This window comes from Nelusetta ayraudi, unplaced genomic scaffold (genome assembly GCF_046127955.1).
Source record: "Nelusetta ayraudi isolate G7.1 ecotype Tasmania unplaced genomic scaffold, CSIRO-AGI_Nayr_v1 ptg000031l, whole genome shotgun sequence".
Taxonomy (NCBI): domain Eukaryota; kingdom Metazoa; phylum Chordata; class Actinopteri; order Tetraodontiformes; family Monacanthidae; genus Nelusetta; species Nelusetta ayraudi.
The window spans coordinates 2,639,318-2,927,675 of NW_027466081.1; the positions used below are offsets into that span (position 1 = coordinate 2,639,318).

A 288,358-nucleotide genomic window follows, 5' to 3' on the forward strand; every position below is an offset into this window, starting at 1 on the left:
AAACTAATTTAACGCCATCCCGGAGACCGATATCGAGCGTGCTGCACCTCCAAAAAAAAAAAAAAAAAAAAGAGAGGGAAAAGTGTTTACGCGGAAGTGCCGCGGGAGGCCTGGCGGTGACTCGGTGACGACGGCGAGGGGAGATTATCGGCGCCGGGACCGGGCAGCGGGATCACTGGAGCTAAAATCAGCTACAAAGCTTCTGTAATCGTCTGTTTATGAGCACTGGTTACAGCTAATCGGCATCACTTACCCTCATCCTCTCTCCAGGCCTCCTGACGAGGGTCTCCAGGTCTGGTGGCCGTACCCAGCATGCCCCCACTGTCCCGTACGAGCAGCAGATGGCAGTGTTGCTATCTGGATGTGTGCAGGGAGAGAAGCGAGGCGGTATTGTTATGACGGTGTGTAAGCAGCTCGGGGTGTGTGTGTCTCTGATCCCTGGGTGTGAAATCTTTCTGAGCACCTTCCTTTTCCTCGGCTCGGCCTGAAAGGACGGACGGACGGACGGACGGGCAAAGTCGAGAGTTCGCCGGGGATGTCCAAAAATATTGAACCTTTGATTCTCTCTGTCTGGACTGTAAATTTCTACCTTTCCCTCTGTTTTACTGCATCGATTGCATCCAACAATCTTAAAACACAGAAGCAGACAATAAAGGTTGAGAACCGCAAAATGTTTTCTGCCTATCGTAGATTTTAAAGGGACAGACTAGCATGAAATGATAAAAGAAAATGCAGCTATTAGTGTAAAGAAAATTATATGTATGCAAATAATATGAGCACCCATATATAGGGACCCAAAAGCAGAAATCCAACGGAGGTGCACGAGAGACCTTTTACTTGTTAAAGGTCCGGTGTGTAATATTTGGCCTGATTTATGATTTTTATATTGGTAAAATGTACTGCCCATAAATACATTAATAAAAGTGTATACTCGCTGTACAATAAAACTAAATTGTTTTTTCTACCCTTAGAACAGTTCTTATGTATATAGAAAAAAATATAGATAGATTAAGGGTCTTGATTCAAGTTGGTTGCCATCTTGCACCTCCACTTTTTCTAGGGAAGCCTGATGTGGACAATCCAGCTGTCTGACAGCGCGTTTCATAATTAGGGTGACTGCTCGTGTCCTCAGATAAACCAGTGAAAGAAGAAGGTGGATGAGGTATCCAGGTTTGGGTGCGCAGGCCACCGTAGTTCACTGGCAAGCTCAGGAGAGGGAGGCCGAGTGCTGAAATCGAAAATATAATACATTAAATTTCATGCAGCAGTTTCTTCTCAAAATCTCCAAATATCACACGCTTAACCTTTGAATCTCGACTGGAAAGAACAAAATACGGCTTAAAAAAACAAAACGACATTGACAAAAGTGCTTGAAATGTCAAACGACCAGACCTCAGACAAAGGGAGACGAGGCACTGTGTCCAAAAATTGCCCCCTTCCGGCTACATGGCGTACGTCATTCTGTGGTGGCGTACGAAGCTGGAGTGAACGTCATCATTCACGATGTGGTCCATTCAATGCATCCCACAGTGCTGTGCTAAGAGCAGCGTCCAACCGATTGTCACTCACCCAGCAGCACTTCCCATCATGCACTACGTTCACACCGACCCAAAAGGTTGAAAAGGCGGGAAGGCACATGCACTGTACGCGTCAACTCATTTATATTTTTTATTCACTAATTAATTCATTACTGCCCGCCGTTGGGACGTTTTAATAACGCAACTGCAGTGACGATATCAACGGCTCTGAGAGGAGCTTCCGATTTTTTTTCCCATTTGGGCTAACAAGTGCTCTCTGTGTGTGAAACTCCCTATCCGTACAGCGGAGAATGAGTGGGTGATTTTTAGAGGGGAACAGAGGTGAGACCAATCAGGGGGGAAAATCAAACGGCGCGAGGAAGAGTCTGGGTGCGAAGCAGGAGCCAGAAATGGAGCACGGACTGAAAAAAAGAAGTGAAGACGAGACAACACGAAAACACCGAGCACGAACGTGACGTGAAGTTTCGACGGTGAAATAAATCAGGAAGTGCGCGGAAAAAAACAACACAGTTATAAAGTTGACAAACTTGACAGGGAACTCGCAAAGAAACAACAGGACAGAGCAGATACACACACACACACACACACACACACACACACACACACACACACACACACACACACAAAAAAAATACACTTATTAACATGATCGACATGCCTCTTTCCTCCGGCATGCTTCTTAATTTTACACACTGGGCCTTTTTTTTTTTTTGTCTCTTAAAGCAGATGGCAGTGAAACCTGCAGACACCACTCACCTCTGCAGCTGCTGCCTTGCCGGTGCAACCAGGTGCGGCATCGCAAATTCATCAGGATCCTGGAAGTTAATTGACACGCAGCGTATCGTTTCTTTAAAAAATGATTTTCCTACATTCGTCCTGTGCGAACCCAGCTTCAACTGGCTGTCGGAACATGTATTTTTAAATTAGCTCCATTTTTAATTTTGGTGCATACTAAAAGTCAAAATTAAAATTGCTAGTGAGCAAGCTATCGGTTCCTTCTTGTGTCATCCTTGAAGAATTAGATTTAGATTTCCTAGATTAAAATTATTATTCTTTTTTTTTTTTGGTTAACTCAGCCGTTCGCTCTCGTCACTCTTTTCAAGGTTGAACAAAGTCTCCTTCCCGGCAAATTGAAAAGAGGCTCAGTGATGGAGGCAGCGGGTGACGGGAGCAGAGAGTGAAGGGGGCGATCACTCATCTGGCGGTGATCTGTTCCAATCTGTTGCCATGGAGATGTGGGATTCCTCCTTCAAAAGGGTCCAAAACTGTATTTTTTTAACCACAATTTTGTTATAAAATTCCTCTGAAAAAATGGCCCGAATGTTTTATTAGGTAAGTGGAACTTCACATTGTATACATAGACACATGGATGGATGATATTTAACAGCGTCACAATTCATTTTAGGCTAATCGCTAGGTAGCTAGCGTTACTTTCGCTAGCAAACGTTTGCTAAAGCAATCTTTGACGTAAAGAAATGCATTAAAACATAGCTGAATGGCCTCCTAATGTAAGCTAATAATAGCTTCTATGGTGGAATACGTATTATGCTATGTATACTTATGAGTCACATGTATTGTCACTTTGTAGCGTGTGAACAAAACCTTCATTCATTCATTCTGTCGTTTGTTCACTGTAATGGGCAATTTGCAGTATTTCGCATTCCTTCTTCTTCGGTTTCATTTTAATTTCATTGTTTAGCAGCAACTTTTACCGCTTTGCTAGTGTTGGCACTGAGGGGGAAATGGAAAAGGGCGTAGCGGAAATAGAGAGGTGCTAAAACCGAGGGTAAACAAACAAATAAGACGTGGGCACGGAAAGTTCCGCGTCGTTTTATCTCTCGTGCACCACTGTCACTCGAGGAATGTAACAATAGCGCGTGTTTGTCGCCCGGGTGAGCGCGGCAGCGGCGGCTCCGACTAAAATAAAAGCCTCCGCGCCTCGTTTTCAAGGTTATGAAAGAAAGAACATGTCACCCCAGCGTGAGGGTGTGACGGAGGTGTTTTTAATCCCCTTTGAACGGCGGTGGCGGAGCCCGTGGCGTGCAGAAATAAACAAGGCTTCTTCGGAGACCCCAACAACCCCCCCCCCCCGTCCCCCCCATGGCAACTTTCTTCTTTACAATGAAAAAACAAAACACTATCGATCTACTGAGCGTCTACCTCTCGGAAACGCACCGTGTTTTCCTTGTTCCGAGGGTTTAGCCGTCGTCTCTGCAATGCACAAGGAACACAACTTTTCCAACTCAAGTCTGAGCCAAACGGAGACAAGAAAAACCCTCAAAACACGCCTCCTTATTTTTAGAAGAGGGGGAGCGTCGAGGCGTCTGAACCTGTGCAGCCAGCAACCTTCACACTTCACCTTCTGTTTGCAGGAAGCTAATCTGTCGCGTTCGCGCGGACTGCTCACACCCGCGCGTGAGCCAGAGAGTGGCTCGCCATCTGCTGCAGCGGAGATCTGCGTCCAAGTTGAGTCGACGATGCGGAACGGTTAGCGGTGGCCCGACACCCCGCGGCCACCGTGCGCAGCGCGACCGAGCGAACACGTCTTTTCTTTTCTCCCCTGCTCTTTCTTTGTGGTCCAACTCTCTCCGCCATTCATGAATGTTTCTTCGCAACAGCACAAAAGAGCTAACCTTCTATTTTCATGCTGTCTGATCTCCAATCATTTTTTTTGCGCGTGTGTGTGTGTGTGTGTGTGTGTGGAATATGTAAGACTAGAAAGTTGCTTGGGCTTCCCACTGATGTCTAAAAACAGGTCCAAGAAAAATAACTTCAGCCAGATATTGATCAGGTAGGATGAGACTTCACTTCTTCCTCGTTTAGTTTTTCTTTCTGGCTTCGAACATCTGAACGCTATCTTACCTCATCTGGTACCTGCTGAAGGCCACTCCTGTTTCAACACGCACAAATGAACGAGTGTAAAAACCTTTTCAGCCTTTTCATTGTTATTTAGTGAGTGCAATTATTTTATGTGTCCATTTGAAGAGCAGCCTGAAAGAAAAAAAAAACAAAACTTTATTGTGGGTGAAAACTTGAGCAAAAGAAACACAACAGACAACAAAAACCTTGAGTCTTTTTTAAACTGCAGTTCCAGCCAGCAGACGTCGGCTCAAGGCTTCCTGTTGGTTGCAAGTAAGATTGGTGACACCAGACACGCTCCCAGAGCCAGTCAGGAGTAAAGCGTGGAAAGAAAAAAACTCTTTTGCTGTGAGACAAGCCTTTGGTTCTGCTCTTTGTTCCTCCTTTCATGTTCTGCTTAGTCAGTGTGGATGGTGCGGATCCGTCACGGAAAAAAAAGGATGTGTGTGGAGTAACAAAAAAGGAAAAGAATCCTTCATTATAGAGAGCACATAAAACAATAATAATAATAACAATAAATAATTAGGGAAATATATATATATATATATATATATATATATATGTATATATATATATATCACATCATTAGTATGATGTGACTTTCAGTCACTCTGCAAAGTTGGTAATGCGTGGCTCAATTTATTTATATTATATTTATATATTCATATATACTTAAAGGTAATATTTATTTTATTCTAGTATAGTCGTAGTAGTAGCAGCAGTAGTAGTATATTTCTTGAATTGAAAGACTTTTAGGTGGGTAGAATCAGACTCTACTCAACTTTTCTGTTTATTCTTCATATCTTGGAGTATTTGTCACCATCTGACCTAAAAGTGGACACATGGCCAGCACACCTCCATGCTCGACTCCTCTGCACCGTCCGCGCTAACCCCTTTTTAGCGGGCAGCAGCACCGGCAGTCACTTCCTGTATCCTCCTCTTCTTCGTCTTCCCCTGTGGGACTCTGTGGCACGTTTTGCCCGCCGCCGCTTCCTCTTTTCACGACGAAAACAAACTACCGAACGATCGAGGCTCGCTGTCGACGCCAATAGCCAGCTAGCGAACAATGCGCAGAAAGCGGCTGTGAAAAGGTGCCACGGCACGCCGCCTGCTGCGCAGTATTGCTAAAAACAGCTTCTCGGCCGCTTTCTCTCTCCACTGATTGATGCTCAGCCTTTAATTAAGAAACCGTTTTTTTCCCTGACATGACACGTCCTCTGCGCCGCCCTGCCATGAGTCATGTGGACGTTTTCTCAAAGCGAAGCGGCGCTCAAACGAAGACTTTGTCCCCTTTTGTTTCCACCATTTCTCCCTCCTTCGGAGGAGTTCCTTTCTCTCTCTCTCTCTCTCTCTCTCGCTCTCTCCTTTTTAGAACAACTGAAGTGGAGAAAATGTGATCAGATTAGTCGCCCCGCCGTCTAAGCTAACAAACGGCGCCGGCGCTCCGTGTCTGAGGATCTCCCGCTAATTAATGTTGCGCGATACGGGCGGGCCAGGATGAATTCGCGGCTGCGTCTCGATAAAGTCTGCAGAGGAGGGATAATGTGAATAGAGCTCCCCCTTACTGCCCCCCCCCCCCCCCCCCCCCCTCCCACCACCACACCCACACACCGTCCTCCCGCTATCTCGTGACTGGTACAAATGGTTGTATAGCAAATGTAATTTCTACGCCATTTCCTTATCGCCCGCCTTTGCTTCTCCCTTATTAAAAGCATCGACTCTCACGCTGCCTGAGCAGCCCGATCATGAGATGAATGACAACGACCCCCATTGTTTCGTCTCACAATCGCCGTGTACTTTGTGCGCTTTTTTTTTTTTTTGTCTTCGCTCTTCCACACTCGATTCTCCTCTCCCTCGGAACACTTCACTTCAACGGGGAGAGTTTTTCTTTTTTTTTTTTTTTTTTTTTCAGTGGTGGGGGTGGGGGTTGGGAGGGGTGAGGGTTTTGGGTAGTAGCGGGGAGCAAGCGATGGAAATGAGCCGCTGCCCTTTTGCGTCAGCTCAAAGAACAAAGCAGTTAAAAAGGGAGCCATGAGCGCCGTGATTGACAAGCTGCAGCCAGGCCGTCTTGCCGGAGGGGTGGTTGATAATCCTTCCCACACACACACACACACACACACACACACACACACACCCCTGTGACTGTCAGAATTTGCTTGCCGGACCCCGCTGCCCTTTCGCAGAGAGTGAGAAGTCAAGTTTGGGAATTAGGCGGTGCAAGGACGTGCTTTGGGTGAACTCGCGCCAGTCTGCGAGACAAAAGTTGCGCTGCATTTGCTTGAGGCTGACTGACTGAAAGCGTCTGCGGTGCGTGCGCCTCCAAGCGGGTTTCAGGGTTCACGCGAGTACTGCAAGGTGGCGCCACAACCCGGGTACAACTTTGCGTGTATTCAAAGATAACAAACCGTGAAACGAAACTCTTTTGCCCGTCCGAACTCAAGTAGCGCTGTGTATAAAAAACAAGCAAAAAAAATCCCAACAAACTGCTGGTATCATACACAATGAAGGTATTTAAAGTGTACTTGCATTTTGTTGATTATAATTTCACGTTTCACAGTGAAATACAGCACGTATTGAAACGAAATACAGCACATTGTACGTTATGGCGAAAATCAACCGGATCCACCGTGTTTTCCGATCATTCGCTTCCTGTCTGAACGATTTTTTTTTAACTTGCTATGATTGACGCAGTTCAGAGAAACAGAACAGCGGCATAGTGTGTGGTTTCGCGCTTCTGGGACGCTTCGGAAACTCGCCCGGGCCGGCCGGGCTTGGTGGGAACACGCGCACTGACTCTCAGTGTGAATCGGGGGTTACGAACCAATTTGTAAACCGACATGCGTTTCGGAGGGGTTTTTTTTAGGTTGAGGTTGAAAAAAAACAACAACAAAGAACAAAAAAAAAAATAAAAAAATGCCTGGGACAAATCGAAGTGGACGTATGGAGGACGCCTCTGAGCGGTGCTGAAGCCGAGGCGACTCAACGAAGAAAATTCTGTCCACTAAGAAATAAAAAAAGAGCTTCATCAACATAAAGTCCCGTGGGTCGGGAACTACGGAAACCAAACGCTCTGCATCTTTTCCTCGGACTTTGGCGTCGTCGGCAAAGCGTTTGTTACACAGTGCGATGGAACAAATATCGCAGGGATAAATAAAGGAGGAACAAATATCGCAGGAGCGACAGGCAAAACACGCGGCGTTCCCGAAAACAGCAGCAGCAAAAGTACGATGGGTTTGCAACACAGGAGTCAGTAAACTCAGTGCAAGGTTGTTGTTTTTTTTGGGGGGATCACACGCAAAAGAACGCTACATCTCGGCCTGAGGGGAAAATTTGGGTAATTTGGTAAAAAGCTAAGTTTGATTTGGGCCTGTGCGCAGTAAAATAAACAAAGGATTAAAATCAAGAGGAAAGAAATTTGCAGGCTAAGTGATGCAAATGTGGGAACAAAAGCCTCGCCGTCTAGTCAACAGGAAGAAACCAAAGTGCGCACACATGGCACCTCTAATCCCAGTGTGAAGTTTAACAGGGCTTGGTGCCTGGAAGCGGAATATGTTTCCTGCCTGGCGCTGCTTTCAAGGTGCAAGGAAAACCCTTTGGAAAAAAGTGAAAATGTTCTAGCTACACCTCCACCGTAAAGAAGTGCGTTGTGTGACTGACACGTTTTGGCCTGTGGCGTTCTTCAGGGTCATCGAGGTTCAAAGGTGTCTTTGTTTTTTGTACCCGACGGTAAAAAAAATTTTTACGCGCAGACAGAACACCAGCGTTAACCACACAACATCACACGCGGAATCTTACAACAGAATGACAGAGAGAGCAAACACATATAAGAACATGCACAATAACATAAAACAGCGCTTCGGCATCTCTCGAAGCTTCGGTCTCCACGACATCAAGAGACATGCGCACGTCTGAGCAATCGCACCCGTCCACGCTGATGCCTTTCCCACTGGGTCGCCAGTAGAGTTGGATTGCTGGGAAGCCCACGGGGCAGAGGGCGTGTCCACTCAAATATCAGTGACGCCACCTTCGTGGAAGCCCGGCTGTGTGCTCTCACATGCGCCCGTGGAAGGTCAACGTTCAAAGTCTTACCACGGTCAAGTCTGTGCATGAAGTACTTGGATCACTCTGTCGTGGTTTAGCGCACACTGCAAAGTCTGATTATAGTACAATGGTTTTGTTTTGGAAAGTTTTTTTTAATTTTTTTTTACATATTTGAAAGCAATTTTGAAACATTCAACTTCTGCAATGATTGCCACGTATTGCACGCCTGATTCTCTGAAGTCACGTTCACTAAGACATTCAAGGCTACAACCGTCAAAGCCATCCCATAATTATTTATCATTATTTCATGGAGCTGCTTTTCAGTGACCTCAAACTTTGGAACTTACGACCCAGTTCTATCCGGCATGTCAGGTTACAGGCAACGAGGTTCTCCTGACTTTTAAGTCATGGCACTCTTGAACTCAAGCTACATTTGAAACGCAGAAACACTAAAACATCAACAACAGCAAAAAACAAACAAAACAAAAACAAAACAAAACAAAACAAAACAAAAAAACCCCCTCCCTACCTTCGGTGCAACATCACAGGAATCCAAGGCGCACCTTTTGTGTCACACGCTAAACACGGACATGAAGACGCCGCGTGTTGTGGCCATTAAGCGAGCTGCGGGTCCTGGAGGTGATGCGTCGGGGGGCCGGGGAAAAAAAAAAAGAAAAAAAAAGAGAAAAGATCCCACAGGAAGCAGTGCTAATAACTGCGGGGAACGTGGCAGCAGTTCACCTCCCACCTCCTCTCTCGCTCTCTCTCTCGCTCTCCCGCTCGCTCGCTCGCTCGCCGCATCTGCGCTTCAAACGGGGCGTCTGTAATGAAGGGTTCCCGCCGTCTCCGCCGTCTCCGCCATCCGCGGCGTGATTAAACGAGAGGCACTCTGCACTCGGCACACAATGCGTCGAGAGTCAACAAATCTGCACTCGCTAAGTAACCCGAGTGATATTGGGGTGAACGAGGCTGTAATATCCAGAATGTGGCGTTTTGCCGCTCGTGCGGGAGGATGGATGGGAGAGCGGCGGTGATTATTTTTGTTTTACCGAAGAGAAATCGCGCCTCGTCCCTCTTCGTGTGCCAACGGCGACACAAACGAGGGCCTTTGAAAAGTACGCGAGATTTCGTGCTCGCTTCAGTTGGCGGCCGCGCGATCATCCGTGACACAATGGCGAGGTTTGGACAGAGACCTCGATCCAAAAACACTTTTCTGCATTGTGAAAATGCTCGAAAATCACCTATATTTTCCTTTCTTTCGTGCAGACAAGGGGGGGGTTTGAATCACCCACACGGACCCTTTTTTTTTGACAAGCCAGCAATTGCTACTTCACCTCAGCCTCTACATTGACAAGGCACACAGTGCAACAATACAAGCAGGTGCAAGGACCAAGTTCTGAAGATGTGAGCAATTTGCACCCTTGTTGCGTCAGGTTGCGATTGTCCTGCCGGCGAAACAGGGGGGGAAATAAATAAATAAATAAATAAATAAATAAAAAAAACCCTCCCAAACCTGGTCCCACAAATGCAGCAGGCACGAGGATGCTATACAGGAAGAGCAAAGTGAAGCCGATGAGTTGCAGGTCTGGGCGGACGAGGCGTGGAGACACTCCTCGGCAGTGCCGGCGGAGGACCTCTCAGGCTTCGTCAGAGGAGAATCGCATCTGGGGAGTCAGTCAGCGAGCGCTGCAGGTGTTTCCAATCACTCACCGGCAGACTTTGACGGACACGTGGCACGAAGAGAGAGGACCAAAGAAATGCGGCTCAGATCTCCTCAAGGGTTTCGGAGAAAACCCGTCCCGACATCAGGGACAGCAACGACTGTGGCCGCAATCACCGGGAGACCAGACGGACTTTGAAGCGTCCCACGCTAAGGAGATGCTCAATATTTCACGCTAGCCGTGAGTGGCAAACGGCGCTAGAACCCCTTATATAAATCTGCTTAAGCGCGCCACAGTGTGTGTGGTTGGCAGTGCCGTTGGAGCCTCGCATCAACCTCCGTGACTTATCTCGGAATTAGACAGATGTTCAGCCTCCGTTTTTTTTTTGCTGCCATTTAGCGGCTCCGAAAGCAACGCGGTCCTTGAACGGCCCAGTGAATCAGTCCCCACCCCCCCACCCCCCGCTCCCCCGGTGAGTAAAAGGCAGTAAATACTGAGGCCGTTTACGCGCCGGCTTGCATTTTGGAAGTGCTGATTCACGGGGCACAAGCAAGTCGTGCTCGCCTCAGACAGACTGCGAGAGGTTGCGGCTGCTGCTGCCGCTGCTCTGGTCTCGACAGGCGAGGCGAGATGGAGGGAGCCTGTGAACGTCCCACTCACTGACGCCCTGAATTACACCTGAGAGTCTTCTGTAATTCGGCGAAACACTCCCTCAGTGTCTCGTCTTTCTGGGGAAAGAGTGGTGATAAAAGATCTCCAGTGCAAGAAAGCGGCCAGTGGTTCCTGCCTCCACCCTGTCCCATTGAAACCCACTGTGGAAGTTTTCTGTAAACAGAGGGATGTTTGTCCGGGTAAAAATGTTCAACCTGTTGAAATAAGCAAACAAATGAAATGAAAGTGCTGTAATATATATGCCCTGCATATAGATGGCGTGACGGCAGGAAAACAACGGCAAAATCAGAGAAGAAGACATGGCACTGTAATCCCTCACTGTCAGGCTTAACTCATGGGTTGAATGGTCATTTTACTTTTTAGTAGATTTTTCATGTCTACACGAAATTAGTTCATTTATATATATTACAGTTCAAAGAAAGAACGACTATTAACAGCCCAAGTCGACATAGCCATATGGTTATTGGTTTCAAAAATGCTAAAGCCAAAGCTAAAAGTGTCTTTAGCTGGTGTGCTTGGTTGAGTCACATGCGACTAACCAGGACTGCTTCCTAGAACAGAACAAAATATTCTAAAAATATGCACAAAATGAAACTATGGGATTAATTACGGGACGTTCTGCACGGAAGAAACGGTGAGCACAGCTTAAGCACAGACACACATTAAGGAGTGGGAAGACAACGAGACACCGATGGAACAGATCGACTAATCAAACCTTGGGGGGGGGCTAAACAAAGGGGAACAAAAGGAGGAAGACGCAAGACTTTCAAAATAAAGCAGGAAAAGAAGAAAAAAAAAAAAGACACTCAAACCGCCGACAGTCAGTCACAAGAGGAAGTGTTTGCATTGCTGTTTGGATAGTCAGGTGTACTTGCTGTGCACCTGCTGTGTGAAAGCCTTCCGGTGCAGTCGTTCATATATACACATTTCCCCTGTCATTTACTGCAGAGGCACTGCTCTTTGCTTCAGCTACGTTTGACCTTTTAAAGTGCCATATAGAAAAAAAGGAGAGTTGAGAATAGGATTCTTTTTCTGTTCTGGTCCAGGGGAGAAGAAGTCCGGCTGGGGGTTGGGGGAGGGGTCCACTCTCTGGCGGGAGAGTTGCATCTGTCTGAAGAGTGAACGAACAGTGACCCTATAACAGCCCTTTCACCGCGTTTCACATCATCTATAATCTGCACCACTAATTCTACTTGATACTGTAGCGTTTATATATATGTATATATATGTGTGTGTGTGAATGCCGTTCAGCAACTGTCCTCACTTGAACTTGACTAACATCCGCCCGCCAGCGACACGTTCGGATGTGGCTGCGAGTAATGGATTGAACGGGAGGCTTGAGTGCAGGTGCTTCACTCTCAAGGTCCCGCCTCCCGCCCCCCCCAAACCCCCCCACTGTTCCCACCTTCCCACTGTAGGGCGGCCATGACTTACAGAGACACTCGAGAGGATGGAATCCATCCTCCTCCTCCCCTCCTTCCTCCTCCACCTCCTCCTCCTCCTCCTCCTCCTCCTCCTCCTCCTCCTCCTCCTCGTTGCCGTCGTCCTCCTCGCTGTTGTTGTTGTTGTGCGCCGCGTCCCGCTGTGACAAGACGGAGTGTCTGCTGAGAAAATCTGCTGCCACCGCCTGGAATAATGTTCCGTCAGAAATGCCAGATGATTAAGCGGCTGTCTGAACAAGACAGTACTTCCACTGTTCACCCCAGACGGCGCGCGCACCAGGCAGTTGCAACCTCTGCACTGTATACAGAATACATATGAAAATATACAGTGTGTAACGTGACTGAGAGCTGGCGTACAAACAAGGCAAAACACGAGGGTTTATCTCATCAACTCAGGAAAAAGTCTTAATTAGCAACAGAAACAACAACAACCCATTCTTTAAAACCAACCAAACTACTAAAAATCATTTTTTGTGTGTGTGTGTGTGTGTGTGTGTGTGTGTGCGGTTGGCATGAAATCATCTTTGTTCCTGGAACAACTTTAATCGCAGTTTCTCGGGAGGCTTAATTTGTTGGCAGCCTTTGTGCATGCAGGATCTCTTGCCTCGAAGGCTTCCTCTCAGAGAGGTCGGCCCAACTTGAGTTAATGATGTGCAAGTTGTCCGCGATCCAGTCAGAGGTACACCTGGAAAAGTTCCCCCTTTAAAGGATGAAATGGAGCCCAAGTTAAAAGCGCGGACCTTGAGAATACGAGGCGCGCGGCGCGAGTCAAGGTAGTGTGAGAGCGACAGATCTGAGACAAAAGGACAACAGAAGAAGTGAAAATTAGGAGAGAGAGGACAAAAATAGAAGAGAAAGAAGAGTGGAAAGTTCTTCCAACCTTGCAGGGGCAGCTGGGTTTTTGAAGTCTCGCCCGTCCATGCTGCCGACCACGCATTTATAAAGGGATGGGTTGAGATTTTCGAAAAATTGTCCATTGCAATAATAGCCACAGGTGTGGCTACTTACCCTTTAATTATCAGTGCCTGATTTCTTGAGATTCGGGAGATATTTATGGACTACGACACATTAAGGAAACACTCAAAACTACTTGCTTGAGTAAGCCACTAGGTGGACCAACACAAAGACACCTCAGGCACTTACTTGGCTTTTAGCTCAATTGAATAAGACTGCGGGCCTTGGTTAGTGAAGAAATCATCATCACCATCCAACACAAATTCGACCACGATCAGAAGTCTGACCTTCTTCTCAACCAACCCCACCCTGCATGTATGTCTTGAATGTGGTTCCAGCAATGCTTTCACCTTGAAAACAACTCTGTCTCGTAATGTTGTTATTTCATAGTGCTGTGAATGTGCAGGTCACAGCTTTCGGAGCTGTTTTTGATTGTGTTTGTGTGTGTACTTAATGAGTTTTGAGGGTGAGAGGGAGGTCTGTCCTGTTACCTGTACCTGTACTGTCTCCACCCCCCCCAGATCTACAGTACAACATGCATAGATTAAAGGGAATGTACCTGTGCATGTTCAATTCTCCCTTTAAATTGGTCTTAACTTTCAAAACCTCCCGTGATGGATAAAGTGGCGGCGGTACAAGCACGGGACAGGTTTATCCTCCGAGAATTTATCAGGGGGCTGTAAACACTGCCTGTCGCTAAACAGCTTAGCATCGACAACGCGGCGGCAGCGGTTTTGCCAGTACAAATCAAATCAGGGGAAGAACCTATACGACATACGACGGTTTTTCGTGACGTGCTTTTGAGGAGAAGTCCGTGTACCAGCACAGTGCAGACTGCTGGGACAATGAGCTGATCCACCTCAATCCTTGCGCCAAAAAATAAAAAAAACAAGCTTCAAGATGGTAAAACAAGCGGTGAGACATCCCATTGGTTCACTTGAATGTGACAGACGCAAGGTTCGCCCCAACCACCACCACCCAAGTTTTTCTCGTTTTCCTTTAAATACTTTCATTAGACCGTTTACCAGACGGACATGAGGGAATACAGCTGGAGGATTTAGTCTTAAGATATGTCTTTATTTTGCAACCCAAAACACTGCGGCTAAGCCCAGCCTCATAATGGCTCCGTTTCTGTGGCTGGACTGACTGTCACCGCTGGAACGAAGCCTAACCGAGGCCGATCCTTCTGCCCGGAGGTCCTGCCGCCTGACAGAAAGCCTATAAGTTTAATTTGTCCCATCTGCATTGCGACCCCCCCCCTCACCTCCGCCCCCCCCCAGGGGGAGGCGAACACGTGACGGGCGCCGGTCCATTGCGGGTTCGTCACACTTCAGCGCCGAGCCGTTTTACATTTCAGCGAGCTGCGAGCAGCTGCAGGATAATTGGCCGCTAATTGGCCAGTCCGAGTGAGCCGTCGCCTCGCCGCAGAAACACTGGGCATATTCTGACAGATCATCGTGCGCGTTGTGTAATCATGGAGTGATTACACAATCACTCCACGCTCCGCCTGAGCGTGGACGCAGCGTGCCGACCGGAGTCGACGTCGTTCAGTCCGTCAGCATCCAGAAGCCTGAAACAACACTGTGACTGTGTTTTGAGTAAAATGGAAAACAGAAGAAAGGTGGAGAAAATGCGAGCGGATGGAACAGAGTGCAAACCATTCAGTTCCTCCCCCCCCCATCCCCCGACCCCCATGTCCAACATCGCAAGTGGCCTTCGAAAACACTTGGATGATGAGAGGACAAACTTTGCCACGCCTCAAAGCTGACCAATCGCATGTCAACCCGTGGAGCCAGCTGGTTGGTGCGTTTGGCTTCATTATTGTGTGTGTGTGGGGGGTCGGGGGGGGGCAATGCTTGACGAGGGACGTTTCGATACCACTGAAATCGCGCGATCCTCGACACCAAAGTCGATGCCGCGGCAAGAAAAAAAAAAAGGAAGACAGAACTTAAAACAAGAAATACTGAAACGGTGTTTAAATATTTGGAGATTTTGAAGAAGAGACGGCGACATCAAGTGGTTACATGGCGGATCGCAGCGCTCTTTCACTTAAGTCCCCTTAGGGACTCCGTACCCTTGCCAGTAAATTCCGGTTGCCTGCAAGCACACACCTTGATACCTCGTCAACCTTCTTCTTCTTCTTCTTCTGTGGTTTATAAACGATGCCAGCGTTCACCCTAAATACGAAACGCACCGCCAGGCAGCTGGATTCTCCACACCGACTTCCTTCGAAATATGGCGTCGCACGATGGCAGCTAACTGGGAGCAAAACACTTGTTCGATGTATTTTCGAATATACATATAACCGCTCTACTGGTAGGAAAATCAAATTACTTTTATTGTACTGTGAGCACACAGTTTTGTTTATGTATTTGTGGGCTGTACGTTAAGTTCTTACCAAGATAATAAACTATCCAGATTTTACACACTGGACCTTCAAGGTATTTGCACATGCTCAGTGAACACCAATGGAATTCTGTTCAGAATTTTTGAGACATTGTGGGTACAGACCAACAAACACAAGGTAAAAGTGGTAAAGAATTATTTTGTAAACGTCAACAGATTGGAAAACAAGAATCTCGTGGACACACACAGCGCCTTGGTTCGGTTCTTTCAGAAGTATCGATTCTCAAGACATCCCGATGTTGGACGTGGATCACCGCCCCCTGCAACAGCGTTTAGCCAATGCCACATTTACACCTGCTTTCGAACTGAGCGACACGGATCTGGATAGGTCATCCCATCTTTGTAATGTTGGTTGGTAGCCAGGTATCTAAAGCTAAGAAAATTAAGATGGAACTCCATTAACCCACCACGACAGCTAACCCCCTCCTAACCGCCCCACATCGTGGCACTGTCACGTCTCCTTCTGTCTGCTCCCGACGACCCCTTCCTCGAAGGAAAAAGGATAAATGGAGCGTAGAAATCAAGCAGCATTACACCTACTGTGTTATCAGCCTCCAGCTGAGACGCAGCCACGGCTCCAGGACGGTTCCCATGGTGATCCATCACACGCAGCCCCGGGACAGAGATCCGATCACAATGCGAGAGCGTGAACATTTTTTTGTGCGAGCGCACAGGCAAGATGGACACATCTTTAATCTTTTGGGTGAGTGATTTTTGTGACTGTTCTTTTGCACTCGCCGGCCCAAATAACCACTGGTTGCAACTAAAGTCTGAAGAACAGCATCTCCACTGGCCACTGTACGTAAAGATGGACCGAGTAATCCTGATGTCATCCATTGGTTTGGACTTCATAGTCAGCGCCATCTCGGTTCCGGTTCCAAATATGGAACCTTCCGGTTTCGATAACGGATTGGAGGTGGCGGAGGTGAGCAATAATTTCAGTCACTGTCACTGTGTGGTGAACAGTGTCAAGTGATGGAGAAAATAGATAATACTGTACCCTGACGATGTTCCTAATGTCCTTTGTTCTGCCTTGTTCTGTTTTCCTGTGAAATGCAAATTATGCTAACATTGTAGCAGGTTAGGCCATCGTTAGCATCAAGCAGTTATCTTGTTTGCTGTTTCAGCAATGGGACGGGGAGGTCACTTCTGAGGTCAGGGAGGAAAAGAGGAGATTTGTGGACACTGATGTGACATGTCCAAGAACAGGTTTGGCCAGCGAATGAGCAGCAAAGTGAAGCAACACACAGGGCGTTGATGCTTTCTACTCTGGATGTCCTCATGCCATGAGTTCTTTACACAGTAACGGGTTTATTTCCTGCAGTCTTGCTCCTCTGAAGGGCGCTGACCGGTCTGGTCCAGTGTTCATTTATTTTATTTTATTTTTTGTAAGTATATAAGAAGTTAGACTTGAAGTTAGCCTCACTAGCTAGCTAAGAGAGAGTTGTTTTGTGCCAATTTTGATCTTCAGGACAAAATATCTTCGCAGCATTAGAGCCGTCGTCGTGGGTAATGGTGAGCTTGCGCCAGCAGCTCAGATTACACTGCCCAAAAATTCTTGATTGCCGTTTACACTTGGCTCCCCTGCAAACGACGGCCAGTTAATGTGGAGAGTCGCAGAGCTCCTGCGGCTCTGTTTTTTTTTGTTTCCTTTCTTCCAGCTTCCTGACCTGCGTGTTGTTATTCCAGTCAGTTCTGTTCCTCCGCTTTGGTCTCCAGTTTCTCAACCTCTCACTTCCACTTGAGAGCAAGCTGCTTCTTAATTGGATTTTTTTTTTCTTCCCCCCCACCTTTTTTTTCTTTTCAACCAGAAAAAAAAAAACGCGGGGCTGCAGTGACAGCGGTGGTACCAGCACACGCCGGCTCTCACAGACAGACACACACACACACGCACCCGATACGAAGTGGATGCATTAGCGTTTCACTTTGAGATTATGCTAATTATCACTGTTGCGCACTCTGCACCGGCGATCACTATCATTACGGCGCCAGAGCTGATGAGGGCTGATGTGAGTGCGAGAGGCGGCAGGTTAGAAGAGCTGCGGCCATTACCGACACTGGCTAACAACGGCGTAAACATCCACACTGCGTATCAATCATCCGGAGCATTTGGAGTGCCGTGGCTTTTAGTGTCACCGACGCATTTGTATGCCGGGGCTAAAAAAAAAAAAAAAATCACTTGCGACCGGGGGGGCTGAAAGAGCTCAGTCCACTCAAAGGAATGCTGGTTTTGAGAGATTGCATTTGTAGATTTCTCTTTCTTTTTTTTTTTTTTTCCATCCGAAGAAACAGCACATAAAAGCTTGTCATGCGCCCGAGAGCAATAAATAAAAAATGTGTTTTTAAATCAGCCGACGAGGGTTAAAAGCTGGGACAGACGTCTCAATCCACGTCCATTTCTCCATTTGCGTACGTGGATTAAAACGCGAAAGAATCTGTTGCGTGAGGAGCGGAGGGGGCAGAAATGCATCGAGGAGCCAAAAAAAAGGGGGGAAAAAAATACAGAGAACGCATCAGAAATGCCTCCGGCCAAAAACACGGATGGGCGGGAGATCAAAAAAGGTTGGTTTCAAGCGCGATTCCGAGGCTACCGCAAATAGTTCGCGGATAAATAATGTATGCTTTATGTACGATTGCAGAAAGAAATGAAATGCCTCAATAAAATAATCAAAAGCCTTTAAAGAAGTTTCTCTGAGAGGGAGCGTTGTTTCAGCTCTCGAGACTGGGGAAAATACAAACTGTCGTAATTCATCCCTATTTTTGGCACTTTTACTTTGCCGCAGTGAAACGGCACTTTTTGATTCCCGGCCAGATTTTCTTCTCCTAGATGCAAACGTTTCACGTCGCGGTGGCGGCAGCGCTGCGCAGGCGGTCAAAAGACAAATCAATCGTTCCACTGTTTCGTAACATGCATTCATTAACAGGCAAAACATCCATGATACAGTCGGTTAAACGTGGCGATGCTGGGTGTTTGAATAAAAACGGTGTCCACAGCCAGTCAGGAGCGGAGAAAAGCCTGCAGTGCTGCTCTTTGCTCTCAGTTCGGATCAAACTGACCACACTGCAACATCCACAACCTTGTACTAACACCTTTGTGGTTTCCTTACTGTGGCCACACTCATTAGAAGCAAACACTTCACAAGAGACTTTATTAAAGCACAAGCGGCTGAAATGACTGGCTGAGCTGTGTTGGTGCTTTTCACTTACAATTTCTCATAACCTTATGAAAAGGTCCTTCAAATGGTTTCAAGACCAACATTGCAAGTTTTTTTTTTTTTTTTTTTTTTAATGCAAATAAACTAATTTATACAATAAGACTTTGACAAACCTAAAATTCTCAAAATTTGTCATTAGCCTACTAGCTATAACCGCGTGACTACCAGAGAAACCTCAAGCTCAAATTCACTCAAGCTCAAAGTCACAGACCACTGCGCCGATCTTGACGTCTCTGCGGAAGCTAGCTAACCCCAGTTCCGTATGCATGAGGCAGCTAAAGCATTAGCTTAAGCATTAGCTTCATGTCTAACGACGTACAATTTACAAATCCAGCTATGACGACAAAACTATGACCCCCTCGCTTTCCGACCCTCCTCCCTGACTCTCTCTGACTGGTTGGGGTCGGCGTTACAATTAGCGCAGCGCGCTAAATACTGAGCCAATCAGGGACTGTGAAAAAAAAAAATCCATCACATTTCTGGAATTTGATTTGCATCCATTGTCAATAATGATCACATACATAGGTTTTTTTTTTTTGAATACACGATCATCATGTCAGAGCGCTATCGTGTTGCCATCCATTTAGATCCAACTCGGGCCTCCTCGGGCATTTGGTTGGCAAACACGATAATTCACTCATTTCAAGAATTTATTTACTGGACATGACAAAAAAAAATAGGATTTTGTTTTTATTTTTGAGGAATAAATTTGAGTGCTGTGGAATAAATTTGGGTCGCGACTTCATGATAAGGGAAAGAAATGTGAGACTCCAGCAGTTGGGAGCCACTGCTTTACAACCATGTACTGTACAGTGCACACCCAGTACATCGTTTCTGTCCTAGAGCAAAAACGCACCTTTTCTTCTTGGATTGGAGGTCGAGAATGAGTCCGTCTTTCACAGCCAGCCGTGGTGAGGCGGTGGGTGGAGGGTGAGGGAGGTGGGTGGGTGGGTGAGGGAGGGGTAGCGCTGGAGGTAGCGGTGAGGCACGTTGGGACTGACAGCTGGACGGATCCGCCCGCAGGCAGCCAAGTGTGGGAGTTGTCAGAGAGGTCTGAGGCTCGGCCACGTTCGGCGCGTCTCCATCCACGAGTTCAGGAGCCCTGGCAGGAAACATTTCATCAGCGGATGTCAGGGCGAGCAGCAGGCTGGAGAGAGAGGCGGGCGGGCGGGCCAGCAGAGCCTGCCCGTCGCAGGTTGTTGTGCCCCCCCCCCGCCACCTCGACTCTCGCTGCGGTTCATCCGGCTGGCTGCGCTTTTTGCCAATCATTTCTCACAACATCCGCAAAACAAGCCCGGAATTAGCCGTACAAGCTCTGGCCTGTTTTCAATCTACTTGAATTAATTAAATCCAGCGCGGGGGTGGGGGGGTTGGAGGCTTGCTGTTCATTTAGGAGCTGAAACTGGCCGCAGCCGTTTTAAAAAAAAAAGGGCCGCTGCGTTTCCCAAAGAGCGTCCGGTTGGTTCGCCGTTCCGACGCGCTTTTTCTCCCCCCCCCCTCAGGTGAGCGCGAGTTCACAGAGGAAGGAGAGAACGTTTCGCCCGGGCTTCCTTCATTATGCACAAGTCTCGCGTCGGGGAAAAGAATCCTGCAATGTTCCGCCATAGTTTGCAAACTCGGGCGAACAGCTGTCATACAGGAAGTGGAAGGGAAAGAAGAAGAAGAAGAAGAAGAAGAAGAAAAAAAAAAAAGAAAAAGCGAGAAAAGGTAGTTTGCTTAAAAAAGGGTGAGTTCAACACGCCGCAGCTCATTAACTGGGAAAGTTTGGCAAAGGGAAAAGTTTTTGTCTCCGGCGCCTTTCTGAACGCCAAAAAACGGTACCCGTCTGCCTGCCGTCGGGTTTCTTTTTGCGTGGGCGGTCCTGAAAGTCAAACAGGAAGCTGCAAAATCAAATAAGTGAGCCGTGAAGGTGATTTGTCTCTTTTTTTTCCGCGCTCGTTTTATTTATTATTTAGCCGTTTTTTTTTTTTTGCAGTCGACAATGACGGGTGTAAATGTTTGTGTCTGTCTGTCTGTCTGTCTGTACCCTGAGAGAGAGTGTGTGTGTGTGTGTGTGTGTGTGTGTGTGTGTGTGTGTGTGTGTGTGTGTATGTGTGTGTGTGTGTGTGTGTGTGTGTGTGGGGGGTTCAAACACTCGGGAGGCCAACAGTTGGTAAACAGGATACATGCAAATCCATCTGGGCTAATTTAAAGTGAGCACCAGCTGGGAGCGAGCCGCCATCACTTCAATCATTTAATTAGCACAAAGTGACAGAGGTTCACTCATCACAACTTGTGTCTGGTACTATGTATTTTCTGCCCAATTTAGCATGATTGGTATGGGTGATTATGTATGGTAACCACCATAAACACAGATGGAGCCCTCTCTCGGAGCGCCATTAGTCCTCGTGGCTCATATTTTCTCTTTTCTTTTCTTTTTTTTTTTTTTTTTTTTGGCAAGACGCTGGAATTAGTGCGCGGCGGCGGACAGGTTCTGATAACGAGCGTGGAAAGTTTTTCGGCGGGAGCGCGCCATAGGGGTTCCGTCGTTCTGCCAACTGCGGTACATGAAAAGGTTTTTTTTTTTTTTTTTTTTTTTAAGAGTATTTTTAAAAATATTTTTTTTTTTTACCCCCTGCGCCAGAAAGTAGAGAGCGGCACAGTGAGGCACCGAGGATAATTTATGCGCTACGGTTGCGGCGCGTGCGGCTGCAAATAGGATGAAACCCAGGGCTTTAATCTGCAGTACCGCCAGAGGAATGCGGAGGCACCATCGAGCAGCGTCGCCCGTTTGACGAGGATAATGCGATTTTTCTGATGCAGACTCTGCAAAGTGACACGAAAAAAGGGAAATACATTTGACAATCAAAACGCGCCACAGACAAGCAGAAACTAAGCGAGCCCGCCGGCACGTTTGAATTTAAACGCCGTGTCCGTCGACTGACTTGGTCGGAAGGTCACAAACGCATTTGAAGGTAGACTGTCCAACCACAAACTGAGCTGCCGCCTAACTAGCGGACGTTGTTAAACACCGTTTTCTTGGTGAATTACAGATGTCTTCAAACGTCACTTTTTTTTTTTTTTTTTTTTTTTTTTAGGAAATTCCAACACATTCTAGGCTGAAGCAAACGTTTTGTTTTTTTGTTTTTTTTTCTCAGAGAAAACACTCAGTGTTGTGAATGAGATGCGCGCTTACGCTGAGCCAAATAACCAGACAGTCAGACATTTCAACGCTTGGAAATCACATCCTGTGGGCCTTTTTTTTTTTTTTTTTAAAGCATGAAATTAATACAGGGGACGTTCTCAGGCAGCGTGGCGGAGAATGATGCAGCATCCAATTAAAAAGTACTCAAGTAAAGTGCAATTAGCCCGACAGTGTTACTTTCCGCCGCTAACTGCATTACTCGGTGGGGTTGGGTTACGTCAGACGGCGGCGGGCGGCGGCGGCGGGCGGCCGTGGCGGGCGGCGCTCGGCACCGGGGAGCCGCGAGCCGGCGTATCGGAGTTCACGGTAACACTAGCGGCTCTTTCCTGCCTTCTTATTGGATTGGAGACGAGCGTCTGAGAAAGATTTCGCCGAGAAACGTCGATAAGCCCTCGCCGAGACGCTCCCTCAGAAACCCAACTGGGAAAAAAAACGACATGTGCGTATTAACGGCGGCTCCAACCGCAGTGTTAACGCGAAGCGTCCCGACGCAAATAATATGAATTTTTTTTTTTTTTTGGAAAGTCAGGCAAAGTCTACCTGATCCTTCAGGACCCGCGTCCTTCCTCCACGGATCAGCAACTCAAGAGAATGCTGACTGCCGTGTTAACCTTAACTCTTATTCCCATTAGAACGCGGCGCTATTCATCAAGCTGTCATGCACGCACCGATAATTTGCTTTTTATGAAACCCGATCCAACCCAAACTACCACCCCCGCACACCCCATCGCTCTCTTATTGCCACGTCTGATTGATCTCCGGGGCTGAAATTCCCGACGTGAGATTCCATTAGCGCAATTTCACTCTGGGTCACCAAATTAGCGCGAGGAACGCGCGCGGTTCGGTTCCAGACAGGCTTTCGCAAGACCAAAGCTGGGTTCCAAATTTCACTCTCTCCAATAGAAAGGCTTCGACCCCGTGCACCTGTTTGTTTGGTGCACTCGTCTCGGTAGGGCAGTCTCATCCCAGAGCAAAAACAAACCAGATTTGTTAAAAAAAAAAAACCAGACAAACTGTTTTTTTTTTTTTTTTTCAATTATAAACAGTCAGTACTGACAGTTTAAACTACATTTCCACCACTGTGCTAAGACATCATTCCAACATGCTGCTGCAGTGCTGTGTTCTCGGGGAACAAGCTGCATTGTTCTGTGCTTCTGCGCAGCACACAATTGAGCAGATGGGATGAGATTAACATTTAGTAACAAAAAGAGTCAGCATGTTAACCGTGTTAATCATCTGCTTCAATATGTGTTTTATTCTGAAAACCAAACAACATGCTCAGTGGATCAATGGACATGTTTGGTTCCCTTGAAAGTTGTTTATTTGCATCATGGTTATTCATATGAGCCAAATAAACATGAATTGAATTGAAACATTGAAAATGAAATATAAAAACAAAAAAACTGCCAATACTCCAAATTTGTGAGTATCCTAAATATCACGATACTGGATTTCAGAATTTGATACGATATTTGGGAAAGTATTGATTTTCGATACGATTTTCGATACTGGCCACTACACAAGGGGTGTGGGGCGGGGCGGGGCGGTCGGAGATCGGGCTGAAGTCCCGCGGAAGTCTCTTTGCAATGGCGCTATATCCATGCTACGGAGAAGTCATATCGTCTCGCTTTTAATTTTCAGTATCAAAAAAAAAAAATCAATTTATCAATGTTTTTTGACAACACTCATCCTAAAACGTATTGGCTTCTCTTTCTAGGTTTATCAACAAGCCTTGAATTGAAATTCATTCATTCTTTCAGTCATTCTTCCTCAAAATTTGACAATTTCATAGGCATGAGGCGATTTCCTTTTAGCATTGGGTGCAGCCTTGCGCACAGCTTGGACGACTATACACCAATCACTGCAATAATGAGCTCTTGCTCTGGACAAAAGACAAAAGTGTTCAAGGGAAGCATTTTCCATTGAATGTTCTGGAGCCGACTACGTCTTCTTGCGATCATTTCTCCAGGGGTTTGAACTCAACAACTTCAACAACGGACGGAACCATTAAACACCCGACTTGCCGCCGAAATGGTGATTCTGTCGAGCCGACACCTCCGCGACCGGTTGTTAAGCCGCGGCGCTGACTCGCTCCTCACCTTTCGCCCCCCCCCCCCGCCCCCAGCCAGATGTTATCGCGTTTCATAAAAAGAACTGCTAATGCGCGCTGCTGGGGGATTCTTTTGAACTGGCGTCAGTGTGAAAGATGCTCAATGTGACAGGTTAATCAGCGGCTCCAGCGCGACGGTTTCATCTCGCAAGTCCTCACGCGACTGTTGGTTTTTTTTTTTTTTTTTTTTTGGGTGGTGGCGTGCCGGCCAAGCGTGCGGTCAATGCACGAAGCAGCGTGGGGAGGCTGGATGAGAGAGAATTAAATAGACCAAAGCCCAGGAGGGAAGTGATGCTAATGTGTTCCGGGGGGGGTGGGGCAGCAGAGAGCAGACACCCTACCAAATAAGTTGGTAGAGTTGGCGTCAAATAAAGGGGACCGTTGAAGCCGCAGCTTTTATCATGGAAGTGCATTGGAGGGCTGGGAGACGGAACTGACCATAATGTTAATGAGAGTCAGCAGAGTTACACCAACAACAAGGAAATTGTCACACGAAAGTTGTTTTCTTCCTCTCGGATGATGTGCTATTTCAGGGGAATTAAAAAAAAAAGAAAAAAAGGATACGATGAGGGAGGGTGACAAAGTGAGACGGCAATGTTGCAAAAAAAAAAAAGTAGCTTCAAGTCGTTAACAGTCTCTAGGTGGTGTCGGCGCCTCATTTGCATGATTAGAAATTTGCATCCAACGACTCTTAGGTGTCGAGACGACATTAATAAGTTGAAACGCACAAATGCAAAAGAGCCAGACGCACAAAAGCAAAAAAAAAAAATAATAATTCCATCGACTCCAAACATGTACCGGGACTTTTGTGTGGTTGGTGAAAACCACTGCTGCGTCTGCATTTACGAGTTTCTTTTTGCGTAAAAGTAGGACAAACCGCAAGTAAACCTCAACCTTCGAGGGTCCAGAAGATGTTCAGATTCAACATTCTGGGGAAAAGATGCTGGAAAAGATGCTGGTTACTTCTGTGTCATTCACCTATATTGTCGTTGTTGCTTGAAGTGGCGCCATTTGAACCATGCTGTTGTCCAGTTAAACACAAAGCTGTTCCTCAGCTTGCATTTACTGCTCAGTATGTTATCAGTGCAGAGAAAAATAAAATAAGAATATAAATACCCTTTTTTTTTTTTTATAACGGTAACCATAAACATTGAAAAATGGCTGAAAGAAAAGAAAAAGGAAAAAAAAAACAAAGAAAAAAAAGCCACTTGAGTTTTGAGAGTACCAATAATGTGAAAATGATGCAGATGCTCATCAAGTCCTCTGGTGAGATCAGGCCAAATTATTCTGCCATGTTTTCGTTTTTGCAAAATTGTCAACAAATGTATCGTTTCATTAAAAGGTGACAAAAATAAATAAATAATCAGATTGACTTTTTAGGGTGACATGGCCGTGCAGTGGTTAGCACTGTTGCCTCACAGCAAGAAGGTTGGGGGTTCCATTCTAGGCGTGGGGCCCTGTCTGTCTGGAGTCCTCTTCAAGTCCTCTGGCTTCCTCTCGTAGTCCAAAACATGCATGTAAAGCAATTGGAATCTCCAAAATAAAAGTACTTACTTCATATTTTTTATCATATATTTATATCACTTAATACTTTTATACTTTTGTCACCTCTGAATACCGCCACTAAAGCATCGCGTACAAATGTTTTTCATTTCTTTCTGCCTTTCTGCCTGATGAAAACCCCTTGTTGGCCCTTTAAAATGCTGCGCAAGTCCGCCCCGGGGAACCTCATGTGCCTGTTTGCATGCGTGACCCTTTTTGTTAATGCGGCGACGGCGTGCCTCGACCTCAATTGGTCACAATGACGTCCAGTGTAATAGACTGGTGCCGGTTGACGAGCTCCGTCCTGGGACCTGCGGAGGTGACGCGTCCGGGGGGGGGGAGCGGGGTGAAGAGGGGAAAGGAGACCGCGGCTGCGATCGATAGGCAACTACTGCTGTGTGTGTGTGTGTGTGTGTGTGTGAGTGTGTAAAAAAATGCATTGATGAGCAGAAGCTGCGCGTGCGTCTTTTGCATGAATAATGAATGTGGCAGGAATGTGCACGTGGCGTTTTCCCAGATGAGACGGCGGCCGCGGCGCGCCTAGCGTCTCGCCGTGTGAACCCCCAACCCCCCCCCCGTCCGGCCACCACTCGCCAGCGGCGACACAACACTTGAGGGAATACTCAGAAAGGCCATTAAAGTATTAAAAGTCGGTACAGTCCGACTGTTGCCGCGCGTTGAGGCTAACAGCCACTTTGGCGGCGATTAGCCCCGCTGTGCTTGCAGGAGCCTATTATTAGCAGCGAGAGGTGTGGGTGGCAGGACGCTGGCACGGCATGAATGGTATGTTTTGAAGGGTTGAGAGGGACTGGAGTGGGAGGGTGGGAATAAGGGGGGGGTGGGGGGGGGGTGACAAAACAAACACTGCACACATTAGTTATTGTAATTATAGGGCAGAAAAACCCCAAACAAACGCGCCTAGCATGGGTTAGCTCCACGTAGCTCACGTCTTGTTGGGGGAACATAATCAATTCCAATAGAATGTGGAGGTAGATTTGTGAGGCAGCCTGCGGCTCAGGGCCACCACACCTCCCAGCCCGTAACTGCCCTCTCAACCCTGTCTGTTTTTAACTGATTTTATTTTATTATTATCTATTTTTAATCGTTTTTTAATTTTTAATCTCTCGCATTGTTTTTATTGTTATTTTACCTGCAAAGCGACTCTGAGCACCTGTAAGAGCGCTTTATAAATAAAAAAATTTATTATTATTATTATTATTATTATTATTATTATTATTATTATTGACTGTATAAAAAGATGGACGCAGCTTGAGGTTTCAAAAAGGAGGTCGTCATCGAAGTGCTAGTAAGCTGCATTCCATCGCTTTGCCAACAGGGACTGCAAAAAAATGGATGCAAAACAATTAAACATGACTGGCTCTGAATACATAAAGGAGCTCTAAATGTATACCTTTACAAACTAGCATACAACTTTTTTTTTCTGTTTGTCTAAATTGCTAGTAAAAAAAAAACAATTTGTGAACTTGGCTCCAATGTCAATTTTGTTGTGCGCTGATTTCGAGTTAAAAAGCCCATAAAGTTCTGAGTGTAGTGCAGTCGGTTTACCAGCTGGAGTGGGTGGCATTGGGGCATCATTGTTCACCTCCACTACTTACCACACGCCTAAATATGGAATTTTCCACTTAAAAAAAAAAAACGAACTGGAAATGCAAAATGGTGCCGGCCTTGAAACCAGTCTCTAGAAAGCTAAAAAAATAATCATTTTATTAGGAAGCTGCACTCAGAGAGTTAAATATTATTTTTCATTATTGCGAGAATTAACATCGTGAGGCTGTTCTGCTGGTGTCTGGAAGGAAAGATACAGATGTGACTAATCCAGTTGGGGTCCACGGGTACTTGGACACAGGTTAGTGTTGCAATATATTATAATAATTCATAAGTACTCCACTATAGGGGTCAGTAGTGAGCAGAAGAATATAACAGAAATTCAGAAAAGTTTTGTGCAAAGGTGCGGAAGTTTCTTTCAAATGGCCTGGAGTGAATGTGAATGCAGGATAAAAATAAAAGTGTTCCTCCTACAGGGGACAAAATGTTAATGCAACGCCGCATAATATTTGGGGTTTGTCAGCTCTGCGGTGCCGCTGCAGACTGTCGGCGTTGTAAAAACAAGTCGCTCCAGTCTTAGACAGCAGTTTTTTGCTTATTCCGAGAATGGTATTCACCATTTTGTAGGGCTGTTCACGTGTGTGTTGACAAGTTGAAGCGCATGTTAACCGCATAAACGCAAGCAAAACCTCCCGTTGACCATTTTTAATCTCCCCCCCCCCCCACATGGTAGACTGTAAGAGGCTTCCTTGTCTCGCTGGAAAACAATTTAGAAAACAAACCATACAGTTGTGTCTGCGGTCGAAGTTAAAGCCTCAACTCAAAGTCTTTATAACGACACTAACTTTTTTTTTTTTTTTTTTAATTAATTAATTAATTATTTTTTTTAAACGTGCGATTAACGCCTGGTTCACACGGGAGGCGAAAGATCGCGCGCGAGAGCCGCAGACCTGTGCAGGACGGGTTTACACCGGCTGCGGAAGCGCCGGGAACAGGCGCGGAACGGAGCCCGCTTCCGTTCGGCGCCCCAATGGCGTCGTTCACGCCAAACTCGTAGCGGCGCGCACCTACGTGGCTGGCTCGCGCCGTACAGCGATCGTTTCCGCGTCTGGTCTATTTTGGAGCGCGTTGTAAGCTGGACAGAAAGTCACTCAAAGAAACACGCGCATCCGGTTCATTTTTTTTAAAAAAAAAATAAAAGACCGCGATTGGCAACTGTGTTCATGGCTTGAGAATACTTCAAGGTTTGACGGGTTTTTGTTTTTTTTGAGAGAGAGAGAGAGTGTATCTGGACAGCATGTAATCGTTTTGGAATAATCCAATGAAAATAAAAATGGAATATTCCACAGAGGAATTATCGTCCTCTCCAATTTTTCCTAGAGTATAAGAAACACAATCAATATCTTGTAGAGTTAAATATAGAGCAGGGTGAAGAAAAAAAAAAATTGCAATTAAAATTTCAATTAATCGTGAGTCAACTCAGGACACCGATTAATCACGATTAAAAAAAATTTAATTGACTGATAGTCCTAGTTGTATCTCTATATGCCTATATGTCCTGGCCAATGACGTTGAAACTGGACAGTATCAAGTCACACGGGATAGTGACAAATAATATGATTGTTTATTCAAAGGTGCTTTGGAATACATACATACAGTCTAATGACACGGTGACTTTGAAACTGGAATTTAAAGAGGTAACATTGAAGTTAAACTTTATTGTAAAGTGGCAGAAGACAAAAAAGCAACTTTAAATAAATAATTTTGTTTGTAATTGTCACATTTCAAATTCGCTGGCCTGGCAAAATAAGACACACATGCACACGCACACGCACACATGCGCCCGGCCTGTTCTTTCACAGCGAGATGCTGGAGCCTTTTACAGAGAGAGCGAAAAAAAATAAAAAATAAAAAATAGAAATAATGGTAACAGCGTTTTCCCTCCTGGATCCCCTTTGTGCTGAGTACAGTGCATGCCACCGTTGTTCCAGGTGCACTTCACTGCCCTCACATTCATCTACTCGCTCGCGGACCCTGTGTCAGCATGGAGATGTAACTACAAAATAGTTATGACAGCGCCTTTTAAAGAAGATTAGTTGTGGGTCCCGCGGGTGCACGGTCTTGGGGGTTGCAGCCACCGCTGCGGGGACTAATGGTGCAGGCGGCCCAGGTGGGATGTCTTCTGAACCTCATTTCATGTCCGTGTGCAGTGTTTCGTGCACAGTGTCCCAAAACAATTCACACTGTCGACGCTTGCAGTTGCCACCTGCTGCTGCTGCTGCTGCAAAAAAGAAGATCCAGACTCAGCAACAAAGTTAGAAAAAAAAAAAAAAGTTGAGGGAAGAGAATGATAACAAATGATAACAGTGTTGGGTTGCGAAGGTGGTGAGGGAACATTCCGCTTTTGCAGTTTGCATCTCGTCCCGGTATCTGTGTGGGTTTTCTCATTAAAAAGTCAGGAACGTCGGTGGATATCAAAACCAAACTGGTTCTCCGACCAAAAGCACCGAAGAAGATCTGGGGTTTCTTGTTGTTCTTTTAATCGTGTATGGATTTGCTATCAGCCGACCTTGTCGCATCACAGGCAGGGGCAAACTACGGCCCGGGGGCCATATGCGGCCTGTTAAGATTTTGAATCCGGCCCGCCGAACTTGAAGGAATTATATTGATAGAAAGCAAGTCATTAAAAAAAAAAAAAAGAAGAAGCTGCATTTCAATTTTTTCAGTGTTTTAAGAGTCATTTCAATAAAGAGCTAAATACCGTGGAGCTTCAAAGACAATGAGTTTGTTGTTTTGTTCATTTTCAATACACATTGAAGCACTTGCTTTCTACATACCCCATGATATATTATTTTCTCCTATGGAGGTGGGTCACCAAAACACTCCACCCACCTCCTCCTGCCCCGAACCCTCGGTCCAGTTTTAGAACCAGTCAAAAAGTTTGCCCATCCATGATCTAGCGCTATATATCTACATTCACATAACCGCTTTGGAAATATGTGGATGTTCTCACTGCAACTCACTTTACTTCTACTTTTTTTTTAGATTACTTTTTACCCCAACCGGTTAAAGCAGACCGTCGCCCTACAGAGTCGGGGTCTGCTGGAGATTTCTTCTCACGGTGGAGTGTTTCCTGGCCACAGTGGAACAACTGGTTTTCTCGTTGATTGTGCAAAGAGTTTTGAGATGCCTTCGGATGCGAGACAAAAGTTTAGATTGATTTTTTTCTTGTATCCATTAGGAAAAAAAAACAAAACTTGCAAAGGTTTTGAAGGGGAACACGGTTATTTTAACCAAGTGGGGACACCTGGTTAAACACAAAACAACAATGTCCAGTTCACAACAAAACTGCCGCAAAGCAGCATCCACACCGAGTCACACTGGGTCCGATTTTCAAGTGAAAGTAATATGTATACTGTTGTAAACAACAACAACCATACAAATAATAACCCAAAAAAAATAGTTTCTCTGTGACCGAGCTGTAGATTTATGCCATGTGAATTTCTTCTGTTTGGGGCAAACTGGAGCCCATGGCAGCCCTACATCAATGAAGTATTTACGACCAAAACAAAATCAAGTTTTGATAAGGCTGCTGCTCCTGCAACATTCAAGCTTATCTCTGTATTAGCAGTCAAGATCACAGTCACTTCTTGTGAAACCCATGGCAGCGCATAGTTAAGTCTAATCCAACTGGAGCTACATCGGAATCCTAAATGGCGTCTGAAAAATGCTTTAAATCGAGAGTTTGACAACAGATTTTGGAAACCAAAAAAAAAACAAAAAACACATTGGTGTACATTCATCGGATAAACGTCTCTGCTCTACACGGAGGCATTTATTTGAGCGGAGCCGCCCGGTTCCTGTACGAGCTGAGCTCACTGGAGGACGCCGGAAAGCCCGAGGTGGCTCAGGTGACGTTGACGCCGCCGCCACTCCGAGAGCTGCCGGCTGCTGTCACCAAGCGGAGAAAAGAAAAGAAAAAAAACATTCTTTATGACAGGGTGATTGTTGCTTAGCATCGATTTTATGTCCCTCATCACAACGTTTCTGGCTGTCGGCGGAACTTAAGCCTCTAAATCGCAGTGCGGGGCCTCGACGTCCAAGTAACAAACACTGGAAGTGCAAAATATAACTAAAGCTTTGTGTAGACAATTCAAGGTGTGTGGAGGAAAAGGATAGTGCATATACATTCTCCCATGTTTCCAAAAAAGAAAACAGGAAGAAATGTAGATCACTGGGCTAAAAAAAAAAAAAAAAAAAAAAGCCAATATATCCAAAAAAAAAAAAAAAAAAAAATGTCAGGGACTCGCAGCAAGAAGAGAATTTGGAGTAGCAGAATCTCTGGAGCAACACATACTGTACCCACCATTTCTTGATACAAATATCTTTCCGAGACTCTGCAAAAGTCCCTCAGTGCGTTTCACCGCAGACACCCCAGCCGAAGATACAGTCAAACAAATACGGCGGCGGCTGCTTTTAAAAGCCAATTGGATTTTTTTTTTTTTTTTTTTTAGCCGGTCCCCCGGTGCAGCGCCACAAAATCTGTTCCTGACACGCTGAGCACCAGCTACCCAACGTGGCAGGGAAGCTGCTTATAGGCGCCCAATACTCCATGGGCTGTCAAAGCGAGGGGAAATATTTATGGGGTTCTGAACGTTTGCCGGCTTAGGGGCTGGGAATGACATGAAACGAATTGAAGTTAAAGCGAGGACGAGCAGAAAATATACACAAATCTCAGAAGCAAAATAAAATTTAAAAAAAGAAAAGCAGATGCGGCTCGCTGAAAGAAAATACAAGCCACCAGAGAAGACAGACGCAATTAGAGGCAGTCTAAAAATGGATATTTGCCAAAATGAAAGCAAAAAAGTTTATTTATTTTTTTTTTAGATGAGGTTCATTTTTATTCAATACTCAATTTCAACCCTACTGGGTAATATTCCAGAGTAGTGGCGCGTTTCGTAGCACGTACTTCTGCAACCAACGCACAATATCGCGATTGTCCGAGTGCGGAAAATGTTTACGAGTTGATGCAACACACTCAACACATGTCGGGTTGATGAGGTAGCCTCACGTCACTTGGCTGTGCTAGCCGAAACAAAGTAAGATGTAAAACTGTGAATTTCTATCGCATCAACATAGCGTGCTAAAAAAATTAAATAAATAAAACGACAGAATGTGAAACAAATGACAAAAAAAAAAAAAAAAAATCAAATTAAATTTGAAAAAAAAAAAAAAATCGTGGGCAGCTGTGGCTCAGTTGGTAGAGCGGGCTGCAAATTGATCATCGAAGGTTTGGCGGTTCAAATCCCGGCTCCAAGTATCCACATGTTTGAAGTGTCCTTGAGCAAGACACTGAACCCTAAATTGCTGCAATGGGTTACGGGCTTTGACTGCTAATGCTAAAGACCGTGCTCCAATAAACAATGCTAGCTTAAAAAAAAAAAAAAAAACTCTCAATCGACAGCAATTCTTAGAGTTCTTCAATTTAACTTCCTTTTCTTCAGGTAGATATGTAACAGCATCCTGTGACATAGCCATCAACTTCTCAATGCTCCATGGCTACATGCTAGCGTGATTTGAAAAGGTTATTACCCCCATTCACAGGGCAAACATACCATGGTGGTTTTTCCCCCAGTGCGCACGGTGGTAAATATGACTTTGTATACGAGAACAGGACTCTTGCGTGGCACAGGCTCCAAGCCAGCGGGGGTGCTGATTACAGAACAAGGATTGTTTGAGTGCAGCCGCGCAGGGGCTGTAAAAGAGACGGAGGTCCGGGGGTTCATGGAGTCATGAGTGGCGAAGATTAGACGTCTCAATGCGCTTTATATTACATTTTCCCCCTCCTCTGATCTCTGGATGAATGGCTTTCGGGTGTTTAGCAGCGTGTTCTTTGATTGGAAGTTCTCTCCGCGCGACACGTAATGAAAACTGAACGACTTCCTTTCTCGTTCGACTGTAAAGATCAGCAAGGTCGCGTTCGCTAACCGACGAGATGCATCGCCAATGGTGTGGCAGCACGTTAAATGCAAACGCAAGCGGGAATGCTGTAATTGCTTGACATGAATAGGGCTGGTGTAAAAAAAAAAAAAAAAAAAAAAGTTAAAAAGATTTTTTTTTTTTTTTTTTTTAATATATTCATCTGCAGGGTGTCACTCCTGCCGGAACCGAGATTTACCCGACCACCGCAGTCCGAGATTGGCGTGGCCGTCTCTCGACTTTTTGCCGGGACTGGGCACCCGCTGCAGATCAGCAAACAGAGACGCTGCACTTCCGTCATTTTCCTCGCGAGCAACTCAACACAAGTTTCCTGAGATCTAAAGCCCTGAAGCGGACAGCAAAAAAAACCCAGAGAGGCTTGTTGGCGGCAGACACTGTGTTCCTGTTCTTACCTGCCTGTCTAGACTCATCTTTTATCCGTAATCGAAGTGAAATGTCAAGTACAGCGGCGCGCGAGCTGAGACACAAGCTAAAGGAAATCCTCAGGGACGTAAACTTCTTGTTTTCTTTTTACCCTGCCCCCCCGCCCCCCTCAGAACGCAGCTGAGATATACAAGAGAAGTTTGCGCAGTCATGAATTTAGATGGAAATATTTTCAAAATACACTTTAACCCTCGGGGAGCTATTTTTTTTTTTTCTTCAATGCATTCAACGCTTTACTTTGTACCGACAGCAGGGCCAGATTAGCCTTTGAGAGGTGGCGAGGAGCCGCTTCTGTTCATTTCGAGAGGCATATTATTACACACTATAAAGAATATTATTCCATGAAGAGACTTGCTGAAGTTGTATTTACTGTGTCATGATTTGTTTGAGCTCCACACTACTAATGCCATGAGAAAAATGTTGTGATAATGATTATTCTCTTATCACTTTCCCAGAGATTTAGAGAAAGACCGATTAAAAAAGTTACTCATGAAAAATAATCTTCTCTTCCCCTACTGACAAACTAGAAGTTACCAGAATATCTATTATTCACCTATTAATATATTATTGTCACACCGTAGTGAGGTTTGCCTTGGGCTTTTTTTTTTTTAGTCCTGTCATTTCCTCTTTTATTTTGAAAAAAAACCCAACTATTCTTCTAAACTAATTCTCTGGTTTCAGAGGAATTGCCCTTCCTCATACGTCGCCTGTGTCTGCCCTGATTACCGATTGTCTTCACCTGTTCCCCATTACCATAGTGTCGAGGTCCATGGCAGCAGCCACCCATTTGGTGTATTGATGTGTGAATGAGAGGCCATTGTAAAAGCGCTTTGGGGTACCGTGAAGGTGCTGGAAAGCGCTATGCAAGTACAGTCCTTGTACCCTTCTACCATCTTCTGAGAGCCTGATTAGGATTTCTTTGGAAATTTCCATAGCATTTTGATTCATCATCTGTGTCCAAGTCCTGCCTTGAGTCCCAGTCTGACAATTAGAGATGATCCTATCCATTATTATTGTATTCAGCAAGTACCCTGTAAAGGGTTAAGGTCTGTATTCTTATTAAGACAAGAATTATAATAACTAAGGTGTTTGAATACGAAGCTTTGCTTTGAGACGAAGTATCCAGAGAAGTGCACAGAACAACTGCAGTGGTTGCTGATCTGGTTCTTTCCAGGAAAAATGCTTGTCCCATCGTAGGGCACTCAAGTGAAAAGAAAAAAAGAAAAGCTGCGTTTTGAGGGAGTTATTTTTTCCATCTTTTCTACATCACAGTTCAACACCTGCTTTCTTTCACAAGCTCAACAAGCAAAAAAAAGAAAAAAAAAAAGAAAAAAAAAGCGAGAAGATGGCAAGATGCCGGCCACGCGGTGAACACATGCTACTTTAAACAAGGGTGTGCAGCGCAAACTATGAGCCATGCTGGGCGACAATAGCAGGAGAGGAAAAAAAAAAGAAAAGAAAAGAACCCTCCTGCAGGGATAATAATAGTGACAGGTCTGCTCGCACGTCTCGACAGCCTGCGGAAGATCAGCATGCTGCGCACGTCCCTCCTCCACATGTGACCTCGTTCTGATTAAGGTGAGGATAGAACGCAGTTTACATGGCATCAGCGTCTGATCTTAACTGGCTTAATATCAGAGCCCGGCCGTGCATGTAAATGCACCCTATAGATTCCAATACGCACGGGTGTCTGGTGAATGGCCCATTTGAGAAAGTTCATCCTTGACTTTTTTTTTTTTTTTTTTGCCTGCTTGACTGTACAGAAAGTGTGTTTGAAACTCTGTTCTTCAAATTGTGTGTCTGTGCTGTTGGAATACAACATTAATAAGGTTTAGGTGCTGCGTTTTCATTTCATTTGTGTGAAGGGTTTTCCTGGCCTTTCAAAAACGGTCCTGATGCTGCATTTGAAAACAGGCAATTAACCCCCCCCCCAAGGCTCACTTTTGAAAAGTTGTCTTCTAGTCTACATACTTAAATACGATGTGTTGAAGCGGTGCGATCTAATGTTTGTTATTTGTGTCAATAAGTGATTGGACAATATTTCAAATCATGTGGCCAATTATGTCAACAATACTAATGATAATGGCTTAGATGGGTTTTCTTTATATTGGGCTTTTTTTTTTTATGGGACAACTCAGAAAGCTAACCTTGAAACCATGTCAGGTTGCAATAGATCAATGTTATTGATTGGTGAGGCAATTCAGAGAACTTGAGAACTGATTGGAGTGACCACCTGCCAGTTGTTAAGTTCACTTAAAACCAACAACAACAACAAAAAAGCTTTCAGGACCGAAGTCGCAAGTTGGGAAACTGACAAACACGGTATAAAATAAATTTCATTTAAAAAAGAAAAAAAGAAGTCAAAAATAAAATGTCCACTCGGTGTACAAAAGGTTGCTTTGAGAAACCAATAGCAAAACAAAGTCACTAAAAGGAGGCAAAAAAAACAAAAATGTATAATTATCAGTCCAAAATAAATACCTCACTAAACCTACACCCAAAACAGACTGATCACCCAGAAAGCCAACTGACAGCACGAGCAAGCCCCTACAACCTCACCATATAGGCAGAGTCCTAACTGATTAGTGATTGCAGCCAGCTGAGTATGATCACCACAGGTGCACCTAACAGCTGTTGATGAACTGTGACCTCAATCCAAAGAGAGGGGGGAAAAAAAAATCCATGGACTACAGAATCTTAGCGATGGTTTTGTAGCTTTAGGTTTGTTGGCACGGCACAAAAACAAACTTCCATTGCGAGATCAACTCAGTAAGAAAGAAATCTCTGATTTTGGGTAAAATGGAGTTCACCTCTTTTGGGAATCGCTTAACAATTCCTCACAAAAAAACGTTTTATATATGAAATTGTTTTGGGGGTGATAATCAATGGAAAACCTATTTTCAAAACAACAAATAAACCATATTAAGGCCAAAATGGCTAAATCAATTGCAATCCTGTATAAAACAAAAATATATATTCAACCAAAATTCTTTATACGCCTGGTACTGTTTCTTTAAAGTGGGCGTGGGGGGGGGGATACATCCAAAACGAACACTGATTCATCCTTCAGAAGAGAGCCATAAGAATTGTAAACAAAACCACTAATGAAGCTCCAACCAATCCACTCTTCATCAAACTGAATGCCTATAAATGTAAAGCACTGGTTTAGTTTATAATAGCTCAAATCATGCGCAAAGTAAACAATAAGCAGTTACCCGGCGGTATCCAGTGGTTGTTCCAACTGAGAGATGGTAAATATGATTTAAGAGGAACTTGTATATTCAAAAAAACAAACAAACAAAAAAAAAACCCAGCTTGTGGGAACAAACATTAAACAAACAGCATGACATTGCAACTAAAGGAGTGAATGTGTGGAATAGCTGCAGTGCAAATCAGAAGACGCTAAAATTAGTGTGTGTCATGAATATGAGAAGGAATCACAGTGAATGACAGGGAGGAGATGGCCTATGTCTCCGTCTATGTGATTGCACATGTATACTTATGTTCATGGCTGTCCACGTGTATATGTTATCATTTATGTTATGCTCATTATGGTACAACATTAGATAGGACTAGATGAGATAAGTACTTTGAACTGCTCCTTCATGAACATGGAAATCTTGACTTGAATTATGTACTCGAAAGATGTGTTTAATAATTCTGATTTTATTTGTGTTCCTTCTTTTTTGAACATGTTCACACGAAACTTAACTAAACTGAATGTTTCATACAGCAGCCAACAGACTCAACGTGTGGGAATATGTCTAAAATTTGTTTGTACAACTTAAATAGCCGGCACCCAGCATTGGGTGAGCCAAAAAATTAAACCTTTGTGTTGCAACATTCCCTATTTTTTTTTTTTTTTCTTCTTTCTTGATTTCGAATTCCAGACTTGGACACAAAAAGCATTGATTTAAATGTTAAAGGTTTCAAAAGAACTGGTTTCGGCAAGGACCAACTACCAGCTACTACGCTGTCCTTTCCTTTATACCCGTTGAAATTCACGTGGTAGTTCCTGCCAAGCTAAACTCCAGCTGAACGGCCTACATTTAGAGAAAATGGCTCACTGTCGGAACAAAGAGGTTGCGGTCGGTGTACAATAGCGGGGGAGGGTGCGGGGGGGGGGAACAAGGGTCGAGACTTAGCTCCAAATCCAGACCTAAAGCTAGTGAACCATTCTCGAGAGAAGAGTGGCACACTTGTCAAAGACTACGTTTCTTTGAAATAAAATACGACAGGGCGCTCGACTCCATTATTGTCAGCTTGAACAAGCACTGCCCCGACACCTAAACAACACACCAAACACAATCTGGCATGCTGGAGAAAGGATACTGGGTCTGGTCAACTCGGTTAGCGGGGAGATGATTTGGGCAAAATTATGACACGACCCTGCAGAATCCAGCCGTCCCTGAGAATCATTTCAGTTCACTGCGGCTGAAGGGGACAGGCAGGGCGAGGATGACGTCTGCATTTGGCGAAACCGGTAGCACATTGCCCTGTCCAAGTAATTCTGATTGTGATTTAAGATTTCCCAAAGTTTTCAGACTTCAGTTTCTCAAACCCGTCACCGTAGGCCTCAGGCTGGGCTAATGGCACTGATGGCAAATCAGAAAATAAGCCGGACCTGTTGCTGAAACTGAACTAAAACGACTAGAGTTGACGCTCAAGCTAGAGCTAGTGAAGTTTGAGCAAATGAGGGTGCAGTCGAAATACTAGACGTGTCCAGGGGAACTGCTGCAGGTTGTCAATGAGAAGTGGAACTTGAAGGACTCCGTATCAAGTCAAGTCAATGATGGAGGACGAGTGTTTGTTCACATTCTGCCAGTGGGTTACTGACACTTTGAATTAGCCAGAGGAGTTCAGCCCATCGCGACGCCACAGTGTGTTGGTTGGAGGATTAAGCTCTGATGAAAAAGGCCACCGACACAGTGGCACTTTCGAAAACGAAAAAAAGAATGAGTCTCAAACTCATCGGAACAACGCATCTTGCTTGGACGTTGGTGTGAAACACAGGAAGTGAGGGAATTAGACGAGTTGAGAAACCAAAAGTGTTGTGTTCATGAAAGAGTTGCTACATATTTGAATGTACATAGCGGTCCAGCTCTGGAAAAAGCTTCTGTTCAAGCTGACTTACACCGACAAACAAATCAACTTCTTTTTTCAACAGTCACCAAACAACAACACAATTTAGTTTTTTTTTTACTTTGTTTTATTACTTGATTATCTAGAGCTGTGTCTGTTAGATTCCCAACTTAAAATTCCTGTCCTTCAGGGGTTTGTTTTGTTTTTTTTGTTTTATGTGATGGAAGAAACGAGCAGTTGGTTGGTCCAATCAAAATTGTAAATTCAATCCATCCAATCTTGGAAATCATTACACTACGTCACCATTAGTATTGTCGACACATTTGGTAAATTGTGCAGTCACTTGTTGACACGAATGGCTTATCATCAAATCACACAGCAGCAACTTATTGTATTTAGGTATGAAGACAACTTTCCACATGCCTTGTTGATGCCAGATCTTTTTTTTTTTTTGGTGTGTCATTTTTAAAGCTTCAGTGGGTGGCGGAGAGTTCCTCCCACAGCAACCTTTTAGACGCCAAAGTGCCAATTTGTTTTTGACTTTTTTTATTTTTTATTTTTTTTTTATTTGATGAATTGGTGCAGTATATATCCCACGTGTTTTTTTTGTTTTGTTTTGTTTCACGACAGTACAAACCAGGTCAGTCAGTTTTGCTTCCCCAACACAGAGGAGCCAATTTAACCACATTGTGAGCTTTCCCATTGGTGCACAGGATGACACTCGACGTGCATCAGCACCCTGCTCAGTGGCGTTTAACTAACCGGCGCGCAAAGCCAGCCGGGAGTGGAGGAAAGCTTTTAGTTCCGCTCTTTGCCCTATTATTGAGGAGTTGTTGGCCAGTTCTGATCAAATTGACCACGACGTGGGGGTCCGTGCTGCGTCGTGTGCCATCTCACCTGGCTGAAATGCAGCAGGGGTGGGAAGGTTTTGCGAGACGAATCAGCAACACTGTTCACCTTCCAAGTAAAAGTCTGAATAGCTTCACTGTTTGGAAAGAAATTTCCAGGGGATTTAAATATTTGAACTATCGTCTGTGTGGACAGAAAGTCAACGTAAGCTATTTAATAAGAGTTTCTGACACATGGGGGGGTGGGAAGTGAATTGGGAGGATAAGAAAAAAAATTCTCATTTTACACTTAATCTCTGTGAGGTCAGTGGAGTCCTTCTATTCAAACACCTTTGACTTCTTCTACCAATAACGTCGTGTTGGTTGAATGTTTTCCCAAGTTCTCTCTCTCTCTCTCTCTCTCCCTCTTTTTTTTTCTTTTCTTAAAGGTTCCGCTGACAAAAATGCTCGGCCGATTCCAGGAAAACATCATTAATCAGGGAGGATAAATTCAGTAAGTCAACATTGACTTTTGGTCTCACAAATATCAATGAAGCAATCCCTCACTGGCTTCCCACCTGCAAAACCCACAATCGATGCGGGGACGTCGATCGAAGCGTCCGCCCGGGACGGAGATACACAAAGGTCAGAAGATGCACCTTTAGGTACGAGGACGCGCCGCCACTGTGTGCCCAAGTCAAACCATGTTTACAGGAAGATTAACAATATATTGACTTTTATTATTAAATTATACATCTATACAATAGATCCTTAATAAAACTGCAGCTATACAAATCATTAAGAAGTAACCACGTGATATTACCCATTGCAGTATAACCAAAACACGCTGAGAGGTATGTATTCATTCACTGATACGAGAGATCACGTCTCCAGGACATAACAGGGACATGCACAGGCAGGACGGGGGGGGGGGTTTCCGGCCCGTCGGGACCCCCCCACCCCTCCCCCGCCGGCCGTTTGACCAATGCCGCGCTCTCAACTGTCAGTCGCGTAGTCTTCAGTTGACGCTCGCCGCCGGGCTCCAGGAAAGTGGTGAGAAATATCGTCTGTCGCCACTTCGTCCGTCCATAGTCCGTCCATAGTCCGTCCGTCTAATAGTCCGTCGGTCCGACGAGCAAATGAGAGAGAGAGAGAGAGAAAAAAAAAAAAACGAACCCAAAAAAATTGCTTTCCCTCAGAGTTTGTACAGACATTTATGGATTTGAGTGAATGGAGTTTAACACACATGAAACGTTAATGGACGGTCCTCCCAGCCGCGCACCCTGGGTTCTTCTTTGGGCTCTGGTGTGGTGGTCAAATATTTCTTTTTAGACAAAGATGGCCTTTGCCTGGACTCTAAACGGGATAAAAAGTTTTAAGTTCGGGTCAGGAGATTTTAACTCTGGATTTTCCAACCCGTTAAAAACCCAGAGTACCGCACTTGGAATACTCTCATCTTCAGTTTACGTCCATGTATTTTTTTTTTTTTCTCATTTCCGTGGATCGACCAGAGTCTGACATCAGATGAGGAATCGGTTTTCAATTATGGAGAAGATGCCACTTATCCCCTGTCATCCAAATAAACCCGCATGCAACGGTTGCAAAAAGCTTTTAAGACTGCTGAATAATGCAGTTAAAAGAAAGGAAAAAGAAAAGAGAGAGAAATAAAACATCTCTAACTGGTAACAGAAGTATTCAGGCGCAGGTCAACACACGAGAAAAGGGAAAGAGCTTCAGTCGAAAGTTGTCCTTGCATATTACTAAGCTAGCGAGTGAGGTTCAAGCGTGGCAACTTTAAGCAGTGGTAAAACTTGACCCAGGTAACCATGGAAAAGTGCAGAACAGAGGGTTTTCTTTTTTTTTGTCTGACGGTTGTCACAGCGGAGCGTAGTGTAGCTCTTCTATCCAGCGATTAGGTGACTCACACTACCCTGCCAGTCCTGCCCGTGCGCGCCAAACTGCTGCGAGCGCTCCAGAGGGACCCGATGATTGGCCGCATTGACACATTGACTGTCCTCGACTGATCGACAGGATTCTTGACTGCGACGCTGGTTGTTGTTGTGGACGAGCTTGGCAAGATCTTCTCTTGAGCCATCGTGTCAATCAAATGTCAGAATAATAAACATATGAACCCAAGGGAAATTAAGTTTTTATTCGCCAAGGCAGTTCACAGTGGCCAGAAATGGATTTCAATTCAATTGGTGGCAGCTCGTCGGGCAGTTTGGTTTGCAGGGGCCCTCCCTCATACTCTATGCAGACGACCTCTTTGTATTTACTTCAAATCTATCTAGTCCTACCGACAGGTTTTTCTACTTTTTGCTACTCTCGTGATACGATAAAACACGCACGTACTTGTATGTATGGACTTTTTTTTTTTTTTTTTTTTTTATTTTTTGCGTTTGCGAAAATACGAGACGAGTAAAAATTGCACAGTTAAATAAATAGGATGTACCGGTTTCACTCGCAGTTAGCTCAACGTGAAGCATTACCCTCCCGCTCTCAGGTATGCCAGGCTTGAAAACGCTCGATAAAACGTTGAGCGCAGTCGTAGCCCTGAGACCCCAGTCAGTCACCAAAATATTAAAACTCCCGGGAGCTAATGGACTATTTAAGGTTTGTCATTTGCCATTAGCATGATTGAGAGTCAAACTAATGGTCAACGGCCGAATGTTCGACGTGAAATTTGAACGCTAACACCCCACCCGCCCACCCACATAATTTTTGTTCACGCCCCCCCCCCCCCCAAACACCCCCTGCAGAGTGGCTTACAGGACTGAATGACAATGAGCTCATCTCTATGCAAATGCGACCGCTTTTGTGCAAATCACATGAATAGATTCTAAAATGTCGAAATAAAAACTCATATGCAAATTAGGCACTCATACAGTATAGGCAGTATTGTCCCATTCCCCCCCACCCCCACCCCCACCTCTTCTAAAACATTCACCACCACCACCATCACCACCACCACCACTGACGAAAGAAAACAAAGACAGCAGCGAATGCGCGCATATCTTACAGGCCTGGCCTACATTTCCTGACTTGCAAGTACAATTTAGTGAGTCCCACTGCAATGTGGAGAGATTCAGCATTTGAAGGGTTGTCGTTTCTCTCATCCTCGTCCTCCTCCACCTTCTTCTTTTTCCCTCTTTGGGAAAACGAGACGTCGTCGAGTTGTGCGCGTTCGGGACGGACGGCGGCTCCTCCACTGCCCTTGGCTTGCAACTCGCGGCGTCCCCTCTTGGCCCCGCCCCTCCGGGCCCCCGCCCACCCACCGCCTCGGGTCCTGTGCTGCGGGGGACATTCACTCGTTGGTTTTTTTTGTCTTCTGTTTTAGTTGTTTAGCTTCGTTTCGTTTTTTTTTTTTTTTTTTCAGTTTGTTCGGCTTTACACGACTTGCGACCACGGGAAACCACAGCAGCTTGATTTCGGAAAAAAGGTTCACCAACATCAAATTACACTGTAAGGATTCAGCCGCACTGCGTGCTACTGGAGCAATTTTTCCCGCGGGAGTGGGCGACTACAGGCTAGTGGCGTTCCCCAGGGACTCCCAGGATGGGTGTTTTTCTTGTTGTACTTTTTTTTTTTTCTTCTTCAAGCGGCGACAAACCTCGCAGGTCCACCTGTTTTAATCCTTTTCATGACGGAGAGGTAAGTTTGCGTCGTCTTGGGTGGGGTGTGGTTGGTGGAGGGTTCGGGGTGGGTGGGGGTGGGTGGGGGTGTCCACGCAGAGAGAGAGACAGAGAGAGTTAGAGAGCGCACGCCGTGGTCAGATGTAGTACTCCTTCATGTTGTCCCTGACTGAGTTGTGGAGGTGCAGCTCTGTCCTGTAGTCCGTGTACATGCTGTGCCTGTTGTCGTCTTTGATGCCGCCGCCGTTCCCGCCGCTCCCGTCGCCGCCGCCGCCGCCGCCTCCGCCGCTCCTCTGGGCCTGCCGCTGCTGATAGAGGAGGCGGCTTATCGCAGCCAGGGCGCACACTGAGATAAAGACCACAGCTGTGACCACACCTGGGGAGACAGCGGGGAGGGGGAGAGCGTTAGACGTTGTTGACCTCCAGTCCTGATCTCGGCGCACTGATCTTGTAACGCCCGCTTAGGGACTTTAGGCAAGCGACACCCGGTGGATCAATTTCCCTGCAACACAAGCACAGCCAAACACCTAAAGCTAACCACTGGTTCGAAGAGGTTTCCATTATTTGTGTTATATGTGATATGTTTAATAACAGCAATATCACCCTTTTCACCCTGATACTGAAGACACGTTTACTTTGTGTGCATACTTGGCGCAGGCAATTTTAGAATATCCAGCTATTTGCTTTTGTAATTTTTTAATTTTCGACTTCATTATGCAAAGGAAAACCTCTCTTTGTTCATTTATTTTGTTTTGTTTATTCATTTTGTTATCACCGCGTCATTCTAAACTGAGAGCAGCAGAACGTTTTTAATATGGTTCCTGCAATAAGCCCGTGTGTATGTATGGGTGAGTGTGTGACACACACACAAACACACACACATATATATAGTTACACATATATGTGTTTATACATTGCATATACAGTATGTGTGTGAGTGTGCGTGTGTGTATATATATATATATATGTATATGTATATATATATATATATATATATATATATATATATATGTACACTACATTTATATACATACATAAATTCATACACAAACACACACACACACATATGTATATATATATATATATATATATATATATATATATATACATATATATATATATATATATATATACATATATGTATTTATATGTATACATATATATACACCTATACTGTATATGTGTGTATATATACATACAGTATATAGATATGTATATACAGTATACATATATAGGTATATACATACATCTACTATATATGTATATATACACACATACACGCAAACATACATACTTACATGTACACACATATATATATCTATGTATAGTTTGTTTTAAGATACATCCTAGGGATGGGACACATCATCAGTGATATACATTTATATATATATATATATAAATACACATGTACACATATATACAGTACATGTGTGTGTCTGTGTGTGCCAACCAAAACTTGCAATCCTACATGAAAAATACAAGGCAACCTTTGAGGTCTTGTTACTACTCATGATTAGAACATATGAATGCGAACACGCTGCACTGGATCGACTGAACGCTCTGAGGCAAAACAAGCACATTTCTTTGAAATCACTCGTGGGCAGCAGCGCTAGCCTGCACGTTTGCTTAATGAGACCCCGGCCTCCTCCCCGTGTCTTTCCAAATATTTTGCCGCGAACGGGGGACGTTCCGCGGCATCAACCTCTGCGCAGCGGCCTCCTTGTCGGCAGGCGGGCGGCGAGGTTGGATATAAACAGAGGCAACAGGTTACCTCTCCATCGCCCCCCCTCCCTCCCTCCGAAGTGTCTGCATCCATTATCTCCCCCCCGCCGCCGGTATAAATCTACCCTTTTAAAAAGGCTCTCCGGGCCCCGACGCCTGCGCGGTGTGCTGGAGTGCGAGGAGAAAACAAGGCCGCGACGAAATCCTCAACACATCACCATTAACATCATCATCAACCTTAATTGTGAATTTCCAGCACGGGATGCGATAGCAGCGGTAATGAAAACGAGCTGGAGGTGAGATTGAATTATGGTGACAGAGAGGTGGGAGTAGGGGGGGGGGGTGAATGGAGAGAGTGACAAATAACAAACAGCTGGGAGTCATTCTCGGCTAATCAGAGGAGAGACAAGACTATGGGAACGGGAGGAGGAGGAGGAGGAGGAGGAAGGGGAAACAGGAAGGAGGAGAGGAAGCAGACCTGCGATTACAGCCAGATCCTTTTGGCTGCTGCCGCCGTGAGGCTCCTTGTCTTTGTTTGCTGTGACGGTTTGATCTGGAAGACACGCGCACACGCACACACACACACACACACACACACACACACACAGACATGACACAAATTCATTAAGGTTGCCATCACGCAGCAGATGCATGTGTGAAGACAAAAAAAAGAAAAAAAAAAAAAGAGAGTAAAAACAGCGGTTGTCACCTTCGTCCCTGAGGCGTAAAACATCCAAAATTAAACAAGATTTCATCACATGCTGACGAAATCAATTTTCCCAGTAGAGCCTCATTTCTCCGCGCCGCCCCGAACTCCTCGAACACCATCCACATCGGAATCATGGACTTGACTCGACAGCGAGAAAGGTGGGCGGAGCGCGCGTTCGCCCCATTTGCACTGAGCCAGAGTGTCAGTCGGAATGAGGTTACCAGTGGTGAACAGGCTCTCTGGTGTGTGGTGTGTGTGTGTTGCCGTGGCACTGTGGGAGGGAGCTGCCAAGACAACAACCAGGCGACGTCCGGCTGCACCAAGATGTGAGATGTCGACTCCCACTGAACGCATCGAGTGCATTTGCTTCGCGTTGGTTTGCGCCGTTGGCACATTCGCTCCCAGTATTTCCTATGACGAACATTATGGAACTCCTGATTGGTTTGCAGAAAAGACAAACGTTCATCCTCAACATCATTTATTTGCTCAGCTTTTCCACAAAGAGAAACCCCCCCCCACCCCCGTGATGTCACAAAGGGAACATATCCAAGCTGAGCCTTAGCTCCTCCCACTGACGCCACCTCGTGTTGGAGGGTGGGTCCGACAGGGCATCATATCTAGCAGGAAGCTACAAGCTAGTGTATTAGCAAGAGTCTGTTTTCAAATTCCCAATTGAAGGAAAAGAAAGATGTCTAATTTTGGGCCCTTTAACGTCGGCCAAGCAAGTTTGATTTGATGTCTGTGTTGTTTGTGTCAATGTAGATGACGCAGAAGCGTTGTTTCCCTTAGTTGTTGGCAATTACTTGCAGAAATTCTGCAGACGAGGGGGCGAATGCAAAAATTTCATTTGAGTAAATTCCAATAAAAACAATATGATAAATATATTCTTGAGCATCTTTCACAGTCTGCATAAGTAGAATCTCCTGTGTTAGTTTGAGTGCCATAAAATAACATCACCCTCAAAACTTTATTACTTGTTTTCCCCAAATTAAATATTCATTCCTGTCCAAACACCTCTTATTTTTAGACGTACTTTGGGTTTTTATTGGCCATCACGACAGTGCGACCACTTTCACCCATCACTGTTAATGACCGAGCTTTTACTGCCGCCTCTCGCTTTCATGTCAATTTTACAAGGCTTTCCTTCAAACGCGTCTGATAACTCCGGAGCTGCTCAGACTGTTTACAAGCCGGACGGCGCCCAGTGATAAATTATCAATTCGGTTGGTGAACCAGAAGGGGGGAGCCGACGGGGCGTGGCCCGCGGCCGCCCTCGGTGCTTTTAACCTGACGGTATGATCGCCGCCTGTCATCACGCATGGCCGGCCGGCTGGCCGCCCGCACAAACACATCAATGAAATGTTTAATCAGTGAAGCGTGGCCGCGCCGTGTGGCCACAGACGCCAAGAGAGCCCGAGAAGGACAGAGAGAGGGGTGGGGGTGGGGGTGAGGGAGGGGGGGAGGGCAGAAGAGTGGCGGAATGCCCCGGGAGAGGGAGAAGGAACGCTGCTGCGAAAACTCCCCCAACACGTCGGCCGGGCGGGGACGCGTCCCGAAAAACCTCCAGAGGAGAGGCGTTTCAGCGCGGAGGCGCTCGCTATCTTCTTAATTGCTTTAATAATCTTTAATTGCGCCGCAAGTGAACGAGGGAGTTCACATGCGTGAAACTAAATTGGAAAGTAAGGGAGCCGGAAGTACCTCTCTGCCGCCACTGGGAGCTAACAGCCTCGCGACGAGAAACGTGAAAGCGCCGAGGAATAAAAGAATATTCATCTTCTTTAGCGTACATGTGCGAATCTAAACCTACGGATACGTATTGCTGTGTGAAAATTTCCCATTTCTTTCCGAGATAATTTTCACGTTACTACATGAATCCATCATGTTATTTCAGTGTCAAGTAATTACGTGAAAAGTTTCATGTTTTTCCGAGAAAATTTTCACGTTATTTCTTGATAACGAAGGCACCGTACTGCCCCCAGTGGATCATTGAGGAACGACGCTACCTCAGGAGTCGGATTCATTCATCCTACGGTATCACCTCATTCTCCTCGAAGCAAACACGCAAACACAAACGTCATCATCGTACAGTTTAATTAAATCATGCAAAACGAGTGCCTAGCGTGTGCCCTGTTTCGTTCAGTTTCCATCCGTCAATGCTAAAACAATCCAGTAAAAGGCGAAGCTTCTCACATTAATAAATAATATTGAGCTTTTCATTATCGCTTAATAATGTGAAATCATCTTGTAAAAACATGAAACCTTTCACACAATCGTGCAATGCTGAGCCTTTCCCTAACACATAACAAGGTGAAAATTTCATGAAATAATGTGAAAATGATCATGTTAAAAATGTGAAACTTTGACGTTTAATATGTAGATATCTTGCTTTTTTATCTCTCCTTTTTTTCTGTACATACTTAGAACTATTTTTTTTTTGTCTATATCGTCAGTTAATATAATTCTTGACCTTTTGCACTGTAGCCAATTTCTTTTTTCTTTTTTGTTGTTGCTGTAATTATGCAAATTTCCCCATCGTGGGATCAATAAAGGTCTTCTTCTTCTTCTTCTATAACTGAGCCCTCTTTTTTTTTTTTTTTTTTTTTAAAGTATGGCAATAAGCTTCCGTCGAAACAAGTCGAACAAAACATGAGAAAGTTACCTGCACAGGGGCAAAAATAGTGGCGACAAAACTTTCCCGTGCCGCATGCATGATGCATGTTCTGAGATGGGGAGTGAGTGCGAGGTGGGCGCGGGGGTCCCGGCTCCGCCAGCCTTAACCAATTTAATTTGAGAGATAGCGGCGTGCAGCCATTTCACAGGGGCCCGGGAAGCAGATTAGCTCGCTGCTACGTGTTGCTGCAGCCCCGCTGCGTTCGCATGCCGAGCCCACGGTGGCGCCCACGCTGCTGCTGTATTATTCACAGGAATGAAGACTGATGGGCTCCCTGTTATTTACTGCGGCGCTCCGAGCTCAAATCAGGGCCTCCTCTCATCTGCTCCAATTTGAAAAAAAAAAGAAAAAGAAAAAAAAGAAAAAGCATGCGAACGCCGAGGAACCCCTTAATTGAATCCTTTGACTTGGAAATTTATTGTGGCAACACGTTTCTGTCGTCGGCCGCATTTGTTTACGAGAGATGGATGAGGCGAGAGCCGGCGGAGAGGTGGGCGCTGCCGTCTGCATCATTTACCACCATCCAATAATGACGTCAAAGAGGATGTGTGTCACACTAACCGGACGTAATCGTTTCCTGAATCTGCTGGATCTACTTACTTTTTCTTTTTTTTTTTTTTTGCGTCCACGTATTAAAATTGGGGGGGGGGAAGCAAATTGTGATATATTGGGAAAGGAGAGGTACAGCAAAAAGAAACCCAACTGAACTCGCGCTGAGTGATTGGATGAAGCGGTCACAGCCAATCAAATTGTCCGACCGCTGGCTGAGCCAGTTGGGAACAGCCCGAGCCTTCCCATTGGCCCAATTGGCCAAATGTCATTCTCTCTTTCTCAAATGTGAAAACGCCTGCAACGCTTTAGCATCCCAACTAATCCTTTGGAGATTTCTGGAGTTGCCTCTTCTGCGTCTGTGGGATTTGAATGGCAGCCTGCAGTTTGATGGGCACACAAAGTGCTTCAGGCCAGCCCTGTGAAAACACTTCAGGCTCGATTTCAGCAGTGGCGGGCAGAGACCTTCTGTGAAGGCCTAAACATACTCTGAAAAGTTACTTTCCCCCTATAATTATGATAATGTTTTCCCTATTCTCCCGGGTCTGTCTTTCTCACATAATATAATATCAACTTGGTTGCGCCGTTTCCAGAGTTGTACACTACCGTGGAGTTTTCATCCAATCAGATTTCAGCTGGCTCGTGTTGTCAGGTCCTGTGAAATCTGAAACCTGTGCGCTGGAAGTGAATGAACCACAGCCAGTCGCGACAGCCAATCAGATCTCAAGTCTGTGCGAGAGCGAGGCCATCTAGCCGGCCTTATGCTGAACTGCGATTGGACAGTCGCTCGTGAGAGCCTGAAAGATTTAACTAACACCGACAGTCCGATGGCTGAAGTCGGAGAAGGTAAAGGTAAAAACAGAATCACACGACACAACTGTTCAACTGTTACGCTGTTATGATATTTTCAAAAACAAATGCAAATGATCTGTTTACTTTTATTTTCAATAAACAGTTTGTTCCCTCATTACCTTGTTGGTGTCTAATATGAAATGCAGACAATGCACAGCTATCTGGAACAAACTTGTTTAAGCAGACAGCGTATTTTTGCTGGACTTACGTTGTCGACTAATGCCTGAAAATCAGCCATTTACTTTTGAGATTTGAGACTATCGATGGTGGCGATGGTGGTGAGGTGGATTAAACAGGTCGGACTAAGTACGACGTCACTGAAGGCCGAGATGCCTTTCAGCCTTAAAATCCCAGCGATCGCAACCAGTTTCACCTCTTTGAAAATGCAGCACACACTCTACCGTGTGACTGATGATTATACCTTATGGAAAAAAAAAAAAAAAAAAAAAAACTTGAAGAGTTTTGCTGTTCTGCGTTGAGAAAAACACTTCTGGGTCGCTCAGAACAAAGCACATTGCCGTTGAATCTTCGACTGTTAAGAGCTTGAAGTGTGAAAAATGGTGCCGCCCCCGAGCTCCGAATTAGAAATGCATCTGTTCTGCCAGATGAGCGGCTGAAGGATGCAGGTGTAGCGGCATGGCGCCGGCTACACCTCGTCGACTGACAGGCGACAACATTTAGACTGATGGCCGCGTGAGAGCCGAGGTATTGATCAATGCGCGAGGGCCCCTCCCCCTCCCCGCCCTGCCGGGGGCGCTCAGAGAGGCAGCGGCCCAGTGTGGGAGCTTTAAACCAGGACGGATCGCCGTGCCGACGCGCTGCTGTACAGACGGGACGGGAGGAAGTGGGGGGAGGGGGGGAGGGGGGGGGGGGGAAAGAAAAGAAAAGAGGACTGTGCTGTGATTAGATTGTCGCTTCGGGATCCTGACGCGGGCAAACAAGAGCTTCGGCGAGCACAATTTCCTCGAGCGGACGCCGGATGCTGTCTGACGGTAATGTACTTGTTGCCCATGTGAGGGAAAAAAAAAAAAAAAAAAAAAAAGCCGAAGACGCGCCGACTCCTCCTTGACATCTATCTCCTGCGCTACCTAGCGCGGTCTGCTAGGGGGCGAGGCTGGCCTGATTGGGAAGCGGAGGGGAAAAAAAAAAAAAAAAAAAAAAAAAACGTAACACAAAGAGCCGCAGAGCCTCAACGTCAACCGGACAGAGAGGAGCTAATTATGGCCACCGCAATTAGCCTTATCAACGATTGCTGTGCCTGTAATTATTAGTATTTTTTATTATTATTTAATTCGTGCAATGTAAGCTAATTATACAAAATCGCCCTCTAAAGAGCTCATGTTGTCACTCACTTATTCATTCTGGAGATATGGAAATTGCTGCGGCGGCAAGTGAAAAAAGCTGGGAAAAAAAAAAAATGCATTTCCCACTTATCAACGTGCCGGAACTGGAAAAGGAATTAACGTTCTTGTCTGAACGAGTGATTGAAAAGTGGGAAATCTGACGGCTAAAAAAAGGCCATAATGGGTATTTGTTGGCGGCCGCGTTTGTTGAATGGAGGATTAAATGTCGCCCTCCTCCTCCTCCTAAAAAAAAAAAAAGGAGCAAGAAAACAGGAGAGCGAGCCGAGACACGCTGGAGGTGGATGACTAGGAATTACAAGGCAGGAGTAGGTGAGTGTTGCTTTGTGTATTTTCAATGGTTTAACCCCGCATGAACCAGTGGTCAGTGGTTAGAGTGGGATATTTGGCATACAAGGATCTTTTCTAACAGTAACCCGTAACCAAATGGTCAGAGAAGTCCATATGTATACTTTCTTGCTCCGTTTTTCCCCACAGCTCTGTAAAATCCTCCTGTTGAGACTTCACCAAGGGGCTCTCGTTTCCATTACAGTTTTTCGCAAAATAAAAGCAATGTTTCCAAAATTTCGACTAAGTACAACTGCGATTTGCAGGTGTTTCCATTGGACGGGGTGAAGCGCGTAAATTGTAATTCTCGTAAAATCTCGTCCCGCGAGATTTACGAGAATTACGTTTGCGATCGTTTGTTTGCCGTCAAGAATGGTTGTTATATTTTTCTCTTTGATTACTTTTAAAAAATATTCCATCTGCTCCTCTGTCCAAACACAACGCGCCATTTCCACTTGAAGTTAACTGGTTACGTGACCCCGTACGTCACGTCCGGTGACGCGTAAATGCGAAAAAGTCTTTTCCATGACACCTTTGCGATATACTTCTATATCGATACGTCTGAAAAAAACACCTCATGAGAGCGTAAAAACTTTTAGTGATGTTTGAGAGGTTTCTCGAAATGTAGCTGTTTCCATTACTAGTTTTTAATTGGGTTTCATTTTATTTAGGTTTTGCGCAATTTCAGCAGCCGCTGATCCTTTCCTGTGGAGGTGGTAACACCACCAGGGAAAGGATTTTGGCTCCGCCCCCAAGAGAGCCATCGAAAGCAAACGGATGCCCAACAAATCGGCTTTCCGTTGGGGAACCAGAGTTTTAACAAGGAGGCTGCACACAGGGGGCTAAACATGCTGGAGAGCTGCCGGTGTTGCTGGAGAATTACGCCAGCAAGGATGCACCACCGAAGTCAACTATTAAAGAGAACAAGGGCCTGAAAATGGGGGTCGAATACGGGACCTTCAAAACAGACAATCCTTCCGAATAAAACATTAAACTCCGTCGAGGTAATTTGCCGTTGAGTGCGTACCCTTGGAGACAATACCGTTTGCTGCGCTCTCGTGCCGTGCGGATCGATGCTCAACTATCAATACCCACAATACCAGACGCGCCCGGTGTTGGATCGACTGTCGCGCCGAAGCGTCAATATCGCCCGCGATTGGCCTTTTAACTGTTTTGGCGAAAAGGCTGACGCAAGACTTTAAGGAAGACCGACTCAGATACTTGTGACTTTAACATGTTAATTTCTCTGGAGGATATTTTAGAATTAGTCATTTCCTGCTCTGAAGGTGCGAGGCTGCGTTGTGCTTTGACAGTTGGGCTGTTTTGGCACTGAGAATTAAAGAGCGGGATAATAATAATCTGTAATTTTAATATCAATGTGCGGCTATTAGCTGAACTCTCAATTTTTACGGCTCCCTATTCTAAACCCATTAAGCTTTTGTGGAAAAATTAGCAGAGTCTGTGTTGGCACAGCACCTTTGGTTCGACTTGTTATCGAACGTCACGACCGCATTGTGGTTTCTAATGACTGCTGAGAGCTGCATGAATCACAAACGACTTAATGTAATTAATTAATTAATTTTAATATAGATTAACCCGCATCCCCGACAACAATCCAGACATCTTTTAAATCGCTAGGGTGAAGGACGTTCATCATTGGAGCCTACCTTGCAGTGTGTGCGAGGTGGACTCGGCCAGAGCGCCGCAGTTGGACTGGACCAGCGGGCCGCGGATGGTGACCAGAGAGCTGCCCCGGTTCATCAGCGCCGCCTTCAGGGGAGCCACGTGGTTGAACTGGACGGCGGAGAGGCAGCCCACGAAGCCGTGGGACGCCGCCTGCGACACCTTCTCGTTGAAGTTCTCCCTCCCTGGAGTGGAGAACGCGGAGGTGTCAAGCTTTCATTTTCACACCACCGACCCCCAAAAATCCCAAATTCGCCAAAGTGAGAAACCAGGCGAGGCAGGTGTGTTCACGTTCAGTTGTCACATGAGCTTCAGGTTGGGCTCCCAGTGAATCATCTCCCTCCATCTAAACCCGTCCCCTGCACCCCCTTCTCTCACACCGACTAACTCCGTCTCCTCTTCCGCTACATCCGTAAATCTATTCGACCTTCCTCCACTAGTCCTGCTGTCTGAATCCGTCAGGCGATACATTCGCTGTCCCTCCTCTGGAGTCGGTCTGGCCTCCCTGGCTTTATCTAAACATCTAATAATTCACTGTTTCTCAGATGTCCTCAATCCTGATCCTGATCCCGATCCATCCTGGTCACCCCCCAAACTAAAGCTCAACATTTTAATCTCAGCTGCCTCCAGCTCTGCTTCCAGTCTGTTCCTCTCTGCCAGTCTCTCCAAAAACCAACGTTTTCTACGCTTTCCTTTCATTCTTACTTTGACTTTTCGACTGTTCTCCGCTTGTCCCAGCCTACAACAATAGGACTCTAGTGGAGTGATTTAGTGGAGAGATTCCTAGATGAATGCTGATGCTATGTACTTGACACTTGTAATCAGTTATGTAACTGGAAAAAAAAATGTGATTTAAAAAACCTTGTGGAATTATTCATGATTATAATTTGAATTGCATCTGGACATTTTGCATATTTATTTATTTTTTTACAAAAATAAATAAATTAACAATATATTTATATATTTATATATAAATATATATTTATATTTATATTTATATTTATACGTGTATATATATAAAGATATGTATATATATATATATATATATATTTATTTATTTTTTTTACCAAATTGCTTTTACAGTACATTTTATATGCTGATCTGGCACTGTATTGACACTAAGCTACAGCAGTGCCCACAGTTTTATTATAAGATTGCAATTAGCGAATAGACAGCACAGATAGGGCATACACATACATTTGCTGCATTTTCAATGGCATCCATTGAGTGCTAAATGAAATGTTAATTACCGTAGTTGGTTTAGCAGGCAAATCTTTGCAAAAAGGTGATGGATTTTGCTCATTTAAAAGATAGTCATGGTGCCATAGTATTGTATCTCAGAATGATGTCATGGTAAAAAGATATAATGAAATTTGACCTTTTTATGGCAGTTATTTTTTGTTCTTGTGATTTTCAGTACTGCTGGAAGCTTAAGACCGTCAAGTTGAGAACAAAAAATTTTAAAAAACAATCAAAATGTAATCAAATGTAATCAGTTACTTTTTTTTTTTTTTTTACAATAGCTACACTTCTTCACTTCTACATTTTAAATAGGGTAGCTTGTAATTGTAACTACATTTGCAAAGTAATCTTCCCAACACTGGTGCTGGATATCTATAATAACCAAACTAGAACGCAGTAGTAGCCAGTTGACCAGTACAACTAAACACTCTGACTCCTTTTTGGTCCAAATGTTGTTTACCAGCTTCTTCCTTGCTCAGAGGCCTTTACACATCACATGCATTTGATTAGTCAAAGAATTAATTAAATTTTTAACTGAAAACAGATAGATAGATAGATAGATAGATAGATAGATAGATAGATAGATAGATAGAATTTTGTCTATCACCATTTGGACATAACTGCCTTCATACAAAATATACTTTTTCCTTTTCCTTTTTTCCTTTCTTGGGGAGTCTTTCCCCGTCTTTCACACCACAAACATGACCTCCACCATTCAGAGGCCAGCGCGGAACGTCTTTCTCTCACAACAACGGTGACTTGTTCGTCTCAAACAGACTGCAGGACACACGAGACGCTGCAATCCAACAATCGAAAGCGTTTTCTGCCTCGACGTTCCACTTTTCTCTCGCTAGTCTGCAGCCTTCTGTTCCAAACATTTTGCACGCATGTGATCGTTTCTTCTTTTCTGTATAGTGGCCAACGGATCGATGTTTCGAAGCCCAGTCAGGTCCAACACAGGTGGATGAAAAGTAATAGTAATTCTACTTTACAAACCATATTGTCTAGGATGTTCCAGACTTTGGTTTTGCTCTGTGCATTTTAAGCCGAACAAACCCGTTAGGCTTGGACAATGAAAAACAGACAGACTTAAAGAACACGTGGAAGGAAGACAGGACTTCTGGTGAGGTCCTCTCAACCTTTCGGCACGGCTGGAGGTCTTACCGGTGACTTTGCCCAATGTCAGGGATCTGATTAGGATCAGCTCTGCATCGGATGACAGCGTGTACTTCGTGTGGATGTCCTGGTCGATCTGGTTGAGTGGGGAGAAATCAAATAACAAGGCGATTACAAGAAATCTAAGCTGTGGTAGCAGCAGCTGCAGTGGCACATTACAATACATTATAGATCGAGCGCGGCGCTCTCGCGCAGCCCCGCCGCGCATTCTCTCCCTCTCTGTCTCTCTCACACACACACACACACACACACACACACACACACACACACACACACACACACGCACACAACCACCATATCCGCCCACCGCCGGCTTTGAAGTGATTCCGACCTTTCACTTCTGCCGCCGCCGCGCTGACTCAGTTCGCCGCACTCGACTTGATGATCTGCGGTAAAATGCTTCTGGTGACGCCCACCGCCGTTTTGAAAATGCCTACGGCGGTTAATCAATACTGACGATTTCACAGGGATGGGAAATGTATTTTAATGTCACCCATCTGTCAGTGTGAGCAGGTTTAGGATCGGTCCGAGCTGCTTCTTTTTTTACGATTACTTTGTATGGTTTGTAGAACTGCCCCAGTGCTACGATCGTATATTTATCCTATAATGTATATTCGTGTTTTGTAAAGTCTTTGTAAAGTAAATTAATAAGAATTATATGCAAATCAGTCGTACAGTTATCTCTTATTTTAAGCATGGTTGCATCATTTATATGAAATGACCGGAATATCCAACAAAAGCATTTCGTTTAGCAGGAAAATAAAATGTTTTAGCGGGGGGCTGCAAACAGAGGGTTAACTACACATGTTTCTGCAGCCCAACAAAGCTTTTTTTTGTTTTTGCACAATAATTTTTAATAATACGACTGTAGTGTTGCTGTTTTTGTCCGTGTCTGCTGAAATTCGAATAAATCTGAAATAGAAGCAAACGTCCCGATGGCATTAAGCATGGTGCAGAACATACAAATGCATGTTTTCTTTACGTGTATTATTTGGCAAGATGCCATCTTTTGCCTCTGTTTGCTTCCGTTTCTTTGTTTGTCCCCATTCTGAAAGTCGCGGAACCATAACATAACCAATATGCGTCAGAAAAACCCAATTATAGAGGAAATACATTGACTCTCCCATGGAATGTGCGTATTCGCAGAACATATCTGCAGAAACACTGCCTGTTATTACGTCTAAATTTGAGGGTTTTTTTTTTTTTTTTGGGGGGGGGCAACTGTGTCTAAACAGAATTCCAATCAGAGCGCCAATGTCTTCTTTTTAAATTAATTTCTTGTATGGCAGCAGCAGCGGCGGCAGCGGCGGCAGCAGCAGCCTTGAGAGAGGCGTTGGAGAAATGAAAAAACAGAGAAGGGGCTACATCAAGAATTGTTATTCAGAGCACTTCTTTTGTGAGGCTGCTCCGAGCACTTCTGGTTGGAAATATCACTTTTTTTTTGCTTATTTATTTATTTTGTTTTGTAAGCACTGGTTCCATCTCGGTTGTTTCTTTTCAGGCTAGTCGCCGGGCTTTGACTCATGACCCGTCGCTCTGGTGCCAAAGGAATGAAGAAAAAGGCTTTATTTTGGTGCTGCTGCGTGCGTCCTTCTCTTTTGCGTCGCCGCAGGAAAAGAAAAGCAGTTTTTTTTTTTTTTTGGGGGGGGTGGGCGGAAATAAAATAGCACTGGTGCGTGCAGTTTTTTTTTTTTTTTTTTTTTCATCAGCGTGTCCTGGACGTTCCGCTGTCTGCTAGCGTGCCGTATATGTTGCACAAGTAGGACAAAAATATTTAATATTTATGAAGATTAATTTTTTTCCCTGCTGTTCGTACTCAAAGGGTCAATGTCCCGATTTTTTTTTAGCAAATGCCTTACAAACGGTGCAATTTTTTTTTTTATACATTGCAAACTGACCTTCACGGAATGTTTTGCTGCGAGACCAATCGGCTTCTGCACCGCAGTTGCATGTCGGCATAATGTGAGACGGTGGACAAGTTCCCGCAGAGCTGCGCAGAAATGTTCCTGTTTTGGAAAGTCACCCTGGGAATTCTCGACACTCCCGAATGAATCCGAGCGGTGGCGGATTAAGTTTGAATCCATTCCTTGAAAAATGACGGAGGTCTGTCAACGAACTGTTCCTGCGGCTTCTGGCGGAACTTCAGCCTACTGTGTGTTCTACACACTCGCCGGCCACGTCATCGAGTCCACCCTGCGAGTATTAGGTCAGATAACTGCCGTGACTCTTCCAACAAGGTGCTGGAAACATTTGGTCCACATTGACGAGGGAGCCTCACACAGTCACTGCAGATACTGGAGGTTTGTTGGCGGCACACTCGTTAGTCATCTGCATAAGTCGTCAAGTAGATTTAAAATGGCCATTTGAAAGTTCGCTCAGCAAATCAAAATAATTTACTGAGTGAATAAAAAGGCCGGTGCCATGTTTCCGTTGAGTCATTTGATGGTAACTGACGAGGCGGTGTAAAGCGTAGTCATTGGCCATGACGAGCGCTGGTCTGAGACCAAGACGAAACAAAATTCATCTTTTTCGTCTGATGGGTCGAGGAGCTACGTCACAGTTAATTCGGCAACCCTGCGTAACCTCTGATCATAAAAAAGGACAACCTCGACATACATGTCCTAACTAACTTTACTGCAAATTGAAGTTAAAGTTAAGACGAGGCCTTCTCGCGTTATGCCACGACCAGAGAACTTGCAAATTGTTCTTCATGTGCATCAAAAGGTTTTTTTTTTTTCTATTGGAAACCCCCAGATTCCAGCTTGTTTTTAACGCCAAATTCTGAACATGTTGACGCGAATAAGGTTGTTGCCACGCGATTGGCGGATTAGATATCTTGCGTTAAAGACCGGGGGGGGGGGGGGCCAATGAGTGAGAACAAAAAGCCCCTTTGATAGTCATTTACAAGTCGACCTATTAGCGTAGGAAGAGGGTGTAACCATGGGAAAATGGTTCACTTCCAGGCCAGAAGTAACAATATCAGGTCAGGTATCAGGTGCGTCTCCCTTGGACTGGGTGGGATTCTGACAGAAAGACGCTGCCTGATCCCGTAGGGCATCCATAACTTGTATGCAAATGGCCCAGAATGGATTGTTTACACTGGCACGCCGTCATTCCATACGTAAAATGACGGGCCAGATGGAATGTTTCACAAATCTGCTGGGAAGGGGAGGGGAGGTCCTGAAATAACATTAAGAAAACTCTGTGAAGGGCAAACCTTCTGTGTGTCGGAATATTATCGCAGGTCCTTCCTTCCTGCAGCCATCAGACTCTGCAATCAGCAGTGGTGCCATTAGACCAGACTTGCTCTGGGATTGCAAGATGATGCACATCAACTGTGATCACAACTGCGTGTTTAAATTGTTCGTATTTTTCTACATTCCTTGTTTGCATTGCTTGTTTTCTATTTATCATCGTCTGTTTTTTACTTATGCTGCTAATTCGTTTCGCTTTCCACTCTGCTGCTGCAATGCTGTGATTTTTCTCACTGTGGGACTAATATAGAAATATCTTATGGTCAGTCAAAGCAGCAGTTTCACATTTTGACCACATGGCGAGCAGCGGTTCTTGGCAGCATTTATCTGAACAGTGTCCGAGAAATTGGACATTGAGGACTCACGTCCTAATACCCATGTTTCTAAAAACTCTCCATATGATCCACTTGAGGCCGAGTCCCATCACATGGGGTCGGGGGCTGAGATTTCACCGGAGGAATTGGGACATCCAGTCAACAAGGACGCCGTCAACAGCTTCTCTGGCGGCAGACACGACGTGTTTTGCAGCCGATCGTGTGCAGACAGTCTGACCTGGCACAAAGCTGAGAAGTCGCTGCTGCTGCTGCTGCTGCTGCTGAACCGCAGAAAGGTTGTCACACGCCGTCAACCGGCGGGAGAGCGACGCGAACACGCGCCGGAATACAGAACTGTCGCAAACGGAGCATTAAACAAAGGTGTGGAGTTAGGTTACGGAATAGGTCTGAGAGCCACCGAGACGCCACAGACAACGAGCAGGGGCGGGAAGTAGTGAAGTGCAAGGACTTGTTGATTGTATTGAACAAGATTTTTCAGGTGTCTCTACTTTACTTGAGCATTTCTTTTTCTGACAACAAGTATCTGTACTTTTTTACTTCTTACATTGTAAAAGCGAACTTGTTACTTTTTGTGTTTAGAAGATAGGAATTCTGTTCAAAGAAAGATGTTGTGCAGTTAAATGTAAAACTGGATCATGTTTCGGAGGGAGATTATCTCAGAGCACCTGTACCTTGGCTTTGCGCTCACTGTTCAGCTACAGTTAAAAATAACAACTAAATAATATTGAGAGCAAGCAAAGCTGTAAAAAAAAAAAAAAAAATCATCCAGATGCTCATCAAGACTTCTAACCTCTGACCTCTGGTCAGTTCAGTCCAAATTATTATATCAAAACATTTTACTTTTTGCAGAATTTTAAAAGCAATGCATTCTTTCATTAATGACAAAAAACTTTTTTTTCTTTAGTATTTTTTTTCTCTCACAAGTATCCACAATTTTAAATAAGCACAGAAAGTGAATACTTTCGAGACCTTCGTCAACTAGTGATTTTTTTTTTCCGATGTAGCTTTTATGGAAAACAGCACCAATTATTATCAAGCTAACATTTAACTAAGACAACAAACTTACAAATTTCGCCAATTTTAATAGTTTATCAAAAATACTTTTGCGAGTTACTGTCGTCGAGTAGCGGATCCCTTTTTTAATGGGGAAAAATCTCACAGCCCTCCGTTTGAAGCGCGGCCCTGAAAAATCACACTTCACCCTTCAACTATCGTCTCTATGAGAGTTGGGACACCAAGGGCTTCACAGGAACAGGCAACGCATCGGGGTGAGGGGCAAAATGGTGAATTGGAATCTTCGTCCTACTGTCATTCTTTGCTCTTTCCAAAAGAAAATGTCCCCGTCTGATCAAACCAAGCAACACCGACGCTACAGTTTTTTTCCTTCCCAATACTGTTTCAGCGACAACTAAACCCTGGTCTGAGCTCTTGCCTCTTTTCCCCATTTGACATACTACGCAACACTGAGAGCAGCTGATAAAGCTACTCTGCGCTGCTGCGCCGCCCTTCCACGGAACTCGGGGAAGGACACAGAAAAAAAACAAGCAGGCGGCAAAATGAAATACAAGTTCAAAGGTCAGCGACTGTAGCGAGCGCTAAACTCCGTTTCAAAGTGTTTTTTAAACGCCATCAATGTGTTTTAGGGGTTGTCAAACGATGTCTGCAACCTGCCCGAACCTAACGGCACCTATTTAACGTCTCGACCAATCAGCTCGCAGCATTGTGGCAAAAAAATCCTCTTGACAGTCAGCGAGCTGCACCGGTCGAAATGTCGCGACGGTAAACCGAGTACGCGCTCTTCGGAATTTTACCGACGTCTTAAATGTTAGCAGCTTGTCAGTTATGTCTCCGTTATTTATCTTTTCTCATTTTTTTTTTTTTTTTTTTGCGTTCACACCCACTGACAACATGGTCACAAGCGACAGCTGCCTAGCGCACAATGCCCGCAACATAATAAGCTCGGAGGGATTCAGAAGTAGTCTGGAGAGAGAGGGAGAGAGGGTGAGAGAGAGAGAGAGAGAGAGAGAGAGAGAGAGAGAAAAAAAAATCTAAATCACCACTTTGCTGCCGCACGCCTCCGCAGCAGCAGCAGCAGCAGCAAGCGGCAGCTAACACCGGCGTTAAACGCACGCGTCTGCCAAGACTCAAACGAGCGATGACTGGGGGAGAACACGGATACGCGGCGGCCGAGACAATCAGCGGCAGCTCGATATCGCCGGAATCAAAGAAACATGTCATAAATATGAATGCGGCTCCGAGGAGGGAAGCGCTGGAACACGGATTCTGCATAAGAGGCCCGGGTCATCGGCGTAGCGCTGGTAAGATCTTTAAAAAAAAGAAGAAAAAAAAAAAAAAAAAAAAAGAATTTCGAATAAGGATTAAACATTGATCTGGCTGGTCACAGCCGTCTGCAGGCAGCTGGATCGCTCGCATTTCACTCCGTCCGTCTTGCCGAACAGAAAGTGTTTTCAGTCGCCTTGAATTTCTCCGACGGAGTCCATAAACAGCCAGGTTAAATGGCAAGAAAAAGGAAAGAAGAGCAGCAGGAAGAGTCCGCTAGGAGCTGCAAACGCGGTTAAAGACACAGGCGCGCGGACGCTGGCATAACTGCAGTGGCAGCATATTTACCAGAAAAGCGCATTTAAATGGCACTTTTTCACGGTGAACGCAGTTTAGATAAACAACGCGGGGGCAGAGCGGCTCGCCACAAGGCGCTAATGACTGGCTAACGTGCCCCCCTTTGGAGCCGGGCTACCTGTCTGAGCTGGCTGTAGTAAATCTGATTAAGTGTGCTGGGCAGCATTTCCATCCAATTACCATCTACGATTTAGCCACTACTTTCAGAGCACTTCCTGTGAGCACCTTCAGCACACCAGCTATTCCAGAGCCGCTCGCTGTGCATTTTCACCGGTGTGCCTTGCAAACACAAGGTCCAGATCTCTATGGCCTCGCGACTGTCTCAATTGTTCACGACAATAAATTAAGTCGACAGAGAGATTTTGGGCCATGTTGACACGAAAGGGTCATGCTGTCTCGTCAGCCGGACGTCCGTGATAGCAATTACCTGGTCCGCCACAACACAGAGCTTCTGCTTGGACATCTGGGTTTCATTTTCGGGAAGCATCTTGATTGTCGGCACAGAAATACTTCTTGTAGCGCAGGTCAACATAGTCGATTGGTTTTCCGGTTTTAACGTCGAAGCGAAAATCTTTGTTAGCAAGAACGTTTGGTTTCTCGGAAAACGAGTTACATGAGTCACACGTAGCTATCTCGGACTAATTGCGAGAACACAACCAAATGTTAACAAAAAGACAGGCCCAGCAGTCATTTGAAAGACTTTATTCACCGAGCAATGGACTGATGTGTCTTTGTTTTAAACGTGAGCCGAACATGCACTTTGAAGTCGAACGGGTCCGTGCAGCGATTTTTTAAAATAAGCTAATAACTAAATAATAGGAAAAGTGAGGTGCGTTCCCGTGAGCTCGAGTAGACACAAAAAAAAGAAATATTTCAGCGGGTGAAATACAACTTCGACATCCTAACCGAGTCATGTTTCGGTCTCATCGGCAAGACTTTTTTGGGCGCTAGCTGGGCGGCGCTCACCTGCACATAAAGGTTCCTGCCCACTCTGTGGATGCGGATGCGATGGAGCCGGCCGTCCGCCAGGTTGTTGAGGGCGGGGCTGAACACGTCGGGGTTCCGGTCCGTCTGCAGGTGGTACCAGATCTGCAGGCTCCCTGTGACGCACGTGAGGGGAAGGAAGGGGGGGTGGGGGGGGGGGGGAGGGAAAGACGCCTGGTTTCAAAATCAATCTGCAATCGAGGCACGATGATGCCGTGGACTTTGGCCTCGCGACGCAAACACTTAAGCTAAACATATGAGAGTTTGACGGCTGAATCACAAGAATCACAAGAGCGTAAGAGCCGAACAAACCCATTTGCCCGAGCGACACAGCCGCCTATTTATTCACAGCCGACTACTTGTGAACTCCTCGAATCGCCTTTGGAGATCTCTATCTCGGAGCTCCTCACACTCCCGCGCCGGCTGAGTCAATATGTGCTCAGTGTTCCTCCCACGCAGACAATCTCCGCCGGATCACAAAGTCACAGGAGATATGCATTTTTTTTTTCTTCTTTAACCGAGGGGGTGCCGGGTCAATAATGCGACTAGCCGACCCGCAGGTGAAGAGGTTCTGTGTGTTGTGATTCACTGTGTATCCTCCAAGGGGGGGGAGGGGGTTAGGGAGGGTGCGGGGGGGCATCCTATACGCCAGATGAGGAGCCTCATCTGGCCTCGGGTGTTTACTGAGGACCCGGGGAGGAAGGTTGAGGAGGTGGAGGGTGGAGGGGGTTCTGGGTCTGACACTGAGGAGTATATTAGCTGCCGCGGGAGCGGCGGCGGCGGCGGCAGCTCTCACAAAGGTGCCACTCAAAGTGTTGCGCGGCGAGTTTGGCCGCGGCTTAGAGGAGCTTTTCTCGCCATGGAGAAAAGGAAAATGTTTGGACACGGTTTGCGAGGACGCCTGGAACCGCCCTCCTCTCTCCTCCTCCTCCTTCCACCTGCCATTGTGTTCGCCTTATCTACGGGACAATGAAGGACATTGGATAAGAAACGTGTTCCTGCCGAGGTTGATAGGAGGGTTTTTCCTTTTTCACCCCCCCCCCACCGCTTTAGGAGAGACGTGAAAGCGTTGAATCTATTCATTAGCTGCTTTGTCGCTGTTTCGCCAGCGCAGGCGTTAGCCGTATCCACGGGTAGCGTTAGCCGCCTGCGCTCCGTCTTTCAACACGTCACATAAACTCTTAGAGACTCGATCAGGACAATTTAGGCACTGAAACTGAAAAAAAACCAAAACCCGTTAGTTCTAGTGAGGTGAGGGAAGGAGGCGCTAACAGTGATTCTGACAGTACAGTTTAAATTTGGGAGCTAACGCTGTAGCCTCGTTATCATCGTTATTACGCATCACAAACTCACAGTCATGTCAGTAACGGCTCTCGGTTAAAAATAAATAAATAAAAATAAACAAACAAAAAGATTAGGATCTTCCAATTACCTTGTGAAAATTTTGCAATTTGCACACAGATTTAGCCCTCTGTTTAGAGCCTCCTTCCAAAACGCTGGCTTTTCGTTGCCTTCTGAAACGTACGACCGCTTTGTTGGACACGTTTGTGAGCGGTCCAAGTAACCTCAGGGGACAGAGACAACGCTTCTCTTGTGTGACATCACAGAGGGATGTTTTTGTCCTCAGTTTGCTTTAGCACACACTTTCCGAAAAAGGGAACATACAGTAAAAATAAGTAAAAGGTTTTACTTCTCACTGAGAGACACAGACAATTGTCGGATTACACGTGGCCATCAAATTGTGAATCGCAATCATGATGACTTATTTCACGACTTTCATCTGACGAGGAATTCTGCAGCTAGTTACACACATCACCGCTTGAACCATGAACGAGTAGCCGGCTAAGTGTCAGACGGTGGAGCCGACACGTGGCGCAGGGTGCTGTCACTAACCTGGGGAGAGGCTTCAATGGACTTTGTGACATCACAAAGGGTTCATTTTTGAGAGCCGACTGTTTCAGCGAGCAGTTTATTTGAAGGGGTTTGAGCGAAACAAGTAAGCAAACTAATTAATTTTTTTTTTGTTGGGGGGGGAGTTTGGTGTCAAATGACTGCTGAAAAACTTTGCTAAAAGGAATTTTTGCATAATGCGGGACCTTTAAGTTGGATCGTTTCACTGTCGAGCGATCGCTAAAAACAAACAAACAAAATAAATGAGTGTTTTTTTTGGCGACGGAACGCTGACGCGCGTGGCACCTTCCAGAAATAACTGTTGTCACTGTGGGCATTTCTTTTTTTTTTTTTTGTTTGGTTTCAATTATCTAAAAGGGAATGAAGGAAAAATATATATTGCAATTATTTCAAAAGCAGTGTTTCTTTTCCTCAGGCATAACAGGCTTGGTTGAGGGAGGGAAAAAAAAAAAAAAAAAAAAGAAACCCCAGAAGACTTTGATGTTGTTTTAAAATTCAAAATAGATACGCAGGTCGGTGCTCAGTGACTCAAAGTGGTAAAATAAAGTTTTGATTCCTTTGTCTGCTTATACCATCAACCTTCAAGATGCCTTGAACTGAAGAAAAAAAAACAAAAAAAAAAAACAACCTTCATTTAAAGTGCAAAAGGATTTTTAAACTGAAGGTGAGGCTGGACCATCCGTTTCTTTTTTCTTTTTTCTTTTTTCCAATTTTCTGCTGAGTGCTAAGCAATCACCCTGCCAGAGAGCAGAACCTCTCTTTTAAAAGAACATTAGATATTTATACGGCAACTAGTCCATGATGAAAGTGGAAAGCAACACCGCTTTGATGTTTGTAATTAGCTGCGAGTACTCTCGCTGGAAATGCACACGCTACGCAAACGTGGCTAAATAGGTTGCAGGTACCGCTTGATCCCATACGTGCAGGCAGTCCGTGATTTAAAGGACCCGCCGAGGATCTCCTTTGCCGTTGTTTTTGCTTCTTCTTTTCTTTTTTTTTTGCAAGCAATAATCGGTCAACTGTCAGCTCAACAAAAATGAGAAAAGTTTAACTTCTTCTGCCTGCTCCCTTTTGTCAGAGAGAGTGGTTTAAGATACCCAATCGGCCCCTACTGATGTCACAGGCCCCCTTTATGATGTCACAAAGGCGCCTGACACCTCTGTCAGAGTTGTGACCGCACCCCGAGTCCAGCTTTTGGCTCCGCCCTCTCCGCTGCCTTGTCGCTACTTCCAAACGTGGGAGGTCCAACGTTCAAGTTCCGGTTTTAGCCGGAGGCTGTAAACAGAGGGCTAAAAGTGCTCATTTCTACGGCCATGCTGGTTTTATTTTTCTTTTGTGTGGACAGTCAGTTGTGTGCAGCTGCTTCACTTAGCCTGGGATGAAAAAAACAAAGATCCAAAAGTGAGAATGATTTGAACCATAAATGTGAGGGCTCAAATGAAAACATCCTGCTCGGTCATTAAACTCAGCGGCAGAAAAAAGGGCCAAAAAAGGATCGACAACTTACTCTGCTGTCCCTGATTTGAATTTTGCCCTCGGGCGTGTGTGATTTCCATTTTTTTTTTTTCCTTGAATGTTAATCCTTGGACCGAACTGTTAATGGTTCAAATAAATGTAGCATCTTATCGTATTGGGTGGCCCCATGCCCCGTTGTGGACGTACAGTTTTTGTTTTGTTTTGGGATTTTTTTTTTTTTTTTTTTTTTACATAAAAAAAAATGGATTCATATTCAGACTGAGGAGGTAATATTTCAAATATGTTAAAATCTTTGAGGGTGCGCGCGCGTACCGTTCTTGGCCAGGATGACGGCGATGTACTGCTGGCTGAAGGTGCTGACGGTCAGCAGCATGGCCGGCCGCTGGGAGGTGGCGAAGCTGAAGGCCACGTCCTCCCTGGCTCGGCTGCTGCTCTCCGTGGAGACGCTGGAGGCCTGCGAGCTGCGGTTCTGCATCACCGAGAAGGGCTCCTGGAACGTGTAGGTCACCGAGGACTCCATGTCGAAGGACACCGACACCTCTGCGCGCACACAACACACACAGACACACACATGCAGGCGGGTGGAAAAAGGAGTGAAAAAAAAAAATAAAATAAAAGGAAGGGAAAAAGAAATCAGTGTTGGGAACCTTTAACAGCTTTTTTTATATATATATATATATATATATATTTTTTTTTTTTTTTGAAGATTAAAAGACACAGTTCGCTGCCTCCGGAGGCACCGTTCATTAAATCTAATAATATGAATACCTCAATGAATATGTTAGCTGGTAAAAATCAACACACCCTAATTAAAAGTGGGGGGTGAAAAAAAAACAAAAAACTGCAGTTTGCCCGACAGGCGCAGCCAGGAGGGACGTCAATGTCTTAGGTAATCAGCCCCGCAGCCACGTCTTTGCATTCTGTGCCGTGTGTATGCGAAGCGCCGCGGGCAGGCGGCAGGGCGGGGAGAGGGATTGGAGGGGGGGGGGCGGCGGCGGGGATGGGCGCACCTACTGTGTACCCTCGTAAAGATTTACCGCCGGCGTTACAGCCGTCCGACCTGCGGAGGGAGCCGGCTGAAATGCCTCCCGCCTTCTCCGGTCTCTTTAGCGCGCCCTGCACCGGCTTCCAGGCAGATGCCACCCCCCACCCCCCACCCCCCACGCCCCCCGCACTTGTTGAGTCTTGTTGTCTCAGCGATAGAATCGAGGAACTTGCTTGGAGAACGATCTCTGCGGGTAGGCTGACAGGAAACAGTCAAGGAAACGCAGGAAACGGGGCTCAGCCGACGGTTAGCGCGGCAGATGTTGAGATTTGACGCCGAGGTGGAAAAAAAAAAAAAAAACCAATAAAAATAGGTTGAGGGAGATGTCAACCAAGGAAGCCAAGGGTTAAAGGTCCAGTGTGCAATATTTGGCCTGATTTACAATTTTTATATTGGTATTAACTTAACATACTGCCCATAAATACATTAATGAAAGTGTATACTCGCAGTACAATAAAAGTAATTTGGTTTTCCTACCCTTACAACGGTTGTCATATTTATATATATGTATATATGTATGTATGTATGTATATATATATATATACATATATATATATTCACATATGTGTATATGTGTACATAGATATATATGTAAACATGTGTGTATATATGTAGACACATATATTTGTATATACACACACACACACACACACACATATATATATATATATATATATATATATATATATATATACATACATATACATGTATACATACGTATATGTACACACACACAATATATATGAGAGAACATACACAGAGCATGGGTCCTAGTTAGCAGCCAGCTTGCCCAGCTATATTTCTAAGGAAGCCCGGTGTGGACAATCCAGCTGCCCTGACAACGCGTTTCATATTTAGGTTGAACTCTTGGGTCCTCAAATAAACCAATGATGAAGAAGCTGGGCGAGCTATCCAGGTTTGTGTACGCAGGCCGCCGTAGTTCACTGGCAAACTCGGGAGAGGCAGGGTGAAAGGTAAATGTAGCTCCTCGATGTTGCCGTTATCTCTAAACAAAGAAATCCAACTATTACACAATTAACCTATAACCTTAACCAGCTCAATGCTGCTCGGGTTATCTTGCAGTGTGAGTGGCTGAAAGATCCAATCATAACTTCCCAGATCTGCTCTGCTTGGAGGCGGTCTGGGTCAAGCTGATTTACACCAAAGGGTCACAGGGGTCTGCTGGAGGCCATCCCAGCTGTCATGGGGCGGCACCCTGGACAAGTCAGTCCATCGCACGGCCGCATAGAGACAAACAACCATTTGCACTCACAAACACGCCGACGGACAATTTTTTAGTGACATTTCATCCTCTAAAATGAGTACACTACTTTATTCTCGTAGTAATATGATGTAATATAATTAAGTCAATTATGATTGGTTAGTTTACATTTTTGATCCACGATACTCGATGACTAATGTTGTACGTGTGTATATATGTGCAAATATTTTCTATTTTTCTTTTTTCCTTGCCTTTCCGTCACGTGAGGTAATTTAAATAAATGTTCACACCTGCCTGGCAATAAAACCTGATTAGGAATTATCGCAACAAATTCTTGCAGTGTGCATCCGACCTTCAATTTCATGGGGTCATCCTGCCCCAACTGCGGATGGGAACAATATTCCTACACGAGGCAGGAGGGTGGCGGTTGGCGCTAATCCGAAGAACCTTGGTCCTGCTGATTCCTCACGGCAATGAGGAACCATCAACGTGGCAGGTCCAAATCAGGCAGCCGCGGGTTCAGCCGACTCCTCGGTCGGATGGGGGTTTCACTTTGGTATTTGACACACTGAGCGGGAGGGAAGTGTGCAAACAGCGGCGGAGTGGTTGGCCGTCGGCCGCGGCCGGGACTCCTAATCTCTCCGTCTTCCAACTCTTGGCCTCGGCTGTTTACCCAGCCTCTCCTCTCCTCGCTCGGCTCTTTCCTGCTGCATTGTGCTTCCCCACATACTGCGGGGGAGATAATTTGGCCTAATGCATTTTAAATGGTGCCGGAGTCTGGTGTCAGGACAAGTATTAATCGCCTCTCGCATTACTCCGCATTTTGGTTGAGTGGCCGTAATGGAATAACCTTGGGCTTGATTGATTATTTGCTCGCTGTAATCACCATTAATCTATTGGAAATGAATTGCTTTAAGCGTCACACCTCCCCCCCCCACCCCCACCCCCCCGCCCGGCTGCGCCACCGCCGCGGTCGCCGCCTCACCTTGGTTGCACGTGGCGCCCCCGTAGGCCGACTGGGAGCAGTCGCACACGTAGCCGTTGCTCTTCTCGATGCAGCGCCCCCTGTTGTGGCACAGGCTGCTGGAGCCGCTGCAGTAGCCCGGGCAGCCGGGGCTGACGCCCGGCGTCATCTTGGCCCGCTCCTCCAGGTCGAAGCTGGCGCCGTTGACGGTCAGCGTGCGGATGCAGCCCAGGAAGCCTCTCTGCTGGGACGCCGTTCCCCCTGAGGCCGCCGAGGAGTCGGGTCGGGTGCGGGGTTGGGAGAGAGAGAGAGAGAGGGAGAGAGAGAGGAGAAAGCGGCGCTTAGTCACATTTGACACCGGCGCTCCCGCTCAAAGACGCCGCTTTGATGACTTTTTAATCGCGATTCCCTTTCAGGGCTGATGAGGATTTACGGCAAACATTGACTTAATTCCGCCGCGGATCTGGGCCGCGTCTGCCGGGCACTTACAGGCGCTGAGCCTCAGTGACGCTAAATAGAGGACGTAATAGACTGGACCACTGGTTCCCAGGCTACTCCACTCCACTCCCCCCCCCCCCACCTCCAGCCTACTGTCAAATGAGCTCAAGTGCCCCGTCAGCAAAAACCACCTATAATGCTCTATGTGTTCATTCATTTCAACTGACTGCAAAAAGGTGAGCTGGATCATTTGCCGGGCTAAAAATTTAAAAGGATGGAAATTTTTCAAGTTTCAACTATTTTTTTCTAGTTCTATTTTCTTATTCCGTCTCTTCTCACAGATTTCTTGCTATCCAACTTGCAGCCAAATCCTTCTTCTTTAGCAAACTTGACTCCTATTTACATACTTATCTCCCTGTATCAGCATTATCTCGAGTTTCTCTTTAAAGACAATTAGTTAATTAGTCTAAAAAGAATTCATTAATTTATATATTAGGCTGATTGGAAACTCTTTATTGAGCAAAAGGATGTGAAAGTGGGTGAACTTGCAATTTGTGCAGTATATAACACAACTTTAGCTCCAAGTGATGGATGGATGAATTGATGGATAGATGGATGGATGGATGGATGGATGGATGAACTGATGGATGGATGGATGAATTGATGGATGGATGGATGGATGAATTGATGGATGGATGAATGGATGAATTGATGGATGGATGGATGGATGGATGAATGGATGAATTGATAGATGGATGGATGAATTGATGGATGCATACATGGATGAATGGATGGATGGATGGATGAATTGATGGATGGATACATGGATGAATGGATGAATTGATGGATGGACGGATGAATTGATGAATTGATGGATGGATACATGGATGAATGATGGATGGATGGATGAATGGATGAATTGATGGATGGATACATGGATGGATGAATGGATGAATTGATGGATGGATGGATGAATGGATGAATTGATAGATGGATGGATGAATTGATGGATGGATACATGGATGAATGGATGGATGGATGGATGAATGATGGATGGATACATGGATGAATGGATGAATTGATGGATGGATACATGGATGAATGATGGATGGATACATGGATGAATGGATGAATTGATGGATGGACTGATGGATGGATGGATGGATGGATGGATGGATGAATGGATGAATTGATGGATGGATACGTCTCGGACGTTTTGTGCTTGCACGCTAGGTTTTGAACTTTGCAATCCTGATACAATAGTTTCCTTTGATTATTGCACAAAATCCGCCCAAAGTAGAAGCACCACGGGTTGGAAAAAACAACAACAAGGAAAGAAACAAATCCCAAAACCAGACAGCAAAAGGCATCAACATTCAGATGCACATTCATTAAAGTGCAGGAAAACGCAGCCGGCTGACAGCTGGTGAATTATACTTCACCGAGGTGGGAGATTAAGACCTTTTGGATTGAAAGGTATTGCGCTCATTTGCCTGTGATTTATCATTGTGTCTGGAATGAGGGCAGAAGCCAAATAGCGCCGGCGTCTTCCGACGGAGCCTGCATGCATTAACCCTCCCAAATCGAGGCGCGCCCACGGCGGTGATTTGGATGGCTGCCTTCTCCAAGCGGCTACATCATTCCTACTCGTTAATTCTGAAAACGGAGACGCGGCTTCGCCTGTGAAACTAGTACTTTGATGAAAGGTGTGGCTGTGGATGTTTCAATTCTGTTGGAAATACAACTTACAGTGCCACGAACATTGCATGAAAGACATGAACCATACACTCCAAATCCTTTCAATTTCACATTGTGCAGATTAAGCACTTCAAACATACAGAACTGACCTTTTGTGGACCAAAATCTAATTATAGACGCTCCCATCACAGTTAAAGGTACCGAGATGTCATACAGCTGTTGAGTGGCTCTCATCAAACACTTGGCAGGCTCTGAGCAGGTTACATATACAACCACGGAGAGCCGTCTTTCAGAATCCAGGCATTTGTAACGCCACTTGTCTGAGGTGAAAGACTAAACGGCGCTAAAAAAAAAAAAAAAAAAAAGGTCAAGCTGACTCATCGCTTTTCTGTTGGACGGGCGCATGAGTTATATTGCAAGTCTCTGTTTACACGTAAAGAAATTTCATTGATACTCAGCAATTTAGAGTCTGATTTGTGTTATTTTATATCAAAATTTTTTTTTTTTTGCGAAACAAAGACAAACTGTGACATTGGCATCATTTACAGTGCGTGCGCTGTGAAGAAATGTAGGCACCAATCGCTGAAAACCCACAAAAAACACATATGTGCATACTAAGTTACATGTAAATATAAAGACAATTCAAATATTTGAATACCTGCGATATATAAAGTAATTGTGTGTTCTGCAGGCCTGCCGCGCGTTCATTTTCACCAGCGACAATCCGACGCGATAATCCAAGTAAGTGAGGGATTAAACATTCATCTGTGTGTGCGGCGCTCCCCAGCGTTCCATTATCCATCAGGAGCCTCCTCCGTCAGGCAGCATTAAAAGGCGCCTTACATCATACGTGCTGTGGGAAACTATTGTTATTTTGAAGCTGTGTGGCGCCACCGCAGGAGGTGTGGCATAACGCTGGCTGGCTGATGTAATCCCATGTAAGGTAATTAAACACAAACCACGCTCTGATCCGGAGCCCGAGACGTTATTTCTGCTTTAAACGCATTAATAACGCAGTCTTTTGTTCTAAATTCCCACTTCTCATTTAACACAATCTAATTAAAAGTCGCTCCCCCCCCCCCTCTCCGCCAAATCATCCACGCTTTCCGAACGAGTCATCGGTTTTAAAGTGCCGGCGAAAGCGTTTTTTTTTCTCTTCCTTTTTTCAAATTTTTATAACCGACATTATCATACAACCATGCTAACCATGTTTCCTTCATTAAAACTGCAAAGCGTTTTATGCCGCAATAACGGCACCTTTGTGCCATCTCATGAAACAATTAAATCTCCCGCTAATGACAAGTTTTTCCAAGGCCCCCGCCGAGGATTATCGCTTCCATTTGTCATTTTGGGCTGATGAATTATTTCTTAAAGTAAATGATCCATTAACTGCGGCGAGCTTTGTGCCTGAAATGGAGAACACATGAAAGAAACAGACTTTCTAATGGTGTCGCTGTCCCCTCCAGAGGCAGGCTGTATTATTGAGGAGACATTAAAATGTCAGATGGTGGTAGAGTTGGGGGTGGAGGGGTGGAGGGGTGGAGGGGAGGAGGTTGTGGGGGATGCAGGGGAGGGAGGGAAGGAGGGAGGGAGGGGAGAGCTGTCTCGTGCTCCGGGGCCGCAGCTGTGATGAAACACTGGGCTGCCTCGCGCCAGCTTCCAGATTCCTCTTTCCTTAAGTCCATATTTGCGCAAGAGTCGCAGGACAAATGAACGTTGGCAGGGCTTCATTCTCGTAACTGTAATTATTGCCGCGCTCCCGCCGAGAGGAGGCGGTGAGCCGGCGAACCCGGGAGGGAATTAAAGAGCGAAGGCGGAGCCAAAAAACGGAGTTCGGCTCGTCACGTGTGACGGTGAGCCGAGCTGCGGACGAAAGTCTCGGCTGGGTCTCGTTTATAGGGAGTTTTATATTGAATTGATGTTTGTGTTCGATGGACCAATAGCAGACGAGGACACGTGACAGAGACTCTTTGATTTTCTTTTTAAAAGAACGCGAAAAATCATTCGAATGACATGTGCTACAGCTACTAGTAATAATAATAACGATGATATCCATTCAATAAATACTGGTATTGCTGCTGTATCATGTGACCATTCAACATTATTGGAAGATTTCAGCTTCATACAAGGATGAGAATCCTTTTCACCACCTCCGATTTGTGGCATTAGTCCTTTAACTTCTTCAGAATCAGAATCAGAATCAGCTTCATTGGCCAAGTTTGTGCATGCCAAACAAGGAATTTGACTCCGGTTTTTGTCTATCCCACTACTTAGGTCAAAAAAACAAAAACAAACTACAGAATAAGTAAAAAGTAAAGGTAAACAAGTAAACAATGTGCAACCGGAAGTATAAATAAACTATAAACTATAAACAGTGTGCAACTCGGTGGAGGAGTAAAATAAGGATTTATATACAAGTCTACATAGTATATATAAATAATATATATATATATATATATATATATATATATATATATAGATATGTATTTGTTAAATGTGCACATATACCTAAAAATACCTAAATATAAAATATATACAAGTCTACATATGTATACCGTGACATATTTAGGAAATATGATTTTATAACCTTTTTACAACCCTGTTATAACCCTGTTATAGCTGTTTTTGTTTCCTGTTGCAGTGCTCCGTATGCCTACATAGTTGTGTATATAATAGAGAGAACGTGAAAGATGCATTGTAATAATAGTTCAGCTGCAGCAAGTCCAATTAAATCAGTGCTGAAGTGGATCATTATGCCTTATTTCATTGGATTTTGTTTTTCATTGCCAATCTCCATGGGCTATTTGGCTCCACAAACCCCACTCCAGGAAAATAAACCAAAGCCACTTTTATTGAATTGTTACCCCTGCTTCTCATTCCGGTCATACTTTTGTGCAACCATCATGTCCACAAACACACAGTATGAAAAAAACAGCAGCCCTGTTCGGCCGTCTGCTGTTTGTTTTTAACAGCTCATCCAACTCCTCTACATGTGCAAGCGATGTCAAGCGCAGCTCGAAAAGAAAAAAAGGCGGCGGGAAAACCTCAGGGTGAAAGGTCACACGGGCAAATCGGAAGGCCGGTCAAGAATCTTTTGAATATTTGGCTGCAACAGTTGCACATGAATAACATCCTGTGGGAGGTAAACTGGTGTAAAAGGAAAATTTACCAGAAGTTTTCCAAAAGTTTCCGGGCCCGAAATCGAAAAAAAAAAAAAAAAACGAAAAAAAAAAAAGCCTTGGCCTTTGAAAAATGCCTGTGTCGCACGTGGACGCAGGCCGTTTTAACAAAAGCACCACTTTGCAGCACATTTCCTGGTCGCGCGGCGAGATAATGACTACACCGAGGGGACGCCGGATCCGTCACCACTTTTAATTCCCTCCGCTTTTTCCGAAAAGGCTGCGCCGTCCGCGGGAAGAGTCGTCGACTCTCGCTCGCGCTTTGGCACGAAACAAGGAACTCGCGGCTCCGAGACCATCAGCCCAGGACCCGGGAGGGAGAGCGGAAAAGATTACGGCAATAACTCAGTACACGGCGCTTTCGGAGGGTTGCATTAAAAGCCGGGTGATCAATACTATGATATCAATAAAGGGGGGGAAAAAAAAGACGAGACAAAAAAAAAAAGAAAAAAAAAGGGGGAAGCACGGGTGCGTGGAAAGTGCGATTATCCCCGACTCTGCAGTCCTGCGGCTGACTCCCCTCGTTTCTGCTTTTAATTGGCTGCATTATTTGTTTTGGTCCACTCATACTCCCTCTTAACACTGTTCCCATTAGCAGGGGCGTGAAGTGCGTGCGCGTATTAGTGCCTGTTGTGTGCTTTAAAGTCCCCCATGTTGAAGTTAACCCGCATACTGAGCAGCGAAGAACGGCGAGCAGCTAAATGGATGACTGATGATCTGAAAAAAACAACAACAACAACAGATTTTCAGTCATAAAATTGCCGTTGAAAAGTCCAAAGCACAAAATTATCTCAACGCTTTCTTGCAATAATCTCTTCATCGACCCTGTTGGCAAACTCCCAAAAGTTAACAAAAAAAAAAATATATATACATATTTTTAAGCTGCCTCCTTTTTTTCCATGCCACAGCCCTTCCAGGTGACTGTGTTAGAATCTCCGTCACTTCCTTAGGAATCTTTGATACCATCTAGCCCTTACCGCCCACATTTTAAACGAGCTGCACAAGACCGAATAAACGGCACCCTGAATGACACAAATGCTAAAACAAACACGTAATGAGCAACAAAACAAACAGATGATGGCAAAAAAACAAAAAAAAACAGCTCTTAATTTAAATTGCAGATCCAACCAAAGCGTCTGATATTTTGCAGGAGGCTGTCAACAGAGAACCAAATATGGCTCCTGAAGAAGATCTTATTAAACGGAGATGAATCCCCCCCCCGCCCCCCCTCTTTTTTTCTTGGGTAATTAATCAAGCAGGGCTGCTCCGCTGGAGTCCGGCAATAAAGAATTTGAAAATGGGCAGTTTATGAGACCTTTAAATGTCGATTTAACCGACGCGCCCCCCCCCCCTCAGGGAGGGGGTGGGAGATGGAGGTGGGGGTGAGGTGGGCGAGAGCCGTGACCTACCCACAAATAGCTGGCTGTTGAGCCGCAGGCGGGGGTGGCCGTCGGCCGGGGCCTCCAGGACGCGCAGCGGCAGCTGGTTCACCTGCAGCGAGGCCTCCTTCACGTTGCGCTCGGCCCTCACGTAGTGCCACTGGCGGTCGTTGAGCGGCAGGTGGGACTTCACCGACAGGACCACCGGACCGTTTCCCACATCAAAGGAGAAGGTGACCATGGAGGGAGCTTGGGGGAGGAGAAGGGGGGGGAGTCCGTGGGGAATCACACACACATACACACACACACACACACACACACGCACACACATGCATATTTGCGTCAGCCTGAATGCGATCTTGGGTGTTTCATGTCTCGGCCGTCCTCCCCTTTCTGATGCAATGCGATACAAAGCTACTGGGAAAACCTTGCGGACCTGAATAGATTTATGAGGGGCTCCGGCTGACAGCTCGTCAATATTTCAACCGGTCCCTCTGACGCTGCGGCAAAGCACAAGCGGCTCCCGACCGTCCCCGAGTAGCCGCGACTGGGAACAGTCGCAATCGGCATCAACACACTCAAACTGCAGATACAAATGAACGAATCTGCTCTCTTTCTCTCTCTCTCTTTCTCTCTCTCTCTCTCTGATGACTGGATATTCGCTAATACACGAGATAAACTCATGAGCTCATGTCCCGGCAGTTTTTCCACACTTCATTGGAGAATTCCCTGTTATTAGTTTCCGCCGCTGGGCTACTTACTTCTGAAGACAAAAAAAAAAAAAAAAAAAAAAAAAAGTCTAAAAATAATTAACTGCAATACTTTTGACGTCTGCAGCGTAATGCCTCACCCTGCTTTTGTGTTCACCGCAGCAATGGTATAAATGAGTAAGTGCTAAAATTCAGTTTATTGAAGGCTATTATACATCCAGTATATAATGGTCTGCAGCATAATGGCCGTAAGTTTAATCGGCGCAGGCGGGCCGCGCAGCGCAGTCGGTAAAAGTCGAGCGTTGGACTCACAGAGGCAGACTGAGGATCAATGTTTGGTCAATTATGACTGAAAATATGAGATAGCGTATAAAGCCAATCAATCAAATCCGCTTGCAAAACCGGAGCAGCTCAAATGAAACGGGTCGTTAAGCGTAAGAGGATTAACGCGAGTGCGTTTCAATGCCTTTTTTTTTTCCCACGAGAAAACAGGAATCAAAAGGCGCTCGACGCGGTTCGCCGCGAGATGTCGGAGTCATTTTTTCGCTATGGGACAAAACAAACCGTGGCCCTGCAGGTGCTCGGCAACAGGTGCGTTGCCGCGACTGCTCGCCTGCTTCCTCGACCAGTACGCGAGGACCAGGTCCTGTTCTACCGTAGCACTAGACAAGCTTTTCAGAGCAGATGTTTATCCAATAAATCTAGTCTGTACACGGATTGCGCATTGTGCGAAGACGGGGGGGAAAAAAAGACCAACAAACGTTAATGTAGACTTGTTTTATGTTCCAAATGTTATGGTTAAAAGGGTTATTTTGTTCTATTATTCAGTATGGTTTCTATTACTCATACGCTACTTTTACTTGTCACTTGCTGCAGACACCTAGGTGGACCATAAAGAAAGCCTCATACAGCCTTACAATGTCAATACAATGGCGTGACCAATTACGCAAACTAGGTCATGATGTCACTTGGTTACCTCGAGCAACTTTTCAGAACGGCCAAATTCCCTGTAACTTCTCTTACGGGAAAATTTGGCAACACTCGCAAATTGGGAAGTTCTGTCTGCCCCTATGGCATGCCACTGCACTGCCAACTAGTGGCTTGGCACGCGTACTGCAGTGTTTTATTTTTAGTCAACGTTAAGGCAAAAAAGAGTTTCCGTTTGTTTAGCAGCAACCCGCTTGCATTCAGCCTCGACTTTGGGTTAAAAAGAAATGCACTCTGCTGCTGCTGCTTGCCACTTGATTATCGATGCACGGCATCCATCGTCCTCTCTCGGCTCGTCCCCTCGACCCCTACCCTCGCCGCCGCCGGACTGAACGCGCGAGCTAACGCGAGGGATCCCGGCTCCTTTTGCCCATCCGCCGTGTTCATTAAGGATTTTGGTTCTCACAGTAATAAGGCGACGCTTTTAATGTCTCCGATGACAGCGTGACATCGCCGTTGAGTGTGTCATTAGGATTACATCACGCTGTGAAGCCCCGACAGCCCGTCTGCTTCTCGGGGAAATTAAACTGTCAGCTAACAGCGCGAGCTAGTGTCTCCACACGAGGGAGGGCGGGAGGGAGGAGGGAGTTTCAAGGGAAAGAAAAAAAAAAAGCAGCGGGCGGAGGGGAAGTGTCACAACGGCACTGACGGCTTTTGTGCTTTTTTTTTTTTTTTTTTTCCTCCTTCCATCGGTGCCGTGCGGGACTCACAGCTGAGCTCCAGCCGTATGAAGTCCTTGAGGCCCAGGTTCTCCAGGAACACTCCCGAAGGAGCGCTGGTCTTGAAGTAGAGGGAGATATCGGAGGAGAGCTCCGCCTGCAGCGTGGGGAAGTAGAGATAGGACGACTCCTGGTAGAAAGACGCCGCGTTCCAGATGGACTCTGCGAAAGCGAGGGAGAGGGGAGGGATGGGGGAGTGTGAGGGAGGAGGGGAGGCGGGGGAAGGAAGAGCAGAGAGGTTGGAAACAAGGTGGGTCATCTGCGCAAACACATTCCGTTATTGTTCACACTGTCCCGCCGTCCGTTTTTTTTTTTTTTTCTTTCTCGCCCACACGTTTCACAGTCGGTCTGTGGCTAAATATACAGCAGCCATTCCGAATGTTACATCAGCCCTGAAGTGAGAACAGGTCACGTGAACGTATAGTAGAGTCTGGCAAACATCACAACGTTAATGATTCTCTGTGTGTGTAATTATTGACATTAAATATTTGCCAGATCCTTTTTTTTGTGTGTGTTTGAAAGGGTTCGGATGCATCCGAGGCACAAAAATGGAAAAAAAACAAATGCTGTTTATTATGAATAAGACAAAATAACTTCTTAAATTTGTGTATTTCTTGTCCTCTGGATCTGAGGTAAGGGACAAAGTCATGCAGAAACATGCAATTCTGAGCTGGACGGGAAGAGAGAGAACTTATCACAATTAATACAATGATTGTTTTGGGTAACAAAAGAAAAATAAACACTAATAGCCATTTGACTGGTGAATTAGAAATAATCTACTTCTGCATGGCAGACGCACAAAAAGACACATCAGCGGCTCGGGAACGACTCCCTTTAATTGGGTTTGTGGCTGTTTTTTTTTCTTTTTTTTTAAGTCTTGTTATATGACACGATCACACGTAAATTCTGGAATTAAGAGCAGTCAGCGTCCTGCCGAGCACCAAACTCATGACTTTGCTGGGGTGCTGGTGGCGGAATGTGGAGCAGATTACGTTGGGGGAGCCGTTCCAAGAGTGCGGCGCAGTCGTTTCGCTACACTTCCCTGCACATTCGCCCGCGCAATGTTGTTTTATCTTGATTAGTGGATTCACACTAAACTGTTATGAAAATAGCCCCAGCCTACATACTTAAATTTTGGGAATTAGGCCTTACATTTCCAATATTATGGCAGTTGTTGACACTCGCCTCCTAGGGACGCTTGGTTGTCTCCATCTGTGTGAAAGTTTCCCAAAAAAGAATTTTCTTGGATCTGAACTCACACACAGCAATAACATTATTGGAGTTTTAGTTTTCCATAACCGTGGAAATGGCTTTCGATGGGAATGTTTGGCTTTGCATGGAAACGGTGAATGGAATTCAAAAGAGGATCACGTTTCTAATTGGACGAAGGGAAACGCAATTGTTTTGAAAAATCTCACAATTTTTGTGCTCCGAGTTTTTGCGAAACCGCATCAAAAGGCCTGAAATAAACGATTTGTTTTCAAGAGATCCACCTGACAGCGGCTGCCGCCGTCTTCCCAATGTGGAAATGTCTTTGTGTGTCATGGTTTTATCAAAATATGAATGCAAATTAAAACCTGGAGATTTTTCCTTTTTTCACAGTCGACTTCTATTATTAATTTTTTTTTTACAGCTGCCCAAGAATTTGGCGTGTGAGTTCTTTGCGCCTTATTCGTTTTGTTGCATTTGGAATTGCCTGTCATCCAAATTTTTGATGAGAATGCCTCGCATTGTGTGAAAAAGCCTTTGTTAGCCAATGGAAACTAACAGAGTTGGTTTACTACCATCCAAGGCCCACTGTAGAACAACATCGCTAAAAACCTTTATCCTCAAAAATGCCTTGAAGACTGCCGAAGACAAAGACAAACAAATATTTTTTTTAAAAAAAGTCCCTTGTTCTTGATGCTAAACAAAAACCAAAATAAGAGAGATTTTGGTATTTTATTTTCACCAAATCTTTCTATCTTTTAAGACATGTCGATGGTGGGACCAAAGAACCAATGAGACTTGCGGACGATGACGCTTTTGCATCGCAACGGGAAAAGATTCTATTTTGTTCTCAGTTAAAGGATAGAAAAGAAGCGCACGCACGCTTTAATCGTGCTGATACCTCTGCAGATTTGCGTTCGACAGTCTATTGCCATCTGCAGTGCGCTCCGCCATGGATCAAACGAAGGAAAGGAACAGGGATCAATTCGGAAAAATATTGAAATCGTTGGTTCTGCAGAAGGGCCGCGATCGGGGCTCGCTGTTTGTGCAGTCGTAGCTGCTGCCTCCCGACTCAGAGGAGGCAGTAAATATCTGCCGATGCTCTGAATCTTCCAGGCCCTGCTGTCCAACCCTAATCAGTTTGCCGCCACAGCCTGGCCACACAGCAGCGAGCGTGCAGACGGAGCGTCTGGGAGCTCAGGCAGATTTGTGGTCGTCTGCACAGTCGTCCGAGTCCAGCTGAAGTTAAACAGGCAAACACTCCAGGCGCCAATACATCTAAATCTGGCAGGGGATGGGGGGGAAATAAAGTCCCCGCCCCCCCCATCTGCGGCCAAATCTGCCGCACTCGCTAGCTGTGCTGTAGCTAGCCGGGCCAGCGCTGGGACCTGGGTGATCACCTACTGTCTCCATAACAGCGCAGGGGGCCCAGCAGGTAGACAGCCTGCGATCCGGTCCTGTCGGTGTCCCCGATCACTATCTGGCTCACAGGCAGGTGGTCCTTGTAGGAGAGGACTCCCGTGTCATTGGCCCTGCAGGCAGACGGAGAGAGGGGAAAATAAATAAATAAATAAATAAATAAATAAATAAAGAGCAAAATGGAGCAACAGAGGCTGGATGCCTTAATGGGGGTCCAGATAAAGGCCTCCATTCTTCTGCATTAGCACAAGTTCGCAGAGTAAACACATTAAAAATGGAGCAATACATCATGGCGCCGACAAGTGCCGCTGGAAATATGCAAACCGAGCCAAATCGCGAGAGAGAGAAGGAGAGAAGGGGAGACTTCGGAGCGGATTAACATACCCGAAACAAATGAACTCAGAGCGCCTAATACAGTAAAGCCGCGGCGCAGCCTTTGTTTCCTCCTACAGATGATTTCCTCCATCATAAAGTGAAATATTAGGTTTCGCGCCGTGATTTATTCCTCGGGTTGAGGCGCCGCCGGGAGGAGGCGGGCCATCGCTGACGCAGCGGGAATATTCTCACGTGGACTCCTCCCCACAGGTTGCCGTGTTTGTGGGTCATTGGTTAATGATTCCAAAATAAATAAAGATTACTGATTCCTGAAAGCTATTACTGACTGTCTGTTATTTCGCCCGTCCACGACAACATCTGTCTGATTTGGGCCATGCTGGACACGTCCATAATTTTGGAAATCTGTTTGGATAATTAGATTTTCTATTATTTTTTTATTTTTTATTTTTTATTTCTTTTAGAAAGCTCGTCAGGTGTTGGTGCGACTCCGATCATCCGGAGTTCCAGCGAGTCGGCCGCTCGGCCTTTCCTGCCGGGATAAATGTTATCTCCAGCATGCAGACACAATGCGGCTGGTGTCAGACCTTGACTCAAGTACAGTCTGCACCGCTGATCAATGGCAGGTAATCCGCAATCTGACATTTTTTCTCCCCCCCCCTTTTTTTTTTTCTCTTTTTAAGCCGTAGCTCAGACTCGGAAGTTCAAGCCGCCGCCGCCGCTGCCGTCGTCGTCGCCGTCATTCCCGATCTCTGTCAAACATCAGAGGCAATCAGAGTGGACGACCTTCGGCTTCCTCTCGATAGCTTCCCTGATTATCTTGTTATCTGCAGATGACAAAGCTTGCCTTATCCAGATAACTAAATAATTAAGTCCTAATCCTGAAATCTTTTCGCCAGCGCCGGCGATTTCGCCCGACGTCGTGCACTTTGAATTTCGGAATCTCGCCTTTCGATCGGGGGTGCGGATAACGATCGCATCCGCGCGATCGTTTTGAGGGCCTTCAATTTACGCGCCCTCCTAAAATACTCCGAAGTTGTTGCGTTTCCGTTTCGGAAACAGTTCCCGCCGCACGTACCAGGAATCGGTGTCGGCGTCGCAGTTGCAGAAGTAGTTCATGTCCATGCAGTTCTCCTCCAGGCTGCACGAGCACTGCTGGACTCCCGGCAGGAAGCCTCCCCAGTAGCTCCGCATCTCTCCTTCCCGGTCGAGCCACCAGGACATCGGACTGCCGTCTGCAAGAGAGGATTCCCATCGGTCAGTGGCGGCGGGGATATACATACGCGGCGGAGCAAAGTCCATGCGTTTACATTTGGAGGATTCAGCCTCATCGAAACGTGTCAGATTTCCAATGGTGGAGTAGAGAACGGACCAATTTGTAGTTCCTCGAGCAGACTCTCTGGCATCTCAGGAGAGGAAGAAGAGGATGGAGGCCTTTGCACATCTGAGCGTTTGTTTACCGCGAGTTACTCACATGAAAATTCATTTTTTTGGGGGGGATGAAAAAGTGACCTTTTCCCCTTTTTCGGATTGAGGATGACTTTTGAGAACTTTGCCACTGTGGACACAATGCATCAGCCGATCATTGTGCAAAAGCATCACGCCTGCCCCTCGCAGCCGGCGTAGCCAGATAAACAATCGTATCTGCACGATGGTTTGGCCCTCCATAGCATGAACGATCAATAATGCAGAATGTGTGATATGAATTTGTCCGTCTGTGAAAGCGTGTCTGAACTCTGAAGGCATATTTTCCCTTTTGCTTTTTTGAGTGTACGACTGCCTGAATGTTCAGCGGAACCGCGGAATAAATTGCTAAGATGTACTGATGGGTGCACGATAATTTGACTCCTAAATATAATAATTTTGAGAGATTGAGAGAATTTCATGAATTACTGTGAACTGGGCAGGTTTGAATTGTGTTTTTAGGTGAGCAAGATTTGGCCATGACAAAATAATATAAATGTAAAGTGGAAGGAAGAAGATTCCGGTTTCCTTGAAACATTTAGCACATTAGCGCTAACTCAAAAAGACTAAACCACCTCAACCAAGCGCACTAGCTTTATTGAGGATTAAAGATTTTTTTTTATTTATTAAAATTGTTATTTTTAATTGTAATTGTAAGAAATATTCTTAATGCACTCGAAAGGGAGAGGTTGGAAAGCAGAAAAGGGAAGGCGGAAAAGGAAGGAAAACAAAGTCTTGTATTTTGCTCACTGTAAAGTTCCCATCAAGCCAAAAGCAACCAAGAGAACAAATTGAAAGAATATAAGGGTGTGATGAGGTGAGACTTTGCTTCTCTTACACCAGCAGGAGCAAGTGATCCCCAAACCTTTGTGTCGTCTTGTTAAAATGTGCTTGTTTTATAAATTTGTAAATTTGCTTATTTATTAAGTTGTATTTAAGGCAGTACTAAGATAACCCGATTATAAAACGTGTGATATAAAGTATATCTATATATCTATCTAATGTGCTGCTTATTTTTTGTGTATCCACCAAATGGCTCATTGTAAAAAAAAAAAAATTGCCTGACCTGGAAGCGAGTACGGGCTCAAACATGCAGATCCTCAAAACTCCAACCGCGTTAAGGCAGACTTTCAAATAAAAGCAGCGGGCATTGGAAAGTCAATTAAAGGACAAACGGCGGCAAACAAAAGAAATTGATGTGGAAAAGAGGCAAACAACAAACAACGAGCATGCCGAGACCAAACACTTCACTCCTGATAAATCCCGTTTCCCCACAAACTGTCACTTGTCTGCTTCAGCCAGAATAGTTATTTTCCCTGCCGCATACATTTATTTGTTTTGATTCGCGGCTGGCATTTCCTGACGCGCTGTCCCGTGACTGACAATGAGGCCGCGGCGGCGCCGTAAAAGGCACAGACCCTGCCTGCGCTGCGGGGTTAAGTGCCCCGCCTTCAATCATCTGTCACACAACGTGACCCCACGTCGGAGACGAGGCCGGCCGCCGCAGAAAAGCCCATCAAACGACATGTCACAAGACGAAATCAAGTGTCACATCCTATGGCGCGTCGCTATCAGCCCGCATACATTGAAAGCGGCGTTAGGTGAGGTTTGATATGCAGGGGGTGGCTCATTACCGCACTGGTCCAAGAAATTGTGCGCAACCTTGTCGGGTCGCAGGAGAGCGCCTTGCAACCCGCGGTGGTCTGCATGGAGTTTAGCAGTGCAACTGGTTGCTGAGATGTTAAATTAGGTACGGGGGTTATTCTGGACATAGGGCCTCATTTACAAATTAGCAAGTGTGCTATATACTTTTTTTTCCTTACATCATTCTATCGACACAGACATTTACATTGATTCTCTGGCGTTGTCATTTATTTGCCTAGGGTGTACTGTGGAGTGGGTAAGGTCATCTGCTAAAGTAGATGACTGGATGAAACGCGTTATCTCCAGCATGCAGATAACGTCTCCACCGATAACTTGGAACCACCCCTTTAAATCTGACACGTCCAGCTTGGAAAGCTCCCATCTGGATTGTTTTTTGGAAGGTCATAATGTATTCACCCTAGGGATGGGCGCTGTGTTATCGTTTGCGATATATCGCCCGAAATAATTCCCCATGGTAAGAATATGTCATCGCGCGATAACAACAATAGACTTCTGTTGATGACGCATTTATGTGCGCAATACACTTGCTGCTGGCAGCCGGCAGCTCACACGTGTAGCACGAGCGTGGTGGAAAGCGAGGCCTGTAGAGTAGAACCCGTTGCTAAACGTTCTAAAGTAGCTCGAGCGATCTTTCTATTCTCAGTGGTGCCTATGTTGTTCGCGAGCTGCCACTTCTTTAAACACGGCGGGCTTCAGGCATTCATCTTCTTCTTCTGCCTTCAGGGAGTACACTTACGGCGCCACACCAGGCCTGGCATAGGTACTACATCGTTTTCAGGTTTTTCCAGCATATCTGTGTAAACGGGATTTTTTTTTTTTTTTAAATACGGCTTTCCAAAAAAATCCAAAAAGATGGAGTTGAATTGTTTTATCATTTTTATCACTTTTATCGTTATTGCAATAAATGCCAGAAATTATCGTGATAAAATATTTTGTCAATATCGCCCATCCCTAATTCACCCAACACACACAATTGGTATCGTGGTCAGTGATGTTTCCGACGAGGAAAAACGTTGTGGGTTCAATTTCCACACAGGGCTTTTCTATGTGGGCTTTGTACTGGATATTCTCCTGGCGTCTGAGTGGATTCTTCCAGGTGCACCATGGGTGTGAGTGTGAATGCTTGTCTCTATGTGACCCTGCTATAAACTCACAACTTGTCCAGGGTTTAACCCCGTCTTCACACCCAAAACAGCTGGAATAGTACTACGACCCTGAGTGCAGGACGGGCAGTGATAGAAAATGGATGGATTTAGCATTCAAGCCTTTCCACCTTCTCTTGGCCTTAAATGCCCCTCGCACCACTTCGTGTGAGAACCATTGATGTGGTCAATAAACTTCCTTTTTGTGGTGAGAGCCCTGAGCTTCTTGAGAATTTTAGCCCTGACAAGAACAACTTGAAAAAATAGAAAAGGCAAAGAAGTAGGAGAAGAGGAAAGAACAAGTTCAACAGCAACTGCTGCTAAATAGGCTGGGCTGGATGGTGCCGTAGCAACAGTTTCACCTTCACTGCTTTCATTGTGAAAGCACTTTTTCTAAACATTTTCACCCAGCGCGCTAGCAGAACCCAAACACACCTTTTAAAACTACCCCACTGGTTTGCAGCAGAAGAACAGCCCTGCACAGCACAATCTTCCAATACTTCAAACCAACTCCTTAGGGGTGCACAATGGTTTAGACCTACAGACATTTAACAGCCAGACAAATGGAGTAATGACATATGACATGATGGAAGACACAGCTTAATCATAGGCCAGTTGGTCGCGGTTGCGTGGACCAGGTGTATAAGACAGTTGAGATTTGAGCCAAACAAGACCCTAGTGAACAGACAAGAAAATAAAATGATAATAATGAGGGTGATAGAAACATCCATCACAATTCCATCGCTGCTTTTCTTGGGGGTGAAGGCTGAGTTACACCCTGTACCATTAAGATTTGCCAAGTAGGCCAATGTTCATGTGGTACCATGTGAGGAAGCAGAAGTACCGGGTGAGAACCTACACTGACATGGTGGATAAAATGAAACCTTTACTCAGAAAGGCCCTGTGTTAGAATGGAACCCTCAACCTGCTAACCACTGCACCACAGCCCTTGTGAGAAACATATAAGTGCTGAGGAAAACCTCTTAACGTGAACACAAACGGGGAAAAATGTACCAAAAAACAAATGTAGCCACAAGCCCAAAAATAGAAATTATATGCACAAAAAAGTGATGTCCAAAAATTGGATAAAATGTGGCCATTCAAATTAGAGACCTATTTCATCCGTGGGCAACAATGGGTAACAAAAAAAAAATAATATTCAATCTCATGGAAATTAGGTTCAAATTCAACGGTGCGGTAAAAACTAGAAGGACAAATGCCCTTTTCTTCTCTTTTTTTCTTTCCCCCAGTGGCAGAAAAAAAGTGGGCGTTTGAACAAGACGGGCCGGCCAGCCGACATCTGCCTCACAAAGCTTTCAAGCAAAAGAGGCTTTATTGTCTCCACACCTCCATCTCTGTCCCCCCCAGTCGCCGCCTCGGACACTTTGCATTCATCCCTCCTCCCTTTATTTCCCCCGCTGCCACACTATTCAGACAGCGAGCAGGTACACAAATAAGCAAAGGCAACAATCAATAGTTCCTGAAGGCGCGAGGTGAGCCTCGCTCCCGTAGCCCCCACCCCCCCCACACCCACTATCCCCCTTTCCCCAAATTGGCTCGCTATTGACAAGACTTGTTTTCGCGGCGGGAAAGCAAATGGATCTTACTGTCCGCTTCGCTGAGAGGAATGAGTGAAGGCCCGGGATGTGACAGGTGCTCCGACAAGAGTGGCCACAAAGAGCCGCTATAAAGTCGGCAACGTCCATCCAATCAGCCGAACAATGGGGATGGGAACAGAGCCTGATGTTTATTTATCAAATTGTCCAAAGCAATTCCGATTAAACAGTGCAGTCAGTTACCTGTGGCAGGCTGCGGGAAAATCAAGCGCCGCTCGCCGTCCTGAAAGTCTGCCCCAGTCAGCTGATTGGCACAAACTGCCAAGTCCCATTACTAATCAGACAAGCTATCTCCTCTTGAGTTTGGATTTGGTGGGAGCCACGAGGATGTAAGCCCCTCCTCTATTGTCTCCGTGTTGATGCACCAGGCGTACACAAAATGCTGAGCTGGCCAATCCCGTTCCTTGGGATCTGTTCACCTGAAACCATGTGTTCACAATTCTGGGGTATGACTCAGTAATAACTTGGAAAGCTAGCAGAGAAGTTTTTGGATTTATCTTTAACTATATTGTGCATGCCAACATGTAAAGAAAGTGTCTCAGCACAGAAAATTAAAAATAAGAGTCAAAAACTTGTGAACTGGATGGAAAACCTGAAAGGTGATTGATCGATTGGACATTGAATCGGACCAATTGCACTTTTAACCATTATAACGTTAGGTACTACGGCTAGTTGCTATACTTGTGCAAAAAGCCAGTACAGAATAAAGCTAAACAAAGTTGTACACACACACACACACACACACACACACACACACACACACACACACACACACACATATATATATATATATATATATATATATATATATATATGTATATATATATATATATATATATATATGTATATATATTTTTTTTTTTTTTTTTTACAGTGAGAACTGCATTGTGTTCTGAAAAAACTGAGACGGTGAAGATGGTTTTCAAGAGGAACTTGGAAGAGCGACTTCTCTGTCTCATAGCTCACATTTCTTTACTTTTTGCTCAAAATAAATGATATAAATGAATGGATGAATGAATGAATGAATGAATGAATTTATCCGCAAAGGACGCTGTCTGGCCATGGAATCCATTGAAATTGTGAGACTGAAATGCTGTCTATTGCACATTTGCAAGATGGATGCGTGAGATGTCAGGGTTGAAATTTGAGCAACCCAGCAAATATGCAGCACAAAGCAACTGTTGGGTATTTTTTTGATTTGTTTTAGTCCTTCCATACAGGAAGGTGAATACAGGCTGGGGAGGTCCAACCTGTCTTGGACACTTAGCCACTCCTTAAATAGTATAAGGCTCAGTGGCTAAGTGACTCCAACCAATTACTTGTTTGACATCTGATACCAAATAGTCAATGGAAAAAGGCATTAATACACATAAATGAAACAAAAAAATATTCTTTAATATACAAATATGCAAATGGACCTCCTAGGAAAAAAAGCAATAGCTAATGATGACAGTTTGGAAAAGGACAGTGTGTAAAACTTTAGGGTCCGTGGCCGTGAATACCGGTTGGACCTCCCCAACCTGTGGCCGTGAAAGTAAGAAAGTAAGAAATATGATGTCTAACTCGTGACATAATTAAGTCTCAAGCCTGTAAGCGGCATTTACGAAACAAAACAAACACCTGAAAACAGGCTGTTAAGGGATTCCACGTCTGCTCCCCTGTATGTTTGCAAGAAACACAGCCCCCGAAGTCTGGCTCGACAAAGATGTTTGGTACGCTTTCAATGAAGGTTTCCTTGAACGCCGCGCTCCCACCCCTATATTTAAACGCACGACATCGACACTGACAGCTAATTGCTATAGATAGAAACGTGAAGGTGACAACCAGAGGCAGGGCTGCGAAACGGCGACGGCGTTAAGTAGCAGTTGCGCAGTTTGTCACGATGCTTGTCAAGCTAAAAGCCAGTCGAGGGTTCTCTGCTCTCCTTCAAAGCGAACCTTTTTTTTTTTTTTTTTGTTATTATTACCGGTGTCAAATAAGAGGGAGAAAAAACACTGTATGGCAAAATAAGGCAGAGCTGCATTACAATCACAGGATCTAGGACAAAAGAGGCGGCGGGGCTGCGACGTCGCTCCAAAACTGGAGGTGAACTTGGGAAGTTTTCTTGGCACGATCTGTAATCCCCAGCAGGCCTCCTCCAACAGCTGTGGCGGCTGTTGTTTATCCCCCTCCTCCGCCCACCCGTGTGAAATTAGCATGGTAAGCGCAATTTTGTCCAATAATTAATTTGAATATTCGCGAGGCGTGTACATCAAAAAAAAAAAAGAGGAGAGGAAAGCACTCGTGCTTTTGAGTGTGTGTGTGTGTGTGTGTGTGTGTGTGTGTGTGTGTGTGTGTGTGTGTGTGTGAGAGCAAACAAGCCGTTTACTGTACCTGAGCGCGCAGGAGGCGTTACCGGCATTGAACAAACACCACCGTGCCTCCCCGCCGAGTGTCCATGCTGCGGTGGAGATTGCCCGATTTCCATCTCTGCCTTTGATGTCTGGTGACGCCAACTAACTTGTTTGTTTTTCCATATGCGTGGGACATGCACCGGGGAACAGCAGAATCTAAGACTTCATGAATGTTTCATGCAAGAGGAGCAAACGCCGTTCAGGGCCACGGTGGTGGGTAGCGTGAAAAGACAAGAATGCTGAAGAAACTGTGTGTCTCTGAGTCCGAGGCTAAAAAGAAAAGATTGGGTAGTGGCAGGACTTCTGAGCGAATACTGTCTACAGCGACAGACCATGACTGTAGAGTGCCCATCGTGCTGTAATTTTGACCACAGCGTGGCCCAACATATTGGGCAAGAGAAAGCTCAATCGTCTGCATAGCGGTAAAGTCTTGTTTGACCGGGAGATCGAAGATCAAGCTTTTAGTTGACGGTTCAGATGAAAAAAGAAAGAGAGACAAACTCTAGGTCAGATTTTCATGCATCACATTTGCCACTCAATGTGATAAATCTTGTGACAAGCCAAAACCAATGGACTAAACTGCACGCGCTGGAAGAACCACCCAAACACACCTCTCAAAACTACCTCATTGATGGTTTGCAGCAGAAGAACAGCAGGGCAGCCCTGAGCTTCTTGAGAATTTTAGCCCTGACAAGAACAACTTGAAAAAATAGAAAAGGCAAAGAAGTAGGAGAAGAGGAAAGAACAAGTTCAACAGCAACTGCTTGCTAAAAAGGCTGGGCTGGATGGTGCCGTAGCAACAGTTTCACCTTCACCGCTTTCATTGTGAAAGCACTTTTTCTAAACATTTTCACCCAGCGAGCTAGCAGAACCCAAACACACCTCTTAAAACTACCCCACTGGTTTGCAGCAGAAGAACAGCCCTGCACAGCACAATCTTCCAATACTTCAAACCACCTCCTTTGGGGTGCACAATGGTTTAGACCTTCAGACGTTTAACAGCCAGACAAATGGAGTAATGACATATGACATGATGGAAGACACAGCTTAATTATAGGCCAGTTGGTTGCGGTTGGATGGACCAAGTGTATCAGATAATTGGGATTTGAGAAGAAGACAAGACCCTCGTGAACAAGACAAGAAAATAAAATGATAATAATGAGGGTGATAGAAACATCCATCACATTTCTATCTCTGGGGGTGAAGGCTGAGTTAAACCCTGTACCATTTAGATTTGCCAATGTTCACGTGGTACCATGTGAGGAAGCAGAAGTACCGGGTGAGAACCTACATTGTAAACAGCGATAGACCTGGACTGTAAAGTGCCAATGATGTTGTAACTTTGACCGCAGCGTGGCCCAATATATTGGACAAGAGAAAGCTCAATCGTCTGCATAGCGGAAAAGTCTTGTTCGACTGGGAGATCGAAGATCAAGCTTTTAGTTGACGGTTCAGATAAAAACAAAAGAAAGAAACCACAGAAAAGTCCATCCAGTACATCTAGCGCTTACTCAACTTTTTTTGAACCTCAAAGTCCTGTAAATTTGCTGTTTGTGACTTCGCAATGGGAACCAATAGCTGATCCAGTCCCTCCCAACATGCCCTCTGACACCACCTTTTTAATGTCACCTTCCAAACATTTTGGAAAGTCCAACACAACATCAGATTTAGGGAGAGGCTGTCAACAAAGGGGTAAGTTTAGGGCTAAGTTTGCTGTTTTGCAGAGAGCTAGAAAGTTATTTTTTGGTGATGAATAAATAAATACATGAATAATAAATCAGGTGAGGCTGCTCCACTGCAGTCCAGGAAGAACCGTAAAAGATATGAAATGGTAAAATGATTGCTTGTTTTGGCTGATTGGTCACTGTCGCATATCCGTGTTATGTAACGTCTTTGTCAAATATGGAAGGAAATACACTGAAATCAAATGAAATACATAAAATGTAAAAATGACTTGTTACGTGTTGTGAGGAATGTCATCTTGGTCAAGGGAGGTAAAAGCATGTGGGTGAATGTTGGTGACCTGCAGACCAGGATGTCCTCCTCCCTCCTTAACATTTTAACATAGGCGCACACTTCAAATAATCTCGGGGACACGTTTCACACACTTGATACCGAGGTGTAAAATATCACAACTGCCAGTGTAAACCAACCCTGAGTGACTGAGTGCCGACCTTTGGTGTTAAAGAGACGGGACTTCTTGCAGCTGTAGACCACTTCCTGCTGGCACTGCTCGGAGCCCGATACAATGGCGCGGAGCTGCTCGGCCGAGGCGCTGTAGTTGAACTTGGTGACATGTGGCTGGTGCATGCCGAAGCCCTGCACCGTCACCGGAGCCGGGCTGCTGTGTGCCAACACCGTCCACACCTTCTCCTCTGAAAAGGGATGAAAGCGAACAGCAACATGTTAGCGGCAGCTTGTCAACGCCACACAACATTTTTTTTAAAAGCACGTTTGTGTGAACAAAACATCGAAAACAGAGGGGTTTTGTTAATCCTGGCAGGGGCGTTGGAGGGGGACAATTGAGTCTGAGGACAATGGAAGAAAAAAAATCCCAATGTAAAATCCAATTTACAAGACCCTGTAGCAAACAAAGGTTTGTGTCAGGAGAAGAAGCCATCTTAAAAAAGAGTGGCTAAGTGTCTCCAACCAATCCCCTTTTTGACATCCAATACCAAATAGTCAATGGGAAAATGCATTAATACGCATAAATTAAACAAAAAACTGTTTCTTTAATATAGAAAATATATAAATGGACTTCCTAGAAAAAATTTAGGGGTACAAACCTGATAAGATTTGTACTCACAGTTTTGAAACACCATGTAAACAGTTGAATAGCTTGATTGTCAATTTAGAAATCCTGCCCATCCAACTTGTCAACCTCCAACCTAAAGCATTTTCCATTGGTCTCCATTCTCCATACATTTCAGAACCATTATGCTTCCTTTACCGATTTTTAGTTTTGTTTAGGTTAAAATGCCATCATTTAGCTGATCCATCCATCAGAGATGCAAATTCTGAATCATTGCATTCAGTCCGAATGGAAAACTTCCGACCGGTGCCCCAAAGTGAGCGTGTGAAACAACAAACAGTGAAGAACCCTCGTGGATACAAAACATTTCTGCACAAATGAATGGAAAACAAACACGGACGGAACGGTCCCACAGGGGGATCGGTTGACAAAAGAAGAAAGTACTTTAGAAACAGCAAGCGCTGTGAGAAGCAGAATTTGGGTCAACGTGGGCTCCGCTTTCAAGACTGAAGCAGCTTCATCGCAAGCCAAGAAAAAGTGCAAGGAGGTCGCAAATTTTCTGCCGGACTAATATTTTTAGTTTGTTACTTGAGTCTGAATCCATCGTTTCTTTTGGCAGTGTGTTTCACTCGCTCGGGTGCTATTTTTTTTGTTGTTGTATTTTACTTGTATTTTGGTGAGAAATGTAAGAAAAGTAAGGGGTAAAACTACTACGAGCTAAAAAAAAAAACACCAGCCAGGTTTCTGTTTTAGTAAATCGCCCCTTTTTGCATTTTTGCACGAGTCTGCCGTGCAAAAAAACTTTGCGCCGTCGTCATTTGCCACGGCGGAAGACGACGGAGCAAGGCGACGATCAAAAGGCACACGCGGGGGAAAAAAAAAAAAACGTCGACAGAATGGAAACAAAACGACACGAAGCACGACAACAAAGAGCTTGGGAGCAAAGAGTAAAACAGACGTGGAAAACGGGAAAAGAAATATGCAAATCCAAAGCCTCCCTTTGCACCGCTTGCATATTTTTTTTTTTTTTTTTTTTTTCAATTTTCTGTTTCCAAGGTTCCAGATAAATATTAATAATGAAGAAGCGTTTGACGGGAAATGCAGCTACCGGCCGCAGCGAGGGAGCGCGAGAGGTCGTTTCATCAGAGGTGGACAGCATCGGAACAATGAAACAACACAGAGACAGCACTGGGGGGCTTTTCTCAGTGGTCAGGAATTAGTGCCTTTGCACAAAATGAAGTTCGACCTTTACACCGTCTGCAAATTTGCTGTTCAAATAAACATGTTCTATTAGGTGATATGACACAAATTAAAGTTGGGCTGGAGGACTTCAGGAAATGCTCTCAGTCGGCCAAGCACTAAAAGCAACTGACACGAGCGGTGGCAACAGCTCACTGGTCAGCTGAGTGAGCTGATTACTAACTGAGTCAGAGTTAATTTGGCAAACCCGTTTCCATAAAACATATCTCGCAGTAGCTGTGGTCAGACCGAGACCAAAAGCACCGCGAGCAAGCGTTTGCTTCTTTCCGTTTCAAATTTTGCTGTTTGCCAAAATTTCCTCATGTGATGGACGCTCCAGTTGCTTCGCTTTGCTCTCGATTGACCCATCTTAAAAAACTGCTGTGACGTGCAGCCAGCAGATTGTATTTGTCTGCTTGAATGTGATCTCCATTTTCCTCCAATCACGTCCAAATGTCCCCTTTCTATGCATTGCATGGGCTCTTCACACGATGGATCGGTGAGATCAAGGCAGGATATTTTAGTCTGAAGACGAAGCATGACTGCTTTTTTTTTTTTTTTCTTTAAGAATAAAAAAAAAAAGCCATACTTTCGGTAAATGCAAATGAAATGTAAAAAAAAAAAAAAATCATCATCATGCTATTTTTCCCCTGCCCAGATAGATGAAATGTTTGAGGAGCAAAGACAGAGGAGGAATCCATGCCTCCTCCGCCGCCGCCGCCCTTTTTCGTGATGTGGTTTTCATGTTTACTTTGCATTAGAGAAAATCCCCCCTCTGCTCTGTGATTATTCACATCGGGCTGTCAGGCTTACGGTTATTTACATTGCTAATAGAATCCTTAATTGAGGTCAAGTTGAGGCGTATCTCCTGCCGCATAATTCCGATTTGTCGGTGGGAGGATTCAAAACAGCGGAACGCCAGAGCGAGACAGCAGGAAGTGGCAGCGCTCCGCTCGGCCTCGGCCACATTAACCTTGCAGAGGACAAAGAAAGTGAGGAAGTTGTGACAGCTCGGTCATGAATACTCCCCCCGCTCCGCCCCCCCCCCTCCCCGACAGTGTCACCGAATCTTTTTTTTTTTCCTTTGTCCTGTATTGTCACCGGGACTTTGGCTCGGGCCCATCACGTGTCAGGTGATGGTTCGGGTGACACCCCCCCCCCCCTCCCCCCGCCCCCAACCCCCCCCAACCCCCCGCGCCGTAGTGGCAGAGCAGCAACTTCCAAAAAGGCGACCACTTCCGCTGAGCATCATTAACATAAACACAAAAAAAAAAAAAAAAAAAAAGGAGTTGCAGAAATCCAAAGTGCCCTGATTGTAAATAGGAGGAAGTAAAAGGTCAAATGGAAAATGTCAGTGCCGTCCTCCTGGGCGCAACAGATTGCCGCGATGTCTGCGCTGCCTGCAGCACCTCTATAATTATTTTCTATTAATCTCAGACGATGACGTAGGGTTTTATTTTTGAGGATCGGATGGCAGGTGGTTGAATGGATAGACTCTAAATAAATGGATCAGGAGGAAGAAAATACGCAAAAATAGCACTTGTTAGCTTATTAGCTGCAACAAAAAGATGATAGAAAAGGTCACCCGTTTTCACCAGCTAGCTGCAGCTACCTTTTGGAGAAATACATACTGACACAGGGGGTGGCAAAAAAGGAAAAAACTGTTTTAAAGTTTTAGGCATCCAGCGAGGCTAATGTCATAGAAGGTCATATATATGTAAATAGTGTCATACTTCTGATTTAGCAAGTTAGCTAGTCTGCAGCTAATTAAAGTTATTGTTACGTCCCAAAGACTTCTGGGCGAATACTACAAATAAAAATGTTACCCTGATTTTTATCAGCTTTCTCGCGGGCTAATGCAACGTTGTATATTATTGTGCATGCTCATACTGTATGCACTGAATCAATATGTTATGAATGTTCAAATCTTGCTGACTGGAGGATGGTGCGACAGCTGACACCTACCATCCTCGGCACATGTTTGGCTGCCTCCAGTTTAGATCGTTTAACTCTGTCCTCTTTGGTATTCCACTTGAATCCCTTCACAAGCTTCAACTCGTCCAGAACTCTGCTGCTCTTCCACCTCCAGAACCGTCCGCTCCCCGTATTCCCGCTACCCTTCCAAGAACTCCGCTGGCTTCCGCTTTGATACCGCATCGATTTATAAGATTCTGCCTCTGGTTTTCAAGGCCATCCCCAACTCCTCAAAACATACATTTCTAAACCCCTCTGCCCCAAGCCTCTGGAACTTTCTTAAACCAGGCATCAGAAATGTCATCAGTCTTCCAACTTTTAATTCACATATTCTGTGCACCTCCAGTCTATTTCATCGCCTTGTGAGCATTTAAGTGAGTGAGTCAGTGTTTTGGGAGACGCTTATAAATGAAAGAACTTTTTTTTTTTTGTCATTATGAAGATTAATATTATGAAAATCAATCCAATGATTAAGCTGGAGCACAAGGATGGTTAAGAGGTTTGAGATGAATGTCTTCCCTCCAAAATAATAATAATCATAAGAAAAAAAAAAACTTGTCTTGTGATGCTGTAAAAATTGGTGAATTTTTGTGCCTCTCATCTAAATTCAAAACATCACATGTCCAAAGAACGCATGTTTCCAAACTTGGACTAAACTATGCTCAGAAAACTGGGCTAGCATAGCTTAGCAATGCTAAGCTTAGCATAGCTAAGAAATCAAATTATTTTTTTTTAGTTCAGTAAAAACTAATTCGATTTTTTTGCAATTAGTGAAACATTAACGTTGTTCATAAGTGGAGGCACTCTAAAATATTATCCCTCTGAACTATGGTTCGCTTTTATATTTAACCACGCAACAGCATCATTCAAATAGCTCCACTTCAAGCAACAACAACTATAATCAGCAACAATGAGTGAATTAGAAAGAAGACGTAGAGAGTACAGATATTTGTGGAGCGAGTAAAAGTAAAAAGTCGGCAGAAAGAAAAATACTTGAGTGCACATGAAAAATCTACTCTAGCACAGTAATAAAACAAAATTGCACTTTGCTACTTCCTACCTCCGCCAGGAAGTTTGATTTACCATGCACACCAAAATACTTGATTTTTATCAGTGTGAATGACTCACGCTTATAAAATATTCAATGGCACATATGAATTGGAACCGAACGTGCCGAAATCTCTGCTCACTTGCGGCTGAATCCTCTCTCGTTTTGGTTGCGGTTCATAAATACTTGGATTTGCCACTTCCATCCACCCGCTCCAACGGGCAGCTTTGGGGATTTGGGAAGAGATAGTAGGCCACTCGGAACAATTCCTTGCCCCCGGGCTCAAAATGTCACACTGGACTACAAAAGGAGAAAAAGAAAGAAAAAAAAAAAAAAAAAAAAAGAAGTCTCATAATTCAGCAGCACCCTGCCATGAACTTTGCAAGGCGCGTTAGTGCTCCCGAGAGGATTAACCCTTGAATGAGCCCGCCACGCTTTAATGAAAATAGGAGCCCCCTAGAGGTCATCAGTGACTATTTAAGCCTCGCAAGCTTGTTAAATCGTAATCTGGCTGCGACACCCTTTAATTTGAGGAGCCTTAACTTCTAATGATTTCAGCGAAAACGCTGCGGAGGAAAACAACCGAACCGTCCCCGCATCTCTCGCCGGCCCTGGGGATGCTTGAATTCTTTTTGCGAGGGACAAGGGAACTTTTTTTTTTTTTCTTCTCTCTTTTAATTAAAGTTTAAAGCAGGGATAAGGCAGGGTGTTGTGTAAACATAATGACTTGTCACAGTTTCCAGCCGAGAGGACGCCTTCGACTCGTCTCCCTGAAAATGAAGGCGTTGCTGCCGATAAGGTGCTTCCGCAGATGCGGTTTTCTCTTATTTGTTTGCGGGGGAGGGGAAGACGCGAGTCTTTCGGCGGAATCCCGCTCGGGATTTAGAGTTAATCTGTGAAAGGTGTCTGACATTAATCACCGACTGAAATTCGGCGGGATGTCTGAGCACAGCCTCTCATGTACATATAACTGGGATGGTCAGCGAATGATCACGCAGTGCTGAGTTAACGTTTGTTGACGTCAATGTTTTGTGTGTGAATTAAGCCGCCGCTCCTGGAATTAAACTAAATTAAAAATTTTTTAAATATAATTGCCTTGCAGGTTATTTATGAAGATTTTTCTCTGTTTTTCCTACATCTGGACACACTTATCGTTATTGTTTACTGTGATGGGGATTGTCGCGAACTGAACGGATAATGACATCGTGATACTGCGTGTAAATGCGACAGGTATGTGTTGTAAAACTTAAAGGGGTGGTTAAGAAATTTTGAAAGTAGGACCTCATTTCCAGGTTAGCCAGTGTGTATTTAGTCTAGCTGAGTTCGCTGGTGCTATGCCAGTGCAAGTCAATGGTTTCTGCTACCCTGCCATTACCTACTTCAAAGTGCATCCCACGCAAATAAATGAGCACGGCAGACTATCGACGTCAATGTCTGTGTTGTTCAAATAACATTAAAAAAATAAAAGGGACTAGAGTGTCCTGTTGTCTGCTTTTGTAGCAGTGCCACAACAGCCTAGCCTACTACGAACAACAGGAAGTATAACTACATAACACTTCCTGCTAAGCTTGAAATCTGTTGAAAGTGTCTCCAACTGATAAATAATGCGCCGACTAACTCGGAACCGAGGTCCTATCCCCACGAAAACCGCTCACGCGACTTGACGCTAGCTCAGTCATGCCTGAGCGCGCCCGGAGACGCCACGCGCGAAACAAAAAGTTATGCAATAATTAATCGCCGACTGTTTTGGATGATCAATTTACCCAATTAAATTTAAATGTTAACATTTTCCTGCGTCCTTAGGCACGTTCAAGTCGCGGCGAAACGAGACATTTAGGGCTGTCACCTCTGGGGGAACAAATTGACATTTTGCCTGCTGCGTTTGCATCGGGAAAAAAAAAAAAAAAAAAAAAAAAAAAAGAAAACGTCGAAAAGAAAATAAGCTTTAGCCGCCCGACCCAGTTTACGCGGCGGGCGCGAGGAGGGAAACGTGGCTGACAGGTGAGGGGATCATCGGGAGAGCATGAAGTGAAAAACAAGTTCCAGCGACTTACTGACAATTTTGTCACGGCTCGGCGCCTCTGATGTGTTTGCTTACACTATCTGCTGTCAGGAGGAGCTCAGACAAACACGGCAGATTACGGGCAGCGTTGGGTGACGCGCGCAGATATTCACGCACCCTTCCAGGAGCCGGTGAACCGCGCAGAGGCAAATCAAAGTTTGGAGCCCTTGCGGCATTACTTCGGTCAGATTAAAGTTGCCATGTTATGGAAATTCAATTTAGCAACACACACACACACACACACACACACACACACACACACACACACACACACACTACTGTTCAAAAGTTTTGGGGTCACTGACTCATTTCTGCATTGAGCTGCATGATAATCATTTCCACGAAATTATGATCTGGAATGCTCTGCCATCCTTATGAGTGCACAAAAATATCAGTCGCGACGTGCTTAACAAGTACGGCGACATTTCAGTGTTTAATAAAAGCCATTACCAAGTTCCAATTAAAAGTGATTGAGAGAGTCCCAGGTGTGCACAATTCTGTGAAGAGTCGGCTGTTTTATAAAATATAAACCATGATGCTTGGTGTATTCCTCTATTGTTCAGCACACACAACTGTGTGATTTTAGTACATTGCTTCATTTTATAAATGTTAACTTTTTTTTTTTTTTTTCTAGCAACGTGAAAGCATTCAACTTCTGTAATCATGGCCACATATTGCAAACTTCATATTCATTCTGTAAAATCACATTCAGTTAGACATTCAAGGCAACAACTGTCAAAGCCATCCCATAATGTGTCCAGCACATCCTGACGGACTTTTGTGCACTAGTGATGTTCTTAGAGGAGTGCACTGGATTATTTTATGAAGCTGGTTATAATGGAGTTCAATGCAGAAATGAGTCAGTGACCCCAAACTTTTGAACGGTGGGGTTCATTCACACAGCGAGGCCAACCTGACATCAAACCTCCTGTTTAGCGCCTGTGGGAAGCAAAACATTGAGCATAGGCTGCACCAACCAAAAAAAAAAGAGAGAAAAAAAAAGAAAACCAACCCAAAAACACAGAGACGCGTGCATCGATCGCCCCCCCCCACCCCGGCTTCCAAACTGTGATTGTTTGGTCTCCGTAGGGGTCCGTCAGGTGGATCGGAAAAAGAACCAGAGGGGTCGGGTGTGAAAGCACTCCGACACCCCTGGATGGTCGCCGAGCGGCCCCGCGGACGCCCTGCGCGCGAGAGGCGGCCTCCTCGCAGGTATGTTCTGAACGGCCCCGGGTGTCCGTAATGATTTATCACTGGACAGTTAACTGTCAAAGAGCCGGGACCCCGCCGATCGATGCAGGCGCCGGCAACCTTACGTGAGTGGATTCTCGATGGTCAGTAAAGTGCGAAGGAAGCAAAAGGTAACGGCACGCGAAGTGCAATGATCTCACCTGTCATGTTGCAGTACACCTGCGCGGGACCCAGGGGGCCGCTCCCATCCGGATCAATGGCGTAGAAGCCAGAGGAGCTGCCAATCAGCTTGTAGGCCTCGCAGGACGACTCGTAGATGGCTGGGAAGAAGGAGGGGGGGGGGGGGGGTTAAAATAAAGAGAAAATTCCTTATTCCTGCGAGGATCAGCCCACGCTGCCTCGCTCACCCCTCTTGCACAGCATCTTTATTTATGACTTCTTAAAAATAAAATATTATTCGTTATTGCTAGTAGTAGCAAAACTAGTTTTACTCCCCACAATTTGAATTCACGCTAGCCAGCTCCCCTCTCTGTGGCACTTTCTTCAGAGTGCGGCTTCAGTAAATTCCGTGTTTGTTCGGCCTCAGCTGAGGAAATCTTTGGAGTTTTTCAATCAGGCAGCTCGAGGCCAGCGCCGTTTCTCATCATTACCTCGCCTGTGGTACCTTGGAGCTGTGTTACAAGAAAAAAAAACAAAACAACCAAAGAAACAAACATCTACCTTAACAAAATGGGACACCCTTCCATGAACCCGAAGCTCCTCAAGACAGAGGACAGCGCCGGAAGGAAAGGACGATCAAAATGTGGCGAAATGCTGGGCTGCCGAGCACAAATCAGCGGCAAAAACCTGATCGCATCTTTCAGATGGTGCTGGCTAGATATTAGGAATCCATCTGTGAGGGGATGATCTGATGCGTGCGTCCAGATACACGGGCCATGATACGATTCAGGGAAGCATGATGTAACGCGGTGCAATGCAAAGCTAGCGTTTACTTGTGTTGCCAGTGAAATAAGTCAAATAAGTACCAAGGTTAATTCAATGTTTAAAAAAAGAACAAAGTACCGGTATGTGAGTGTGTGTGTCTCTCTCACTATATATGTATATATATATGTGTGGGTGTATATATGTATAAATATATATATATATATACATATATATATATATATATATCTGCTTATTACAGTGTAATCTAAATAGTCAGCAAATCTTGTACTCTGTTGGGCTGCAATAAATATAAAAAAAGGGCAATTTTATAAAAAAAAAAAAAAAAAAAAAAAACCCACAACCACCCACCATATGTTGGTTATTTATGATGTACAGACGGACAAAAGACGAAACAAAACAAAACAAAAAAACTCGAGGGATGATGGATGAATGACTAAAAATCTTTGATAAACACAAAATGAAATCTGTCGGATGTGGCCGTGTCAAAACACTGTGTTAACCCGACACACGGCGACATGTTGTCAACCTTTTCAGCCTTTTTCCGAATTCTCCACATTTTCGACAACTTCGCTTTTCCGACTGACAGCTCACTGCGGAAAAGCGAAGTTGATGATGTAAATACCATCACTGTAAATACCATCACTTTTCATCTTGTACACGTACTGATCCATCTGGCACCGCCAAGACTTTGTTTGCCTCGAAGGTGCATTAACGTTGCCTTGGATTATTGAAAAGTCTTTAAAGAGCATCCGGACCGTCCATCCATCCATTTTCAATACCAGCTTATTCCTCAGCTCAGGGTCACGGGGGTCTGCTGCCTATCCCAGCTGTCATAGGGCGAAGGCAAGGTGACACTCACACACCCACCTACAGTTTAGAGTTTCCAATTCACCTGACATGCATGTTTTTTTTTTTTTTTTTTGGACTGCCACCGTGTCGCCCATATATATATACATATATATTTATATATACTTGGACTTTATTTTGTTTGGTACCAGACTGTAATTCAATGAAATGTCATCTCATTGCGATGGCTGCCCACAGTTTTAAATCTGGCTCGGGGAAGACAGCCAAGCCACACCAGACGTGTGGCCGGTATACCACGGAACACTGAGCAGCCTTGAGCCGTGGCATCACACGGTCAAAGGAGAACTATTGCTCACAGTGCTTATTATATCACAAGACAACCAGTGGCAGTCAATTTGAGGATGTTGCATTTTTTTTTTTTTTACCCAAGGCAGTACATCGGCTACTGAAAAGCTTCATGTCTTGTCGTAATAGATCATTTATTATTATTAGTGTCTGACTTTGTGCATAAATTGAAAAAAAGTTCACAAAAACAAACACCAACAGTCGATGCCTCTTGACCTGAAACATGGTTCATGATTATTTTTTTGGTCTGTTTTTGAGTCATGGGCTTAAAAATCCGGATAATTCCCACGTGATGTCTCGGTTTCCTCTGTGCCGTGTCCTGCCTCGTTCTGATTGGCTGACACGTCCCGATCGATCACGCGAGTTCCTGAGGTATGATGGGACGTGACACAACTACGTTTGCACCGTGGGCCCCATAGGGCAGAAGTACATTCGAGAAGTTGGACATTCCGGCTCCAGGTGAGCGACTGCACTGGAATGAACCGACGGCCGTGTCGGATGCCTCCGGGACATTTCCCTTATGCCGCGTGTGTTTGATTTCCTGTTTGCGGTGATGCAACACAACATACGCACTGATCTACAGCCGACGTGGACCGGGTGCGTAAAAATAGAGCCGGCAAGCATCTTCTGGGACAGCTCGGAGAATCTGTCGCTGCCGTGTGCAGCGGAATCGGGAAGAACTGGAATGAATTCTATTTGCCCCGGGGTTCACCTCGCGCATGTTCCATTACCACTCCGCACTTATGGAATTCAACAGAGGTAGGATGGCGAGGGATGGAAATGTATTCTATTTACTCCGGAGTGCTCTTTTTTTTTTTTTTTTTTTTTTGCCAGTTTAGAAGGAATTGTTTACGTAGCTGAGTTAGCCACCGCGCTTTACGTAGATTGGAAATATCACGGTTGTCGTTTTTCCCTGAGAAGAGACACCGTTAATGTGTTAAAAGGGCCTGAAGGTTCGGAGTCGAGTTTTTACAATAAAGGCATCAAGGACTTACTGAGGGAAGCATCTCAGAGGCGATGAAAAATTGAAGCCAAGTCAGTTTTAAAGCTTAATGTCCGCAGTTTGATTTGGTGTGGGGTTTGTTTTCAGTTTCGTTTCATCCCTGTGATGTTACACATGAATAAATGCTTATAGTTAAATATTGAACGAGATGTAGGACTCGAGCTGGATCCCGAGCAATGTCTGTCTGGCGTCTGAGCGGGCAAGTGTTTTGAACGAGCGGAAGCGCGACAGCGCCAACTGGCGGACTCCTGCCACTGCCTCGGTTTGTTTTGGTTCACCGCCAGGGTCAGCAGTGGCGCGCCTTCAAGTCTGGAGGCTACAGCTGCTTGTTTTTGGCGCGATAAACCCCAATTTCCATACACCCTGTCTTCGCCGCGCACTCACCGAGCAAATCGCAGCCATCCCAGTCAATGGTTGCGTGTCCGGGGCGTCCCAGGACGCTCCGCTTGGCCAGGGATCCACGGCTGGTGTGTTTTCCTCGCGACTTTCTGGTGTATTTTCTCAGCGACTTTTGCCAACATTTTGCATCAATTACAGCAATCGAAATCGCAGTGAACAATGATTTGAATGCCGCACGGCACCGGATACAATTCAAAATACAGCACAATGCAAGAAATTCCAATTGCGAAACCTCAAAAATTTCCCAAGAACGTTGTCACTTCCGTGACAGACAACTAATGAGTCGGTTACTATTCATTTTATCTGAAGGTGAAACGCACTTAATTCTAAATGCAATAAACTCTCAGGAGATAAAGAGCTTTTTTGTAGGGGTAGAAACTCGATACTGATGTGAAAAGCAAAGCAAACTCCGATTACATTTTATTATTGCTCTTCCACTTCTGTTGATTAAGCTATTATTTTTGGCCCCGCTCTGGCTTTTTCTGTTTTCGCGGGAGTTCCCTCGTGAGCTCTGCCGCGAGTTTGCGATCTCGTGGCTCTAGCGGGCCCAGACGGAAAGGTGGCAACTCGGGTGCGAACGCGACCCTGAAGTGCCTCCCGCTTGCCGCGACCCAGTTGAATCCGTCGGCATAACCGCGCTGATTATCTGCGCAGAGGATCCGCGGCGACTGCGCGACTTCCAGGTTCTGCTAAAAAATATGCTAAACTCGGAAACAGCCGGGGAGGAGAGGATGCTGCTGCTGCTGCTGCTTCTGCCGTCTGTCACGGAAGCCCTGCGACAAGCAAAGCGAAACCACATTCGCCGGGACACAAACAGGAAATCGGTATTCCGAGAAGACACGGTTCTGATTTCGCAGAATTTTTTTTATTTTTATTTATTTATTTATTTTTTGCCGTCGTCGTCGTTGTTGTTGTTTTCGAGGAGCCCGACTCTCAACTCTGAGATATCAAGGAGGATGTTTGGCGGGTGACACCATGAAAAACCCCGACACCTCTGAAGAAAAGCCGCCGACACTCGGAGCGACTTTGAAGGCAGCGGCTCGAAAGTTATTTACGGAAGCGGGGAATTCTCCGGGAAAAAAATGTCTCTCGCCGTGAAGATAGTGGCAGTGAGCGCCGAGGTCACGCCAGGTTGTGGAAGGTCGGTGTTTTCTTTTTTTTTTTTTTTCATTTCTTTTTTTTTTTTTACGCTTCGAGAAAAAGAAGAGGGGGGGGGGGGGGGAGTTGCTAGACTAGACAGGCAGGTGCGCGAGTATGCAGAATGAGATGACACGGCTGTGAGGCGTCCGAGGCGGATGGTTGCTTGTCTGTTTTGTATCTAGATTTGTTTTATTCTTGGTGGGAGAAAAAAAAAAAAAAAAGATGGGTGGGGGGGTGGGTGAGATACTCACAGTTGTGACAGGTCGCTCCGGAGTAGCCCGTCCCCGAGCAGTCGCAGGAGAAGGAGCTCCACGTCTGCGAGCAGCGGCCGCCGTGCTCGCACAGGTTGGGGAGGCACCTGCGAGAAGGAGGCACAAGAAAACCACAAAATTTAACTTTAAACTCCCACTCATTTGCTCTCTTTGAAAAAAAAAAAAAAAAAAAAAAGTCTCCGGCGAGACTGACGCAACGCCGAAAAGCTTATTATGCTTATTAAAGCATAAATTCAATTGTGTGTTTTGCAATCAACAGGAGCGACTGGAGGAATCCGGAGACGTGATCATTACCTGATAGCTGCTAATAGTTCCTGATTATGCCGGCTAATGGAGCCGCTGGTTTTTTGTTTGTTTTTTTTCCGACACAGGTTTTTTTTTTTTTTATACTCCCAGCGCACTTTTATCTCGCCGCTATTGGGGGAGTGGTAAGAGGGTGGGGTGGTGGGGGGCAAAATCAGCTCCGTAGTTCCTCGGCGGCGTGAGAACAAAACATCAAACGAGGCTCTCAAGGCGGCAGGTACGACCGAAAACAAAAAAACAAAAAAATAAAAAATAAATTATGCCGTCTCTCTTTTGTTGCTTGCCTCCGTGTTTACATACCTGATCTTTTATTTATCAGGCGAGCGAGACCCCTCCGCTCGGCGGCTCTCTTTGGAATTTTGATTCCGCGCGCAATTAGGAGCAGCCGCTTTGGAGCGCGCCCAACAGACTAATTTGCTGTTTATTCATGTTTCATTTAAGCAAAGAAAGGAAGAAATCCCTCCCCCTTCTCCCCCCCCAGTGAAACAACAGCCAGTATGAAATGATCCGGCCTCGTACCGCGGCCTTATCCGCATTGAAAGAAGCCCCCTTTCTTCTAAAAATAAAAAGCACGATTGTCACCTTCAGAGTAGAATGGCCATTAATGGGATTTTGACACAATGAGCGCTTTGCAGAAATTTCAAACCGCACTCGTCTGATTAATAGTCCCTTCCTTGAGCCTCCTTCAGTTTCACATAATTGCTAGCCTTTGGAGCGTGCGTCTATAATTTCATACACTTTCATCTCCCACCTATTAGCGGGCTGGAGCGCCGTTAGCTGGCCGAGCAGCCCCGCGAAAAAACAAGGATCGGGTTGCGGCCGCTGGTTTAATTACCAGCGGGGCTATTTTCCACGGCGTTCGCGGGTGCCCTTACAGGTCGAGGATAAACAGTAGCTGCCAACACTTAAGTCAATGCCGGCCATAAATCGAGTCGCAAGGTTTAATTACACTCGGCGTTTAGAAGGAGAAGCAGAAGAATAAGAAAAAAAAAGAGGAGGTATTTAGGCTCAGTTCCATTTCTCAATTTTAGCCCCGGGGCCCTTTGGAAACGAGTCACGCTCGCTTTGCAGGGAAATAAGAGGGCTTTTTTTTTTTTTTTTTTACGGCGCGTTGCGTCATTTCGGAGTCTGCGACGCTTTTAGAAGCAAAGATTCAGACTCTTGTTCCTTGACTTGCATGAGCCGCAGGCCTCCAGCCGATGACGTGGACGTTTGTGCCACGTTAGTTCGTTGAAAAAGAAATGTTGGAATGTGCGAAAAGCACAAATTCTGCGCTAGCTCAATAGCTCGCTTTTGGCACCGGATTCCGTTTCTGTCGGACGCTGGAACACGACGTGACGTCCCCAAAACGACGGGGCAACAGGAATGTCAACTGTCTGATTTTGTTGCTTGTTGTTCTTTTCCCTGTTGATGTGTGTGTGTGTGTGTGTGTGTGTGTGTGTGTGTGTGTGTGTGTGTTTTTTTAAGTTTTTCCTCACCCAGTTTGAGGGTTGAGGGTGTTGTAACTACAGAAAATGCAAAGCTAGCTGTAACTGCAAACCGTATTGATTGACTGACAAATTGATTGATTGATTGTTCCTACTCTCGAAAGTTATAGACACCACTTAGCTTAGCACGCTAGTCAAATCCAGGGAGCTTTTTGGGGCGAAGCCTTTAATGCTAATCCTAACTGTGTGCAATTTGTTGCAACAAATGGTCTTAAACAATGACAAGTGTTCCTGCATGAATGTCTTTTTTGTTTGTACTTCTGGTCATACGAATTCAGTCGTGTGCTATCACACGGTCCTCAGCTAGCCGGTCATGTGGCTAAAGCAGACTGGAAGGAGCACTCACGCAGTGCAAACAAAGGGTAACAAAAACAAAAACTGAAATCTAAGTACGATGGAACACCTCAGATAAGTTGACATTTGCTTATTTCTTATTAGACAGTTAATCTCGACAAGCAGTTTCTGTTGGCGCGTTTGGCTTGTGTCAAGTGTATTGCTCCTTAATCATCTTCATCAACGATGTTGCAGCTTGTTACTGAGACTTTATGACCTATTCTGAGGAGTGCATGCTTGGAACAAGAGTAGCAACAGTTCCAAAGCCGTTTCATTAACAATCAGAAGTACAATTTTTTTTTTTTTTTTTTTTTTCCAAAGTGATCGTTTTACTTCAAGCATTACTTTGGTACAATATGTCTTCAAATAAGTGAAAGGACAGCCAAATGGAACCCACTGATTTAGTTTCGATGAAACAATGTAATGCATGTACTTATGTGCTTTTTCTCATGTCCAGTAAAGTTTTTTACGTATATATACACACCTAATATTTTTACATTTTATTTAGATCAAGAATATTTTTCACGTCACACAGATCATTTTCCTTCCTTTAAGCAATGTACGTCCAATTTTTGTACTATTTTTCTCATTTTTGATCTATAGATCTCATTTCTGCTCAAAGTGGACGCCAAGATCACTGAGCTGTAAAATATACTAACCCAGATACCAACACTTGACCCCAAACCGTTATCCGTAACAGACTCTGTGCAGCCCGCATCGGCGGCTGCATAACAGAGCTTGACGTGGGATTCAGCCTTCCCGCAAGATAATTCTTCCTTCCTCCATGCTCGTTAAAAAAAAAAAAAATCTGGCACGGCAACCGTCGCTAGCCACGTGTGACAAAACAGCTGAAGCCTCGCGTGTCACGTCCACATGACAGAAGCCGCACACGCAGACATCGCCGACGCGTCACAGGCTGCGACGTCCGACAACTTCATTTCAGCCTGGCACAGTACCCGGCGAGAGCGAGTGCACGCTCGGCGCTGTATAATGCATGGAAATGCTTGTTCTTTCTCCAGGATGCATCAGAAACCTTTTATGTTTGCATCTCCTTTGTAGAACACATGACCCCATTTCCCCATGATATCATAAAAGATGTAATATATTTAACTGGTTTTATTGTTCTCTCTCTCTCTCTCTCTCTCTCTCTTTTTTTTTCTTTTTTCTTTTTAGCTTTAACTTTTACGCGAGGCAGTAACTTCGCAAACTGACACCAAATTGAGTGTTTCGCTGATTTGGGGGTGAATTTATTTCACATGGCCACTTGGGAAACAGTCAGTAGGTAGGCTTTGGTCAGAGGGACAACCCTCTTTCATTTCTGTCAAGATTATTTACATTATATTATATTCTACCAGTCTTCTCTACCATTTCATTAAAAAAAAATTTAGGCGTCATTTAGGGCCTTGTGACTCATCCCTCCTTGTCTCTAACTCGATGTGCGTCTGCTGTTCTAACTGCTTTTGCGTGATCACATCAAGCTGATTGCTGTTTTTTCCTCTTCGTTTTGCTGGTTTTGTTTCAACTAAACTCCTTCCTTGCAGCGCGCCGTGAGCGAACAAACCACTCAGCCACTCACAGTCCGGCCCCGCTGACAAAATGAAATCACTCCCCTCTGAGGATTGTTGATCTTTTACTCTTTCTTTCTCAATCAAAATGATTATTTCCCTGTTGATTCTTCTTGGGGAGTGTGGTTTGCATGGCCAGCTATAGGTCTGTTTAAAGAACAACAACACCTTTTGGGGATATCCACAAGACAGGAGACGCCATTGGGTGTATTTGTCTTGCTTTTGGTAATACCTGGATGACCACAGGTTGCTGTACAATTTTTCATCTGCCAGTAAACCTGCAAGAAATGCCTGTGATCCTTGCCTGCGTAGGTACGGTATCTGTCCGGGGCTATGGAATGTGTCCGGGGTCCTACGGCAACTCTATTAGGACAAACTACATCGCAGTCGGAGAGATAGATAGAATAGTAGATAGGTATAGGTAGATGGATATAATCATATTATACATGTATATATATATATATATATATATATATATATATATATATATAGACAAACTACATCACGGTCTAACAAACAAACGGAAGAACGAACGATAGCGGGATAGACAGCCATCTACCTATTTGTTAGTTCATTCTATCCATTACGTATATAAATATATGTATAATATATAATATATATCCATCCATTTAACTACTTTTCTATTTTTCCGACCGCGATGTCGTTTGTCCTAATAGAGTTGCCGTAGGACCTCCCATAGCCCCGGAGAGAGATTCTGTACCTACACCTCCTTTGACTTATTTCAACTTTGAAGTGATTGATCAACAACTACAAAAAAGCGCTTGCACATCAGTTGACCAGGAGGACCAGGAAAGATCTGCACTACCCCCCCCCCCCCCCGAGTCTTTCCTTGCGTGGAACAGGAGTGACTCTTATAAACTCCAAAATGTGTGACGACTAAAAAGTAGCTGGTCTCCGAAATGCTACAATGGAGCCTGTTGGATGTTTTTTTTTTTTTTATTAGTTCAAGGAGCGAGCCAATGATGTGTGTCAAAATTAACTTAACCTCTGTGAAATTGTTACAAGTCCAAAAGCAGTTTTAGTTCAAAAAGGTAAGCTGCAGGAAGAGTACAGCTTGCTTGGAAAACATTGGAAGGTGATTGGCCCATCCATCCTTCCCTGGGTGATTCTCACCCCCCCCCGCCCCCAAGCTTCCATACAACCGACGCGCACTGTGGAGCAAATGGATTCCATTCAAGTCAATGGTTGCATTTACACAGGGCGCGGAGCGAAGAGTCTCCGGAGCGTCCCGGAAGCGCTACGGCGCTCCGCTTCGCCAGACGTGCGAGTCCAGTCTATTTTCCAGCGACTGTACACCTATTTTGCCGTTTCTCCAGGCCGCAGAGATCGCATCGCGCCGAACAGGAAATTAAACACGCGCGGCGTCCGATAAGTTTGAAAATACAGCAAAATGCGCAGACTTTGGATTGTGAAATCTTAATACTTTCTCAAGCCACGTGACATCGTGACGCCTGAGTGATCAAGTCGACGCTTGGAGGATTCAGTTTAACTTTGCATCACATGAACATCCAACAGACACATTAGCACAATGACGTAACAATATGTGAGATTAATGTAAATGGCATAGCAACCTTAGATTGAATTTATTACTGCTGTTCATCTTCTATTCAACTATTCTTTTTGTCTCTTGCCCACTATTTTCTTTACAAGATGTTGAAATCTCCCCTTCCCTTGTCTCGCGGCTCCACCACGGTCCTGAGTTCTTGCTCTCCTGCGAAGGCCAAGCCCCTTCAAACCTTACAAAACTAATGCAGTGCTCCAACTCCGCAACCGGGTCGAACTGAAGCTTCTCGGGAGGTTTGATGATCTGTGAGGATTCAAACTTGAAAACCCCTGCGATCCAGCTCGCGGTCTGGGGTCTTCGTTTCGAGCCGCTCCAAATGTGTCCTTTTGTCTGAGCCGTTTCATTTCGACGGCTAATTTCACCGTTGCGGGCCGGTGCTCGACAAACGTGTCTCCCGCAGCAGCTGCAGCTGTTTTCAGCTCCGATAAACACGACCTGGCCCGCATCGCGGCGACAGACGGCCACGGTCAACCTCTCCCTGCCGAGTTGGAGACGAGGAGGGAGGGTCCCAGCGGCCCAGGAGTCGGCGAGAGAACATCACCCATCCGGGGGGCGGGTGGAGAGCAAAACCCTGAGCCAACAAGTTGATAACGATCCAAATGTTTGGTCCGGCCAGAGAGAGAGAGAGAAAAAAAGAAAAACCCAAACCAAAAACCTTGATCTGCAGACTGATGACAGCTTGCACCACCTCACGTTCTCTGCAGCTGTACAGAATAATGGATGTAAATGAGTAATTTTTTATGAGCTAAATTATGCAGTGACTATTAAAATTTATGATAGATAAAAAATGCATTAATTTCTTTCCTACATTTTGCATTTCATTTTAATCCATCCCCCCGCCCTCGAGAGATTAGGGCTGAGAAAACCTTGGACGCAAAGAATATTCAGTCATTATCTCCTCGCGCTGCAGGAGAAGAAGGCTGAAGGTTCCTCCGTGTAATGTTTTTCCTGCAGCGCCCGGCTCGACTAAGATGGCTTCATGCGGCTTGTCGGGAGTAATCCAAGTCCCTGGAAGCCCCCCGAGATCCCAAATTGATTTGAAGACGTTATTTGTCCTCCGTTTTTTAAACAGAACTTTTCACTGTGGGGATTTGCGCTAATGCTTCCAGCTTAGTGGACGGAGTGCTTGATTTCCAGTTTATAAAAGCGTGTAAATAACATCTTCAAAAAAAGAAAAAAAAAAAATCAATCTGCGATCCGCACACTTCGATCAAGACGGACAAACTCAAAAAAAAGCCCTTTTAATGATTTTTCTTTTCACAACAACAACTTTTCCCTGCCATTTGTTTGCATTTTAAGCCAAGCCTTTTGCCTTCTTCCGCAGTTTGTTTAACAAATTGCTGCAGTGACGCCTTGCCGCAGCATAAAAAAAGAGAAGAAAAAAAAAAGAAAATTGTTTTCGAGACTGAAAATAAGACCTTAATGAGTGCCTGTCATGGTTATGTTTGTCTACGACTGCCAGGTGGTAACAGTTTGCCAACATGTCGGACATGTTAGCTTTGTTCATTTGGTTATTGGTCTGATGTTTGTATAACGTTAGCATATTGTGTTACACTCTAAAACATGGATAACAAACAAATATGTATCGACTCAACCCACAACCTAAGGTACATGCTAATCAAGCTAATGAAGGATTTAGGAACATAATGCCTTCGGCTTGATGTAACGCTAATAGCCGTAGCTCCTCGATAGAAGCAAACAAATACATAACGTGAATCATAACGTGAATTCTACTGTAAGTATGCCGTTGCCACCATTCTCGAGAACTGTGTTCCACAAATAGCAACAAAATGCATCAAAAAAATAATTCAAATTAGGATGTGCTGTGCAAATACAACATTTACATGACAATTAATTGGACAGTTGCTCAAAGAAAATTACATACAGGTGGTAAGTGGACAGGACAGTGAAGACGTTTAGGTTTCCTACTAAAATTGACAAGAAACATTGCTGAGGCTTTTTGTTAGCCCTATGGTACCATATTGAACAGATTTGTGATAACATATGCTGATGATATTGCTATATTCAAATGCTGAGGGGTAATTGGGTTTTTAAGATTGTGAAACCGCAATTCTGTGCTTTCAGGAAAATGCGTACACATTTTATCAGCTGGTAAAGACTGAAGGCTAAGTGTGATTCACCGCTCACCAGTGTTTGGGAGTTGCAGTACAATCAGGCGCACAGCTGAAGTAGAGAGCGTTTTTAATCAAGAATCAGGCAGGACAGGCCGGTCCAAGGCAGGCAAGGTTGACAACAGGAAGTCTGTCTAGAAATACTGCCGGTGAGTCTTGCGTGCAGAACGGGAAAGAACATTTTGGCAGGGAATGTGTGGCGAGCAGGAGCCTTTATAGCCAAAGATGAAAGCAGGCGAGCTGAATGGAGTCGCTTTGATGGGGCGAGTTGAAAAAGAACTCAGTGGAGAACAGAACGTCCAAACTGTGACAAGAGGTGGGCGTGTCCATGCCGACGTTATTACTGCTATTGATCGATATTCGTGTAATGAGTTCGATATTTTCCATTTATATCTATGTACTGGATTTGAATACGTTGATTTTCTTTACACTGCTACAGTGTTGCCCATTAAGTTGACATAAAATGATCTTTGTGGTTTGACTGTGTTGAAATGTGTTGCTCGCTCAGTCGTCAACCTAAAAATCGTCTCATTTAGCTTTTCAGAGGAGCATCTTTTTTGGCCTTTTTTGAAAAGTATTCCCTCCAACAGGTTGTCCCTTCACACACACACACACACACACACACACACACACACACACACACACACACACACAAAGACACAACCGTCTTGCCAAACTTCCAGCGACAGTAAAACAGTCCCGACACGAAGCGCAACTAGCCTGAAAACTTGACAATGGAATGAATCTCCCTTTGGGCAAGACACAAAGATAAAGACCAAAAAAAAAAAAAAAAAAAAAAATACCAACAGCAGCACTGCCGTTTGCGTGTTTGCCTTGTCGCAAACGTACCGAGCCTCTCGCCGACATCCGTTGTGGTCATAAGTCTGCCAATCCGACTCGCAGTGCCCACAGCTGCGCGGGGTAATGAGGGATCGGGAGAAGGAGGCATGCCACACGGGCCAGTGGGGAGCAGCTTGTTAGCATAGTCCTCTGCCAGTGGAAAGGTGTTGCCGGCTCTCTGTTGCGATTTAATTGGACGATCCTGTCAGCGTGTTTGTCTCCGTAGGACATGATGTCAGTGACTTTCAGGCAGCTTCCGCCGACAACGCGCCGCCATCTCCAAAATTAACAATGTGGGCATGAATAATAACGCCGGGCTGCCAGTTTGAGTAGCACTTTTGTCAGATTTCTTTTTTTCAACATCTGAAACGTTTAGGACGGCTGCATTTCAGACGTGCCTTTTGAGTGAGCTGCCCCCTAGCAAGCGAATGAGGAGCGATAAAGGAGAAATTTGGAGCCACTTTACCTGTCTCTAATGTTGCAGGTGTCGAACTTGAGCTCGTTGTGATTCCCCAGCAGGCCCTGCTGGACGTGACTGAGGTTCACCGGCTGCCGGTTGATAAACAGGAGCTGCATGCAGCCTTGGAAGGAGGGCGTCACACGTCCGCAGTCAGAGGCGGGGCAGCCTGGGTGGAGAGGAAACACGGTTGCAAACCTCGGTTAGTTTGACGGACGTGCGAGCATAAGGTCACACGTCCACCGGAATTGACCCGGCTGGACTGCTGGGAAGCACTTTATTGATGCAACGCGTTTTCATATGTAACTGCGGGTGACCTGTCGAGGCGTGGATCAAACAGCTGATGCACATGCTAACTAAACTGCACCTCCTGGCTGGTGAAGATGTTGCTACCGTGTGTTGTTTTTGTGACTGGACAGGTGATAAGGGTACAAGCTATGCCAGAGCTGAGCTGACGTTGCCTTGTCATTCGCTGTTTCAAAATGTGAGCCAGCTGGGGGACATAAACAGAGAGATGGAGTTGAGCAGGTGTTAAAATGAAATGAAACATTGATGTATCCGGGAAGAGCATACACGATTAATGAGATAAGGTAAAAAACCAGTGTAAGTACAACATCTATGTATCAGTTGTGCTATCTATCCATCTATCTATCGAGAGTCTTGACTGCTTTTACTATATGCCCGTACTAGAAGAAATCACACTGCGTCAGGAGCCGATGAAAGTGGGCCGCTACAATTGTGCGAACATTACGTAGTCGTAGCAGGGGTTGGGTTCAATGACAGTTGGTTATAACTGCCGATAGGATGTGAAATTTGTCCCCCGCATTTGACACATACACTGAGAGGACGCTGCATACAACGTTTTTTTGTTTTGTTTTTGCCTTCCTGCTATGTATAAACCAGTATCCAGTACCAGTATAAACTTCACTATCAAAAGCGCCATCTTGCCCTACCTGCTATCAAACTACATTCACCAGTAGCCGGGGGGTTTTATACTGCCACTTTAAGACGGTGACGGAGACCCGAGGCTGTGGGGGGGGGGGGGTTGCAACTGTCTCTTTCACGGCTTCGGGGAGTTCGAGGAGAAAGCCAAGGCGAATGTTATTTGACAGCAATAACAATAAAGTATTCCGTTGGAGATTAAACGTCCGGTGATTGACGTTTGCACCAACGTTACAATATCTGACGATCTAGTTCGCAAAATGTGGCCGGGTTACTAGTGCAGTCTGTGCTTCTGCCTCATCGGGTGTCGCATTTCTGGGTGTTTTTGCGCCTGCATACCATTAGCGCAAAACCCTTTGTGGATACGACGCAAAGATGGCAGAGACGGTAAGTAAGTAACTCGAAGCAGAAGTTCAACTTTGTCGTCTATCCACACCGTCTTTTTGCGCGCGTTCTTTGCCGTCTTCGCAGTGCTATGCTAGCGAGCTGCTACTTCTGTAAATACACCGGGCTGCAGGTGTTCTTCTTCTTCTTACGCCTTCAAGGAATTAAACCACAGCGCCACCTAAGGGCTGGCATGAGTACTTTCCAGCATTTACGTGTACATGCGGATATTTTTGGAGACGGCTTAATGATTGCAAATGCTTTTCTATTAACACGCTCGTTTTTCTTTTTTCTTTTTTTTAAATGTTTTTTTAATATGTCCTCTCCTTGTAAACGGGGCCATAAAAATGGCTAAAATGTTTTTTTCATGCTATTAGTTTTTTCTTCTTCTTCTAAAGGGAGCCACTGCAGAGGCACAGAAGAGCCACGGGGTTTCGACCCCTGGTCTAACCTCCGACTCTGATAAAGTCCAAATCCACCTACCTCCAAAGTTGAAAGCTCCCTTTGCTTCCAGCTGCTCCCAGAGCTCGATGGTGGCGGGGGGCTCGCTGTCCAGGTTCAGGGAGACCTGCAGGTTCCTCGCGTCCACGCTGACCGTGTGCCACAGTCCATCGTTGACCCTGTGACCTGCGGAGAGGAAACACCGGCATTCAGGGCGCCGTTCATCCCAGGCCCCAAACGATCCCGGGAGTTTTGGCGCCGCTCTTCCGTTTGCGCGCCAGCCTCCAACGCTGTCATCAAAGCCTTCGTTCTCTCCAAAACGAGTCGGTGTTGCAGCACAAAACCAAAGTCTCGGGACTCTCCGTTCATCAGCCCGGGCAGCAAAACAAAAACCTTCCTCCTCCTCCGCACTGACGCCGAGTCAACAATCTGTCTGCAGGTGTTTGCCATTCAGAGAAAATTAGCGATGCAAAAAAAAAAAAAAAAAAAAAAAAATAGGCGCCAACTCTTCTGAACTCCTGCTTCTGCTTGTTTATCCTTCATTGAAGTGCAAATACACAAGGCGCATTAATGCTGAACAACTGCTCTCGGCTTTTATCAGCGGCTTTTACGGGGGGGGAAGCTCGGCTAATTAAGGTGAGTTAATTCAGTTTAAGTTCTTGACAAAACTGATGAGCTGCTTTGCAAAAATGAATATTTAGATGTTAAACGTGCACACGCATTAGCACGGTGCTGCAATCTCAATGATTTTCCTGACTCATTATTTTAGGGTTTTTTCGCAGCAATTTGCTTTGTTGGCAGATTGTCATTTTCTTTTTTTTTTTTAGGTCCTGCCTCTTGAATTGGATCTCAGTGGGGCTTTTGGAACGTATTTCTTTGACAGTACGAGCCAGGTAACCGCCTTTCGTGCTTTCACGTGACGAGCACAAGCGACGCGATCAAAAGGAGAGGCGCGCGAGGTTGCGACGAGGAGAAGTAGGTCGACTTTTCTCACTCGTCCGTAAGGTTTCGACACGGGCGTCAGAGGGAGTGCGTGACTCACCCCTCGCCGTTCTTATGAATGTGAACGAGCGCGATCCTCAAGCCCAATTTTGGACTTGACAACACCGAGTCCCCGGGTTCATGCTCATTAGAGCAAGTGTTTCATGTGGAAAATGGTCTGAAAAACGGCTCAGACGCCCCTCATTATAAATTGTTCTCTTTCATCAGGCCCGTTTCGTTTGAGCGACATAATTCCCCCTTTAATCAAACTGGCCCTTTTCTTATCCTCACACGTCTGTATCTCGCAATAAGACGAGAAATATATGCGTGTATGTGTGTGTGTGTGTATAGAAATCTATGCATATGCATATGTACAGTATATATGTATACACACATACATAGACATATATGTATGGATATATGTATGTATAAATATATATATGTACAGTATATTCATATCTAAACTGTACACACATACTCACATATGTGTACATATATAGACATACGTACATACTTACATATATATTTGAACGTATACATAAATAAATATATACTGTATATATATATATATATATATGTTCGTAAAAATATGTCTATACTTATACCCACACATGTATGTGTATATACATGAGAAAAAGATGGGCAATAAACCGACCCACTGCACTTGAATCCCACTCCTTCTTTTCCGCTGACAACTCATTCCAGGGGACGAGGGCATTCAAGAGGACGGCCGCCGCCGCGGATGGAAATGACTGATCCACGCCTCCCTTTCTGCGTCGGACCCCCGGACTAAATTAGCATTCAGATTGAGCCGTGCCGCAGATCGGGAGCTCAAGACGGTCACGGTGAGCGCACCCCGGGAGTTATTTCAGTTGGACTAGAATCAGATCTGTCCAGGCTCCTGGGAGAACTTGACAATTTCACTCTCAGTCCATCGCTGCCTTTTTGCTTACAGCACCATCTTTTATCCCGCAAGACCGCCGGCGCCACAGGCCATTTTAGTTGATTTCTTTTTTTTTTTTTTTTTTTTGTCTCCACCCCATTGACTATTTTATGGAACAGGCAGCATAACCGCGAGGGAGCGCCGACGAATATCATCGCTCGCGCCCCACCCACATGCATCATCTCCTTGTTGTCCAGCTAGTGGATGAGCTTCCAGCACTATCTTGAAGGCAAACTTAATGTTTTTTTTGGGGTTGTTTTTTTTTTTTTGTCAGCGAGGCATTTTGATAAGAAAAATAAAACTTTCAAACTTTAAAAAACCCGACGGCGTCAAGCTGTGGTTGTGCAACCGCTGTCAAAAAAATAAACCTTCAACCATTTGCACTCAATATGTAAAATTTAATGATGTTGATGTATTGTTGCATGTATTGTTACGTGTGTTTCAATCTAAAAGACATGAGCGCAAACATTAGTGTATACAAAGCCTGATTTGGTGAACACGTGGTTATTGCATCAGGTTGCGGAGGATTTACTTCATGGCGGTGCTAGTGCCAAATAGTACACTGACCAAGTCCTAGGTGTGAACGTGTAACCTCAGTTACCTTAGAAGCCGAACCAAGGTGCTTGGTATATCAATTACATGAGAAAAGCAAACAAACATAGAATGCAATTTAAAACAGCCAGGGTTAAGCAGTCCGGCTTTTACGCCGGACAAATCTGTGCAAATAGCACCAAAAAACGGTGTCCTGTCCACAGAGCAGATGCAAACCTGCACCAGACTCATTTGAATGTATTTAAATTAATCATTACGCGCAAAATGACACCGGCTTCTGTGCAAATATTCCATCATTCGAAACAGCGCCGGATGCACAAAAACAGACGCAGTTTCGTCCGTCGAAGTGTTTCTGGCGTCAGGGCGACTCTCTCCGAAGATGAGGTGTGTGTGTGTGTGTGTGTATAGAAAAATATCTTACACACACACACACACACATCTTATCAAATATAAAATCAATGTTTTCATTTATTTATGCAATCATTTATTCACTGAGGATGTGAAACATTGATCAGTGACAAGTTCACTTACACTTGTAACCTGCACTGACTCGATCAGGTCAGCCACTAAGCAGCCACAAATCACACTCAGGTGGCAGTTACTGTAGAATATATAACACAATGAAATATATATAAACATACTGACGTGCCTTGAAAGTATGACCTCGTAATGCACAGTAACGCACAGGGACGGCTAATTAAAATGATATATGTACACACACACACACACACACACACACACACACTCATGTATATATATATATATTCCAGTTCATCTTGCATCAGCAGCTGTGATATCACTATAAAATCCTGAGCAGATCCACATACTGAGCTGCAGTACAAAGCGAGCTCATATGTAAACAAATGAAAACAAACAAACAAACAAATATTTTGCCTTCCAAGCCGACAGATTTCATGAATGTTGCATATCGGCCCGTTTGGACGCCTTCCAGTAAATCAAGAGGTGTTTATGCCGACATCTGCTTCTAGTATCTTGTAAAATTCGCAGCTAAAATTGTAAAACTCGACTGTTACTCTCGAGACGCCAGCCACTTAACCGGCATTAGCGCTGAAATGAACGCGGCGGGCTTGCAATGTATAGTCTGTACTGTAATATTAATGTAGAGAGCATATTAGCGAGGCCTGTTAGTCGGGTAGCGAGCCAGCTCAGGACAGATTTTGAGTGTCATCAAAGATTACTCAACATGTACGTGCACGTGTTTGCATGTCCAACAGTCCAGTGTAAATTGGCACATTATGTCCTGTTACAACACGTTCCTGTTAGTTCTGTACTGAGTTGGCAAAAGTATTCACATTGTGTATTGAAGTAAAATTATGGATACTATAAAAAAAAAAATACTCTGGTGAAAGTACTGATTCAACTCCTTTACTCAAGTAAAATTAAGAAAGTACAGATTCTCAAATGTATTAAAGTATAAAAGTAAAAAAAAATAGTTTATTGCCATAAATGAAACAATACAGTGCATTTTGGAAAAATGTAACCTGTCTAAGCTGGTACTCTCACCAGTGAGCCATTATTGGATGCTGCAAAAACGATATGAAATGGGTAAGTGGAACTGAATTTGTATCTTAAAAAGAACTTTTAAACACAAAGGTAATGAGAAAAGAGAGTAGAAAGTTCAGATATTTGTGTACAAATGTAGGGAGGAAAAGTAAAAAGTCATGAGAAAGAAAAATACTCAAGTAAAGTACAGATACTTGAAAAACCTACTCGAGTACAGTAGCTGTCAAGCTGTCTTTGATGGGTTCCAGAACGGTGATGATATTTCAAAATAGTACAATACTGGCTGAAGGTTTTTTCGATGCGACAGTTTAAATGCGTGCAGATGTTTTAAACTAAACTAAACAAAGGAACGGCCACACGCCGCCGTTCCCGAGTCGCTTGCAAGGTCGCGTGCAGCACGCGGGCGGATTTTGCTCCACCGCCGGACACTCGTGCGTCTCCTGGCCAGAGTGTCACATCAGCAGCGATGATCTCCGCTCCCGGAGGAACGCCATACCGATCCATTTCCCTCCCACATTAACACTCTAGAGTTCCCCCCCACTTGAGCCCCGACACCAGCTTGTCAAAGTCGGGTGGGGGAAAAAAAAAAAATCAAAAATAAACAACGAGAGAAAGTGTGAGATGAGGAACCGAAGGTCACGTTTAAAAAAGGAAGACAAAGAAAAGGAAAGCTTTGCGACGGCTCCGGCGAGCCCAGCGGCTCTGTTTTGCGATGACACGTTCCGTTTGACATTGCGGAGGCGCGGGATCCGGCTTCCCTCGGGGGCGGAGGACTGTTTGGGAAAGGTGAGACTCCTCCAAATTCTATTAGCTTCACTCACTTTTGATTACTTTTGAAACCCGGCCGCACGCAAGCAGGCAGACATTGCGGACGGCGCCCCCCACGCAGGAGAGGAGGAGGAGGAGGAGGAGGGGGTTTTTCCATCTTCTTCTTCTTCTTCCCAGGACAAATCTATGGCGAGGAACAGGGCGACTTTCAAGGGGGCCGGGCTAAAAAGCAGCAACGGGATACTCCACCTTAACTTTGAAAACCTCCCCAGTCTGTCGGCAGAGTCCTGTTTACTGAACCGGGCCGATCCTGGTGCACCGCAGGGGAGCGTTTATCAGTCCCGCCTCCATTTTTTTCTGCCCCCTCCCCTCTCTCCGCTTGGATCAGACAGGTTCCAGCTGCTGCCGCTATCAGGGACCGGCATTACTTTGGTGTCCTAATGAAATTAAGGGATTTACCCAGCGCCCCCCCCCCCCCACTCCATCCTCCCGCCCCCACTGCTCCCAGTGTGGCCCTGTGTGTGTGTGTGTGTGCGCGTTTGATGCGGCACATTTAGGGAGGATAAATCCTGGATTTTCGAGACGAGATCCCGGGGATTACCTCGCGGCGAAAATTAGAATGTGCTGAGTAGCTTGATGAGCCGCTTGAATTTGTTCGCGAGATGCTATCGGAGGCGCTCCTCCACGGTAATTTCGTTCTGGGGTTTTTTGTTTTTTTTGACCTCCTTCGGTCGCGCCCGAGGAGGACTATAGTCGAAGGAGACGGCAAACTAGATCGAGCGAACGTACGGAACCGGGAGTTCGATCCTCGATCGCGCTAATTTCACGCCGAGCCTTTATTCCGCCTAATTCTTCAATCGTTCTTCGCTCCAAAGCGCCCGCCCGGCCGCTCGCCCGCCGCAGCCGCAGCCAGGTAATTTAATGCGGCTGGAGATAAATTATATAAAAGGGAATATTGTCCCTCCGGTTGTCTCCTCCATCTATATTTCCCCGCAGCCCGCCATCTGCCCAAAGTCTGCCTCCACCCCCCCCGCCCTCCAAACAATCACGGTTATCTCCATTATCTCCGCTAAGCAATCCCATGCAGGGGAGGGATGGGATTGATATTTCTTCCGAGAGCAAATCCAAGAAAATAAACTTTTCCCGCCCCGCCGCCTGGAAAATTACCGAGGACCAAGATGATGGGAGAATTTTCTTGAAGAGAATCTGCGCCAGAGGAGCGAGGCGCGCTAGCAACGGGTGGCTGTCGCGCTGCTCCCACCGCTGCGTTTAAAAATCCTTTACTCAGGAAAATATATATATATATATATATCACTGACCGCACACAAAGATGGACGGACGGGTCTTTTGTGAATACCCTGAGAGATTAGTTTCACGGTCACTGCCACCTTGAGCTTCCAGTTTGTTATTGAAACAGGAAGATTCCTTATTTGGATGTGTGGCCAGCGACTGGGCTACCAAGCTGCAACACGCAAACCAACTCGATGGACATTTTTTTTCACTCAAATTTAGGCCAAATTGGACAAAATGGATGTTAGGTCCTATCTCATAAAATTTTAATTTTGCAAATTACAAAAATAAAATGATTTCCAGCCGGTCTTTTTTTGTCTCTTTGCCACCATATTTGCACTTCCGCATTGGTCTGCTATCTGAAATTGGAGGCTCCGTCCCGTCTTTCTGTGCAGTCAGTGAACAGAACAGATGGAATGTTATGTATATTACCATCGGTAATATAAAAAGCCACCCACCTAATTGCTAATTACATGCTAATGTCAGCGTCACCATTAGCAACAGCTAATGTACATCGGTGACATGCCGCACGTTTTAGCCGTGACTTTTCCTCTGCTTTTTCGTTCCCAAACCACATATAATCACTGACTTACAAAGGATGCCTACAGTCACACAAGCGGCAGTGCCACAGCTTGATGAGGCCATATTGAATTTCAGGTAAAAACACAGCATGGATGCTAAAGACAAGGGCCTCTGGGTCTGTGATGTAACCTGCAGGGACAATCAAAAGAAGGAGCCACACCAACACTTCTAAGATTTATACTGAGCATCGCTGAATGCTGATTCGCGCTGCTGTTAGAAGTGATGAAGTAATGTACTGGAAAACAAGCCCGGTGTTCAAGTACAGAGGAAGCTTGGCTGGAACGTCTCAAAACAAACGGGACAGTGGCAGAACACAATTCACTGTTCTCCTGCCACTGGATCTGAATCGTTGCTATTCATTCATCTTCTGTACCCACTTCTCCTGCACTCAGGGCCGCAAGTTGGCCAAGCCAATCCCAGCCGTCTTTGGCAAAGGCAGGTTACAACCTGGACAAGCGAAGTCATAGGAAAACTAACAAACATTCACCCACAAACACACCTACGGTCAGTCTAGAGTTCTTAATTCACCCCACATGCAGGTTGTTGTACACAAAGACACAAAGGAGAAGATGCAAACTCCACACAGAAAGGCCCCGCGCCCGGGGAATCAAACCCGCAACCTTCTTGCTGTGATGCACAACTGCGCCGCCGCGCTGCCCAACACGCCCCCGGCCTTGTAAATGAGGGTGAAGTCGCAGCATCCGCCGAGACTGTTGTTGAGGAGCGACAATCTAATGAGGTCAGAGAGGACAGAAATTCCTGCTGTAGACCTTCTAACCCCATTAGAAAACTTTCCTTCCCTGCTTGAAAACTTCATCCCGTCCTTGTGAAATGCCTCCTTCACCTCGTCTTCTTTTCCCTCGCAATAAAATAAGAGAAGAGCGGCAAACAACCCCGGGGCTGGATTCTGACTCTCTGCCTTGAAGCAGCCCGGCGGAATTCCAACACAAAAGGTGTTGTTTGGATTCCACCTGGCCAAAGAAGAAAAAAAAAGAACATTTCCTTCCAAATAAAAACCAGCTAACGTGGATCTGCGCGTGGCTGCGGCTGTAATCAGCGGGCGAATGAGGCGCCGTTGACGTTAAGTGAGCTACCAATATTCTCTCTCCGTCCTGGCAGTGAACTCCCTGGAAAAATGAGAACCACAACTCAGACACGGAATCAGTTAGAATCCGGAAATCAGTTTTGACTAAATTCAGGAACGTCAGCACTCGAGTCCTGACCTTTAACATGAAGTTGGACTTCATCCAGGCACACGTTTGAAAATGTTGCCCATGAGACTGCTGGGATTTGTAAAGTACAGGGTTAAATATCCCCAGTCAATGTTATTTGCGGGTAAAAATAAGTCAATAAATATCTGTAAGCTGGTAAAATAATTGAAATAGCTCTGATTAGAATCGGATTTAAGACGTTTTAAGCAAAAGACATGCAAAAAACGACTAAAGTGAGAAAATTCAGCGTTTTCTGAAGGCTTTTTTGTTTTTGTTTTTTTTTTTGGTAACATTAATTGCGTGAGGCTGCTCCACTGGAGCTGGAGATGAAAAATTAAGTGATGTCAAAAGCAGAACCGCAGCCCTGCTACATAATCTGCATGTTTTAATAATAAACAAACACCACTTCTCATTCGGGACGCTGTCGCGAGAGCACAAGACTGGCAGGATTTACCGGGGATTTCGGCCCGTCAAAACACCCACAAGACATTCCGTGCACGCTCACTGCACACGCGAGAGCTCGTGCGTGCACTCGGAGCCCCCCCCCCCCACTCCCCCCAGCACACTCACCGGCAGAGACCTCTGATTTCTGTCGCCCCGAGTTGTGGAGGGTCAGGCAGAGCCGGCTGTTGCTGATCCGCAGCTCCAGTCTCTGGGGCTGAGGGTGGAGCTGCGTCGACAGCAGCAGCCCGTCCGGGTTCCACGTCCTGAACTGGAAGCGGGTGGAGAACCCCCCGGTGGCGGGCGCCGGCGCCGACGGCAGCGACAGGAAGCTGCTGCCGGAGCTCAAGAAGGTGCAGGCCACCAGCTGGGGCTGCGTGCACGAGAAGGTCACGTTGCCCTGGAGGATGACAGAAGCGCAAAGGGACAGGGGATTTTATGCACGCGGCCTCCAGATGGAGCGTCTGGATTGTTGCCTTTGCATTGGTCTCACGTATGACAGGGGGCGGGGAAAAAAGGAGGCGACGCTTGGAAGGTGATTGGATGAAGCATCCGTCAGTCTGAGGCACTGCTAGTTTAGTCAACTCCTCACTCTTTTAGTGTACATGCAAAGGAAATATCTATCTATCTATCTATCTATCTATCTTTCTATCTATCTATCGCAACTGCAGCACAAGCCCAGCTTTAGCCAACTGTGTGCTAACTATTTGTAGCTTAGCAGCAATAGCCAAGCTAAATGTAAGTTTGCGAGGGAACTGACACATTGCCACTTAATAACACATCTATCTATCTATCTATCTATCTATCTATCTATCCATCTGTCTAGCTATCTGTCTCTACTGTGCCAACTGTGTGCTAACTATTTGTAGCTTAGCAGCAATAGCCGAGCTAAATGTAAGTTTGCTAGGGAACTGACACATTGCCACTTAATAACACATCTATCTATCTATCTATCTATCTATCTATCCGTCCATCTATCTATCTATCTATCTAGCCACACACACACACACACACGCACACTCACACACACACACACACACACACACACACACACACACACACACACACACACACATAAACATAAACACATATAAACATACACATTACTAGGGCATGGAAATTAGTAACAAAGTGCTGAACACATTATTGGATGGCTTTGACAGTTGTTGCCTTGAATGTCTAATGAGAGAACGAATATCAGGTGTGCAACATGTGGCCATAATTACCCAAGTTTAACGCTTTGAAACTGCTAAAAGGTGCAAAACTTTCCAAGACAAAGAACAAAGAACTGTATTGCCACATTTTTAATATAATCACACTTAGCTGTATGTGCTAAACCACAAGAATAAGAATAAACACAGCATCGTGGTTACATTATGTATTTTAGGCTCACTAAGACAGCCTACTTTTGGTGTGTTCACGCTGAATTTCTCACACTTGGAATTCTTTCTTGTCAATTTTAATTAGACAATTGAAATAGTTGTGAGCACGCTGACTGAAGCCTCCTCCTGATGCAAGCGGAGGAATTAGCAACACATCACTGACTTAACTTACAAGGAGAGGAGAAAGTCCCACAGTCACAATTTTACTCTTTTTTTGTCCTTTTTGTCTTCTTCTTTACTTTTTGAGGTCAGCTACACCCTTTTACTTCCTGTTTCCATCCCAGCGAAAAGGATGCTGATTGGCTGGTTGAAATCCAGCCACATTTTCTGTGCGGCACAGACCAGGAAACATGAGCAAGACGAGTTCAAATAAGGTTAAACGGCTGCGGAGTCGGCAGAGTTGATGAAGAACACAGAAAAATGAGGGGCCAATTTCAAGACAAAGGGAAAAAAAAAAAAAAAAAATCACTGATCTGCGATGCTTGATTAGGAGCACTGCGCGACTTAATCAGGTGATCAATCAGGAGCGGCGCGATTGCTTGGAGCAAAGGTGAGACGGTTTGACTTCTAAATTCTAACGTCGATACCGCAGTCTGTCTTTCATACCAATCAGGAGGGTTTATCCCGGACACGAGGCGTCTTCCTCGCCCATAAGTAATAGAGACACGTCTGATTTGATGTCGGACGGTATATTTTCTTTGGTAGGAAAAAAAAACACACGGTCAGAGTGCGAGCCAGGAGCAGCTTCGCGGTCTGGATGTGCCCCCTCACTTCCATCACTTCCAATCAGAGATGACAGCCGGCGAGAATTTATTCCGAGCGCTTGAACCAACGACCTCTCGCTGGTTACATAAGGCCACCTGAAAACGTCCCCGGTACTCCACCATCCCACAGCGTTTCACGCTGCCAAGCTGAAGGAGCAAGTGCGAGTCACAGTAATTTAGCGCACGTTGGCAGAAACCTTTTATTCTTTGCGGGAACGCTTGCGAAACCAAAGTTTTTCAGCTTAACATAAATGGTAAAAAAAAAACAAATGAGCTAAAGGTTAATTTTGCGTCAGCGATGCACAAGTATGTAAGTAAGTAAATAAGAGGAAGGAAATTCATATTGCGTTTCGTATTGAGATGTGCAGTAAGTCAGTGGGACACACAACTTGTTCAGTATAAAGCACACATAGAGATATAATAGATTAAAGGTAAAGAAAGGAGACAGGAAAGGAGAAGAGGAACACCCTGCGAGTATTAAGTACCTAATAAAGTGTCTCGCGCGTGTGTGTGTGTGAGACCTATTACAGGCTATTACAGTTACCGTTGCCTTTCTATGGCGTCCAGCCAATCTGCCCACTCTGACCTCTGACCCCTGACATCAACAAGACATTTTCTTCCACACAAGTGCTGCTCACTGGATCTTTTCTCATTCGGGGTGGGGGGGGGCGCGTCCTCTGTAAAACCCTGGAGATGGTCGCGCTGGCGTGAAAATCCATTAGCTCAGCAGCGGTTTGTGAACCCGTCTGGCACAGACGCGCTCAAAGTCACCGGAGTCCTCTTTCTTCCTCGACCTGCTAACGTTAAATGTGAGCAAGTCGTCTTCTCTATTGCTAAATGCACGTGATTGGCTAGTTAGCTTTTTGCATTAGCGAGCAACAGAATTTCCAATAATACAATAAGACAGAATAATAATGCAATTGCGACAGTTCCAAAAGGAAAAAAACAAACTTTTTTGCTCAAGAATATTCATTATTAATTGACGTCTTAAGAATAATGTACATAGATCCTAAAGGCAAACAAAAACATAAAACAACATAAAACAATAATAAATAACCTGGACCCTCTGTCTCTGTGATCAGCACTTAGTTGATTTTATTGATTATCGTGACTGGCCTATGTATGTGGATGATAAAATGGTACCAAGGGCCATGGAAAAGGTATGGATGAGAAAAAGCTTTGGTTTTCGTTGACGTTTTAAAAACTCAAAACTTGGTTGCACTTTCGCTTTCCACCCCCCTCCCCCTTCTCCCGAGCCTCATTTTATTTTCCGCGCCAGCTCCGCGAAAAGCATTCAGCAAAAAACATTTGCAAACTTTTGAAAGTGCTTTAGTTTACTTTGGGGCGGGTGGGGAAATAGGCACGGGGACAGCAAACTAAGCTAAACGTCGGACGGAGATAACCGGCTCTGCATTTTCCATCCAGATACGCTATCGCTCCTTTGCTCTCATTTCAATGTGTTCCCCTAAATATTGAAGCCTTTCTATTAAGAGCCTCATATGGAGGCATTTAATTGACAAATTAATTCTAAACTATTTGGCCACTCTTATCATTTAGCGCTCCCCTTGTAATTTAAAAAACCCATTTTCCCCGGCCAACAGCGATAAAGTCCTCCCCGTCTCTTCAGAGTCGAGTCTGAACGCCCAAGTAAGCAGAAAAAAACCAGAGGAAACAGGGCTGCAGATATGAGATGAATCCATGGAATGTATTTGCTCCGAGCCAATACGCCGCAGCCGCCGTTTTTCTTTCTTTCTTTCCTTTTTTTCCAAACGAAGAAGAAGAAGAAGAAGAAGAAGAAGCAGCAGAAGCCATCAGAGTTTACATTTTGCTTTAATTCCACGCGGCCGCTGAGGTTGCGGCGGGCAATGCTCAGACACACGGACCGGTGGCGTCTGCCGAGGTCACGGTCCCATCAGTGGCGGGAGCCTGCGGGGCAGCGGCGAGCAATCACAGCTCTTTGACTCTCAATGTGATTTCCTCCCATCAACCTCGGGGAGATGGCCCCCATTGAAATTCCATTACGGCTTCCATCACGACAGACGCTCTCCAGCCTCGCCGCCTCTGTTGTCAGTAAAGGGGCCCCTTTAATGCGGCAATCAGACGTCGGGAGGCAGACGAGACGCCTCGGATGGATTGTGGCTCCTCCGGGCCGACCAATCGGCGGGCGGGGGTGAGAGCGTTGACGATGCAGATTAATTCGTGATTATACGCTCTGGCCCTCTTTGCTGCGCGGCGGTCGGGATCAGGAGTGAGAGAGACTCTGTGTTTTGTTTTTTTTTGTTTTTGTTTTTTTTCCACGTGGCCTAATCAAACTTCTGCGTGAAGCGGATTTCGGATTCGAAATGTCATCATCCAAACACGAATGCCGGATCAAGAACATTCGGGGTTGCTCATTTGCTTTCCGCTACTCGTGTGAATTCTAATCATTTCAAAGGTTAACAGGCATCTCGGGGTGGTACAGCCGTTAAACGGTGAGAACATTGAAGTGGCAATGAGCGATTTTTCTTTTTTTTTTGTCATCACTCGAGAGCACAGCTGAGCAAAACGAAGAGGCGACTGTTTGTAAATCTTTTTGGTTTAGTTCTATTTATCGGAAAACCAGTTGAGATCAAACTAAACCGCTGCATATTTCAACAGAGTTCTTAGTCGGGTGCAGGTCCGTCACTGATAATGGTCCCCTTGGAAACCTGTGCAGTTAACAGTTCTGGTAACAGCAGAAAAACAACAGACATTTTTGAAGATGTGCCACATGCAGGGCGGTTGCTTCTTGCTATTTAAAACCGCGATGGAGCAAAGTTTCCTTTGGGCAGGAGAAAGCACAAATTTGCATGAACCGGTAGGGACTTCCAGGCTCAATATCAACACCGAGGGCGTATTAGGTGACGCTCGACCCCAGAAGAAATAACACCATCAGAGCTTCATATCCCAATTCCATGACCCCAATTTCATTACATTAGCTCCTGGTCCTCTTGTCAAACACTTGCATGTCTTTAAAGGCCTCATGCAGTGCTAAATACACTCCAAACGATAATCATTGGCTCTATCATGTCCACATAGGTTGCAAAAGTCCATCCTGTTTCATACTTTGCCTGCTTACTCCATTTTTCTGAAAATTTGTTACTTCCTGTTTTGTTTTGATAGTCTTGTCCTGTAAAACAAATAGCCCTTGTGTGTGGCAGGTCCACGTTGACATTGACGTGTCTCTGATGACCTTGTTGGTGGTTTTTGGTCTGGTCAGAGTTAGCCTCTTTCTGCCTGTAGTTAGCTTTGGCGCGTTTTCCTTTCTATTTAAATTAGAAATTTATATGTTAAATAAAATACTGAAAAAAAAAGCAATGAAACGTCTTTATCTGTTCAAAAAAAAAAAATTAAAGTTGAAAGTCTTTATGAGGGGAGAGATTGAAGTTTGCATTAAAGATGTAAAGCAGCGACTTCAATGAGGCTAATGGGACCTAATTAACATTCAGCTCTGCTCCAAAATGTGGCCATTTATACACACGGATCAAAGAATGGTGCATGAAAAAAAGATAAAATAAAACCCCTTTTTTCCTCTAATCCAAGCATGCTTTAAATAAAGGCCCGGTGGTCTCGGCAGACGAGGTAAATAAAGGCTCAGGTCATTATCTGCAGAAGTGCCATAATGGGGAGTTTTGAGGATTATGTGTCGAGGCAAGATCCTTGAAAGGTTTTCGGTCGTTTTCTACGCGGCGATGGGCAGCGCCTCGGGTCTTTGTTGGGAAAAAAAAAAAAGTATCAAACACATTACCGCATAAGCAGCCTATAAACACAGTCCATTTGCAATGCTGCACAAACCGAGCAGCGCTCCGTTCTCCCGGCACGTTTGGACAAATCCCCCGAATTTGCCGTGCGCGCAGTGTCTCCTCCGCAAGTGCTTTCCCATTCCGTCTTTTCAAACATCATTAAATCCATTTTATTAGAAATTATATGCTACATAAGAAAGCTTTGAGTTGGAAAATGACTTTCTTACGACTCACATTTTTTTTAAAAGTGGAAAATCGGTTGTTTGGAGAGAAGAACGCAGAGTGAAACAGGTTGACCGGAAGTGACCCGACCGAGGTCTACAGAGCAGAGCCTGTCATTCAAAACGGAGCCAATAAGCATTGAGCCAAAAAAAAAAAAAGGCCGGAACTATACATCATTCCTCTTCTTAAATACACAAGAGTCTCAAATAAAAAGCTTTTGCATGGTTCTGTCTGATTGCTTCCATCAAAGGAAATATCTGATTTGGTTGGCCGGCGCACCTTGAACGCATCTCAGATGGGAAGCGACACTCACCACGCTGTGGATCTGCGGCTTGCGTCTCTTGGCCAGGTCTATAATATTGATCCCATTGTAGTAGAGATTCTCCATGCAGCCGTGAAAGTTCTTCCTCAGGAAAGTCCCAGGTTTTCCGGGAAGTGGGATCCCGCCGAAACTCAGCTTTTGGAAGGAGAAGAAACAGAGGGGGCAGGTAGTGAGCAGCAGAAGGCAAACGCTGACAAACAGAATGCACAGTTTTGAAGTCGTTAATCTTATTGTGTTGCTCCAGAGCGCCGCCTACACAGTGTATCGCCAAAGTCTTTCACCAACATCATTGGCTGACCCTGAAATGTCGTATTGACTGTTAGATCCTCCTTCTAATCTTCACCGCTCTTTATAATGTCACTTCACCTCTGACACTGTATCTGCACCTTGGGTGTTTAGTTCTGCACACTTCAAATATCGATTTGACAGCTGGCCAATGCAGAGCGAGTATCACGGTATAATATACGTATAAGCCATGCTGAAAGGGAAACTTTGGGAAAATTTGCCTATGAACATAATAGTGGCATGAGAAGGTCCATTCCTGGCCGCTCATCACATTCATCTTTAGTTATTAGTGCATATGGTTCTGAGATCTGTAGGGGGCGTAGATGCAAACTTCACAGTGAACATCATGGAGGTCTGCCTCCCTCAAAACTCCTCAAATATACAATTCAAGATTGTACAATTATCGGAATCAGAATCAGATGTTATTGCCAGGTAGTGTTGTTGGGATTACTCCAAGAAAGTAATCCAACTACTGATTATAGATTACTCCTGAAAAAGTAATCTAATTACTTAAGTTAAAAAAAGATAAAGTAACAGTTGAGAACGTCTGTTCTCTGTGACAAAAAAAAAAAATTTTAATTACAGTGGTGGATTACTTAGTAATAGATTACTCGCCAACACTGTGCCAGGTATGTGCAAACATATCAGGAATTTAGAATGTGCAAGTGTGCAAATATTCACAAGGTTGAAGTTCCCCCTTGTGCCTGTAGGCAAACTTATCACCGTCCTGGATGAGGTCAATGTGTCATCTGCAAACTTTAGAAGTTTCTCAGACGGGTCTTTCGAAGTGGAGAGAGAGAGAGAGAGAGAGAGAGAGAGGGAGAGAGAAGAGCAGCGGTGAAAGAACGCACCCCTGGGGGGTGCCAGTACTGATTGCACGGATGTTGGGAGACGATACTTCCCAGCCTCACCCACTGTCTCCTGTCAGAGAGGAAGTTGTAAATACACTGACAGGTGGCGGGCTGGCGGGGTAAGCTGTGAGAGCCTTTTTCCTGATGAATTATGGATTTCACTCATGTAATCTTACGACACATGAGGTAAATACTCAAAACTACCGTCTTGAGTAAACAACTGGGCGGAGTGACACAACACACACGTCAGAATTTGGCCCAATGAGGTCGTGAGAAGTGCGGCAGTAAACATGCCATTTTGAAATCAATCAGCCCAGCAGGAATGTAGTTATGGCTGTGTATTTGTCCTGTGATGTCACAGTATTTCAGAGCTTGGTGAATGTGCAGGTCACAACTTGCCCACAAGAGCACTTTTCTAGTTGTTGGATTGTGTATTTTATGAGTTGAAGGAAAACTATCCCTTTAAGATTAAGAGGTTTATTTGGCTATATTACTTCTAAACACTTTTGCTTGTTATGTTGTGACACCATATACCATATAAGGGAAGCTCTAAAAAAACAAAACAAGAAAATGCAAGTCTGGCCTCCATCGAGTACACCAAAACTTAGACAGTACTCTTGCACATGAACCATTGTATATTGTGGCCCTTGGACAGCACCACAATATACACATTTCTAGTAATACAATATATCAACACATCAACAACTTCAACATCTGCATTGCAGCATAACTCAAACTTGCGACTTTGACCAAACTCAAACCAAAATGAAAACGCGGCTGGCTCCCTTGCAGCGGAAACATGCTAATGCGAATTTCTCTCACGTGGTGTTTACCAAGTGCGAGCGTCGGATATGTCACCAACTCTCTGCCTACTCTAAAAAATTCCACCAGTCATTCCTCCAAGATTTTCTTAACCGGATGCAGCGTGAAAGCTCCCGTGAGCGTGAGTCACGCCCTCGCAGCGCGGCGAGCGTTGCATCAGCATCGCCGACGTTCACGACGCGGCGGACGAGCAGGCGGAACAGCTGCTTTCTGACAGGAGATGAGAGGTGTTGTAACGCTTTCCTCCGGCGCCGAGGAGGAAGAAGCTTGGATCACTCTGACCTCACCCTCATCAGACACCTCTGGGACGGAGTCGGAACGATAGTTCTCACTCTAAGGCGCCTCCAGTGTCTGTGTTTGAGGGTGTGTGCACGTGTGAACGTCGTTCTTCATTCTCGCAACCTGTCCATAGCAGGTGAAGGGTGGCAGAGCAGCCGAAATGCAGTACTTCCCAGAAAATTAGAATATCATGAAAAGGTTGTTGTATTTCCCCATGTCTGAACTCTTCTGAGCCAACCCATGACAGACTTTTTAAAGGCTCAGGACCCTTCTGGAGGTGTTTTGGATTCTTCGAACTCTTTGAACCTACAAAAATGAAGCTTTTCACAGTATTCTAATTTTCTGAGTTTGTGGGTTTGTGGTTTTAATAATCTGAAAATCTTAATCAGCAAAGTTACAACAAGGAACTGCTTGAGATATGTCCATTTGCGTGTAATGGCTCAATAAAATTTGTTGGTTTCATCTTTTATGTTAAATTGCCAAAATAAAATCAACTTTTAATTGATCAAATTTTTCGGGTAGTACCTGTAGTTCCTCACACGCTCCCAGGGGCAGAGCTTCAGCATCATCAAGTCATATCTTTGTTGATTGATGTACAGTACATGGAAACAAGACACTCAAAGACAAAATTCAATGTCACATTAATCCTGACCCTTGAACAGTAGCTAGCAGTAGCCACACAGTAACTGCTGATATCGGTTTTAGGGGTTGGGACGATATGCTTTTCTCCAGATTCGATTCCTCTACGATTTTTTTTTCTGGATGTTGTCGATTCGATTTTGCGATTCTACATTATCTCAGATTTTCTCGATTTTTAGCCTGCAATGATTATGATTGTCGATAGACTATTCCAGGAACCATATTTCCCCCCAAAAATACACATCGCATCTAAGTCAGCAGCAATATATAAGTTTACCCTCTTTTCAAAAGCCTGGATTACATAAAAGAGGCAAAAAAGAGTCGTTTCTGAGAAATATGTACAGTACATATATAAATATGTAGGTAAACTGCTGTGTTAGAACGTAGAAGCAAACTTATTCCCCCTCTGCTGTAGAAAAGTGGAAACATTTTCCAACCCGGCTTAACAGACTAAAATGAAGCATTTCAATTTGAATTTGAAAAAAAAAATTCTCCCACCCCTCAAAGTTTTATCATTACTATTAACTTTTGTTACAGGTGGCGAAGATTTGCTGACCTCGAATTCATCAACCAACTGTTATAAGGTCACCTTGAAAAGATTTAATAAGTAAAAACAAATACAGTAAAAACTAGAATACTAAAAACAGTCCTGTAGTCATTTCAGGTATCTACTTATTGTCACCCTGATGATGTGAGTCATGATCTCACCCCCCCCCCCCCCCCCCAAAGGAAAATTCTCTTTCTCCGCTACTGTTCACTCCTCAACAGGTCGTGTGTCGCTTGTTGCACACACAAGCACACACGCCCGTGCACACACGCGCACCCGCAGCGAATGCCATCCTTTGACAGGCCCGCTGTGCTCGCTGGAGTGCGATTGGCCCATCTGCCGTCGGAGAGGGGGAGGGGTTTCGCAGAGGGCGGTTCAATTAATGGAGTTTCCAAAGTGTTTTCACGCCTAAACTGACACGTTATTACCCACCTGATCTGATGGGATTTCACACTTTGCGTCTAGAGACGCGTGAGCGCACAAATAATCGGGGGGAGGATGACGCTCAAATGATCACGTTTCCAAATTGTCGGTTCGAAATAAACGCATAGGAAAAGCAAGAATTGAATTTGTCAGTCTAGCCTCGTGCACTATCCATGTCCTGCTTTTTTTTTTTTGCAAGTTTTCCTATCGACACCCCCCCGCCCCCGCCGGCATTTCAGTTTCAGTCTGATGAAGTCCGAGCAGTTACAATCTACGGTACGTGTTCCCTACGGCTTCGGCAGCAACAAGAAGGTCGTAATGCGACAAATCCGACGGGAGCTATGGATTATTAAATCATCCATCTGAGCCCGCGCCTTCAGGTAAGTGCAAACTGGAAGCTTGCGAACCTCAAATGCGCATTTGCTTCGAAATGCACAAAAAGCGAAACAACTAATAAATTACTATGAGTGTGACGAAGAAACGCACAAAACGCGCAAGTTGCGCACGATGTGACCTGACCGATCGTTTATAATGACTCTGACAGAAAGTGCAACAACTTTCCGCACTCATTCGTGCCCAAATCTAATCTGGAGAAAATCCACATGGAACTCCGAACAGAAGGACCCCGGTAGAAATGGCACCCTGTCAGTGTTAGACATGATTATCCACTTGCGATTCCAGCGACTGCATTCAACTGAACGTTTCGATTGGTTGATAGAATCTCCATGAGTGCTGGCATACGGGACACCTTGCTGTGCTCTTGCTGGTGTTGGGTGACTGTGGCTCAGGAGGTAGAGCGGGTTGTCCAATGACTGAAAGGTTGGCGGTTCAAATCCCACTCCATCCGAGTCCGCCGTCGCGTCCTTGGGCAAGACACTTGAAATTGCTCCCAATGGGGCTAAGCAGTGCCTTGCATGGCAGCAGCCACCCGTTGGTGTATGAATGAATGGGTGAATGACAGGCCATTGTAAAGTGCTTTGGAGTAAGGTGCTGGAAAAGCGCTACATAAGTGCAGTCCATTTGGGTTGCCAGTGATTGACAGCTACATTCAGACACGCAGCAGAAAAAAAAAGTTGAATAGGTCTCAACTTCAGACAAAAGCCTCATATATATATATATATGTATATATATAGTCAGGACTTGCGAGCTGCTGGCGACGTTGCAAATGAAGCGACGGGTTTAATGCTGCTTTGCAATTATTAGAAATCCGTTTGGTCCATTTTGTGAAAGTATTTGTTTTCGCAGAGGCAAATGAATGATTAAATACGGATCTTTAGTCTCAGGTTTGTTTTTTGTTACTCGCTGCAGTTTTTCTTTTCTGTTATAAAACAGACCTCCAAAATAAGTCGGGCAGCATGACGGTACAGCGGTCACAGCGGTCACAGCAAGAAGGTCGTAGGTTCAATTCCCAAGACTGGGGGCTTTCTGAATGGAGTTTGCATGATCTCCATGTGTCTTTGTGGGTTGCTTCCTGGTCCTCTATTACCACGGTCTAAACGTAACCAGCAAATCGAACTGAGTGAGTCTGTCTTCCTTGTTAAGTCGCCTTGAGATAAACGGACAATGTGCAGGAGAAGCAGTGATAAGAAACAAACAGATTGGATGGATGATACAGTTCATTGGAACGACACCGAAGCTCAAGCTCACTCTGAAATGTGGTACAACATCAGTCCAATCACTACAGCTGAAACTTCCAGCTGTGACACACACATACATACACGGGCACAGTGTAATATGGTCAAGGCCCATATTGGTCCACACAAGGTACTTCCACTCTTCCATTCGCTGCAGTTACGGAGCCTCCAGTTTTTCCACGTTTGTGAGCATATGGTGTCAGAAGCGTCATCTCCACATCCAAGGAAACCAAACACTTTTAACATTTTTAAGCGTCTTGCATTGTTTTGATTTTTTTCTTTTGTATTTTTTGGCTTCTCTTCATCACAATACGGTGGCAGCGCTCGCTCTCCTCCATATGCTCGACAATGGAAGGCAAGGATACAAGGCTTGGCACGGAGACAGGCTCGCGGAAGAGCTAGCCAGTCATGAGGTAAATGGAAAAAAAAAAAAGAAGAAGCTGTAATTAACCCCCCCCCCATCATCGCCAGTAAGGCGCCGATATAACGCGGCGATAACCACAGTAAGATGGGCACGCTCCACTTGTCCAGACGTGGTTTTTCCAGTTGAACATTATTGCTGAGCACGTGACTGCGCCCGCTGACTTATAGAGAGCGATACAGTGCAGCAAGAATAATCGTGCTGGGGGAAACCACCCGGAACCTCCCTCAGGGACGTCCTTTTGCCACTTCCCATAATCCACTTGGCAAACCCGCTAAACTGAATTGATGTGAGAGGTAATAAATGGCAATCACTTTCATCAGAGTATTATTTAAATTATGGCTCTTTTTTTGGGGGGTTTGACAGACTCAACGTCTTCATCCTGTCTGGGTGTCCGGCATTAAAATCTCAGAGACATGACTCCCCCCCCCCAAACCGCCCCACAGGGCTTTGTGACTCCAGACTGCTTTATCCACGGGGGTCTCCGAGGCTTAACCCTGACGCCGCATCACTAATGATTGGGTCCGGGATATCGCCGGAAAAGGCGGTTCCCGCATTCCAAAAAAGAAAAAAAACGATTCCCCCCCCCCGGCCGTTTGGCCCTTCCGCGATTTATGTAATTCAATCACGGCGTGCACTGACCTCGTAGTCCACCTCCAGCGATTGGCCCTCTCCTTTGGTGTGGAAGTGCTGCGTGTGGGAGTCCACCGTCAGGTTGACCTGCCTGTTGAAGCGCTCGATGTGAACCGAGTGCCAGTGCTGGTCGTCCAGCAGGCTGCCCACCGTGACGGCAACGCGGCTGCCGCCGCCCCCGCCAAACCTCTGCCTGTTATCGTCTGCGGGAGGGGCAGAAGGGAAAAAAAGGGAGAAAAAAAAAAAACACATGAACAGAGCGCTCTCAGATGCTCCGCTGCCGGAGGTCCGGCAGAGGAAAAAAAAAACGACAAAAAAACAACAAAACGTGGACGATTCATTCCAGAGACAACAGAAAAAAAATAATCATAGCAGGAAATTTGCTCTTTGCACGCCTCGGGAAAGGCTCATTACTGAAAACGTGCGCTGGCAGGAGCGTCTTAGATCTTCCAGCGTCTCCTCACGGAAATCAATCGGCTGCACGTGCGAGTCTAAAGCCACCGCGGACACGAGACGACAAAGGGTGAGGCAATGGAGGAGGCACCCAGGTTGAGGTAGAGGTCCAGCCTCCCGCGGTGCAGCTCCAGGGTGATGTAGTCTCCCCGCTGGCCCTCGCCGTGCAGCAGGACGCCCTCGGCCTGGTGGCTCTTGAAGCGCAGCGAGATCACGTCCTTCAGCGTCGACATGGACTTCTGGTTGAACCGGTAGAGCAGCGAGCTCCTGCCGTCAAAGTCGGCCACGTAGGACTCTGGAAAGCAGACGAGGCAGACGGTATCGTAAGCTCACATGGTGTACTTTTGGCGGGCTTGACTTATGTCAGTATCCGTGATCTTAATCTCTTACTCTGACGTTTGCAAGCGTCTTAATTTCAAATGTCCCGGAAATTTAGTGTTGCTCAACTGACGTATATGAAGGTGACGTCATGCGTAAGTGTGATTCTGCGTGGATTCTCAAGCAGTGGTGTCATATTGATGGTATTATGAGCCACGTTTATCTAGGTAGGGCTGAGCATTGACGTCAATGGAGGCCTCGGTGTGAAATGCACCACCCGCCAATGGTTTATTCACGCTAGGAAGTAAGAAAAACATGTAGCCGACGACCGCGGCTGCAGGCGGGCCAACAAAAACAAAATAGAATGAAATGAAAAAGCAGTAGCGGGAGATAACAAGTCAACACATCCAGTAATAGCAAACTGCACAATTTGAGCCAACACGGGAGATCAATGCGCCGCACAATAAGAGCGCTGCATTGATTTACACTAACAGAACTATTCAAATTGGAACCGGGCTCCAAGCGGCCCCCGTTAGCACATAAATCTGATGCGAGATGGTTGCTGGGAGGCTTCGGAATGGCTGACATTCGTCTGCTCCCCTTCCATGGAAGAACAAATCTGCGGGCCGCATAAAAAAATAATAGCAAAGAATTGTTGTGCGAGATAAAAAAAATCAACAACGGGGATAAATAAAGACTTATTTAGAATAAAAAAAAAAAAGAACATACAGAGAAAACACAAAGCGGCAGACAATGCAGCCAACCAAATAAAGCTTTGCAAGCAGCGCTTGTTTTTTGATTTGTTTTTTGTTTTTTTTGTTGGTGGGTCTTTTTTTCCCGGGGGGCAACATCACCGGTGGCAACAATAATTAAATTCCATTTAACACGAAATAATAAGAGATTTAGCATTAGCGCTATCAAAACAATCAAATAATTAAAAACGTAATTAGGTAGCGGTGGGATCCGGCGCCGCTCTCAGCCTCGGCGGGAGACAAATAACTTGCGCAGGTTAATCGCTCTCCCTGAAGTCTGCCATGAGACGCGCAGCCCCCGTTAATCACCGCTTGAAAAGCGGCCCGACTCGGTGTCGCCTCGCAGCGGCTGAGGGAGCACCCGGCTGATGCACGCAGTCAGTCACTGGAAGCCGTCCAGGTGGAAAAAAAAAGAAAAGGAGTTGAGACTGTAACCCTCCTTCGGAACTTTCTCGGGTTTAATTAAAAAGCTGCAAAGGAAGAGGGGAGCGAGGCGGCGAAAGGTTGCGGATAACAACAAATGAGATACAAGAGGAGGCATCAGTGGAATATTTCGGTACACAATGGAAGTCGTGCCTCCAGATTTTTTTGTTCTTTTTTGTTCCGCAGCGGCGGTGATTCAGATCACGGCCGGGAGGATTTGAGGAGGGTTTAGCCGTGGCGGAGACGTCGGCAGAACGGAGGATCACTCGGAATTTAACACGCGTGTTCCAATCAGGTGTTTTCATCAGTCGTGGTTCTGATATATCTCTGACACAATGGAGGCCCATGGGTTGCTTGTTACCAGACTCGGGGACTCGGGACTCAGTGATTATGCATTGGAGGAAGCGCAAAACACACACAGAACTGCGTCATGTTTGGAGATATTCTGACATACTGCACTTAGGCACGTAGCCGTGGTACAGACAGCTTGCTGAAGTTCAAGGCGAGCATCAGAACAAAAAGGATCCCTTGCAATATCAAACCCAAACTGGCAACATTACTGGCCAGTGGTGGTTTATTTTGAGACAGTGGCTTTTTGCACGGATGACCGATACAACATAGTATGTCAGTGAGCAAGCTAGCGATTGCTACTTTTGTATTCATTAGCTAGCCAAAGCATTAGCGTCTGTTTTAGTTTCAGCTCCAACAGTCCTACAACCAAGGAATGCTGTATTTCTTAACACACAACATTTCCAGCCTTGAAGCAGTAGCTCTTTGTAAACATGCAGACTCAAGTGCCAAATGAAGAGTGGCCCCTGAGTGTATTTTTTTTTTGTTGCATGAAGAGGTTTGCTTTTTTTTTTTTCATGTTTGCTCACAACTGTGCATGCAGGCCACATTGTGGGTTAAATGGAAGCCCTTTTGGGTTTCTTTTGGAATGAGTCCAAGCAAAGCCTGATTCTTTCTTCTGAGGCAAAGACTTTACTCAGCATCTGTGCATCTCCACAGAAATAACTGCATGTCTCAGTGACCGCGGTGTTGGCGAGTAATCTATTACTCAGTAATCCACGACTGTAATTAAACTACTTTTTTTTAGTAATGGAGTAATGTAACAGGATTACTGTGGCAAAACTGGTAATTATATGGTAATGACATTATCAAGTAACGATTGCGTTACTTTTATGAAATATTCTGCAAGCTAGGAATGTCTTAATATCCAGAAAATGTCTGAAATTTAGAGAATCAACCAAAAGCAATGACGTTGCAGATTGACGATGCAGCCGTGCATGCAACGTCAATGATATGCTACGATGCACCTACACAAGCATGGCGGCACTATTTTGATTTCATCAAAGAATATTGTGGTGCATTGCACATTATGTGCAGGAAACAAGACGCTCTCAACTGTTACTCTATCTTTTTTGAGCTAAAGTCATTAGTAATTAGTAATTGATTACTTATGGAGCAAAGTAGATAAAGAAGTAATTAGATTACTTTTTCAAAGAGTAATCAGTAATCAGTAGTTGGATTACTTTTAAGGAGTAATCCCAACAACACTGTCAGAAGATTTCCCAACGGAGCAGATCGAGGAGAGAAGTTCTTAAATACACCGCGCAGGTTTGTGTTGCGCTCCCCTTCCACCCTCACGGACCGCGGGGATGAGGACACACTGCACTTGATACTGGCTGATGTATGCTGATTTGGAATGAAAAGGTTGCACATTGAGCCAAATCGTCAGATTGATTTTTTTCTCCCAGCAGACGACTACAAAAATTCCCCCTCCTGCATCACATAAACACAGAAAAAGACAAAATAAATAAATGAATAAAGGGATCAAGCAAAAAAAAGAAAAAAGAAATGCTCATAGCGTGCGTGGGCAATGTTGGTCTGCGCCAAGTACAAATCGGGCTCAATGCTCAAGACACAACCGGCAAGGAAATTCACCGATGTCGTCTCCCCGATAAGACACGCCGAAGTCGGGTATTATAAATAGCGACTTTAATGCGGTCCGAGTGCCAATTAAGATGAAGGTTGATCGTAATCAAATAATTGTGCCGGGGAGCGGTGTCACCTCCGTATCATCCCCCCTTCACGAGAGACTTTCCCGGAGAGATGATTGTGCGGCGGCGGGCCGATTGTGTTTCCCTCTGTCTGATTCAGCAGATCAGTGGTGTGATTCTCATCCGGACTCCTGGAGTCCTTTCGGGTATTTTTTTTATTTATTTTTTTTTTTTTTCAGTCGGTTGGCTGCGTAAAGTGTAAATGCATGAGTCCATATCGCTACGGACATATATTTATATATATATTTACTGAGTAATGCTGGAGCGGGAAGAGACATTAGCTTTATACCTGCCCATCGGACGTTAATACACTGTGGCACCGCGCGCGGGTTTGGCATTATAAAAGTGATCACCGTGGGATATTCTGGCCTGGATTCACAGTGCATTAATTCACTGGCTCATGCAGTTAGTGCCGCTCCACAATGTGTGGGAGACCGAGTCCCCATTACATGTACTTTATTGAGGATAGCTCCGGATATAGATGGCGCCGTGTCTGTGGCACCGCATTTCTTCCGCCGCGCAACCGCAGAGCTCCGGCTCGTCTGCCGGTGGGGGGGGTCGGGAAGGCGATTGTTTTTTTACGATTGCATCTCGGAGAGGTGAAGCACGAGGGAGGGGGAAACAGTAGAAAATAAAAGTCGCGGCGATATCTTAGGGAAGGACGCCACGGCTGGAGTTAAGGGGCAAACCAAAGGGAAGGAGACGGGACGTGACACTAAAACACCCGCTGACGTTTGTTCCTTTCTGTAAGCCCACGGATCCAGGGTGGGTCGCAGCGGGCATCATCGCCGACTGGTAACTTAGGAAACATGGCATTTGTTGCACCTTCTCCAAATGTTGCCACCTTTGAGCCACTTTATCTCGACTATTAAGAAAACATATATATATGTATATATATATATATATATATATATATATATATACATATATATAGAACCTAAGAGGATTAGAACATTTAAAATTTCAAGATTTAAAGTTGAAATTTTGATGAATTAAATTTTAAGTTTCGATGTTCTGAATAGTCAAAATTTTGACTTTAAAGTCAAAATGTTGTGATTAAAGATGAAAGGCTCTGTTTCCGTTCTATTCTAGACGATTGTGTTGGTCGCTGAGGCTTCTGGTGAAAACCACAGCAAGACACGAAGCTCCTGCAGAGAGCTTTTCCATGATTTCAACTTCATTCGTGAAACTTCGACTTTAAATCAAAACAGAATTGCTCTCTAGATTTTCGCAATGATATGACTTCGAAGGTTGTAGGCTGCGTCGAAATTTCTTCTTAAGTGTCGGCTTCAGAAATGTGACCATAGTCTTCCCCAAACGCAGATTTTTTTTTTATTTATTTATTTATTTTTTCTTAGGAAGGGGTAGCCAGCGCCCCTTATTTCCAAACTGCGGCTGCCCAAAATGGACACTGTCAACTTTTCTGCTTTGTTGGAGATTCAGTGGGTCTGTGTGAAAATGAAGTGCTGTGTGGGCGGCCATCATTTCCCATTCATTTCCAACGAGACTCCCTGCCTCCTGTTGTGGCAGGTTTGCCACAGGAATTGCAAAATAAAAAATAAAAAAATACAAAAACAAAAAAGCAAAACGACAACAACAAAATGTACTGCCACAATTTGAGCCTGCTGCCTCTCAACTAAAACTAAAGTAAATCTACTACTGCTGTCAACGTTAACATGGTAAGGTATATTGAGGTTGATTGAACCAGGGAAAAAAAATACTGGATAGATGCCTGTCGGTGAAGCGGCAGTAGGTGGTTTGCTGAATTATGAGTAGTTTGTAGGTAGTTTGAGTTCTGGCAACAGAAGGCGGCCCTCTCTTTTTGTTATAGTTAGCGTAATTTTAGCATGTTAGCATGTACTGCTCGTCCTTCAGAAGTTCAGTGGCGAGCGCGAAGCCTCTTTTTATTTCAGATTACGCGCTGTGCTCAGCTGCGCCCTCAGGTGGTGAGAATCTTGTATTCCCACCTACGATATTTTTGTCACCTTTTGAAGGATTGCTATTTTCCAATCCTTTCAAAAATGAAGTTTGTGTCAAACGTGCGTCATCATTTTGTTTTCTCAAATACTCCCTGAGGCTCGGACGTTTATCTAAATAAATAATCTGTTTGAACTAATCACCTTTTCAATGTATTTGTTTCTTCAGAAATAACACCACAACAATTTACCAAATTTCCTGTGACTGTGATTAACTTCATTGCTGGCACTAACATATATGTTAACGTGTGTGATGAAAACAAATCCTGTTTGAAATGGTTACCACACAGAGTAGCTCTGCTTTTCTTGCCTCTTCGGCTGCATAACCTCACCATCACCTATTTATGTGTTTATATTCATTTTTGAAAAATATAACAGAGAACTTAATATCTTGGCAGACACTGTTTTGTGTCGTGTGCGATCAGTTAATAAAAGTCTCTTTGAAAAGGAAAGGTTTACCCTCAGCACTTCCTGCCCCAGAGGGTTTTTACTTAGCATAAAATTGTGCATTTAGCTTCAGAAAAAGCACACACGGTCAGGGCTAAGTTCCTGTCCGCCCCGTCCTCTTTCATGCTAGCCACTCCCCTTCCGTACCTTCAGATGATTCCACTTGCCAACCCCTTCACGTGCGCCACCTATTTTTCCCGTTGGAGAAAATGACTCGGCGCACAAAGGTGTTTTCATACTTTCCGTGTTTAAGCCTGTCATCCTCAGATAATGAAGTATTTATAATGTGGGGGAAGTTGGTGCGTTTGGCCGAGACGGGGGAGATAATGGCCGCGCGGTGCAAAAAGACAGCCGAGCAAACTGGATAATGAATTTGGTATTAATTGGCCGGGGCGCGCGGGTTCGGTTGCCAGATTCCCTCGTATCAGTGGCAGTAATGAAAACAGCTGAGGCCACTTCGGGCCCGCGTCGGGTGCATTTGGAGTATTTGAGTGTCACCGCAAATGTCGCCGCTGAGGCGGAAATTGCGGTGTTCAAACGGCTTCAAAACGGAAGGTCGGTCGGGTCTTCACTTGTATTCGCATCTTCGGCTCCGGGGGGAGTTTTGCCCCTTACTCGGGATGAAATGGACATCGCGATCTGTTTTCACCGCGAAGGGGGAAACAAATGAAAAGGTTCCAGGTGGAGAAACCAAAGAGGAAACCAAAGAATCCAAATCAATATTTACATTTAAAAGAACAATAAAAGCCAGTATGTTGAAGAAACATGTTTGTCTGAAAGAGAGCTTTGGAGGAAAGCTATTTTATTTCATTATTATTGTTATCATTATTGTTATTATTAGGAATATTTTGATATTTATTGTGTTGTTATGGATGTTATTTTTTTTTTTTAGCACGGCAGGTAATATCCGAATATTCTTCTTTCTGCTCCCTTTCCGTCAGGAGTTGGAAATATTTGAGTTAATTATGACTTAATTGTCATTGTACTGTTATAACTAAAGGAATTAACTGAAATGAATAAATACATAAATAAATAAATGCTCCATGGTTTGAATTCCACTGTTAAAAAAAACATACAGTCCCTCTTGGTGTAGCCACGGTGCCGCTGTTAATCATGTGACCTCAACCTGCTCTGACAACTCGCAGCTGGTCCGATCTGTCTCTAACTAATCTTCATGGCGTCGCGCGTGTATGTTTCACACTCCAGCCGTCGCCACCGTCAAGTGCGAAAGAGCGGCGTCAGGCGGGGGGGCAGCGGGGAAACCATCCTACAATTAACTCGGACCAATCCGTCCCCTGGGGGGAGGTCGTTCAACTCACTGTAGGAGCAGCCGTACACCTCCAGCCGCAGGCCCATCCAACCGCTGGGGTTCCAGTCGAGGGGGACGAAGTGCAGGAAGCGCGTTCTCACCGGGTGGGACAGCCTGTTCTGGACCACGGCCTCCGAATTGATGTTCCCGACGAATCTCTGCAGGAGCACAAGGGAGGGGGGGATAAACACGGTGCTTTGGTTGAAAAAAAAAAAAAAAAAAAAGAGAAAAAAAAAAGGGAAACATAAAGAAAAAACCACAGAGGGAAGAAAACGGTCTCGCGTGGCGTCTTGAGTTGTATTAATTTTGCACAAGAGAAATGAGAACCCACACACACACACACAGACACACACACTGTTTCCTTAGCTGCACATTTGAAATATAAGCAGAATAAAAACTCCTTGAATATCGCAGATACCAACAGTGTGCTGACAAAGCAAAGCCAAGGGCAACGTCTTTTTTCCTCCCCTCCTATCTTTGCACATTACTATTTGATCTAAAGTGATAAGAATCTTTGTGCGCTGTAGAAATATGAGAATATCCGTTCCAACGAGACCATGTGGTGGGAAAAAAAAAAAAAAAAAAAAAAAAAATCACCAGTGAGGCAGCCTGGGGGCAGAAGAAGAAGAGGAGGAGGAGGAGGAGGGGGAGGAAGGTGGGGCGCCGGGCTCCTGCTTCTCTGTGTTTTCGACGGCTGGAAAGCCTTCAGAGTGCACCGGCGGAGGTGTCATTATTCTTCCTCCTCGTCCCCCCCCCCCGCACTGTCAACCCCTCCCCCGCCCCGCCGCGCACAAAGACAAAGCCGCGGGACATAAACGCGGGGAGATGGAGACGGACGCGGAGACAAACAGCCCGGCGTCTCCGGTGACTGATTGCCAACTTCTTCAGAACTGATTCCAGCCCCTGTTTTGACACATCCAATCGATAAGTTGCACCCGGAAGAATGGAGAACTAAAAAAAAAATATATATATATATGGATCGTGGACGACGGAGCTCTCAGCCGCCCAGTTTATTTATTTATCTATATTTATTTACTTTGTTACCGGCCCGGTCAGAGGCCGATGCCTCCGCTGGAATGAGGACCGTTCGGGTTGCGGTTCCCAGCGCCGACAAAGCCTCCGTTATTTAAACAACATTTGAACCGGGAAGTTCAAGGAAAACGTCGAAAGCGTCGAAGGCTCCGCTCGTGACCTTGTTACTCTCCGGCTTTGCACCGGCGGAGGAGGAGGCGTCTGACAGTCTCCAGCGTGCATCTGCCAGAGAGAGAGGCACCGCTCATTTGCTCGTTAACGCTAATAACTAATCACACGCGCGGCGCATCCCAGACACCGTGGACACGGCGGAGCCACTCGCCGCCGAAGTTCAAAGCAGAGATTAGTGCTGGAAAAAAAAACGTTTGATTAATTCAGATTTTCATCAACTGGGACGCTCACACTGCCGCAACTGCGGGACACAGAATTATATCGAACGTGGACAATTGGCACCCCGTACATTTTTTTTTTTTTTTTTTTAGTGTCACTGTTACGTTTGTCAATTATTATAATGGTTTTGTTAATGAACGCAACCACCAGCAATAGGAGCCATGGAAGGAAATATTTCACGCAGGCACCTAGTGGCAGCTGTAGCTTCAGCAGGGTCCTGATGCCACTGAATGTAGCAAGTGCAGCTAAAAAGTTTTTATGTTTATTTAAAATGGACGACGATACATCCAACATTGCCACAGAAAAGGGAAAATGTGATGTATATAAGACATCTAGCTTGAGCTAATTTGCAGTCTTTGTCCCTGGTCAGGCTTTTAAAACACTTACTTTGTTTGTGATTTACTGAAGAAACTAATTTAAAAATTTTCAATTAAAAAAAACATATCATTGCAGTTGTTGTTTGCAAAAATATAAACATGATTTAAATTTAGATGCTGTTATGTTGACAATGACTTAGGAAATTAATGTTTCATATTTCTGCTGCTGCTTGAGCCAATGCTTGACTTTCACAGCAAACCTCCTTAGTTCAGTTTGGGATTCAATTTCCGATGGTGGGGACTCTGCACTGAGAGGGATGATTGGCCAAATGTTGTCCTGCATCTTTGGAATTTGACTGTTCTGCTCAGTTGTGCTCCTTGTCATTGTCCTAGAGTTGCCAAAGAACACAACCGAGCATCAAAGGTGAGTGACAGTGAAAGAAAAGTGTCCATATGGTAAATGGCCACTGGATTGCACTTTGATAGGATTTTCCAGCTCCTTCACAGTGCCCCAAAGCCCTCATTCACCCATTCACACACACACTCATACATACCAATGGGTGGTTGCTGCCATGCTGCCAGCCCCATCGGGAGCAATTTAGGCTTCAGCGTAATAGGAAAATGTGGCATTCATATTGATTCATCGTTGTTTGTTTGTTGTACCACTTTGCGCAAATAGTGAACTGAAGCGTGCTTGATAGCTGAGATGGCCAACAGGTGTGAATGAGAATGAGCTGCATACGCATGAGACCGTTCTATAGATGACAGTCAACGTATTAGTCGCCTGCAGGGTGCAGCCACAGGGCCAATGCTGGTGTGTGCGCGTATCATAGATCGCAACACAACCAATTCCGGTGTTTACGTGCAGACGATGATCCCCCAGATGAGAAAATATCCAGTGAGCGGCAAGTTTTGTGTGGAAAAATGCCTTTTGTTGATGTCACGGGTCAGAATGCGCAGACTGGTTAGAGACCGTGGGAAGGTCAATCAGGTCAGCTGATGCCTCCTGCCAGGGTCGTTAAAAGCAGGTGTGAAACTCCTGCTTCTCCAGCAGCTGTGCCTCGTTGTGCTCGTTAAACGATTTTTGTCTTACGAGGTCTCAGCGTCTTAGTTTTTACTCCACCATCTGAACCGTGAGCTCCAAGATCTCATGTTGGTACCGCTGGTGCCAACCCATTATCATTATTATTATTATTAATAATAAATATAATAAGTAATAATGAGAGTTTTTTTTTTTTAATCAAGTAGGCAAAGGTTGTTGGTCAGAAGGAGGAAAAATATAAAAGGTAATCAAGAAGTGCTTGAAAAAAATAATCCTTTTATTAGCAGATCTGCTTCTGAAGGATGTCGGGTCAGAATGTCAGTCGATACACGCTACTTCACTTCAAACTACAAACCCCAGCCAGTCGGGTGAATTTCACATTTCACAAACCTCTCTGCTATTTTTTTTTTCCCCTTCTTCTTTGTGTGCCTTGTTCTGTCTAAAATGATGAAATATTTGGGTCAAACTGTGATACAGTTTCACAGTATAATTTCTAGGTCTGAGCATATTGAGGCTTTTGTTTCCACCTGGAGTCATAGCTGCGACAAGAACAGACGTAACATCAAGTGATTAAGAAAAAAACACATTAACGCAAACATCGTCCGAAACATGTTCTCCTAATAGTAGATGCAGGTGAGATCCGACTCGCTGGACACTTGAAAATGTTGCCTCGCTGCAAATTGCCAACGTCGATGGGAAAAACAGGCAGGCATTTGCCGCATGGCTGCGTCGTCAAAACGTTTCCCCGCTGCGGAGGTGCGCTAGCTGTTGCCCCTCTGGTGTGTTTTTGTGAAAACAACTCGCGGAAGTCTGCCTCTCACTTCGGTCACGGCCATTAACCCTCCCGACTTTCTGCCGGACTCCCAGCTGAACACGTTGGAAAACCTAATGAACCAAATGAAACTCCGGGGCTGCCGCGGCACCATCATTCTAAACTATCCATTAGCTAACAACACGTCAGCGCAACTCATTAGCATTCAGCAGCAGGCGGGTAGCCCCGGACCAGTCGCACCGCTGGGGCTGCTGCGCACCGACGTGACGTCTGTTTTTCCCCCCTTCTGTTTTTTTTTCCACGTACTTCGGAAAAACAAAACCACACAAAAAAAAATAAAAATCCCTAACAAACAGAACATGCCCCGTGATCCCCCTGGGAGACGCAGTCAAGATCCCAACAAATGCCTGAAGGTGAGCATGATTTCGTCAAAGGTCCGGAGGAGTCCACGTCACCCCTTATCCACATAAACAGACCTAAACCCCACAATGACTTCATTATTTCTATTTATGTTTCTGTCGCTACAAACCCACCCAACCCAAGCCAACCCACCCCCCCACTTCCCATTCATTAAGACTCTTTACTCTTCCTCTCCAGTGATGAGCTCCCCGGAGTCTGATTTCCTTTTCCGCTGGATACAGGCGCAGGCACATACGTTTATTTTAATCAGTTCACTGGGGGATAAATCCCGCTGCCGGCTATGAAGACGATACAGTATGCACAAAAAAGGTCATTGGCCAGTTAAACAGCCTGAGGGAGTGCAAAGAGGACGGAGTAGCGGGAAGGGGGATTGGGGAGGGATATCGTGACCTTGGCATGAGTAGGAAAACCGGAATCCCCCAATGGCCAGACGCTCGACGAGAGGTCACCTGACCAGAATTAACAAAAGTCTTGTGACGTCAATGTGAACACTGTCTGCTGTTGTGTCATATTCTCTGGCAATACCGACCAGCCTGAGCTGGCTCGTGGCATAGGCCATAGATGCAGTCACCTTGTGCACCACCTGCTGGAGGGAGTGCTAGCCCTAAAATAATGATAATTTTCAGTTAACACATACTACCGACCACTAAATGCTATGAAGCCCAATTCTGAGAATAAGTAGCCAATGACAACAGTTGGGGAGGCCAGAGGAACGATCTGGTGTGTTTTTCTTACGCGTTTGGATCAAGTTTGACCCTTGCTTTGGTCAATAACTAAATATTGGTCATTTGGTAGTTATGATCCCACATCAGGCTGCCTCTGATGCAACTCTCTGAAGAGCCAATGTGAAAGAGCGGCGTGAGAAACCAACGACGACCTTTAACACCCTCGTTACCGTTCATATTCTCTTCCCGCTTTATCGTTTTCTGCCATGCACGATGAGCAGGGTTGCCAGGTCTGAGAGGCGAAAACAGCCCAAGCAATCACTGGAATTATAAATAGCGCCCTCATGAATCTGACCTAGGGCACCGAAAGGGCCAGAACCGCCTCTGCTTCCACCAATGATCCGTCTCCATCCTTCAGTCAACTCATCAGAAATGGGAAAAGCCCATCATTTACGCCTTCTGCCTGCTCCACTTTTCAGAAAGTGTGTGACAAGACACACAATTCTTCAAGTTTTGATCTTAAGTTGACTGTTTCTGTGTCATGGTTAGCTAATATGTACCTCTCCCAGCTTCGTTGTGACCAGACGCTGCGTCGGCGGCCGCACCTTGTTGAGGTCCTTGTTAACATGGCTCCGACATACACCCTTAGTGTGGGATCGTGGGCTGGACAAATTGGACTGGATTGGACTCCACCCACTGAAACTGCATCTCTTTTTTGTCTCTTTTCCAACATCTAAAACTGGGAAGTTAAAACCCAGGTTTTTTTTTTTAGCGGGAGGCTGCAAATAGAGGGCTAATAGGGCTGTAATATTAGCTGTTTGAAATGTATGGACTCCTCTAATTGATCAATCAATTATTCATTGACATGGAGCTGCACTGCCGTAGTCAGGATGCAAGTGAAGACCTGAAACAGGTCGTGTTTCGTTTTCTTGTCCGAGTCAAATGGGATCCTTTTGTTGTGAGCCAGGCTCGTCTCGTTATCAAAAAGACTCACAGCCCCGGCTGTAGCATCAGGGAGCTTTGCTAGCGACGACGCAGTGAGCTCGACCGCCGCGCATTGATCTGCTTATCTGTCTGCCACGCTGTTGTTTTACGGGCTTCCACGTCCCCTGTTAATCATTGTGCTTTCTGAACTGGAGTGCGGTCCGGCCGACGCGGAGCAGAAAAGAAACAAGTAAGTGGGTGAGATTTATTCAGCGTGGTGTCTCTCGTGGAGCAAGGCCACGGAGCGCTCCGGGAGGGTAAACACTGCGAGAGGAACGCTCGTAAAAAGGGAAATAATAAAGCAAGACAAGATAATGAAAAAGTCATGAAATTATAAACGCCAACGTGACACAAAGGCAGTCGGGGTGAGTTAAGGAGTAGCTGTTTTTTTTTAAAGTTTTTTTTAAAGCATCCACAGGGGTCAGACGCAATAAATGGTGTGGCACTAGGCTAGGCACTATGGAGCTTCACGTGTCGTCACTCGCCTGTCCAATCAGTGGCCTGCACAATAGTACCAAGTGCTACCACCTAATGGGAAACTGAGCTGAGTAGAGCCAAGTAAGTGCTAGTGGAAAAGTACGGAGGTGTATAACTGCCATACTAGAAAGAAAAGGGATTTGTATCACGTAACGATGTGAAAGTTTTGCGTTTATACGTGATATTTTCAAGTTTTTTCATGAAACTATCACGTTATTTTGTAAAAGTTTATCTATCTATCACATTATCTCATGATATTAAAAGGTCGGTATCATGTAATTACGAGAAAAGTTTTGAATCGTGCAAATGAGTCATAGTGCTTCACTTATGGCTCGTTTAGTTTAGTTTAGAATAAGGAGCAGCCTGGAAACCAGTGGCAACCTTCGGCACCCATGTCACCCGGGTTTCCATTCACATTCTCTTCCTGCCTCGCTGAATGCCGCCAGACGGGATGACCGGGGTTGCCAGGTTGCAAAACCAAGAGGCGTAACCGACCAAAACAATCGTGCCAGACCAAGCCAGCTGCCAACAGAGTCAAATCAGATCACGCCAGTGCTCAAAATACGTTCTCGCAAAACCATTTGCATTAGTCCTAAATGTCAACAGCATTGCCACTGTTTGTAAAGACGTATTATAAGCTAAACTTCCCCATCAGCACTAAATATTTTTATCTGTTTTTTCCCAGTACAGTGATGGCCCCTGGAACCATAACAGTCTTATGTAACTGTATATTATGAGGGAAAGAAAATAGCAGTGCTCTGCATTTGCTGCAGCTACTATGTACTGATGATTTCAACTCACTCACATCAATGTACTTACAGTAAATACATCTAAAATAGACTCTATTACTATGTGCACTTTTCTTTATCATGTGGAGGTCAGCACTGAGTCAGTGCGAGTGTGAGACAGTGGGATTGTGGGTGTGTGTGTGTGTGTGTGTGGGAGTGTGTGTCGCACTGGTGCATTGGCAAATCATCGCTGTTGGAGTTGTGCCAGGTCATGGCCTGAAGTGAATTAATTTGACAGGAATTAACACATAATTTGATTTAGAAGTGATAAAGAATTTTGGACACAGCAACGTCCCAAAGGTGGCCAAATGCTTGGAGCTTGGAGGAAAAAAAAAAAACAAAAAATAAAAAATAAAAAATCAGACCTGGCTGTCGTGGGCAGCTGACGACAGTGATCTCCCGCCATATTTGTTTTCCTGCCGAAGTCGCAGTTGGTCGCGTGAGAATATGTGACAGACGTCTGTGGAATGGTTGCAGTGAACGGCAGGTGGGCGTCCCGTCTTCTGCATGAATCATCTGGTTTGTGCATCTTAGGGGAATTATACTGTTGCAAACATTTTAGCAATTTTAGGGAAAGCACTTCGAGATACTGGACTCCAAGGGTTGGTCCAGCAGTTTTGGGCCCAATGACTGAGACACACTCACACTGTGCAATTGGGTAAACAACTGCAGTTCCGTTCACTTGGCTAAGTGTTAGCGCTCCGTACCTCAACTTTCTGGGTCCTGGCATGTTTGTTGAATGTTAAGGGAGTGGTGAGCATTTGTGCTTCAGCATGAGATGGAACAACTGGCCCTGTTGTGAGTGAACGCTGGAAAATCAGTTAGTGTATTAGTACCAGTACCCTCTGGTGCCTTCATAACTACCAGGCCCAAACCATCGTCCTTTGTCAGATTCTTCTTAATGTCCCTGTGCAGCTTTAGTGCCGATGGGATGTGCAGTGTCAGCAAAATGTACTGTGATTGGTTACAATTGCAAGCAACCCTCTTGAAAATGTAACAGTAGTGCAACTATTTCAATTACTTTATAAAAGTAATATAACTGATTACATTGGATTACATTTTGATTACTTTTCTAAATTTTGAATGAATGTTCTCAACTGTTCAGACCTGACAATGAGAAGCTTAAAGCAGTACTCAAAACACATAGAGACGATTCAGTTGGCAGTCGAGTGGTAGGGGGCGCTGCAACTCTGAACTTGAAAAGGGAACCAATCAGAAGCATCAGAATAGGGTCAAAATTTGGTCTGTGAAGGGAAAACCAGTGCACGAGAAAAACATGCGCAGTCACTAAAGTGAAATTACGAAACATAAAGCTCTGCCTTCTTTGTAAAAAAAAAAATTAAAAAAAATGGTCAGGTGTCATTAAAATTGTAATAATGAATAATTAGCAATAATCAGCAGTAGCGTCATTTAATTACACTATTACTCTTACTACACTTCAATAAATGTATTTTTTTTCCAGGAATGCAACTGATGACAATAATCTTTAGTTTGTAACTAAACTGCATAACGCCAATACATATCACTGGTTACTCCCCAACACTAATGTGTGACCTCCCTTTGCGGGACCTCCAGCACCGCAGTGTGTTTTCTTGCTCTCAGGAGCTGTTTGTGTAGCTTAACCACCCTGTTAGCGCGGCCAACCCGCGGCTCCCTCGCTCGCAGGGTGCTTCACTGCAGCGAGGCGGCAGAGACAGTGCCGGCGGACCGTGCGAGGGCCTCCTGTAGGTGAGAACAAGAGCCCTTAAAAGGAATCCTAATGCGAAGCCAATGTACTGTAAATAAGAGATGACGGGCGTTACGCGAGTCATCGTGCTGTAACTGGTCAGCAGCCTTGCAGCGGCGTTCTGGCCCATTTGCAGGCGGGCCATTAGTCCTGCAGATATTTTGGTCATAAACAGAATGATCGAGGAGCCTCGACGTGGCGCCGGCCTTGCATGAAAACGCGCGGGCGGGGCGCGCCGAGTCCTGTCCAAGTTCAACCTATCTCGTCTCAGCACTCGTCGCGCTGCTGCGTTGCAAAGCGGGCAAAATTAGCCGCAATGACGCAGCTAAGAGAGAAAAAAAGGAAGGAAGAAAGAAAAAAAAAAAAGAAAAGATCAGCGGTGGTTACAGGACGCAGAATCCCCACTAATAAATAACCAAGATATAACTTGTCGCGACACCAATTAGCTCCGGGGAAACTTGTTCTGGTGCCTGACAAACTGTCTCCACCGGCAAATAAACACACAGCAGAAGGCGCCGGACTGCAGACTCCAGAAATAAACGCAGAGAGGTGATTTTTTTCTTATTTTTAATTAAACCCGCGGAAAAAAAACTGAAACAAGTGGTGGGGAAAAAAAGCAGCGAGTTGGACAGAAGGAAGAAACAATGAACTTTAGCCATTGACGTAAAAGTTCAGCTTGTTTCTGCTTTTCGCGGGCAGCGGCGGCTTTATGTCTGACTGGACGCCGAGTCCTAAAATCGGACGAGGAAGACGTAGGCAGGCTCATTGATTTTGCACTGAGCCGTGCGGCGGAGCTGATAATGTCTGCATCTGCTGCACAGACTGCTGGTAAATGTGGTTTGCATATTGTTGTCGTTTTTTTTTCGCCACGGGGGGGGGAGGGGGGGGGGACACGAAACCGACATTGATTTTGGAGCCTTGAGAAACCTTGGCTGTACTTTCCGCTCGCGCTCACTCATCGAAAAGAAGAACAAATCCAGCGCCCCTGTTTTTTCCATACGTTCGCAAACAAGTAGTTTGACGGTTTCCGTGGCAACGCCGACTGACGCTGTTGTTTTTCGGTGACGCCGGAAGGACCGTTGACCTTTCGAGACGGGTTTTCTTTTTTTTTATATATATATATATATATTTTTTTTTTATATAAAAATGCTAATCTTCCCATTGTGCTAACGTGGCCGGGTCCTTAGCTCGGATCGCCCGAGAGCCGCTGGCCATTTCCAGCCTGCCGCTCCCGCCTCATTAGTCCCCGCCGAGGTTCAGCTCTCTGGCAGCCAGCCGTTACCTTTGAGCTCCACTTGTTAAAAATGCAGGGAGGACGCGAGTTGCCATCAACGGGGTCTCGGCGAGCGCGCCGGCGAGTCAGCCGGCTCGGGATCGCGCCGCGTTAGCCGCGGCCGACTAATTGGCTGCCATTCATCCTCAAGAATAAATAAATAAACAAGTAACTGGAAACATCTGGGGGTCCGGCGTTGGGTGGGGTGGGGGAGGGGTTGCCAGCGAGGCTCCGTTATTTATCCCACATCAGTCGACGCCCACGGTTGCGCGACGTCGCAGTTAACGCTTGCCAGGATCCTGACAGTGGCGCCCACGCTGGCTGGTGTGGTGCCTTTTGAGTGCCGCATGATTTTAAATGTTGGAAATATCGTCGTCGTCTCCGTGCCCCTCCCCCACCCGCCGCCACCCTGCCTGCCGTCGCTCCGCTAGTATCTCCGGGCCGACTTGACATCTCGTCTCTCACAGGGGGACTCGGAGCTTGTGGCAACATTTCTTTTTTTAACGAACCCATCACTGGCTCACCAGCGTCTGTGTCTGTGCTTTATTTGAGACGCGTGTGGGACTTTAAAAAAAAAAAAAAAAAAAAAATCAAAAAATCAAAAGAAGAGATCAGAAAAATACTGTGTTGAGAGCAGAGGAAAAAGCTGCAGACCTATTGGTAAGTTGATCACGACTGTAAACCCCCAAGTCATGTACACAGAAAATTGCACATTAGGGTCTGGAGCTTACAAAAGCGTATTGCTGCCATACTAAGAGAAAAAAAAGGGATCGGTACAACATAATTATGTGAGAGTTTCACATAAACGTGACAATATTTAAGCTAATGTGTGTAAATGTTCACATTTTTACATGACATGATCACGTTGTCTCATAAAAGGCTCAGCCGCGAGTTCTTGCTAATAACAATTTTCACGTCATTTCATGCTAACCAATCGGAACTAAAATGAAACAAGGCAAGCAAAGGCACACTACGCTGGACTGCACTTACATCTGCACCTCCAAGTGTTCCTGCATAGGTCCCACTGAGGTCCGAATCAATGAGTTCAGGATATCAGCCTTGCTTGTGCCTCATTTTGTTTGGTTTCAATTTGTTATCATGTAATAATATAGAAATTGTCTTGTAAAATTGTGTATTTTTCCACGTCATTGTGTGATAGTCTTTCTATCTATCTATCTATCTATCTATCTTTTAGTATGGCGGCAACACACTTCTGTCGGAGCTTACTGAATCCAAGATGTAGTAAACTTTAATGCTGCAAAAAAAAAAAATGATAATAAAATTGACGATGATGATGATGATGATATCACGGGTTTCATGCCTGAATAAACAAATTAACCTGGGGGATATTATAAATGACAACAGAATGTGCGACGTTTTTTTACCGGATGGCACATAAAATATTGAATATTCCCCATTTGGTCGCTTGCATCAGCTGCAGGGCCCTCGAGGGCTCTCTTCAAACGCTCGAGATTTCCGCATGAAAACCTCCTTTTCTTCGTTTGTGCTTTTAGCTCTTCGACATGATTAATTCAGACTGATTGCGCTTTGCATTTGCATGGTCCAGTGTCAAAATATTTTTTTTTTCTTTCTTGTGTGTGAAAACATTATAGACCATTAAATTCAAAGAGGAGAGTTTTCTTGCTGGGATTCGCAATCGCGTGAACGCAGCGTGAGGTAGCAGCCAATCGCATCCATCCGAGCGCTCAGACGGACGGCACAAACTGATTACTGAATAACTCGCAACTCTCTCGGAGGTAATTGACTTTCAACGCGGGAAGACATTTAAGTGAAACGCAAAGGTTCATTACGGCGGCGACTTTCCGGCGGGTCGCCCGTCGCAATTTGGAGCCGTCGTCGCAACCTTTCACATTTTTCATTTGAAAGAAATTGAGTGTTTAAAAAAAAAAGAGAGAACACAAAGCAATTACCAAAGACCTTTGGCTTAATTGGCCGACGGACTATTTTTTCAGTACAGTTGACAAAGTATTTAAAGGTGAGCGTCTCTATGTTTTTTTTTAACGAACAGCCAGCGGAGTCAACCAATGTTTTTTTTTTTTTTTTTTTTTCTCTTTCCCGTTTCTACTTTCCGCTCGGTAATACATTTTATTTTTTTTCTAAATACGGCGCAAAAGCGAATAATTTAAAGCAACAGGTTCTCGGACGTAATCGAGCCGAACATTTCAGAACAAATTTGAACGCAAACACAATAAAGCAAATCCGGCGGCAGCAGGAGGGTTTTCGTTCGGAGGGGGGGGGACGACGTGTTTACTAATTGGGCTGCCAGGCAGGGGAAGAGAAAAAAATAATATCTCGCAGCAGCTGGTGACACAACTGGGACGAACACAATAAAGAATTAATGACACGTGTCAACGTGAGGCTATTTTCCCAGACCTTGTGTTCTCTCTGCGCCTGTCGCAACATGTTGTGACATTATCTGAAGGACAAAAAAAAAAAAAACAGAGAGTCTAGTGATTACACTTCCCACACCTCGGAACGTGTGAGAGAAAAAAAAAAGAAGGAGGAGCCGGTGTCACAGCACCCTCAGCGACCGGGCAACCCCATCAGGCATTCACCTATCTGGCACGACAGCTGATGTAGCGCCGCGGCTAAATGTTAACGATGCGGCTCATTAAAATGATGCATTCATTCCGACGCGCCCGTTTCTTTTGTTCGCGAAATAATTTGAAAAGAAATGTTTTTGTTTTGTTTTGTTTTTTGCGCGTCGTTGATTCCGCTGTGAAGGAAACGGAACACAAGAGAATCCCCGAGAGTTGAATTCCGCCAGATGCGAGCGAGTCCCGCTTGGGCCCCAGCCGCATGAGCGCTCCGTCTGTCCGGCGACTCCCACCAGATGCGACTACAGGCTGCTGCGGTGGCGAGACCCCGCGGTAATTTAAGAATTGACAAAAGATTGCAAGATGTCGTCGACATAAAGAGAGCAATAAACCTGAGAAGACGTTATTGTGCCCGACTAGCGCGGGAGCGGGAAGGAAGAAGCAGCACAAAGGGACCTTGATTATCTCTCTACTATGGTAAAAATGATTCCTTTAGTCTTTGGTAGCTTGTGATGACTTTTGAAAGTGACTTTGCTGTTGTTGTTTTTTGAAAATAAAACATTTTATTTTTCCGTCCTGCGAGATCTCGTTGCTGAAATTCCGCGAGAATCCACATTTTATTGTTACACACACCTGGTGCGGATACTTACCCCGACGCCGTCCTCGTGCCGGTACTGCTTCCAGACCCGGCCCGTGTCGCTGTAGAGAAGCAGGTAGCTGCTGACCCAGTCCCAGCTGTCGTAGCGGCCCTGCGTGGCCACGGCCGTCACCTCCATCTGCTCCCTGAGGTCCACCTGGAGCCAGGGGTCTTGGTCGGTCACCATGGGAGACCAGCCTCCTGCCCCTGAGGGGGGAGAATAGTAGCAAAAGAAGAGGGTTTCATTTTTGCAACCGCGCTCTTCTTCCAGTTTTTTCACTGGGATAAAAAAAACAAACAAAAAACAAACAAATTCACAAAAAAAAACAAAGATTGGTCAAAATCATACACATACACCGATGCTAAATTAATAAAGAAAAGTAAAAGAAACAAAACATGTCATGTTTCATCAGATGTGTACAAAAAAAAACAACTGAATAACTGAACAGAATGTTTTTGTAGCACCACATTTCAAATAACTTCTTTTTTTTTTTTTTTCACATTGTTCATTTGTTTAAAAAAAAGTCAAGAGTAGTGGAGACCGCAGCGCCACTAAGAGGCAGCACCGGTATTTAGCTTGTTTTTTTCTCTCACACCATAAGATTTAAAATCTGCCACCTTTCTTTGTTTACCCTTCTGTAACCAATGCCATAAATAAGCTAAGAAGCAGGAGAAGAAGAAGAAGAAGAAGAAGAAGAAGAAGAAGAAGAAGAAGTAAACAGTCAGCAGCAGTTTTCATTAAGCATCGATATTGGCGCCGAGCCGCGAGCGGGCTTGCGATTGCGAAATGAAAAGTGTATGAGGTGTGTACAGAGGGTTCGCTGAGTGCATGAGCGGCTTCAAGGTGAAGTTACAGTCCGCCGAGGGAAGATTTTTTTTTTTTTCATTTTTTTCATTTCGAAATGTTTACAGTGTGGTTTCAGAGCCCACAGAGGGAGCAGCAACCGGCTAGCGCGCTAAGCTAGGCTCTGTCCCGCTACCGCTGCAACAATATTGCCGAGCGTCCTCCTCAAACAAGTCCTCCTCTGCTCATAACGTTGGGCCGCTGATATATAACTACCAAGACTCGAGACTCATCTCCCCCCCCCCCGTCTGTGGCTACATCTCTAATTGGATTTTGATGACGTACGACCGACGCTAATGAGCGCCTTTGTTGCCGCGTGTTGTTTCCTTTGTACCCGAGAGGCTTGATGTCGTATCACAGGACTGGGACGGAGTCCGCCGAGCCGAGGGAGAAAATTGATGACGGGGCTGTTTACCATCTCTCGGTGCACGAGGAGTAAAATCAGAATAATCATACGGGCCCCGTTTCCACTTATTACTGATTTTTAGTTTGCAACAAAACAGCTCGGCGGCGTATTTGGTGGCTGCTTGCCTTTTGATTAGCGTGATGCCGGCTGAGTTCCCGAGAGGGCGCGCGAGACAACAAACTGCCGATCCCCCCTGTGGCCTGGCTACGCTGCCGTAAACGCTCCCTATTGATTCGGTGGATGCAGGGCTTCCTTATTAGCCGAGAATCAATGGTTAAACATGAGATACGGGCGTCAGGCAGGAGGTTGTGGGCAGAAAACGACTTGTTTGTGGATACTGTAGGTGCCTCCGCCACCGCAGGAAGTTAAACCAGCCAACAGGGGACGAGGTGCGAAATCTGAGGTCATTTTTACTCTAAGTCAAGTCCTTCTTCAGGGGTCAGTAGCAGACCTTAGAATTAGTTCTGGGAATTTGAGGTTTGTTTCAATCAAAGTGGCTTTTGCCCTTCAACATCGACACAGAGGTTAAGGAGCCGACTAGTGCAGGGGTTCCAAAACTTTTCCACGCCGTGGCCCCCTGAACAGCATAAGCTTCTGGCTGGGGGCCAACTTTGCAAACCAACAAACAAAATGAGTAAAGTTGATGTTTCTTCACATTTTTTTTTTACAAAGTTCTGTCTCACTTTTAGTTGCTATTCAATAATTGTTACATTTGTTTAGAATAAGAATACTATCAACTAACATGTTGTTAATCATTTGTCTGTTCCTTCCGTCTCTGTCACAAACCGGTATATTTTGTACGACCACGGCTAGCATGACTAGCAGTCAATAATATCATATATTATTATCATTATTATTATTATAGATAGATTATATTTGATAGTAATTATTAAATCAAATTGACATTATATTTCTTTATCATAATCAAAAGATACTTCAATCCTATTCTTCAATTATTTATTTGCATTCTTTTTCTTAACTTGCAAGTTTCTAGCAAGAACGAGCGAACAGAAGGCATTGTTCAAACCTGAAGTTGTGTGTGTGTTACCGGTCTCTTAGTCATATTTTCACTCAAACAACATCCTTCCTGAAGTTGAAAACAACAACAACAGCGGCAGCTTTTTTGTAACAGTGCTTCTCCGAGGCTAGCTGTCCCGATGGGTCCGAAGCTAACACCAAAATCCTGCTCGTATCCTTGGGGGGGAAAAAAAAAAAAAAAAAAAAAAATTCTCACACCGAATTGATCACATCTTACCAAGGAAAAACAAAACAAAACAAACTACGTGAACTCACAAAACGGTCCGTGTGAGCCGTCGTCTGCACTCACCATCTCTCCGGTTGAGCTTGGCGTTGTAGGCGGCGTAGCTGGCCGACGACTGCGAGGAGCTCTGGAAGGACGACTGCGGCAACGTGGACGCCAGGGGACCGTTGCAGTTGTCTGTGGGAGGGAACGGGGCAAACGTTCAGATGGCTCAGGCACCTAACACGACAGACAGTGATTTATTTATTTATTTTTTTGGGGGGGGGGGGGTTTCTTGGCAAATTTCACAGCATAAACTAAACATTGCTCGGGCGCTCGCAGATTGCGTTGCCTACTTTTGCGCGACTGGCGAATAAAAGCGTTAAACGCAGTGCTGTTAGTGGTAAAGCGCCGTCAGCGGGGTCCGGAGGGCAATTTCACCTGTGAGTGGTCGAGTTTTACAGCACGGGCGGGTGGGAGGGTGCGAAAAATAACAGGGGCTGCCTCACTTATCCAGTTCTCAGACACCTCAAACAGTCTATTAACCCGCGCGGCGACCCTTGAAAAAGGCACAGAGAAAACGCAGTGCCGCCTTTTTTTTTTTTTTTTTGTGCACGTGCGCGCACGTGCGCTCTCTCTCTCTCTCTCTCTCTCTCTCTCTCTCTCTCTCTCTTAATCCTGCGCCGTGTGAGATTACATCCCGACCGACAAGGGTGTGGGGCGGTTGAGGGTGGTGGTGGGAGGGGGTAACAGATTAGGAGCCCAGTGATCTAAACTTGTCAGTCCCATCTTCTCGCCAGAATAAGAGCGTTCGGCGGCCGCGTTAGCGACCGAATCAGGCAGAGTAATGAAAAGTGGCACCATCCTGATTGCAATTACCCCACAACTCAGCGCGCGAGAGGCCCCACTTTTGTCTTCCAGGATGCCACTCTACCCCGGCAGGGAGTTTTGGGGCGAGGGGGAAAAAAACAAACAAATTCCAATCACGTCATCGGCCCGGCTGTCCGTCTGGGCGGCACGTGAGCGCGGTGGAGGTGACGGCGGTTTCGCGCTCGCGGGCGAATTTTCCGCTGACCTGATTTGACTGCGCTCAGATCGCTTGCCAAGAGATTTCTCTAATCCCGATTTCAAGTGTGACTAAAGTGGATCAAGCTGTTTTGTCCAAGACTCAAATTATGGTGGGCGCGCCGAAGATTGCAGATGTTCATCGGCGGTGGCGAAGGGTGGTGAAGGGCTCGGGGCTCGGGCGGCGGGCGGGGGGGGGGGGGGGGGGTGTTGGACGAGAACGGCGGCACGTCATCTTGACACGCCGACAGCCGCGCGTTATGCAAGCGCAGCGGCTCCTAATCCATCAAAAAAGTCTTCGGGATCCCACTTTTTGATTCCCGAAGGAGGATGAAAAGGAGGAAAACAACTCTCATCCTCTCCCGTCTCATCTTTTAATCTGGCGTCCGCCCCGCCCGACCCGGCCCGTCTCCCTTGCCCCTACCAACACGCTCCGTCTCAGACAAATCCTCGCCGAGGTTACACCTCAAAGGCCCTGGCGCTTAATGCCTTGGCCCCCCCCCTTCCGCTCAATCCATCCTCACCGATCGTGAACATTTACATCAAACGGACCTTCGCCGCTTTGAAAAGATTAAACAAAACCCCGACACCGCGGGTGGACGGGATGGAATTCCCCCCCACCCAGCAAAAGAAACGAAGGAGACGAAGAAAAATCATCTCTCAAAAGATCGCGCCGCCGTTGTTGTTGTTTACGAATTCTTCTCCCGAAACAAATGTCCCGCCTGTCAATCACAGAGACTTATGGTCGGAAGATTTGTCCGCGAAAGCCGCTCCTCGGCCTTGTTGGGATGACTTGGAAATCTTCTGAGGCGGGCGGCTCGGGGAAAGAAGGGGAAAAAAAAAAAAACAAACCCTGGCACGAGGCTCGCAGGAAGCCGCGTCTTGTAGTCAAATGAAGCGGGATGTGTTCCCCCCCCCCCCCCGCAAACCCCTGCAAACACACAGATATAAATACATGCACGCAGCTGCCGACGGGGGGGGGGAAGAGAACACTTAATCTCTCTCGAAATCACAAGTGCAGCAGCCGCCGCACGGCGAGGGCCTCGTGCGTCAGTCGCACGAGAGCCCGGCTTGAGTGACGGCGGAGGGGGGGGGGGGGGGGGGGGCGGGAGTCACGACGGCGTGCCGCTGCAGCGGCGGCATAATTGATGAGAAGGAGCAGCGCCCATATGTTGGTGTGACTGGAGACGAGCGGCTGCGAGATTCTCGCAATTCTTGGGTGACAAATTGCAAAAGTTGTTAAAGTCGCCCCACAAAGGATTTTTGCGGCGTAAAAAAACAAAACCAAACAAAAAACGATTTCGACCTCCAGAAGACGAGAGATTTACACTCCTCGGTATTTTTCTAACGTCTGAAGGCTTAAGATTGAGCGGTAATTGCAAAAAAGGAAGGAGGCGTCTGCCGTCGCTGCCGCTTCACTTCTACGCGGGACTTATCGTTCGACGACAATGTCCATGCTTTACCTGGAAGGGGCAGGGGGGGGGGGGGTGACAATTTAAATTAACCGAACCCCGACGCGACTCTCCGAGATTTGGATTTCCACCCCGAGGAGGCCGCCAGCAAAAACATGCTCTAATTAAAATCGAACGCGGCAGCGCTGATTGATCTCCGTGTTCGGCTGCTATAGCAGCGTAAATACGTCAAACCACACAAAACAGAGATTAACGCAGTAATTTACGCATTTTCGCCCGACAGTCTTAAGGCTCTCATTTAGCAAACCAAAATGTGTTTTTTTTTGTTGTTGTTGTTGTTGTTTTCTGTATTATCTCTCTATTCTTAATGGCTCCATATTATTCTCAGTTGCTCTCTTTCACTAAAAGGCAACATTTACCACTTTGTGGAAGTTGTCTTGTGCGAATAATTAGTTCTCTCCTCCGAGGCTCTAACAGCTTCTGCGGGGTACCTGAGGAGTCGGCGATTAACCGTGGGAGGCCCAAGGAAACAGATGTATCAGTCATGTGACTGATAAGTGGGTACTCAGAAATATCCCAATTTTAAACGCGCATCTGACTGCCGACAGCACTGACAACCCCCCCCCCCCCCCCCCACATACTCCCGCTACCACCGAGGGAGTCACGACGGCGTTGCGCGGTTCACTCTGATTAACGTCAACATGGTGTCATTCCAGCGTAATTCATTTAGATGTTTAGCACCGCGCGTTGGCGCAGCAGCTGAAGTGACCCAAAGAGTCACCAACGGCCCTGTTGAATGTGGAATCTGGATGGGTTTCGCATTCGGCCAATGAAAAGGCGCACATGTTGCTTTTTCCTTTTTAAAATCCGATGCCTGGTTGTCACAAGGTTGTTTTGTATGTTTTTGTTTTTGTTTTTTTTTACCAATACGCTAAAGAATTACGGTCCGATTTTAGGAAAAGGAACAAGGGGGGTAAGACTAGAAGTTTTTCATACTTCTTCATGGAAACACAGTCATCTTGATTTGAAATTACAAACTTAAAATGTTAAAAAAAAAGTGATAATTCTGATGTTGTTTGTATTGTTTCTTAAATCACTCTTCATTCTTATTTGTTCTCCGAACATGTTCAGAATGAACTAAACTAAACTAAACTAAATACTATTTTTCACACTGAGTTGTTGAAAAAGCAATTCAACATAAAAAAAAAAATGCAACAATGCAACAGCTGTACTAATTGCTCGCTGCACGATGCCCGATGTTATTATTATATTATTACTGATGTAATATTATTATTATTATTATTATTATTATTATTATCATCATATGTTGTTATTATTGAGCGCTAACATGGCATGTGCACAATTCGTTGTCATGGATCTGGCAACCCTCGTCATCACCTCTGTGTTTCAGGGTTTGGTTTTGTTGACAGCATGACGCAGGTGTGCATCTTCTTTGCTGCGGTCAACAGCGTCGCAGCGGATTGGCTCCTAATTAGAATGTCAGTCTTCCATGGCGGCTCCAACTCTAAAGTTTCATTTGGAAAAATCTGCCCCGACACTCCGGACTGCGTGGTGCCACTTGCACGCCGGGGCACTTTCATCATGAGAAGCACACAATTTTGCTGCACATTTAGAGACATTAGAGAATGGCTTTCACCGAACAGGCCAAGAGCCGCGCAGGTTCCCGGGCGCGAGAGAAAATTTCCACCCAGCCCCGTTGTCTTTGAAATACGGTGGATATCTGCGGATACACAAGCCGCGGCGCATTAGGCTCCATGCCTCGGACGGCATTTATCAGCGGGATCAATTTGTTTGCTGTCTTTTACGGATTTTCAGAGGGAATAAAGTATGGAATGCGACCGGGTGAAGGGAGCCCCGTTCAATATACTGCACTCGATATCTTTTCATTCCACCAGAAGAAGAGAAGGAGAGTGAGAGAGAGAGAGAGAGAGAGAGAGAGAGAGAGAGAGAGAGAGAGAGAGAGAGAGAGAGATATTGCATTCTTCTTTTAGAAACCCTCCTTCGAGCCGAGGATGTGATTCAGTCTGCAAAGTGGGAGGAAAACAGTGGCGGGCTAAAGGTTTGGCCCGCAAGTCAGGAGAGCGTGAGATCTTCTGAAATGACTCCTCTGCACCGACAGCGGCACTGACTCAGCCGCACGGAACACAGAAGCCTACTTTATTTTTTTATTTATTTTTTTTCCCCTTTCCCCCCCCCACCTCCCTCCCCTCCTCTGCTCATTAACAAGCCGGTCTCCACCTGAGTGCACAACAGATGCCGCTCCACAAAGAGATCAAACTCAATTATCGCTACAAAGCGCCATTTGTAGCGCGCGAGCGAGAGATGGATATTTTTAGCTCCAGCTGCGGCGCAAATGGCACGCGAAGACTCGAGACGATGGAAGTCCGACTTCCCCCCCTCGAACGTCGTGCGGCAAACAGCTGAAGGCGGAGGGGTGCGGAGGAAGAGGCGGCCAAAAAAGGCTCCTAAAAATAGAACGGCGCAACGTCTGGATCAAAGGGACGCGACGGAGGTCAGAATCCAGGATTCAACAATTTCCGCTGAATAGGACTGATTCCTGGAGTTGGCCAGAGACGCTTCATCACATCTCGTTAGAGTAAGACCCTGGTGATGTCACGAAGGGCAAGGTCAAACACGACCAGAAAAGCATCAGTTTTTAGCTGGAAGCAAAAAAAAAAAAAAACCCAACAACTCAGCAGGAGGCTCGAAACAGAGGGTTCAATGCTGCTTTGTGGATGTGATTCTTTAATAGAGGACTGTCAAACTCAAATATGCAGTGGGCCAAAATGTAAAACTTGGATAAAGTCATGGGCCAACAATCATATTTATTGAAAAAAATCTTTTTCATATGGACCCAAGCAAGTTTTGCTTCAACTTGAATTCGGAACAAGCAAAGCTTAACACTATTCAATACATAACTTCACATGCAGAATCCAATTTCAAATTTGGAAAATCAAAATAAATAAAATGAGTCTTCTTATTTGCAGCCTTCTGGTTTTAAATTTCAACAGTAACCTTTCCACAGGGCTAGCATTACATTTAAAAATGAAATAACAACAATCAAGCAATTAAGTCATAATAATATCCTTCAATGACCGTCCTGTCCTGAGTGATGCACCAAATTACCCAGCAGACCATTCTGGCTTTTATAGTAGTCGTGGTACAAATGCTGTGTAATACTCGACTCAGCTCTAGTCGTGATTGGGTATTGTCTGAAAGGCCAAATATAATGACACTGCAGGCCGAATTTGGCCCGCGGGCCAGAGTTTGACAACTATGCTTGAGTGTTTTTTGCGGTGATTATAAAAATTCAAAGGAGGCAGCTGCAAAGCAGTCCTGGGTTGAAAAACATCTGAAAATGTTAACAAAAACACAATGACAAAAAAAAGCAATAAAAAAATGAATTATTATTATTATTTCCCTGCAATCAAACCAGTTGAGTGATACCAGTAATAAAGCGGCGAGCTTCAGTTGAAGCTGCGTCTGTAAATAAGCTCCACTTTCTAATCCAGTCATTTTCCTCTTTATGGAGGCTGGAGGATGACACCGGCCTATTGATCTGCACTATCGACCTTAAAGAAAAAAAAATCATAATCATCAAGCGCTGGCCGCGCTCTGACCCCCAGAACGTAATGGACTCACACCAGTCTGGCTCATTCTTACGAGCACAGACAGAAAGGAACAATCGTGCAAGCTTTTGTTGGCACGAACAAAAGAAGAGGTGTAGACGGCCAGAGAAAGGCAAGCTCGGACCAGGCGGCAAAGTGCCGGCCGGTGGCGAGTGCGAGTGGAGTCAACACGGACCGCAGGGTCAACAGCATCAAAAGGGCGCAGCGATGCTATCTGGTGACGGAGGAGCCTCTGAGCCTTATTGATAAAGCCTCATATGATGCCTCACATGGACTAACAGGCTTCATGGTGCTCGGTGACCTCTGCTCTGCCGCCGCCCGATTAGAGATGAAGTATCGGTTGACAATTAGTCCCAAACGCCGGCTGAATTCGAGGAAGCGCGAGTCGATACGAATGAGTGAAAAAAAAAAAAAAAAAAAGCACCCCCCACCGCACACCCTGGTTTACTGTAGCACTTCATTTCTCCGGACACTGCATATAATCTAAAGGGATCCATCGGCATTTACAGGCAGTTGGGGGGATGTTTTACTGGGCTATCGACAGCTTTAGTGAATTATACACAGCTCATCTGCCGGACATTAATTATTCAGGCCGCATTCAGGAATGTAGCGGACGGGACGCGGCGCGTCGATTTTCTGCAAGGATTGCTGGAAGCGGCCGGGTGAAAACACAATGAAAGTGGGAAGGAGGACTTGTTAACAGCTGGACGGTAGCTAAAGAGAACGCCCGGAAAATCCGGAAAAAGAGAAAAAAAAGAAGAAGAACTGTTCACGGCTCGGGCTGCTTCGTTCATTGTAGCGTGAACTTTCGGAAGTGTAAGCAAGCAAAAGAAGTACTTTACCAAAACTTTAGGAGTTTACTGAACAGATAGACGCAGATTACTGATCTTAAGTACTGGCACAATGAATTTTACATGTTGTGGCACCTTTAAAGGCATCATCCCTGCCTAGCTTAGCCTTGGCTATTGTGTTCACATTATTATTACCTTATTTCTACGTTATCTTCAATCGCTTAACTCACTGTCAGACATAGTGTGGGAAGAATACATTGTGTCATACCTTTTTATTTATTTTGAATATATAAGTAGTGACGTCAAGAAGGCAAATCAAGAAACGGGTAATCAAATTGATGTAATAGATGATAATAATAATAATAATAATAATAATAATAATAATAATAATAATAATAATAATAATAATAGATAACTAATAGTTAATAATAATAGATAACTAAATGAATTTAAAAGAATAGACAGGCAAGATCAGAACAATAGAAGAATGGATTTGGAATCTTCCACATGCTTCACATGCTTGAAAGTGTGAACTTATCTAGTCCTACTTTAGCTAAAGAAAATTGTAATTGATAATTTCATGATATGAAATAGCATATGGATGTAAATAGACAAAGATACAAACAAAAAGTGATGCAGAAACTTGGGATCACGCCGGAGTGCAAACAGCGTCTTAAGCCACCGGCGGAAATGAACTCCTCTCTCTCTCTCTCGGCTCTACCAGATGCCTCGCTGATTGCGAGCCTCAGAGCTGCTTTGTGGACATTTTTTTTTCTCCCTCCCACCAATTTATCCGAAGAAGAAAAAAAAAAACACAAAACGCGGAGGCGGTGGCGGGGTCAAAAAGCAGACGACGGCACCCGGTGCGGTCACACACTGCCAGAGTTATAAAATCCAAAGAGCGCGGGTCAAGGGGCCGGAGCTGGAAAAACACGAGGAGGTGCTGGAAATACAACAACAAGACGGAGGGAAAACCGCAAGGCTGCGCGGCTTCTGCCCCCCCCCCCCCCCCCCTCATACATTAATATAGAAGCGGTGGCGGAGAAGCAACACCCGCGTCGGTCACCACACATTCATTTCGCTATTCTTAGAACTGCATCACCTTCCTCGTCTCACTTTCACCCCCCGGCCGGTGTCAAAGTACCTCCGAAGTATGGCCGCGCATGCAGCGTAAATAGCTGTTGTATATTTTTTCACGTGGCTGTTAAAACGACACTGGCGGACCAATTAATCAGCGGGCCGGTCGAGTCCCCGGATCTTCAGGGAGGAAGACGCGAGCGAGCGAGCGAGCGAGGTCTCACTTCACTCCCAGCCCCCGCCTCCCTCCGACAGCGACCTCTTATATTTAATGCAGGCCCCCCCACTCAGCCCCGCTAAGTACGGGGCAGCTCGCCGCGTTTTTGCGTTCAGCCACGCGGCTGGTTTTCCATCACTTTGATGAGCGCCGACGTCTCGCGGCGCTCCAGCCCTCGCCGCCCTCGCCGCCTCGCCGCGGCGCTCACATGCTGTTGTCGCAAATGGAAATCGCAGGTGAGAAAATCCGAGGCGAGCGCGTCGTCTTTCTTTTTTTCTTTTTTTTATTTCGGAGGGAGGGCAGGCGAGGGGAAGGGGAGGGGAGAGGAGGGTGGGTTTCCATTAATTAAACATGGCACTAATGAAAAAGTCAACAGAGATAACACAGTCGGAGGGAAGCAAGGAGGGAGGGAGGGAGGCGGGCCGGGCCTGGCCGGGCCGGGCCGGGCTGCGCGTGCATTGGAAATGTGGAGTTGCATCATGACAGGGAGAGAAAACCATCTCAAAAGCTCTGAATACATCACTGCATGTGTATAGATACATGAATATACATGTACACACGCACACGCAAAACTCTTTTTGCTGAGCAGTGGCTTTCATTTTGGAAATCTGTTATGCAGGCCATTTTTGCCCGGTCTCTGTGCAGTTTCTTAGGGTGGAGTCATGAACACTGATCTCAGCCGAGGCAAACAAGGCCCGCAGTTCTTTGGGCGTACCTGTGGGGTCTTTTGTGACCTCTTGGTTGAGTCGTGGCTGAGCTAATTTTGGCCAGCCAGCCACTCTTGGGACGGTTCATATTTGCGCCATTTGTGGTTCGCTGGAGTCCCAAATCTTTCAAAATGGCCTTGGAACCTTTTCCAGACAGACAGATCTCAATTAATTTCTTTCTTCCTCAATTGTTGTTGAATTTCTTTTTTTTTTTTTCAGATCTCGGCATAGTTTCTAGCTTTTGAGGATCTTTTTGTCTGCTTGATTGAGAACAGGTGCGTCAGTAATCAGGCCTGAGTGTCGCTAAAGCAATTGAACTCAGGTGTGATAATCCACAGTTAAGTTATGTTTTAACTTAACTTAATGAAAACCTGAATTTAAAAACTTCACTTATGTTGTCTTTGACTAATGTTTAAATTTGTTCGATGATCTGGAACATTTAAATGTGAAAAACATGCAAAAAAAAATATATATTAGATATATAAATAAACACACATATATAAGTAATCAGCCAACCACATGACATTAACTCAATGTGTTCATTTATATTTATGTCGACGACTTGCTGAAGTTCAACTTGAGCACCAGAATGGGAAAGAAAGAGGGTTTAAGCTGCTTAGAGCTTGACATGGTTGATGGTGCCAGACACGCTGGTCTGAGTAATATTTTCCAGATCAGCTGACCTACTTGGATTTCCACACGGGCATGACACGTATCCAAAGCTAACAGTGCAGGTGTAATACAAAGATTTATGCTCAGAGCAATGTAAAGGGAATGGCTTGGCCCAACAAAACACGGCGCTGAATGGAAGTTGTTAAGGGTGTAGCCCAATATTTTTTAATAACAGAAAATCTGGAAGGCTGTCTTTCCCCTCTGACGGACTTTAATTCACTGTTCACTTGGTGGCAGCGCGTCAGAAATAATTAATTTTAAACGTCTCGTCTCGGTGACAGGTTTTTCCTTGCCTGTAGCAACTGGGAAATGTCACGGCAACTGAGTGTCCAAAGTTTCTTTACCGGAGTGGCGTTGATAAAAGAGTAGTTAAAAAAGAAGAAAAAGGGAGAGACGGGAGGGCCAGCAGGGGGCAGCGAGAAGGATAACAGTTACGAGCCAGTGGTAGCAAATACAGAGCCGTAGCAAACTATTTGTTGGATCACACTGCTGTACTTGCCTATATGTACGTATATACAGACACAGTATATGTACACAAACACACAAATATATGTATGTAGTTAAATGGTTATAGCAAATTGCACTGCATCTCACAACATGATACAGCTAGTTTGCATCCACAATAGCATTCAATAAGTCAGCCTGATGACGTGGTGAGTGAAGAAACAAACCCACAAGACTTTCATCCGGGAGGAAAGAATTTGGACGTGTTTTTTTTTTTTTTCTTCCCCCGTGCCAAATGACAGATTCTTTTTTTTTTGTACTCAGACCCAGTGTTAATAATGTTTTCCAACCCTCACTGTGAAATGGACTGCAAAGGCTGCCGAGCCATTGTACTTGAGATTCACGTCCGCGGGGAGCAGACGTGCCAGGAAGAGCCGAACAACAGATATTCAATTCTCCGGGAGACGACCCTTCAGTCGTTGCAACTTCCCTCGGCGTGAAAAGCAAATCATGGAGCCTCTGAGAAGGGTCTCCGTTCGCGTCTATCAAAATTCCTGCCGTAAATTGAACGAGCTGAGATAACGTGTAGAATGCAACGAGCACGTGTAACAAGCAGAGGATAAAATAGTGGCTAGCTCTGTGCTGTAGGTCCAAAAATGTTTAGCATGACTTTGTCGCTCCATCAGCAGGTACCTGGAGCTATTGTGTTTCCTTTTCCCCAGCCACCGGTCAAAGCAGACGGCCGCCCTTCAGAGTCTGCTCATGGTTTCTTCCCAACGGGGACTTTTTCCACTGCTGTTATTTTTTATCCTTTTGATTGCGAAAAGCGCTTCGCAACGGCTGTGAATGTGAGACTTGCATTGATAAATGTTGATTGAGTCGATTGAGTGATTTGTCAGGAAGACATGACAACCGGCGCTCATGCTCTTGAGGTGGATCAGAAAGCGACGCAATTAGCGCAAGGCGTATACGCACAGAATGGACGGATCCTGCCTGAGGCCAAGATGAAGGAAGTCTGGTGACTTCACAAAAAAGGATGAGGGCGTTTTCTGGCTTTGCAAGTGTCGTGGGTGGGGAGATCACTCACAACTGCAGAGTGGTTTAGCCCAGAAAAAAAAGGAAGCTACGGGAAAAGACCAAGCTCGGAGAGATGAAAGAAAAGTGGCAGGTGATTCCCTTATCAGGGATTTTTCTATTCAGAGCAGCGCACACAGTTTACTTCCTTAAACTTTTTGGGTTCAGGAAGCGCATTTATCTTTCCTCTCATTCCTCAACCTGTCCGCTGCAGCAGGTTGCCTCGGAATCCACTGAAATTAGACTTTCTCCGTTCTTGTTGACTGCTGACTGAAGGGGTGGCATTCATGAATATACAGCGAAGAAGGAGGGGGAGGAGGAGGCGGAGGAGGCGACCGCGGGGAAATAAGAAAAGTCTCTGGTGAGTGACGAGTTCAGTGAAAGGCTGAAGCGATAAATAAACAGAGATACAACCTTGGCGCCGCCGCGTTAGCGGCTAACGTACGGCAGCGGGGCGATCTGGCTGTTTGATGAGCGCAAACACAAATTATACTGCAAGACAACAGGGCGAACATTTGCGTTGCACATTTTCAATTGTATTGCAAGCAGGAAGATGAGATTGATTGTCAAGTCCAATTCCGAGGACTTGATGCTGAGGCCCTGTGAAGCGCACAGTTTTGTTTTTTTTTTGTGGTGAATTCTTGATTTTCATTGATGAGGGAGGTTGAAATTCAGCAGGAAATGTTCCACTTGGCTCACTTAAAAGTAGACTGGAACGTCTTTGTCGAGAGAGGTTCGCTTGATACGAGGTGGCTCTGATAAGCGCCCCTTTGGTTTTGCAGGAACTCCTCGCAGACGTTTGGGGACTTTTCACACAGGTAGTCGATCAGCACACGACACGTTTTGCGTCTTGGGTGTCTGTTCAACTTTGCAGCCCTGCGGCTGTTTCCAGACATTTTTCCCCGGTTCAGACAGACAGACTTCAACGAAAGCTCTCGACGACAAACGTTCCGGACGAAAAAAAAAAAAAAAAATCTACTGTAGATTCCGAGGCAGGAGTCACGCTCATGACAAACTAAGCTATATGTGGATGACACCATGCTATTAGAATAGAGACACCACTGTACTTCACATTAGAGGAATCCTCTCTGTGGATGAATGCCGAGGTTTCAGGGCCTCCATTGACTTTGTCGCGTTGATTGATTCTGGCTGAACGACCCCTTATAACAAACTTCCTGCTATTCTGTACAGGAAGTTTAGTTACCGTCATGTTCTGGAGGCCTGCAGTTGCGAGAGATTTCCGCATGAGCGGTCAGAATTTCTGGCCGTTCGCTGTGGCAGTCACAGACGTTTGGTAGCTGCAGATGCTTCTGAGACGCTCGCGAGTGCCGGTTGAATATTTGGCTTTTGTTGGTTTTTAATCCGTCCCCCAACACAATCAAACACCAGTTACAATTGCCGCGGAAAACACCCCTCCGACAGAACACGAGCGCGGCGCTCGCCATCTGCGGCCATTCTCTATTCCTCCCGATGGAAGTTGGCAACCCGACTCGAACATTTAGTGGGAACGCAGCCATCAGCGCTCATTGTGTGTGCGCGCGTGTTGCTGTGTGTGTGTGTTCCCGGGGCTGGGAGAGAAACAGAGGCTGCTGCAGAGACAATTAGCATCTGGGTGAAATCGGTCTGTTAGCAGCATCTCGTAGCGCCTGGCGTCACACTGTGAAGAGGCTGTTTGTTTGTTTTTTTCCACCAGGGAAGAGGAAAACAATCTGTTTTGACCTTCTTGCCGTTCCGCTACTTCCTCCCGGCTTCAAAACTTAGCGCTAGCATCACAGGCGACAATGCGCGCGCTTGTCATTGGGGTCCGAGAGAGTTCAGGGAGCCTTCGTGACGCGACGCAACTTGGATTAAATAGTCCGCGGCCGGGGGAACAGCTGGGGTGTGTGTTTGTTGGTAGGATGGTAGCTGCTAACTAGCCGCTTAAGCCCAAGCGGGACTCGGCTCGGAAGAGGTCAAAGAAGAGTCACGGCCGTTTGGGGAGCCTCGAAGCTACGCAAGTGTTTAACTAAACAGCGGCGAAAGCCAGTCTGGAGTACAGAAAAGCCTACAGTGCCGAGGAAATCTTGTCCAGTTCTGATCAAACTGCCTCGGGTGCAGCATCAGCGCTAATCTCTTTAGCAGCAAATGCGCTTGCAGTCACTTGTGCGTTATCTGTGATTTTCAAAGACAGCCTGCAGCACTCGCTTCGTGCTCTTTTTTTTGGCTGATTGGTTCCTCGAGACCAAATGAAAAGACTTCAGGTCGGAGTACTCAAGTCTCCAGACTAGAAATCTCAGTGGCTCTGATGCCTCGCAAGGTTATCGAGGTGCCAGCGCAAGAGGAAACGGGGCTGCATGGTCATGTTAGCATCTCATGTTTATGCAGAGTTTTACGCCTTTATTAATTCATGATCTTCTGAATGTTTAATTTTGGGAGAATAGTATGATTTACATGTATCATGACAGGGGGGATACTGAAGAAAGAAAATGCCACAACCCTACCCAACTGAAAAAATTACATCAACCCCAAAGCAAAATCAGCTTTTTCGCTTTTTCTGTTACAAACAGGAAGAGCATGAAGACGTAACTGATGAAATAGCATCCACATTGCAAAACCTTGAAAATCAACTCAACTTCATTCTCCTGAGAAGCAACACGTTGAGGGGGTTGATGATTAAGATTTGAGCTTACAGGGATTGCATACTTGAAATCTCAGCATAACAACTATTTTGTACACTATGACAAACAATGTATATGTGTGATCTAGTCATGACTTACAGTTTTTTTGTGTGTGTTTTGGACCCATCAGATTTTATGAAATACAGTAAAATCTTGTAAATTCATGTGAAAATGTTTTTTTTTTATGTGCACCCATGTACAAAGCAACATAAGGTTTTTCAAGATACCTGGGGAAACTTGTTTGATCTTGTTTGATCTTCCGCTCGTTTTTTTATAAATTGTTCTATGACACGAGTTCTCAGAGCCACATCCTTTACTGGCAAGTCACCAGCGCAACCATGACGGGCGTGTCTCCCGCCTCCGTTCTTCTCAAAGTTCACTGATTGGTCGGACCGTATTCCGAGCAGTTAAGCAGCTTTGATTTTTGGAGATTTCTCCGGATAACTGAACAACTGAGGGTTCCAGCAGCCTCGCAAAGGTTAGCTGGTATGATGCGTGGCCTCCAGGAAGCATCCCCGCCCCCATGACATAACAGGAAAAAAAATAAAAAATCATTTCCAAGTGCGGCTATACGCCGGCGTGCAGCCCACGGATATTTTGGTTTGGACTCTCTCCCACCCGGAAATCTTACACAGCGACGGGAGACGCGGCTCGGCGCTCATCCCTGAAGGTCAGCCTTCGCCAGCCGCGCTTTGCAGCTTCATCCGCGTCGACTCAGCGGGTTGAGCCTGCGAGACGAGGCGCCGTGTCGCAGTTTCAGCGAACGCATCGCAATCAATATCTAATCACAGACAGGAGCGACCCCCCCCCCTCTTCTTCTCCCCTGTCTAATTCACGGGTAATCATACAACGTAGTTAATGTTGGAACGATAAACCCTGAGCGTGAAACAAGGCGGGGCACCGACAGGACCCGAACGTCCTCTTTTTGTCCGTCCGTCCAAGCGTGATTTTTTAATTTTTCGTCCACATGTAGGGGGGGGGGGGAACAAAACAGCTTTTGGGTATTATTTTTCATCACTTTTGCCTCCTCTTGCCGATTATTACATCAATCTCACTGGCGCCGACGACCGCAAGTGGGTGTTGATAATCCTTTCAGACCATCTGCCAGCTCCACTGAAAATAAAGGATGAAAACTTAGAGGCCACGCTGCCGTCTGAGGCTTATTCATTGCGCCGCGCAGACGCCGTGCAGTGTCACAGTGTGGCCAACGCACAAGTATAAAAAGACCTTCACTGGCGCCACATTCATCACAATGGATTTTTTTTCCCCCGCCTCCCCTGCCCCACAGGGAGCCAGAAGAAATTATTCCTCTAAATATCTTATATCAAGTGTCCGCTGCATTTTACCGACCCAGCTCCCCAGCTCCCCAACCCGTCCCTGTCCCATTACAAAAATACAATAAAAGGGAAAAAAAACAAAAAAAACAACATTAAATGTTTGGCACCGCACTCAACCTGCGACAGGAAGTAATAAATAAATGATAAAAGGCTCAGTGGTATCGGTTACTGGAAAACGTCGAGCAAAATAACAAAAGAACAATTGTTTTTTATTCTAAATAAAGACTTTTTTTCTAATTGATGTCCACCATTCCTTCCAAAAAACGTGGAGCCACTGAATCAATTCTGCATAGAACTCCATTATAACCTGCTTTCTGAAATGATCTACCACACATTACGGGATGGGTTTGACAGTTGAATGTATAATTGAATGTGATTTTGGAGAATATCAAGTGTGCAAAATGCAGCCATCACTGCAGAAGTCGAAGGCTTTAAAATTGCAAAAAAAAAAAAAAAAAAAAAAGGGAACAAAGCTCTGTGTTATAATCCCACTGACTTGTGTGATAACAAAGCTCTGTGTTATAATCCCACTTACTTGTGTGAGCTTAACTGTAAAAAAAAAAAAAAAAAAAAAAAGTCAACAAAGTATCAAGGTTTACATTTTAGACTCTTTAGCCTCCTTTTACATAGACTTTTTCACACTTGGAATTCCCTCAGTCACTTTTAATTGGACATTAGAAATTGTTTTCATAAAACTAAAGATGTTCTCATGCTTGTTAAGCACAGCTTGACTGATATTCGCGCACTCATCATGATCGCAGAGCATTCGAGATCGTTATTTCACAAAACTGGTTAGAATGGAGTTCACGGATGAAATGGGTCAATAGCCCCAAACTTTTTTTTAACTGTAGTGTTTAAATAAATATTTTGCATCTTTAATGAAACTGTATAAAATCTCTGATCTCTCCCTTTATTGTCTCTTAACTGGGAGACTGAGATAAACGGTAGTAACGTGGATTTCCGGTGTGTTAAATTGATCGCCACAGTTTGACCATGCACAAATCTTCACTTAAATCAAAAAATAAATACAGAAACAAAATACTTCATTATTTATTCACATCTATATAAATAAAATCCATCTGTTTAGAGAAAAATCCTGACTTAATGCGATAATGGAAGCATCTGTCCTTGTGTCGCGCACGCCTAACGAGTCAACGGATTCAATAAAATATGGAAAGAGCAGAAAACAAAAAAAAAAACCCTGAAAAACTTTGCGAGCTGGATTTGTGCGCGGAGCCTCCGTCAGTCACAGGCCATTAACGTGACGCTCGGAAATGTCGTGTTTACCCGATTTTGCAGAATAAACACGCGTCCCGCCGTGACGCTCGACTTTCAATTCCGCCTCGGCTCCCGGAATCACGTCATCCTTGTGCCCATTGATTGATGGATTTTTAATCTTGCTGGTTTTCTCGCGATCAAACAAATAACTGCCACGGGACCCCCTGGAACGTGCGCTTTGTAATTGGAGGGAATCTTCCGCCGGCTCTCGCTTGTTTTGAGGTTTTCTGTGACAGGCAGCCTTTATTGACATTTACTTTGATGCTTGTTTATATATATATATATATATGTATACATATATAATTATTATTTGCAAGTGCTGACTGCATGGTTATAAATTTTCATAGGGGTAATGTACTAAATTTCCCTGGGAAAAAAAACAACAAACTTGAGAAGGTGGCAATAACCGTTTTTTTTTTCCTACTGCTAAAGACGAAGTAACGAAAGCCCACAGAGCGAACATAGAAAATGTCGAGTGACTCATTGTGAATAACAATACTCAACGAGCTGAGCATGCTAACATTCGCTGAAATTATGTTGGATATAAGCCTAAATGTGATGGTTCGCCTTCCTGTTGCCATAACTCTGTTACAATGACGTGTTTCCAAGGGGGACCACTATCAGTGACGGACGTGTCCCCGACACGGCATTCCGCTATTGTACGTGTACGTGAACTTTTTGTTTGGTTTTATTTTTTTCCCCCCAACGTCAGCTCAAGTAAGACAAACAAGCACCACTTTCTGTTGTAGCTCGGTTCCCGTTTTGAACTCAACAGACATTGAGGACGAGTGATGTAACATTCTAACTCAGTGGTGGGCAAACTCTTCTTGACCGGTGGGGCAACAACGGGTTCTAGAATTTGACAGAGGGGCCGGAGCAGCAGCAGATGGATGAGGTGTTTTGGTGACCCACCTCATAGGAGAAAAAAAAAATATCATGGGATATGCAGAACACATGTGCTTTTAATGCCAATTGAAAATGAACCAAAGCGTTACAATAAAAAAAAATATCTGTCTTTGCAGCCCTGTGTTATTTAGCTCTCTGTTGAAGTGACTCTTAACTGAAAAATGTGATAAAATAAAGCTTCTTCTTTAAAAAAAAAAAAAATCAATTACTTACTATTAATATCATTCCTGCAAGTTTGGCCGGCCGGAATAAAAAGCTTAACGGACTGCATATGGCCCCTGGGCCGCGGTTTGCACACGTCTGCTCTAACTCCACTTCTTAATATCTGTCAATGATGAAAATCACCCCTGTTTTAAACAAGACAGAAATCTTCCGACGTGTCAGCCTATACGTGATTACTAATATACATATATACATATACATATACATATATAGATGGCGTCTCAGCTCTAGCTGTGCTAAGGTGAAGCTGACACTGTATTCTGCCAATGACTCTCAGCTGTACCGTAGTGGAACTGGCGTCACAAAGCCATGGAGGGGAGCGCAACACAGTCTCAAACAAAATAAAAAACAACCTCCTGTCAATTTCAAAGACTCTTTTGTAACGCAATGCAAATAAATGACACAAGCAGGTGGCTCATCAGAGGCTGAGGCTGACATTTGGAGTGCAGCATAGCAGAGAAAGATATGAAGAGATGTTTGTATTTTCTTCAGTAAATCTGCTCTAAAAATCTGTACGAAATGAAGGAGTGAAAAAAAACTCCAAACTCCAAGGCAGCGGTGCTCTTGACAAGAGAGGTCTCCCTGATCATGACTTGCATAACTCTGCAAAGGCTTGCAGACAATAGGCTCAGCTTTTTACATCAGCCTTGTGAGATCAGACGGTTGTTGAAGCTAAAATACAAAATAAATAAATAAATAAAATAAAAAATACACTGAATAAATCGTCCAACGGGTGCATCAGTCTACCTCTACTGAAGAAAAGCAGCACATTTTTTACATTGAACCCTTCAAAAGTTCTTAGCTAGATATTAAATAAAATGCAGAGAGAAGTAGAAGCACTTCATGTAACTGGCAGCATTATCATTATTATTATTTTTATTATTATTGTTATCATCATGTGTAATAATATGGTTCCTGATTGCATTTCTTTCATACTCGAGACGACACGGAACATTTCTCAGCGGCATAAGTTTCTGGCAGTGCGGTTTACAGAGACGCACTGAGTGACGTCAGACAAGCGGAAGGTGGAGCAGCGGCTGGCTAGCAAGTTACCTATGCCACCAGCAAACGTGATGGACACCAACAATATCGCCGCCTTGACGAATTTACACGCAAGAAGCAGTTGGATGGAAGACCGTCTGAGAGCGCTGTTCTGTTCAAACTGCGCCACACAAAGAATTTCAAGCCTCTGGTCGCACCTGAACGCGAGACACGCAGCAGCTACGAGCACCGAATTACAACCAAGCGGAGTTGCCGACTCAAACATCGACATGAGGTGAAACTAGAATTTGCGATTGATTAATTGCGAAGGCTAAGATTGATTGTATTAATTGTTTAATCTAAACTTTTTTTTTTTTTTTTTTACGTGTGCTCCTCTTACAGCTTTCTTTCTCTCACGCTGTGATTTTTTTTTTTTTTTTTACTTCCTATCGAAAAATTGCTCCTCCATAGTTCTGCGTATGCAAAGTGCTGCATCGCCGACTTTCATTTTCATTTCGGAGGTTTGGGTTCGTTTAAAACAGCGAAATTTGACAGAACACCGGTGCCTCTTGTTCGCAACGCTGCGGCTCTCGTAGTTCCGCGTCACATGCTACAACGTTGCGTTGACATTTGACATTTGATAAAGGAATATACAGGAGCGCTGGTTTTAATGTGGTTGGACGTCCAAAACAAAAGCACGACACGATCGTCCTTTTTCAGGAATTAGATCGCAGAGTAGCAATTTTAACACGATTAATCGTGCCGGCCCGATGGTGGCTAAGGGAAGAAGAAGAAGAAGAAGAAGAAGAAGAAGAAGCAGCCGGCCGCGCTACTTGTTTACTTTGCTATAGTTCCGAGTGTCTCTGCAGGGGCGTAGAGCAAATCTCTGCAGTCACACACTAAATTATAACAACTGTTCAACACAGCCTCAACAGTGTGCGGTACCACCGAGCAGCCGGACATATCCACGTATTCAGTATCAGTACAACAAGGACGTTGGCCTCCAGCATGCTGTGCAAAATCTTTTTTTGGAGCGGCGGACGGCGGCGACGGCGAACTACGGCAAGACGCTATTTTTTTCTTTATTTCTCGCTCGCCGCTGCTTTAACTTCCACTGCTGCAGTCGCTCAGCACGAAGCGGACCGGCATTCCCACTGCACATTCCCTCCAGCTGGATTGGCCACAGACAAAGAAGAAGAGGGAGAAGGGGGGAAAAAAAACGAAAAAAAAAAACCGCGGCTCACGTTGGAGGGAGAAGCGCCTCCGCTGTGACGCCGCGCTGTTCTGCCTCATTTACCTTCTGATAAATTCATCGGGCCCTGAGTGCGTGCGGCGATAGGTGTTCCTGAAGAGCCTGATTCTCATTCATTAGCCCGGTCGAATCTGCAGGTGCATCGACATCATCATCGCAGACTGCGCCCACACACACACACACACACACACACACACACACACACTCACACACACGCGCTCACAATCAGCATCGTTCCTGCCGGCTGTGCGGCAGCTCATTGAAGGTGCTTCAGAAAGGAAATAATTAGTTGTGAAGTATCTGCTCGCCGAGCCATCGCCGAGCGTGAAATTTTAAGTTAATGTATGTGTGTGTGTGGGGGGGAGGTTCTCCGACGCCGGCTTATTAAGGACGGATGCGCGGCGAGGCGGCCGCGACGCCCCGCTGCGAGGGAATCACTGACACGGCGCTGATATTCCTCCCACATACCTGTGGAGTAAAAGAGTCACACATTTATATCTCCCCCGTTTAGAAGAGCCTCCCTGCCGGAGCGGCGGCCGAGCGCGGGGCCGCTAGCGACCAGGCGGTGGCGCCGGCGAGGTGATTGACTGTAGGTGCGTACCAAATCATACTTCGTGGATGTTTTCATTTGCATATTTGTTGTACGATAGCACAGCTTGGGTGGGTGGATTTTGTGTGAGGACAAAAATAATTTCCTCTTCTGCAGCACGTGTGGATAGTGAGCGTGTTGCACGTGGGTGTGAGGTTTCTGTAACAACGAGAGCAATGAGTCCCAATTAAGAACGCACGTCAACTTGCACGTGTCATATGCTGTCAGAATACAGACTATAGTAGGTCACACGTTCACGGCGAGCATCCATAAATAAGTTCACACTCATGCACACTCAACAAAAGCACGCAAGTTAAAGTGTTAGCAAAGCTAACCGTGATTAGCCGCGATCGCTAATTGACCCGTGAACGGGCCCAAATGACTGCAGAATCGTAACACACAAAGAATTATCAACAGCAGCGGGTAACATTGCTTGGCGTGGCCCAACTTGCGTGAGGCGTTCAAGTGTCAAACAAGGGTAGGGAACAAAACTTCACACTTTCTACCGAGAACATTTTGTGCATATATAGTTAAAACATTTTAAGAGCCATGGAAAACCAGGATGTGTATGTGCTCAGTGTTATCATGTTGTCAGAACATCATAGTTGTCCAGAGCTGTTGGGACAACAAGTGCTGTTTTTTTGCTCTTCTCTCCCAGGTATGTTAAACCAGCCGCTGCTGCAGCATCCAGTCTCATCTCTTTATCTTTAACATGCAAGTGTATCGTCACTTCTAGTGCTCTTCTCCTGTGGTTTCCTGGGGTGTTTCTCTTCTCGCTGAGGTCATTTCGGCCTCTCCTGTCTTTGAAAGATTTCTAATTGGCGTTTTTTTTTTTTTAACGTTCCACACGGCAACAAGCAGAAGTGAGAGAGAAGCAACCGCAGGATGAGTTCGCTCGCGATAAAGACGAAACGGGGACGGCCGACTGCTGTGACGTGAAGGCCAGAGGAAGAGCGCGGAGCGGCGGCTGCCACTGCAGAGCTGCCACCATTAGTCAATTAACCGCTTAATCAGGGGAATGTTATTTCACCAAAACAAATTTAAATGGTCTTAAAAGGGAAAGGTTAATTGGCAGAGCGGAAATCTCCTAATTTAAGGAAGACATCCAAACGCTCGAACCCTCTGTGTTGCTAGCGGGAGCTAATTAATTCGAGTGAGACACTGACGGTTTTTGATAGCTAATTTCCTTTGTCGGATTTTCATCCCAGTGAATGTCAAACACATCCTGATTGTGAGTCACTTCTGGGAGGTGTGTGTGTGTGTGTGTGTGTGTGTGTGGGGGGGGGTTCTTTGTCATTTCTGTCAGAAAATAAAGTCTTTAGGTGTTCAGCCATGTGTTTTGACGACTGATAACAACACTGACGCGGTCCTGGTGCCACAGTGCCAGTTAAACTGAAGAAACCATCCAAATATTTTTGCTATATAAAATATCTTCAGAAAACCTTTTTTCCTCTTAAACACGATTGAAAGCCCAACATCTTTTTTTTCCTTCATCGGAACTCTTTAGCACACCGTCAGGTGTCAGGGGGGCGAAAAAAAAAAAAAAAAAATGACTGACATCCTTTCCATGCGACTTATCGTGGCGCCTGATGCGCGCCAAGCGATTAGCCTCCGGCTCCAGTGTCAGGCTAAGATAAGCTAATACCAGCGCTATCACCCGGCAGCCGACAAGACAACAGAGAAGCCACCCTCACAAGTGTCACGGGCTATTTAGCGGGCGAGGCTTCTCTGGGTTAAGTAAGTGTGATGAACTGTAAGTGACTTGCGTGAGAGAAACGGCAATAATTATTAGCGCCATTGTCACAATCGCACGCCAGCACATTTCAGGATGGAATGCAAGGGAAAGTTAATAAGGAGCCGGGCTTACGGAGTAAAACGAATTTGTGTTTGAAGTCACGGCTGCCGGCAGAGTTCATTTACAGGAGCAACACTGGGGACTAGAAGTTAGCACGTCGGCCAGTGTTGCTAATTCCATTGGCTTACATAGCAGATCGGAGTCCTTGAAGTGACAGAAAACATTTATTTAGGACTATTTAGGACTATTTAGGAGCACAATAAAAATCAACTTGTTTGAAAATTTGAATGGCCATATTTTTAGATAATAGGAAATATACTAGGATGTATTTTTTCCCCCCAATACGATCCTGCCTTTTAATAAAACTTGCCATTATTGGCAGGTGTCGGGATGCGTCACAGGTGCGTGTGTGTGTGTGTGTTGTGGGGGGGGGTGGCGCGATGATCGGCCTCAGCCCCATCAACGCTGCTTGCAGCTTTAATTTCGTTTCCGTTTCTGCAGATGTAGTTGAATTAAAAACGTGTTCTTTTTTCATTTTTCAAAATGTATTCCAAGTAAATAGGACCAAACTTTGAACTTGCTGTTATACTCCTATTGCTACCCACTGCATGCCGAGGTCCGTGGAGTTGATTCACTCGTTAAAGCTCAGGAATGGTCTATTTTCTTTTGTCGGGGATTACTCTTTCAAAGAGGTCTCGACGTTCTCATTCTCATTCTTGACGTCCTCTTAAAGCGAGAGAATGAGGGAATTAGTATTGCTCAAATTAAAATGGAAAAATATGTCCGTGAAACAATTAACGTTTCAAAGCTCGTTATTTCTGTCACACTGCTCCAGTGTTGAGCTGGAGTCCCTCAGGTAATGACTCCGACCGGCGTTGGTTCATTATACACTTACTTATTCAATGTACCTCAACGAAGTGCCGACTAAACACTACAAATACGATTTACTGTTTACAAAATAAAATTGATTGCGCACAATAGAAGAAAAAATTAAAGCATAACAATACAAAAAAAAAGTTGGCAACGAAACGACTACCTCTTCTTGAGCAAATCATTTCAACCACATTATTATTATTATTATTATTATTATCAGCTCTCAACAATCTACTTCTGGATAACCGCCGTACGTGTCAGCGGAGTTCAACGCTTCCGGCGGGCTAATTGTGGTCAGCGGACCCCAGCGGTGGGGTGCGGGCGATTCCTTATCTCGGAATCCTGCAGGTTACTTATCGCACGCTTCCTTTAGAAATATTGTCGAGGAGCTCCCGTGGCTTTCCGTTATCGCCCGTGTCGCCCTGATTGATAAAGCCGTGAGAAAGTGCTGCAGGAGAGGGAGGGAGGGGAGCGAAGGGACGTCTTCATTTTAGCAGCTCGGCATTGAATGACCAATTCTGCAACAACAAAAAAAAAGCCGCGTGGAAGTAGCTTCTGCTGGCAAAAAAAACAACAACAAAGGCAACGTCCACAGAACTGCAACTAGCCATATTCATTTGCTCTTCAAAGACCCTGTATTCAGCCAGTCGGACGGGCCGTGCTGCTCTACGGTAGATGGGTCTATGAGGGCGCTCTCGGCGTTCAACGGCCGCATGAGGCACCTGCAGGGTAAAAAGTCTGACCTGACGGTTTAAGCAAAGAAAGAACGAAAAATGTTTTTTGTCGTTGTTGTTTTTTTTTTTAGGTGCGTGTTAAAGTGTTAAGTTTCCATTAAGAGCCGTCGAGAAACTGTTTTTGCCGCGTCAATAGCACTAAGCCTAGGCAAAGGTGCAGACGGCATACCAGGGGTGGGCAAACTTTTTGACTGGGTGGGGCCACAACGGGTTGTGAAATTTGACAGAGGGCGCAGGCCGGAGCAGCAGCAGATGGACGGAGCGCTTTGGTGAGCCACCTCATAGGAGGAAAAGATATATCACGAGATACGTAGAACACAGGCTTTATATGTCTATTGAAAACGAACCAAAGCAAAGTTCAATCAAAAAGTGTCTATGAAGCCCCCACGGTGTTGAACTCCTTATTGAAATGACTCCTAAAACACTAAAAATCTGGATAAAACACAGCTAATTAATGATTTATTGACTGCTGATTTTATTTCTTCAAGTTTAGCGGGCTGGATTAAAAAAAAGCTCAATGGCCATAACATGGCCCCCGGGCCGTAGTTTGCCCATGACTGTGCTGTACTGTCCTGAAGTGGCTTCACTCTACAATGTGGAACAAAGATATCTGACTCTGGGAATCCACATTAGCGGGAAGCCAAAAAAACAAAAAAGTGTTCTGTCAAGCGTCCTTGCGTTTGTCGCTACGCTAGTCGTGCCATTTGCACCGCCTCACCATTGCCACCGCTCCTCTCGCCCGCCGTCTCTCACTCTCTTTTTTTTTGTGTGTGTGTGTGTGTGTGTGTGTGTCTCAATGGAGAGACGGAAAAAAAAAACAACCAAACGTGAAGGCGGAGCGTTGACCTCCGGGGTGTCAGAGCCGATCGCTGCTCACCGCCATAAATGAGTAATGCCGCTTATTTTAGCTCAGCGCCTCGTCTCCTCGTACGGGGCTCCAACACCAACACCTGGTTTGTTGTGAACGCTCGCACGGCTTTAAAGGAAACACCAGTGGGGGGGTGAAAAAAAAGGCCGGGCAATGCCACAGCTTTGGCCACTTCTTTTTTTTTTTTCCCAGGGTGCAAAAATACTCCGTGGCTTAGCGCTCGCTGGCTGCTCGGTGTTAGACGCTGGCACGATGAGGAGAGGGAGAAAGATACAAGGACATTAAGATAACAGCATGGAACTTGGTGTAGCGCAGCTATTACTTAGGTTGATTTTTACAACGTTTTGAAAATTTAGCAATTAAGCTTAAATGAGTAGAGCGACACACATTTTTTTTAACTAGCTTTAACTCGTGATTTATGCTTCACTTTGGCACCAACAAGCAAGTGCACGCACATCAATTTTGTTCCGTTTACCAAAACTACTTCCAAAGAAATTAGCCAACTTAACCTGATATTTTTCCATGTTGCAGTACACAGCATTAGATGCCACTATGGCAGCTCACACTAATATTACACATATCTATCTTTGTTTTTCATCCAGTGTGGAGAAGCCTCGCGCGACTGCAACTTTTGCGCTTTGTCGGACGTTCCACAAGGCCTAAAAACAAGGCGGTCTCAGAGGGCGGAACCATCGCCAGCAAGGGGGGAGGGGGGGGGGGGGGGGTCACTCAGTTGGAACGTTTACGAGACGGCTTTGTGACATCTTCGGTATTTTTTCTTCCGAGTCCATTGAAAAGCAGCTGCAGCAGCAGAAGAAATTGCAGGACGGCCTCTTCGTCCTGAGCGGGAGGAGTTTCGCTGGCAGCGCGAGAGACGCAGACTGGCTTATTCAAGTGGATTTGACTCAACGTGGTGCTTTTGCAGTGGAGGAGCTGGAGGGACGGCGAGCGTCCCCGGCGAGTTCACTTTGATTTGGATGATTTGGTACATCCAAGAAGTACCAAGAAGCTTGGGCTACGTGTTGTCAGTCACCAAGCAAACAAAAATAAGTTATGCTTCAAACTAGTCAAGTCTTTTTTCAACTGAATAAATCTGAAACCGCCGACTCACTACCTGCACGTTGGGAAGCGGAATGTCACCAGCTCAACCTCACATCAGATCCACCACGCGTCCTTGAGCAAGGCCACCCCGAGCCCGAACCCGAACCCGACCCGCTCCGGCTTCTGATTGGCCAGCGCACCTTGCAGCCACTTTTTTTTTTTCTTTTTTTCTTTATTGTACTGACACCAGCAATCGCAAACATCTCCTTGTATCACTTTACGATCCTGCAGGCGATACGTACAGAGAGCCGGTGCTGATCCCTCCCTCCCAACCAACCAACCAACCAAGCAAGCAAGCAAGCAAGCAACCGGCTGCCTTTTCTCTCCTCGGAGACAAAAGCTTTCGCACTTCAGACGACGCTGACTTCACGCCACAGTGCTTTAAGAAAAACGACGATGGGTGGATGGATGGATTGATCAACAGCTCTCTTAGTACCCACGAATCGGCAGCAGCGGGGAAGAGGTGGTGGTGGTGATGGTGGTGATGGTGGTGGTGGGGGGGGGGGGGGGGGGGGGGGGGTTAGCAGTCAAAACAACAAACTTCCGGGCCTTTAATTCCAGGAGAGACGCCCCAGAGGGGGGGATCAATCTGTCAGCGGCGGCGGGAGCGCGTCTGTACAGTACATACAGCTGCGGCTCACTCAGCACTTTCTCCTCTCCCGACCACGCACTCTCCCGCATCAAAGTCCGCGCGCGCCTTCCTTCCCTCCATCCCTCCGTCCCTCCATCAATGCCTGATGCCGCGCGGCTCCGCGCCGCACAGCCGCAGCGACCGCGGAGCTGCGCAGCATCTCCCGGGCATCTACGGCCGCATCGCCCGGAACCTGTTCGCGTCGCTGACCTTCACGGCACGAGCGCGGATGGGGTCTTTTTATTTTTAATTTTAATTTTTTTTTTTTTTGGCGCGCGAGCACACACATTACGCCACGACAACTTCCATCACTCCGCGCAAGCACGAGCTAGAGAGAGAGAGAGAGAGAGAGAGAGAGAGAGAGAGAGAGAGAGAGAGAGAGAGAGATAAGGAGGGAGGGAGGCACAAAAAGTAACTCATCAAAGTGATGCCCGACGGTCACGATGCCCACCCGGCCGTCAGCGGCGATGCGAGGACGCGAAGAATGGATGGACGGATGGATGGATGCGAGGATGGATGGATGGAAACTTGCAGGAGGAGCTGACAGGTGCAGCTCCGCCGAGGGTACTCACAGTGAGCGGAGGAGGATGAGGAGGCGGCGGCGGTGGACGCTCCGCCGAAGACGCACAGAGTGGACAGAGTGACCATCTGCAGCGGCGAAAACATCTTCCCGGCCGTGGGTGCGCTAATTATCCGTGCGTCCGCGGGCAGAGGAGAGAGCAGACCGGAGCCGGCAGAGGACAGGTTGTTGTTGCTGTGGTGGGGTTTTTTTTTTTTTCTTCTTCTTTTCCTTTCTTTTTGTTCCCCTCAATACCCCCTCGCTCCTCCGCCACGGAGGGTTAGAAGGAGTCTGATGGAGCAGCAGCCGCTCCCACGACGACTCTCTCTCTCTCTCTCTCTCTCTCTCTCTCTCCCTCTCTCTCTGCCTCCTCCCTCCCTCACTCTCTGTCTCCTCCTCTCTCTCCCTCTCCTGCCATGCCAGGCACAGCCCACCTCTCTCTCTCTCTCTCTCTCTCTCTCTCCAGTGCGTGTGTGTGTGTGTGTGTGCGCGCACTTCCCTCCCTCCCTCCCTCCCCCTTTATTGGCAGAATAAGAGCATTGCGATGGCCGAGCGGCGCTATGCAAATTGAGCACAAAGGATCCACAGAGAGAGGGAGAGGGAGAGAGAGAGAGGGGAGAGAGAGAGAGAGACGCGCAGACGCGCACGCGCCCGTGCCACAACTTCTTGTAATAAAATGAAATAATGATAATAATAATATAGTGCCTTGAGTTAACTCGCGATTAATCGCAAATGAATTGCATTTTTTTTTTACCCTGCTCTATAAAACTTAACAAAATATTTTTTGTATTTATATTAATTGGAACATTCCAAAACGATTACATACTTACTGTATACTGTCCAGTGTATAATGTAAGCATGTCATTGTTTTTAACGTTAAAGTTAACACCTTATTGACACGTTAACATTGACAACCCTATATCATATAGCTGGGGGATATATATATATATATATATGTATATATATATATATATATATATATATATATATATATATATATATATATATATATATATATGTATATATATATATATATATATATATGTATATATATATATATATATATATATATATATGTATGAAATTACTACATAACTGTTTTTGACTGTACATGTACTATACATAACTGTATTATTGTTGTTATTATTATTATTATTATTATCATCATTATTATTATCATCATCATCATCATCATCATTGTTGCTGTTGTTGTTGTAGTTGTTTGTATTTCTTTTTTTCAGAGTGAACTTTTTACAGTCGCCCTATGAATTAGAGAACACAAACCTTTGCCAATGTTGATTATAATAATAACTCTATATCGGCTTGTTCCTACTGTCCCAGTGTTGGGGTTACATTATTATTTTTTGCTTTCTTTTTCATCTGCTCTCCCCAAGAACAGATCCTTGACCAAATGTTAAGTAAGAAATGGCCATTACGTAGCATTCGGTGCCAGCTTTGCTCACAATCAAGGTTTCACGGCGTCAGTTTTATTGCGTTCAACTCTATTCAAAGTGATTGAAAGCGCAAACACAGTCTGCATGGTAAACAGATGGGAGCCGTCTTCGAGAGAAGTGGGATATTAAAGGTCCCACATTAGAGCCGTTTTCCAGTCCGTCTTGTACTCTGGCGGAGCAGCCTCGCGCTATCAATTATTCAAAAATCTTTATGGATCTCCAGAGAATTAACAGTATATCTGGTTTACGTCCTCCTGCTGCTGAAGCTGACGCCCTGTCGGACTCTCTGACACAACACCTGGCCGAAGGCGAGGACGCGAATCTGGGACAGCTATCAGTGCCTATTGTGGCATCACAAAGGGTTACACTGCTTTTTTTTTTTTTTTTTTTTTTATTTACTGAAGAGTGGAGCCAGCCATGAAAGAATGTGATGGACTTTCTCAGGATGCAGACACCTTATTGTTGGAAAACTAGTCATGTTATTTATATAAATATTATTATTAACGGCCCTGCGATGAACTGGAGACTTGTCCAGGGTGTCACCCTGCCTTCGCCCTAACACAGCTGGGTTAGGCTCCAGCAGATCCCCGTGACCCTGAGCTCGGGACTAAGCGGGCATGGAAAATGAATGAATGAATGAATTATTATTAACCTACACCACTATTTCCTTTAGACATTGCAGTTGCAAATAAAAAGCTGGGGGATTTTTTTTTTGGACTGTGTTTTTGCACTGGGTACTTTCAAGAATTTCCTTTCCGCAGAAGAAGAAAGTCAAACTGATGACGGCAAGTATTTATTTCTTTATTTATTGTCATGTTTTTACTTGTGTCATTGATATGAGTTTTTTTGGTTTGATTCTGTTTTTTTTTGGTTGTGTGCAGCTTGCATACCATAATATAAATGTCTGTTCAGGAGTGGAAGGAGTAGCCTCAGGGGTCTTATATGTATAAACAGAGTGCATTATTTTATGGAAATTAATTACAAACACAAAAACGCAGGCGGGAAGCAGGAAGGCGCACACACACACACACACACACACACACACACACACACACACACACACACACACACACACACGCACCTTTCAGTCTGATGTTGACTGCAGGGGAAAATGGAGACTGGGTTAAATTAAATGATATCACATGAGTTTTACACCAGGCTTTGCCTTAACTTAGCCATTGAGCCAATCATTACTGCAGGCTCCAAAAATATAATGCAACAATGTACCCAATGTGGGTCCGGTCACACAGGCTGCATTTAATCATGTATAAGCCTGCGTTTCTCCCACACCATAGAATTGAAACATGCATTTGTTAATGGAGGCTTTTAATTAACGAGGAATGTAAAAGGAGAAACTGAGAGGAGGGGGGGGGAGAAGAACAGACCTGCATTCTCTGTCTTTTTTAATGGCAAGACAAGAACAGTGGAATTGGGGGAGACACATTTTAAAGGGTCTCATTACACTTTTATGTGTTTTCCCTCTGGTTCTCATTAGGCTCTTACTGTTAGTAAGAGTTGAGTCTTCTGCTGGTCAGAAAAAATGGCCATAAAGTGATTTTTGACACAATAGAGTCGCTGGAATACAGAAGAATGACTTTATTTTTTCAAAATATCTGTATATAAGTATACATATTTAGGCAAACACTCCTACTATGCTTTCTGAAAACCCCAAAACCCAAATCAAAACCTCATGATAACGAGATTTTGGCAGAAAAAAAGTGACTTGCTGATTGAGACTCCATCTTGAAAAGCTCCCGCCAAAAGTTTTTTCTTTTCTTTTTTTTTTTCACTTGATCTTGAGCCCAAAAGCAGATCTGCAAGACGAAGCACAACTATTTCTGAAGAGACTGATCTCAAACCTAGTTGAAATGTTGCTCATTTGAACTCAAACATTCCAAGGCTAAACTCTACAAATGTTTTTTTCGTGAGAATATCACACATTTCACAATGACACTTTTTTTTCACGTTCACGTTCTTGGTAAAAAAAAACAAAAAAAAACTTGTCATTTCGTGTCCACGTGCCGGAATGCATTGGATTGCTGTCACGTCATTGGCCATTGAGATTGTATGTGTACCAGGTGTACGCATTGAAGTGGTCGGTGAGTGTACGCTGTCTTTGCAGGGGATGAATACAGTTTCGACGCAGTTGCAAAATGGCTCATTTCAAGTCTCTGAATTCTTTTCAAAATATTTCTAATCAAACTATTTCAATTTTCTTCATCCTGAACACAAACAATGACAAAGCAATACGTATTCAGTTGGTTTTCCTTCCTCGCCATTGCATCACACAGATCATACATGGTGTTACAGCCATCGCGCCCTTGGTAAACAACGCGGTATTTAACGCAGTATGCAACACAACGTCGCCTTTGATGAAATCTAAGCAAAAAAAAAAAAAAAATCCAAATGAAACACACTTTCCGATTGGCTCGAATTGAAAGGAAGCGGGAGACTCTCGGAGCGTCTCGCCATGCAGTGTGTTTTTTTTTTTCCGCTTCTTTCCTGTGTTTCCACTGGTTTTCCCTCAGGCTCTGACATATATTGCTGCTTCCCTGCCAAATGGCTGCCTGCTCCCCAAGCAAATGTTGAGGTGTGTTGTGTCGAATTTGGGCCATTTCCAGGTACACAATACTGTAGCAGAGAACAGCGAGGAAAGGTACAGTATTGTTTCTTTTTTTTTTTTCTACTTATATGAGCAGGAATTTAATGAAACTAAAACGGGACCAACGCTTGCCGATCCATCTGTAATATTTCACACGTTTGGAGAAAAAAAGTAATAAAATCTCACACTGTCGGAGGAACGAAAGAAACACACAAAAGTGAGCGTCGTGAGAAGTGCCGCGGCGACGCAATGACAGAAGAAGCGACAAACTATTCAAACTGCTGCTACATGGACCGGTGCTAACGGGATCTTTTTTTTCTTCCAGACCCAGTAATTGCTCCTGTGGGGGCGAGCGGGAGCGGCAGAAGAAGAAGGAAGAGGAGGTGAAGAACCGCTGAACGGCTGAACGTGAGCAATCATTACCAGCTTTTTGTAACATCACTTCCATTCAACAGCTCTGAGGCTGCTAAAAAAAAAAAAAAAAAAAGCGAGTGATTTGCTACCATGAAGAAGACAATCGTATCAGCTTCTAGGAAGTAAATGCCAATTAACTGCGGTTTACTGAGGAAGGGCTTCAGGGGTCAGATCTAGGGCTGCATCCCAAAGGAGTTATTGAGGGGGTTCTGGGAGGCCATGTAGTGAGAACCCCACACTTCTGAATAGTAAGTATTGGGGGGAAAAAAAGAAGATCTATTTATATAAAAATCTATTTTGGTCTTTCCATTTCCAAAGTTTTTTTTTTCACTCTTGCTGTAATGAAGCATCTTGCAAGGGTGTCAAAGTCATTTTCCACTGGGGGCCACGTCAGCACTATGGATGCACTTTGCTGTCAATTGTAAAGACAATATAATTATTATAATTGCATAGTAACAGCATGTAACTGTCTCCGTATTAAAATACTCTTCTTTCATCCGTGCAGCTGATTATGTAGCTGGCAGTGGATTTTGAAAAGCTAACTTTCGAATGGTGATGGAAGGGGACGTCGTGTCTTGGCAGAACGTCAGAGCTGTCGTGAGCTTTCAAGTGGCAAGACGGACAAACTTTCGTCAATGAAAAGAAAAACCAGCCGCTTGCTTTTCTGATCTTAAAAGTGGCTGCGCGCAGATCCGTTTGTATCGCTGCTAGAGAGCGCAGCTGAGCAAAAGCGTGGAAACCAAAACAAGGAGGCTACGTAGGCTAGCAATGAAATAAATGCCCTCTGTGTAAACAAGGCAAATGGTGGGTAACAATTAAAATAAATAATTAAAAAAATAAACATTATTTTTTTTTGCCCAGCACTGTGTTATTATTATTTTTTTGCCTGATTTGATAATTCTGCATGTGTGTGAATATCGAGTGAACTGAGCTGGACCTGCTAGTGCTAGCCAGGGCGTCGCCGTCTCTTACCAGAACTCTGTTGCCATGTCGTGTTTCCAATTCCATTCATTCATTCATTTTCCATACCCGCTTAGTCCCGAGCTCAGGGTCACGGGGGTCTGCTGGAGCCTATCCCAGCTGTCTTAGGGCGAAGGCAGGGGGACACCCTGGACAAGTCGCCAGTTCATTGCAGGGCCACATAGAGACAGACAACCATTCACACCCACATGCACACCTACGGACAATTTAGAGTCTTCAATTGACCTCACATGCATGTTTTTGGAGTGTGGGAGGAAGCCGCAGAACCCGGAGAGAACCCACGCAGACAGGGAGAACATGCAAACTCCACACAGAAAGGTCCCAGGCCCGGAATTGAACCCACGACCTTCTCGCTGTGAGGCGGCAGCGCTAACCACTGCGCCACCGTGTCGCCCGGTGTTTCCAATTCCAAAAAAGATAAAATAAAACGTAATCACTTCCGTATTTTAGCAGAGTTATGCATTGGATACGCGTCCGTGTGCATGCACTAATAGTTGTGTCCTTGGAAACACAACATTGTGGCAACACAAGGCGACTCTTTAGGGTTATGTCCAGGTGTGTGCACTGTGCAGTGTGACTCTGCATCAGTAACACCAGTAGAAATTCACATCCCAGCTCTCTGTCACCTTCAATCTGACAGTGATTGAAATCGTGTGTGTTGCCCCTTTAATGTTAACGTGTCAGCGTCAGCCGTCGTTTCATTAGCATGATGTTTGTTTAAAAGTGCTCCAACAGTCTCTGTGCCTCATTCTTCTTTATCTGTAAACAGACTGAGGGCGGCTGAGTCTTTTCTTTCTACTGGCCGCTCAGGCAAAGTGGAGAAGTGGCGCGAGGCTCCCTCCCATTTATGCCTCCGGCCTTGACCATGCAGCATTCTCTCGCCGCCGTAAATAAAGTTGTGCAATACGTTTGTACGGAGAGCTGCCTCGTCATCGGGCTGTCGAGAAAAAAAACAAAAACAACCAACAACCACGTCCCTTGGAATCGGAGGCCAGTTTGAGAAGCTCCAGTGCTTTATGTTCACTTGATGCAAGGTTTGGGGGGGAGGGGTTTGCTGGATCCTATTCCAGCTCTCGCAGGGCGAAGGCAGGGTTGAACCCTGGACAAGCCGGCGGTTCATCGCAGTCAGTTTCGTAGTTTATTGGACGTCTGGCTTGTCTTAACTGAAAGAGCTTGTAAAATATAAATTAAAGATGGTTTAGATCATCTTAAAAAAAAAAAAAAATTGTTCAACCTTGACACAATTTAAACCTAAAAACCTGATTGGGTTATTTCTTATGATAACTCATCATGGCATATTCATTTAATTCATCGTAATTCATTCATTGCCTTCGTGAAGGTAGCAACAAGTGTTGAGGTGGCAAACCTGCAGTAGTAGTAGTAGTAGTAGCTGTACACATAACGGTCATATGTATGTATGACAGTTATATATATATACATATGACAGTTCATATATATATATATACATATATATACAAATAACAGTCATACGTATATATGACAGTTATATATATATGTATATATATATACATGTACACATATATATGCTTGGCAGGTCTTGGAGGGCAGAGCCAATGCATGTCTGGGGATGCTGTTGCTAACCTGTCTTCTCTTTCAGCTGTGCCATCACCTGCACCTGTGCCATCAGCTAATTCTCCACACCTGTGTTTCGCTGACCCCCATCACACCTGTGCCCCATTCTTTCATTAGCGCAGCCTGTTTAGGCGGTAAAATGGCCCACATGTCCGTGTTTTTTTTTCCCGGTCCGCAGTGTCTGTCCTCATCCTGCTCTGTATGGCTTGAGCAGTGTTGGGAACTTTGACCTTGTTTTGCAATGGTGCTTCAACCCTTCACAGGATGCTGATAATAATAGGGAATTAACTTCACGTGTTTCTCGGCCTTTATCCTGTCAATGAACTCCTGACCAAATCTTTACTTCTTTTACTTGCAAGATAAAACACACAGTTCTGGAAAGACACTAAACCTCCCTGGTGCCTCTCCAAACCCACTGACCGGACTGGTCCGGCAAATCACTTTTTAGTAGGAGGCTGTAAAGAGAGGTCTGAATCTGCACTTTTTTTAAAATTTATTTTTAGAGATGAAGTTTATTATTATTGTTGTTATATGAATAATAAAATGAGCAAAGTCTGCTCTTCACTTCTACACAAGTCCAGGCTGGCAAATCTGCAAATGCAGATAATATATAATTGCGCTTTTCAAGTTTGCCAAATAACAGCGTCGCACTCGAGCAAAAAAAAAGCAGCCAATCAAACACCTCACTCCTTCCATTTATTTCCCAGCGTAAAAAAAAACCAAAAAAAACCCCACACCTAAAAACCCTTTTTAAAATGTTTCATCTGTCCTTGCGAGCATCGCCAGACATCACTCCCACCTGCTTTTCTGCTCAGTTGGACAAGTGAAGGAGACAGTTTGCTTCAAGGACACCGTCAACAGGAGGTGCTCGGGGGGGCTCGAAATGCGCGACTTCCGTGCATCTGAAATCTCGCTCATCCATCATCTCCGAGAATGAAACTCTTCCGCGGCGCCTCTGTTTCCCAAATTAAATTCTCCACAGTGGCTGCATCAGAGGACGATTCCACTCAGTAGCCCTGCGCCAGATAGAGGATCCTGACAAAGCTGCAATCAGAATGGTGTCACCGATACAGGTGATCTGTGAGGCCAACGCCGGGGGGGGTGGGGGAAGAGAAAAGAACGAGGAGCCTACGCTTTTGGCGCCCGGCCCTGATAGCCATAGCGACGCCATTTCACAGCTGCCAAGTCGACAAAAGCCGCGATTGCGGCGTCAGAAGAGGTAATTAGATCCGCTTTTGAACCATCGTTCGTTATGTCCCCCCCCCACCCCCTACCGACCCCCGCCACGACCCCCCACGATCTCCGTGTGGGCCGCTCCGTCTGGGAAACATGCAAACATTGTCCCCGCATTCGAGCTGCCTGCGGCGGCTGCGCATTGAAGCCAAGACGTTCCTAAACGCTCCCGCTCCTCGCGTCGAGCGCCGGAGAGTCGTGTGAAAGGATCAAAAGGAGGCATGTCGCTGCGAGGGGGCCGAACACCGCGGACGACACAATGGGAAAATGGCCGACCGGCATGGTCAGCCACTTCATTTTTAATTGGATGGATTATGGAGCTCATTTCCGAAAGCTAATGTTTCGTGCTTCAATGCCTTTCACTTCCCTTCCTGCTTTATTGCCCTCTCGTAGCTTTTCTTCCCAGCGCAAAAGCTAATTAAGTCCCTTCATGTCCGTTTCTGAATCAAAAGGCTCTTTTTTTTTTTTTTTTTTTTTTTTACCTTTCTGTCAAAAAAGAGGGGGGAAAAAAAAGAAGCTCGCGCGTGGGGGGGGGCGCGTGAAAGCGGCTGTCATTAGTGGCGCTGACCTGAGATTAGGGGAACAATCCATCTTCCTCACAGAGAAGGAGATGAAATAATTTCAACTCAAAAAAAGTCACATTGACTTTTCACACCAATTGGTCAAAGTTTCCCCGCTTTCTTCTGCCCGATAAAAGTCTGAAATTTTAGTGAGGACGGACTCGATTGTCAAAGCAAGGACGGCAGGGGGAGAGCTTTTGGAACGGGTTTGAAAGGAGAGGAGTCGAAAGTCTAGATGATCAAACGGGGACTAAAGGGACGGCGCATTACGCAACGCACGCACACAAAACCAAATGAAAAGCAAAAGACGCTTGAAAGCACATCAGAGACGACGTGAGCAAACACAACTGCTGTTTTTTTACCTATTTGGGGGTAAAGTCAACAGTTTTCTACCGATCAGCTAGGTGTCAGTGGAAAGAATAAGAATCGAAGCGATGTTTCCATGTGCGGCACGGCACGCATTTAGAAAAAAAAACAAACAAACAAAAAAAACAACAACAACACAAAATCAACAAGAGACGTTTGTACTGCAGTTTAGTCTGGATGCCGTTTGAAACGCAGAGGGGCCAGGACGTGTCTGGCGTCTTTGTGAAGGAATAAAACAAAGATCAGACAATAAAAAAGAAAAAGACGTCAACAACAGTTGTCTGCCGGAGCATATGTTTGTGTTTTGTTTTTTTCTCCACCATATTTTAATCATAAAGGCAGCAGACTGTGCAGGCCCGATCTCAGCTGGGAAACGCTGGGCTTTAGTCAGGACCGCCGGAATCTGAGGCCCAACGCAGATCTGCTGGCATCGAGTGGAAGGCAAAAATAAATGTGTAATTATGCACACGGATAAAGTTGCTAAATGTGTTGTGTTGTAGTTAGTGATTTATGCCTGGGCACAACAGCTCGTTAGGAGGAAAGTGTGCAACCAAGCCTCTCTTTCTTTCATTTCTCGAGAGTTAAACTGGTTATTATTGAGTTATTACCTCATTTGTGTATCGCATTCAAACGCCAACGGCAAAGAAGAGCACATAAACCCCATAAGGGTTCAATGGGAGGATCTGGGCAACACGTGGCTTAAGAAAGGATATAAATAAGGGCGCATGTGGAGGTAGCATCACCATCAACGGGCAATCATCCAATCGCACGACGGCAACTCAGTGCGTTTGGCCATGTGGACGTGGCGAGGACGCCTTGTTGAAGCCATCGCCACACTTGAGCCGCTCAACAAACAGGAAGGAGGTCAAGGGTCCAGGGTCCAGGTCCTCCTCCAGCAGAACTCATCAAATACACCAATCCAACGAGGACGAGTCGTGCACATTCACCGTACTATGAAACAACATGACAAAACGGTTATTTTCAAGGCAAATGCACAGACAGGACCATGTTTCAGACACAGCTGTTGGGTGGCGTGATTTCTAAAGCTCGCTTTCGACTGTTTGGAGCAGCTACCGCCGTCGTTAAAATAGAACAGTCTGCGGAGAGGAAGCCGACGCGTGATCGTGGCCGACTTCGCGGTGGATGGCGATGATGATTTATGGACTAACGGAGACCCACAACCTTATCTGTTTGAGCCCAAAAACAAACAGAACACCAAACACTGAGGTGTCACTGTGTCAGTCCGCCCACTGGTTTACTCAAGGAAGTCATTTTCTCTTCCTACCTTCCTTCCTTTCCTAAATGGTAAAAAATTCTGGTTTCGTTTATAGCAATATTCAAAATGAGAATTAATGTATGTTGTTCTATTGCGTGCTTGTTGACTTTGAAGGGAAAGAGACCTCTGTCAATCACCTGCATTCTGCCCACTGAGCAGCAGCTCCAGACTCAGTTCCCTGGATCTCAAAACAACAAGCACTGATAATCAAATGGAAGAAGTGAGAAGATATTGAATCATCCATTTCAATTAACAGCAGCATTACAACAAGTTGGGTAAGGAGGAGCAACTGAAGCGAAGATTGTGTTATTTCGCGATTGCAAGTTAAAAGACAGACTTTAAGAGCGTCATGTCTGCCACGCTGTCTTTCATTCAGTTCAAAACTCTACAGTTCAAACTTTTTTTTTCCTCACGGGCCCGTCTCGGCGTGGGAAAAGTGGAGCATTCGTCACGGCTCGAGATGGTTTGTTTATGACACGGCTCGCGTCAACTCAGCCGACTTGTCAGTCGGCTCATTTTGAAAGGAGGTCTTCCGGCGCTTTGCTTCCAGCTTTCCTCCCTTCACTTCCACCACGTTCGGAACTCCACTGGTTTACAGCCCGGCATTGCGAGATGACATTGACGAGATATTCCCTCCGTCCGTCCGTCCGTCCGATCCGCGTGTATTGTCCTTAATAAGGCGTGGCTGCGGCTTTGATTGGGGGTGGGGCCTCGCACTGAGCCGGCGGCATGAAACGCACCAGCTGGATGGATTGGAGGGAATCGGCTCAGAATTTAGCCGATCTGCGGCGGTTTTACGATCAGCCGATTTTCCCGGAACTGGCCGAGATTGGCATCTATTATCACCGTCATCGATTGTGGAATTGACAAAAGTAACGCGCGCAGCATTTGTCACATGGGCCTGAGCGATGACTTGTAATTCTAGCGCCGAATCGCTGCTATCACAGCTAACGTGCATGTTTTTTTTTAACCCCTAAATGAACTGGGTTTGGATAAAAGCAGAAAAACTCCCTTCCCGTTTTACAAAACACGAGTCGTCCTGCACTTGCGGCAGCCTTGTCTGTGGTTTGAAGGGGGAGAGAGAAAAAAAAACAAAAACAAAACCATAAGTTGACATCACACACAAAGTAAATGAAGTCCTTTCCGGAAGAAGCTAATTCACATGACCCACGTCTGCCCTTATTTTGATGGAGCAGAATTTCACCGCTCTTATATAATAACAATGTTTTTCATCTCCCTTTCTTTTGTACTCTCCGAGTATCCGACATTAAAAGCGCCGTGCCAATCATCAGTGGCTCTCTGTTCTTCAAACACTTTCCCTCGCCGAGTTTTTCATCCTTCTTATTCCGTCGCCAGGCCGTTTTTTTTTGTGTTATTTCTTCTTCTTTTTTTTTATTACATTTTTGTCACGCTTCCCTTTTAATAGCGCTTTGTATCTACAGAATCAAAAGGGGCTGGTTATGCTTGCAAAATTAGATTGAGAGCCGAAGAAGAAGAAGAAGAAGAAGAAGAAGAAGAAGAAGAAGAAGAAGAAGAAAAAAAAAAGTACAATCTGTCGTTTAAAACGCATTTTCCACTCCTTCGGCCCGGGAATCTGAGCCGTCTCAGATACATGCATCTATTCCATATCTCATAAGCGGCAGTGAATAGGGCGTGAGATAGGATCGGTTATTTTGCAGGCTAAAAAGAAGAATAAATCATATCGGAATAAATACTGTTGGTGATAAATCCCACGGTGGAGGAACGGAGGGGCGGCGGGAAATGAAAGCTGTGATGTTACGGTGATGTTGAAACTTCTGAAATGGCCTTGAATTTCTGTCTCAGTGCCTTCAGGTTATATATATATATATATATATATATATATATATATATATATATATATATATATATATATACATATATATATATATATATATATATATATATATGTATATATATGTAACATTTCTGTATATACTGCATATAACACACACATAAACACAAATATATATGTTTGTGTCTATATTTGCATATATATTAGGACTATCAAGCGATTCATTCATTTTTTTTAATCACGATTAAGCTCATTTCCATAGTTAACCACAGTTCATTTGCATGTTTAAAATCGTGTATTTTCCCTCTTTTTAATTTGAAACCAAGTGAACACAAAGAAGGGATTTCCTTTATGACCTTTCATAACAGTGCGTCGAGACTTACTACAAATATGTCAGGCGGATGTGAAGAACACTTTCCTTTGTAAATATAGAAACAGAGACGCACGCGGAAGAAGGGAAACTATATTTCTGTCCTCAGCACAATTAGGAACCTCATTTGATCTGCTCAGAAAACGAGAGTGAAAGTTAAAATGTATGCTTCTTGTAGCATCATACTAGGCTGTCCGTGTATCGCTGTCATGTAAACATGTATTTAATGTCATTACGATTAACTCGTTAAGGCTGACACCCTTTAAAATACGTGTGTGTGTGTGTATATATATGTATATATATATATATATATATATATACATATATATGTTTATACATACTGTATATATAAAGCGTTCATGCTGACATCGGTTAAAATACATACAAATATATGTGTGTGTGTCTGTGTTTGGTTATTCGATCTTCCTCACCACTGCATCTGCATTTTCACCGAGTCAACCTCACTTCTACTTCCTTCCGGACCATCACGGCAGGTCCAAGAGTTAAACAGAGACCAACCCTTCGCCCGGTGCGCCGCCTCCTCTGCGCGCTGCAACTGGAAAGGCGACTTGACTCCCTGCCTGGCGCCAATCTGCTCTCTGCAAATTTACCGGACAGCTGTCAGCAACCTGCTAAGAACTGAAGCCTGATCTGCACCTGCATTTTCTGGCACGGCAATGCTGCGTTCACATGGAGTCCAGCCAGCGGCGCGGCCAGCAAGCGAGGAGTCACTGCAGTGGACGAGAGAAGGACGGCGACGGTTGGTGGAGGGCGGCAGAGGATGCTTCTCCCAGGTCGTCGGGCGCTCCGTCTGCCCGTTGTCTTCTTGTCTGCAGCGTAACTCCTGATTTTCCACAGGACCCCTGTGTATTTCCCACCAGATGCTTGAGTAGTGCTGTGCCTGGCTGGACCGCTGCAGTATCACAAGAATGAAGCAAAGATTGATAATGATGAAGAGAAAATGTAACAGTAATGGTTCCCTGAACTGAACCGCAAATCTAAAGTTGTTCCCAATTAGGAGAAAGACTGAGCTGCTAATCAAACATGCTTTGATAGACTACTGTACTTCTTCCATGGGGTATATATACAGTACCCCATGTGTAAAACAATTTTCTTCACAAATACTTGAACAGTAATTAATGTGTTTTTTAGTAGCTTGCAATCTCTTGAAGATTTTTGTGTACTACTGTTGCAAGTTTTTATCATTATTATTATTATTATTATTATTATTATTATTATTATTTTTTTTTTTACAGCTGTCAGCATCAATACGTTAACCCTAATAAGATTAAACACAGGGCAGAATGCGTTTTCCTATCGCATTTTAATCCCAAGCCTTTTGTCTCTTCCATTTAGCATTAGCCAGGTCCTCTTGCCGTAGCGCTACGTTTCGACACAGCAACCCGCTAACGCTAGCCGTGTTTATTTTCTGCAATTCCCATTGCTGCGGGGGTTTCAGCAACCACCCCCTGCGCACTAAACGTGCAGGTGCAGCCAACGTCCCTCAGACTGAAACATATTGCGCCGTTTCAGAGGGTGAGGAGACCTGTGGATGAAAGCACATCAAAGAAAGCTAACTAGAGCGATCGCTAAATGGGTGGCAAGTGAGTGCTCTCACCCGTCGTACAGTACACCTTACTGTTGCTGGGGACACATGTTCACACACAGAGGAGCTGTATGACACTGAGAAGGGAATCAAAGTGGAACTCCTGTAAAACGCTCATGTCTGGGTGGGTTTAGGTGCACTGTTTTGAAGGAAATAATTAAAAGATTAAAAAACGCAAATCGAATTCATCTTCATTAATTTGGTTCCCAATTTAACCACTTTGATAAGAATTGCTTTACACTGACACAAAAACTGTCTTGAAATGCAAAGTGGCAGAATTCTAAACATGCAAATCAATCGTTTGACAGCCTTAATTATGTTGCAATAAAATACAGCTATTTTATTTTTCTATCTCTCTCTGACACACCACCCGTATTTTTTTGTGCTCAACTCCTGCGCTGACTGACATCCAACAGGAACAGGGCCCCACTTGCTTTGTTTTCAGTACGCATCAAAGGCATATTGAATCAGGGGTGAGGCTGATTCATTGCCATGACAGGCACAGACCAGATTGAACACACAACCACCGCAGGATACATCGACTCGCCCATGCGGCAGAATGTAAAGTCTGGGCAGCACTCGTTCCAGAAACCACCGCCACCGCCGTGATCATCGTCAGTGTCTTTTCTGTTGACACTGATGAGACTCAGCCCCGAAAACCCCACAAACTGGCATGGCGCTGGGTTTGCAAAGCGGCTTGCAAGTGGGAAAGTGGCCAGTGGAAAAGTGGCTTAAATCGGGCTCCCCGAACGGGATTTGTCAAGTGAAAGCCCAGAAGGGAATCGGCTGATCCATCAGCCGCAGTGAGCTGAGATTTAAGGACCAATTGTTAGCTGAGCTTTGTCTGACCTGCCAGATCTGATACGGCGCTCAATTCATACAAGTAGCAGCGCGTCGTCACGTGTTGACTTGCCTACAAGACCTGGTATTTGTCAGCGTATGAAATTCAACACAGTGCACCGGGTGTTTTGCTCTTCCCTTTTTTCCCCCACCGTCAGTATTTTTTTTTTTTTTTTTTTTTTTTTTTCAAACGTTGAAATGCAAACAAACAGTGGACGCTGTGACATCTGGCGGTTTGACCAAACACCGAGCGCTGAAGAATTTTCCACAGCAACCGCGGCATTCTGTGCCGCGATCCCAGGGTCACCTGAGCGAGCCCTCACCCGCAGGATCTTGTTTCCGGAGCACCGTGCAGCAAAGCCCCAAGGCAGCTTGAGCCTTGAGATCACAACATCACAGGGGAGAACTGCAGGCCCGCTTGAGAATTGCTCGTCGTGTATCAACGGCCGTGAGCGCAGAATGAAGAATGAAGTATTTTGTAGGGATGCACGATATATATATATCGGACCGATATCAGGAATGATGACGTCATACCGATTAATCCGATATTATTAAAAAAAAAAAGCTCCGATATAATAGCTCCGGTCAAGATCGTGTATTTTGCCAGCGCTGTGCTGTAGTTGGGTGAGGGTGAGAAAATCAAGCACTCCCTTTCTCCTGCCTGTGCCATATATGGTCTGACGGGGTGTCTCAATACGGTCCTCAGGTGGTACGCCGTCTAAAAAGTTTGAGAACCACTGGGTCAGGGTGAGCAAATCAAGCGCTCCCTTCCTCTACGGACGTCCTACCTGTGCAGTAAACGGTCTGACGCTAACTTTCCCCCACGTATGTGACCGGAAACAGGGCATCGATCGTCTGGGATTATTCCGCTGCGTCCGATGATGATATTTCGCGCGCTATTCGCCGCAAGTGTTCGGCAAACATTTCTCGAGGGGTTCGGGTTTCAACACCACAAACCTCAATAGCCACTTAAAAAAAAATCAGCGGTCGCCACGACGGTGTTTTGTTTTTGTACCATTAGCTCGAGTCATTTCTGTCAGAGCCCACACTTCGCCTGAGCCAGTGTCCGCTAGAATACTGGAGGAGCAACCAGTCCCGTTTCAAGTGCCTGGCGCAGCTTGCTCGTAAGTGTCGAGAGTGAACGTCTGACGAGCGCAGAAACCGACTTTCATGCGAGAAGGCAGAGATGCTGCTCTTTGTTAATAATAATAATAAAAAAAAAGAAAAATCTTCCCCTGATCCACCCAGAATTAACAGTAGAAGAATAGTTGACTCCGAGTTTAAAATGCACAAACACGCGCACACACATTCACTTACTTTTTGTGTGATTCTTTGTTTTTTTGTTTTTTTTTGAAAAAAATTGAGAACAGTTTATACCTCAGACGAATGTTGCCCCAATACAAATATCGGTTATCTGTATCGGTATTGGTCTTTAAAGGCAGGAACATATCGGTATCGGTAACGGCTTGAAAAAACACATATCGTGCATATTTTGTTTGTTTTTCCAATGGAGAAGTACGCTCAGGATCAACAAGTTGTATCATAAAGCTTGGGTCATAAACTCTCTGGATCTCAAAAATATTTGCAATCTCAATTCTGTACTTTTTGCTTTATTTTGAAAATATCTTAGATGGGTTCACCAACCTTTTGGAAGCTGAGTGATGCTGAGTCATGGTACTGAGTCACATGGAGGGCAACTAGTTTACTCCGCTCTTCCTAAATAACGTGAAAATTTCAATGATCACATTGGAGTTCTCACCATAAAATTACAACAATTACCTAACAAGGTTGGAAAAGATGAAATTTTAGACGCAGCTCAGCTAGTTGTGCAACTTCTTGAACAAGCCCTGCGGGCGACCTTGGGGCGACTTGGTGGCCGCCGGCACCGTGTGGGTGACCCTGCTTTAGCTATTTCAAGGGGGAAAATATGCCTGTAAAAAGAAATCACTGTGGAAACATACTGTGGAAGCAGAAAACAGTCCAATGTTTGTTCGTAGTTTCTCGCAAGACGAGATCTGAGACACCGGGTAATTAGTGAGGGTTGTGCAATCATTTCTCGGTTTCCCTTTGCAATCATTTAACCATCACAACAACTGCTGATTGCAGTAAAGATGTACCTATGTTGCACAGTTGCACTTTAATTGACCTGTTTGGGTAACTGAAAACACACAGGCACTGGAATGTGGCATATGTACAAATTTGGAAGCCATATTTTAAAAACTCCGGTTATTTACTTAGCTTCAGTAACAATTGGTTTTCTCTCAGTAAACCAGCTCTCAAATGATGGATGACAGCTAAATAACGTACTCTTTAAAGGACGTCACGTCCGAATGTCGACATTTACCACAAAAATTCTCAGTCAATAAACTTCATTTGCTAAGAACCGCCATTTACAAGCGTTCTGAGGCAAGGCGCCGCTCATTGCAGTATTTCATCTAGTTCAATGTCACTACTGATGAAAACTGCTGAAAATGTTATTTCAAACTTTTTAATTTGATGTTTCCAGGTAACTGTTCACTGAAATGTTTGTTAGGAGATGGTGTTCTGCACACTTGATTGCTGGAACATTCAGGTCTATCCGCATCATTAGTCCAGGGCCATGTTTTATTCTGAGAACAAAGAGGAGAAAAGAAAACTTCTGACTGGAGAGAGAGAGAGAGAGAGAGAGAGAGAGAGAGAAAAAAAATAGAACCCTGTGGTTATGACGCAGTCACTCGTTTAGAAAATTAAATCTGCATTCTTTCAAATCGTCTCCTTTGGAGAGCTTGAACTGCACCTTGTTTCAGCGCAGGGCCTGCTCTCCTCTGGACAAGGTGTCATTTTCTCGAGGAGATAATGGAAGAGGTGGGTGGAATCATTCTGGGACACAAGGCCGCTATCCCGCATTGTAATATATTGCAAGCGAACTCCCATTTTGAGGGAGATTTGTCATAATACCAGGCCGGCCAGATGCGTTCCCCTGGTCGTAGAATCTCTTCCTGGCCCGCTGGGTCGCCCTGTCAAACACTGAGACGTGTGCACTTTGTCATACTTGCGCTGCGACCGTCTAATGTTACGGGGGAAAAAAGGTAAGGGATGGAAGGGCCTCAGCTAAAAACCATACAGCTTAACCAAGGCGGAGAAGAGAGATTTTTTCCCAGCCAACCAAACCAAACCTATTTGTGAATGAAGGAATGAGCCTACACGTTTGTGTGCATGTGCGATTAGCCCTATAAAGCCCTTCATGTGATTTTTATTCAGGACATATATTTTATTTTATTACTATTCATTAATTTAAATAAAAATCTAAAAAGTTCGAAGCCGGTAATGAATGGATAATGCCTATGGGTAGAAAAACCCTGATATGCCTTAATTTAATGTAAAACAGTGTTTGATTCAATGTTTTCTGCGGGGGCGGGGGCGGGGGGGGCAATCCTGTCTGAAATTTAAAATTTCCATATCTCATTTTTAGACTTTATGCGTGCGTGACGGACTTGGGTGGAGCAGCCTTTCCTAATTACGTAGCAAACCCTTCACAGGTGGCAGGAAAATGGCAAGCTTAGCCATCTGTTTACAGCCCTTCGATAAAAATGATGTTGCGCTGGACCGACAGGGACACAAAAAAGAAGGCGACATCAGACTGTGGAGCAAACCCTCTCGCTCCAAAGGGCTGCTGTGAGTGCCATTGACCTTTGTTAAAAAAAAAAAAAAAGAAATTGAATTTTTTTTTTCTTTTTTTGGGGCGGGGGGTGAATTGGAGCAAGCCTAAATAGCAAAAGATGGATTTTTTTTTTCTCTCCCTATTCTCACGAGTTCATTGAGAACCATGAAACCATTAAAGTGAGGCTTGTATGATATGAAACGTTTGTCGCCTATATCATATTTATGCAAAGTCATTTAAAACCATCGAACTTGAGTCACAGCTCGGCGTTAACAACCGCTAACACATTCACGGGGACAAAAAGCGAAAAGAAGAAGCGGGTGGTTTGCTGCTGGTCCATTCAGCCATTCTATTCAGACCCTTTGGAACGGTCCTGCCATTATTGTCATTGATCGCCGCAATATTCTGAACGCGATCCCTCTGATTTTCACCCGGGAACGCTGACAGAGAAGGATGCATACCGCGATTCCCCCTCGCGCGAGTGGCCAAAAGCTCTCAAAGATTAACATTTAGCTGAATAGTGCTCTGCAATAAATCACACCTCGGCGAGGCTCCGATAGTGGTCGAAGGTCATTTCAGACACATTCATTTGTGTCATTTCGCATTTGCATTACATGTATATGATCTGACTTTCTTTCTTTCCCAGGGGCAGGTGAGAAAAGTGGCCGTTGGTTGGATTTCCTGGGAACGTGCGAAACGTCCCGGCGATTAAAACCGTGACAAGATCTGCCGAACGGGGTCGCGAGCAACTATGGATGATTTGTACAAGTCGTGTTTTCATAGAAACAAGCCACATTTTTCAATAAGGGTTTTTTGCCGCGCTTGTGGTAAATGAGCCAGATACTTTGGCTATTTTTCATTTTAGTGGCAAGCCTTAAGCAGAACTAAAACAAGATTCAGCAATTAAAGCACACAATTCTCGGCGTCCGCCGAGCCCAGCGTTGGTTCTGGTGATTGTGTTGCACCAGCAGGAGGGACACATCTGACCACTGTGACTTGGAATTTGTACTCGTCAATTTCTGGGGAGATTCTGACGGAGAGAGATTTGAATGTCGAAGTGACACAGCGCGGCGATCTCAACTTCATTATATGCAAGTAATTAGTATTGACGGCGGACTTGAGCCTCAACCAAATAAGCCTGGAGCCAAAACCAGCTGTGTATTCAAAACTTATTCCTCATGCAGTTCTGCCTCTGTTATTTTGCAGTGCGAAAGCTCGCCCTTTGTTAAAAATCACTGCAGGCTGTCGAAAGGAGTTTTAATCTATATTTCCTCACCACCCATCAAGGATTCCCCCCCCACGACAGGAATAATCACTCTTTTGTTTTGGCCTCCAGTTCTTGCACCAACTACAATTTCATCTTGATTACAAACACACCAAATATGAGTTTGGTGGTCATTAGGCGGGAAAAAGTTTCCCGTGGTTTCCCCATGTCCTTTGCTTAACAAACAGGAAGAGGTGACGGAAAAATCAAGCGGCCCTGACTGGCTGTGAGCAACACGTATCATTTGTTGGCGGATTACTGAGAGGAAGCGGCTCCCTTATCTGGACGTAAAGCCATGGGATAAATCTTTATATCTTGCCAAATGGCTGCGGAGTGGACAGTCGGCCGCTGCGGTAGTTGTTATTTCTTAATATGGCTGCACTCAGTCAAATGAACAATGTGAGACACCTTTTCCAGAGTCTCATTAAAAAAAAAACTTGCCAGATGTCTCTGGCCAAGTTTTAATAATGGAAGGGTTCTATTGCAACAGAAGGAGACCCGCATTGATTTGCACTGCCAGTCAAAGGTTTGGAAACACCTTCTCATTTCATCGTTTTTTATTCCCTTGTCATGACTATTTACATTGCAGATTCTCACTGAAGTCAGCGAAACTGTGAATGATTAAATTGCAGGGTGGCTGTTTTCACCGAATTATCGAAAAATATATTTGCTTGATAATTCCATGTATCTTGCACATGTATTTGTTGTCTACATCAACAATATAAAAAGTGGTAAAGATGGAGGAAAAAAAAAAGTCATTGAAGGTGTGTCCAAACTTCTCACTGGTGGTGTATAAAATCACAGTGAAGATAATTCTCAGAAAGCTGAAAATGCTTCCTCACTCACACTAAGCTCAGCTGATTTAATGGGGTGTCTCTTCTTGCTTCTCCTGCCTCCTGACAGTTTCCTTTTAGTGCCAGCTATGTGAGCCTTCAACTCTAGACGCAGGCCCGGGAGTAAAGAACAGCTGTGGTGGAAATGGATGAAAGTAGGTGCCTGGATCCTCTTAACAGTTTCTGACAGTGACATTCATATTGAAACTTGCAGTTTTTGTCGTTCTGAGTTATTTTATGTTAGTTGCAACTTTGCTCCTTTTTTATGTTCATGTGCTGCTTCCTGTCCAGACCAGTACACACGTGGCCCACGAAAATGACGGAGAGAGAAAACAAAAAAACAAAATACGAAACAGGAACAACACAGCACTGAGAACACAGCCCTGGGAAACTCCTGGATTGTCACAGTGTAAACATATTCTGTGGAGCACAGTAGCACAGTATGTACTCGCAGAGTCTGATACTCGAGCTCCATGTGTGTCAATGTTGATCAAGCGATGATAAACTAAAAATTGCTTAAACGTGGCAAAAAGTGTTCTGGATGTGTATCAGTTCTAATTTGGCAGCAGATCTTTCTCCTCTCTCATTGCTTGATACACAGAAAACCAAAATGCTCCCACACACTAGATTTCAAACTCGGCTGTGAGTTTCAGAGACTTTGTCATTGCTATCTTTTGAACAATTTTTTTTTTGTTGCTCTATTGTGGGTTTACTTGGGCTCAGTGAACATGGCTATAATGGCTTGCCCTTATATTTAGATATTGGCAATTTAAAAATAAAATGCCCAATTTAGTGTTGGCAGGTGTATGATCATTACCGTATTAGTATGATATACGATCAATTATACCGAATGTATGCAAATTTTGCAATTTGAATTTGTCAGTCCGCCGCTTAAAGTTTGCTGTTAGCTGACGTGTTTGGTTTACCTAGCTAGCGCTAAAGATGACTGTGACTCAAGAGTGACTGCCCATGACTACTTCTTAGAACATAACTAAATCCCACAAAATGGATTTAAACCTAAAGCAAACGTGCCGTCATATTATTTACACAACTTTTTTTCCTGCTCCTTGGTAACAGAGGTGCATAATGAAATACTTTTGACACGTCTGCGCTTTTCATTAAAAAAAAAAATAAATAAATAAATATTTCAGTCTCCGCTTGCGGACAGGAAGGAGGTCAGGGTGAGTGCACTCAGCCAGTGGCGGAGACACAAAAGCTTCACACAGAGGCTAATTCACAGCATAGCCCTCCGCCATCAAAGTGCTCAGTTGTGGATTTAATTGAGAGTGGCTTAGCTCCCAACTGGGGATTCCACGGCGCGGCAAAGCTGACACTGGCGAATCGTACCACCTCATCATAGCCGCTGCCCTCTTTTTGCTGAGATTAAAAAAAAAATAGAAAACCCTGTAGTCTATGGCTACTATTATATTCTTCTCTCTCATCGCCGGCGTAATTATTCCCCAGTGAACGGGAAGTGCTGCGCTGCTACAAACTTGTCTGGCGTTGTCTTAAAATTGAAGTGGGGATATTTTTATCCCAAGGTCATTTAAAAAACATAAGTAATCAGCAGCCATTACAAGACAAGAGTGATATTGGAGTTTCGCAGTTCTACATGTCAGTGTGTAATTGCGAGGGCTTGCTAATTTTTTTTTTTATGGTTTAACTTTTCTTCCTTAAAATAATATGTGTCTGTGTCCTGTCAGTTAACGCTCCAGAAGTCCAGAGTTCTCCATGACTTCTTTTGAGTGCACCACTTTTCCAGAGTGTACCTTATCCAGGTGTTGCACCCGCCCCCCGATTTGTATTCATCCCCTTCCGATGAAGCCTTCTAGCCGCGATTTTCCCACTTCCTGAGAATTGTGGGGGCGGTTCCCACTCAAGGCTGCTCAGGCCCGATTCTCTGCCCAGATTATCTTGTCGTGTGAGTGGCTTGAAAGATCCAATCACAACCTCCCGTATCTGCTGGGAGGCGGTCTGGGCTGAGCTGATTTGTATCAAACGTGTTTGCCACCCAGGAATGAAAATGATGGGAATGATAATGATGACAGGGACCGGCAAAGGGTTGGTGTCGGCTGGACAGTTTATTTTCCTAAATTTAAATTGACTCCTTCATTGTAGAAATTGTTGCTATTGTATATAGCAAATCTCGAGCCTCTCCTGGCTGGCTCGCCAAATGTTGTACCAAAAGAAAGACCCGAGGCCAGTGCAATACTTTCCGGGTCCTCCTGGACAATTGACGTTCCATAGCTTTCCATAGTTGCTGATCAATCAGTTCAGGAGTTGAAATAAAGCAAAGTAGGCAAGGCTCGGAGGCATTTCTTGCAGGTTTACTGACAGATGAAAAATTGTACAGCAACCTGGGGTCAACCGGAATTACACAAAACAAGACAACTACATCCTATGACACACTGCCGATGAACACAATGATCCCCCCCTTGATGAAACCACAATGTGCGGGAGTCAACACAGTTTTAAAGAGTCCAGCATGTCAAAAATAGTGTCTCCTGTCCTATGGACATCCCGAGAAGGTGGTTGTTCTTGGACCAAAGCTACAGTTGCTCTCAGATCTCTAGCTGGTTAGCTGCTCTCTTATAAGGAGTGGCTACACCAACAGATCTCTAGCTGGTCTTGCAACCTCTGACCTGCTATGGCGTATTCTTGTCTTGTGGGCACTCGCCAGCTGCAGATGTCCATCAAGGGACAGACTATTTGGCACTGGTCAGTGTCCTTGCTGCTCAAGCCATGTATATTCCATTTTAAACCACCACATAATCTTACAGTTACAGTATCTTAAAATTAAGACTTTCTTCTTCTTTAAATGACAATTTATTTTTTCACCTTTTTTTTCTTGTTTTCCAGTGGAAAAAAATTAATAAAGTTGTGGTTGTAAAATCTTCTTCTTCTTCTTCTTCTTCTTCTTCTTCTTCTTCTTCTTCTTCTTCTTCTTCTAACTAAAGAGAAGTCAACTGGAGTTTTAGTTTTTGGATTTTATTATTATTATTTTTTTTTAAGTTTTCATATTCAGGTGAAGGCATAGTGGCATTTGTGTTTTTGTTTTTGTTATGCAATCAAAAATAAAAGTAAGCTCTTAAAGAAAAAACGTTTTAAAACACCAATTAAGTAACATTTCCTTCATGGAAAATTAATGTATCAAAATGAATATTTTTTTTTGCAAATTCATGAAAAAAATGTAGTTAATTATTAAGATTAGCATTAGAACAAAAGAAAAGCTAACTTTTGGTCTGGTGTAATGTAGCGAAGTGAAGTGCTGCAGCAGCTCGGCGAGGGAGCTTCAAGGTGGCTTCGGAGATGACGGCGAGGGAAAGTGGATGCTTTGACGCCGGCGTCGTCTTCTTCACAGAACCAAATTCTTCAGTGACGTTGCTGAATTTATCAAAGCCAAGGCATTGAGCTGATAAGACTGGGGACAGACTGGGCACGCACCAGGAAAATTAATCGACTCTTTGGGATTAATCTGCTATTTTAAGGGAAAGTGCTGATTTGCGAGGGGCTTCCCTTCCCTTGCTCCTCGCTTTCACAGCGGAAGGTTTGTTTTTAATTGGCGCGGCACTTTTAATCTGCTGCGTGTTTATGTTTCTCCGTGGATTTCCAGAGTTTAATCTCCAGATCCCGAGCTGCGATACTGGAGGAGTGAGATTTTTTATTTTCTTCCCGATCCCGATCAGATGATTGAATCGGCCGTGCCAACTTCCTGCTTTGTGTCCTCAAAAAAATAAATTAAAAAAAAATGAAATAAAGACTCACAGCATTCACCTCGCTCGGCCTCACAGGATTAATGTGTGTTTTGGCTGCCTGAGGGTGCCGCTAATCTGATACGTCACCTCCTGCAATTTGTTAATACCAGGAGAAAAGGCAGAGAGCGCGAGACTGTAAATGTCTGGAGATGTGATCTCGCCCAGCGCCGTCATTGACTTCCTGCCCAGCGCCGGCGCCGCCGGTCTCTGCCAGGGACGCCCGTGCGCAGCCGCGTTTAAACATCCCATCGGCTGATTACAGTAAATGCTTTTCTGTTCCCGTGGCTTCATTAAAGGAGGCCGAGGGCGCCATTGATCCAGTCTGGGGTGAGGTCATTTCGAAGCCGTTCAGCGGTAGACCACGCGGTTTACAACGAACGGGGCGGCTGGGATATGATTATGTTTCCGTGGTATTTCGGAAAAGGTTCGATTGTTTGTCTGCGCGTACACGTGGCAGTTTTGACCGGGGCTGTCTTGGCGAAGTCCTTTCGTTGTCTTGCCAGGCTTGTCAATCGATCTGCCGGTCCTCTTCCACGAGGAACCTCTCGTGGAAGAGGAGGGGGCAGGGTGGGGGTTTGGCGGGTGTGTGTGTCGGGGGGGGGGGGGGGGGGGGGGGGCTGTGAGGTTAGGCACAGGCGGTGCCAATCGGAGCGTGACCGAAGCCCCATCAAGTGCACGCGCTGCTAAAAAGTGGTAATAGAAGAGGAAAGGAACGGGAAGTCGGCTTCACTCTGCTTCAAGGTCTCAGTCTCTGGAAAGAAAACACATCATTTTGTCTGATAAGTGGATTGAACTGAAAAATAATAATTAAAAGAAAAATACCCAGCAGCAGTATTATTTAGATGCTAACAATGACTGTGCAGTCTGAACAGAGGACTTCAAACTTGGTCAGGATTTCTCTTATTCTGCAATCCCAACGGGTCTTGTTTTCCCGGTTCATCCATATTGACAGACAATCACAAATAAACAAGCTTATTTTTTTAATGAAATTAGTCAAGCTCCTGTTCCAATTAGCACAACAAAAGAGCCAACATGTGAAATGGCAGCTCCTCCTCTCTTGGAATTGTTCATTCTTGCCATCACAACTGTGTTTACTTGCGCAATTAATGAGGGAGGTGCAGTAGCTAGTGCGAGAGCGACATGCTAGGTTTTTGCCCCATTCACGAAGCCATTCCAGTTGTCTCATGGTGAAGGCGAGGTCACACTTCGTACAGGTTGCCAGTTTAGAGCAGTGCTTCCACCTATGGCCAATTTATAGTTGCCTATTAGCCTAATGTGCATGTCTTTTGGACTGGAGGAGGAAGCCATGCAGACATAGGATCGGAACAGAACCCACAATCTTCTCGACGTGAGCCCAGTAGTTGCACACCCGTATTCTAATACACAATACTATTACCCAGTCTGCTCTGCCGCGCCTCCCCTCCATGCACCCGATCAGCTGTCATTCCCACCTGTCGCTCCCAGCTGTGTCTCATCACCCAACCCGTGTATTCGCCACTTCAGTTCTCAAATTTGTTGCCAGACCGTCCTTCGCTTCACACCTGACTTTGCAGCACTGGTTTGTGGACCGATTACACGCTTGTGACCCGCCTGCCATCCTCGCCTCTAAACACTACAGCCTTCTGTCCGCTGACCAGGAGATTCTTTCATGTCCTTTAACCCTAACTGTCCCCTTACCTAAACCTAACCAACCCTAGCCATACCTCAGCCTAACTAGCCCTAACCTTTCCAAACCTTAACCCTAACAATCCTTAGCCCTTACTAAACCTAACCCTTGGTAAGCCTAACCCTAACCCGATGACGGTCCCAGAAATCCTTCCATCTGTTCTCTCGGTGGTTTCCTGCGTTGCTGCCAGTCTCCAATCAACCCTGAGCTTCGGCCACTCCTGTCGATACTCACCTGCAACCTTCAGAAGACATCAAACACCACAGCACCACTGCCGCTCGCCGCTCCCTCAGGGGGTGGCTCAAATGCAGAGGACAGATTTTGCATCTTTCCGAATGTAATCAGTGAGACTCATTTTTTTTAACTTTCATAAATCACTCCATATTGAGCAAAACTCCTCTGCTAATATAATCACCTGGTCACAGCAACAGCGGGCTGCTTCCCTGAGAATGCAGCTCGAAGGTTACGGGTAAACATGTTAAGTAAACCGTTACATAATAGGAGTTGAAGGATGTTTCTTCCTTTACACAAGGAAGAAACATGTTTTTTTTTTATTTCATTTGATGCCCAATTGACCGAGAACATGCAGGCCTGTTTCTACATATCCTCTTATCAGTCTTATCCTTCATCCTTGGTTTGGAGAATTAAAAGAAAATGCATCAGAATACATAATTCAGTAAATTATACTCACCATTCAATTGCATTTGCGCTGCCTGCCAGTCGAGACAATTTCTTGATATCTTGTTGTTATATTAATCAATAAGAACATACAGCGACACATATTTTTTTTTCCCAAACCACAAATATATAGTTAGATGCAACTTTTGATGATGGTAATGACTAAAACGTGAAATTATTTTTCAATATCGCTGAACATCAACTCGTTTCACCTCAAAGACAACAACATGGACAATCCTCCCCTTGCCTCTGCTGAAAAAAAAAACCAATCGCGGACAAAGTGTTGGAGCGAATAATCGACATTGCCGTGCCGACTCTCTGTCTTCTAATCTGTTGGATTTATTTCCCCCCCCCGCCCCCCCTGGCTTTCCTTTTTGACAGACTCTTTCCGCCCTGAGCCTCGGCGCCCATCATCTTCTCGCCCTGTTTGGATTGTCTTCCACCCATGAGTGGCTTCCTCGCCTGTCGCTGCGGCGCCGCGGCAGAGAGGCGGCAGTTTCCCTCCGCATCAACGTCACCATCAGAAATTGAGCGGTCCCAGTGCCGCGTAGCGGCCGAAACGCCGGGCTTCTGCTTTCTCGGCTTTATTTTCCCACTACGGCGACGGGGCACGAAATAAATCACACAAAAGGGTCTCAGGGAAGAAGGGGGGGAAAGCAAAGAAGCAGGGGGAGGAGGGGCAGCTGGGCTACAAAGGGAACGGAACTTGAGGAGTGACTGTCACCCCAGAGAGGAGGCTAGTTTCCACCAGAAGGCACCTTCTAAAGATTCGGCGGAATGCCTCGTCTCCCTTTGATGTCTCCCTGTGATGAGAAACAAACCCTGATGGCAATAACGGACCTCTTTGAACAATGAAAAATCGAATCTCGCCGTACCGGTACCAAAGGCACGCGGAGGCGGCGTTTTTTTTTTTTATAAACAAGATGTTTCCCCCCCGGAGTGGATGAGCTGCTGCAATCTGTAGGCTGCCGCCGCCGCCGCCGCTGCTGTTCAGCGAGATCACACATGGGAACCGCCGTCCGGCGCCGTTGTTCCGTCCCCGTCAGTAAATCAGACGGAGAAAAAAAAAAAACACATCAGTGGGTTAATTTAAGCACGGTGGACTGCAGCGACATCTGCGGATCCTGAATGCGTGATGGACACCTCAATAGAACAACCGCCGTCCAGTCATATGCTAGCCACAGTGACAATGAATCAGGCGTGATCGCCCGATGCTGATGCACTTTGAAATCTTTCACACTTTTAATCTGACAATTTGACAGCAGAGACTCGAATTAACACGCATTCGGTCACGTCAAATTTTAAATGTTTTTAAATGGTTAAAGGGAACACAATTTTGTTTTTTTTTTAGATGGTATTTAAATGTTGCCTACACACACACAGAAGACATACGTTTGTCTATTTACTGTTGTTACGTGTAGGGGAAAAAAAATAAACAATGAACAAAAAACAAAAGGCTGCTTTCATGTGGTGACGCCTCTTGAGTGGATGTTTTAGTGGGAATTTTAGACTTTGATTAACACAACATTGGAAGTGTTACAGAAGCAAAACAGGAAGAGCTGGTTCTCATCTGTCTGCCATCTTCTCCTAACAGTGGGACTAAGTGGAATCATTGCGTGGAAACCCAACCCCAGCGGGGAAAAGGGATCCCCGCTGATGGAGATGGAGGCGTCGGAGGCGACCGGTGGAGACGGACGATGGGTCGCCTAATGGAGATTGTGGCATTGCCTTGTCCCTTTGCCCCCCTGTCGATGTGTGTGTCTCCTCTGACCACGGCGGCAACTCCAAGACAACTGTCTGCCTGCTTCATCGTCATGGAAAAAGACCCGCCTTCTTATTCATGCAACTCGCCATTCCATCACGGCGCTGGGGTCTGCATCATTAGCTTCTTCAAATTCCTACCGAAGTGCCTGTGCGTGTGTGTGTGTGTGTGTGTGTGTGTAACAGAGTGTGTGTATGAGTCTGACAGTTGGCTATGCTACTCCCAGGATTTGACAACCTGCAAACTTACTGTCACTTGAACAACTGGAACCACTCTGCAGTCTTCGTGCGGCTCGCTATATCTGGACCTGAGATGCCGGATTTGACCTTTAACCCCTGTTCCTGCTGGTACACAAGCACATAGTGTGTCGGAGAAACTTTAAAACTTCAGCACAACAGTGACTGTATTTTTTTCTTTGTGTGGAACCGACTTTATTGAAATAAGATTTATTGTTAATGGACATGTTTGACGTGGATGTTTACCAACATCGCTTCTTTAAACACACACACACACATATATATGCCATACAACATTTATGTGTACTTTTTATTTGTTAATTTGACAGGGGAAGTGGACATCACATAGCCTACAGGAGCCGGAATTATTGGACGAGAAGGAAGAAGCACCCCGCAGTCAGGGCTCCTGCCAACAACTGAATGATTTGGCGAACTGATTCTAGCGATTCAAAACTCTGAATCTGATTCAAATCAGATTCCTTCTCAAATCCATTTTTTTACGGCTATAATTTACGGCTATAATTTTTACGGCTGACTGTCCACACTGTTTTTAGCAAGTGTCCAAGTGGGATCTGGCTCTGTTCAGACTGGGCCACATTATTGGCCCATCTGACAGGTTGCTGTAGCAACGACGTTGGAGCGGAGGCGTCGTCCAGCGTGTGTAGTGCGTGACGTCACATCACTGCGACAGCGGCACTTGTTGCGATACGGGCCCTGGAGCTTAGCTTGAATGGAGCTATTGTATCTCCCCACACACTGATGAGCCAGTGAGTTTCCTCCTCTGTCCAGGGACTGCTGGTTTCTACTTCTTCTGGCTGCTCCACACCTGGATTGGCGCCCTCTGGTCTGGCGCATTGGGTCTTGCGTCGCGTAGAGTGACACCAAGGACGGTCAAACCCGATCAGTGTGTTTGGAGCTGTTCACACTGAGACGTATCTGTTCAAATGCCATTTGAAACTGGGTGGTTTCAATCCGTTTTGCAAAAATCGGATTTCATGTGGTTTGTGACTGTTCAGACTACAAAAGAGCCATCCGGTTTCAATCTGGACTGGCTAAAAATCTGACTTTGTCTGGCAGTCCGAACGCGGCCTTTGTTTGACTTACTTAATTATTTGTAGCTGTACATTAGTCCACTTAAATTGTAACCAGCATAACTCCAATTTACACCACTTGATAATTAGTCCTCTGAGGTTATTAGCAATGACACAATCTTTAGAGACCCAATAGCCAACAAAAAAACAAAAACAAAAAAAAAAACATGTTCCACTGAAGCCTTTTCATTCATGTATCGCGGCCTTACCTGCGAAGATCTCTCAACCCGACACCACGGAAACAGTCGCGGCACGTTCGGAGTCGAGAACGCCGGGCATCAAAACAAATCCTCTTCCTCACTTCCTATTGATCAAAGGAGCGAGACGTGATGCGCCGCCACGTACCTTCCACGATAAACAAAAGCGGCGGCCGGCGCTCTATGCAAAGCGTACATTTCCAGACGCATTACACGCGTGGCAGCGGCGCATGTTGCAGGGCAACAAATAGAGATTGATTTCATTATGTGTCGCTCTGATCTAATAGAGTGGTTTGTTGCACAGCTCAGCACTCGCTGCGTTCAGTGAGAATGATGAGTGCCAAGAGTGCAGCTTTCCCCAGCTTACCGCCAGCTGTAACTGTGTCAGAGCCACTTGCTATGTCAACAGGCCCGTCTTCCATCATCAATATTTATCAGAGCGTCTGCGCAACGGGGGTGTGTTGAGGGGGGGCTTACTGCACCCTACCCCTGACTCCTGCACCCATCCAGCTCATACCTCTCCATATACCCCAGCTCAGGAACCGGCGCTGATACAGATTGCCTGCCTTTCCAGGAGATGGGAACGCTGTCCATGCTGTTTTCAGATGGGTAGAAGAAAATCTTGACAGTTAGAGGGAAAATATTTACTAAAATTTGAAATATCTGTCAAATGGTTTTTGAGCTTAATTTTAGCAACAAAAAAAAAGTGTGTTCAAACCCAAAACAAAAAAAATTGTAATACAGATCAATTCATGCTAATAGGGATTCGTCCGGCGCAGTTTCTTGACTTTGGTGCAACTCCACCTTTCCCCGTGTCCTGGATTTTTTTTTTTTTTTTTTTTTTTTTGCTTCCTGCAAAGGCTGTCAGCCTAAATTCCAGGCGCTCTGCTCGTGTGCGAAGTGTCTCGGAAGAAAGTGAGCCAGCGAGCAGATATCTGCGAGAATAAATTGGTCGCGGAAAAGTTTCCCGGGCACCTGCTCAAGCTGTCCTGGTCGGAGACACCATCAGACAAGATTGAGCGGGAACCACGTTTGGCTGACAGTGACGGACCGGTGAGAATCAGATGGGATGATGCGGCGGCCGGTGAGCGTGGTGGAGGGTTTTTTTTTTTTTTGCACGTGGTGGCTCCAAACTTCATCAATGACACAACATGATGATTAGGAGGGGGGGGGGGGCAGAACTTTCAGCACTGGTCCGGGTTGCCAGGCAACAGTTCCTGACCAGGAAATGCTTTGATAAACAACAATCTCGTACCTTTTAAGATTTAGGGATCCACAAAAAGTCATTTTGAAAAAAAAAAAGGTTGTTTTTTTTTTTTTGGCGACTTTTGAAAAGACCTGGACCACCTGTATAAATATAGAGTGCCTCTTGATTTAATGAGAATTCTGACAGTGTTGCATACGGTGATGCTTTTACTGTCACCCCTGCCATCTGAATTTGACAACTGCATTTCTCTCAGAGCATTCTGGGAAACAGAGCAATACAAATGATACGCCTGGTAACTGCATTCACATTGCATGCAGTTTCACCTTTATATTTCAGGGAGTCAGTGATGGTAATAAAGGTAAAAAAGAAATAATCCTGACCAGTGACCGTGTACAAAGATGGATGGAGTCGTTGTGACGTCACCCACTGGTTTGCAAATACCCATTCTGAAGCCTAGAAACCGTAAAGTTCCACATTTGGATGTCTGGGTGGCACTGGGGGTGAGCAATGACTGGACTGTGAGTGCAACATGTGTCAACTCTGCGAGTATGCAGACTACCACAACTAAATTTGCCCAACAACTTTATGGCCTGTTTTTACTCAAAATTAAACTAAATCAGACCAAATGGACATTGGAGCCTATTTGCTTTTTATTTATTTTATGTTTTTTTTTTTTTTTTTTAGATTTTCAAGATGTTTTTTAACCAGTTAATAATAGGTATGACTTGAAGGCTCCCCCTCCGTATTGACGCCCAATCATTTTCAGCCTTTTATTTCTGCCAAGTTTGGCAGCTCCTGCAGGCCAAATGATACAATGCAGGTTTCTGGTACTTCTGCGTAGGTACTTGCATGAGGACATCAACATTGATTTAGACTTGGGATGAGAATTGTGAAATGGGATTTGAAACCTCAGACAGTGGCAGTGGAGTGCGGACACAGGAACCTGAACTCTGGAATGGCGCACCCGGGACAACTACATTGGTCAGTTTCTAGTCGGGAGGTGGGAGGGTAATAAATTGGCCAATTCGGGTCCTCTCTCTCAAGAAAATGTGACTGGAAATTCTCAATCCTCCCAACCAATCTCCAAGTTTTTCTGGAAGCTGTAAACTTTTCGTCTTTTTCCCAAGTGGATTTGTGACACACTGGACGTGTCCTGCGGTTACTGTGTCATTCATGTGTTTTGTAAAGCAGTACATAGCAAACCAAACTGAGACAGGTGCAGACCTCCAGGGTGATGGAGAACTAGACCGCGCGCGGGCATATAAACGTAGCTCAAAATGTCTGGGCACGTATCCCTGCGGCAATTTCAAGCGTGTTTGTTAAGACCTTGCTCCTTTAAGACCCGCGCAGTTCTGATTTGCTCCCCCACAGGGATCGCTTCATCTTCAGGGCGCAGAGGAATGACTCCATTATGCAACTGAATTGAACAAAGCATAAAAATACAGGAGCTCATTATCCGAGCTGAAGGTCCAATCTGTGGCCCGAGTGTAAACAAAAAGGAGACGCGGAGCCCCGAGAACCGTCCCAGCCTCGGAAGGCGGGGACACGCTGCGCTGCAGCTAAATCTAAATGATCTCCTGTAACAGCGATTCCATGATTGTTTACACCGGCAGCGTCAATACGGGGGAAAATTACACAAGCAACGTTTTTAGTCACAGCTGCGCTTGGGCCTTTGACGATCAATAGCAGGGGGCCGGCAATAACAAAGGGGCTCGCTAATTGATTGCTTTCACAAAGAGAGCTGATCAAAAGTGATTTTGTGTATGATTTATGTATATTGCATTGCTTAGAGTTAGTTAATAGTCATTTCATTCACCATCAGCGTGACGAGTCAGTCCAGCAATTAACTCAAGACCTCCAATGATTGATTAATTGATTGATTGATGGAATCGTCTTAATGAGTTGCTGGTGATGACTGTAAAACATGACAGAAAGCCACTACGTAAAATATGGACCTGCGGAAAAAAAAAACATGTTTGTTACAGGCAGGTCTGCCAATTATTGCCGGGGAGACCCTTGAAATAAAAACAATATTCTGAAATAAAAATGTGGGAACAGTCGTTAGCAGAAATAGCATAAAGCACTGGATTTTTTTTGACATAAAAATATTCAGTGCCTTTGTTGTTGTTGTTGTTTTCTTTAATATGACTAATGCTCTACTTATCCCAGATTTTTTTTTTTAGTTTTTATTTTAATTTGTCCCCCCTGATATCTCCCTAAAACACATCAGGAGACTTTCCTGCTGAGCACGAAGAAAGAACCACCTGAGCAGTTTGCGCGACATTGCTGTTGAATAAAAACAGCCCATCCCACCACCGCAGCGGCTCTCGGTGTAGCCGCCACTCACCAGGATCCACACATCATGCCTGATTATTCCAAAGGTATTTGGAATATTCAGTGCTCCGAAGAGGTTGAGAGCGTGACAAATGTGGTTCGTTTTCCCTCACAGTGTAAACATTTTGATTGAAGTGCTCCGACACAAAGAGCTCATAAGCGCCTGGCGTGGAAAGAGCTCAGATGGGTACGTGCCAAGCGCAGTGATGTTTGGCTGTTTCGGAAGCCTGATTAAAGTTCCTCCAGGACGCCATTACGTTTTCAAGTACCGGGCTGATGTATTGAGGCTGTGGATGGGCCTTCAGTGTGCCATCAGCCCCACTGGGCAGCTGTTTTCCCACTCCCTTCAAACTAACTCGTTCCTCATCTGCATGAACCTATTTCCTTAAAGACTTTGAAGAAGTTGTCCCACTTGCTTTTCTTTTTGGATCAGCACTGCAGCGGCAACTCTATCTATCTACCTATCTATCTATATATCTAGCTCTTGAAAAGACGGTGTGGATAAACGACAGAGTTCGACGTCTGCTTAGAACACAGAGCCTGAAAAGGTCCATGCTAAAATTGACTCGGAGTTGTGCCAGTAAAAGTTTGCTAACATTTTTGTGTTTCCTGCCTCAACATCCTGGTCCGCCGACCCCCAAAAAAATAAAAAAAAGTAAAACAGGATGTTTGCAAATCGTTTCCGTGGTGTTTATTTTCACTTTGCACACAATCCACGATCTATTCTCGAGCACGGTGGGTGCACTATCAGCCCCGTGCTTGAGCTGCCGGCTGCCAGCAGCAAGTGCGTTGTGCTCGTTATTACCGCTAGATGACATATATATATACATATCTGTATCATATCTTTCATATATATGTATATATATATATATATATATATATATATATATATATATATATATATATATATATATATATATACATATATATATATACACATACATAAGAAATAAAACAATGCCTTTCTTATAAGGAAGAAAAGTGTGGATTTTCTTACTGTGTATTGAGCAGCTGATTACTAAGGTTGAGCCACGACCTTGGAAATTGTCCACATATTTTTGCCTTGTCTTCCTTTTCTTGACTTTCATCCAGCTGATTTCAGTATCCTGTTACTCGCTGATTGCCATTTTTGTCATTCATTTGAAGACAAATGATAATTAGCACGCACAAAGTGCTAGGTTGTGTGAAAGAGGTGTGTGTAATTTCCAATGAAATATGAAATGACGGCAACGACAACAATAACAGTGATATGTATGCATCAGGCGTGATTCATGATGTATAGTTTCGTAATTGTTTTTCACTGAAACCTATTCAAATGGTATATAATTACGTGGTAAAGAACATGCAGTCACTTCCTGCTTATTATTTCACACAATGTATGAATAATGAAGCAAAAGTAAGTCACATACGTCTGCATGCTGTTAAATTTATGAAAAAAATAAACATGCTTTTCATGCATTAAAAAGATCGATGGAGCTTCAGGTTTTTAATAAGGGGGCCAAGACAGAAGTACCAAAAACCTACATTCTATCATTTGGCCAGCAGGAGTCGCGAACGTTGGTTGCGATAAACCTGAAAATGGCGCACTCTGCACTCACTCTCCAGTCCCTGTTCAGCTCCAGCCGCCACCCAAACATCCAAATGTGGAATCTTCCCACTCCAGCTCAAGATGGCGTGACTGTAATACCGATCTCTGGGCTTCAGAACCGGTGCAAACAAACCAGTGGATAAGGTCACGATGACTCCGTCCATCTTTGTATATCCAGTCAATGTTTTATACGAGAAGCTCAAAGCAGGACACAGAGGCAGCGTAGCATCTTTCCATTCATCCAACAGATGAATCAGGTAGTAACTATAAGATAGTAACGTCTTGTTTCGCCAGTGGGCTCTTTAACGCCGTCATGATCGAGGTCCGGACTTCTGGATCTCCAAGTGTGAAAAAGAAAAATTGAAATATTAGCGATGTCGCCATCTCTTGGCCCCCTCAGGACGAATCAGTAGTTTAGGTCAGGGCGTTTGTGAGCGACCGATTCTGTACTTGACTCGCCCAGGCACGCAACATTAAAATATGTCAGCGTGCATATTTTTTTCTTCTTCTTCTTCTTCTTCTTCATCTTCTTCTTCTTCTCCTGCAGCAGCATGCTATCTTATATCACACAGCCGTCCCCCGGACCACAGGCGCACGGTATGGAACATTAAAAATTAACACATCCCTGCTGCTTCTCATTCACATAAATCATACTCCAAACATTTCCCCTGCACGTCCCGGCGAATCAGGAAAAACATCCGAGCCGGCCCCTCTTCATCTGCAGCTCTCCGCGGTGGCGGCAAGCAGCAGCAGCAACAGCGGCGGAGGCGGCGGCGTGCGTGAGCAGACCATGAATAATGCAAACTTGTCAGCATTGTTTCTACCCGGTATGCTTTGAATGGTTAGCCTGGTTTAAAAGTCAGCTTTGAGTAATCTATTATTTATTCTATTACCGCCGCCATTGTCCTGAACTCTGCTCAAGCGCTGCCTAGCACCTTATAGCGGGTGATGCTAACGCCGGTGGCGCGCCGGCTTCGAGATCGCAACCGCAATTAAACCCGAGCAGCAAATGGAAATCGTCCCCGGCGTGAGTGGGCATCTGTCAGATTGTCTGTTCTGCTGATTTTTTTTTTTTTTTTTCCCTCTTTCCTTTTCTCGGATATGACAGGCTTCAAACGACTGATCTGCCGCCTCATCTACCCTATAATCTACTACCCGGCCGCACATCGCGTGGCTCACGGGCCGCTCGCGACTCTGCCAGGCTGCGTTTTAGTTTAATTATCTACCTGTCTGAAATGCGATCAAATCAATTATTATCGTCGCTCTGTGAAAATGAGACTCTTTCAGACGGCGATCCTGCGGGCGGAGGAGGGCCGGTCTCCCCCCCCGCCCCCCAGCCAGCAACGGTGATCACACCACTGAAATTTAAACCCCCGGCATGTTGTCACGGCGATGAAGATGAACCTGAACGGGGAGGTGCGGCCGGGCCCCCCCGGCGCAGCCGTAAACACCATCAATAATTCAGCGCGTAAACAAATCGCGTCGAACGGAGAGAGAGAGGGAGAGAGAGAGGGAGACGGGAAAAAAATTAGGCGAATACAGTGAATACAGTGGAGGCTTCTTTTCGGGCGAAGGTTGCAGGGCTTAGAGGTGAAACAATCCCGCGGCTTCACCTGCTCGGCGTGATGGGAAGCACGTCGAGAGGGGGAGCCATCAGAGACTCGTCACCGTCAAGATGGCCACAGGCGTTTCGCCTCCAGGCGACAGAAGGAGGCCCTGGGAGAACTGATAGGAAAATGAAGCGGGTGAGGTCTGGGTTGAGCTGTCATTAGTCATTTCGGTATGGATGTTCTTTGTGTGCGCGTGCCTGTGCGCGTGTGTGTGTGTGTGTGTGTGTGTGTGTGTGTGTGTGTGTGTGTGTGTGTGTGTGTGCGCGCACTGCGATGGTTTGACCCGTTCTCCCGAAGGGCTTCCCTCCAAACCGTACGGAGCTCCTGCTGCGTCTCCCTTGTCCACCTGATTGCAGACAAGACAGGGTTTTTTTATCATGAGGTATCGGGCTTTGGTATTCTACAACAGTGGTTTTCAAAGTGAGGGCCGCGGCCCCCTGGAGACTGCCAGGGGGCACTGCGATAAACGCAGAAAAGTGGAGGGAAAATAAGAACAAAATGCAAATCAAGAAGTAAGAGAATAAAATGATCACTGAATGATTGTTGTCAGACGTAATCGAATTAACTCAATCGTTATTGTTAAATATAATCTATGACAACACAGTGTTCACGTGCATTGTGTGACGTGCCGGTTTGCACCATTTATCATGGTGATGAGCTACATTACATTAAGTATGGCTTTAGTGCCACAAAATTGTATGATTATCAACATGTTAATTGGTAGTTCTCTTATTCTAAACAAATCAAGAAGGTCGTGGGTTCGATTCCGTGCCTGAGGCCTTTCTGTGTGGAGATTTGCATGTTCTCCATGTGCCTGCGTGGGTTCTCTCCAGGTTCTCCGGCTTCCTCCCACAGTCAAATCGAGAACTCTCAATTGTCCAAATGAGTGTTTGTGAGTGTCAATGGTTGCATGTCTTTGGTTCTCTTTCAGCGCGGCCCTGGGAAGAAATACATTCTAAAAGTTGATGTTTCTTGACATTTTTTGGAGCATTATCCGTCGGTTTGCTCAGGGGTTCCCCGGCCAGAGGCTAATGCTATTTGGGGGGACATGGCATGGAAAAGTTTGGGAACCCCTGCCGAGAACTGAGCGCTCTACACACTTTAGTGGATTTCGCCACATCTGGCACCATTACGTACGCCAGGGGGACAGAACGGTCTTGCCGATATTCCGCCTTCGGAGGAAGCGATAAAAAAGCTGGATGGGGCCCCGAGCGGGACCCTCCGTGTCAGGGAATGCCAGCCCGGCAGAACAGGTTGTTATGAGACCTGCCACTGTGGGGAAATTACACCTGTGGAGGAGGCGCGGCGGCTTACCCAGAGCGGCCAGCCGCAGGAGAGCCGGCGTGAGGAGAGGGATCGGGGTGGTTGCGGCGAGGTCAAAGAGCTCCCCGTGCCAGCCGAGGACCAACCGAGGCGTTTTTCCAGGGACGGCGGCCGCTCACTCAGCCACGCAGACGTTGCCGCCTTCTGAAAGCGAACGCCCGTGCGCGAACGCCGGCCCGCTGTGAATAAAACCCCGAGGCGTTTGAGGCGCAAAGACAACCGGACCGTTCGGGATTCATTTTTACCGACTCGTGAGCCGTGACCCCATCTGTCTATCAACCCGTTCGACGACTCCGTCCCCGCCTCCACCTGCTAGCTCACTGTCAAGAGGACACCAGACGTTATGTCAGTGTTGTGCGACTGCTATTCTAACTCCACGTGTCCCGCAGGGCTTGTGCAGCCAGTAACGGGTGGCTCTATTATACATGTGGGAAAAGCAGCAGCGCTGTTTTCTTGTTCATCCCGACTCCCCCTTTCCCTCCCTGATATGTAGGCCATGGACCAGTGGGGGTGAACACAATAGATTCTCGTGGCGAATTCTAATCATGTTTTTTTTTTTTTTTTTCTTTAATGTTTAACATGCCCATGTATTATTTAAGCCCTGGTAGCATTGCTAATTTGATAGCTTTTGATCATATTAAAGGCTTGTAATGCAATTTCACAGCAGTGGGAAAAAAGTTTTTGGCCACCCTTAAAGTTTTACTCCCATCCCATTTATTGCCATAAAATTATGACTAAGTGTGTGTGTGTGTGTGTGTGTGTGTGCGTGTGTGTGTGTGTGTGCATTGGCTGAGGCTTGGCTAGCAAAAAAGTTGAAATTATTTTGTTGTTTATCAATCAGGCAAAATAAGACAACTGAAATCTTGTTGCTCTCTCCAGAATATGTCACTTCGAGGCTCCCCTTTAGCATCGCAATGCACCCACATGACTCTGTGTCTGCGAAATACAACAATTGATTATGAAAGAAGTATTTTCTGTGGTAATTATGACGTCAAATGATCCGTTCTCTTGCTGAAAGTCAGAAGTTGGCGTTGAAAACGTCACCTGATTGAATGTAAGGTGTTGATTGATGTCATCCGCCTCGCAGTCTGACCTACTTATGGGAGCGGGTGTGTCTGGAGGCGCCGCCTGCCAGGGCGAGCGCACACCAAGAGACAATCACCAGCAATCAAGGCAGCCCTGCTTAAGCCCCAGTTCGACTGCCCATCCAGGTTCGCTCTTGTCAAAGACGGAGCCGTGCGCAGACACGGGACCAGATCGCAGCTGAGTGTGTCACGCACAGTTCAATGGAATATCCAGCAGCCCAATTAGCCGAATGAGACACTTCAAGTAATGCGAGGCGTTATTACCAGCTGCTCAGACCACATCAGCTCCTCCTTGATAACTGCAGTGAACCTCAAACCAAATGGAAACGCCAAAAATGAAATGTAAAGCAGATGACGGGACTCTGTGCAGACACCACTGCCCAGCACAAATGCAGTGATGTAGGCGAGAGACAGTGCTCAATTGGACAACCAGCATCAAGCCCAACTGAAACAGAAAAACAAACGCATATATATCAGAAAGTGCGGAAGCAGTGGAACATTTACAAAAAATGTTCAACATTGAAAGTGGACGGGGCATCACATGAGGCTCACTGCTGCTTTGATCTGTGATGCATGAGCTGCCAAGGTGCATTATCATGTATCATATTATGGGTTCAACACCAAATCACATCAGACAGAAAGTGACGCACGCGTGCTTAGAAATCGAGGCAACGGAATTTGGGAAGGTTTGTAAGTACGTACGATGCAATGCACTGCGAAAACCCCACATGCAGTTTGACTGACTGACTGACTGAACCGAGAAACGTTTTGACGCTCAGCCATGAACAAACGAATCACTCAGCCGCTTGTGGTCGCATGGCCTCTTTCACCAAATGAACCAATCACTTCCATCGCTCTGGGGGGGGCAGGTGGAGCTTGCGTGTGCATACGGATTCGCGCGCGCTCCGGGCGACCAAGTCGGGCGACTGGAAACACAATTCCCTTTGGCCAGTCACTCAAATGAACTCAAGCCGGTAGAAGGAATCACGTCATTTTTAGGGTGGTCGCTCCAGCGCCGATGCGGGATTGCAGGATGTCTCTCTGTGCGCTTTTAGCTGCACGAGGTTGTTGCTTTTGTAACGTTACAAACGTGTTGGAGTAGCTTCACTTTCGGAAGAGAGCTCTTTGAAATTTGTCACTAAACGGTAAAAGAGGCACCGACTCGCTGGTGCTTGCAGGGCCGTCATTCACCGTTATGGACTCCTAACCAGGATGCTGCAATTTAATTTAAGAGCGACAGGTACGACGTGTAAATAATGTTTATCGCGTGTCAAAATGAAGTCTTGATAAATGTCTCTTGGGTGACTCCGTGATTAGAGCGGCGGCAGCAGCAGTAGCAGCAGCAGGGGTGTGATTCCCCGTGGAGACCAGACACTGGCGGCTGCTGAGAGGAAGGGATGATGATGATGATGATGATGATGATGATGATGCAGAGGTTAGGTGTGCAATGCAAGAGGGGGGAAAACCCAGAGACCATTCGAAAGATGATGAGCTCACAATTAGCTAGCACGCTAGCTAGAGTCTGGTTGCCAGGTTCTGCTCAGGCTAACCGAACTTTCCTCCTCAAACTGTTTGTTCGCCGCGTTCCGCTCTGCAGGATGATCTTCCACACAGTGGAGAGCGTTTTTTTTTTTTTTTTTTTTTTTTGTTTCTGCTTCCACTGTGTTTGCGTTTCCATTGTTTGAGAGCCAAGCTTGCTTCTTTTGGGCTGCTTTCCACAGATCTGCTTGTTTGTTTTATCTGGCCGGATGCGGCGGCGGCGCTCAGCGTGGCAAGAGTCCAAGGAAAGAGGAGCCAAAGCACAGATTCCGAAGGTCTCGCCGACCCCCCGGGCCGGGACGCACCGTTCGGTCGACAAAAAGTCGGGGAGACGCGCGCAAGGCGACGAGCGCGCTGGCAAGCTGTTTGGATTTAGCAGGAAGAATCGATGATCTTTGATCAGGACGGGACGAGGGGCCAAGTCTCCCACCTCAGGAGATGAAAGGCTGCAAGTCTCAATGCTGAGGAAAAATCTTTTTTCTGTTCACAGAAAATAAAAAAAAACAAACTTCATGAATATACAGCAGCTTAACTGGCAAAGGCGAAAAAAATCTGCCCATTGATTATCAATGGCTCGTTGTTGACATGAGCAACAGGGGCCCTTTTGTTCAGTGCTTGCCAAATAATGTATTATTCAGTTTGAGATTTCTGCTTTTTTTTTTTTTTTCCAAAGTGATTTCCAGGCAAATGCCAAAGTTTCAGCTGCAGTCAGGGAGAAAGGACACTGGGTGTTCATTGGCTCACTGGTGCGCGTGAGCCAATGAACGGTCTTCACTACGAGCACACGTCCTGAGGAAGGAAGTATTAGCAACCGGTTGATCGAATACTTTTGACTGCAGACCACCTTCTCCATCTGACCCAAAGAGCATTATTGAAGACAGCAGTGCAGGTCAAAGATTCAAATCCATCGAGTGCACAGACGGATCAATTCCCAATGGAGGCGGATATGCAAGCAATGGAAAATCCAGAAATGTGTGGGCTCGAGACGACAAAAAGCAAAGGCTGGGTTATTCCATAAATATTTTGGAGTATCGTCTCGCAAGAAGCAACGTTTAGATGGAGGGGATGCAGTTGGCAGGTGGTTTCGGACTTTTTTTTGCGAGAAAAACAAAAACGATGTGCGATATGGGGAAATATGTTTTCCAGTGACAGATGTCACCCTTCTCCAGAAGGTGTAAAATATCGTAATAGCAGCAGCAGATACACGTGGACCTGATACATGAGGACCTCAAGATGTTGGTCTCATCCACCAAAACATATAAATAACCTGAAGTTGACTCGTCTTTTCTTTTACCTTTTCAACTGCTTCTACTTTATATCGCTGTCATTTATTCCAGCGATGTCACGATGTGTCGCTTCAACTGCCCTATATTGACGAATTTTGCATTGTTTTTTTCTGCTTATTTTCACCCACAATCTTTTTCCTTTTTTTTTTTTTTCGCAGCAAACTTTCAACTCTTGAAAGGCTTGGGAGTGTCTGCCGGGGTCGCAGCCTTTCCTGGAGCTCCCTCCAGATCTCACCTCGTTCGAATTGTTTCCACCCTTCCTTTCCCCAACCCCTCCCGTTATCATCTTTCCCGCCTGAACTTTCCTCATTTATCTTCCCTTTTAAAAGGAAGAACCACGAGGGTCCGCGTGATCCATTTAAGAGGCGGCACCACAGCAGCTGCATTCTTTTTTTTTTTTCTTTTCTTTTCTTTTTTTTTTTTTTCCAAATGTTTTTTTCGGGCAGCATCCGTTTTCAAAGCAACCGGAGAAGAAAAATATTCCATAGCACGCGAGAGGGGGGGGGGCGAAAAAAAAAAGAAAAAAAAGGAAAGGTTAACCCAGTTTCAAAACAGCAGGTGGATGAATTAAAACACTCGATCACATCCTCCACGCTTTGAGCACCGGTAGCGGACGTTGACAGCCGTCTCGTCCGCGTAGGTCCGCTTACTGCCATGAATTATGAATTATTCTTAGAGGACGTGAAAAGAGAAGGGGGGGGGGGGTGGAGTCATTTACATGTATTGAGATATGGAGTCAGTGGGCTAATCTGTCGGGGTGATGGGACGCGGGCGAAGTTGTGTCCCCACAGTGGCTGGAGGTGTCCTACAAAGTAAGATTAATGGCTGAGTGAGGTGTGTTCAGCCCAGAGGCAGGTTTTATATGTTGGAAGAGTGAGGAAGGGAGTGAGGGAGGGAGGGGGGGGGGGGGGCGGAGTGCAACCTGGCTGGATCGCCATGGTAACGCAAGCTGCACGCCTAACCCAGTGTCGGGCTTAAAAAGACTTGAAAAACAAAACAAACAAAAAAAAATAAAAAAATCCAGAAAGGCAGCTATAAAAAGCGCTGGCCTTTCAGTCAATCTGTGCCTGACGCTCTCATCCAGCGAGGATCAATGTCGCACTCGCTTGGGAGTGAGCGTGCAAATGAGAGGCATAATTATGGCTGCGAAAATTGTCGCCACGCGATAATATTCAAACTTCCTATACTGCCGGTTTTTGCTTCCAGTATGCTTAAAGTACGGAAAACCGAAGCACACTATGAGACATGTTGCTTCTTCTCATTCCTGTTCAAGTCTGCCGAGATTGCAGCAGACAGAGGGGGCGGGCGGGGGGGGGGGGGGGGGGGGGGAGCAAATTAATTAAGACAGTTGATTAGGCTATTAATATTTATCGCAAGATAGTGTTTGATCAGTGATAAATGATTTCACTTTGGGCTCCAGATTTAAACGGTTTCACCTTCACAGTGTCGAACCTCCACATTCGTGCGCAATTGTCGAAACTTGCCGTTTTAATATTAATGAGTGCAACGAAGCAGGCCTCAGTAAATGGGAGAGGTATAACGCGTATATTAAATTATGGATTTTTCCAATCAGGGAATTTCATGCCAGCTAAAATAGGCAGTCAGGATAAATAGAAATCTAAATGGCGCAGTATATGAAACGTCAGCTTAACTCTGTCAAAGGCGGATTGAGAGTGTATGCATATCGTCTGGTATCCGTAAATCTGTGTTTTTGTTTTTGTTTTCTCATCTTGTCAACATGCGAAAAAACAAATTCCAAAAGAAATCAGATTCCAAGAAGACTGCAAACTTGAATCCCACCAAATTTCATCAGCTCAACTAGCTTGAGGGGGAAAGCTCAAGACTTTCCCCCAGGGCTAGGCCTGTTTGGTCAGTGCTAACAGTAGCTTCCTCTCCTTTAATATGCTATGTTAAAAAACAAACAAAAACAAAAAAATGACACTGTTACCTGTGATGCGCTGCCATTGTACTCACATGCCCACTCGCCCAGGATATCGAGACATTTTTTGTCTCAGCTGTGTGGCAAAATTGCCATTAGTACATCTGCGCTGAGCAGCTAGCACAGATTTTTGCTAATAAGGCGCTTTTGTTAGCGTGGTAAAAGAAAATGGCTTTAGGATGAAAGCAGAATTGAAAACAAAATGTATGTACGTACCTGTTTTCTCGTGCTTATGTGTGTATACATATGCAGTGTGTATGCAAAGAAAGCCTCCTCTTCCATGCAATGATACACGGTCGGAATGAAGAGAACAAGGTTCAAGAGGTGAAAACGAGGAGGCGTTCTCACGGTGGGTAGTTGGGATGATGTAAACCAGAGACCGTAAGCCCTTAGTGGTGGGCGATAGAGCTCACGGCATCCCAGATCTGTTATTAGTGGACTGGATGTGGCGGTGGGGGCACCCGGTCGGGGGGGAACTGGTTCGTCGATCCAGGTCCAATCCGGCACGCTTTAATCTGCACGACATCGCTTTACAATCAATTTGGCTAATTAAGCCATCGGATATTTCTGGTTTATTCGCCTTTTAATTCTGCCTCAACATCTCCCTCGTGATTTTTTTTTTTGTTGCGGGGGGGGTGTCTAATTACTGTTAATATCTCGGGTTAATTAACTCAAATCGCTCCCACGCGCTACAAGCAGCAGGCTCTCTGAGATCACTTGGATTATAGTCTGCAAGCTACCTTTTCATCGAACACACGTTGGCAAATTCAGCCCGGGTTCCCCTAATAGGCGTTTCCAGGCCTGATCTGGCCGGTTTTCTCCTTCCAGACGCAGCCTCTGCCTTCTCAACCCTCCCAGTGCTGTCTGTCCGCCCGTCCGTTTCAAATCAGGCCGATTAGTTTTCCTTTCTTTTTTTTTCCCCCCACCCCACTTGGATCCAAGAGGTTAGATTGTGCACTATTGTGAGAAATGGGCTGTGATTACGCCGCAATTTCATTTTCTGGGAGATAATGGAATATTTCGTATTTTGGGTTTTCGGGCCGCGATGTAATAACGAGCCAAATTGTAAACACTGATTCATTGTTTTCAGGCAGAGGGGTTATTTCGGGGCAAAAAGCATGATAAAATTGATAAAAAAAAATATTCATAAAATCCAGACATTCAACCCTTATAAACTGGGATTTATTATGCGGGAAGCATTTTTTTTTCTCTCTAATACAAGCAGTTGTCAGCACAGTAAAAAAAAATTATTTGTTTACATCATCACAAAAGTTGCAGAAAAAAACTCAAAAGCCAAGACTGGAAACGCAGACGCCATTACGCTGCGGAAGTTCGGCCGTTGAAATTATATTAACAAATAAATTACAGGTGAAGCGAAGATTGCACATTTGAACGGCAAATGAAGTGCCGAACAGGCAGACAAAGGACCTTAACGCTGCCAGAGGCTTAAGGACTGGGGGAACAGTAGGGGGTGTAAGAGGAGACTGGTGGAACTAAATAAGGGGAAGGAAATACACACCACACCGGATTATTTCTTGGACTGTCTCACAAAATGAATTTGCTCATTTCTGTTATGATCCATTGTCTTCTTACTTCCTGTTTTATTTTGATAGTCTGACCTTTGCTTTATCTCATGTTTCCCCTCCTTTTCTGATTCTCATCTGTGTCTCACTGTCAGTCCTGTCCCTGATTGTTCTCACCTGTGTTCTGTGTTCCCACTCATTCTTGTATAAATAGTTGTTTTCTCACCATAGTCTGTGGTCAGGTTGTCGTCGTTTCTCTCTGAGTTGCATGTGTTTCTATATGTCTAGTAATAATAATAATATGTTTGTTGGAGCACCTTCCACAATGCTCTAGGTCAGTTTACAGAAACAATTAAAAATATACAATACCATACATAAAGCATACAACAAAACACACAGAAATTTATCAGGTGGGACGGTAAAGTTTGAATAGAGTTTGGAGTTTGGAGTTGAACAGATTGACAGATGTAGAGTTGTGAAGGTCATGGGGGAGTGAACTCCAGGGTTGGAGAGCAGATGTCGCCTCTTGTTAACATTTTTTTCGTTTTTCTTTTTTTCAAATTTTTCGAGCCAACTTCTTGTTGTTCTTTCTTTTGTGTTTTCAAAATAAAAGGCCTCCCACCTGCATCTCTGAGTGCTGCATTTGGGTCCTACCTCGTTCACCAAACTGCGACATATCCCACGTCTGGCAAGGAGCCAAATGCAAAATGTCTGGCCTCTTTTAAGAAGTCTCTAAACGAGCCAATTAGATTTCTTGCCTGCAAGCCGAGGAAGTCGGTAACAGCTGACGGTCTCCCTATCGGAGCGGGAAATGGTCAAACGTCCAGCTCTGTTTATTACAGCAATAATCCCACCGTTCCTTTGGAGCGAATTCACCCGGCGACGGCTAATCGGTTCGGACACGTCGGAGTGCGACATCGTTTCGAATACGCGCTGATTGTTTTTAATTTCTTTTTTTTTCTTTTTTTCTCCACCCTCCCGGTTGTTATTTCGCGACGCCCCTCGCCAGCCCATTAAATCAATGCAGCTGCCGGCCTCGGAAACACGTCTGAGCGTTCATGTACCAGATGTCATCCCCGGAGAACTGCGGCATCGATATGGAAAATAATGAACAGTTCGTTCGGCGCTGAGGTCAATCCGTCAGGCAGCTCTCGGGGCGGCCTAGCAACTGAAGCTTCTCAGGGAATGGGGGAAAAAAAAAAAAGGGAAAACACGGGGAGGAAAGATCGGTGCACCTCGAAGGACTCTGAGAGCAACATCTGGCGTTTTCAGCTGCAGAGAGAAACGACAACAACAAGGCTTTCGCTGACCATGGGTGTGCGTCATCACTGTTTAATGTCGTGTCGCGTGTGTCTTCATCGCATCAAAAATTTACAGCGTGTCTATGTAGCAGAACAGCCGCCGTCTCTGACGGAATCACTGCGATTACTCAGCGGGAGTCCGGACAATCGCGCCGTCCATTCCGCTTGTTCCTCGCGGGCATCTGCAAACTGATGGGGGATCGCCCGAAAGGTGACCCCTCCCCCTTCGTCCTTCTCCGAGCGCGACGCAATGATGGGGGGTCAAACTCTCTGCCGGCAGTCGACTGGTTCGGTCGCGCGTCAACAGGAAGTTGACTGCCAGCGCCGTAAACAAGGATTGTGTGTTTATCCGTCTTTCCTGATTACAGTCACGCCGAATCCAGACAGGAACAGATGGAGCCTTCCGCTCCAACTCTGCGTTTCGGACGCCTGCGAGGCTGCGTTTCTGCTCGTGTCCCCGGAGTTCGAAGATATGGGTCAAAAGCGGCAGTACCGGCAGAACCAGGAGGGGCAGTGTGGAGCAGTGTAGCAGATAAATACACAGCAAAGTGCGCTGTACATGTAGGTTATGGCGAGTGGGGGGGGGCGGACCCCTGGGTATACGTGAGATGGGAGTTGGATGACAAACTGACAAATAAAGGAAAAGTGGAAGTAGTACGAAACTTGCTCCCCCTAGTGGTCATGTCGTTTACATGACAGGTGTTTGAGCGTATGGGACGGAGGGTGGAGCCAATATAAGGCCGCTTTGGGTGCCCCTTTGAGACTTCACAGAGGGAAATTTTATGAAGTGATGGAAGATTTTTGTAATTTCCTGGCAGTTCATTGACTGAATAAAGCAACAATTGTAAGAAACCCCCCCCCACATTGTCTCCTGCACTGTAGGTTGCGGGCAGCGCTGAAGGTGATCCCAGCAGTGTCGGGGTGACGATGGGGTTGCACCCAGGAGAAGTCACACTATAGTCACGACAGGTTTGGTCAAAAACTGGACTTGTGATGGTGGTGACCCTGTGAAACATCGTCTCTGGCCATCTGCTCCTCTTCCAAGTTCACATCACGACAGGCCCAGATCAATAAAAAATGGGGAATCATTTATTTGTACAGAATTAAAAACAGCAGTACGGTACTAAAAACATCAACGGGATGAGATAAAAGGGTTCTAACTTATATATAAATAAGATTCAAAAATGTGTGCGTCCATGTTCATATTCGTGCGTGTCTTGAGAAAGCCCACGGCCCAGAAAGCATTTCGCTCCAGCGCGGAAGAGAATCCAGAGAATCACTCCTTCGCTGCCGTCAGTCAGACCGAATCTTTAATTTTTGAGGGGATGAAAGAAATTCAAATGTTCCCAATTTCCTCGCGCGCGTCTTCCGTCTCGCGCGCGCGGAAGAAAGAAATCAACGCCGTGATTCTTGCTGAGTTGGTTTCAGCCAGTTGCTAAAAGGCCCTTCAGGGCTCGCTGTCCATTAACAGAAAGCACCCCGTCATCGAGGACTGACGGGAAAGCGGAGACCTCTCAGCACTTTAACGCGGCAGACGGCGGCGTCTCCGGCCCGCCGCCGTGATCTCCAGACCCATTCATTCTGCGCAAACGCCGAGCGGAGAGAGAAATGGCGGCGCCATTTAGTAAACTTTGCGAAACAAATGTCACTTCGTGAAGCCCAATCAGCGTTCGCCATTAGAGAGGTGGGGCTGTGTGTGTGTGTGTGTGTGTGTGTGTGTGTGTGTGTGTGTGGGGGGGGGTGGCGGCGGGCTTGGGTGGGGAAGGGACTAAGAATACCTCTTAAATAGTATTTGAAGTGGCTGACATTTAGAGCAGCTGTTCCAAAGTTGAAAATGACCTTTAGTGAGAAGAAATCCTACTTCTGCGGAGCGTAACTCAGACTCGGCAAATTCCGCCGCGCAGTTATTTTTGGCCTCCGACGGTAGAAGTCTGAGAGTCGAGGGTATCAGACCTGATTCCCCGGGTGGAGGCGAAAAAAGCTGGAAGCCAAACAAAAAGCTCGCCGGCTCACGGGATGTTTCACGTCCCCGCTGGCTTCAAAACTTCGGCCTTCTCTTCGCAAAACGGTCAGAGAAAAAGTATGTTTCACACACATAACTGTTTTATTCAGAATCTCAACATCCCCACAGTTTGTTTGTTTTTTTTTCCCCCTCCTGCCGCTTTTTGACCACTCCGCAATGGCCTTCAATGTTCGATGGAAAACGCGCCGGCAGATCAAGGACGCGGCGCGACGTTAGAGAAAACGGGCTGAGGGCTGAGTAAAAGCAAGGGGGCAAAAATAACGTGGAGCTCCAGCCCGCGGAGCGGAGACGAGCGCTTTGCCAACAACAGCGGCGGCGGCGGCGACGGTTCCGGCTGCGGGCAAACAAACGTGGGCCGCGTCTGCAAACAGCCGAGGTTTGAGCGAAGCGGCCCCGAGAAGCCCTGAAAACAAACGCTTCCGCATTTTATTCACAACGTAAAGAGCCTTGTGGTTTTTCTCACCCGCGTCTTTGGTCCACGGCCAGAGGACTTCTGATGAGTCACTCCCACAGAAAACCAGACAAGGATGGGGAGCGGGGGGGGGGTCTTCAATGCGGAGACACCTACACGCACACACACAGCGATGCGAAGTCGTTACCGAAGAAATACATACCTTTCATATCGCTCAGTTTTCTTTTCTTTCTTTTTTGAATCTGCATGAAAGTCCTTCTTGCCTCCTCCCACACGCCAACCGACCGGGGCGATGGGAACCGCAACAGAACCAGCGGAGGATCTCGGGAGTTCACGGTCCCCCCGAGGGTGTTTTGACGGTATTAAACGTAAACCAGCCAGTCGCTGCTTCATTTCGGGTTGTTTTTTTGGGTATATATATTTTATTTAATCCTACTTTTGTTTTGATTCGTGTTTCCTTTCCAGCTGCTTCGCCCGTACGGTCCTTTTGAAAGGGGGAGACGCGGGGGAAGTGATGCGTTCACCCGCCAGCGCGTTTTTCACGTGGCGCTCTCACAGGCAGAATAATTATCGCTTGACTTGGCCCCTGATGCAAAGTGAGAGTCGGAGGATGTTGCGCTGCGTGTCTCAGTCTTCCTAATCGCTCTCCTTCCTTCCTGTTCGTTCCCCCATCCAAACTCAAATGAGCCACATTTTCAATCCGTCTTAATTTTCCAGGGAATTGGCGGCCTTTCGGCTTTCTCTGCAAGGTTTCTCTGAGGACGGACTGCTAGGAGACTCTCCTAATAAACTGAGCAAGAAGCAACTAGGAACGGCGAACAGTGGCTGATGTGCTGCTTTCCCTGAACTTGAAGCATTTATTACCATAAAGAGGAACCTACAAATTCTGCTGAGGTCATTGATTTTTATTTTTTTTTGTCGAAAACAACTTCAGCTAAACTGTGAAAGGGGTTAGCGTGTTAGCTAACGGAGAAGCATCATGTTTAAAAAAACAAACAAACAAACAAAAACAAAACAAAACATTATGCCATCTGTTATTTTACCGTTTTGCTGCACCTTCCACAAAAACCACAAAACCATGTTGGTGTCAGAGGGTGGGGCTAATGTTTTGGGCTGGGCTGATGGATGTTCAGAACAGTTTTTTTTTTACCAACAGTAAGCAATATATTGATAGCTGGATACAGTAGATAGATAGATAGATAGATAGATAGATAGATAGATAGATAGATAGATAGATAGAGTCGGTCAAACATGGCCAGGAATACTGCATGGGTCTGGCTCCTGCATTAGGATGTTGTTCTGCATCTATGATGCTGTTCATTGTGAGGATCTGTGTAGCGAGCAATTCCAGGAACTGAGGAACTCGAAGCTGTAAAAAAAAAAAAAAGTTTTTGGAAAAACCTTTATTGCAGCATGGCCATACAAACGAAAAAAGTTTCTGGTGCATTGGGGCCACTGGCTTTTATCAGGGATAGTTTGAGAATCTATTAAATATTCATTCATCAACTCTATTAATTATTATAAATTAATATATTAATGATTTATGAACTGAGGATTAATATTTAAAGACGTAGGTTACGTGACCCGTGCATGAGGTGAGACTTTTAAAACTGTTTTTATTGCTTGCACGCGTTATTTTATTGCTAGGAAATGTTGGTAAAGGGAATATTTCTCAACATGAAACACTTCATACTGATCGAATGAGCACAATAGCCTCTCAGCAGGAAAGTCGTGGGTTCAAAGCCAGAGGCCGGCAGGGGGCCTCCCTGTGTGGAGTTTGCATGTTCTCCCTGCGCCTGCATGAGTTCTCCGGCTTTCTCCAGAAGTGCTAAAAACCTGCAGGGGGCGCTTTTAGCGGAACAGCTCAATGGAGAGACACACAGGTAGACGGAGGACGGCTCGCTGACGGCGTTTCAAACAACAGCGGGGAAAATACGGCTTAGCATGCTAATGTAATGTGACTTTTATTTCACACCAGTTTTTTATGAGAAACCTTCTAGTCAGCCCTCCTCCTCCGTCTACCTGCGTGTCTCTCCATTGAGCTGTTCTGCTAAGAGCGCCCCCTGCAGATTTGGAGCACTTCCGTTGTAGTGACTGGTTTCTGTAGTGGTTTTTTTTTTTTTTTCGATGTTTGCGTGTGTTTTCTTGGTTTGCAGCGCATTTCATGATTACGTATGTGTTTTTCCTTCTTGCAGCTTGTTTTTTTTCATTTGCACCACGATCCTCTTTTTGTGCCTTCTTTTTAGACTTGTGTTTGTGAATTCCGTTTCCATACCTGAAGCTGTTAGGCCAACTAAGGCGCATTAGCCAGCTGTATTGTGTTTGGCACTTGTCGGCCACCGTACTGGCGCCTCGTGAAGGGTGTAACCCCGCCTTCCATGAGCTCCGGCAGGCGGCAGACCCTGAGTGCAGGAGCAAGCGGGTGTAGAAAACGAATGAACCCCTTCACACACTCGACGGACTCTTTTCAACCCCAGGTGCAGTCGAACGCCCGCGTTTCCAAGCCGTCGGCGGCGACCTTGAATCTACATCGCGCCTCGCGAACAGGAGCATGCGAGGTGCCAGTCCTCTCAGTCAGGAGGACGAGCCCGACACCAGGTGCCGGCGACTCATTTATCTCACTTGCACTCAGACGCGGAAGCCGTTACAGTTTGGCTTCCGCACAGGACAGCTCAAGCCCCCACCCCCCCCACCCTCCTCGCAGCCACACTCACACCACCCTCACACCACCCTCAACCCCAATCTGGAAGGTGATTTACGATGCTTTTCCTCCTCCTTTCTCCCCTTAAAGTGACGCGGAAATGAGCAGACATCAAAAGCGGCCCGTCACTTTTTTTTCTTTTGCTGATTAGGAGGATCCTTAGCGCCGAACGGAGGTAGGCCCGAGACCCGGGGGTGGGGGTGGCGGGGCTTCAGGCGGAGACACGTTATAAACAGGAAGGACACGTGAGGTGAACGCTAATCGGCCAAATTTAATTGTTCCTCATTATTCCCCCGCGGATGAGCTGTGGGCATAATTGTGGAAGGGGCCGTTAACGTCTTGACCTCTCCGGTCACGGTTCTCGCGGGGCCAGCGGACTCTTAAACGCGGAGTTCTTTAAAATGAATGAATAAGCAAATAGATGAATATAAAATCGCAACACTTCAATGCAGAAATAATAATAATAAGAAGAAAAAAATTAAGATCCAACTGCGTTTTGCTCATGGGCTGCTGTGAGCCGCTCCACATAATTGCCTAGACACTAAGTATTCTATGATTGGTAAGTCATGTATTAATAGCCGCAGTAAGGCGCAATAATATAGCAACAAGAAAACAACAGCGTTTTCTTGGCGTCGCAGAGGCGACACGCAGGGATGCTGCTGTCACGGTGCAAAGAAATTTAAATTCGGGGACTTAGATTTGGTTTGTTTTAAGATTCGAAATAATTTTCACTGTATCACACACACATTTTTGTCAAATAAAATGAAGACGGTGTGCACCTTTATGGGAGGAAAGTACGTATGCGGAGAGAAAATGGAAGCAGCAGCTGACAGATTCTACGCAGCTTCCGTGTCCAGCTGTCAGGAGAAACTTGTGTGGTTTTGGATAACAAACTCTCCCTAATGACTGTAGTGTTCATGGTTCCTCTCTACTTTACAGACTATTTGTCATGTCACTGTTCCAAGCCCCCTTATTCCAACCGTCTCAATTACTTCATTTGTCACGCTGGACTCCGGTGGAGCTCCCTCACGCCATTAATTATTCTAAAAACCTCTCTCAATCTCCAAGAAAACAAGAGATTTAGCCAGCTGGGTTTTTAGCTTCCTGCTAGCACTCAGTGCGTTTACATGCAGAGCTTAATCGGACTAAGCAATAATTCGGTTTTCTCGTCCAATCAGAGTTCTCACCGTGCCCCCGTATACACGCAGCTGGGAAATTGGAATTATTGACGGGAACATGCCATCCTCCCAACACTAGGGGGTGGAGTGAGTCTTTTCAGCCGGTCAGCTGCTTTCGGTTGACATATCAAATCATTATGATATGGAACGATAGTTCATAATGTACGTGTTACTCACTTTGCAGATAAGGTGTACCCTATTTCTTGTGCTCATGGTGATTTTAAAAGGCAGACAAGAACGTCGTCTGCTGTTGGAGGGCTACAACAACACAATGTCTTCGATGCTACGCTTTGTGCCGTCGCCACGGACCCGAAACTCTCGTTCTTGTTGGATTCGGGTTCGGAGCAAAGACTGGTGGGAGAGTTTGTGTACAGGTTTTGCAAAGGAACGGTGTCTTCAGTTATACACACGATCAGTTGAGGTGGAGGAAGCTCGTGCCGCTGCACGAGCTTCCTCCATGAGTCGCGAGAGGGAGGCGTGGCGCGTGCGCACTCGCGTTGTCCAGTCAATAGTCCGACTAAGACGTATACATGGCAGAGAAATTCGAATTCCAATCGCATTATCTGGGTGTCTCAATCGGAGTTCTCCGATTCCAATCGGAGTTCTCAAACTCCGATCATAATCGGACTAAGGTGTTTACATGCACGTGACTTCTCCGATCATCATGCATCATGCATGTGAGAACATATACACAATGCCAAATAGATAGATAATAAGTGAACCAAGTGCATTTATTGCAGAGAATGTGGATTATCTAATTGAGCAGATTTCGCGATTGTTTAAATTTCAATTCTGTTGTCATTGAAAACAAAGGCACAATTTGTAAAATTTTAAACGCATCCGATTGTGTGAAATGAAAATATAAAATACACATGAATATTTTTCATCACATAGACACAAGACACAAAAATCAATAAATCAATAAAAAAAAAACTTTGTTAGTTTGTTCTCCCATTAGCTCACCATTTGGCACAGTGGTTAACAATAGGATCACTTGCAGTCTGATTTCTGACCATTAGATGCTCTACGGTCTTCCGCAATAGACTTTCTGTACTTCCTTAAACAGGCACATTTAGGGAAGCAACATTAGAGGGTTCCATTTCCAGGTTGATTGAGCCCGGAAGAGTCCTGAGTGGATTCCAGTCAGCTTTTAGCAATAGTGGACATGATCCACACCACAAGCACCACAATGCCAAAGAAGAATCAGTGCCAGCTCAATTGATGCCAGTAGTCAGCCTTGCACTTCCACTTAATGACTGAGGTAAAAAAAAAAAAAAAAAAAAAAGCCCCCCCAAAAAACCAGAACAAACACACGCGCATAAGACACAGAGCCTAATAAGAGCAGATAACAGTGAGTGCAATAGCACAGCCCTTGCAGCTTTGGAGCTTTTGAACCTGCTGACACGCAGTGGGAATTGCAACATGGCCTTCGGTAAACAGACTGAGGAAAACATCCAGAATCGTGAAGCAGAGAAGCACCAGAAAGACTTAAAAATTAATTAACTGGCATCAGCAGAACCGTGGGCCTCAGAAGGGCACCAGAGGAGCACAAGCCGCATCGTTCAGCAAACTCTAAATCTCATTAAATCACAATCCAATTTCTCTTTATTTAGAGCAGAGCGAGTTTGATACAATAAGAGCAACCGCGGAGAGTTTGCTCGCGGAATTTGCTTTTAATTTCAGGCTTTTGCCGCTGGCCTTAGTGACACATCAGAGTTGATTATACAGTACCAACGTCGATGATTGTTGCCATGTGGCCATCGGTTGATCTTGGAGCAGCTCAGACAAAGGCAGAAACTGAACAGAAAATGAAACAACGTTATATTTTGAGGGTGGGAGGCCGATGCAATATTTCTTTGAAGTTAAACTCATGTTACAGAATCGATGAAACAGAAATTCTGCCAACTCATGCAAAATGTTCCAGTTGGAGTATCTTCCTACTGTCACTGTGCCTCCAAAAAGTCTGTTGCTGTTGGCAGAATACAGTAGCTGAATGTAGAACAAACCGGGCCTCGTGTTTCACCCGCGGTGGAGGACAACAAAAGAGAAAACAATTAATGTCGACTTCAAAGGGAATATTCAAAAGGCATTGCCTTGAATTGTGGCGGCGCACGAGCGTAGCCTGACATTTTTCACTTTAGTGAGGAAGTTTTTTTTTTTTTTTTTTAATGAAAACTAAAGGAGGACTTTATTGGAGAAATTTCTCTTTTAAAAAAAAGTGCTTAACGTTCCTCAGTGCATTTCGGCTGAGTGACTGAGATTCCGGTTAAGAAATGTCACGCATCCTTCAAGGCTTCACTCGCATCCGCCAGCCAATTAGTGTACTTTGTAAAAAAATAAATGAAAGACAAAGCAGGTGCTAGACAAGAGAGGTGTAAGTTGTGATGGCATTGAAAAGTGAGAGCAGAAAACCCACCTTAAAACCCAAAAGAGGGAGACCAAGGATAATACGAAGAAATGGGTTCGGCCGTAAACAATAGCTGCTGCAGAACAGCGTTAGCATGGACACTTCAGTAGAAATCAGTCGGTACTGGCTACTGTGGGAGGGTGTTTGGCCCTTGTCAGTTATGAGGCGGGGCAGTTGACCTTCGCCCTCAAAGGATTTGAGAAACTCGGGTGAAGCCGTAACCGTCTGCGACTGCGTCCTTTGTTTCACCTCGTGATTCAATTTCACGTACGGTGAGATCAGTAATACTGCAGTGTTGCTCGAGGCTATATCACCATTACAATCCCTGAGAGAGACTGTAAATACGCAGAGGCTGGACACTGACTGAACAGTGGGTGAATTATGAGAAAACTTTTTTTTTTTTTTTTTTTATTAAATTCAGAACTTGTTTTTCCTGCACGCTTTCCCAAAGATGAGACAAACCGTTGTTTTTCTTTTTCACAGAGAAAAAAAAAAAAAAAAAAAAAAAAACTGCCACCTAACTGTGGCTGTGCACATTTTACAAACGCGGGAAAAAAGTAGGTTCAAAGAAGGAAAAAAAAAAAAGGGAAAGCTACAGAGCGGTGAGGGACCACCATGCAAATCTGTCCCGTCAGCACAGCGTGGCCCTCTGCTCAGAGCGTGCACTTCAAACACAATGGCAACCGCGGCTATATCAATTATTTATCTGCTTTTCTTCCTCTTGGGTGGCTCACATTATGTTGCAGAAAAACCTTACTTTGTCTTAAAGAGCGGCGCGCTGCTACACGGAATCGCGTGTTTTTGTTCCGTCCGAGCTGACGGAGAATGAGAGGGAAAATATTTGGCTGACGGTGCCACGTTCTAACGTGACGGCCCCCTGTTAGCGCAAATGTACTTTATCAGTGTTTTATAACAAGACTAGATATGAGTTGAGTCCGTCCTTGCTACCGCTCAGCACCATGGGCTAAGCTAGCAGCTATGAATACCACCATAGCTGCTAGCTTAGCCCCATTTGTGATGTTTCCAAATGCGGAGGAAGTATCAGTTTTAGCAAGAAGCTAAAGCCTATAGTTTTTTTTTTTGTTTTGTTTTTTTAATTATTATTATTAGCCGGAGGCTATGAGAGAATTAAAATATGCCGATTTTATGGACATCTAGAGAGTTTTTGGATAATTAATAGTGCAATTCTGCCAAGGGTAAAAAGTGAAAAAAATAAAAATTGAAAAAATGAGGCCACCCATGGAGCTGGTTCAGCCAACCATAGGTGGGCTGATACACACGTGACGTGCTCCGTTCTCCACAAATACCTATAAAATATTACTGCGTTCTACTTAAAGTGCCCAATTCCTTATTTCAACTTCTGCCTGTCAATGCACATTGACAGGGTTTTGGTTGGTTGGTTGTTTTTTTTTTCATCACTCCTCATAAATCCCTCTTAAAGGTCCAGGGTGTAAACTTTTTAAGGAAGCCAAGTAGTTAAGGAAGCCCACCTGACAGCGCACTTCGTATTCAGGGCACTTAAAAAATGGAGATGCAAGATGGCAGCTAACTAAGAGCAAGACCCTGATTGCTCTATGTATATTCTTATATTTATAGAAGGACCGTTTTAAGGGTAAAAATATATATATATATATATATTTTTTTTTATTGTACTACAAGTATAAACTTTCATGGATTTATGGATTTACATGTTAAGCCTTAACCAGTATAAAAATCATAAATCAAGCCAAATTTTACACATTGGACCTTTTAAATCTATCAGGGGGTTCAAAGTGTGTTTTCTCCTCACTCCCCATGTCAGTGACATGTCAATGACAGTCAACTTCCCCATTGAAATGTTTAGCACTGTAGCAAATGCATGTTACCTGAGTGATATACAGATGAAAAAAGGGTCAGAGTATGAAGTCTTTACGCTCGCTAATCAAAGCTAGCCAAGCTATGTTAAGCAGCGCTTGCACAGGTCTAGCCAACTCCCCCTGAAAGCCCACTGTTTCAGGTAGGACATTCCTTGGAGAACATCCTGAGTTGCTGCCAACAGCTTTGGCAGCAGAGCAGGTACAGGTGGTGACGAGAGGCGTACAGGTGGCAGCCTGACCAGGTGCTCAGGGAACCAGCAGACACTGACACCGGCTCCACAACGGACCGATCGCCTCCCTCTGTCAGAGCTGGAAGGGAGAAAAAAAAGGACCCAGAATGGAAAAAAAAACATCTAGTGAGCTGCACATATCCGCTCGCGACCGGCAGCCAAAGGGGACAAATAGGGGAATCCGTTGCTGTTTTCGCAGACTATTTCAAGGACGTCGCAAAGGTCAGACTTGTTGACTTGTTGTCCGACTCACCTGACTGAACGCACGGTGGAGATCAAATATCTTGAGGTCACATAGAAAGACTGCTTGAAAACTGCTGAACTATTCGCCCCCCCCTCCCCCGCTGGATCAAGTTTATGAGTCACTGGCCAGAGAGATTTGGGTTTCCTGAGTCACCCGGGGTCATTACTCATACAGCTACAACCACTGGTTTGATACGTGTAAAATGAACCACTTTTACAAATAAATAAATATATCAATCAATAAATAATTAAGTCTAATTGTTGGGAGGCAAATTGGTGTAACTGTGCGACCGTATTGACTTAGTAGAAAAACAGGTTCATTCTGTCCTCAGTGTAAAAGGTGAAAAAAATTTGATTTTGACTTTCATATTTTCAATCTTTTCCGGAACTGTCACCCGATGCTGTGATGCGTCTTATCAACTGTTTTCCGCCAAATCAGGTCACCCGATGTGACTGAGACGACAGCTGTTCATGGCCGGTAAACTCGTCAGATCCACTGGGCCGGTCTCGCTCCAAGCTGTAAACGTTTTTTCCTTACTAAGTGAAGAAAACAAGAAACAACAACATGTCCAATTACACCACGCCTTAGCCATGAACAGCTGACCTTTACGTCACAGCAGCATCGGGTGACTTGGGGCCAATTCCAATTCCTCCCTTAACCCCTCAATCTCAACCCTCGCCCTTAACCCTCAAGCTTTGGCCCTCAATCTTGGCCCTCAAAAAGTAAGTGTAAGGGCTTAGTAATAGGACACCCCTTAATTGCAGTAACGTCTTCAGACTGTGGGGGGCGGCCTTACGCCAAAGCTACGTCCAGTCAGTCAAGAAGACGACGACGAAGAAGAAGAAGAAGAAGGAGAAGGAGAAGGAGAAAAAGAAGACAACGACGAAAAAGAAGAAGTCCTCCGTCGCTACACAACGAGGTACACAAGTAACGTGAAGCCGGGACCGCCGGTCCGGCTGACAAACATCGTAAAGTAAAAAAAATAAATGTTCAATCCATAAAAAAAAGTCTTAAAATAGTTTTGTCATATTTATATTTATTAACAAAGAAAATACTTCCATTTGTAGCTCGCTTTTTTTCATCGCCATTTTTCAAAGATGTCTTGGCGAAAATACGCAATGCCTTCTGGGTAGCCCTTACTGCCAAGGGTGGTGCTGGAGAATCTCAACATTGAGGGCGATACAGCCCTTAATCTCGTCCCTCAACTTGACGTTCTGAGAATCGGGACAGCACTTGCACTTCGCGGGAGCACGCATTTTTGAGATTGAGGGTTGAGATTGAGGGTTAAGGGAGGAATTGGAATTCACCCTTGGTTTGGCAGGCAAACAACTGATGAGCTGAAACTCCCCAAAGACTGCAGATAATGGTTGAAATATGTCGAAAAGGTAATGATTGTGTTTTTTTCATTCACCTATTTTTTTTCCAAAGAAGAAACAGCGGCATCAAGTGGTTACATTTTAGATTGCAGCATCTTTCACTCTCCCTCCTCCTCCTGAGCTTGCCAGTGAGCTACAGTGGCCTGCGCACCCAAAAAAAAAACAGATTACTTTAATTGTACTGCGATTATACACTTTTTATGAATGTATTTATGGGCAGTATATAAAGCTTTTGCCGATATAAAAATCATAAATCAAGCCAAAAATGACTCGCTGGACCTTTAAAAGAACACTTCCGTCATACTATCAATTAAGTTTCAACAGCGAGTGCTTCCAATAGAAGCACAATTTACAGAAATTCAAATTCCCTCTATTCTCCAAATGGAGTATTTTCACAGACAGAAAATGAGCCTAAACCATGGTGGGGGAAAAGAAATTCAGTAAACAATGACTCAACAACTGCAGTGCAAAATGAATTGAGTTGCTCATTCGCAGTTCATCCTCACGTGTCATTGAACAGCATCTCGCTAATGAGTGTTTATTCATTTTTTTTATTACAACACATGAAGTGTTTGGATTTTGTTTCGCACGCAAAAGAAAAAGGGAAGTGTGAGGTTTGCACAGTCCCTCTCGGCTCCTCTGGGTTTGAGCACATTCTCCCAATATAGCATAGTATATTCTCCCAATCTCCAAAATGGGCTGCCTGTCAGCCTCGTTTGCCACAGAATGACAAGACAGGGGAGAAGGAAACAGGAAGAATGGGATGTGTTTATTTGTCTATTTATTCCAGAGTCTGCATCCCAAGATCTACACTTCAAAATGTAAAATCAGCCACCATCATTTTGTGTCTCTCTCTTTAACCTCAGCAAGCTGCGCTCATCACCAGCTCCAAGTCGTATCTTATTCCCCCCCCCCACCCAATACCAGAAGAGGACGGACGAGTGACACGGTAATTCGCTGCCAGATTGCCAATCAGAGAAGAGCGTCCAGATGTTCATAAAAGCTTTTTTTTTTTTTTTTTCATAACTGTAATTTCCCAAGAGTCCTCTGACTCCCCGGGACGTGGCTCCTTTTATTTATTTCTTTTTAAATTCCTCCTTCGTACGGCTGCATGTTAATCCTGCCCTCGCATGTTTCTGTCACTAAGCTGCGGCAGTCCGTTTAATGCGAGCGTTTTGGCGGCTCCTATCTACGGAGCGCACATATGGAACGAGACGGCAAGATGGGGAGGGGAAAAAAAAAAAAAAATGCCTCAGATGTTCCAACCAGAGCACCAGCGCGGCGTGGATAATCATTTTACCGAGGAATCCTCCACCGTGTTTATTTTTACCGACTCCGGAAAGACAGGGGTAGAGTCGAGTTCAGGACTTTGAATTATGACAACAAGCTGATTAAAATAATAAAGAAATGTGAATAAAAAAAAAAAAAATTCCAAGGCGTCAGTTGGGTTTTTTTGGTACATGCATATGTACGGAGAGTTTACATGAAAATAAGAAATAACAACCGCCGACAGCTGACGGCGATTTTGAACATCAGATTCGGACGAAATGGTGAGATTCTGCCAGGAAATGAGCACACCGGTGTGCGGAAAGTCTGTTTTCCTGCGCTGAAGTGCCTTTTGCAAATGGTTCCAACAATCTTCGGAATCACACACACAAAACAATATCAAGCCTTGTGGGGAGAAAATCCATTTTCGCCTAATAAACCCACCTGGCTTCCCAGGGCAAGTTCCGTCTTCTCCCCAAAGCGCGAATTAGCCGTGAATATTAATGTTGTGTTGCGAATTACATGACACATTCAGTTCAAGTTGAACTGTATGAACTGCACACACTTTAAGTGCAACCAGTTTCGGTTTTATCAAGTCGACTTAGTAAGTTAAACTCCAATTTGAAGCTTTGAGTGAAATGTTTCTTTTGAGCAAACATACTCGACATACTTCAGTAATGTGTGCAGTTAAACAGTGACAGCACAAACTAATACATATTCAGTTCAGTGGACAGTTGAGCTAAATGGACAATTTAGCTTAACCTCTATTAAAAAGTTCAAATAAGTTCTCCGACCTATAAAGTTCAGGAAAATTTTGACTTTGAAGTGAATTGACTTCGACACATTGGGGCAATTGATTGCCTCAATTTGTTCGAGTTGTGCCAGCTTATTCCAGTGACAGTGCAGTCAGACAATACCAGTACCACCATCTTCCACCAAACGTACTGTTTTCAGTGCATGTGCTACACACGTCTGCTTTTTTTTTCTTTTTTTTTTAACTGCCGTGGAACAAATCTTTTGAACAAATCATTTTGTTGTACCGGAAATAAGTGTTTTTCTTATCACGACTGACCCTTCAATGTAAAGGGGATTCGTTAACTGAACGCTCTGACTTTGCTAGCCTAATGTGAGCATTCAGAGCAGCCAGCCATGGCAAAAAAAAAAAAAAAATGCCAAAATGCCACGGGCAATGGTGAACTTATGGTCAGCAGTGAAAATTCAAATCAAATATTTCCTTGTTGTAAAGAGTCTGGTACGTTTGTGAAAGCAGCAGAACTTCTCTGTGAAGTGCTGGGGACTCATTTGGTGAACAAATCCTTTGAACGAGTCATTTTATTTTACCAATTTGAGCAATTCAATATACCAAAAACACCACATCACTGCTGAATTTACACTTTTATCACCACCAAAAGCTGTGCAACACCGTGAGTAGGCACATTTTAGGATGAAACGCACCTGAGACCCGAGCCGATGGAAACAGGAAGTCTTGGCTGCTGCAGCCTGCAGCCTGCAGCCGGCAGCTGCAGCATTTGCATGTTGATCTGAGACCGACCCCCTCCCTCGCCATTAGGGGCCACCGGAGGCAATCGCACCGTAGTTGGGAAACGCCTCATAAAACCCTCCCGTGGGGCCTCGGCGCCGTGCTGACGCGCGGGCGATGATCAGCGCCACCATGACCAGGAAGAGATGAAGTGTGCAGCTTCTCCATCAGCTCCTGATGCATTTTAAGGTTTTGTTTTTTTTTTTTTTGATTATGCAAAGAAACTTAATGGCACTTTGGATACGATTCCGTCTCCAGTCGCTGCGCATCAGAAGCTGCAAGTCAGCAGTATTGGAGAAATGTTGTATTTTTTTTCCAAATGGTCTTCCAGTGGCGACACGGCGGCGCAGTGGTTAGCGCTGCCGCCTCACAGCCAGAGGGCTCGTGGGTTCGGTTCCGGATTCTTGGATCTTTCTGTGTGGAGTTTGCATGTTCTCCCTGTGTGGGTTCTCTCCGGGCTCTCCGGCTTCCTCCCGCGCTCCAAAAACATCCGTGTGAAGTGAATTGGAAACTCTAAATCGTCCTTTGCCCTATGACCGCTGGGAGAAGCTCCAGCAGAACCCCAGAACCCTGAGTGTAGGAAGAAGCAGGTGTTGAAGATGGATGGACGGAAGGATGGATGGCTGAGCTTCCACTGATGACGGCGACGTGGACACACGGCTGATTTGAGCTCACTGCTCTGACTGTGACGTGATGTCCACTAGAAAAGGATCCTGATGTTCCTCCCTCAGCCTGAGAACTGGGTTGAGGGAGGACTGTGTTTGAGAAGAAAAAAAAACAAACCAAATGATTGCGTTACATTTTCTTCAATAGAGTCCTTCTTCCTGAGGCTTTTTTCAGGCCGACGAAAGGAGAGACAAGATGCTCAGGAAGACAAAGTGCTTCTCCGAGACACTCCACTGGGAAGCCATGGTTACAAAAAGCCACTGTGCCCCCCCCCCCCTCCCCACACACACACACTCTCACTATGTAGAAAGTGGAGTTTGCCGCCTTTTCAGAGAGCACAAACAGAGGTGGGGCAGGGGAGGACTCTGCTTCAGAGAGCTCCTCTGGGCGAGTCTCCACGGTTCCTCGTCCCCTGCTGACTGGCTGCACCGGCTGATCCTGCCCACCTGCTGTCCATTTACTCATCTGCTCCAACTGAACACTCACTCACGCACTCGCTCACTCAGCGCCGCTCCTGCTGCTCAGCTCCCTCAGCAGTTTTATTCTGTCCCCGTCTGTCCCCCGTTGTTTCGCTTTTTCGCACCCTGATATTTGCGATATTCACTGCAGGTTGTACACGAATGCGGCTAGTGTACTGTGTGCAGAGGCCACTGACAAGCGTGCGCACTCTTAGGAATACTCAGGATACCAAATAACAGCCAGATAGAAGTCAGACTTCAATCTGAAAAAAAAAAAATCTTTGTCATTTTAAAAACACAACATTTATGCTTTAGTTTGAAATCCTTCTCCCTCAGCTTAGTCTCAGTAGCCGGTAAATCTGCAGCCCGGCTTAGGGAGAAAACGTAGCTTTGCAATGTTAGCAAATGCTAACGTTAAAGTTATGTGACTGATCTACGGATGACACCCCTGAATCTCTGCATATTTAATATTGTTTCCGAACCCTAGATAGGGCATGAATCTTATCTCATTTTATCTGATCATGTCTTACACATAAAGTATGTAATCACTGCGCCTGTTCAAAAGTGATAGTGGCAAATGTTCATTTTAAGGAGCAAACGGAGGATTTGGACTCAAAACAAAATATGCCATATTATCACTGGGCCCTGTTAATATGTAGACAAACAGAAGTTGCTTGTTGCCCCTGCCACTGCTTTTGAATGTGTTGTCATTTGACTTTGAGGTTTTTTTTTTGGTGCACTGCGATTCTGACTTCCTGTTGATATCCGTCCCTAACAGATCAGTTGTTGTTGTTGTTGTTTTTTTTTTAATTTATTTATCAGCCTGACTATAAACAAACAAATTAAAAAAAAAAAATCTAGGTATGTGATGATAGCAAATATTGCCAAACCTGGAGCACTAACAGGAAAACAGCCGAGGGAAAAAGCTGCGACTAGTACTTAAAGCGTTATTGAGCCTGACTTGGCTTCCCTGTTAACTTGCCCTGTTCGCCACCTCACTCCTCTTGGGTTGCAGGTCCACCTCGGCCAAACCAAATTATGAGGCCGACTGTTTCAGTGGCGCGGCGAGGCTGTGGCTTCATGCTCTGACAGCGTTGTGACAGCGCCTGAAAAATGATCCCTCAAAGTAAAGTGGAGCAAATTTCTCTGTGACTGAAAGAGCAGAAATTGTCCGGGCTGTGGGAGAAAAAAAAGAAAAAAAGAAAAGAGGTGGAGGTGGGCCTGAGCGGTCCGGTCTAATTGCGTGGGCCTGGGCCTTCTCCGGGGGGCTACCCTTCACTTTATAAATCACGCTAACGTCTGTTTTATACCAGTGCGCCACAGTCATTGGTTATTTCTGCTGCAGGTCTTCAATCGTGGATTCCTGCGATATTACTTTCCTCCCTGGCTAATAATTCATAACTTCCATCAATCCCGCGGCCCGATAATCTCGCACCCTTGATCGATCCCAAGGACACGGCCGCGGAATCATAATCACGGAGCGCGGCCTGCTGGGGCTGTAAGCAAAAGTTGTCGGGCACCGAGGTGGAGATGAATGCAGCCATAAAAGGTAGAGGAGCCCGGCGAAAGCCATTCTTTGTTAGGAAAGTGGCAGTGACGGCGAAGAGTCCGGCGCTCCGAGGTTGGCATTGGTCAGCGGAAGGGATGGGATGTCTCCCTTAATCAGCGATGTCCTCGCACGCCTTTCAGACGGTGCCAGATCAATTCTGCGGCTCCCTTAAAGAGGAATTTCTCATCCCCGACTACGAAAACAGAGCAAATCTGCAAATTTCGGAGAGAGAGAGAGAGAGAGAGAAAAAATGCATGTTCCAGAACACATTCTGCTCTATGTAACCTTTCGCATTTTAAGACGATGCAAAAACGCAGTGTTGCTTTGCAACGTTTCACAACGCCTCAACAAAGCCATGTGGTTGATCAGGTGGGAGCAATGTCCCAAACATCCAAACCTCACCCAAAAAGTGTAGGCAAGGGATGGTAATGATCTGCTGACAGTGGTGTGAGTCCCACATATTTTTGCATATTTGTTCGGGTCTTTAGCGATTGCTAATTTTGGCATGGCAGCTAACTATCGAGCTACAACAAATGCCCCAACCTCGAAATGCGTCAGGAAATAATTAGCCGTTAAGTTTCAGTTACAGCTGAACTCTATTTAAATGTATGTCATAGATGAGAGCAGAAACAAAATAAATGTCTACAAGAGCAAACTTTCTTTCCCACTGTTTGTTAGCATTGGGACAACATGACCCAGTTTTGATTATACCTCATTGTCGCAAGTACAATTCCTCTCAAAGGGAACCTCAAACCTGGTGAAAGGAACCCCCCCAGACCCCCTGAAAAACACACAGAGGAGGGATCCTTCTCTCCAGGATGGCTAGATGTGCAGTGGGTGTCACCCGTGTAGATTGCAACAGCATAACAATGATGAACAGTGCATGGAATGATGAATATTGCCAACGCTGCAGGAGTCCATAAACTCTCGACCAGCTCTGAAGTACATGATTTGTATCACGCTAATGCTCCATTTTACTGCTTGGGGGACGCCACAAGTTAACGTCTCTCCAGCTGTAACTTAGACAATGCCACGACCATCTTGTTTTTATTCCCGTCTTTTTTGCATGGACATACAGAAAGCACATAAACAGCGTGGACAGGTAGATGTTGTTCAATAACCAAAATAAACTAAATTTTGGTCCATGCTAAACATGCTAAATATTCTACAAAAATGCAGTGCAATCTTATTGCGTGCAATGTGATGTGGTGTAGAACAAACACTGTGTTTGTCTCGACGAGTCAGATGTGGAGAAAAAAACTGCATTGAAGTTTTTCTGGCAGGTGTCGGAACTTAATTTGTAAAAGCGAGATGCCCGTTTTGGCCTCTTGCTAGCATTGCTAGCCTTTGCCAGATGATAGCATGACAGTTGAAAGCCAAAGCGCAACAAGTGAACAGGTACGTTCAGCACAATGCCGTCAGCACAACGTGAAACCTTTTTTATTTTTTTATTTTATTTTATTTTTTAAAGGAGAAACAGACAGCTTTCACTCAATGTGGACAACAGATGTATTGAAATCCAGACATCAAGGGCGTTTTTTTTTTTCCAATGACGTCGCCAGCGAGCTGCAACCCCTCGGCTCATAATCCGCGAGCGGAATGCGACGTAAACATCCCCCCCGCGCGCACAATGACGGGATAATATCGCGGAAGGGTTTTCAGCGACCGGTCGAAGTCCGTAAGCAAACAGGCCGGCGCGTCCGAAATAAATGTCATAAATCTCCGAGGACGGAGCCCCCCGATCCATCTTCCCGTGATCCGTGTGGCCAGATGATGCTGCGACTCCTCCAAATGAAGAGATATGAGGGTCCGGCTAAAAAGTGACCTTCGCTCCGAGTGGCCGAGCTCGCCGCCCTGCTGACTCGCCGCCCGCCGTGGCAGATGTGCTCAACCTTGGAGGGGAGAAAACAAAAAAATAAAAAAACAAAAACGGCGCGTGACCGTTTCGTTGTTGTTTTTCGTTAGCGACTAAAATTTGGAAGGGAGGCTCACCCGCGAAAAATACGTTGACGGGACTTGAGTGCATTCCGTAGCTAATAAGCAATCTTGTGCAGTGGGGGGGGTGCCGAGAGTCTCCGCCGTGATTAAAATTGCAGCCCGTATCTTGCGGTACCCCCTCCAGCCCCCCCCCCCCGCAACCTGCCCCATCCGCGCTAGTTTGCGGGCACGTCGTCTCTAGAGTACCCTTTTTCTAGAGCATGGTAAATTGCTTGCACAAACCTTTGATTATACAACCCCTACACACACACACACACACACACACACGCAGGCAGGCGCGCACACACTTCTATTATGCTCGCTGCCTATGAGTTATTGCCTGCATGCTGAGATGAAAGACTAGTGCAGGGACCGAGGCGGCGAAGCGGACGGGACACGATAATGAAATGAAATGAGGTGTGAACATTGTCTGTTGCTGTTATCGCTTAAGAACTTGGGGAAAGGGTGAAGGGGCCGAGGAGAGAGAACCGCCTAATTCTGGGCCGCAAACCCCCCCCCCCTTGCTGTCCATTGGCCGCGCTTGGTTGGAGGGTTCGGCGGGATGCAGACTGCGTCCCGGCGTATTCCTGATCCGGAGTCTCATGGGAGACGAGAGCCGAAAGAGGAAAATCTCAATTTGTTTATTTGTTGATTTACTTCTTCCCGGAGACCGCGTTTGGAAATGCATCAGCGCGCGGTTAGAGCTGCATAAATCTGAATTTGAAATGCACTCTGTTTCTTTTTTTTATTTCTCTATTTTTGTTTGTTTTATTTTAAGCACCAGGGGCAGTCGAGCGCACGCCACGTTTAAACTTCACCGTGTGTGAATCAGTTGATTTAGTTAGCTTGACGTTAAATTCTTCAAGTTTTTCTATTAAAGCAAGAGGTCCAACTGAAGGCAGAAACCTTTACGCCGTTTACAATGCCCCTTTTACAGATGTTTCATTTTTTTTTTCTTTCTCTCTCTCTCTCTCTCGTAATATCCTAAATGACTTACACATCATTCGCTTGTAAGGAAAAAGTGTAAAAATCTTTGGAGCGGAGTTGTATTTTTTTTTTTTTGTGTCTAATTTCACAACCTCCTAATGATATTTAAAAATATGGAAACAGAAATTAGTCGTCCCTGTTGCATCACAGGGTGAGCAACTGCAGGAAAAGGTGTTTCTGCAAACTACATTTGTTCAGAGGAATTAACGAGGTAATTAACGAGATGCACAGGCCCGCCTAGAATTCCATGACTTCGGAGGACACCGAGCGATCCAGTCGTACAAAGAACCACTCTGTTTCACCCAAGATGATTTGGATCGACGAGTATACAGTCGGGAATCAAGAACCGGTTGTTCTTTTTTTTTTTTTTTTTGGAAGCGGTGCCCAGTGGCTCGATTCCTTGCTCGCCTGCTCGCCAAACGAGTTCCATTCTGCGGCATGACTTCACGCCCGCAGTCTGATGTTTGATGATTCAGAGCGCAAGGCAACGTGTCCACTGGACACAAGCGCTCAAAGGTGCTTGGAAATGTTACAAAGTGAAACATGGGATATTATATCAGGACTCAATAGGAAAACTGATAAGGAATCGGAGCGATAAGCGGCACAGGTGGGAAGTAACAAAGTACAAATACTTTGTTACTGTGCTTCAGTAAAGTTTTCAGGTATCTGTACTTTACTTGAGTATTTATTTTTCTGACAACTTTTTTTTTTTTTTTAATTTTACTCCCTACATTTGTACACAAATATATGTACTTTCTACTCCTGCATACACACAATACATACATTGGAACAAAAAACATGCTTTTGTGTTTAAATGATACAAACTGTTAAAAGTAATTCATTCATTACTACTACAGCAGTTGCTTGAAGTGGAGCCTTTTGAACTATGACGTTGTCCAGTTCTGTATGACACTAAATCCTGTTTTATAGAGAGATTCCTTTAGAGTTGGCACAGTTTGGACTTTCTGGTCCCGTTTGGACATTCTGTTTCCCCACTTTAGTCTTTTCCGATCCCTTCCGTCATCAAAGGGACTCCATTCTGCTTGCCTGCTTTCATCTGACTGGTTGTGTATAAAAACCCCTGCGTGCCACTGCTTCCCTGCCAGATTGTTATTTACCTTCCTGCATTTAAGACCGAAGACTGTCATCTACCTTGCCTGCCTTTGACCAGCCCGCCCTGCCTGATTCTTGATGTCAAACCTGATTCCTGATATCTGCCTGATTCCCGAGTAAAGACCCCTTTTCAACTTAACCTGTGTTTCAGCTGTGCTGCAATTGGGTCCAAGACACACGCGTTTCAAGAGTACCTTGGCGTATAACAAATTTATTGTTTCCTTAATTGCAAACTTAAGTACATTTCAGGACCTGTACTTTACTACTACCAGTCTCCATATTAGAAATGGAACTGCTTTGACGTCCCCATCTGCAAAAAAAAAGTCTGTCTCGACTTCGCGACGTTTCAAGAAGCAGAAGAAAGAGAGAAAAGAGAAGAATGGTAAAATGGACTGCACTTATATGGCGCTTTTCCAGCAGCTTCACGGTACCCAAAGCGCTTTACAATGGACTGTCATTCACCCACGCATTCTCAAACCAATGCGTGGCTGCTGCCATGCAAGGCGCTGCCGAGCCCCATTGGGAGCAATTTCGGGTTCAGTGTCTTGCCCAAGGACACAACGACGGACTAGGATGGAGCGGGATTTGAACCGCCAACCTTTTGGTCCTTGGACAACCCGCTCTACCTCCTGAGCCACAGAGGAAGAAAGAAACATCCCCTAAACGACAAAACCCTTAATTGTGCTTAAAGGAGATAATCTACTTTAAAGTGACAGGGCCACCTGTGGGGAGTCGAGGGGGCGGAGCTGCTGATTTATTTGATTTTTCGGCTCTTCTCTCTCTCTCTCTTCTCTTCTCTCTCTCTCTAAACCAGATTAAACTCGCGTCCGCGTTGCAAAAATAGAGCGAGTCAAACCGACCGAGGGTGGGGGTTGGGGTGGGTGGGAGTAGGGGGGAGTGGTGTGGGTTTATGAGTGGAGACCGAAGCCACCAGCGAAAACGTTGCGCGAGGCGAAATGTAGCAAAACGCTCTTGTAATTTAAGCGTGCGGCACTTGACGTTCAGGGAGCGGCGCCAAATTGCGATGACTTACCTGCTGTTTCAGGAACACCTGCACACTGCCACCCCCCCCCTCTCCCCTGACACCCCCCAGGCCCCCATCCCCCAATGCACCTGCACCTCTCAGTATCTCATTCTCACCCCTCCTCCACACACAAACACACAAACAACACCACCACCACCGACGACGCTCCAGAAGTCCCGATAAAGACGCCTCGTCATGCCCCCCCCCCCGTGAGCCAGGAAATGGCTGCTGCTTCTCCGGAGCCGGTGAGCGGGAGAAAAAATTGGAATCTGTTTCATTTCAGTTTTGAACGACGACGGCGTTTTCCCGTCACCCGTCAACACAATGATCTCCCGAAAGCAGCGTGCTGGCGGAAATATAGTTTTGGTCGTACTGAAGCAAAGCTGATTGTGGTGGTTATGATGAAGACGGTGATGATGATGATGATGATGATGATGATGAGAGCTGAAATGGAAGCGCGGATCTCGGTATAAATTGGTACTTTTTCAGAATGCAAGTGATGCTCAGTGCTTCCATCTTGTCATCAGATCTGATCAGTCAGAGGGAATTTGAATTTCTATTTCTCAACATTGCCTCTCCAGATGGTAAAAACAACACTCTGGTGGTTTGAGACACTCTTAAACGTGTGCAGATGTTCGGCTATGCCACGTTCCCATCCAATTGTTAGTAGCTTGAATTGCAAAGCTTTGCAGGCCCGGTGGAATATTTGCTAATTCTTTTGAATTCATATCACACGACCATGTGATAAAGATCCCGCTGGAAATAAGATTTGATACTGTTTGTTACTGTGACATCAGCGGCTCCGGCTAGCTGCCGTACCTCGTCATGCGTGACCAAACTCTCAGCAAAGCCAGTCGGAGAAAAGCAAAAGCATCTTTCAATTCAACCTCCACCCCGTCCTGATGCCACGTCAGTCAACAAAAACAACAAACAGGAACTGGAGCTCCATAGTAATGAAAGCAAACGGTAGCTTAAACCATTATTTGCAGGAAAACAACTACACAAAATACAATGAGTGGCATTGACTCGACTCCGTCCACAAAGCTTGTTAACGGTTACTGCACTGGAGGCTGCTGAGCCAGTTTGTTCTGGTGTACATGCACTGCAAAGCAAAACTACGACATCTAGTTATTAAATGTTGCATATCGTTAGCCTCATAGCATAATTGTCTAAGAATATTTTTTCCAAATTGTGATATCTGAAAAAAAAAAAAAATACCAATGTGCTTGCTAAAAAGTCTGTCCGTGACGTCTCTCTACGCGACGCAAGACCCAATGCGCCACCAGAGGGCGCCATTGCAGGTGCGGAGCTGTCATGTAATGGAGCAGACAGAAGAAGTAGCAAACAGCAGTGCCTGGACAGAGGAGGAAACTCATTGGCTCATCAGTCTGTGGGGAGATACAGTATCTCCATTCAAGCCAAGCTCCAGGGCCTGTATCGCAACAAGTGCCGCTGTCGCAATGATGTGACGTCACAAGCTACACACTACGCTCCGTTGTCGTTGCTACAGCAACCTGTCACTGTCAGATGGGTCACTAATGTGGCCCAGTCTGAACAGAGCCAGATCCCATTTGGACACTTGCTAAAAACAGTGTGGACAGTCAACCCTGAAAACCAGATTTGAGAAGGAATCTGATTTGAATCAGATTCGCCTGCAGTCTGAATGCAGCCTAAGAGGTTCAGACGGAGACCAGATGAACCCTTGCGTTACCAGACCTACCCCCCCCCCACCCCGATCCTTCATCATTTCCTGCCAGCCAATGGCGCAGTGGCTCACCTTCCTCGTTAGCCGCCCGCTGGTATCACCTTGAATGTCTTTCCCCACTCTGCTCAGTTTCACTCGTGCAGTCCCTAAATAACATCCCTGCCCCCACTCCCTCCCAGTCAGCACCAGTCTAACCAGATTTCACCCCTTTCTCCGATCCATCATTCTTTTTCATTTCAAGCTCCTTCCCACCGGGTCGTCATCCTCCGTCCGCCGCTCGCCACCACTGGATACCACTCTGTGACCAATATATCCCGCAGGCTCAGGGCAAAAAAGAAAAAGAAAATCTTGATTCAAGCCAAAACGTTTTTCCTCTGCTTCCATTATTCTTTCCGTCCAATGGAAAACATTGGGAATGCTGCCAATGAGAAAGTATGGCGTTCAAAACGTAAAACTAATGTCGAAGTTTGATTTTTTTTTTTCTTCTTTGAAATAGCCATTTAATTTCACATCTGTCTATTTTCTTGAGATTAAAAACAAACCTCAACTTAATTTTGTTATCACTCAAACAACCTCTCCCCCCCCCCCCCAAAATCAGGGCCAGTCAGGAAAAAAATCCAATCCAAACCAATCCACTGGGAACAGCAGTCTATCTATTTGTCCCCTTGTGTGGTTTTTCAAGGGCAGCTCACCACTGAAGTTTGCGACGTGACATCATCAGCTCATTTGCATAGCAAGTCATATGCCTCATTACTGACTTTACATGAGGAGAAAGGATTAGCAATGCTAAGCAGGGACAATAAAAATAGCCCACACGCGTTCAGCCCCTACAAAGTGTGTCCTCCCGCGTTGTTGTCTTGCTTTGTTCTCGTTTTTTTTGAGATCACAGTCTGATCCGGACATTTGAAAATGTAAATTGAGATGTTTGTAATCACTAGACACGCACAAGAAGCAAAAGTAGCACCGTGAAATGTTATGCATATTAAAGTCTTACTTTTCAAAGAAAACCCCCTTTCGCCTGCATTCCGTTGGACGTGTTGTAACGTGGGTCAAATTTATTTAGCGGGGCTGCATTTCCCGGCGCACCGCGCGCACGGCCAGAGTTCGTCACTGCCACGGCTGGCTGACGACACTTTGTCTTGGCCAGACAAGTTTGTGCAAAATTTCCACCTTCCGTGATTCCAGCTGGCGGCCAGGGCTAGCAATCTTCATTTTCAGACAATTCCCACCTCTGAAATTCCCTCCGGACTGAAACAGGAGGCGACGTCGTGGCCCCTCCGCGAAACCCGGCTGCTCCCCGGCTGCCTGGAAACGAACCGAGCCGACGATCCCGTCCTGTCTTCGCCGCCTTTCATGAAATCTCCGGTCTTTGTGCTCGCCTTGACGGCGACAAGTTGATGTATAGAGACACGTTTTCGGAATGGCACGCGGCGCCGACGAGCCCGGGGATGATTTCAGCGACCACAACATAGCATCAAGCTGGAGGGTTTATAGGATAAAAGGAGGCGAGTGTTGTGCAAGTGAGCAGCGTGAGGAGTCGTCTTGCTTCCCTCAATACAAGCACAGTGTAACAGCTCAGTTTTCTATGAGCAATGACATTAATTAATTGTTTTAATTAAAAAAAAAAAAAAAAAAAAACAAACTCAAATCTGTTCATGAAGTTATTTCTTTTCCTCTTCTGCCGGGTCCACTTGTAATGTCTTATTGAAGGGTTGATTCCTTCCAAGTGGCCGGTAAATTTTTAAAACACTCTCAACTGGATTATTAATGAAACTAAATTGAAAACCCAATGGCTTTGTATTCATTAATAAACTGGCAATCTACTTATAACTTCTTTTTTTTTTTTGTCACAGAGGGATCTTTAAAGCACCCTGCTTCATTGTCAATGGGATTTCGGATTATTTAATCTTTTTTCTCCCCTACACCCAAATAATGTTTAACAGTTCCTCAGTTTGAAATTATTCTGAACACTTTTCTTTGAAATTCAATTTCACCTGTTTAATATTAGGCTATTTATATTCGTGTTCGTATTTAATGAATACAGGAGTGTAAAACAGCCTCCTTTCATCCAAGAAAAAAAAAACTTATTTTCAGCCTTTTACCTCTTATTATTTTCATTACGTTAATTTACTAACAAGTGTTTTGTAATCTTTGATAACGTTTCCGTAATTTACGGCTAGTGAAAGTGAAGTATTATAACATTCTATCACGCTCTTCCTTTTTCGCCCGCTGATTACGTTGTTGGTTTACGTTGAAGCTGCTAATAAAGGTGTTACTCGCTCTTCATAAAGCGTCTTTTGAAGAAAAACAATGCCGTCTCTGTCCGTTGCGTTCATCCGGGCTAAGTATCAACAAACCATTTCAATCTATCATTTGTCCTGAAAATTGGAAAATCGTTGCTAAGCAAGGGGAAATGACATTGAACATTTTAATTAACTGAAATGTCTTCATTTAATCAGCAAATTTTAATGTAATAGAGAGAAAAAAAACCACTGCCTACTAAAGTTTATTTTCCAGCCCCAGCCTTCAGTCTTTTTGTTTATTTGTTTTTTTTCTATTTCAAAGTTTGAAGTTACTTTTGTTTTGTTCCACACACCTAAACCTTGATTTATTATTCATGTGAAACGGTAAAAATATTCTCTCCAGACAAGCTGCTGAAAAAATATCTCCAGTTCTGTCCCGAATTTAACATTAATACCGCCCAAAACTACCATTAGTGCTCTGCCACTGTTGGATTCCACTACATTCATTACATTTACATCTGATAATCTATGATAATCTCAGTAGTTCTATAGGTGATCCTAGCACTGATTTATGGTGTCATGCTCCTATTTGAATAATAGTGCCGAAGAACGCATCCACACCAGGACCCAAGCATTGTAATCTAGTCCTTGAATAATTCCCCCTAAAGCTTCATGGCGCAGAAATCCTGCTTTGATTTATTGTCTGCAAAACTCATGAAAAAGTGAAGTTGACAAAAACAGCAATGCATTAATGGGGGAGGGGGAGTGGCGGTGGCTGCGGCGAGAGGTCGACTCCGACATGCACTTCAGGGTATGAAAACAGATTGTGCGGGGAAAAATAAGCCCCGGAATAAAGCATACGTTCTGTATATTTCTGAACAATAACAAAATGTTAAGAATTAAATATTTACCAAGTTTATTATTTTGTCTTTGATTTCAATTGATTGTATGGCTGTTTCCAACGTCAAATATATTATGTGTTGTTAGTTATTATTCAGTTTTTTTTTTATGTCCTTCTATGTGGCTACTCAAGCAAACTTAAAATTAAAATTAGTAATTAAATAGTAATACTTTCTCATATATATTTTTCCTTTACTCTATCTCTCCTCACTATATTTGATTTAACCCAATGCTTTATTTTCATTGACATGATAACATATTTAAAAAATATGAATGCACTATCAACTTTGCATCTTAATACTGCTAGCATGGCAAAAAGGATTAAAATATGAAAAAAGTATTAATCCCAATTTACAGTACACTGTGCAGGCACAGTTAGTACAGCAGCTGATTTCGGGCATATCACCATTCCAGTGGACAAGAAAAAAAAAAAAGAAAAATAGCACAGCATTGCAGCATCCCAGTCCCATCTTCTGAAAGAGGGCAACTAACTGAGATACGTGGAGTTTTGTGTGAGAGCTGCTACAGCACAGACCAGTTCAGCGTCGTTGCAGTGGTGAAGTGGTGTGATGATGAAAGCAGAGAGATGTGGGGACTCTTCATTTAACAGCCTCACTGCCTGAGGAACGAGGCCTCTGGGCCAGTGTGGTGGCTCGGTCGCCGGTGGACCTGTGTCTTCTCCCAGTGGGCATCCGCTGTTGATGTGCAGGATGGCGCCGATCCTACAAGGTGTTATTGCGGCGGGTGGTGTAGATGGTGCTGATCTCTGCGTGAGACCCGTCCCCATGATTTCCCCCGCTGTTTTCACCACCTTCTGGAGAAGCACACTGAGGGCCGGGTCCACAGAGAATGGACTGAGACTGTGAAAACGCCCACAAAGTCAGCACCTGAGTCGGGTGCAAATTGCCATTGGGTATTCTGACCGCAATATGACACATTACATTCACATAAATACATGTATTGTTGTCTGTGTGCCCAGAAAAGATGGCCTGGAAAATGGAAAAAGAGAAGGAGACAAAGATCTGATGGTCTGTTGTTTTGCTGGTTCGATGGTCTTTTCTCCCCTTTCTTTGTTTTACTTCCTGTTTCTGGTTTCCCGCCTTTTTCGTTGCGCTATGAATTCATCACCTGTGTCCCGTTGTCAATCCTGCCCTGCAGTTTCCTCACCTGTGTTTGAATAGTCCTTGTCTTCCTTTGTCTGGGTTTGGTTGTTGTTTCTTCTTGTGCGCCGTACCTGTTTCGGCCGCTGCATCTCCAGATCTGTAAGTTTGTTTCAGTTTTGTTTCCTTTTAGTACAAGTCTCCCATTTTGGTTCTTATTTATTTTATTCCCTTAGAGAACATATTTAGTTGTGTTTTTTTTTTCTTTTCCAACTAAATAGTTTTCGGTTTTCCACACCCGGAGGTTTTGTCTACATTTCGGTTCTGCCTTCAGAAACCTCCCTGTGACAAAATAAAACAAAAAAAAGGAGAGCTGGATGTCCTCACTACCAAAGTTCAGAGGCATGCAGCCAATTTGCAACAAAGAACAAAAAAAACAAAACAACCTTTGTCAGGATGACAGGAAAACAACATGGGACACAACATCCAAAATAGGATGTGCCTGCGATTCTGCTGCTGTGATTAAAAGGAAATCCGGGTGCGTCAGTCATTATATGCCAGTGCCAGTTACCACTACCTGGGTGGAATTTTCACTTGTTTTATATCTGATCAAAGAAGTGCATTTTACACACGATACAATGCTCACAGATTTCAGATTTTGAACTATGCGTCCCTCACTTAGGACATGAGTTCTGTCAGCGTTCTTGTTTGTTAACCCTTTTATTTTTGGCCCTTCACGTCATCAAATATGTTTCAGTATCATTCACACATCGTAACCTCTGCAGAGAGTAAAGTGTCTGCTCTGACTGCGCCAGAAATACTGCCTGCAAAGCCAGGCGGTGTTTACCTCTGTCAAATTACGTCTAGAAGTCAGGTCAAAGTCTTTGTGGATAAGGCGCGATTTGTAATGAGGCATATTTTCATGGAAGAGGGTGACATTTTGCACAAAATGTATGCAAATGATGTGATTGTGGATCTGGCCCTGAGAAAACACAAGGTGCTAATAACACACTGGGGAAAGTTTTCCATGGGCTTCTGAGAACCTTGTCATTTATCAGTTTCCACAATTAGAAGTCATTGAGATGAGGGTGTGTTCACACTGTGGGACAGGTAAAGCCATTGACATTGTTTACCACTTCAATGCAAATGGAGAGCGAAGGGGTGTTTTTTTGTTAAACTCCCCATCTCCTTGGTGTTTTTTTTTATATTAAGAGGGATTTTCAGACCAGGATATTGTTGATGAACACCATGGTGTCATCAGCAAATATGAAGAAAATGGTGATTTTAACTCTTAGAAAGTGCAGGTTCAGGTAAAAAGTGGTTAAAGCAAAGGACAAAGCACACATCCTTGGGTTACTCCATTATTGACAAAAGCTCGGATGAAATGTTCCAGCCAACATTAACAGACTGTGAGCCTAAAAAAAAAATCCACATTTGTTGAGATTAGTAAGTCGAAGGCAAGCCTTGCTTTGGAGTGTTTTTTTTTTTTTTTGCTCTTCTAGTAGCACAACAGTAATCAGCTCTTCTGTGTTTTCTTTATCTGCAAAGTAGCGTGGGTCAACTGCAGGCCTGCAATCATTTAGTCCTGTGGTGATAGTATCTTTGCAATAATAACATTTTTGTGGTTGCTTTGAGAGCCACAAAGCAGACTGTGGCAGTTGGCCAACTTGAATGGCCAGTCTCACTAAAAGTGTGCTCAGGTAGAGTCAGTCTGGGGAACCGCTGATTATATGGGCCCTGCAGTCATGGGAGCCCCCTGAGAATGTCGTTATTAATACGCTATGTATATGTATGGGACGAGGCCCCAAACTGATTTTTTAGTTATAGGGCCCTGCTTGCCGCACCCCTGGTGTCAGTTGAGGGGCAGACAATGCTGGGACCATGTCACCCCTGCCCAAAAGGGGCGTAGAAGAGATTTAGCTCCCCAGCCAAGGTGGCACAGCACTTTTCGGAGGGAGATGCTATTCTCTTATAGTCTAAGACTGGCTTGATGCCCTCCCACACCTCCTGGGGATTTGCAGGATTGGTTAAAATTGGCCTCAATCCACCTTTTGCATTCTCATTTGACGCCAATTTACCCCACGACAAATGTGCATTTTGGCGCCTGGTGTTATTTAGAACTGCAAGAATTCTTCTTTATTTTCCTTCGTATCGACTGTCGGTGACTCAATAACAATTCCATCAATTTACGGGGCTGAAACTTACTGAAAATGAAAGTCTGAGAGTCATCAGTGAATTATCCAATACATTCGCCCCCTCAAAAAAAAAAAAAAAACAAAAAAAACTGGAGTTATTATTTCCCCCAAATGTAGCAGTCCCTAATCCGTTTAGCGGAGACGCCAGGCGGCAAATAAAAGCACAAATCGCCGTGAAGAACGTCGGGACACAGTCCCATGAATCAATAGCAGCGCCGGACAGGCGGCATCAGTCATAAGCAGCTCAATATAAACAGAGCGGGATTGAATGTTGGGAGGGAGACACCGCTACTGATATGTCACTTGGGCCCTGTAACGGCCACGAAACGTCGCCCTGAATTAGGTCGCCGGGCCCGCGGGGCGCCTCGCGGTCACACGGGTGTCGGCACCCCGGGGACTTTGTGACGGCCTCTGGTCACGACATGCGTGCTGTGCGATGCCATGCGCGGCGGCGGCTTAGAGGAGCTAACCCGGAGCCACTGTGTCATAAAGTTGTCAAGGAGTTTTTAATCTTGCGACACAAATTGTGTTAAGCAGAATTATTCATCTTTTTGGAGAGAGAAAAATTAAGACTCTTAAAGCCGGACTTGATATTTATTAGTCGTTGTCAGGAATTATAAAACTGATGCATGCAGATCAGCTCTTCTTCCTCTTCTTCTTTTTTTGCTTTAAAGATGTTGAATTCTTTATTTTTCACAGTAAAATAAGCAAATTAAAAAGGAAAACGTACACACAACACTTTTTGTTTGTTCTGCTGCGATAATTGGCCATGGAAACGATCCTGCAAGTGCAATTGCAAGTGGCCCTGCCCTGTTGCTGAACTGCTGGCTTCTATTTAAGGGTGAAGCTGAAGGGAGCCACGACAGGATAATGCTTTCGCTGAATTAACACCTTAAAGTGCCACTTCCTGTAACTCAGAGCCTCCCGTCCTGGGGGCGCTTCACTCCCCGCGCTCAGTGTGTATTTCACCGCGTGTTAAATATTTCCAGCTGTCATGTGTTTTCATACAAAATGATTCTCTGTGTATTTAATGCATATTTCATGGTCCAGCGGGAGCCAGGTGGCACATCTGGGGTGTATTTCAAACTCAGACGCAGCTCTTGATTGTTTCTTTTCTTTTTTTTCTTCCTTACGACCCCATTCCCTTTCCTATTTCCCTTGCACATGATAGAGCCTCTGGCTGGATTTGTTATGTTATTCCTGTTAAAAAAGCGACTGGAGTTCCTGTCCGTCATCTCCCGCGACTCGACTGCATCCGTCACGGACCAGCGCTGCGACGCAAAGTGGAGCGAAGCAGCATTTAATGACACTTTTTAGAGAAAAAATAAATAAATCAGATACACAACGGTGTGTAACAGGACTGTGCTGTAATAGTAACAGAAAGCAACGCGGAGCAGGATTTTGTATAATAAAAATGAATTTTGGTGGCAGGGCGGCGAGGGTGCCGCGCAATCATCTTTCACCGGAAGATTACGAACGCCATCAAGCACGCCACGCGACGCACTGAGGAGGCTGCAATTAGCTGGTAATTATCCTGATCACCGCCCGGTCACCATTAACTATAAAACCCCCCCTCACGCCCTCCATTCTTCATCATTAATGCAGTTGCTAATTACTTCAGGAAACATAACACGGCTTCACAGTAACAGCAGTTTCATGAGGTGGATAGGAATCCATTATATTTAGATTTGTCTTGATGTATTTATCCTGTCGGGGTTTTTTTTTTTTTTTTATGAATGGCCGTTATGTTTTATAAGTGGGTCACCATGTTGGCTTGGACAGGCAAGGGTGTCTCAAAACTATTGCAAAATGTACAGAAGAAAAATGTCAGAGATTTCAGAATTTGTTTTGTCTCTTGTAAATGTCTGGTCTTGCCATGCTCTGTATTATCATACTGTCATGGGTTAAAGTGCTTCATGTTTATATGCAGTGTTTCACGTTGCCTCGTCTTCACTTCCTGTTTTGTCTTGTGTCAACCACCTTCCTCGAGTTTCACAGCCTGACTTCCTCCCTGTGTTAGATTTTCCACCTGCGTCTGGTTGTCTGCACCGACCCTGACGGGTCTCACCTGCGTTCTGTTCTGTATAAATAGTCCTTGTCTCCCTTTGTCTGAGGTCTGGTTGTCGTCTTTAAATGTCTATTTAAGTATTTAGCGTTTCTCCATGTACTTGTTGTGGATTTTGATTTAATTATGTTTTATGAGACATTTTTGTGTTCTAATCTTTGCAAGTGAAGACTTTTGCTGTTCTTGAAAATTGGTCCTTTAATATATGAAGTGGTTCAACATATTAAAACATATGTTGCTCATCAAGCAAATTGTCTTTCTTCAGATGGTCCCAACTTTGAATTTCACATTTCGTCAGTCACTTTTTTTTCTTCAAAATTAGCGTCTACATGGAAACCAAGCAGGAAAGTAGAGCACCCTGACCTTGAACAAATCACTCTCTCCAGAACTGCTGCAGCAAAGGCGCTTCTCGATGGATGACATCACACCTGCCTTCACCCAGCCTCCCATCCGCCGCCATCCTATTTGCTTCAGAATTGATTTGAATTGATTTGCGCTCGTCGGAATTGTGGCTCCGAGTCACCAAACAGAAACGGTGACTTAATGTGAGACGCCGTGGAGAACTGGATTGACTCTCTAAAATAAATAAATAAACTTGGCGGCTTGGATCTGAAGGTCTGCCTGCAGGAGGTTACTTTTGAAAATAAGCACCCGCAGCCAGCCAGAGTCCACTGAATCACCCCTCAAACTCACTTTTTTTTTTACACACAGATTTGCGTTTCATGTATCTTCTTTTTTTTTTTTAATGTTTCCATTTCCACAATTCACTCTTTCCAAATACAATTTTATTCCTGTATTTTCATTGTGTTAGCTTGAATGTGAAATTGTTTCCTGACTTTTTCTAAATTCTTATAGACCCCTGACAGTGCGACGTCCCAAAATGCGTGCATGCAGAAAAAGGAAAGCTCTAAAATGAGAGCTGAATGTCTAGGCACCGTTCCTTTTGTCTAATTTAACAAAATACACAACAAATCATAAAGATCGGTGCCGTTTAGCTTGTTATTCTGATAGGTTCCTCTTAAAAAAAAACAAACAACCAAAGTTCTGACTTTCCTGGCAAAGCTATTGTCAACCAACACTCCATCCAATCAGAACGTTGCCGTGCAGTCACACTGGCGGCACACAAACAAAGTTTAACAAAGCGCCAGCGTTAGCAGAAACAAAGTTTAACACTTAGCTAAGATGGCTCGATGGCTGGTGGCGCTGTTGCCTGTGAAAATAGAACCAGCGGTGGTGTCAGATGTTTCTGAACACCTGCAGGATCTCATCCAACAAAACAGACGTCGTCTGTGGCTCTGAACACCAAAGCGGGGAGGACTGGAAAGACAGGGATGGCAGGACTTCCAACTTTAATACGCCAAAAGCCAGATGTGACTTGCAGTTAGGTAGGCTTTCACGAGTTTAGGGGCTAAGTTTATCGATGACGGTGGAATGAAGTGCTAGCTACTGGCCACTTTCTGACATGGCCTACCCAATCTTTTAATAATGCTGGATTAGGCAGCCATCACCTGATACTAATTTCCTGAGGAATTCCTTGCGATCCTTAATAGACAACGAAAGCACATATTCATAAATATCCAGTGAAGGACTGTTGGCATCCATGCTTTTTGCTGTTATGCAATGACAGTTTTTCACCCCATGCTACACATTGCTAGGCTTGGAATGTTTGTATACCATATCAAGTATGTTAAGTCTATAAATTGTGTGTGTTTATGCATGTCTGCCTGGCCCATTGTTATTTAATCAAGCTCCTTGCTTGGACATCTTGCCCTGAATCCTCCTGACCGTGTCTGTCAGGATCTAAGCCGGGCAGCTGTCGTTGCTTATTTCCCCGTCATCATTAACTTAATAAGTGCTATCGAAAGCTCTGAGAGTGTTTACTTGTGTTTAAGAGAGTGTAGCGCGGAGCAGCCGCCGCCCTTCCCCACCCTCACCCCCACCCCCAGGGGACGGGGGGGGCATCCCTTCACCTCGGTGTCGCGCTCCCCTATAGACATCAGCTGACGATCAATGGGCGCCTCAAACTAAGTGCTGATCTTTGTCCGTGACAGTAACTGGGGACTTCTGCGATGAAACTCCAGCAAGCAGTCGAGAAAAACCTAGGCAAAAGAAAAAGAAAAAAACTCGTCCTGCGCACGGCGGCCGAGCTCCTGTCACAAATGAGACATTGATTTGTGGGAGAGGAGCGAGTGAGTTCCGTCAATCCTATCTGGAGGGTCGGGAGGCCGCGCTTGTTATTGGCACCGCGAGACATGACGGGAGAGTTCAGTCCTCCTCCCTTAAACGCTGTCGATACCGACTTGTCATGACGTGACGGCGAGGTGGAAGTGGGATTTACCAACTCCGGGAAGTCCGGCGCAAGTTCAGAGTTTGTCTGAGGTCGAAGTGGAGCCGACAGTCCCCCCCCCCCAGGAGGCGCTCGCACGTCGGCGGCTACTTTTACCAGTCAATTTTCCATCTCTGTGCTGGCCTTGCAACTCAAACTCACTGGCAAGCAACAGTTTCAAGACAATAAAATGAGAACTTTAAGGAAAACTCCCGACCTGGCTGCAAATATTTGCAAAACTTTAGTTAACAGTATATAGAACAGTTTTGCCGAATATGTTCCTCTTGATTGCGTCTTTATTATCGATGCAACTGCAGATGAATGGCAGCCAAATCCAGTGAACCAGAATCGGAATGAGATTACTCTCTTGATCCCCAAGCAAGAAGCAAAGGAAATGAGAGGCGACTATGATCAACAGAAGGAAATTAGATGCTGTAGACAAAAGACAAAAGAGTTTTTGAGAGATCAGCAGTATGTACCTGTATATATGTATCATTTCACAGTGCAGTTTTGAATGACAGCATACAAAAAAAATATTGTCATTAAACACAAAAAGTCTATTTATTGGACTACTTTATTCAGTTTATGGCATTGGGTTGGTAATAGAAACTCAACCCAATGCATTTGAAACACATTTTGCATATATTTTTCAGATTGAGTTGTATTACCACGTTTCATGCTGCATGTGAGCAATTTATTAACCATTCAGTCTTTCCTTTCCTGCTGAATTCATTACACCTGCATGTGTAGCTAATGTCATCAGATCAAAGCAAAACACTTCAAATTGAAACCATTTTGCAAGGGGACAATTTTTAAATGCTGACTTTTTCCTAAACTTTTACCTTTTACTCAATTTGGCTGTTGTATTTTTCCATCTTAATGCGTAACGTAACAGGCTGATACCTTGCTCACCATTGTGGCCAGGTTCTGGCTCCGCCCTCCGAGCCCTGAAGTCCTCTTCCCATAATTGGAAGGTGCTACAAAGCACCAGCGGTAGCAGGAAGATGAATTTTGAAGTTTGGAAATGTGTTTGCAAGCAGCTTGCGTCTGAAAGAGAACAAAACTCAATGAAGACAAAAAGAAACCCTGGATTCTCTCCACTGGCTTTTTTTTTTTTTTTTTTTTTTTTTCCATTTTAATGCAGGGCCTTGATTGAAGCTGTATACAAGTTTGTGATGTCAAGAATGCTTTCATTAAAAAAAAATAAGACGGCATGCACGTTTTTATCTCTTTTGAAGAAGAAAATGGATTCCACATGAAACCCACTGCTTTGTTGTGTGATTGCTCCAGATTCGGCAACGGAAAACAAACGAATGGGAAAAAAAGAAATCTTTGCTGAACAGCGTGGGAAAGTTTTCCAGGTTTGGAGGGTCTCAGCAGCTGCTTCCTGAAACAATAAACCACCCCCGGGGGGGAATGAAATCACACCTGCAGGACCATCTCGCTTGCTAACAGCGTTCCAGAGAGGCAACGTGATATCCAGTGGGTGGTGGGAAGTGCTGTGTGTTGATTTTCTGTCCCTTTCCTCTGACTGCTCTTTTATGCCAGAATCGTACCGAGAAGAAACTTCTGGAAGAAACAAACTGAAAAATGCAGCGTCGCCACTTTCGGGAGACACCCGATTGCACTTCCGTAATTAAAACGACAGCAATAAATATTCGTCTTCTTTTTTTCTTCTTCTTCTTTTTTTCCGGCTCCCGTCACGTTTGTTTTTGCTGGCAGCGCTGACTGGTGCTTGTTTGTCATCGCGTGGCTCTGTCGCCTCCGAGGGCTGCGCACTTAGACCTCCGGCCCGCAGAGGGGGCTGCAGCAGGCGGCACACTTCACTTGCCGTTTGGAACGGAGACGGGGTGCAGACGGGACAGGAGTGATTTGCAGGGCCGAGGGCTGCGCTGCCTCCCCGTTCCCTTGTGAACAAAACTGTAATTACAGCATTTAGAAGTACTTTCCTCACGGCTCTGTACTCTTTTTATATATTTTTATATGTATATATATATATATATATATATATATTTTTTTTTTTTTTTTTTGGCCAACTCTCAGCTCAGCCTCGTCCCCTTACACATTCATTCATCCATTCATCATCTACTGTATCTTTTTTTTTTTGCTTTTGACCTTTTCCCCACCTCTTGTGTCATATGACTGTTTTATAATTTAGGTACAATATGTTTGATTCATTTTTATTAATAAAACATTTTTTTTGTTTTTTTCATTTCTGTAGAACCACCTTTATCTATTTATGAGTTACTTTCATTTTGTGTGGGAGGAAGCCAGAGTACAAGGAGAGGACCCACTCATAAACAGGGAGGACATGCAAACCCCACACAGAACAATAATAATAATAATAATAATGATAATAATGTATGATTTAGTCATGACTTCTGGGACGGTCATTAAGCTGCATGTCTCGCAGTTCAGTAAGTTCAGCTGAGACTTTGCCAGTAAAATCCCGATATTAAAGGTTTACTGTATTCATCTTCCCCTGCTTCTTTATGAAGTTTATTATATTCCTTAAAAATGTAACAAAGTGTCCCGGGTTTAAAATGCCACCGCCATCACGTTCAGTGGCGACTTACTTCAGTCATGAATTGCGACGGCCGGGCTTTTAGTTTCTGCTGCCATTAAAACGCTGCCTCGACTTCAGCGAGGATGAGGAGGCTTTAGCTCCCTGCAGACTGAAGTGGGACGTTTCGGAAGCATGCAAACCAGAAAAGAGGTTTAATTTGTATTTTTTTTTTTTTTAATTTTTTTAAAGTCTGAAATTCAGGGGGCGTCCATCCGAGTGCAGCGGCTTCATCCTCGGCAGTAGACACGGCGATTAGAGGAGAGGATATTAGCTTTACGCAGGCGTCGGGGATGGAGGTGAGCACGCGGCGAGCGCCGCTAAGAGTGGAAATCTGAGCAGATCCTGCCCTAATCGCATCTCGAATGGTTTGCACAGTTGTCAAGGCAGCAGACAAAACATCACTCCGAGCAAACAGGGGGCGGCAGAAGCGATGCTGCGCTACTTTTATCAAACCGAGAGGCCGCGGTTGCATCGGCATGAGTCCGCAAACGTGCGCGCTCCAAGCAGAGAGTCTCCGGTTCTGATATCTCATTTTCAGAATCCAAGGGAAATTGTTCCACTGGAACCACAAAACACGCGACTTGAACCTCGGCTGCTCAGCGGATGGCACTGAGCGAATGAGAAGAGCGTTTTGAGGCGTCAAAACTAATTTCAGAATCCCCTTCGACACACGATTAATCGAGACAGATGGCAAATTGGCTTTGCTCCAATCTGTGAAGCTGCCCAAAAAAATAATAAATAAAAACCCCAATATGGTAGATTAATTGCATAGCCACTGTTCATGCCCTGCGTTGACCCTTCTCTCAGCGCTGATCCTTGTAGGTAAACTGTGCTAATGCCTCTTAAAGATTTCAGATGACCCTTCGCGACTGGAGCGCCTCGTGTTTGAAGATCTAGCGGCCAAAGGTTTCGCTAACGTTACCGAGTCGTTTTTTATCGTCAACAGCTGTGAGGTTGACTGCGTGGCTGGAATTCCAAAGACAAACTCTGTGTCCACGATGTCTTTGCTCGCTCACGGGAAGTTTGTGCAGGGAGCCGGTTTGTTTTGGTTCAAGAGGGAAAAAAATGTACCCGCAAAACGACATCAAAGCAATTTTATGTACATCCACGTTCGTACTTCCCATTATGAAGGTCCCGTCAAAGCTGCACTGAGCAGAAATTATCCTAGCTTGGGTGATAATCGGCACCGCCGACGAGAAATAGCCCCTTGTTGCGGCGCAACTTTCCCCGACGAGCAGACCATGTGACGCGCTGTGACATCTGTGGCTTTGGCTTCCGCTCTCCGCCAGCGAACGCTGAAAGGTTTTTCTGAGTCTCCTGCTAATGCCACGGATTAACAGCTCAACACATTGTGGGCCCACAAATATTGTAACGTGTGAAGCGAACGCTGACAACGCGCCATTATCATGTCTGTGTTTGAGAGACACGTTCGACTTTTGCAGTGCGACGCGTCGGCACGTGGGTGTGCGTCGCCGCCGCCGAAGCTCTCAGTGCTGACGGGAGGCGCAGCTGCGAAAAGCTGGACAAAAAAAAACAAAAAACAGGTTGCGTTATGCTGTTGTGTGCAATTTAGAACTTAGAAAGAAATGAGTGATGGTTGAGCCTCTTGTCGTTGAATAACAGGCCGGTTCGAATAATCAGGAAGGTTCTTTTTTTTCTAATTATGATGCAAATCGCAAAAATTACTCCGAGCTCCGCCGAGGCCGGCCGGCTTTTGTTTTTGCTCCTTCACCACGTCCAATTACTGGCATTGGCGTGAGAGCTAACACTTTACCTTGTCCAGACGTGATGGATGGATATTTTCCCTCAGAGAAAAAAAAAAAAAAAAAAGAAAAACTGTAGAAAAAAGAAAATTACAGTGGCAGCAGGTTTTGTGAGCAAATAGGCCAAATTGTGTTGTGGGAGGCTTAAAATCCAGACAAATCCAACCAGCGTATCCGATTCATTAGGATGAATTTATGACAGACTTGTAGTCAGAAATCTATATCTATATATACATATGTGTGTCTGTGTGTGTGTATTCTTTTGTCTCAGACTTTGAGGACTAGATGACTGGATGATTTTCCATACCCTGACAAGCAGTCAGGAACCTCAGTCTGCTTCAGAAGTGTCACCTGGTAACGCCGTGTGACGTGTCTTATAAGTTGTTATTACCGAGGCGTCATCGTCCTGTCCAATTTTGACACGAAGACCTCCATTTTCTTCCGCACGGCACGACAGCACTTATGCACCCTCATCCCGGTTCATCGTCCTTGGGCCTCGCTTGCGGTTCACAACAAATCCCAAGGTCCCGATGCTGGTGCCTGTTGTCCTCCGAGCAGCATTCTGGTCCTGTGCCACACCATCATGTTTTTTTTTTCCCTTTTTGCTTTTTCTTCATTTTCCCTTGTTGCTATCTCTGTTGTTGTTGCGTCTTGCCATTGTGCCTTGTATTGCTCCTGTTTTTCATCTTTTTTTTTTTAATCCATTTCCTTCTCAATTTTCTTTTGGTGTTCTTGCTTTCTTGTGTGAAATCTTCTTTGGGCCCAATCCCAGATTTACCCCTTGGCCCTACCCCTCTGTTTTTGTGCATTACGGTGAAGGGCCAGGTTATCCCAGTCTTCATAGAGACAGAGGCATAGGGTGAGGTAAACTGTTAAGTTTGTTCTCTATCTATCTATCTACCGACCTACCTACCTACCTATCTATCTATCTATGCGCTCTTTGCAACAGTTTGGTTTTGAATATTCAGATTTATATGGTGAAAATCAGACCCAAACCTTGTGACTTGGATTCAAGGGTTCAAGGCCAAAGGGATCGTGGTAAAAAAAAAAAAAAAGAAAAAAAGGAAATTGGAAGTGTGCCTTCCTGTCGATTCCTATTGAAAAATGATCTACAATCCTTCATGTCTGAGATAAAAGAAGACAAACTGACGCTACACTGTCCACGGTTTGCCAGGCTCTCCGGCTTCCTCCCACGGTCCAAAACACGGGCGCGTTGGGCATATTGGCAACTATTAATTGTGCGTAGGTGTGAGTGTGGGCGGTGGTTTGTCTCTCTATGTGTCTCAGCGATAAACTGGGCCTTCGCCCCAAGACAGCCGGGATGAGCTCCAACACCCTGTGAAAACGAGAGCAGAAGACGGGGAACCAAACAAACTATAAAAAAAAAAAATTATGTTTCAAAATACACAAAGTTTCATGAAATTATTATTTTTTTTAAAAATGACATAACTCGACCAAAAAAAAAAAAATCATTCTCATTCTGGCTGCTGATTCATGTTGGGGATTTTGATTTTCAACAACACTCCCCTGAAGTAAAATTCTCTCGCCCAACCGTCAGTCCCAGCGACAAGAATGTGGGGCTGCCATGGCGGCGGTGAAGTCAGTGACCTCGGAATTAACTTCCACTGAGACAAATCTCCTCTCTCGGCGAGCGGAGCGTGCGAGTGGACGGCTAGACGCCGGAGGTCTGCAGCCTCCGCCGCCGCCGCCGCCGCCACTCCACGATAAACAGGAGCCGCCTTCAACGATGTTTATTCACTCCTGCGCTTGAAGCGTCGGGGACACGCGGCATCTGGCCGGCCAGGTGTGTCCCCTGCGCAGAGGCCGTTTCCTCGGGAGGAGGAGCCGCCTGTCCATTAGTCACCAGGTCGGCGGTTTGATCTCCGGCTTCTCCTGCCTTGACGTGCCGAAGGTCGGCCCGGCTCTGGAGGCGGCCCCGTCGCCGCCATCTGCGTACGACCGTGTGAAGGGTGAACGAGAGGTAAATCCTAAAGTGGTTTGCTTTTGGCCCGGAGGCGGGAGCTTCGCTGGGAGTGGGTGGCGGCGCATCAGGAACTGGAATTGGACCGACAAAAGCGGAATTGTATTTTGAAATCCTGTTTTAGGGTTTGATTTGATTTGATTGATTTATTTAGCGCAATTAAAAGTAGCGCACGGAGGGAACAGAGCCCAGAGGGCAGTGTTGGACACAGAGTCCCATGACCATCATACAGTACAGTGAAGTCAAAATGTTTCATAAATTTTGGTATCCTTGATCTCCATCAGATTAACCACCTCCAAATTGCTTTTTTTTTTTTATACGGTTCTTTAAGCAAAACATTTCCCTTTTATTCGGTAACTGGCGGTGTAAGAAAGTATTGATCTGGGAAATCGATGGCATGATGTTCGACAAAAGGGTCGGTGAAAACAGCCAGTTGGATATGAATGAAGGTTGGATGAAAGCACAAACTCTCAGGAAGATCTCGCTTATTGGTGATTGTGCTCGAGCACGAGCGGGCCCGAGTGGGAGATCTTGAGTTTGTCAAAGGGTAATATTGAATGTTTCCTTAAACGAGGTGCAGATGGTTTGTCTCTACTGGACAAGGCTTTGGTTTGTGAGGTCAATTCGTGTTGATGTATTGACCTCATAACCCATTTTGATGAGGTCAATATGCTGCTTTTCTGACTCTCCCTCGGCGCACTGGTTACAAAAGATCATTACAATTCTTGAGATTGGGGGGAAGTGATGCTTCCAATCAAATGCAGCTGCAACACGTTGACCAGAAGTAAGACCGGTGCATTGGTTTGGTTTGGTCAGAGTCCACCTGGTGACTGTGTATTATTTCCATTATTGTTATTATTATGATGATTTAGAATAATCAAGTTGCAAGCACAGGAGAGCCCAGGTCTCCTCATGTGATTCTGTTTGTTTCCTCATCCTGATTTCCTGAACATTTTTCTGATGAAGATGAGATTTTGTATTAAATCACTAAAACAAACAGTTCGTCCCCATCCAGCTGCCCCCCCGAGGCTACATTGAGCTTAAGCGCTTGGCTTTTCTTTTCTTTTCTTTTCTTTTTTTTATTTCTTATTCTTTCAATGAGTAAAGGGCATCACCAAACGGGCCCACAGATTGATGTGCAACGCCTCCGCTGAATTTAGATGAACCCCTGGAAGAGTTCATCCATTCTCCAAAGTTTGCCAGTTTTAAAGGTCAACGGCTCCTGCGCCGCCTCTGGTCTGATTCCACTGTCGGAACCGAGGGCCATTCCTTTACATAATGGACAGCTGTAGGACACTCGCAGCACTGCCACTTGGACGCTGATAAACCGGATGATGGATGGCGGTGTCAGTCAGGCATGAATGGGCCCCCAGGATGCACCTCTGCACTCCTCCTCCGCCACCGACATCAACATCTATATGCCACTGCGCGCACCGCCCTTCTCCACAGTCCTGTCACGGCGCCTCAAGTGTCTTTTCCTCACACCGCAGGTACGCCTGGTCTGCTTGAGTGACACCGGGCACCCAGCTGCTATGTTCATGTCAAGTCAGAAGGAAGAACTGCAGTGTCAAAGCAAATATTGTACTTAAAAACACTCAGAATTTTTTTCTTTTTTATAAAAAAAACCCCAATGGTTTTACATGGCAGAAACATAGCTTTCCTGTGTTTGACATACTAGGAGTATGTCATAGTGAGTGAGTGAGTGAGTGAGTGAGTGAGTCCTGCACACGTTGGAATGTTCAAATTTCCAATTTTTAACTGTTGCCTGCCTTTTTGTAAGGTGGAAAGTCGTTCTTGATCATGAAGTTGATACAAAAAAAGTAGTGTTGACGGAGCTAGCTACTTTAGTACCATGTAGCTTACTTATTTAATTGAGGGTAACTTTTAGCTTAACTTCCTACATTTCCCAAGTAGCTAGCCCATCACTGTCAGTTAGTGTTACAGTTTCAGTGAGATCCATTAGCTTCCTTCCCTGGTGCTGATAAGTGTGGTAGCTACAAGGGTGAGGAGCAACCGCTCCAAGCTGCTCTGAAAAACAACAGCTAACCAGGAAGTTGGCTCAAGTTGGAATCAACAGCCGATGCTAAAGGGATTAGCATGGACTCCGCAGCGGTAGCACCCTGGCTAGTTGAAACAAATGTCGACTGACATCATGGACAGAGGGTTTGTCCAGTCGCACTCAACATGTTGCTTGTGCCAAGGCCAATCAAAGTAAACTATGAATCGTCTGCCATGGTAAAGGTTAACGGACAAAGTGAAGCAGCTTTATTGTTATTAAGGGAATGCGTGGTGAAAATGCAAGGTTGATTTGGTTGCCTCATTTTACAATACTACAATAAAACAAATGAAACATCCCAACACTGCTGGATGAATCACAAAACCATGTTATACACATACATATGTGCGTGTCTTGTATTGCTTGGGTTTATTGATTTATTATTTGTCTTTCATGTCAAGTCAATGATTATGTCCTCTTTGTTTTTCCTTCGTTGATAACTCTGGCCAGAGACAGTTTTTGTTGTTTGCTCTTCTGGTTACTTTTGGTTATGTTACTAGTTATTCTGATTTCCAACTCATCTGCTTCCAACACCTAATTGTTTGGGGTTCTGTTGTGTGCGCGTGTGCGTGGAAAATTGCATTGTTTGTTTGTTTTTTTGCTATTTTAGTACATGTGACCGATTTTAGGGAACTCTTGTTAACCAACTGTTTATCTTTTCTTTTGTAGTCACTGAGAGCTGCTGGTGGTGGCGGTATCCCAGGTGGTAGGCCCCTTCGAGTGCTGTGACCCGGGATTGTGGTTGTTTTCTTCTTTTTTTGCACTTCACTTTCTTTGCGTTTGTGTGTCACGTGTGAGTGGGGTGTTCCTTGTTTTCTTTGGTTCCTCCCCCGTTTGGCCCCCTCATCGGTAAGCCTCAGTTTCTACTGCAGAATAAGGAGCTCAGTAGCTCCGATTCAAGTGTTGGTTTGTTTGGTCCTTTTATTTTCAATGTTGAATAAAAGTTGGTTTCATATTTTAAACATTCTGAACCACGTCTCCTATTCCTTCCTCGTATAACTTACCTGTGTGCCTAATTATTACCTTTGTGTTTAGTAGAATTCCCTGGGTGAAATTTCCCAGGGTGGCGTTGTCGGTTCCTTTTCATTTTGTTAAATTCACAATATTAAATCTTGCTTTATCAGATAGCCGAAACCACTCTCATCGCCACATATATGTCGTCCAAAGCAAAACTTACACCTTCTGCGTTTGATGGTTGTTTTTTGGTTTTTTTGGGTTTTTTTTTTTTTTGCCCAAAGGAAAAGCCAAGTCAGTCAAGTCCATCCATCATGCCGGCCTCACGCTTCAGGCTCTGACAACGGCTGGCCGCATTGTGATGAAAGTTCCAGTCGATATTGTCTTGCCCCAGACTGATGGCTCCTGATCTTTTCGGTGAGCTTGTAACTTTGCCTTTAACTTCAACACTTTGTTTCTCGCAGGGGGCACGTTGCATAAATATCCTCCGACTCCGCCGAAGATGCATTGGGTGATGCGCGCAAATCAATCTGCATCCCATCCGCCGCCCAAATGGTGTTTCAAAAGATTCCTGACACTGCAGAACAAGAACAAGGTGTTTTGTGAAACTCTTCTTCATTGGCAAAGTCAGCAACATTGTTTTGGAACGCTTTGCTAAGTTTCCAAAAAAAAAAAAAAAGAAATGAAAAAAAAAAAAAATTCCCTTCTAATTCTAAGGCTTTTTCTAGATGACTTCCCTCTCTTCAGACCTTTCAATTTGGCTAAGCTTTTGTATTGCTGTGCTTTAATGTCGGAAGTCTCTTCCTGCAAAGCCCCAATTTGTAACATTTTGTCAGTCGTAGTTCGAGGACTAGAGGTGGAGCTAGAGGCTTTTCTCCACTCCTGACTGGACGTCTGAGGGTCACAGAGCCATGACTCTCAAGTGTCATGCCCTGTACAGGAGTCTTGGTACCATTGAACAGTCTCCACTGACTGCTGATAAATTGACTATCTTTAAATCATAGACAGAGGATTCATTCAGGCACCTGCCAAGGTTTTAGAAAGGTCCTCCGCTTTCTAAATATTTCCTATGCACTATTGGCCAGATGGAACGTGATATATATGTTAGGGTTAGACCATGAGGCCTGGATAAAAGTGAAATATTGAAACGGAAACAATGGCGAAGCATCTGAAGAGCCACATGCGTGGACTTGGTGTAAAGTTCTTCTGCAATGCAAAGTTCAGAAAAAGACTGGTCCAGTACGGGAGGGATTCATTTATACAAGTCAGGAAATGCAGCAAGATGACGACAAATTTTGTCAGATGCAAAGACCCTCTATTTCCTATTAAAAAAAAATGTTTTGGTGTCTTCATGATAGCTGAGTTTTCAACTAAAATACGTCCTTCATCTCAAGGTTAGATCCACTTTTTCTCCAGGATGAGCCCCAAAAGACGTTTTTTGTAAGTTTTCACTACAATTTTTTTTTTCTTTTCCTCTTCTTGCCTGCCTCTTGGCGTGACTTCCTTCTCCACTAAAGTCCTTTGATTGGCAGGAGAAATAACCTTCCTAACTGGCACCAGAATATCTCAAGTTCTGGTTATTTTTTTCAGTAACAAGAGAACATTTTTTTTTTTTTTAACCCCCATCACCTCTGGCAGCCTCGCAGGGTTCCTCATTCTTTTTATTCTTATTGTGGTGGGAACAGAAGAGGAGAAAACCCTCGCTGTTTGCACCATCGGAGAAGCCCTGCGGCAAGATAAAGCTGGATCTCCCAAAAGATGTGCTATCAAAGAGAAGGTCGCGCGACTTTGATTCAAAACTGTCTTCCACAAAGGAATTGTCCCTATTTTAAGATCACTTGCAGCTTCAAACGCGGAAAGTTTTTCCCCTCCCCCAACTGTCTCATTACTTGGTTCCAGACTTTTGTGGATGTGCCACAACTGTTGGATTCCAAACCTTAAGGAAATGCGTCCCTTTTATTTTTCTGCTGGACTGCGGCAGCAACTTCAATCTGACTCGAATATCTACCTTCGCAGGGCGATGGCATCCTTGACCTTCAACACGGGCCACAAAAACATCACCATAAAGGCTTTGAAGTCTGCAGTAAAGCATGGAGTGACGTGTCATTGAGACCTACTGCTGCTGTTGCTGCTGCCGCTGCTGTATCCTCTACTGATGGCAAAGCAAAGGCTCATTTCAAAGCCTCCTAAAAAAAAAAAAAAGAAAAAAAGATGTTTTCCATTAAGCTGCGATGTTCAACTAAATTAGCTTTGTTGAAGACGACAACACTGCGACAGTGCCGGGTCACATCTTCTGCCATTTGCAGGGCTGTATTTCTAACTCTCGTAATTACTCTGGATCCACTGGGCTGATTCTTAACCGCAAGTCCCAATGCTCAATTATTCTAAGTAACCAGTGTCTGATTTTCATTTGCTTATCTATTGTTGGTCTGCTGTCTCTCCCATTAGGCTTAAACTTTGCTGCAACGTCACACAGGGTGCAGACACGACATTCAGCACCAAATACCTGAATCAAGGAAATGAGATGCGGAATTTTTTTTTGCAAAGGATCACATACGGCAGTGAACTCATAATTGAACCTTCACATTCACACATGCACAATGGTGTCTTAGCGGGCAAATGAATAAATGAATGAGAGGCCACTTCTTGCACTGTAAAGGTGCAGCACTGTATACAAGCAGTCAATTTACAGTTTTCAGTACAGTACAGTTTGTCCACTGTTGCTACGCCTCTCTCTGACATTGAGTATGGACTTTTTAACGCTACTAGCTAGCGGTATACCAACGGAAACCGCATACAAGTTGTGGAAAACCTGTTCAGAGATATGAGAGGATCGTAAAGGATACGTTCGTGAAAGTACGACATCACCGTAGCATTTGTCGGTTGCAGCTCTCCGAACAACAAGGTAAAGGAAAAGCTCACCGGCGCCAGTACAAAATGTTGCCGCTCCTACATATTCAAGCTGGAGAACGCGTCCTGAGCTCCTTTACCGTCGCCAGGGTGGGATTGGACGGCGGTCGTGCCTCGGGAGGGGCTTATCAAAGGGGTCAGTCCAAGCTATAGATTTTCCGAAGCATTTTCTGGGGCTGGCGGAATATCATGCGCATTTTCCAGGCGGAGGACAAAGAAGCAAGGACTTCTGAAAGCGTGGGTGTGAGCTCCACGGATGCGTTGAATTATTCATTAATGTGTACCTACCGTGTGGCGTACTTCTCGCGAATGTCTGCCTGGGCCGTGCGTGCATTGGCAGAGGTCCATTTCCAAAACGCATTTCCAAACATGAGGAAGGCCCAAGTCGGTGCTCAGAATCATGAGCTTTCCTGCTCTCGGATCTGATCTCAGGACCGCATCGTGTGAATCCAACCCCGCACGGCTTCCTAAGGGTTTGTCACAAAGCTGTTTTCCAACACCCACTCACCATTTTCCCACTGCCTCACCTTTTTTTTTTTTGTTGCGGTTTTCTCAGCTACACTTTCACCAGCTCTATCATCAGCGGCCATCGGGCCACCGCTGTCTCTACAAGCGAAGGGATTTATTATGCCGCCGCTCGCGGCTGATACCCCCCTGATTAAATGATCTCTCTGGGGAGTGAAAGCACTAACGTATCACTCCATCATCTCTTGTCATAAACATTTATCTACACTTCACTCACTGAGGCTCTCCTGGTTGAAACCCACCACCCTAAAAATACCGGCCGTGTAATCTTGCACAGCAGCCGAATCAGATAGCTGTCCTTCTAAATTGGTCTTGAAAGTGGAAGTGCCTACAAGCAATGTTTAGTTTCTGCTGATTCCACCCCCACGTCCCCGCCTTTGTTCTAACACGCCCGCCCATTTATTTTGAGAGCAGGTGAATGTGTTCGAGGTGAGCCGAGGTATTTATATCTGACTAGGGAAGATCAGTATTTGTGGAAAGTGGACATTTCACTACAAAAGTCACAGCAACGCTAATGCTTACAACCCCCGGCTCTGTGTAGAGGCTAAAACAAGCTAGACCCATCTAGTTTGTAATATTTTTATGAAGGCTGAAGTTGTCAACATTTTGTTGCTGTATTACATCTTCAATGTTAACAGCTACCAGATTTGGCTTGGTAGTAAAAAAAAAAAAAAAAGATGCATAAAGCACGGTTCAGTAAAGAAGTCCTGTCCTGCTTTCAGCTGGAAAACATTGGTTTGTCTGTGTGTAGTAAATTGTTTTGCTTGCAAGAACTAATGCCCATATTATATAAATTAAATAAAAATAATAAAACCTTTGGAAATAATCTCAGCAACTGTCATATTAATACTCAATAGTCCTCAAAACCCATCACCAAAATAAAGAGGCAGGATGTGGAAAAGAAAGTACCTTCTGCTGCTCTAAATAAGATAAAGAGGAAGAGTAAGAAGAAGCTAATCCAAATTGCAGACGATAGCTGCAGCTAAAAAAAAAAAAAAGCCAGTAGCTGTAGTCTAATTTTAGAAATGGATGGCATTTTACAATTAAAAACAAAGAATGTAAAACAACACTGAAGGTTTATCACGGTGGACTGATGAAAACTGAATCTGCTTATTTCCCATCCAGCAATCTGGCAAGAGTTTCAAGAAAACCCACAGTGCATGACGGCAAGCTGCATGGCTCATGTCGCCCCCTGTTACCTTGGCTAATGTAAATTTGACAGTGACGAATCTGAGTGGCCCACTTGAGTGCAACTGACATCAGGTTCTCCCTCTCACCTCTTGGGTTTTGCCTACATAACACCGTGCTCCATGGGCTCTTTCCCAGATGGACACACAAGATAAATCCAAAAGATTCACGGAATCTGATTTTTGCAGAAGCCATCGGGCCAGCCGAGGCCAAGGATTCCGTACAGAGGTTCATTTCACCACCGTTTAGGGCTGAACTCCATGAATTACAAAGACCACCAGGGCATTTTAAATAATCACCACATCATCTGTTGCAAAAAATATATATTTCTCAGCATTTTACCAGCTGACTATTCACTGGTTGAGTGTCAAGAATCCTCTATTTTCCATTAAAAAACTGTCATAAAGTGAAGTCTTTTTTTGCAGACAGTTTGGCAGAAAAAAAGGTCCATAAATAATAAACACGAGAAGGGAAAGTGTACTCATGTATGTGTATCGTTATCTCAGAAGCTCTCAAGAGATATTTAGCAGTGTCAACCCACAGTATGAATGTTTTCTTTGAAATGTTGCAGTTAGCCATGATAAACAAATTTACGATAGTTTTTTTACGTCTGTTTGAGGTAGGATTGCATGTCAAAGCCATGTCTCCAGAGATTAAATAAAAACGTAAAAACTCGCACTCATAGCATGAATGATGACTGTTCTATCTTTTATTTCTAAAGGAACGGACAAAGTTAGTTTTCCGAGTTGGAGAAATAGAAATGCCAGTGAAAAGCTTCAAGAACGGGGGGGGGGGGAATACAACAAAACTACTGGAGCATTAAAGCTGAGATGAGGAAAAGGAAGAAAAAAGGTTATGGATATATATTTGTCAAGGTTTTTATTCCCCACAAGGAAAGTCAGCCTTTTGAGGGAAAAAAAAAAACTTTCTTGAACTCAGCCTCACTGCTGTTTGGATGGGATGTATAGGTTTATATGATACAGCTTCTCCCTTGCATTCCATTTGAGTGTTTTCATCATTCTGTCGTTGCTGTTTGCTCAGCCAATCAGATCGTCCACTTCCTCCAGTGTGCGTTTCGTCATCCGTGTGCACCCCACCGACTTGGGGCGGTCAGTTTGTCTCGGAGTGCAGTATTCAGTCGAGATTTTGGCCGTGGACGATTTCTCACGTTAACCCCAACGAGCTTGAATCTCACTCGCCCCTCAGAATTGGGTCACTGGGGCTTGTGGCTGAAATCTACCTCTTTATCTTACTTACATACTTTGTGCCCGGCATGGTATCCTCCTTCAGCTGTCATACAGTTTATGTTACCATTCTGTCATATGTTATTATTATGAGGATAGGGAACAACATTAAAATACTGCAGAAATGTCATAATGATCCTTTTATAGACGGGGTCAATTTGGCCAATCACGTGTGCTGATTGACAGATACACTTTCGAACATCCCTGAGCAAGCTAGTGATTACTTAGTCGTGGTATTGTATGTCTCGGGCAGCCAGAGCATTAGCTGATGCACTGGCTTCACCTCCAACAACATAGAATATCAATGATCAGTCCGTCGCCGTGGCCAGCAGTCTTAAGTGAAGATGGTGTCGTAAATACGTGCACACGCACACCCGTGTGCTCCATGTGGAAAAATAATGTTTATTCTGAGGTGAGATCAAAGTGTTTTGGGCTCGATTTGCAACCAATTTCACCGGCAATCATGTGCTTTGTTTTTTTTTTGTAACGCAAGACTGTCAGGTCAGAGCACGGTTGTGATCATCGACTTACCGTCAAGGACTTTAATGGTGGCGACAGAAACATTAGCATCGAACTAGAAACCATTGTGTGTGTGTATGTGTGTGCATGTGTGTGGCCTTTATGAAAGAAATGATCCATTGAAAACAACACAATAAAATAATTGCTGTAATCAACCAATCTTGTTCAGTCTGCCCACTCTTCTCTGACCCCTGACATCAACCAAGGCAGTTTCCTCCACACAGCTGCTGTCCACTGGGTATTCTCTCTTTTTGGCGCCATTCTCTGAGTCGCTGCAGTGTGACTGGCTGACAAGCTAAGTTGTGTTAACAGGCAATTGAACATTTTACCCTCTAAATTGACTGCAGAGCGGATCAAAGTCATCTCATCTATGTAAATTTAAGCCCATATGCGGACTGTCAGACAATGTCCCAAACCGAGAGCATGCTGGCTAACCTTTAAACATAAAGAGATGGCCAATTAAAAGCCTGGAGAGATGTGGGAAATGGCACCTCGCGCCTCTCGTCCACAATGTAGCGTGAAAGTAGGCGTACAGTCATACAGACACGTGTAAAAAGTTTTGCTGGCAAGGTTTTACACCAGCACTCTTTTGGTGTCTGCCATCTGTCTGCTGTTGCTTCAGGAGATAAAGTCGCACAAACAAACAGGAGCAGACAGGGAGAAGACAAAACAGGCAAACAATGAAGCAGGTGGGGGGGGTCTAGAAAAAAAGTCTCCTCTCGATCTCTACAAGTGGTTCATGTAATCCAGCTAGATCTTGAATTGGTCGTTCAACTTCATCATTGCTACTTTTATATTTCCACGTTCTTCCAAGAAGCCGTCAATAGCACCTCATCTCGAAGGCAGCCATACGTCTAGTCATTTTGACGTTGTATGTCCATGTTTCGCATCCATATAGTGCAAATGAAGTAATGAGGGATCTCAGCAACTTGATTTTAGTCTGAAAGGCTCTCTTTTTTTGTTTTCCAAATTTTGTTTAGCTTTGCAAGCTGTCCAGTTGCCATTGCTAAACGTCTCTTAATTTCGTTATTTGATGAGACATCATCAGTGATCATACATCCAAGGCACTGGAAACTGGTCACCTCCTCCGAACTTCATTCATTCATCTTCTATACCCGCTTCTTCCTATTCAGGGTCACAGGGGTCTGCTGGAGCCTCTCCCAGCTGTCTTAGGGCGAAGGCAGGGGGACACCCTGGACAAGTCGCCAGTTCATCGCAGGGCCACATAGAGACACAGACAACCATTCGCACCCACATGCACACCTACGGACAATTTAGAGTCTTCAATTGACCTCACATGCATGTTTTTGGAGTGTGGGAGGAAGCCGGAGAACCCGGAGAGAACCCACGCAGACACGGGGAGAACATGCAAACTCCACACAGAAAGGTCCCAGGCCCGGGCCCCGGAATGGAACCCACGACCTTCTTGCTGTGAGGCGGCAGCGCTAACCACTGCGCCACCCTGTCGCCCTCCTCCAAACTTATATCATCTATTTTAACCACTTGCTGTGTTGCACTGACATCACCAATTTGGGAAGTACTCATCACTTTGCTCTTTTCATGACTGATTTCCATGCCATAACTTCTTGCAGTGCTGTCTAAGCGTTCAGTAAGTTCTATCAGTTCTTCTCTGGATCCTGCAATTAGGTCAATGTCATCGGCAAATCGTAGGTTATTGATCTCATGCCCATTCACATCAATAGAACCATTAAAATATGCTGATATTGCTAATATCTAAATAACAAAGCAAACAATTTCAGAACTCTGGCGTTCAAATGATCCAAAGCAGATATATAAAAAAAAAAATATACATTCAAAGTGAAATATCCCACTTTTACTATATCCCATTAATGTGCATTCAGTTGAACCCACGACTTCAGATAGCAAGGCAGTCAATATGCTGAATGTCAGGCATCTTGCAATGACAGTGAAAGAAAATATGCGTGTCCAAATTACAGATCAACTCTTAATTTAAACAACAAGAGCAACAAAGAACACATGAGAAACAGACACCAGAAGCTCTGTGCTCCTCAGATACTGTCTGACTGGGGACGGCGTCTTGCTGAAAGCTCACCAGATATCAGTGGAACTGTAAAATTTGGCAAGGGCACGTTTCACATCCGCACAAAGTGTCTGAAGACGCTTGCAGCGCTGGCTACGCTCCTGAAATTAGAAAAGAAAAAAAACAAAACAAAAAAAACAACCCGAGGTTTGGCAATGATACCGTTTACATACGCCAAATTATTACTTTTGAAAAAGAAACGGGGGGAAAATAAACAAAATCCCATTTTTGTTCCTCCCTCTGCGCCGCAGTAACGGCGACGTCTAATTGGAGACGGCGACTGTGAAGGGAGCGGCTTAGCGGCGGCGAACGTCCGCGCGAGAGACGTTTAAGATATGTCAAATAAAAGCTGCGGAGACAATTTAGCCTCGGAAAAAAAAGGGTGGTTGGAAAGGAAGAAGGAAAAAGAAAAAAAAAAAACACAGCGGTAATTGTGGAAAGTGGGGCAGAACTCATTGAGCCTCAGAACTTGGAGTCGGTGATAAAAGGCTTCCAAATGACTCAGTGTGTTTTTTTTCCCCCCCTCGCTTTTCCTCGTGTGAAATTAACTCGCGGTGATAGTGTCATCCAATTACCCGAGAAGTTTACCAGCATTTTTTTCTTTTTTTTTTTTTTAATGAATTGGATTCATAATAAAGAAGCGGTGGCTGCCGGGGTGCTGGAACATTTGTGGCTGACCATTGTGGACCGACGTTGGCTCCACTGGGTTCCCCGAAGAGAAGCGAGCGCCTCTCCTAAATTAATTTAGCACGGCTCCAAGAGGAGCCGTGGCTCGCTGTGCATTTTTAGCTTTTTCAACCCTCTGCGGGGGTTTTATCACCGTGTTTGTCTTTGCCACGAACGGCCAGCCACGTTTTTTTTTTTTATTTGCGTGTGTGTGGCCCCTCGAGGGACAGATAATCGTCCCCTCTGGTATCATACCAAACGCAGCTGGAGCCAGTCACTGGATCATATTCGCTCCCCCTTCCTTTTTTTTTTTTTTTTTTTTCTTCTGCGCCTCCTCCCCTATTCTATTTATTTATTTATTTATTTTTTTTAAGCTCATCTCCCACTGGCAAAGACAGATGGTAAAGCGGGAACTGGCAGCTATTAGCCCCGAGTAGATATTATGTAAATGCCGAAATGACACTTCGCATTAGCGGAGGGCCGGCCGCATTTACGCCGGTCAATTCGCCACTTATGGTGTAAGCGTTCGGAGAGACAACCTTCGCAGGCGACTCGAGTGGAGGCAAGACGTGCCTCGCCAGCTCATTGTCCGTCCGGCCTCGAGGTGGAAGGAGGCACGGAGGAACAGAGGGAGAGAGAGAGAGAGAGAGTGAAAAATGTCAGGGAGAA

At 45.2% G+C, this 288,358-nt stretch overlaps 1 protein-coding gene across 2 annotated transcripts; it reads right to left on the reverse strand.

Annotated features, from left to right (window-relative positions):
* Positions 1-41,015: 41,015 nt before the first annotated feature.
* On the reverse strand, positions 41,016-187,077 carry cntnap5a (contactin associated protein family member 5a). 2 transcript variants are annotated; one of them, XM_076030853.1, is made up of 24 exons: positions 186,763-187,077; positions 159,945-160,055; positions 157,381-157,574; positions 144,297-144,444; positions 137,093-137,296; positions 136,558-136,751; positions 130,006-130,149; positions 123,693-123,963; positions 115,314-115,457; positions 113,514-113,673; positions 104,782-104,888; positions 100,092-100,211; positions 91,800-92,000; positions 82,424-82,580; positions 80,998-81,125; positions 78,376-78,546; positions 75,999-76,217; positions 69,296-69,535; positions 66,356-66,583; positions 62,639-62,772; positions 55,435-55,522; positions 53,013-53,213; positions 45,355-45,429; positions 41,016-43,530 (listed from the first exon to the last, which is right to left on the reverse strand). In XM_076030853.1, the coding sequence occupies exons 1-24, from the start codon at positions 186,854-186,856 to the stop codon at positions 43,292-43,294; spliced, it is 3,972 nt and encodes a 1,323-aa protein (XP_075886968.1). In that variant the 5' UTR covers positions 186,857-187,077; the 3' UTR covers positions 41,016-43,291. The 2 variants fall into 2 exon arrangements, with proteins under 2 accessions (XP_075886968.1, XP_075886969.1); XM_076030854.1 differs by lacking the exon at positions 186,763-187,077 and adding an exon at positions 160,299-160,452.
* Between the last annotated feature and the right edge of the window lie 101,281 nt (positions 187,078-288,358).

Bases quoted from the DNA above. Each gene is read 5' to 3' on its own strand.
- cntnap5a (XM_076030853.1), bottom strand. From the start codon at position 186,856: ATGTTTTCGCCGCTGCAGATGGTCACTCTGTCCACTCTGTGCGTCTTC. The intron at 100,212-104,781 runs GTGAGTATCTCA...CCTTCTTCCCAG, and splicing joins CGGAGCGACCTGTCACAACT to CCATCTACGAGTCGTCCTGC. The intron at 69,536-75,998 runs GTAGGTCACGGC...CGGCGGCCTCAG, and splicing joins CAACAGCCAGCTATTTGTGG to GGGGAACGGCGTCCCAGCAG.